This window comes from Cryptomeria japonica, chromosome 11, assembly GCF_030272615.1.
Source record: "Cryptomeria japonica chromosome 11, Sugi_1.0, whole genome shotgun sequence".
NCBI classification, from domain to species: Eukaryota; Viridiplantae; Streptophyta; class Pinopsida; order Cupressales; family Cupressaceae; genus Cryptomeria; species Cryptomeria japonica.
The window spans coordinates 264,155,400-264,443,757 of NC_081415.1; the positions used below are offsets into that span (position 1 = coordinate 264,155,400).

The 288,358-nt window shown below is 37.0% G+C and overlaps 2 protein-coding genes across 4 annotated transcripts; both read right to left on the bottom strand.

The window, feature by feature from the left end:
* Window positions 1–27,278: 27,278 nt before the first annotated feature.
* LOC131860175 (uncharacterized) lies at window positions 27,279–28,422 on the bottom strand. Its single transcript, XM_059214551.1, has 3 exons — window positions 28,137–28,422; window positions 27,672–28,040; window positions 27,279–27,355 (listed from the first exon to the last, which is right to left on the bottom strand). The coding sequence occupies exons 1-3, from the start codon at window positions 28,420–28,422 to the stop codon at window positions 27,279–27,281; spliced, it is 732 nt and encodes a 243-aa protein (XP_059070534.1).
* Window positions 28,423–83,750: 55,328 nt separating this feature from the next.
* LOC131069715 (ALA-interacting subunit 3) lies at window positions 83,751–217,272 on the bottom strand. Of its 3 annotated transcripts, none has more exons than XM_059214188.1 (9): window positions 206,519–206,903; window positions 128,816–128,874; window positions 128,623–128,697; window positions 128,352–128,468; window positions 107,887–107,957; window positions 89,550–89,853; window positions 89,143–89,432; window positions 88,923–88,994; window positions 83,751–83,946 (listed from the first exon to the last, which is right to left on the bottom strand). In XM_059214188.1, the coding sequence occupies exons 1-8, from the start codon at window positions 206,649–206,651 to the stop codon at window positions 88,940–88,942; spliced, it is 1,104 nt and encodes a 367-aa protein (XP_059070171.1). In that variant the 5' UTR covers window positions 206,652–206,903; the 3' UTR covers window positions 83,751–83,946; window positions 88,923–88,939. The 3 variants fall into 3 exon arrangements, with proteins under 3 accessions (XP_059070171.1, XP_057861230.2, XP_057861232.2); XM_058005247.2 differs by lacking the exons at window positions 83,751–83,946; window positions 206,519–206,903 and adding exons at window positions 87,813–88,689; window positions 217,033–217,272; XM_058005249.2 differs by lacking the exon at window positions 83,751–83,946 and adding an exon at window positions 87,813–88,689 and having other exon boundaries at window positions 206,519–206,896.
* Between the last annotated feature and the right edge of the window lie 71,086 nt (window positions 217,273–288,358).

A 288,358-nucleotide genomic window follows, 5' to 3' on the forward strand; every position in this document is an offset into this window, starting at 1 on the left:
CGAAATGTTGTAGGAGTGTGGTGTAATGCAACTTTTGAGATCATCAAGAGACTTGCTAGATCTATTTTTATGTTCTAGAGATGATGGATACTTTTTATATAGAAATGATTGTTTAAATGAGAAATGCTCACAATGTGGTGTCTTGCAAAAAATTTATTTTGTCTTTTCATGAGGATAGCGAACATGAATTTGGAAAGAATATTGTTGAGAAAAAGAGATATGAGATAGTGAAATATAATTTTAAGAGTGGAGGTGAAAGTTCTAGATACGAATTGGTCTCTAGAGAAGTTAGTGTTGTTGATTTTATTTCAATTTTTAAGGAAAATATTTTCTACAAGTATGCAAGGCATACCCATAGGTCTCAATGGTTGGATCAACAATTTAGGATGTGTAAGAGCTCTTTCCCAATTGGCACTATTATATTAGTGGTCGATTTTGTAGAAAACTGTACATTGCAGCCACAAGATGAGGTATAGGCTCAATATACAATTCCATTTAGATTGCTATTTTTGTTCGCATAACATATAGACATGCCCTTGATAGTACAAAAGAGGTTAGGAAGATAATCAGGGAGTACCATTTTTATATGAGTGATGATAGATCTCACTCCTCCGAGTCTCATTTGGTCCAATAACTGCATAGGTCAATTCAAGAATACCTGTATGTTTTATTGGTTGAGTAAAATGCATGCAGAGAGGGGTGTACCTCAAATTTTTATTTTTTTAAAAGTTGGGCATGGGAAAGGGGAGCATGATTGAGTAGGTGCATGTTTGAAGAGAGCTCTAGTTAAGGAACAATTGAGGATTTCAGGTGCTAAATTTTATGATGCACATTTTATTGTTGATTGGTGTACTTTAGCAATGACATAGGGAGAGAAACTTGATTTAGCAGTGCACGTATTCTTTTGGTTGGTTGAGGAGGGCACATTAGGAGATAGACTAGATTGTTAGACAATAAAATATTCTTCAAAGATGCATTCATTTTGTAGCTCAGATGCAAGTACATGGACCATTTGGACACGAGAGTTAGCTTGTTTTTGTCATAATTGTATTCGGTATAACTGGGATTAATGCAAGTCAAGTGAGTGGATGGATACATGGGTTCCACAATATCTAACTCCTTTATCTCAAACAATATCCATGCCAAATGATGACATAAAAAGTTCAGTTGAGTATGACTATCTTTCAGATCTTCTATAGCTAGGACATGTTTTTGTAGTTGTTAATACAAACATCCTTATGGTTCATTAGATTCATTATGCTTAGGTTCATTAATTTATTTGGTTAATAAACTTATTATTCTCATGGCTTGGGAATGCAGGGATTACTAAAAATCATGGACATACATGACTCAACTACTTTAATACAAAAATCAAGGGTTACAAAAATCATGAACATATTGGAGTTTATGTTACTTTCATTGTTAAATTACTTTTACTCGGTATTCTTTCTTTAATATTGATATTTTATATAATATTGCAATGTAGGTGTCTTTGAGAGTACTAGTGGTTGGAGCTATGCATTAGGGAATGTGGAAATCATAATCAAATGTATTAGTTATGTATCTAGGATTTCTTGATAGCATTGATGTATTTGTACAAGATGATATTGATGTGGTTGTATTGATGATATACGAGGTATTTTTACATGATGAGATTGATGTGGCTATATTGATGCCTATAAAAGTTTGACAATTTTTCGCACTTAGGATGCTCAAAGGACGACACTACTAGGGTATGACACTGAGCGTTCGACCAAGTTGGGAGGAAAAAGAGGAGCATGAATAGGTTAAAACTACCTAACTAGATATTTTGGCACCAACGGTGTGCATCCACAATGAATAGAATGAGAAATTGTCTTTGTTGCAACTTTTCATTGAATGCCTATAACGATTTTTGCATCAACAAAAAAATCGCTGCCTTAGGAAAATTGCTTTGAATATTGAAAATACAAGCTAGGCTATTGTAGAGGGGCCTCATGTGACCCTTTAGGTTTAGACAAATCATTCACAAGTGTCGTAGATTCTGAGAAATAGTCTATCAAAGTTTGACAATTTTTTGCACTTAGGGCACTCAAGGGATGGCATTGCTAGGGTATGGCACTGAAATGTTTGACTGAGTTGGGAGGGAAAATAGGAGTATACCTAGGGTAAAACCACTTAATCGGACATTTTGTCACTAGTGGTTCACACCCACGATGAATAAAATGAGAAATTGGCTCTGTTGCAACTTTTCATTGAATGTCTCTGATGATTTTTGTGTCAATAGAAAAATTGTTTCCCTAGGAAAACCACTCCAAATCTTGCAAATCTAAGATAGGCTATTGTAGAGGAGCCTCATGCGACCTTGTAGGTTCAGACATATCATTTACAAGTACCTCAAATTTTGATAAACAACCTCTCAAAGTTTGACAATTTTTTGCACTTAAGACATTTCTGGGACGATGCTTCTAGGGTATGGCACTGAGCATTACTAGGGTAAAATCCCCTAACTGGACATGTTGGCATCTACGGTTCAAATCCATGATGACTTTTGAAATTTTTACTTATTTGTCCTCCATCATTACTATGCATAATTAACCATACTTATTACATCCACATAAATAATTAATTTTGTTGGCTCAAATATGTCAATGTGCATTGGAAGTAGAACATGAAATAAAATCCAATTTTGTTTACTTGTCATTTGTCATTACTAATAATCCATATTATGATTAATAACTATAGACACCTAAAATTGTCCAGTCTAATTAAATAAATATTTTATTTATTTAATTACTTTAGCCTAATTCTTTTATTATTTAAATAAATCTTTATTTATTTAATTAATTAATTTATCCTCTTCTAACCTTATTTCTCATTTAAATAAATACTTTTATTTATTTAAATAATCATTTTCCTAAATTAAATAAATATATGATTTATTTAATTAATTCATTAGCCTTTTCTACCCATGACACATGTCATTCATCTCTTAATTCATACACTATCTACCCTCTCATTATTTTCTTATTTTCTCTTCCTACCCTCTAATCATAGTCGACCATTTATCTTTTACACCTCTCAATCTTATCCCTCCATTTCTTATAGTGTCTTCTATATAAGGAGATGCTTCCTTCATTATCAACCCTACGCATTCTAGTGAGTTAACTACTTGACTACATTACGCTTTCGAACATATGTAATCAAGCCTACTTGCAACCACATTTCCGTTCTTTGTTGAGCTCTTGTGCACACATAAAATTCGAGAGCAAATATATCAAGCAAGATCAATGGAGATAGGAAGAATGGAGATTCAAACCCTATTGGACATGTGATGGTATAATCTTTGTGATTTCATTTGATTTGCATTGTCTTAGGTAATCTTCATATGTTATGGTAGATCTTTTTTGTTGTTAGGCTAGGGTTTTGTGGTTGAATTCATTTATTCTTTCAATATTGTTGTTATCCATTTTCACCATAAACATTTTGGCATGCCCGGTGGGACTCTAGTCCCTTTTGCATTTAACATCTTTTATTGTAAATTTTGTGTTTTGAAGTTGCAGATCTGACATTTTCGACAACATTTTTGACATTTTCATGTTTGCACACTTTCAAATCGTGTTTTTGATTCTTTGTCACGTCTGTGACATTTGGAATCGTGTCTACGTCTTCGACATTATTTCACTTTTTTTTGCAGATTGCAGGATCACGTCTATGTTCCTGAATCGCATCTGTGTTTCTGACAATATTTTAATTTTCCAAATTGCAAGTTTCCATTATAGGCGCGTCTATGGGCAATTTAATCGCATCTGTGAGATCTAATTGCATTTGTGATCATTTTAATCGCGTCTGTGTCTTGCAGGATTGTTTGTTTTGTATTTTTTTTGCAGAAACACGTCTATGAGGTGTTAAAACACATCTATGTTGTGGAATCGCGTCTGTGTAGGGTAAAATTGCATCTGTGTTTTTTTGTTTTTTTGTTTTAAATTCCTCATTTAAGGTTTTCATTTTTTGCCATTTTGTCTTGCATTTAATGTTCAGATCTGGTTTATATTGAGCTAACATCTTCAGATCTAGCTAACAAGATTTGTGCAACTTGTCTTGAAAGCAAAATCGTTTTGTCGAAGGCCCCTATTTCACAAAGTTTTTTGGATCTAAAAGTTACCTAACTTGTGTGTTTGCAGGAAGGGGTGATCATTTGAAACAATCCAAACTACTAATAGATCTTTGTTGTAGGACCTTAGCAAATATTTTTGATCTTTATTGTGTGTCTTATCTTCATAGACTAGCAAACACTTCAATTGGTTTACTAAAATTGAACTAGTGTCTTTTGTGTCCTGGGCAATAGACTCTTTTTGTTTAATCTCTAGAGGGCCTATCTCCCCATGTGGTCATTAGGACTACTGGTGAGGAGAGAACGACCCAAGTGGTAGCGAGGAAAACCCACCTCTTCCAAACCACTATAAACAATTGTATTCATGGTAAAAACTATGGATAACGTGTGTTGATTAGTTCATACCGACATTATTTCTCCCCATAAACCCGTTTGATCAAATTTATTTGATCATTTGTAGGGTGTAACCCCTACTAGCTAGGAGCCTTCTGTATTTACAAAGCTGAAAGTGTCGCATGTATGGCCACATGAGTGGATGCCCTTACTAGCACCTTTTTGTTTTAGAAGCCAAAATCCTTCTAGTTGTTGGGGCAGAGGTCGGACCTCTAGTAGCGGCCCACACACATACGGTTCTTAGTAGAGATACAAAGTTTGCCACAGGGAGTTTTCATGGGGACTGATGCTTGGCTGCCCCAAAAAGTGAGTGTTGAGGGTGGAGCCAGTGGGGTCAAGCATCTAAGTATCTGCTCTGAATAGCGTAGCCTCAGGGAAAACTCCATGTGGGATCAACAACTATTATCCTGGCCAACCATAAGAATTGTGCTTGTCTTATTTTGAACAATCAAACATTCAAGACCAAACATTGAAACATTGTGTCTTTTGTTTCTTCAAGTGTATGCAAAACATTTTTACATCAAACAACACACTTTTATTTGAGTCATTTTTTAGTCTAAACACTTGCAAACATTGAGTCCTCATCAACATCAAGTCCTCTTGTCATGGAAAATAGTCAAAAATTCAGATTTGGTCACAACAAGCAACTTTACAGATTGAAAAAATTACACAAAGTTTTCAGAAATGCGTCTGTGTCATCTAATCGCGTATGTGAAGGGCATAAACGCGTCTATGTTCTCTTGAGCAACATTACATTAACAAAATCTCATAAACGTGTCTATGTTTAACAAAACCATGTCTGTGTCAAAAAAGTGCGTATGTGAAGTATACAGGCACGTCTGTGTTCATAATTGAAAACATTTTATAGTACATCAAACAACAACAGTCAGTTTCAGTCTTATTGAGCTTCCTAGGATTCTCTTCAGGTTTTTCATCTAGAATTCAACCTGTCTTTGGGTCTCACAAAGTCCATCATTGCTTTACACCTTACATTATATTCACATTTGTCTAAACTTAAGTCATAAGGTCACTTGCTTGTCCTCATCATACTTTGTCAACACACTACATACAACAACATTTTGCTAAGTGGTCCCTCATCAAGGTCTATCACCTTTAGGTATCATTTGGTCTTACTTAGAATCAAGGTCAACTTACCTCATCAAGAGAAACTATCATCTCTTTGGAAGCCACACCTACTCTACTACATACATACTTGGTCTTACACTTTGGACATTGCAAGTACACCTCAGATTCATTTACATTCCATCCAACTCTTGGTCTTCCATACTCTTTCCATTTTCATCTAGTCTCACACATATTGGTCAATACCTAGTTCATAGTTGAAACTCGTTCCCAAAAATCTAGGAGAGAAGCTAAAGAGGCTCAAGAGTTTGCAAACATGAGTTCCTATGAGTATGACAATGATATCTTTTTCAATTCTGATCATACTACATTACCTGGCATGGATGCTTATAGAAACATTCCAAATGTTGAGAACATAGACACTATAAACAACAATGATACACACAATGACAATACAGATAAATTTTTCGTACATTAAACAGAAGTGGAAGACACCATTATGGATCCTCATTTCAATAGATTGGTTGAGGAAATAATGAGAAGAGATAGACAATACTTCTTTTAAGTGATGGAACAAAGTGGAGCCAAGATCCCTCATGATTTTGACATGTCTCAAATAATGGAAAATCGACCTTTGCAACAACCTCATCTCAACATGGATCAAAGGAGGCCTAATAATGGAGGCAATAGAGGACCACATCTTGTGCCTGAATCACCATCATCTTTGTTTCAAAAATCAGAGGTCACATACACACATGGTCAAGCATATGATACTCATCTTCGCAAACCATTATGGAAGTCTTATGCAGAAATATATACTCAATCACATGCTAATGCTAAAGACCTGCCACCAAAGCAATTGGATATCTAAAGTCATGTTCAAAATTTGGACACAAGGAAACCCCGTGTCAAATTTGGGGGCAACACACTAGAACAAACTCATGACATTCCTGTAGAGTATGGTATACATGGACAAAGCAGATATTCCATTCCTCATCATGACTCTATACCAAGTGGTCCATATACGTAGCATCATTATAGACCTCCTCCATATGAACATGTGTATGATCAATACCATCCATATATGCAACATGCTACTCCTCCACCCAGTGGTTTAGGCATGGGGTATGGTCCAAGAAGTCGATCTCCGCCTAAGAACAATTTGGAATAGCAAATTAAGGACTTACAAAAGATAATGGAGGACATAAATACACCGAAGCCAACTTACACAATGAGAGACATATGTCCATATCTATTTGACAAAAGCATTCCAATGCCTCCTTTTCCTACACATTTTGTGACACCTAAGTTTGATAAGTATAGAAGAAAAGGGGATTCTAAGGCACATATAAGATAGTTTTTCACAGCTTGCATTGAGGTAGTAGCAGAAGAGACACATTTGATGAGATTATTTCCATAGAGCTTAGGTGATCAAGCTATGGAATGGTTCTCCCAACTCCCACCTAGAATTAAGTCATGGGGTGACTTAGTAGAGGCATTTATCCAACATTTCTCATACAATATAGAGACAGACATATCAGTCACTACTTTGTGCAACACCAAACAAAGGGATGGAGAGTCTTTTTCATCATTTTTACAAAGATGGAGGAATCTAGCCAGCAGATGCTCTTATGAAATTCCACAAAAACAAATGGTAGAAATGTTCACCTAGAATGTTAACAAAGACATTGGTTATGACCTAAGAAAAGCTTGTTTGTCCAACTTCAAGGATGTCATTGAAAAAGGCTTGGCAATAAAAAAGGTCCTAATTGAGCAAGGCATCATCAAAATATTCAAAGAAAACAAAGAGGACTTTAAAGGAAAAGACAAGCCAAGATTTTGGAATAAAAACAAGAACACAATCAATGATGGTGTTGTTGATGCCAATACAGTATGACCCAAAATTGTTTTTCTGGGATCAAGCTCTACAAACAATCAAGTGAATACTCAAACAACTTCAAGGTCATGAAGGAAGTACACCCCATTGGGAGAACCACTTGAGTCAGTTTTCAAGAAGCTAGTGGCAAACAAAATAATAACAATTCCATATTTGCCTCCATATGAGCCAAAGGTCAAACCAAATTGGTGGAATGATGATGAGTATTGTGAATTTCATAAGAGAAAGGGTCATAAAATAGGAAATTGTCATCGATTGAAGAACATCATACAAGATCTCATTGATAGAGGTGACATTGAGATTGAGGGACACTCATCCAATCAAGAACATGAGATGTTTAAGGAACCATTACCAAAACATGACAAGGGAAAAGCCAAAGCCATAGATGACCAGACCAACTATACTAGAGCATCTTATAACTATGATTCAACTTTCAATCACATTTCAATGGACAATTATGTCTCTACCATTATCATCAAGGATAAAACACCTGAAAATTATACCCAAAGACCCAAGATTGTCCTAAAAGGCATTGGATCTTCATCCAGACCTACCTCTAAATGTAATGTTACAACTCGTCGAGGTAAATTCACTTTGCAAGGTTCTCCAGCTAAAAACACCGCTTCCTCATCAACCAAGCCTAAGTATGACCTTGTAGAATAGTTAGGGAAGACACCTATGCTTATCTCAATCATTGAGCTCTTACACATATCCCTCACACATAAAGCTATTCTTGACAAAATCTTAAGAAACACTGTCATCCCCACTGATTTGAATGTGGACCAGTTTCAAGTCATTGTGGGATATCTTTCCATTCTACACTCTCTCATATTTATAGAAGCTGACGATGCCTCTGTGAGCCAACCACATAATGCACCTTTACACATTAAAGCCTTCATACACAAACATCGAATAAAATGAGTCCTGATAGATGGAGGAGTGGGTCTAAACATTTATACATTGAGCACTATTAAACAATTGGGATATTCAGATAAAGTTGTGAATTCTACAAACAAAATTACCAACAAAGCATATGATGATGAAGAGCATTCATCCAAAGGCACAATCACCTTGCCTCTTAGAGTTGGTCCACTTACAAAGGATGTGGTTTGTCAAGTCTTAGATCTAGATCTCAAATACAATATATTACTAGGACATCCTTGGATTCATGAAATGAGGGTAGTCCCATCTACATATCACCAATGCATTAAGTTTCCTCACAATGGAGTTGAAATAATAGTTAATGGTGATCCTAATCCATTCATCTACTACAATAACTTGAGACCAAAAGCTGAGATGATCATTCCAAGTAATAGGGAAGCTATCCCTTCTTCTGCATACATTGATCCTAAATCATTGAAACCTTCCACATCAAAACAAGGTGAGCTTAAAGGGAAATATCAAGACAAAGGCATGGGTGAATACACTTTAAATCAAACTATGTGCTTACAACAAGTCATGAGTTCACCTAAAGAATATGGACGACCACATCCTTCTAAATGGATATCCATCATTACATTGAAATTGGATCCTACTATCTTCCAAAAGTGGGGTGAAGTGGAAGAGGAAGACTTATACAAAATGTTTTACAAAGACCCTGAAAATGATACACAAGATCACATCAGCATACCATGTGAAAAATATGGTAAAGGGTTCAAGATCCTACAAAAATTTGGGTATGATGGCAAAAGTCCTCTTGGCTTAAGAAAGGAAGGCATCATTGAACCTTTGCAACTAGAATTGACATTAAAAAGGGAATGCTCAAAAGGACTTGGTTTCATGTCTTCCCAAGTAAATACTCAAAAGGCAGAAAAGACATTACAAATCAAGGCTGCCCAAGATCAACAAGAGAATCATTTTTCCATAGACTCCAATGAATGGGAATGGGATTCAAACATATCCTCTAGTGACTATGAACTCACTGAGACATTCAGAGAACCAAGTGAACCCTCAGAAGAAGAGGAGTTTTATAAAAAATTCAAAACTGATCAAGAAACAACCCCTAAGGATCCCACACAGTCCTTACCTCTAGGTTATAGGTCGAAATCACATAGAATGAGGACACCTGTCCCGAAATGTGCTACTAGTGATGACAATTTGGATTCATTCACGATCGAGATAGATGAGGAGAGTGCCAACAATGACCTCGATAACTACCTCAACATACCTAAAAATAACTGCATCTTCACCCTTAGCCCTACTAACTTCGAAGATATCAAAGGCCTTCCCCTTGTTCACCCCCAACTTATTGACTGAGACCATGAAGGATCTATACACTTTGACACATTCCAAAATGATGAAGCCTTTATTGATTATCTAGGCATATGAGATGATCTTCCCTCTAGGGACCATAAGGTAGGATACACTATAGAACTCAACAGCGTGGCATATTTTGGTGAGGATGTTGGGCCTTCCAGTCGCAAAAATATAAAAATAAAAACAAATCACGAGTCTTATGGTGAAAACCACGTTGTGGCTCTGTTTGACCCCAAAAAAGTAAAAAGAAAGGATGTATCTGAGGGCGAAAACCTCTTCGAGGCACCCAAAGATAGAAGGCTCGATATTCTCTCGGCATCATATGAAGAAAAATCATCCATGTTAGTGGAAGAGACCATCAAAACAAATATTGGTATAGAAGAAATTCCACGTAACATATTCTTGGCACAATCTCTGACAGAGATGGAAAGATCAAAATTCACAAGTTTCTTCACATAGTGACAAATCAATTTTGCATGGTCATACACCGATATGCCTGGACTGGATCCAGATTTAGCAATGCATCATTTGACAGTTAAACCAGGGGAAAAACCAGTAAAACAAAAATTAAGAAAGATGCATCCACAAGTGGCATTATTAGTCAAAGCAGAGCTTGAAAAATTATTGGATGTCGGATTCATACACCCAATTGATTACCCCAAATGGATCTACAACTTGGTGTCTGTCAGTAAACCAAACCGTAGCATCAGAATATGCACAGATTTCAGAGACATCAACAAAGCTTGTCCTAAGGATGATTTTCCATTATTGAATATTGACTTGATCATAGATCTTACAGTGGGTCATGTGATGCTATCTTTGATGGATGGATTCTATGGCTATAATCAAATAAAAATTGCATCTAAGGATCAACACAAAACAACATTTACTTGTCCTCGGGGAACTTTCTACTGGAATGTCATGCCATTCAGGCTAAAGAATGTAGGTGCTACATATCAAAGAGCCATGACTACTATATTTCATGACTTCATGCATGTTACTGTGGAAGATTATTTTGATGACCTCTTGGGAAAATCAATAGATAGAGATACACATTTGGATATACTTGCAGTCATTTTTGATTGGTTGGAGAAATACAAAGTAAGATTAAACCCCAAGAAATTTTTCTTTGGAGTAACCTCTGGGAAGCTCCTGGGATACATTGTCTCAAAAAGAGGAATTGAAGTCGACCCAGCAAAAGTTAAGGCCATCCTAGAGATGCAACCACCAAGAAATATTAGTCAACTTCAATCATTGCAAGGGAGACTCTAGTTCATACAAAGATTCATAGCACAACTTGCAGATAAATGTCATCCTTTTCAGCACTTTCTACACAAAAACATCAAATTCAAATGGGATGATAACTACCAATAGGCTTTCCAAATACTCAAAGATTATCTCTTGAATCCTCCAGTCTTGATGCCATCGGTTTTAGATCAACCCCTATTACTATACATATCTGCTACTTCAACAGCACTGGGGGCACTTTTAGCACAACAGGTTACTGAGGGCAAAGAAAAGGCAATCTACTACATCAGTTGCACATTGGTGGGATATGAGCTAAATTACACACCGATTGAGCGTGCATGTCTCATTGTAGTCTTTGCTTCACAAAAATTGTGACACTACATGCTGACTCATAAAACTAAGTTGGTCGCAAGGATCGATCCATTGAAATATCTTCTCAATAAAGCAATGCTTACTGGTTGACTAGCCAAATGGGTGATGCTCCTGAGTGAATTCGACATTGAATATGTAGACAGAAAAGAAATAAAAGGACAAGATATCGTAGATCAATTAGCAGATGCTCCTATGATAGATGATGTTCCTCTAACTTCAAAATTTCTAGATGAATCCATCTTGATAGTATCACACACAAAGCCTTGGCAGCTATACTTTGAGGACTCATACACACAGCATGGGGCAGGAGCTGGCATTCTCTTCATTACACCTCAAGGGGATTCCATACCAAAATCATATTGATTGTCATTTCCTTGCACTAATAACATAGCAGAATATGAGGCATTAACAACCAGATTAAGGATTGCAGTTCAGTGGAAGATCCAGGAACTTCATGTTTTTGGGGACTCTCAACTTGTAATTCATCAAGCAACTGATGACTACCAAACTAAGGATGAAAAATTAATGCCTTACAAAAGAATGGTGGATGACCTGAAACAACATTTCATGCAGTTAGATTTTGAGTAGATACCAAGAGAGTAGAATCGAGCCGCAGATGCCATGGCTACTATTGCTTCACTAATTGATCTACCTGTAAAGCGGAAAATCATGATCGAACCCTAAGTGTTCCCCCCACCACTCCAAGGAGAGAGAAAAGGGGGTCACTAGGGTTGACGGTTTTCACTTAGGGGAGACTTTACATTCAAAAGAGGGGTTGAAACCCACAAGATCCAATCCCACACAATGCAAGATTGGATTCTAAATGAGTTTCAAGGGTTGTGACAGCAAGGCTACCCTCTTTTGTAAAGAATGTAGATAGAAGGATTGAGCTAGGAATGGATGTAAAGTGAGAAAGATTCGCTTATAAACAGAGATAGGAATATAGGATGAAGCTGCGGACCTAGAATTAGCAGTAAAATGTCGAGATGATGCTGTCCTGCAAATTTGAGTGAAATTTGACGGGATGATGGCGCCCGACGTGCACACGGTCCTCCGAAAAATCCGCAAAACGAAGGGGGATCTGTTCATCTCTGCACAAGGATTCCAGATCTTCAATTATAGCCATGTACCTGCAACCTACACACAGAAAAGAGAGGATGATTGGGGGGTTAGGGATTAGGGGTTTGCCCTTAGGTCAAACCCCGGTTTTGGAATTAACCAAGAAATGAGAATGTTGTAAATGTAAATGATTGTAATGTAAACAAGTACTGATACCTTGTTGTAAGAATGTTTGTATTCTTGCATGCGAAGGTGTAAATGTCGTTGTATGTTGTATGTTGTAAGTGATCTCCTCTTCAATGGTTGAATCTCTATCTTGAATGCAACACTTAGCCTTGAATGGAGATTTAGAATGCTCAATTGCTTGAAGGAATGCTTGAATGCTTGAATGCTTGAATGTTTGAATATCATTTCCGCATCTTGCACACATATCTCCTCCTTCCTCAAAATGGGAGAGGAAATGTAGTTTATATACTTGCCAATTAGGGTTGAAAGACCAATTTTTCTGACCAAGGGCCGACATAGCAACCTTATTTTCCAATTTGCAAACTTAAAGACCCGAAGCCCCATAAGAGACTGGGCCCAAAATAGGGCCAGGGACCAGGGCACTGGGCGCCATGGTCCTGGGGGACCAGGGCACTGGGTGCCCTAGTCCTAAAGGACTAGGGCGCTAGGCACCATGGTCCTGGGGGACCAGGGCGCTGGGCACCATGGTCCCACCTCCAGAGACAGCAGGGTGCAAGGAGGGATCATGCCAAGGTGCTGAAAAATGCAGTTTTTGATGTCATGGACAAGTTTCGGGGTCTCCATTCAGGTTTAGTGTTGCATCACCATCATGAAGACACAAATGTAGTCGAAATTGCAAGTGTCACAATTTTAGGATGCTACATTTAGCCCCCACTTTAGCGGGAGTATAAGCATACGCCCATACTTCCGGTAAAGTACAAGGAAACAACATTGAAAGACTTTCACCACGTCAAGGAGGCAAGACACACCAAGCCACCAGTGGACTAAGGATATTATGACTTCGATTGACAAAGTAAAAGGGAAGATCATGAGGGAGAACCATGACTATCAGTAGTAAGGTTCCCTCACTATGAGTCATGTAAGAAAAATACCAAAAATTTTCAAGGCAAAGCTAAGTTCGCCAAGAAATTTTCAAGTATCTTGAAGGGATAGACGAGGTGTATGCCCCCCTACATTAAAGCGATCGCACATGCCTCAACGGGGGTGATTGCTTTAAGGTAGTGATACACATAAGAAATGAGAAGGGAAAGGAGCATGTTATCACAAAGATTTAGCCCCCAAGTGTGAGATAAACCCAAGGATAATAGACACAAAACACAAAGCACGAGGTGACTTCTCTTTCCTCGGGGTCAGTATGCTGTAGGATAATTCATGTATATCATATGTATGTATGCATAATTGTTCTTCATTCCCCAATCATGGAAGGTCACCTAGAAGAAGGGAACACATGTGTCTTTTGAGTCAACATGAGAGAGACCAAAATAGATCCCAATGCTTTGCATTGTCCTCAAGTAGAAAACACTAAGGACAACAAATAGAAGAATGAGAATAACACATAGAAGAAGTAACAAAAAAGAGGAGGAGAGAGTCTGCTATGCTAATGAAACTAGTCTAGCACGTCATCTACCCCCCGATCTTGCTGATCAATATTTTGGGAAGGCAGGAAACACGCTAGAGGAGGAACATCCAACATAGCAGATGGAGCTATCACAAGATCCAAACAAGGGCTATGTTCATGTTCCAAGCCATGTTGTTCTTGTCTAGGAGCTAGGATAAGTGCTTTAGAAAATTCGTTAGATAAATGGTTATCAATATCAACAAATTCATATTCACTATCAGAAGCAAGAGAAGTAACATTTTTGTCATGAATAACATTTTCATCTATATCATCATCAAGATTTATAAAAATAGGATCTTTAACTCGCACAGGATCAAAACCATCATGCATCTTATGTTTAGGAGATTTTGGCTCAATTTCCGGCTGAGGAGAAAATGGAATAATAGTAGCTGAAGGTGTTTTTGGAGATTGCAAAGTTTGAGAACCAGTTGCACAAGCTCTAAGATGACGCTTTCGTCAGCGTTCATGCACAGAATGATTTCGTCTAGTCTTAGTAGGAAGTTGAGAAGATTGAGGAGGAGGAATGTTCTCATCCTTATTACTTGGGTGTTTAGGTTGTGGTCTCTTAGGCTGGATAATAGGAGAAGAGGAAGGTCTCTTCTCTCCATAAGAGGAAGGAGGAGGAACTGCTCCATATAAAGGAGGAATATTTGGTTTAGGAAGAAGACCAAGTCCATCATGACGAGGAGGTATAGGTCTACTTTTAGAAAGTTTATTAGACATAGACATAGTCACATCCATAGGAATGGGTTGGGAATCTTCTTGAGGAAAGACATTAGTTTTATCTTTCAAAGGAAGAACTTCCTTCTCAAGGATGATAGGAATATCAAGTTTGGGTGTTCTAGGTTCACTTAGAGATAAGATCATATCTGTTTTCCACTTTTGATAAGATTTGAAAAGATGATCACTTCGCGGAGGAAGAGATTGGAATTGTTTAGGCCAAAAATAATCAATAGGAACGCTAGAAGTTCTTTCAGCTGGTTTAAAGAGACTATGATTGATAGTAACAACTTCACCATTATGGGTAAATTTCAAACATTTATGTATAGGAGAAGTAATAGCTTTCATGGAAGATAGCCAAGGATAGCCTAGCTTCACACGAAATTGTTCGGATGAAGGAATAATAGCAAAGTTCACATCAAGGGATTTGTTATGGACCTCAATAGGTAATGTAATAGAACCAATTGCAGGAGAAGAAAATGCATCAAATAATTTCACAATCACATCTATTTTGTCATAGATCACTTGATTCAATTGCAAAGTAAAAAGAAATTCTTTAGTAATAACATTAACCATGCAAGCAGGATCAATAAGCACTCCACGGCAAGGTCTATTCTTGACTTTTGCAACTATGTATAAAGGACCATCAGGTGCCCTGATAGTTTCATTAGAATCAAATGTGATGGAAGGTTCTTTAGGGTTTTCTTGCTGCTCTACAAAGTTAATCACATTCGGAGCCATAGACACAAGACCATCAGATGAGAAAGAGGAATCATTAGTCTCAATCACATTAGAGGTATGAGAAGGTAATGGATCAGTAAAAATCTTAAGATTTTGGTTAGGAGGAGCTACAGATGTGTTGCCTTTATCATTCACACCTGAAACAGAGATAGTATTATTATCAATCAAATCTTGAATTTTACCCTTTAAAGCAAAACATTTTTCAGTATCATGCCCAGGTTGACGATGAAATTGACAAAAAGATTTGTTATCAAAATAGGGTGAATTAATCTTTGTAGGATCTATTTGCTTTATAGCAGGGAGAGTAAGCGCATTTTGTTCCAATAACTTATTCATAATACTATGCAATGATTCATTCAAAGGAGTAAACTTTCTCTCTTTCTTGAAAAACTTAGAAATAGGAGGCACACCTGATGCTGCATTCACATTGTTGTTGATGATGTTTTCATTGAACTTAACGAACTCTCTGTTCGGTTTAAACTTTCCAAATGGTTGTTGACTACTATCACCCTTATCACTCGGATCCATAGGATTTGCTTGTTCCATTTGACTCACAATCAGTTGATAATTGTGAAGAGTTGCACACAACTGTTGGAAAGAAGTAAACTCAGAAAACAGAAGTTTTTCTCTAATATCTTTTTGTAAATTAGAAATAAAGATTCTTTGAATATCATTGTCAGGTACTGGAAAAGAAATTTGAGCACACAAATGCTTATATCTACCAATGAAATCAGTCACTTTTTCTTTAACACCTTGTTTACAATGCATTAAATCAATCAAAGTAACTTTAGGACTTATATTGTTTTGAAATTGTTGAATAAAAGCAGTTGCAAGTTGTTCGAAAGAAGTAATAGAATAAGAAGGCAACGAGCAATACCATTGTAGGGCTTTATCTCTTAATGTCCTAGTAAATAGTTTTGCAAGCAACCTTTGGTCATAAGCAAAATCGGTACATATTGTTTGAAAAGTCTTAACATGTGTTAGAGGATCACCTTTACCATTATAAAGCTCCAAATGCGGGATTTCAACATGCTTAGGGGGAATAGCTCGAACAATGTCAAGAGAAAGTGGGCTCGCAACATCAAATGTGGGCACACTAAACTTAGATTGATTCATAGAGGCAATTTGTTGCTGTAAAGAAGAGACAGTTTGTGCGAGATTGTTAATGGTCACTTCAGTCGAAGAGTTCATATTAGATGTGTTAGATTGTGATGGAGGTATTATGTTATTGAAAGAAGGTATTGATTGAGAGTAAGGTGGTGGGACACTATGATAGTTAGTCATAAGAGATGATTGGAAAATAGGAGCACTACAAGGAGGAATGGAATGGTTGAATGAATTTCTCCCTTGCGTCATGTTCATTTGTGGAGATGTAATAGGAACACTTATTGAAGGAATGAATGAAGAAGTCAGATTGAATGGAGGAAGAGGGTTGATTGAAGAGGAAGGATTGCCCCCATGACTGGTGATCATAGGCAGAATGTCTTGTATAGAAGTAGCCATTATGTTTGATGTAAAGGTAGGTATGCTAGCAATAGAAGTTGTCAAAGGAATAGAATGATTAACTTGAGTGGGAGGTTGTGTATAACCTAAAGTTTTAGCACAACTCTTCATAGGCATCACATTCAAATCCATGATGTGTGCAATACCATGCAAAATATCAATTCCATTCTTATCACTTTGAACAATACATTTTAGACCCTAGATTAATGAAAGAGCTTGACTATCGGGATACTCTTGAGACATCCATTGCTAAAAATCATCAAATTGGTTATCCAATTTCGAAAGTTGTTCTACAGAAACCTCATGGAGAGCTTCTTCATCATTAAGAGGATTAGAGGAATTTCCCATGTCCTCATTAAAAAGGCTATTCAAATTAGGTTCCATCTCCTCGGTAATTAAACCTTGGAAAGACTTAATTCTACGACTTCATCTAACGGGAATAGTGTAAGTAGGGCTTATTGTTGTAAAACTCATGCACTAGAGAGGGAGAAGATTTTGAATTTAGAGGTAGCACATTTCAATAAAATCAGCCAATCTCCTAGATTTAAGCTGTTAAATGCAATCACGACAATCTCCCAAAATTTCGGAAAAAATGTCAGGGACCATGGCGAACGGAGTGCACACGGTCCTCGCAACTTTTTTTGAAATTTTCAGGGATGAAAGTTATGATGATTTTAAAGCTAATCTGAAAAAATTGAGTGGTTTTACGATCTGTAGATAGGCCAAATTAAAGTTGCAATCTCAAAATTGAACCCTACCAAGATTGTTGAAAAATGCAAAATTTGAATTTTGAAAAAGAGAGGGAAACTAAAATTTTGAATTTTATGATTTTAGAGGGAATACCAAAAGCAATGCAAGTTTTGAAATTTAAAAGTTGACTCAATTTCATGCAAAATTCAATTTTGAAAGTGGAAATCGAGGTTGTTGCAATTAAACATTTAATTTCAAAAGTCACAAATTGCAAAAATTTGAATAAAGCACTGAAATTTTGAATGAATGCCGACACACTTTTCAGATTTAGGACAGTAAGAACACAATTTCGACACAAAATTTCAATTTCAACGATTTTTGAATGATTAGGAGCCTTAATCCAAGCAATCACTAGACCAACTTTGACTTTAATTTTGAAAGTGTTAGAATTGATGAAATCAGCCAAGATTCTGGATTTTAGCAGAAAAATACAGTAAGATCTAGCTCCCAAAATTTTGAAAAAAATGTTGGGGACAATGGCGCTCGGGGTGCACACGGTCCTCACAAATTTTTTTCAAATTTTCAGGGATGAAAGATATTATGATTTTATTGCGGAATCCAAAGTTATAGCTGATTTGGAGATGTTTTGATCAGTGAAATTGTCGGTCAAAGGTTGAATCAAGAGGGTTTTTAAAAATTAGGGTTTTGACACTTAACCACTTAATTTTTAGAATTAAAGCACAAATATGAATTGATAGTTTGCAATAGAAGGGTAGATCTAAAACAAGCATTAACCATTAAACATTTTGCAAGCTCAATTACTAAAAAGAAAATTTAGGGTTTTTATGCAATTAACCTCTAAAATTTGCAAAAGATCAAACATGGAAATGTAATCAAGGCATCCAATTTTTAGATCTAACCATGAATAATCAAAAAGGATGTTCACGTCGGGTTCACCAAAATGTAAAGTGGAAAATCGTGATCGAACCCTAAGTGTTCCCCCCACCACTCCAAGGAGAGAGAAAAGGGGGTCACTAGGGTTGACGGTTTTCACTTAAGGGAGACTTTACATTCAAAAGAGGGGTTGAAACCCACAAGATCCAATCCCACACAATGCAAGATTGGATTCTAAATGAGTTTCAAGGGTTGTGACAGCAAGGCTACCCTCTTTTGTAAAGAATGTAGATAGAAGGATTGAGCTAGGAATGCATGTAAAGTGAGAAAGATTCGCTTATAAATAGAGATAGGAATATAGGATGAAGCTGCGGACCTGGAATTAGTAGTAAAATGTCGAGACGATGTTGTCCTACAAATTTGAGTGAAAGTTGACGGGACGATGGCGCCCGGCGTGCACACAGTCCTCCGAAAAATACGCGAAACGAAGGGGGATCTGTTCGTCTCTGCACAAGGATTCCAGATCTTCAATTACAGCCGTGTACCTGCAACCTACACATAGAAAAGAGAGGACGATTGGGGGGTTAGGGATTAGGGGTTTTCCCTTAGGTCAAACCCCAGTTTTGGAATTAACCAAGAAATGAGAATGCTGTAAATGTAAATGATTGTAATATAAACAAGTACTGATACCTTGTTGTAAGAATGTTTGTATTCTTGCATGTGAAGGTGTAAATGTTGTTGTATGTTGTATGTTGTAAGTGATCTCCTCTTCAATGGTTGAATCCTTGTCCTGAATGCAACACTTAGCCTTGAATGGAGATTTAGAATGCTCAATTGCTTGAAGGAATGCTTGAATGCTTGAATGCTTGAATGCTTGAATGTTTGAATATCGTTTCCGCGTCTTGCAAACATATCTCCTCCTTCCTCAAAATGGGAGAGGAAATGTAGTTTATATACTTGCCAATTAGGGTTGAAAGACCGATTTTTTTGACCTTGGGCCGACATAGCAACCTTATTTTCCAATTTGCAAACTTAAAGACCCGAAGCCCCATAAGAGACCAGGCCCAAAATAGGGCCAGGGACTAGGGCGCTAGGTGCCATGGTCCTGGGGGACCAGGGTGCTAGGCGCCCTAGTCCTAAAGGACCAGGGCGCTGGGCGCCATGGTCCCACCTCCAGAGACAGCAGGGTGCAAGGAGGGATCATGCCAAGGTGCTGAAAAATGCAGTTTTTGATGTCATGGGCAAGTTTCGGGGTCTCCATTCAGGTTCAGTGTTGCATTGCCATCGTGAAGACCCAAATGCAGTCGAAATTGAAAGTGTCGCAATTTTAGGATGCTACACTACCACATAATGAAACCTGCTATGAGTTCTTGGTGGATAACCTTTTGGTTCCCTCGTATGAGATCACTCCTACCAAGATGATATGTGTCATCGATCCTGATTCCTAGTTATATTGTTCCATTTTCACACACCTTCATGACAATACCCTTCCTCCTAACTTATCCAGCAACCAATGTCGTAGTTTCATTTTCCAATCTTCTTGCTATGTTATTTTAGCTGATATCCTATACCGTCGAGGTCTAGATGGCACTCTTCTTAGATGTTTAGAAAGGGACGAGGCTTAGATTGCTTTATGTGAAGTTCATGAAGGGATATGTGGCCCACATTCTAGTGGTCCTACCTTAGCCAAGAAACTCATCAGGACTGGATATTACTGGCCCAATATGAAAAAAGACTCATATCAGTTTGTCAAGAAATGTAAGCAATGTCAACTTCATGGAGACCTCATTCATGCACCAGCACAAGAACTTCAACCAATTGCGACTCTTTGGCCCTTTTGTCAGTGGGGACTCGATCTCATAGGCAAGATTCACCCTCCTTCTTCCAATGGTCACAAATTCATCATCACCGCTATAGAGTATTTTACAAAATGGATCGAAGTCATGCCTCTTACACAAGTCACTGGAAAACAAATTGCTACATTCATTCTCAACTACATCATTTATCGATACGACATTCCTATTTCCATAATCATAGATAACGGGCGTCCCTTCAAAAATTAGGATGTTCATGAACTCTATGATCACTTCCATATTACCCATCATTTCTCCACACCTTATTACCCCCAAGGTAACTGTTGACTATAAATTTTACTTTGGGGACAAACAACCTTATGGGAAATTCAGTGTTGGGGGACCAGATTGCGCAAGGGACACTGAATGACCTCCGGGATTGAGAAGCCGACTCTTCCTTGGGTTTTGAGGAAATGGAAAGAAAACAAATACCTTTTAAAAATGAGACACTAAAACACTTAGGTGATGTGCCAGATCATTAAGAGACAATGAACTAATAGAAATCAAGAAATATGCGTAACTTCTATAAGCTCATTCAACAATCCATAAATCCAAGTGAAGGACATAATAGAAACTACAACCCGATTTGCTTGAAAACATAGAGGAAATATTCATCATGCATTCACTAGATAACAAGTATGGAAAACATAGTTTAATCAGTGAAGTCTTAGATAAAATACTCCCAAAGTTTATCAGAATTTTTAACAACAATGGCACCAAAAACACTATTAATAGTAAGTCAAGAGAGACATCATAAAAGCCGTAGGCACAATCTGAATAATCTTCTTATAGCAAGACCAACATAGTTTTTGAAGGCTGGAAACAAAAGAAAACTCCTACTTCACAAATTAGACTATTTTTCTAAAAATCCTTCTTCTTCTCCCCTTTTTTCTTTCTTCTTTGGGTGGAAGAGAACACCGCCTTTAAATAAGCCACTGCCCCTACAAATAGCCTCCCAAAATTCCAAAATAGCACAACCCTCCTTGAACAGAAAACATGATGTGTCGCTATGGAGTCCGTACCCAACAAAACAAACCCTACAATGCGACCTTATACCTGCAACGGACTGGCGGTTACCAAGAACTGAAAAGATTTTGCCAGAAGAGAACGGTCTGTAGGCAAGGGCACAACCACCAGAAATCGTTCGCAAACTACACCAACAAGTGGGCCTGCCAAGAAGGACAGTCCGCAATCATTGCCATTTGTTACCCCCGCGCTACTTCAAAAACTGCGTACCAAAGATGGAACGAGGGAGCAACGTTGGGCCACCAAGTGTCCTGCGTGTTCTGCCCTGCTGGCAAAAGGAAATCACAATTGAGCTCGCCGAAAAACTCAAACCAGGGAAGATAAAGGTGAACATTTCTTGGTGACTAACAGCGGCGATTCTGCCTACAGAATAGAAGAACCCAAAATTACTATTTCATAGACCAGACTTCAAGCTACAACAGGATGAAAAAGATCAAAAACCTGCTGCAAAGGTAGCCACTCATCTTCGGAGAGCACGACTTGCACATCCAAATCTTGGAAATATTGCTCTAGGCAAATTACTTCATCCAGGGGTAGAGGTATAGGTTCATCTTGGACCTAGTTCAAGAGAGCAGAAAGTTGGGCTAGAGGATGCAAAAGACATTCCACCTCATTCACTGAAATAGGGCTTCCCAGCCGCTGCAGGAAAACTCTATCCTGCTGCATATTCTCGATCTGGTGCAATAGTTGTTCAATTCGTAGCACATAACCATCCACAGGGAAAGAAGAAGGTAAGCCTAGAGAAACAAATTTCTCGCCACGCCGTTTAATATCTAGTACTAAAAATTGCAAAGGCACCAAAGCAACTAATACCTGCATAATTATCCTATGGCAATTTATGAAGATATTAGTCCTTTTGATTAATTGTCAGTGATCTACAATCCCTTTCTCCCTAAGCTCCTCCTCTTGAGCAACATAAAGCAATTGAATGAGATTCTAGGCTATTAGGAACTTCAGACCAATAATAGGCATGGAGTTATTAATAAGGTGCCCAGCCTCAGCACAGAGGGATTGTGCATCACTGAGATATCTTAACACTGGCTGTAGGGATGGCCAGTACTGCTTTACTTTTTCCCAATGGGAAACATATAGCTCCGTTAGCATGATAGAGAAGTTTGGAGCAATCGGTTGCGGGGGTGGGAGACTCATCAATCAAGATATCTCATTATCTTTCCCAACCATTTCCTACTGGAGCTGCTGGATTTTGTTTTGCTTGATAACCACTTGATTTTCCAAGGCTAAGATTTTTTCTTCCCCAGCTTGATGGCCTATTGCAACTGCAATGTATGATTTTGTTCCTGCTGCAGAAGAGTCTCTAATTATGAAACACGTTTGCCAGATTGCTCAAGACTAACTTCTTTTGCTTTCAGCTCAGCTTTGAAATTCATCTTCTCATCTGACCGTGACACCTGGGCTTCACTCAGTTGATGAGCATAACCTTCTTTGAGAAGGATTTCTTCGTGCAATTGCATTTGAACTTGGGCGATGTCCCTGGAAGCAACTTTCAATCGTTGTATTTTAGAATCTTTATCTTGTAGTTCCTTCAGAGCTACATTTCTTGTCACTTCCTGACCTTTTAGCTGGGAACCGACGCTGTTAAGGGCTGACGACAACTTTCCTTTCTCAGAATTAACCTTAGATAGCAAGCTCTGTAGACAATTGATCTCTGATACCTGAGCCTTATCCTCCTTCCTTTGCTGGGAAAGGGAATCACGAAGACTAACATTTTTTGTCTGGAGCTTTTCTAAATGATGACTCTTTTTAATAAAGTCTGTGGATACTGCCTTAGAAGTTTCTTCCATCATTCCGACCTTGTCGAAGGCCATGGCGCTTTGGAGACTAACGCCCATTGCTTGTAATTCATAATCATCGAGCCTCATCTGAGATTTTGGCTTGTCCACCTTGGGAATTAGATTTGCAAAGTAAAGGCAATCTCTTTGCTCGCTGAAATGGGTCTGCAGGCAAGGACGAGCACGACGATCACTTTCCTTCTCCTTTCGCTTATTGGCTTTGTTTGAACTGACGGTTCTATCATAAACAACCTACTGCTGGAAACTATCCGGACGATCGTTGGCTTGACATGCAAACACGACACCAGGAGGGATAGCGAAAGGGAAATACGAAAATGGGGCGATGCAAGAAGATTGGACCGGATGAGTTACTGCTAGTGGGGAAAATAGTGGGACAAAAGGGGAGCCCACTAGTGGGAAGGCACTAGCGGGTGCTGCAGCCATATCCTGGGGGGAAGATTCTTTAAAACCTAGCCTATGCGATATAGGGACTATTTCTGATGTGGGCGACTAAAAAGTTGTAGATATGGGGATCGCGCCCGAGAAAGGAATGGAAGCCTGTGTGACGATGTCTTGAGGATTAATTGTCATACCCACTGGGGCCAAAGTAAGAGTAGTAGGGACTGAGGTTTGCATGATGGGTGCAAGGGCAGTTGTAAGAACATCAAGAAAATTGGAAGAGGGGAAAAAAGGATGTACCTGGTCAGTCAAAAGATGTAGCGACTGTAAATCTGAAGGTGCTACCACTGATGTATTAAGTGCAACTCCTTCTGACCCACTAAGGTATGGTTTCTTCTTTGGGGGGCCCTCAGAAGACTATTTCTCAAACCGCCTCTTACTAGGCTGCAAATGAGGTCTGCGAGTTGCATAATCTAAAGAAAGAGGGATTTATGGCTCTGGCTCATGCCCTTTGATATTGATGATCCCAACTTCTTGCTGAGCAACTATCTCGGGAGATGAGTCTCCACACGAGGAACTGTTGCCTATCTCATCATCAGATTTGTTTTCCTTACTCCATTCCTGCTCGAAACACTCATCCAAGGGTGCATTCCCAAGGCTAGCTCTAAGTTGATTTACTTCCTAACGATAGACCCAAAAATTTTCCCTTTTCTTTCTTGGCCAAGATAAGGTTTTCATGCCTTCCAACAACGCCCGAGGAATAGGCTTCGCAGGGTTGAACCTTTATACTGGGGTATAAAACTTTAACCATGAGGGGCGCTCCAAAATAGGGAAATCATTAGGACCCACATATTTGCTTGGGTCATCAATCTGAGGGTTTGTATGTTCCACCCATGAATCTCGAGGTTGATGCCTCACAGCATTTTTCCTTTTGCTTAAGCAGCCATCAGGGTCATAACTCCATGAGTCATCAATTACCATGAGACCCAGCTGCACCATTTTTGAGGTTAGGGTTTCCTCAACTGCTTTTCTTTTTATTAGGGTAATTGGGCCAATGGCCTTGTTATCTTCTATAATGGAGGTATCGTGTTTCCCAGCACCAATCGCCCGCTCAACTATTGCCAACTACCTTGCCATTTCTAGAGCTAGGGTTCTGTCAGTCACATAAGTAGGAAGCCAAAATGGCTCCTCAAAGAAACCATGCACGCGGATGAAAGAGAAATCAAAGCCCACAAACCAGTCGCAAGGGGGGCGTTCATTCTACATCCAGTTCATTTGAACCTAGGAGAAACGGGCTAGAGGCTCATTGGGAATCACTTTGAAGTCTTTGAGCATGGGGGCCAAGAACAAATCTAAAAACTGGTAAGAATCATAAGAGGCTAACAACAGAGGGGTCCAACAAGACACTGACATTACATTTCTCGCCTCATCGAAATTAGCCAAGCGCATAAATTGTGCGAAGAAAGCTTCATTTTGATGCAAGAGAAGATGCACCAATACTGAAGAGAACTTGAAACATTGCAACTATTGAAACTTGGATAATTGCTTGACCATGGCCTTAGCGATAGTCATGGAGAAGTCGAAGTGGAAAGGTTCCCTTTGCTTCCTCCATTTGAAGAGAAAGCCCATCATGGAAGCAGTAATATCCCGATCGTTTGCATGACCACACAGCCATGCCAGGGTAGACGAGATATCTCTAAGGTCATCTTGCTTCAGATCACTGTAAGATAAAAGGAACTTTGGAAGCCCTGCTGACAAACTCCGATTGAAAGCATTTTTACAAAAAGATAACACATCTCTCCTGGTGCTCTATAATTCCTCCATGGATTTCTCTGAGAAAACCTCAGTATTTTCAAAGATTGGGGAGCATAGCATTTCCCTAATGGCCTTTGGAGATATGATCAATTTCAGGTGTGAGCCATTGACAGAAAATGAGGTGGGGTCAAAAATCTCCGCACAGGCGGCCATGAGCTCAGGATAGTAGGGAACTGCGGGGACCAAAGATTGGGGAGCACCACTCTTCTAGAAACACATCACGATAGAATGAGGATCATTTCGGTGATGTAGCATCCTCAAACAAGTGGCCTCTCTAAGGCTTTTGGGCTGCTTTCAGACCTCAGGATCATAGACATTCTCTAGAGAATCTAGAACAACTAACGAGTTCCAGGTTGTCATTTTCTTTTTGGCCTTCGTCTTTGGATATTACTTCTTTTGTGGAATGGTATGAGAGGAATAAGATAGTTCCTCAAAAAGATTAACCCAAAAACCTCAGGGGGCAGCCTTTGTGGATGAAGCTTCAGAATCCATTAAGGCAGACAATTGTCTTCTCCTATTTTGCCAAAGATAAGAGATGAAAACCTGTACATCTTCCTCTAGCCTCACAGCATTGCAACAAAATGAACTGATAGATGGCCAGGAGAAATTTGGAACTTTTAAATGCTTGACATGCCTTATTTTTCATGAAAGCTAAGGCTCGGCTTACACGCGCACCAACTCAAAATTCTATAGCGATCAACCTCCATGAATGAGAGGAGCCATCATTCCCACTTTCCAAATAAACTACTTGGCTGATCTGGCGTTCCTAGGGAATAGTTCTTTAGGAAAAATCTTTCTTTAATCGAGAGGATCAGTTAGGAATAATGACCGCATGAGCTGAAACAGGCTGGCGGAGCTTTCGCATTTAGGGGCGATGTACCAGGAAGTACATATGGCTCCTTGTTTCCATCCATTCCTCTTTTTGAGGTGATCGACGAGACGTTGATATCTTGGAAATAATCCCATTCATGTGATGTGAATTAATAGAGGTGTGACAGGGGCATTGAAGTGGGAAAAGGGGAAGCTCAAGTTGCCGATTGCTTACCTTTCAAGATTTTTGCTATAAATATGTCTTTTTAGACATTCTTTTATCACAAATCGAGCTATAATGATGGAGTTTCTAAAGAAATGGATACTCTAGTTCGACTCATCAGCAGAAAGGCACAAGTCGCTTTCCTGGGGAATATTTCAGACTGGAGGCTGCAAGGGATGACGTGAAGAAAGAATCCGATAATAATTGCTGCCATCAAATGGATACTCGGGGAAGATTTCATTGACAATCTAGACCATTACCGGGTGAATATGGATATTTGCTCATGCTTCGTGCCTTCTCTGCTGGATTGTGGCCAATCTGGGCTACTAACAACATAGCTAACTCAAGCTCTCTTTCCTTTAGACTACTTGGGAGGTCTTGAAGATGTAGTCGTGTATTATGTACCTTTCCTGGGACTCCCTATGGCGTCTGACCTAGAGCGCTTCATTTTACAGAATGAAGAAGTGAAGTGGCATCCACTCGTTAATGGCCTAAAAACCATGTCATTGTCTTCCCATAGATACCGCGTTGAGCTAGCTATTGATTTTCTCCTACGAGAACATATGATGGTCCCCATTTCAGAGGGCATGGACTAGTATACTGGATTCAGGGACTATATCTTCCCAAGAGTCCTGGTACCAGATCAGCCTCCTAACCTGGTGGTTATGTTCATGCACGGGGGGTCTAGGACTTCTTCTGATTTGGAATGGTTAGGAGAAGAAGGGGACTCTGACACTGAGGAGGACACTGAGGAGGAAGATACTGAAGCTAGCCTCTAAAAGGAGTTGGCAAAGCATGACTTGCGCTTAAAACTGCAAGATGTAAACAAGAAAGAGGCTGAGGGCCTGCACATTTTGTAAAAATATACGAGAAAGACTTAATATACTGATTTTACTTTTCTTTTTATCTAGTCTATCTATCCTTTTGCTTGCTAAGCTGGAAATAATTAAAATAAATACACACCACACATATGCACATAGTATACATTATTTACATGGAAAGGGGGAAGGGCCTCTTAATAGTAAAGCTTAAGATGAAAACCATTGACCGGGATGGAGAAGGAGTCTCCATTCATATCCTCTAACTCAAAAGCATTGAAACCCTTACATCCTATGATGCAGAAAGGACCTTCCCATAGGCAGTCGAACTTGGTGTGTTGACCTGGTTTCACCATTCTCTCGTTGTACTTCAGAACGAGATCTTCGGGGGCGAACATCACATTGGAACTCTTTTTACTATCGAACCACCTTTTTATGACTTCTTTCTTGTCTTGAAGGGTTGTGAAGGCGACCTCCCTTGCTTCTTCTAACTCCATAATCTCCACTAGTCTTATGGCCATTAGGCCACTTTCGGCAATATCCATAGATTTTAGCAACTGTAATGCGGGAATTTCTAGTGACAAAGGAAAAAATGCATCTTTCCCATATACCAGCTTGTGCGGAGAGATTTTGAGAAGCTGCTTGGCTGTTATGCGGTCGGCCCATAATACACTCCTTACGTGATGGTGCCACTCCCTTTTATATTCCATGCCTATCCTCTTGATAAGTCAGATCAGGTTCTTGTTAGTAGATTCTACCAGATCGTTCCCTTGGAGGTAGTAGTTAGAAGAGGTTTTGAGATAAATACCTCTGCTAAGAGTGAACTGTGTGATTCGTGAGCCTGTGAAGGCATGCTCATTATCTGATATAACAATTTTTGGAGGGCTGTACCGACAAGTCAGTTCTTCTAGGAAAGCTAGCACTTCATTTTCAGATGAATTCCGCAGGGGAACAACTTCAGACCATCTGGTGAAATAGTCAGTGGCGGTCAGGATCCATTTATGTCCGGCTGAACTTGGAGGGTTGATCATCTTGACAAAATCAAGGCCCCATTGAGCAAAGGGCTCCTCCATTGACACAGGCTTGAGCGGCATGGCCGCTTTTGTACCCCTCCCCATATAATATTGACATTCTTTACATCCTCTTACCAGAGCATGTACATCTTTGAACATAGATGGCCAAAAGTATCCGGCTTGAGTAATTTTGATCGTGGTTGTAGGTGTGGAGAAATGGCCTCCTGAGGGGCCGTAGTGAAATTCTTGGAGGATTTTATCAGCCTAGCCTCGGTCCACACATTGAATTAGAACTCCATCAAAATTTCTTTTAAAAATAATTTCATTTATGAAGCAAAAACCATTGTTTTGAAGTCGATAGAATCTCCTCTTGGCCGAGGGGAGATTTTCGGGAAAGGTCCCTGTCTTAATAAAGTTTTTTCTTTTGTCAATCCAACTTTCACTGGGGGTGTCGGACATAAACATAACCTTTTCCTCTGAGGTGGCTTCGAGACCACGGGGTTCACTGTCCTGCACTATATACTTGCATAAACCTCTCCGACGGACCAGCTTTGTGGGCTTGATGTCAACATCGTATTCCAAGATCTTGGTGATCCAATTTGCTCTTTTTTCTATGATGTCGCCCTTCATGATGTACTCTCTTACTACGGGATGAGCCACATACACTGTGGTCTTGTTACAGGAAATGAAATGTCTAAGGCTTGTTTTTCTACAAAGTTATAGCGGAGCTCATAATCCTTGAGGGTTTTTGAATGGAAAGCTATAGGATGGTCTCCTCCCTTTTGGATGTCCTTTTGAGTTAGCACCACGATGACGCTATGCTAACCAGAATAGACATACATGATGAAATGCTTTGACATGTCTGGGTTAGATAATACTGGTGCTGAACAAATGGCATGTTTATTTGGTTGAAGGCATTTTTGGCTTCAACGGTCCATTTAAAATGTATATATTTCTTAAGCATGAGAGTGATAGGTCTTATTATCTCAGCAAAGTCAGAGATGAAGCGACTAACAAAATTTACCTTTCCCAAGAAGGATTGCACTCCCTTTTTGTTGACCGAAGGGGAAGCTCTTTAATAGCCTTGACCCAGTCTAGATCAATAGAGATGCCTTCTTTAGAAACTATATGCCCCAGCAGCTTCCCCTGGGAACCCCCAAAATACATTTTTTGGGGTTCAAAGAGATCCCAAATTCAAGACATTTTTGCAGGACTAACTCAAGATGATCAAAATGATCCTCTCGGTGTTTGGAGAACATGGTTAGGTCATCTAAATATATCAAGATAATATTATTTATTATCTCTTTGAAAGCCAAATCCATGGCCCTTTGGAAAGTGGCCCCAGCATTTGACAAGCCAAAAGGCATCTTTTGATATGCAAATGTTCTCCATTTTGTGGTGAAATCGGTCTTGTGTTGATCCTCCAATTTGACACTTACCTAATTGTATCCTGAGAAACCATCGAGCATAGAGAACATCTCTGATCCAACTATAGTGCTTAATAACTACTCCATTGACGGCAAAGGATAGTGATCTTTGAGCGATGTTCGATTTAGGTCCCGAAAGTTGACACAGTCAAATATCTCCATTCTTTTTCCTCACAGGGACCAAATTTGACACCCATGTACTGTGCTTTATAGGGTAAATAATCCTTGACTCAATCAGTTTTTTCAACTCCTGAGCCATGAGAGACTCAATCTTGGGATTAACTAGTCTCTATTTTTGTCAGACTAGCTTAGCTCCATTTGTGAGCTCGATGGTGTGTTGAATGATGCTAGGATCGTAACCTTTTAAATCATCATAAGACCAAGCCATGATGCCTTCATACTCATCACAGTATCGGGCCAATTTCTCCCTATCCTCGGAGGAAACACCTTTGCCTAGTTTGACGATCCTTCTGCTTCCGACTAACATTTCAGCGTAATCTCCTTTGTCTACTGTGAGTTTCCGCTTATCCTTCTTGATGTCCTCATGATCGAACAAATTCTCTAAGGTGATCAAACCATTAGGGAGCTTGTTGGATCTTAACTGAATAATTTGGTCTCTGTAAGCCTCTTTAACCCTGGGTTGTAGGTGATCAGCAAACTCACCCGAGCTTTGAATAAACAAAGCAATCTATTCATCACTTTCGAAAACCTGCCAATATGTATCATTATGAGGAACAACCAGACGGACCACCATGTTGACTGCTGGATGGCCAACTAAGAGGTTTACAGTTGGATCAAAATGAGCTCCTATGGTCGCCATGTGATCTACTTAAGTATTTAGTGTCTAGGAAATACTGGTGATATTGAAAGCATCAAAACTTTCTATTAAATCCCATACCCTAGAGCGGTAGGACCTCATATGGACATGTTTGGCACTGGATATCCCTCGAACCTGGTGTACTACTAATTCGGAATCACCAAAGACTTTAAGCTTCTTGATGCCCATTTTTTCTGCCATGTTCAGACCTTGAATTAGTCCTTCGTACTCTGCTTCATTATTTGAACATGCGAACTGCAGTCGGAAAGACCTTCGTATTTGATTGCCTTCAGGAGGGGTGAAACAAATTCCAACTCCAGAGCCCATTTTGCATTTGGCACTGTCGAAGTGTAGGGTCCATAGTGTCGAAGACAGCTAATCTTTGGAGAGCAGATCTTTAGTGAGTTTTGGGATCAGCCAATCCTCTTCAAAAATGCAATAAGTTCCTAGGCTGGTGGCATGGTAATTAGAGAAGGGATTAGACTCTATGAACTCATTTAGGAAAGCTTCTTGTTCGGGTGGGATTTCCCTGGTTATTTCTTCATCTTCTAAGAGTTCTACCACCTTCCACTCATCATGGGTTATAGAGGTGTGGGTAGGCTCGAAATTGATCAAGGCTTGGTTAGCTATATGCTCAGTGTGAAGGGGTTCCGAAAGGATCTTCATCTTGGCGCCATGTCGAGTACGAAGAATCAAGTGGGACCAATCTAGGGACATATATCCTCCTATTTTAGCGGTGAAGTCTTGGGACAGACAGAGCCCAAAGATAGGAGGGATGTCAATGACCACTACTTCTTAGGATACTGTTATACTCGGACATGCAAATAAGGTCAAAGGGAGGCTTTTGATGAGACCTATCATCTGGACTTTATTTCCATCAAGCTGCATTACACCCTTGCTTAAGGGGTCATACTTAATGTTTAATACTTCAGCAATTTGCTTGGGCATGACCATAGTACTAGCACCAGAATCTATCATGGAGTTACGTAAAAGCTTATTTCTGACTATAAGGGTAAGGTAAAAAGGATTTGGCTTAGGTTTGCCTTCTCCTTGTGCAGTGGAGGGGGAGCCTTCATTCGTCAAAGCGATAGGGGAATGTGTCTTGCTAACTGCTGGGTGGCGATCTGTTCCATTCGTCTGAGAGGGTAGTGGAGCTCGTGCCTATATCCTTTTGATCATGAGACAATGTCTCCCTTAACTGGCTCTTCTGTTCTGGGATACTCAGGAGATCCCATAGAGAGACATGAGCTAGAGCTTTCTTCAACTACTCTACTATGTCCAGCGCTAGGGGTGTGCAAGCCTTTGGCTCTTTTGGTTTGTAAGGGATGAAATCCTTCCTGGGATAGGCGGAACTGATGACTAGTGGTTCCAGGGGCCTCACGGGTACTGACCTTATATTGTCGATGTCTTCACTGATCAAATGTCTTTTAGAGTGAAGGTTGTAGTCTGAATGTACCATAGGGGCTCCATCTTTCAGATTTACTCCATCGATAGTTAACAATGTATCATCATCCTCCATCCAGGAAAAAAGTGCATGATTAGGGGTGATTTCCGCTTCTTGTTGTAACGACATTCCTTGCATCTAGGAAACAAAAGCCACATTATCCATGTCTGGGGATGTGTATGCAGATTCATCCGCTATTATACCTAAGTTCCTTTGTTCCGTGACCTTTTGCTGCAAATTCCCCCTTGGGCAATTCCTCGGAGCATGAGCATTGTTGCATGGAAAACACCAAGAATTGGTATCATCCGCCAAATTATTCTGACCTATAGTCAATTCTCTACCACCGTTTGGGTGGATGGCCTGCAATGGATTAGGGACGGGGACTATTTGGCCATTTGGTGGGGGATTGTTCTCAGCTCGATAATCTGGATGTTGATAGGGAGGTCAGTTTCCTTGAAAGTTTTTCTGAAAAGGAGGCTTGGTGGGAGAGACTTGGGCCCTTTTTAGGTTGACAATTTCATTAGAGAAGGATCTTAAGAGGTTCTTCATATCATTGACCTCAACGGTCAGAGAGGTAGCTTGGGGAGTAGTTTGAGGAGTAGGGAATGAATATATAGATTGTGGAGCAGAGGTGCTTGGGGCGGCTTCCTCTATTACTTGGGTAGATATTTCAGGGAACACTGGCATTGTAGGGCGAGGTGCAAGCTTTCCAGCATCGATAAGGTTATTTTCAACCTGAACTGCTAAGTCAAATGCTTATGAAAGAGTATTACCCCCTAGAGCTTTAATCATTACTGATATATCAAAATTGAAAGCTTTGAGATAAAATACGAAGGCCATATCTACCAGCGGGCGGGCAGGCGGACAATGGTATCCTTTGCCAGGTTCATTGGAATCTCAGGTTGAAATCAGTTAATGCCTCCATAGGAGCTCTTTTGATTGTAATGAGTTGGTGCATTAGGGATGATCTATTAGCTTTGTTTGAGAGTCTTTGAAAGAAGTAGTCTCCCAACTGATCCTAGTCCCCTATAGTACTAGGGCTTAGAGATCTAAACCAATCCAGAGCTTTTCCTTTGAAAGATGCTATGAGCAACTACAAAGTTACATTCTGCTCGGTGATGCCATGTATAGTACAAACCGTAGCCATGTCCTGCAGATGCTCCCCAGGGGTTTTATGACATTCTCTCGTGAATTTGCAAACTGCCTTTAGCATGGCTGCCGGAATGGCTCCCCAATCTACGGGTGGAACTGGAGGAATGAGAGGGCTACCATTGTCCCATGTCACAAAATTTATGGGAGGGACTTAAGCCATTGCAGCATTTATGATAGGGGGGAGACTCTGCGGAGATATGACTAAGGCAGAATGGACAGTTACCAATGGAGGGAAAAGAAGATGGGGATGTAGGGTTGTTTGACTCCTAGTAACGGGCCTCTGACTCATAAATTAGCTGGTATGCGGGTTTTACCCTTTTTCTTTTAATATATCTGTCCCACTGGGCATGCCAGAAAAAGAACTGTTGACTATAAATTTTACTTTGGGGACAAACAACCTTATGGGAAATTCAGTGTTGGGGGACCAGATTGCGCAAGGGACATTGAATGACCTCTGGGATTGAGAAGCTGGCTCTTCCTTGGGTTTTGAGGAAAGGGAAAGAAAACAAATACCTTTTCAAAATGAGACACTAAAACACTTAGGTGATGCGCCAGATCATTAAGAGACAATGAACTAACAGAAATCAAGAAATATGTGTAACTTCTGCAAGCTCATTCAGCAATCCATAAATCCAAGTCAAGGACGTAATCAAAACTACAACCCAATTTGCTTGAAAACATAGAGGAAACATTCATCACGCATTCACTAGATAACAAGTATGGAAAACATAGTTTAATCAATGAAGTCTTAGATGAAATACTCCCAAAGTTTATCAGAAATTTTAACAACAATAGCATAGAAAACACTATTAACAGTAAGCCAAGAGAGACATCATAAAGGTCGCAGGCACAATCTGAATAATCTTCTTATAGCAAGACCAACATAGTTTTTTAAGGCTGGAAACAAAAGAAAACTCCTAATTCGCAAATTAGACTGTTTTTCTAAAAATCCTTCTTCTTCTCCCCTTTTTTCTTTCTTCTTTGGGTGGCAAAGATCACTGCCTTTAAATAAGGCACTGCCCCTACAAATAGCCTCCCAAAATGCCAAAATAGTACAACCCTCCTCGAACAAAAAACATAGTGTGTCACTATGCAGTCTGCACCTAGCAAAACAAACCCTGCAACACGACCTTCTACCCGCAACAGAGTGGCAGTTACCAAGAACTGAAAAGATTCTGCCAGAAGAGAACGGTCTATGGGCAAGGGCACAACCACCAGAAACCGTTCGCAAACTATGCCAATGAGTGGGCCCACCAAGAAAGACAGTTAGTAATCATTGCCATTTGTCACCCTCGCGCTACTTCAAAAACTGGGTACCAAAGATGGAACGAGGGAGCAACGTCGAGCCACCAAGTGTCCCGCGCGTTCTGCCCTGCTGGCAAAAGGCAATCACAATCGGGGAAGATAAAGGTGAATAGTAATGGTCAAGCTGGGGCATCTAATAAAACAATTCTTAAAATCCTAAAAAAGATAGTCGACGATGCTGGCCACAATTGGCATATCCAACTTAATCCCGCACTTTGGGCTTACCGCACAAGCATCCACACACTTATGGGAGCTACACCCTATTCATTTGTATATGGCGCTGAAGCTATCTTTCCTATCAAGGTCGAATTACCCTCTTTATGAGTCTCTTTACAAAACATTATCAGTGATGAAGACTACAGGATCTCTCGCTTACAAGAACTAGAATTATTGGATGAATGAAGACAAATTGCTTTTAATCATCTCAAGGTTTATCAACAATGAATGAGTCACAGCTGCAATCATAAAGTCAAGCCTCATACATTTAAGGTGGGTGACTTAGTTCTTAAAGAAAATCCTAAGAATCAGCAAGACACAGAGAAGAAGGGCATGTTTGAACCAAATTGGCTTGGTCCTTACTTCATCATAGCAGCCTATGGATCTAGTGCATATCTACTTTCAACTCCAGATGCAAAACCTTTGGAGGATCCTATCAACAGCATGCACCTTCATAGGTTTTACACATAGCTCTTCAGAGTATCCCAATTCAAAAATACAAAAAAATTATAAAACATTAAAAATCGTTACTTGGTGAAAACTTGGCAAACAGGTGTCTTGTGACACAAAAAAAATTGAAAAACAGAAAAACATTTCGTCCAATGGTGAAAACCACTTCGGTGACACCCTGGGCAAGTACCATGGTGAAAACTGGGTCACTAGCACTATGTGTAGAGACATTGCTCCTCCCTCCTTCAGGATTCCATTTCATCCTTTCACTTTGCACACACTCACAACCTATTCATCCACAATAAACTTTGCACATTCCCATCATGGCTTGTTATTGATTTACCTAAGATTGGTTCACCATTCATAATAATTCCTCCTTTTCACAACCTTTCCATCTATAATAAATCAGTTCCTATCTGTGGCTAAGGCAAATCCTACGTCTAGTGATGGGTGTGGAACTAAGAGCATCAAATGCTTCAAGGAGTATTGTTTCTTCCAATTTTCTTTAGTCTATCCACGCATAATCCACAATACAGCAACATTTGCATCACCAATCTGCAATAAAGTTTCGTCTTCTTCGTAACAAAGTATCAGTTTCATGGATTCAGTCAATTTCAGATGAGATACAATAACAACAATGGGCTTCAACAAATCAAATCTTTCAATAGACTCAAACAACATTATGGTTCAGTGCTATCTATCCTTTTAGTGAAAGTAAACATTGTGACCACAATCAAACAGACTTATACAAGTGACAAGAGACACTAAACTTGAGGAATACAGTGGATGTTGGTGTCGAGTCTTGGTTTTCTTTTGATTTTAATTTTATGGTGACATGTCTTTTAGCTTTTCCAGGATGTCTTTGACTAGAGATTCTATCTCCAGAATGTCTTTGACTAGAAAGGCGAGGATGGGGTATCGTCACCCATTTTCTTTGTTGTCTGTGGATTGTCTCTTAGTAATGATATGACTTGTCCAAGGATATGAGGACACTGTGAGTCTAGTGTGAACTAGGGAATTCCTTGTTTGTGACTATCTTATCTCCATGCAAACGGGTACAATGACTTTCTGGGTCAAACATATGCCTCGATTGTCATAACCTACTTGCCATAATAAAGCTCAATGATGATAACACACAAGAAGCTCTTTCACTTTCATATCTTCTATGTTTCATCCCCCTTTCTTGATTGACTTCCATCATCCTTCCCAAGTCTGTGAAGCCTACTATCAGATGACTAAGTATAATGACACACCAAAAATATTTGCATTTCATGTAGTTGCACTTGCATTATCACGTATTAAGCATTTCATACATACATATAGATATCAGCATCACATCCTGCACACAACACAGGTTAGCAAATTTTACATTTTCATCATGTAAATAATTGTTTGCATTATCATATTCATCTGCATTTCATACATCCATAATTGCATATGCATAACATATTAAAAACATAAAAGAACAAAAATATGGCATTTCATCATGTACATATTTGCATCCATATCATAAGCATCACATAGGTACACATACATATAGTTGCTACAAAGATGAATCATCTCATATATATATATATATATATATATATAAGTGTCATGATACAATGATGTCAAAATCATATGGCTACAATCACCCGAAGGTGTCTACATCATAATACAAAATGGTACAAAAACTGATACATAGGGAGCCCTCTAAGGCTATGATGAACTCCCTCCCTCAGAGCCTCCTGGCCTCGATGGAGTCTGAGCCTTGGAAGGACCCGCCCCAGGATCATCTCTCCTACCCCCTCTATCTGGTAGTGGTGGAGGACCCATAACCCCACCACTGGATGCCTATCTCCTGTCCCTCCCTCCAGTAGTTGTCATTGTCCGCGATGGTCTATGGAAGCTCCTAGCCCACTGATCTAGTGGCACTGCCCCATAGTATAGGTCTCGCCAGTATCCTATCTCCTCCCCGGCTAGTAGAACATAGGTGTATCTAGCTCCTGTGTCCTTTGTCACCTACCTCCTAGCCCTTAGTGTTGTCTCAGCCTCTGTATAACACTGAATAGCCTGATCTCTCTCTTTCTTAGTATCCTTGAGCTGTCTCTTGAATCTATCCCTCTCCCACTTGAGATCTTGGATCTCATCTGCCTATCCCCAAAAGATCTCCCTCAACTCTAGTAGCTCATCCGCCTCCTCTCCCCCTATACCTGTGGCTGCTCCTGTGGCTAACTCTATCCCCACCCCCATCCTTGTACCTATCCTTGCACTTGTCTGGGACCCTGTGCTACTGGCACCTATAAAGGCAATCCACCTCCACCTCTCACCACCCGAGCCTGTCTCTCCTCTCCACCCTCTCTCTGCGGAGCCACTCTCTTCTCTCCTACCACACCCTGCCTCCTCTGTCAACCTCTACCTCTACCATCTCCATCATCATCCCCATCACCTCTGCCATCTCCATCTATCAGCTCCCCTAGGTCTGTCAACCTTGGAAATGGATTCTCAGCCCAATATGCAGTATACTCTGCATCCATCCCTGCATCCTCTATCTCTGGCCACATATCCCAAGGCAAGGGAATCATCTCTACCATCTGTGTAACTGCCTGATCATATGACAACAATAGCCTGAAGTGTGCCTAATCCCTCACTGTTCGAGCATACATCCTGGAACCCCATGGCATCCGTTGAATCTTGTCGAACTGCCTACCCACTCTATCAACCAACTGCCTCTCAAGCACATAGGGCATCTACCCAATCGAAAACCTGCTCCTGAAAGTATATGGTAGCTCAACTGCATCATCCTCCCACTCCTCGCACTCTTGGTATGGCCTCCATACCACAGTGTTAATCTCATCGATGACCTGACACCAATACTCTTACCTGCTAATCCATGGCTGTGATGTAATTATATCATACAAATGCACAAAAATGCACCCATGACCCCTGCCTCTGAAATGAATCGGTCATGTCACTGGTAGATGCTCATAAGCCCACACCTGCAACAATATCACTCCACAGCCCAATCCTACGGATCCGTGATATACGAACTGATGAAGCTCATAATACAAGTGTGCCAGTACACATGGTCCCCATGCAAATCTGGTATGCTGTGTCACCAGTGTCTCCAATATGCTCCCCCAACCCACAACCAATCCTCGTGTCGCCTTGTTAGGACATAAGAACCCATTGATAACTCCTGCCAGTACTGCTAGTAGTGCCAATCTAGTCTATCTCATGGTGTCCCATGCCACCTGTCCAACCCTCATCTCTAGTCCTAGATCCTAAAACACTCATCTCAGGGTATCTCTGTCTCCATCTCGATCGTAAGGAACCAACTCTCCATCGATTGGTATCCTCAGAATCTTGTATGCATCTTCTAAGGTGACTATCATCTCACCCATCGGCAAATGAAACGTACATGTCTTCGAGTGTCATCTCTCGACAAGTGCAGTCAGCAAACCCATGTTCGCCCAAAACTCAGACACATACAGAATGTGGCGTAAGCCCATAACATCAATAGCAGCTCTCTCAACAACTATCAGCTCTTCTCGCAAACTCAGAGTCGATGGGAATCTCTCTCGTGACTCCAGTATAGGTAGATACTCCTACAGTCAAACAAATCAGCTGTGTCATTCAATGTGGTATTCACTGTTCATCACAAAATGTTGCTTTTTATCCTAGTGCTTATACTTATCATATGGTGTTCTATCCTAGTGACACTCACTATTCATCACAAAGTGTTGCCTTTTTTAATTCTAGTGGTAGTCACTGTTCATTACAAAGTACTACATTTTTTTGCACTCCCTGTTCATCACAAAGTGTTGCTCATATTTTGCACCTTGTTCATCACAAAGTGCTGCTCATATTAGTACTCCCTGCTCATCACAAAGTACTTTGTCTTAGCACTCCTTGCTCATCACAAAGTGACTTGATCTATCCTGGTCTTCCCTAGAGGACCTGCTTGAGTGTATCCTCTCAACATCTTATCCAATCGACAGCGTATGTTCATCACAGAAGTGCCGATTTGGCCTAGAAGACATAAACGCACTCTCATGACATACACATGCTTACATATTGCACACCTGCTTGCTCTGCACAGACGAGCCTGACATACATAGATGTGCCTCTGTTCTGTGCAGACGCATCCACATAGCACAAATGCACCTACACAACACAGACGTGATAGCATTTGGCACAAACACCTTTTCTTGCATAGACGCACCTAGCCAACCCAAACGCGTGTGGCACCAGCACGAACGAGCCTAAGCATTTTTCAACCTTGTTTGACATACCTAAACATGCATTTATTGCACTACCTATCATGCATTAATGACAACATTTATCGTGACAAAGTACAAGGAGGTTTTGTGGTACTCACCAACTCTCCTACATCTACTGGTCTCTGAAATCGACGAACGCAATCAAATCTGTGAACAAAAGCCATCGTTGCTGACTGCTGCTGCTCTATTCTCTCTTTGCACTCTGATCTCTTGAAGATGTGTGGATGACAATGAGGATGTATTCCCCTTATGGTCTATCTTATAGACTACCCTAGCCCTAGCCCTAGCCCTCATTTCCCAAGTCAGTCTTCATTATCCCGTGACTTTGTCACTCTATCCAATCTGGTCAGTCCATTCTAGCCTTTCTTTCTTATCGAGAGATTGGCTGTGATCTTTCTAGACATTTTCATCCAATCTCTTGAGGGGGCATATCATTCCCATCTTGGGGCAACTTTGTATCAGTTCATATTATCTTCTTTGAAACAATGTGACAAGTTGCATTGTCTCAAAGAAGGGCAAAATGTAGACACCTCAAATTGTCCAGTCTAATTAAATAAATATTTTATTAATTTAATTGCTTTAGCCTAATTCTTCTATTATTTAAATAAATATTTATTTATTTAATTAATCCCACTTCTTCTATTAATTAAATAAATATTTATTTATTTAATTAATTCATTAGCCTTTTCTACCCATGACACATGTCATTCATCTCTTAATTCATACACTACCTACCCTCTCATTATTTCCTTATTTTCTCTACCTACCCTCTAATCATAGCCGACCATTTATCTTTTACACCTCTCAATCTTATCCCTCCATTTCTTATAGTGTCTTCTATATAAGGAGATGCTTCCTTCATTATCAACCCTATGCATTCTAGTGAGTTAACTACTTGACTACACTACGCTTTCGAACATATGCGATCAAGCCTACTTGCAACCACATTTCTGTTCTTTGTTGAGCTCTTGTGCACACATAAAATCTAAGAGCAAATATATCAAGCAAGATCAATGGAGATAGGAAGAATGAAGATTCAAACCCTATTGGACATGTGATGGTATAATCTTTGTGATTTCATTTGATTTGCATTGTCTTAGGTAATCTTCATATGTTATGGTAGATCTTTGTTGTTGTTAGGCTAGGGTTTTGTGGTTGAATTCATTTAGTCTTTCAATATTGTTGTTATCCATTTTCACCATAAACAATAACAATACCAATATGGTCATTAAATTTGGTGAAGTTGTCCAAGGCAACCAAATTTAACACTTAAGATTAGATGAAACAAATTATATCGAATCTCAAGATTATAAAAATAACATGCTATTGTTCATTATTACATTCAAGATTAAAGTTTCAAAGAATGAAGACATGCACATGAGGAACAAATTATATCGAATCTCAACTTCTATATATATCAAATTGTTGAATAATAACAAGTGTATGCCCATATACAAAATGACATAAACACCAACTCAAACAAAATGCATGTCCATATATGTAAGTGTATTTCTATATACAAAATATACATGCCAAATAGACATGTATGTATCATAAACTGTCTCTATCACATCATAAACTATTGATGGATCATCAAAATCAATCCTCTTCGAAGCACTCTTTGGTTCTAAAGGAACCTGCACAAGAAAAATTCAAACCACAATCGAAATTAGTTATATTATATAATTAACATTTGAAAAGTTAACATCAAAATAAATATACATTGAACTATAATTGAACACTAAAATTGAATTCTTGGTTACCTCAAGTCCACGTATTCTCTTAGGACAGTTAGGAGTCGTAGAATATGCTTGTGGTAGAGAAGGGATGTTACTGAGATTTTCGTAGGCAACCTATATATGTTCACAATTAACATAACATTGATACACATTGGCATATAATTGTCAGTGATGGTAACATATTTACTAAACACAAAATAAAATAAACACATACACCTGAGGCATCTCTTCTTTTGCTTCTTCAAGTATCATGGAAGTGGTCAACAAGGATGTGAAACCAACAATTCTCCTATACATAAAAATGACAAGTACATGAATCTATCAATCTATGTAGACATGTATAATCATTATAATTTCTTTAAGATCTTAATTCAATCAAATTTGTGTTCAATTACCTTTCCCTTGTCTCCGATTGCACTTCCAGAGTCAGGATTACATGGCACTGCACTCACACTAGGTGTTTCCTGCAAGAGTAAAATAAGATAAACATGTAAGTTAATATATAATTTAATTAATAACAATTTAAATGACAAGCATGTATACAATAAAATATGTGAATGACAAAGTGCAAAAATATATATCACATAGCTATCAAGGCCAATTGAAATGGTCGTGAGGGTGGCATCATGGACCTGTGATAACTCCTCCACAAACATCAACTATTAAATAGATCATGTATACAAACATTAGTAATTAATACTATCTAGTCTTATAATTATTCATTTAAAATAAAATGCACTATGAAATTACAAGTTAAGTCTTACCACTACATTGTTGGTGTATGATGAAGGTAGCTCCTCATATCTAGCATGTGAGAACTCCCTAGGGTGTGTTCCAATCCCTATCATCTCTTCTAGTGCATCGACCATATAATCCACCTTGTAATCAAATGTGTCGATGTGATGATGAACAAGCTATCCAAGAGGAGCTAAGCACATGTGATGGCACATAGTACAAATGTGCAACACTAAAAAATATGGACGCAAGGAGGATGTGTTAGTGCCACCCAATCCATCACTAGCATCACCCTCATGCGATTGAGCTAGTGTCGCAACTTAAGAAACCAAAAGGTTACTCAAAGAGTGAATAGTTGATATAGCCCACGATGTTGCCTCAACAATAATATTTGGATGTTGTATTGGAGGTGAGTAAGTAATGTGAGGAGGAAGAACATAAGGGCATGATTGTAGTACTTGAACTACCCCGGGTCTATGCTAGAGCATACCTCCACCCACGCCTTGGAAATGTCTGATGTCAAAGTAGTTGACATGCTTTCCTAAAATAAACTCGGCATATAATTTATTGGTGAAGTAAAATGGCACATTGTGATTGTTGTTGGGTGGTCTATCAAAAACTATCCACCAACGATCCCAAAATTTATTTTGCATAGCATCATTTTGGCACGATTTGATGGAAAGTTTTGATTTTTTCACATCTACAATCTATCTAGTGCAGGGATTAACAAATAGGGTGGAAATTTTGAATTTAGATATCTCAAGGTTCTTCACCTCATCATAGGACAAGCCATTCACATATTGTTCCCTCATGGCCTCTCGCCACAAAAGAATGACATTGTGCTCAGTAGTGATAATTTATACATTGGAAATGATTGCCTTTAGGGAATCTAACATGGGGGATAAACGAGGGATTGTGCTATAGGCATCATCAATGCCCCTCAATTGGTCCATATTTTGACAAATTAACTCATGAATTGAGGGGGGGTTTGGTAGCTGAGGGTTTGGTGGTTGTGGTGGTTGTGTATTCTCATTATTATTAGCCAATTTACCTAATTGAAGTTAAAAAATTTAAACATCATAGTGCATTTAAAATTTTAAAAACCTGATTTATAACTAAAGAATCATAAAATAAATCAAAAAATGCAAATGAATGATTAAAAAAGACAAGGAAATTGAAAAAATTCATACAAGCTGATGCTTGGATTTGATGAAAATTTGCTTGAGGAATTGTATATGAGCTCTAATAAGATATTAAATCACTCTAAAACGTCAAACCCATGGTTAAAAATGACCCATAGGTGATCATAGTCTGGGTATTTAAAATACCTATAGGTATATGATATCTGATAGTATCAAATATTCGATACCTTTTTTAATATTTTCCATTGTGTATTAATAAGATATATTATTAATATATGATAATATATATTAAAATACATATTATTAATACATGAAAATATATATTATACAAGAATAATATATTATATATCTATCTATCTATCTATCTATCTATAAGTTTAATAATATTGGATATTTGATATTTTTGGATATCCGGTATGCTTTGGCTTTTGCCATGGCTACATGTACTGACATCCAAGCCAAGCAAAAAGTCAACATAGGTTTTTTCACGTTTTTGGACAAATAGAAAAGGCATTTTTTTTTTCATATCGCAACTTTTTCGCCCCTCATGATCCTGCACATATCTTGAGGTCCTTATCTACCAGAACTAGACCATGGGATATTAGTTATTTTCATCTAGGTATTTTATTTTTCTTCCCAAAGATATGTCAATATAAATTTTTTTTGGGAGGATATAAAAACTTTTTGAGATTATTTGAACTTATTTTTGGGTCATATTTTTATATAGAGGATTACTGTATTTCAAATAATTGGGAAAAAATAATTTTTTATATTGGTAAGTAATTGGTTAGTATTTAGAACCCGGTAATGTCTAAATCACATAAATTGAGTAATAAAAATTATAGTATATAGGGTTACAAGATACTACCAATCATTGAGTATTGTGAATGTGACAAAATCTTGCTAGGTATAAAAAAACCAAGTTCATTAATAATCTTAGTGAACTTGAAAAATGCCACAAGTTCGTTCTAGTTATCCTATTAGAATTAGTATTAGATAATTTAATTCTCAAAGCCTGAAGTATCGCATATAAACATTTTTTTATCAATTAATGTTGATTTGTATTGATATAAAATAAAATATACATATGTTTGCATAATCCATAGTGTGAGATCCAAAAAACCAGTAAAATAGAGTATTTGCAGTTTAAAACATCTTAATAAATCTCCTACCACCTAACCTACTGCTGACTAACCAGTAATTATCGATTTACATATTCAAATCACAAAAGCAGCAAGCATGAATAGAAAACACTAAAATTAACTCGCAACTGCGAGTTCCTTGCCTCTCCCTTCGTTGTTTGGGTCGTCATCATGTGGTTCCTCAAGATCATTGAGATCGTCGTTGTCCTCCAGAGGGAAGCTAATCCATAGGGTACGCTTCGCTGGCCACCTCCTTGATCCTCTTGGAAACCCTTTCTTTCTTTTGGAAGAAGATCCAGAGCCTTTTTTGTTGACTTTTGATCACTTGGGCCCCATTTCTCTAATTCTCGATGGATGTCTCACCTCTTTTATGCCTATAGGTATTCTTGAATCTCATGCATCCTAATTTGCACCGACGCCCTACATACCTCCTTGTTACAATTTTCACTCCGGAGGAGGTAAGCGCAAAGAGTTGGATGGAATTCGCTCGCATGGAGCCAAACCCCATTTGGGCATACGAAGCCACTCTCATCATGCGACATTCTCAAGAAATTTTCTAACCCTCCATGACACTCCTCCTTCACACAGTTTGTGAAAATCCATTTCACCTTCTCTATGCTTACCAGGTCAAAGCACTGGGCTATAAACATGGATGCTATATATGTGTTCATGCAACATTTATACTATGCCTTTAGATATTATTCCCCTAGCACTATTTTAAGCCTCGTCAAAAAATATCTCTCTTCAAAATAAAAGACGTTTGATAATATTTCTTTCGATATTTGGCCTCAAAAGGCCACCATTGGTCTGGCCACCTGCAAGTAAAAATCAAGTTGCATGAGGAAATAGATACAAGCCTCTGCAATACTCCACAATGTCATCACCTCGGGAGCCAAAATCAGAATCGATACAAGAATTTAATCTGCTAAAGGCGTTTATCTTATCAAGGAAGCCAAGATTGCAGAGATAAGCCTCACGAAAGAGATTAAAGAGATCAAGTTAGTTATTGTTTGATTTCAAAGATTAAAACTAAGTATGTAAATGAAGCATGCAAAGATGAACATTGGGTCGATGTGATGGAAGAATAATTGATGCAGATTGAAAAGAATAGTACATGGGATATTGTTCCCAGACCTAAAGACAAAAATGTAATTGGAACTAAATGGGTCTTTCAGAACAAATTGAATGAGCAAGGTGAAGTTGTTAGGAGCAAAACAAGACTTGTTTGCAAAGGTTATTCACAAATAGAAGGGATTGATTTTGAAAAAACTTTTGCTCTGGTGGCAAGAATTGAAGTTGTAAGATTGTTTCTTTCTTATGCTACTTACAAAGATTTCAAAGTCTATTAAATGGATGTCAAGTCAACATTCCTAAATGGATGTCAAGTTAACATTCATAAATGGTGAATTGGAAGAAGAGGTGTACATTGAGCAACCAGATGGATTTCAATTGTTTGATCAAGGAGATATGGTTTGTTGGTTGAGGAAAGCTTTGTATGGACTAAAGCAAGCCCTAAGAGCATGGTATTCCAAATTGGATAAGTATCTGTTGAAGTTAGGATTTAACAAAGCTACTACTGATAATAATTTGTACTTCAAGATTATCATGATAACATTTTAATTGTTGAAGTTTCCGTTGATGATATTATCTGTGGAGAGAATGATAGTTTATGCAAAGAGTTTGTTGATGAAATGCAAAATGAATTTGAAATGTCTATGATTGGAGAGATGAAATTCTTTTTGGGATTATAAATCACACAGTCAGAAAAGGGGATCTTTATATCTCAATTCAATTATGTAAAAGAGTTGTTGAAGAAGTTTGGTTTAGAAGATTCAATACCAGTTGGTACTCATATGGCGATGTTAACTATTTTTCTCTTTAATGCTAAAAATAGCCTCTCACTAGGTTTTAGGTCTCCATGGTTAAAGCAAGGTTTTGAAGAAAGAGGATTTCAAAAGTTTAGGGGTTTAAATTTAAAAAATCACGGGGTCTTTAAGTTAATTAAAGATGAATTTTAATAATTAAATTCATCTTTTAGTGGCCAAAATCTTCCAAAAAAGGCTCTAAAAAGCGCTTTTAAGTTATTCTCCATGTTAAGTCAATATTTTTTGATTAAGTGTGTTGAAGGCTAATGAAATTTAAAAGAAAAGGAAATCTCCATGTTGCATGACAACTATTCTTGCATGAAGATTCATCTTTCCTCCTCATTCTTTAATATAGAAGCTAGGGGAGAGGGACCAGTAGTCGTTAGGGCTAACTTCGTCAACATGTAGCCATCACATGGAATATCATAAGACCTCCATTTTTTTTAGAAATATAATATGGACACTTAACTATCTACAACTAAGCTCTGAAGGCATGACTCATCATGCAAGACATCAAAATAACATGTCTAGTGTGAAGTGTAAAAAAAATGACTTTTTAAAGATTCGACCCAAACTTAATCTAAAAATCCCTAGTTGTTGAATAAAAAAATATCATTTGTAATTAATATAATATCGTATTTTTATGTAAAATATAACTTATATGAAACTTAAATAGACCAAATACCTATTAGTAATCATAAATGTGTGTTATCTCTAACTTTTATATCCAACACCAAAGGACCAATAGTTGAACACAAAAACAACATATTATGATATAAAATAAAACTTATATGAACAAAAAGGGACCAATTGTTAAACACTTTGGACAACCCCACACATTTCATGGAGAAAAACAAGTATTTATTGTGTTCACCTTTTATATTTGTGATAAGACAAATTACTAATATGAAATACTTCAAGGCATATACGTTGCTACCCCAATAGTTGTACACATAAGAATAACATTTTTACACTATGATAACAATACTTGTTTAAGCGAGTATCTTATTTTATAAATGAACCACTTATAGTGGATAGCTATGATATTTTACTCAAAACAAAAGAAGATCTATTTCACTTGCTAATGAATGTATTTATGCCTTTTTTATATAACATTTATAGGCTCTCTTATGTTCAAGTATTGGTCCATTTTGATCAACATTTGACAATTTTTTTATTTACATGTGGAATATTTATTTACATTATATAGTATAAATATGTGGCAACACTGGATTTTATATGCATAATTGCTATAATGACTATTGGACCCCATACAACTACTATCCCTCTCCCCTATGGTTTCTACATGTTACAACAAGAGTTTCAGTAAGGAGTTGTAGACTACAGTTTTCTAGAAGATTGGAACATATTTTCACGTGGTTTTCACTTCAAAAGGATTGAGGAAACTCATTCAAATGGTTTGGAGCCCAAAGATGAATCATGCAGCAACAATAGGGGGGTTTATTAACATAGCATGCATGTTATCTTTAAGATAGATCGCTTGTTAAGTTGTTCATTTAAAACCCAAATCACAGCCATGCAAAAAACCATTCAAGGGAGTGTTCGGTCAAATAACACAACATATGGCAAATTAAAGATGAAGACATAGTAGTTTTGAGCTATGCCTAAGGTAGAGTAGATTAAACAATGAAATAGATCCATAAAGATCAACGAAGCTCAAGATGTTTGAAAGAAGACTTAGACATGCAAAGCCTGAGATCACAGTGAAGATGCCTATAAAGCAAGGAGCATGATAGTTTCAAATCATCTCTCTCGGATGCATGTAGAGTGTATCAAGTGCAAGGTTAGTGGTACTTGTTTTTTGCTAAAATAAAGAACCTTCTCATGCATTATCATTTATGGGTAAGGTACGTGGATGAAATGAGTCTTGCATCAGCTAAAGAGATGCATTCATAGAAGCTCTTGGTTATCTGGGTGCTAAATTCCATGCACATAAATATTATTACCCTTATGTTCATCTCTCATATCAATAAATATAAATCTCAACATGTCTTGATGCCCTAGGGAGGTTCTTATTTATCAAAGATTTCATTATTGCTATTCGTTGTTATGAAGATTTTCATAGTCTTTACATAACTCTTATGGGTAAAAAATCACTGCACAACAAAGAAGTCATGAATGTAGTGATTTGGAATATTAATGGAGAAAGTAATTCTTTACAAATGGTAGTGATAGTGGTAATGAAGAATGCAGTTACAAAACCACAATCATATTGCAAATATGATAATAGATAAAGGAGCCTATATTCAAGGTGCAGTCCTAAGGGAAGAATAGTGACAATTTACTATCATAACAACAGACTGTGTAAATGCTAGGGCAGTATAAGGGAGCTCATTAAAAGATTACCAGTCCGAGACAAAAGCAGAAAATCATACACCAATAGAGAAATTGCCAGTAAGAGCATCAAAATAACATCATAATGACAGTAGCACACATGATTACCTTGGCCTTTGACACAATATGACTGTCATAGAGAAAAAGGACAGAGATTTCAATCAAAAGAATGCAGACTCAATCAACAATGAGGAACACAATCACCATAAATGGCTTGGAGCAATAAAAGGGAAAATATACAATGAATATGCAGCCACAAGAAATATGTCAAAACTCAGAAAATACATAATACATACAGTCACGTTGATTTGATCATATCTCAAAATTCGTAAACTGCATTTTTCTAATTTTTCACAGAAATTAGAAAACCAAAAAACAAAAAAGCTCGTTAAAACACAGTTCACGAATATTGAGAACCCTTCACCAGTCTAAAAGGAAGCAAAGAAAGGGATTTTTATAGTTACGTTGAAAGTATAATAATACTCAAAGCCTTCATCAAGAAGACTTGAGATAGTATTATTCATTGAGGGCATCATATAGTCATAACATTGACAAGCTATAGGCATGATTGCAGATCTTCAGGTGGAAAATTCTAGAAGATAACCATATCAGCCTTGTCACAAAGCCATCAACTATGAGAACTGCTAAAGGCCAAGTCACAAGATAAAAGACTATGGAATTTGTATCTCAAAAGGGACAGTTGTCACAACCCTCCTTTATCAAATTTTGATTTGATACAATTCTATTATATTTTTGGTTGAGCTATTGAAAATGATTGAATAAATATTATAAAAGAATAAATAATTGACCCACACACACACTTGAAGAATATAATTCAAAAGGCATTATTTATTTTTATTTTTATTTTTATTCCCAATTATGGCACATTTTGTAGGAGAAATTAGAAGCTTCTAGAGGAATCTTCAATACCTTGCATGTAACTCCCCCACTAGGATTTTAATCAATTTTGCATGAGTCTAATATTGGAAAAGAATCTCATTCTTAATTAATTTCTCTAGATAGTAGAATTAAGGGATTTTCCCTATATATTGTATGCAAGTTTTCAAAAGGAGTTGGTTATGCCTTGAAAAAAGTTTTCTCAAATAGTTTTTTTTTTTAAGTAGTCATATTTTTCATTTTTGGAGAATAGTTAAGTTGTTTTGAAGAATTTTTCCAAGCTTGCAAGGAAGGATCAAGGAAGGATCAAGGAAGGCTAGGCTTGAAGATTTGGAGAGGATTCTACATCAAGCTTCAAGTATCCAGGTTCTCCTCTTTTTATTGAATCATGTTTCTTGTGTTATTCATTCCTTTCCTATGAACAAACCTTGTTGTGAATGAATTAATTTCTCATGTATGAAAATCTGTTTTCCTGTGAATGAAACTAAATGGGAATAAATATTTATTTCAAATCTTGTTATTTTGTTTTATTCATTTCTTTCCTATGAGCAAATCTTGCTATAAATGAATTAATTTCTCATGTATGAAAATTTGTTTTCCTGTGAATGAAACTAAATGGAAATAAAGATTTATTTTAAATCTTGTTAATTTATTTTATTCATTTCTTTCCTATGAGCAAATCTTGATGTGAATGAATCAATTTCTCATGTATGAAAATTTGTTTTCCTGTGAATGAAACTAAATGGGAATAAAGATTTATTTCAAATCTTGTTATTTTGTTTTATCCATTTCTCTCCTATGAGTAAATCATGTTGTGAATAAATTGATTTCTCATGTATGAATAAATTAACTTCTATGTGAACAGAAAACGTCTGGAAATAAAGTATAAACTTCACTATTCATTATTCTCTTAGAAATAAAGTATAAATCTCTCTCTGTGACAAAAACTGTGTACATTTAGGTGTTTATTATAAATAAATTCTTCCTGAGAAAACTCTATTTACCTCAATTCCAACTATATTGTGAAGATTTCATCTTTAGCTCAATAGCCTTAAAAAAAAGGGGGGGGGATCTTTCTTTGTGTATCCATGAACAGTTTATGACCCTTGAGATTGAAGTTATATCATAGATTTCCCTGATTAAATTAACTCACTATTATCTATATTATTATTATTATTCTCATGGGCAAAGTTAATTAAAATGTATAAATTACCATATATTATATTTTATACATATATAAATAATTACTTTCGTATTTTAATAAACCCTCGACGTTGTTGAATTTTATTTGCATTTCAAAGCGAATTTATTTTTGGGCAACGTGCAGGGGGAGGTGGTAATAAGGTTACCGTCGGGGGCAGTGGTACCCTCCACTACCCCTACGGTCACTGTCACGGCAGTGGCCGCAGGGGGAGTGGAGGGGCCCACGATGTCCCCTCACCTCTGTGGGCCTACACCTATAGGTCCGCAGGGGTGACGGGACCCGTGGGTCCCCACTCCCCATTTACCCTTAAAACAAGTTTTTTTGTTTTTTTTGTTATTTATTTATATATATATATATATAATAAATTGCAAATTAAAAATTGTTACTAATTGTTTTAGGGTAAATTTAAGTTAGTAAATTAAACTTAGGAAAATTTATAAATAATTATGATATTGTGCAATAAATTTGTAATTTTAAATTAATGTATACAATTGGAATCTCTCAATCCATTTGAGATTTATTGGGTTATTTGGTTGGTAATTTTAGATTCATTATAAGTAATTAATTTATATTATTATGATTTGAACCAAAATTTGTCTATGTCTAAGCTAATTGCTATTTTTGGGACTAGTGACTTTATAAGTGATTATTCTCATGGTAGAAATCAACACATTGCTTAACCTTGCATGTAACTTACACTATCCTTGCTTCATTATTTGCATTTATTGATGTCAAAGTTACATTTTCTTCATCTTCATGTAAGTTACACGTTTAATTATTAATATGCAAGTTATATTTCAAGTTTGAATATTAAATAATTTAGTTATGGTTTTTTATTCCACGTGGTTCATTAAGTAGTTATTTCAATTAATTAAGCTTTGCAATGTTTAATTATACACGTTCAATTCATAATTGTTTCTAAGCATGATGTTTCTCATAGCTTCTTAGTTAGAAAACTAAATAAAGGAAGTCGGATCACCAAAACTTAGCAGCGTTCGGTATATGCAGTGCCTCTGGGTTACGCTTACGGGTAATGTCGTCATGTTGAACTACTACACTTAATGCCTAATAAAGCTGCATCAACGATGTCTGTAGCATCGTCCCTATAAATTGTCGGAGAGTAATAAGGGACACTTGGAAGTTAAAATCCAAGGGGCGGGTAATCCCCCTTGGATTGATAATCTAATAAGATAATCCTTAAATGATTTTTACATCCGCTGAGTTAAACCATAGTAAACCCCCTTAAGGTTGATTGAGTGAAATGCTTTTATGAAATTGATTAATCTTGAAGAGTTGATGTCGATTGACAATTTGGTCAAGAGTGACGCTTGTGATAGGTATTAAGATCTAGTTGTTTTAGGCCACAAGCAATAGGCCATCTTGAGCCTTTGCTTAAGTGCTACCATCGTGGGTAGCAACCGCAGAGAAACTATCTGGGACATTGACCCTAGAAAGGGTTGCATACCCACTAATCAATTTACATCAAACCATAGAGTAGAAAATACAACTACATACTTTACGCCTTGATCCCATGCCGAAACAGGTATGTAGACAGTCTTGGGATGGAGTTGTCCCTACTACTCAGGCGTTCGTGGATGGGGTCTAGGTTTGGTAAGAAGGAGGATTGAGTAGATTCCTAATTTGAAAGATAAGTATAATAAAAAAGAAAAAGTAATTCAATGCATACTCAAAAGGAATCCCGTATGGATTCGCTCGACTTCCTGGGGCTTTAAGCCAAATTTCGAGGCAGAATTCAAGCTTGTATTATGTTATTTTAATTTCTCCTAAGGACGATGACCTCAGTGCACTCCTATTAGAAGAGTGTAGTACTTAGTGAGTGACTCAGGACCCGAATGGTCTCGATGAGTCTAAGTCTCTGGCTAGAGCACCTCCTATCCCAATTGGATAGATGCCTACCATGTATGGATAGATGCATATCCCATATTGGATAGATGAAATCCCCTGCTCCGTATGGACAGATGCCTAACCCGTATGGTTAGATTCTCATCCCGGATGGATGAATGCCTAATCCTAATGGATGGATGCCCAGAGTATGCGATTAAATCAAACACAAATGATTAAAGTAAACAAACAAAAAAAGTGGTCAAATTTTGTTGGGTTAGGTATAGTGGGTTATTACATGTGGTATCAGAGCAAAGGTTCAAATCTAGGCCTTGTGCTCACTTCAATTTACACAACTAAGGGAATGTTTTGCAATGGTAGAAATTAAATTTTAAAAATCTTAAATCAAGAACTAACTACATAATTTAACTTTTAGGTAAAACCCTAGAATGGCTAGAGGAAGAGGAAGAGGAAGGGGTAATGGAAGACATACTACCACTAGGAGACAAAGGGAAGCTAATCATGAATAAACCATGAAGAAAACCATGAGGAAGACCATGAAGGGGATCAATAACACCCAGGGAATAATGAAGATGGGGTCGAGGCTATAATCAACCTTCTAACCGAACAAAGGGATAAAATCAACTTCCTGGAGCAATCAATGCAGGACCTTAGGGCAAGACAGAATGACATTAAAAATCAAAGTGGTACTGAAAATGGGAACCCTGGTAGCAATCAGGGGAATATGATGGGCAATAGGAAAGAAAATAACATATTGGAACCCTCTAAGGATTTGAAGAAAATCACCCCTCCTAAGTTTGATGGGAGGCAAATTGGTGAAGGAGCTGAGAATTGGTTAAATGAAATGGAAAAGTATTTTGAACTAAGAGATTTTACTGAAACAACCAAGGCCTTATGGGGGTCCTATCAACTCGCAGGGGAGGTAGCTAGTTGGTGGACCAACACCAAGGAGCAAAATGGGTTTAATAGGGATACGATCACATGGGATCAATTTGTTCACCACTTCCAAAAAAGGTGGCTCCTTCAATTGTTCTTTGATGAGAAAGTGACAGAATTCTATAATCTACGCCAAGGGCCCCTATCAGTCCAACAATATTGGGATAAGTTCGCCAAATTGCTTAAGTATGTACCAATGTACCAGAAAGATGAAGAAGGCCAAGCGAGGAAGTTCATTTTGGGACTAAATACCAACATAGGGGTAGAGGTTGACATGCATGGACCCAAAAATATGAACAAAGTACTTGAAAAGTCCCTAAGGCAAGAGAGGAAGATTCAAACACTAGCAGGGAAGAACTCTAATGGGAACCACTCTTTTAAAAGGAAGCAGGAATTCAAGGGAAACACTAACTTCAACAAAAGTCAAAGGAATAATTCTTTCGAAAGAAGGCCACCCCCTAATCAATATCAGAGGAATGGAAATAATAATAATAACAAGGGCAATAATAACATAGGCAACTATAATAGGAATGACCAGCAAAACATGATAACTTATCCGCCTAGGGCCAACGAAACAAGGAATGATCCCCCTAGGAATCAGGGTAGGAGGGGCCCTCCAGGTGGATGCTTTATGTGTGGAGGAAACCACTTTGCTAAAGAATGTCCTAGGATGCAAGGTCAGATTAGGGCCAATCAACCACAACAAGGGCCCCAACAAAGGATTCATGCAGCAGTTAGGAACCAAAGAGCAAGATTCTAGAATGTTCCTGTGGAAACTACAGGTACACTATTTGAACAACCAATTTCAATTCTAATTGACACTGGGTCATCTGAATATTTCATCTCACCTGAATTAGTAAGAAAATATGCATTAAAAGTTAATCAAATGGAGTCATCATGGACAGTTCAATATGGGGATAAGGCAACTAGGGAAGTAACTATGTGTTTGCCGAGGGCAAGGGTACAATTTCCTGAGTTTGAAACAAGGGTAGATCTCTTTGTGGCACCCCTAGGATTATATGATGTAATTATCAGAATGAGTTGGCTAACAAATCATCAAGCTAATGTAGATTTCTATAACAAAGTTGTTGAATGTTTGGATGATGGGGGGAAAAGGGTCAAAATCCAAGGAAAGTTTAATCCCATTAATATAGAAACCTTATCAACCATGCAATTAAAGAAGGAAAGAAGAAGAGGAGGCCTAATCTATATGGTTGAAGTTGATGAAGGAAAAGAGGAAAATACCCCAACCTTTGAAAATATCCCTTTCTTAAAAGAATTCAAGGATGTATTTCCAGAAGAATTACCCAGCTTACCCCCTAAAAGGAAGTTTGACTTTTCTATTGATGTATTACCAGGAGCTGAACTAGTATCAAGGGCACCTTACTAAATGAACACAACTGAATTACAAGAGCTCAAAATGCAATTAGAGGAACTCTTAGCTAAGGGATTAATAAGGCCAAGTGTATCACCATGGGGAACATCAGTCTTATTCATTAAGAAGAAGGATGGAACCTTAAGACTATGCATCGACTATAGGATGTTGAACAAGGTCACAATAAAGAATAGGTATCCCTTACCTCGAATAGAAGATCTTTTTGACCAAATGAAAGGAGCAATAGTTTTCTCAAAGATAGACCTCCGATCAGGATATCATCAACTCAGAATAAAGGAGGAGGACATTCCGAAGACAACCTTCAGGACTATATATGGGCATTATGAATTCACAGTAATTCCTTTTGGTGTAACCAATGCCCCAACTACATTTATGAACCTAATGAATAGTGTACTCCATGACTACTTGGACAAATTTGTTTTAGTATTTCTGGATGACATATTGATTTACTCTAGGAATGAGGAGGAACATTTAGTACACCTAAAAATTGTTTTGCAAAGGTTGAGGGAACATAAGTTATATGGGAAACTGTCAAAATGTGCCTTCTTCAAGGAAAAGATTCACTGCCTTGGGCATATAATATCAAAGGAAGGAATAGCAGTTGATCTAGATAAGATAAAGGCAATAGTAGAATGGTCGATCCCTAAAAACATTTCAGAGGTAAGAAGCTTTATGGGGCTAGCAGTGTACTATAGGAGGTTTGTGGAAGGATTCTCTAAGATAGCAAACCCCATCACCTCATTATAGAAGAAGGGTAAAAGGTTCGTGTGGATAGAACAAAGTGATAAGGCATTCTAAATTTTGAAGGGGAAACTAACTTCAGCACCCATTCTAAGTTACCGGATCCGAATGGACACTTCACAGTTGTAACTGACGCTTCTATCGAAGGTTTAGGAGGAGTACTTGTCCAGGATGAAGGGGTAGTAGCTGATGAATCCAGGAAGCTAAAGACTCATGAAGTTAATTATGCATCCCATGACTTAGAGTTAGCAGCGATTGTGCATGCCCTACAGAAATGGAGACACTTCTTACTAGGGAAGACCTTTGAGTTAAAGTCAGATAACCAAGGACTAAAGCACATCTTTACCCAACCCCACTTAAATGCTAGACAAAAAAGGTGGTTAGAGTTTCTAAGTGAATATGATTTTGAAATTGAATATATTAAGGGGAAGGAAAATAGGGTGGCAGATGCTTTAAGTAGGAGGAGACACTTGATGACTATAGCAACATTCAAAACTTCTTTCAAAAGGCAAGTAATGGACGAGCAGGGACATGACCCATGGTATGAGCAAGTAAAATTGACTTTAGAACACGATCCAACCGATCCTAAGGTTGAAGGGTATACATTAGATGAAGATGGGTTGCTCAGATACAATAACAGAATCTATATTCCTAATTCAGGAGACTTAAGGGAAGTAGTCTTGTCGGAGGCTCATAATGCCCCTTACTCAGGGCACCCGGGAGTTAACAAACTTTACGCAGATCTAAAGAAGTTATACTTTTGGCAAGGGATGAAGAATGACATAGTCAAGTATGTGGCTAAATTTTTGGAGTGTCAAAGAGTAAAGGCATAACATAGACATCCAGCTGGATTATTATAGTTTCACGATGTACCTCAACACAAGTGGCAAGTTATTAGCATGGATTTTGTGCAAGAGTTGCCCATGTCACCTTCTAGGCATGATACAATAATGGTGGTAATTGACAAACTCACTAAGGTGGCACACTTTATACCGGCGAATTTGATAGATGATGCACCTGCCTTGGCTAGGCACTTTGTTAATGAAATATTTAGGTTGCATGGAATGCCAGAGAAAATCATATTAGATAGAGATGCTAGATTCACTTCAAGATTTTGGACAACTCTTCAATCAGCTCTGGGAACTCAACTAAATTTTAGCACTGCATACCATCCCGAAACCGACGGTCAAATAGAAAGGACAAATCAGATTTTGGAAGACCTACTTCGCATGTACTGCATGGACCAACAAAAGAAATGGGAAGAGTACCTACCTCTAGTAGATTTTGCTTACAATAATACATATCAAACATCTTTAGGAATGGCACCTTTCAAAGCATTGTATGGTAAACCATGTCGAACACCTTTGAGTTGGGATAACCTCGAAGATAGAGTAATTGTTGGACCAGATATGTTGAAGGAAATGGAAAGGAAAACTAAGGAAATTAGGCAAAGATTGAAGGAAGCCTCAGATAGGCAGAAAAGTTATGCAGACAAGAACAGGACACCAAGGGAGTTTGAGGTGGGAGAGAAAGTCTTCCTAAGGGTTAGGCCACACAAGAGTTCCATAAGGTTTGGGAAAAAGACAAAGCTTGCACCTCGTTATGTTGGACCCTTTGAAATATTGGAAAGGATTAATCCAGTTGCATACTGGTTGGCCTTACCTCCCTAGTTGAACCGAATCCATGATGTCTTCCATGTATCTCTTCTTAAAAAGTATGTACCTGATGAGAAACATATTTTGAATTGGGATTCTTTACAGGTCCAAGAAGTGGGAGGAATAATGATAGAGCCATTCAAAATCTTGGAGAGGCGCCAGTGCCAATTGCGCAACAGAGAGGTTGATCAATGCAAAGTGCAATGGAACCAGTATGATGAAAAGAATGCCACGTGGGAAGATACTAGGGAAATGCAACAATTGTTTCCTTTCTTGTTTTAAACTAATCATGAACTATAGACTCTTTTGGATACCTTCAATAAGTGCATCGAGATGATGCACAAATTAAGGGGGGGAGGATGTCGCAACCCTCCTTTATCACCTTTTGATTTGATACAATTCTATTATTTTTTTGGTTGAGCTATTGAAAATGATTGAATAAATATTATAAAAGAATAAATAATGGACCCACACACACACTTGGAGAATATAATTCAAAAGGCATTATTATTATTATTATTTTTTATTATTCCCAATTATGGCACATGTTGTAGGAGAAATTAGAAGCTTCTAGAGGAATCTTCAATACCTTGCATGTAACTCGCCCACTAGGATTTTAATCAATTTTGCATGAGTCCAATATTGAAAAAGAATCTCATTCTTAATTAATTTATCTAGATAGTGGAATTAAGGGATTTTTCCTATATATTGTATGCAAGTTTTCAAAAGAAGGAGTTGGTTATGCCTTGAAGAAAGTTTTCTCAAATAGTTTGTTTTTTTTAGTAGTCATATTTTTCATTTTTGAAGAATAGTTAAGTTGTTTTAAAAAAAATTTCCAAGCTTGCAAGGAAGGATCAAGGAAGGCTAGGCTTGAAGATTTGGAGAGGATTCTACATCAAGCTTCAAGTATCCAGGTTCTCCTCTTTTTATTGAATCATGTTTCTTGTGTTATTCATTCCTTTCCTATGAACAAATCTTACTATGAATGAATTAATTTCTCATGTATGAAAATTTGTTTTCCTATGAATGAAACTAAATGGGAATAAAGATTTATTTCAAATCTTGTTATTTTGTTTTATTCATTTCTTTCCTATGAGCAAATCTTGCTGTGAATGAATTAATTTCTCATGTATGAAAATTTGTTTTCCTGTGAATGAAACTAAATGGGAATATAGATTTATTTCAAATCTTGTTATTTTATTTTATTCATTTCTTTCCTATGAGTAAATCTTGTTGTGAATTAATCAATTTCTCATGTATGAAAATCTGTTTTCCTGTGAATGAAACTAAATGGGAATAAAGATTTATTTCAAATCTTGTTATTTTGTTTTATTCATTTCTTTCCTATGAGTAAATCATGCTGTGAATAAATTGATTTCTCATGTATGAATAAATTAACTTCTATGTGAACAGAAAACGTCTGGACATAAAGTATAAACTTCACTATTCATTATTCTCTGTGGAAAAAAAAGTATAAATCTCTCTCTGTGACAAAAACTATGTACATTTAGGTGTTTATTATAAATAAATTCTTCCTGAGAAAACTCTATTTACCTCAATTCCAACTATATTGTGAAGATTTCATCTTTAGCTCAATAGCCTTCAAAAAAAAAGGGGGGGGGATCTTTCTCTGTGTATCTACGAACAGTTTATGACCCTTGAGATTGAAGTTATATCATAGATTTCCCTGATTAAATTAACTCACTATTATCTATATTATTATTATTCTCATGGGAAAAGTTAATTAAAATGTATAAATTACCATATATTATATTTTATACCTATATAAATAATTACTTTTGTATTTTAATAAACCATCAATGTTGTTGAATTTTATTCGCATTTGAAAGCGAATTTATTTTTGGGCAACATGCAGGGGGAGGCGGTAATAAGGTTACCGCCGAGAGCAGTGGTACCTTCTACTGCCCCTGCGGTCACTGTCACGATAGTGGCCATAGGGGGAGTGGAGGGGCCCACAGTGTCCCCTCACCTCTACGGGCCTGCACCTACAGGTCCGCAGGGGTGACGGGACCCGTGGGTCCCCACTCCCCATTTACCCTTAAAACAAGTTTCGGTTTTTTTTGTTATTTATTTATTGAGTTATATATATATATATATATATATATATATATATATATATATATATATATATATATATATATAATAAATTGCAAATTAAAAATTGTTAATAATTACTTTAGGGTAAATTTAAGTTAGTAAATTAAACTTAGGAAAATTTATAAATAATTAGGATATTGTGTAATAAATTTGTAATTTTAAATTAATGTATATAATTGGAATCTCTCAATCCATTTGAGATTTATTGGGTTATTTGGTTGGTAATTTTAGATTCATTATAAGTAATTAATTTATATTATTATGATTTGAGCCAAAATTTGTCTATGTCTAAGCTAATTGCTATTTTTGGGACTAGTGACTTTATAAGTGATTATTCTCATGGTAGAAATCAACACATTGCTTAACCTTGCATGTAACTTACACTATCCTTGCTTCATTATTTGCATTTATTGATGTCAAAGTTACATTTTCTTCATCTTCATGTAAGTTACACATTTAATTATTAGTATGCAAGTTATATTTCAAGTTTGAATATTAAATAATTTAGTTATGGTTTTTTAATCCACATGGTTCATTAAGTAGTTATTTCAATTAATTAAGCTTTGCAATGTCCAATTATACACGTTCAATTCATAATTATTTCCAAGCATGATGTTTCTCATAGCTTCTTAGTTAGAAAACTAAATAAAGGAAGTTGGAAAACCAAAACTGTAATGCCCCGCCAAGAACCCTAAAGGATAGCAACACAACAAGGCAACTAAAAGGCGCAATAATTTTTTTTTTAAAGATTAAAGGAAATAATCATAACTTTGCTCAATAATTAACATAAGCGGAAGACTAACATTACATCCTAAAGGGTTACCAACGAAGATTACTTTTAAATAAAATCACATCACAATATTAATCCAATCATCCATTTAAATTAAGGAAAGTCAATAACGATTAAATAACTCATATTCATAAATTGATCTCCAAAAGATAGGCTTAAAGAATTACAACATATATACTTCCAATGATTCATTTATACATAATAGGAAAGATAATTGAAACAATATACATCCCATGACTTAAATTACAATATTCCATAAATTACATGGCTTCCATAGAACAATAAAATACAAAGGTTACAAGTTGATGATACAATGACCACACGGGCCTCAAGGTACAAAATCAAGAACATAAGTGCTACACGAAGCAAGAACCAAGATGCACCGGCGAAGCCAATCCTCCCGTGAAGGTAGGAACAAGATATCCGATGGGAAGTGGCACTACCACCCGACCATGTGATCCCATAATGGAACCACCCCACCATGCTAGGAGATAGCAGAAGACCCTCAAGCAAGCAAGAAAAGTACAACAGTACACATGACTCCGCAGTACACAAGAGACTTGACTCACAAAACACTAGCGACCCTAGAGAGAGAGTGTCATCACATGGCTTAACATGGTTACCCTAGGTAGGTCTCCATAGGTCCCGACCCCCATCATGGGTTATCCTGGTAACCTCTCCCGAACCCCCGGCTCCATCTAAGCATCATGCAGACCCTACCATCCTTTCGTGAAGATAAGGTGGTAGGTTTGCCATTCCAGGCCTTCCCAAACACCTTGAGCCTATGCAAGCACTCAACCGTGTACGGGGTACATTATCTTAATTAAATTAATAACTACCCACCCCCTAAACAAATTATTAGGTTATCACTTAATAGCTGACTTTCGAGGGGTTATCCTGCCATCTGCTTTGGGTGCGGCCCCCGCCCGAAAGCCACTCTCTCTACTAGGTCACTAACTGGATAAGACTATCTATGAAAACTCTATGGTGGACTAACAACCATAAATTATCCAGACATAACACAGGTGGAGGACTCACAGTCACAAACCCAGAGTTGACCATTAGGGACATAACACATAACAGCCCACTTCCTCAAGGTTTGAACATCGACACCTGACCAAGGGTAAACATCGACAACATAATGACAGTTTTAAACATAATGCGACGACATTAAAACAACTAGACTGCAATTATAAAAACACAAGATCCTACACAAGCAATCTTTCTTTGAGCAGTCAACATTTAAATCAAATTAAACAAATGTAAATATCGGCTAATATAAAATACTTCCAAATAACAACTATTTGTCGAATACAATCATCATACGATTATTTTTCAATACTTGGATAACAACACTAATATCAAATTTAACCTAAACTTTCCTTAATTCCAACATTAATACTAACCTCTAAATCATTTAATTTATTTACACAATACCAGGCAAATATTCCTCATCACTAAATCGAAAAATTACCAATTAATCTTAACATCATTATAAACTACAATTAACACATTATTATTATTTAATATTAAATAATAACATATTGTTATTATTGTTTAAATAACAATATATTATCACTTAACATTAAACACCAAATTAACACTTATTGAATTTATTTAAACCACTAACATAATATAATATTATTTTCGTTTTTTTTTTAAAACTAAAAAAAAAATATTAAAAAAAAACAGTTTTTAAACCCCAACGTGGGGCCCCCAAGCACCCACGCAGCAAGCCTGCTGTTCCCAGACTGGGGAATGCAGCGCTTGCTGCATCCTCAGTCTGGGGAAAGCAGCGCTTGCTGCTAGGAAAAGGGGGGTGCGTGGCTGGGTTGAGCCCAGCTCCCCGCCACCGCCCCCAATGAATTTGATTTCTAAATTTAATTAATTTTTTTCTTTTAAAAAAAAACAATTTAAAACTCGTTTTTAAATAAAAACGACAGAGATCATAAAAAAGACAAAAACTAAAAACAGAGACAGAGGTGAAAACCTCTGGTAAAACAAAACTAAAAATTAATTTCCCAGCCACATCATTTTTTTATCAAACATACAAACAAAAGATAAATTAAAAGTCACTGGTAATGCCAAATTTTACGAGCAATTAAAAAAATCTTCTGAGACAAAACAGGGGGAGTAAAATTTCATTCAAATCAGCCCAGTTCACTCTAAAATTCAAATTAAATGGGAATAGAATTAATCTCTAACCTCCAATTGAATTTCTTGGCTCCCAACAAGCATGAACAAGAGAAAATTAACTCATAACCATCATTTTAAACTGGAAATTACCAAGGAGAGGTATTTTATGAATGCTTGGCAAAATTTTGTCAGCATAACACTACTAAACCCAAGAAAATTTCCAATTACAAACATCATAATAAACCAAGAAATTTCTTGCACAAACAAAGATGAAACAACACAAATTAAGTTAAGAAATTACATGGAGAGAGATTAAGTTTGAATTTGATAACAAATTGATAGAATCCTTCTTCCACAAACCCATGACAAACAAACACCCAACACCCAAAATTCACAATTCAAGCTTTTAAACAAATAACAGAAAATGGGAAGAAAGCAAGGATTTTTTTTTGTTGAAATAAGCAAGGATTCAACCAACCTCTATGATTTCCAAGCAGGAATGGTATGCTTCAGCAGGAATCCCAGCTAGTTCAAACCCAAATCCACCCTTCAAGCAATTTTTCCAGAATTTATTTCTCCTCCTCCAAAATAAGCATAACCCCCAAAATCTCCTCCAAAATATTTAGTAAGACAATCTCTTTAACCTAATTTTCTAGGTTGCAATATTTCTATTTAAAAAATATTAAAATCCCACAATTGACTTTCTTTTCTTTTCTTTTTCTTTTTCATATTTCTCAAAACAAATAAATGAAAATTTCCTCTTTTTTTGAAAATTCCATTTTCCATAAATAGCAATTAAATCAACTTTTCTACTAAATAGGAAAACAATGAGTTAGCTTTATTTGCATATATTAAAAGCAATTAACTAATTTATTCTACTTCTTCCGTTGGATCTAAACACGATTACTTTGCCAAAATAAGCAACTAAAAGTTAAAATCTAATACACTAATCAATTAAGCTTGATTCAAGACGTAAGGCATAATAAGGAATGAATCACTCAAGCCAACAAATAATGACAACTTAAACTTTAAATAAATAACCGAACCACTAAGGCACGCAAATCGAGGAAAAGTAAAAAGACTCAAAATTTGAATAAAAGGGATGAACGACCGACTGACGGCACTCACAATAATAGACTGAGGTAAGGACTAGGGTCAAAAGCTATCTCCTCCACTCCCATCGGACATATAAGGCACGCTCAGACCTGTGAAGCTAGGTGGAGACGATACCCCGTACCTACCCGGTACTTGTACCTGCAATATCCTGCATCACCGAAGCACACATACATGCATATAAATATAGAATACACGACACGCACACCGATGAAGGAGAATCGCGACGTTCCCTGTCTCATCGAAATGAGTGAAGGAAAATCGTCCCCTTGCATCCAATACAATAGCAAACACGCAACATATATATGACACATCGCCTAGATAAAGTAAGATGTCAGTACGAGCAATAATCCATGAAATACTAGAAATCACCAATACTGAAATACTGAAAATAACTCATGCATCCAATATCCAAATAAACATGAAATAATATCAAATACGTCTGCAAAATGTCGAGCAATAAAGTGTCAACTGAATAGTAAACTGCAACACAAAGACAGTCTAATAAGTCCGATCAAAACGGGGTACTACAAAAACTTAGCAGTGTTCGGTATATACAGTGCCTCTAGGTCACGCTTACAGGTAATGTCGTCATGTTGAACTACTGCACTTAACACCTAATAAAGATGCATCAACGACGTTTGTGGCATCGTCCTTATAAATCATCGGGGAGTAATAAGGGACACTTGGAAGTTAAAATCCAAGGGGCCGGTAATCCCCCTTGGATCGATAATCTAATAAGATAATCCTTAAATAATTTTTACATCCACTGAGTTAAACCATAGTAAAGCCCCTTAAGGTTGATTGAGTGAAATGCTTTTATGAAATTGATTAATCTTGAAGAGTTGATGTCGATTGACAATTTGGTCAAGGGTGACGCTTGTGATAGGTATTAAGATCTAGTTGTTTTAGGCCACAAGCAATAGGCCATCTTGAGCCTTTGCTTAAGTGCTACCATTGTGGGTAGCAACCGCAGAGAAACTGTCTGGGACATTGACCCTAGAAAGGGTTGCATACCCACTAATCAGTTTACATCTAACCATAGAGTAGAAAATAGAACTACATACTTTACACCTTGATCCCATGTCGAAACGGGTATGTAGGCAGTCTTGGGACGGAGTTGTCCCTGGTACTCAGGCGTTCATGGATGGGGTCTAGGTTTGGTAAGAAGGAGGATTGAGTAGATTCCTAATTTGAAAGATAAGTATAATAAAAAGGAAAAAGTAATTCAATGCATGCTCGGAAGGAATCCCGTATGGATTCGCTTGACTTCCCGAGGCTTTAAGCCAAATTCTGAGGTGGAATTCAAGCTTGTATTATGTTATTTTAATTTCTCCTAAGGATGGCGACCTCGGTGCACTCCTATTAGAAGAGTGTAGTACTTAGTGAGTGACTCAGGACCCAAATGGTCCCGATGAGTCTAAGTCTCTGGCCAGAGCACCTCCTATCCCAATTGGATAGATGAAATCCCCTACTCCGTATGGATAGATGCCTAACCTGTATGGTTAGATGCTCATCCCGGATGGATGAATGCATAATCCTAATGGATGGATGCCCAGAGTATGCGATTAAATCAAACACAAATGATTAAAGTAAACAAAAATAGAGTGGTCAAATTTTGTTGGGTTAAGTATAGCGGGTTATTACAACAGTAACAAGATGAATGATTCACCGTGTTAAAGCAGGCTTCTAGGTTAAGCACCATACACAATCAAAACAACGAGCAAGAGAAATGCTCTCAAGGAAAAGAACAGTGATATTATAACTGTCACAAGCAAAAAATAGTGCATTCAAAAGGTCACCATTGAGAAAGATCAGTTATAAAGACACAGTGCAGGGAATACACACTTATTCTTGAAGAGCATTAAGACAAAGAACAAAAGACAGTGATAAAGGTTGGAAGCATTAATATATATCAGACCATTTGAAGGGCAATATGCAGTCACATCTCATCATGCAAGACATTTGCATAACTGTCAAAGGACAGTCAAGAAGGAAGCACAAGGAGCCATCAATAAGAGCCAAGCACATACGACTTTTGAGTTAGCAGTCACTATAAGGCTTGTCACAATCATACAGTGAATTTTGAACTTAGTTTCAGCTTTCTAAAATGGATGATAGTGGTAGAAATCTCATCAACCACAATGAGCAACCTATATAGATGATAAAGAAGCACATCCAAGGTACAGTCATCACAGTTAAGGGAATATTAACAACCCCCAACAATACAAAAGGATTATGATAGTCAAGGACTACCACAAAAACTGAGGAGATATCCATTAAAGGATACAAGCCTAGGTGTTTTGACAGTGAAGGAAATAGTGCTAGTACCCTCATCATTGATACAAACCACAATTGAGTCATTTCATGAGCACAAATGCAAATTAAAGGACCTCCAAGGCTTATTTATAGTCCCTTATACCCATGAATACAGATCTAGAAGATAATACTGTCAAGATAGTTATGAAGTTATTACACAGTGTGCTGCAACAAGAGATCAAGCACATTTATGAATGGATTGAAGGGGCTTTATTTTCTCTGTCCAAACAGTGACTAGCATAATTAACAAGGGCATCGAGATCCTATAGGTTGACAACCCTAACAATGACTAAGGTCAAGGATATTGTTAAAACGGTATTTGGCAGTGATACAAGGATAGTTTATTTAAAAGTATGACCTCAAATATAGATAGAAAAATAGCTCACAAGGAAAATATGTAGAGAATGAAGCTTCATTGGATAGTGAATGCCTTACCAAAATGTAAGAGGACAGTCATCTTTGACTATCATAATCCAATTCATTGACATATTTTACTGTCAAAAGGATTATATGCAAAGCTTTGCACAAAAGCACAGTAAGAAAAGATATAAAAGGTCAATACATAGGATCTTAATGTTAGAACAACCATTAAATAAAAGTAATCGTGAATGATGAAATACAATTTGCAGTCTTCTTCTCTAAGAGCAAAAACTAAAGTCACAGGTCCAAAGCAGACCTTTACCAGTCAAAGGGACAGTGTTGAAGAACACAGAGCACAGTGTCTCAGAGCAAATAGTTTCTTAACACTCACCGAGGGTTTCAAAGCTCAAAGTCAATAAACTATAAAGAGCAGTGGTCTTTCATGGTAGCCTACAAATTTTGTACAGGACACAATAACAGTGAATGTGTAAAGAGCCCTCCATAGAATCAAAGTGCATAAGTACTAGTCTTTTGCAATCACAAGGGTTTTTGAAATAAGGTTAAGAATGTATATGCTAATCTAATTTTTAGGTTCAAAACTTGTTTCCATTTTATGTACTCATTCCATGATTATTCAATGAGTTAAGTTAGCATGCAACGAAGCCAAGTTCAGAGAAAAAGGTGGAGTTTTAAAATCCTCCTCAGGTTAAGGCCTGACAATATGGGAAGGTTTTAATGCAAATAGGGCAGTTCATGAGCAGTTTGACCCATGTCATAGATGCTTTATTAGTTAAGGGCAAATTTTAAGCATTTCACAGTCACTTTGCATGAGTTTTAAAAGTTCTTTTGCGTGATATCTTCTCAAATTCGATCAAAAGGAAAATCCCATGTAATAAATAAATATTAAAAGAGTGTTTTAAGGGCAAATACAACATTTCCACATCGACTTAGCACTCTACATGCATGCACCATGAATTAGGGAGCAGTTTGTACCCACAAATAGTCAGTTTGAAGCAATTTTGCATGAGTTTTTGTATGGTTTCAAAGAAAATTTGACCAAGAAGACTCTTCACGCAGATTTTAGAGATTAAAGATTAAATAAAGAAAAGGCACAATTAGTTAGCCTTCAGCTCCTTCTATATATTCTTCTATTCTTCTATTCTTCCATTTTTTTCTAGTTCTTTTCTTTTTCCAACTTGTATTGTAGCTTTGGCAAAGCTCTTTCAAGCTGAAGAATGCATTGTACCTCAATTTTTTGAGTTTGTAACAACAAAGACACCTTTATTTATCAATAAAGCAACATGTTTTACCTTCTCAAATCTATGTTTTGTGTGCTTGATGAATGATCTTGATGCAATTTTTGTGATTTGATATATGAGATCCTTAAATTCTGTCTCATTTATTCGCCTTTATGTGGAATGTTCAAATTCAAGTGGGTTATAAGTTGTATTGAAATGTTCAGTTGTTTTAGTTGTGAAAACAATTTGTTTTCCTTCAAGACCCTGAAAACAATCTTCTTATGAAACATTTTTGTTTGATTTGAATTAAGTAGAGTTGTGTATAAAGAAAGTTGATTTGTTAAGAAGTATTGTGAGTTGATAGGTTGCAGATTTCATTTGATTATTTTGGTGCATCACCTCTGGTAGCTTTAGGATTTTCAAGTTCCAGTTATCCTTCTATCGTTTTCCCATCAAGATAGCTAGTTTGCAAGAGATTTTCATCAGGGAACTAACCCCCTCTGGAGATTTACCTTCAATTTTGAGCAACCCACAGGCTCGATGGTGTTTCCATGTTTCACAGTATTGCTGAGCTCCCAGTTTAGCATTAGAGTGCAATCTTTCATGACAACAAGTAATCGAATACAAGTTGACTAAGGATGATGATTCCCCTAAGGCAAATCAAACTAGATACAGATCTATGGTTGGTGGATTACTCTATTCGACTCAGACCAAACCTGATATCATGAATTCAATTTCTCTTGTTGCTAGATTTCAAGTTGATCCTAAGGAATCTCATGTTGTAGCTGTCAAAAGAATTTTCAGATATTTGAAAGGAATACTTGATTTTGGTCTATGGTATCCTAAAGATGATAATTTTACTTTGAGTTCTTTTACTAATGCTAATTGGACAGGAGATGTGGGTGACACAAAGAGTACTAGTGGTGGTGCATTTTTGTTGGGAAAAAGATTGGTTTCATGGTTAAGAAAAAAACCAAATTCTATTTCTTTATCTACTATAGAGGCAGAGTACGTTGCTACTGCAAACAATTGTACTTAGGTGGTATGGATGAAGCGAACGTTAAAGGATATCAAAGTAGTGTATGATGAGTCTATAGCTATCAACTGTGATAATTCAAGTGCAATTAACATTTGTAAGAATCTAGTGTTGCATTCAAAGAATAAATATATATCCATCAAGTTTCACTTTTTGAGAGAAAAGGTAAATGAGAAGGAAATCTGATTGGAGTATGTGTCTACTAAAAACAAATTGTAGACATCTTCATGAAGCCTTTGCCTAAAGATACTTTTGAGTATCTGAAAGGGAAGTTAGGGGTGATTATCCCTCCCGATTAGAATTAAGATGGATTTGGTATGCACCAGTTTGGTACATTTCATAGTCATATCTTGTGATCCAGATTGATGGTTGGTGGTTGCTACTTAGGGAGAGTAGTCAATTTTTGTGTATTAGATATTCGGATTCAGTTTTGTAAGTTTTGTGGTTTAATTGAAAATATGTGCCTTTTCCATTGATGTCAAAGGGGGAGAGAGTCATGTGAAAAACCTGTGAAGAGTTTTGGGGGTGAGAGGAATTTCTTTTTCTTCGTCATTGATTGTTTTGTTGGAATCATGTTGCAAATATGTGCTTGAGAGATATTTGAGAGATGTTGTCATTGATGTCAACATATTTTCTCTGTCTATGTCAGTGATGCAGTGATGTCATTGATATTTAGTTGATTCAACTCAAGTTTAAGAGGTCCACGTGAAGATTTGATTGAGTTATGAGTGTTTGTGTTATGACCAGTTTTTTAGTTGTTTAGTGGTGATAGAGTGTCAGTATCTTGATCTACATTGCTCTGCATTGTAATATCTTGATCTACAAATTTGGTAGTATGTTTGGAATGTTGATGTCTATCCTTAATTCAAGTGGTTCATGATTTGGAGGTCCGCAAGTGATTTTTCAAGTTGACAATCATTGCAATTAGTGTTCTTGAGATCTGGTATAGGGATCTTGATGATTCTATTAATTTTTGTTGGTGGAGATGTTGCTATGGTAATTCATGATGCTTGTAGATGTTTCTAGACCGTGTGCTTTTTGTGTTGGTGGTCCATATTGATCGTTGAGCTCGTAATTGATGATTTTCTTCAGTTCGATGGTGATATTCATGTTCTTGGTCAAGTGGATGCTTGTAGCGTGTTGCAGATATTTGAGATGTAATTCTAGGAGGTGTTTCATGTTTGAGGCTATTAATTTGGGTCCATGCTATGTCTTGACTGACATTTCTTAGTTCGAATATGATATTGTAGTATGTATTGTTATATTTTTGTAATTAGGTGATGAGTGTTGAGCCGACCTTGGTGATTTCTACAAGGTTGATGTCATGTATAAATAATTGTAATATCTTTGTATTTGGTATGTAAGTGGCAAGTGGATGAGAGTGATTGTGTATGTGCACTGAATGTATACATCTTTTGAAGGTAGAGAAGAGTGAGAAGATGAAATTTGTTTTGTTCTTCAATGGAATTGAACCAGGCATTAAGGAGATGCTAATTCATACTTCATAATTTTTGGATGTGATTGAAGATTGCTTGTAAGGCAATGAGCCTTCCCTGGGTAATAAGTCTTCTTTGTTTTGAGCAGTTACCTCTAGACAGTTTTCTTGAATGCATGTGCATTCCCATTTTAATACTTCTAATAGAGTATACCTATTTTTTGGGTTCATCCCCATTGTTGTTTTTCCCTTAAATGGGTTTCCACATAAAAAAATCTCTGTGTTATATGTGTTCATGTTGTGTTGCTGATTTATGCTTTCTTGTTTGATAATCAGATCTAAGAATAAGTTTAAGTTGTGTAAGTTTTTGTGACAACTAATTCACCCCCCGTCTTAGTTGTCTGCCCTATTTTTTAAGAGTAAGTTTAAGTTATGTAAGTTTTTGTGACAGCTGATTCACCCCCCTCTCAGTTGTCTACCATATTTTCATCATACCCTAGCGCAAGGGGGGCAAGATCAAAATAATTGTGTTTTCATCTCTCTTGTTCCTTCTTATTCTCCTAGAGCCTATTTTAATCATCAAAACATTTGTAGAGAAGATGATGTTATGCATTTCATTCATGATCTCTCTCCCCACATAGCATTATTAAAGATGAGTCCTTAGATGATCTTCCTTCTCAACCTACAAAAGAGGATATGCATGATGAAAGAAAGGAAAATCCTCCTCCACAAGATATTACTTCTTCATCTACTAATCCTTTCATTCCCTTTAAACATCCTTACACTACAAACTTCAAAGAAATTTATTACAATGTTCCCCGCCTTTTCAATTAACAAATTCTTATAGGAGTGGGTTTAACATGATATAAAAATAAGGTTTTAGAGGACAAGGACTTGGGAAATTTGAACAAAGAATTAGAGTCTCTATAAACCCTCTGTTGGCATTTGGCATAATTGATGCAGATGCAGGTGATGCAGTTGAAGTTGGATGACTGCACCAGTAAAGGATAGAGTTCTATTTGTAATGAAGAGATTGTGATTCTATGAATAGATGACATGATTAGTTATTTGTGTTGTCATTGATGGCAACTGATGTCAAATGATGTTCCTGATGTTTTGTTTTGTCATCTAAGTAATTTGGTTTATCGAAAGACAGGGTTTACCGATAGAGAGATAAAGTCTATGAAATAGGACTTTAACTGGTAAAGCATAGTTGTTTTGATTGAATCGGTTGATCGACGATGATTGGTGATTTGTGGTTTGGATGGTGAAATTGTATCATGGAAAGATGTATATGACCGGAACCAGAACTTGTGGAGATTACTAGAAGGCATATCTCAAATTTCTGATGAAGTTTTGTTAAGGTTTTAGTAGGGTTTAAGACTGGTGAAGAAATCATCAAACCGGTAATGATTTCTGTTATGATGGTGATCGATGTCGAGTCTACATGAAGTTGGTAACATGACAAAACCCACGTGAAAGATTTAGTTGTTGTTTTGGCATGATTCAAGGAAGAATTTATTGGGAATCAACAAAATGCTTAGTAGAGTGTTTTGAGGGTTTGACTTTGGTACAGATCGGATTTTTGTGATGGGTCATGATCAACCAACAGTTGATATTGCATTGTAATTTGTTGTAATGATCTGTATAACGATTTGTGATGATATCTTATGATTGGAATTATAAATTCATGATGTAATTATGGTTTTGTGGCCGACCTAGTTGAGATGGCTATTTAGGATGACATAGTTGATGTTTATTATGTCGGTGGTCTTAGAGATTGTGTTAAGCCATCCAAGTGAAGTGTGAGATCTTCCTGAGAGTTGCAGAGTGTTGTGTATAACTAGATCTAATCAAGCAAGCAGATAAGTGCAAATAACAGATCATTTTCTTTCACTGTTGTTCCCTAACGGTTGCAGTAGGTTAAATCCCTTAACCGGGTAGGTCCTAACAAGCCTTAAACATTTAAGTCCCCTAATAGGGAAGCTCTCAAAAGAGTGTTAAATCCTCTCACGAGGTTGATCCTAACAGATCATCAAGCTCCTAACTGAGCTACTAGGAAAATCCTCTAACCGAGTGACTCCTAATAGGTTTTGCTCCTAGCCAGGCGTATTGTAAGCTCCTAACATGGCTAAGCTCCTGAAAGGGCATACTTCAAAAGAGTAAAAATATTTGTGGGTGCCAACTCCCACCGTGGTTTTTCCCTATTTGGGTTTCCACGTCAAAAACTTATGGTGTTCATGTGTGGAATTTTTTTCATGTGATGTTCTTGTTTAAGTTTCATTTCATGCATTATTTCTAAGACATCGATTATGATGTTTTATCATAAGTTTATCAAAGGTTACCAGTACTGATAAGGAATTGTCTGAGAATTTTTTTGATATGATTGATAAAGTTAATGAGTTAGTAAATGATCAAGTTTATATGATTGCTTTGGTGGTGAAAGTATTGATTGATGAGGTAAATGATTTGATTAATGCTTTTAGTAAATCTGATTAAAGAAGTTTAGATATTTGTTAAAAGGTTTCAAATCTGAGATAAGTTTGATTTTGAGTTTAAAGTTGCAATTGGTCTTAATACTTGATTCACCCCCCCTCTCAGTATTAATCGGATCCTCATAGGATTAACACCCTCCTACACAAATTAATATAGAAGGATTAGGACATTATCATAAATCTCCTATGGATGATCTCCTTAGAATTGAAGACTTCAAAGATCATTTTGCAAGACAAAGGATTCATAGAGAGTCTAAAAGTGCTTCTTCTTCAAAAACTCCTTTTTGCTCCTTTCATCAAACACATGATCACCATGCTAATGATTGTCCAGATTTTCAAAAAAGTATGCAAGAATTATTTGGTAATGGAGTTATTAAATTTCCCGATGAAAATCCTTCTTCTTCTACCAATCCTAATCATAAATCACAAAAGAATAAGCCTACACCTATTGATGATCAAGAAAACTTGGCAACTAGAATCTTTTGGAAATTGAAGTATGACAAAAATGTTGTTTTCCCTCTTGTAAAGTTTAGCACTAAACATAAAGAAGGAAGTGGATATTGTATTTTTCATCATGGTGGTTCTCATTCTCTTGGAAAATGTAAAACATTTAAGGAATTTGTTCAAGAATAATACGATCATGCTCGTATATGTCTTTCAACATATCTTGCTCTCTTTCTTGGTGTAAAGGTGGTGCCTTGGCACTCCTTTCACCCTCATGTTTCTCCTCATCCTATGACACAAGTAGTTAACTTAATTGGGGGCTCATTATCATTAGAGGTGGTGATTTTTCAATTTCAAATAGCTTGGGGTAGGAATATGATTCTCCTCGCTCTCATCTTTTGAGTTTCACCATTTCCTTTATGGATTGCATTCTTCATAACTTGATGTCCTTTCTTGCATAGAGTTGTCCTTCATTTGAATGCGTGTGTGTTCCTTGAATAGGACTTATTATTTGTTTGAAATGGTACGTTTCTTATGAATAGTCTCTTCTAAGGAAATGTATGATACTCCCTTCTAATCTATCCTTCACTTCTTGCTTGGGGGGAAAGGATGACAATTTCCCTTTCTCTCTTGCTATCTAAAGTATCACCATTCTCTTTAGGGATTGCATTTTTCATATGTTGATATCCTTTCTTGCATGGAACAATATGTCTCTTATGACCAATCCCTCCTTAGGGAGAATTTGTGATCTTTCTTTCTTTCTCTCTTTCTCTTTGAAGATTACCTCTTCTTTAGAGTTGCATTTTACATATATTAATGCCCTTTCTTGCATTGAATATTTTTCCATGTGAGTATACTGTGAATTTGCTTATGTCTAATCTCTCCTTATAGGAGTTTATGATTATTCTTCTCACTCTTTCTCTTTGAGGATTACCTCTTCTTTTGTATTGCATTGTTCATAACTTGATGCCCTTTCTTGCATAATAATTTTCCTTCATGTGAGTACACGTGTGTCCCTTGTGAGGACCTATTCTTTTTTTGAAATGGTATGTCTTTTATGAATAATATCTCTTTAGAAATTGTGTAATTCTTCTCATTGTCCTTACACTTGGGGGCAATGAGTTCTTTTTCTCTTCCCTTTTTAAGGATCTACTTTTCCTTTATTGAGTGGTGTTTGTTTCATGATTTGATGTCATTTCCTTGTGAGAAGTTGTTTACTCAAGGATTCTCTCTTATGAAAGAGGTGTATGTCCTTGGCTACAACCTCTTTTTCACTTGGTGATATACACCTATCATAAGCTTATCCCCCCACATTGGTTCAAAAGTGTCCACCCTTCATCAAGAATCTCTTTCACCTAGCAATAGGAGGAAGGTATGCATTCTTGTTCTCCTTCCCTTCTTTTGGTAGAAGATGTTATTTTTGTTCAAGAAATCCCTCTAATTATGGAAACCCTAATTTTCCACCCATTACACCAATACATGTAGAAAGAATGATACAGATCTATATTTAATAAGCCTCAAGATCAAGAATAATAGATGATATACTAGTAATCACCTTGAGATCATTTTTTTTGCTAACTTTACACAATCATGAATTTGACTATCAAGGACAAACCTGTAGCACCCCTACCCTAATCAATCTCTAATCTTGGTTTAATTTTGATTAGTTTATTGTAATTTAATTTTATAGTCAGATGTTTAATTTAACGCATAGCTATTGATGTGGTTCTCACACTAGTTGTATGCAAGTTGTTAAGTGTACCTATTTTGTGGTATTAACATCGGACTAATGCTTTCATTAAATTTTATATATGTATGCATGTATGACTCTTGGTTGCAGGATATTTCAGGTGCAACGCCGCATGAGTGCGAGGTTCGGCTTCACCTGGATGTGCAGGTTTGAGTGTACCTCTTTAATCCTTAGAGTTGGATTAGGTGGTCGTAAGACCCTAGTCGGCCTTAGTCGTGCTCCAGTGAGCATCGCCAGTCGTCGTCGGTAATCCCTTTTTGTTTGGGTTTGCGAGTCATCTGTTTGGTTGACCTTCTCGGTTTGCATGCTTGGTGTGCCTGGTTAAATTGATTTAATTAGTCCTTAGTAATTATTTTGTTTAAATATGTATTTGTGCATTAGAGATTAATGGGCTAAATTAATCGGGAATTCGTTATGCGATTTTCGTTGTTAATGAATTGCCTATTTTAAATTGGGAGTGAGTTCGACTAAATGACTGGTTTTGAATATTAAATGCATTTATATATGCTGTTGAAAAAGAAAGTTTTATATTTTACCGCAATAGATTTAATAGTATCCTGTTGGCTTTTGAAATTAGAAAGATTAAATTTCAGTTAAATGAGGAAATCGATTTGGATTTGAAAAGCAAGTTAATTTGTTGCAATAGTTAGAAAAGGATTAAATGTTGAGAATTATTTGTAAATAAGAATTTTAATTCCAAAAATAGAATTTTTGGTCAACTCTTCCATATAACCCAAAATTTGGGGAAAATTGGAGGATGGACATTTTTGGAGAATTTCTGGTTGGAAAGAAATTTTGGAGGTTTTGGGAAGGAATTTTGCTGGATCTGACAGGTGGGCTCTCCTTCAGCTATTCGAGGATTGCGTAGGAAGGTAGGATTCTGAATTGTTTTCTTGTTGCCAAAAGAATTTACTGTTCTGGTTGAAAGGAATGAATTTGTTATTGAAAAAATCAATTTGATTGTCCATTATGAGTTTGGCTGGGATTTTATTGAGGTGTGTATTTCCTCATTGCCATTTGGGTGTTTGAAACCCTTTGTTATTGGGAAGGATGTTTAATATTATTCCAGAACATAGTCCCTTTTTAATCTGAACTTTTCTTAAATCGAAAACTTCAACAAACTCTTTCTGGGCGTTTTGTTTGTGTTAAGTTCGGACTGTGTGTTTTAAATAGCATATATATTAAAAAGATCGAACTGTGCGTTTTTTTGTTCGAGCGAACTGTGTGTTCAAATGAAATTTTAAACGTATTTTTTTTGAACTGTGCGTTTTGGTTTTTAAAACCATTGGGTGGGGTTTGGAGGGCGGGGAGCGGAGCTCCACCCGCTCCTCCTCCCCTCCCCCCGCATGTTCCCCTTTTTCCCCGCTCGCCCCCTTATCTCCTGCTCAGCAAACACTGCGGCTGCGGCCCACGGCGGTGGCCGCAGGGCACCGCGGCACCTGCGGGCACCACCGTGAGCGCCGCCCGCGAGCCTTCACCGCCTGCGGCTAGGGCTTGGGCGCACAGCCTTCCCAGTTGGGAGGTGGGCCCCGCCCTCGTCTCTTCCTTTTAATGCGTTTTTTTTTAAACATAGTTTTTTTTTAAATGGTTTTTTTTAATATATATTTTTTTTATCATTCAAAAAAAAATGCATATGATATTAATATCATTTTAATGAAAGTTATTTTAATGTTAAGTGTTATTTAGTTTCTTAATTATGATTGAGGTGGCTTTAATCTTGATAAAAGTTGATTGGATATTGATTAATTTTATAATGGAGTTTATAGGTGAATTAATTATTCAATCTCATTTCATGACTTATGCTCCCTTCCTGATTAAGTTCTAAATCTGTTAACTTCGCAACTGAATATCATTGATTATATTCTGATTGATCTTGGATTAATAAATCTAGATCTCACCTTCTAGCTGATTAGAGCACTTGGCTAATTGAGGTAGTATTGTTTAAAAATAATAGAGAATAGTATGTATTGGAAAATCGTTGAAATACGATGTAATTACTAATTGATGATAATATTATCGTAGAACATATCATTTGGGTAATTGAGAAGTAAGTGGAATATTTATCGTTGGGTATTTGAATTTAAACGATATGCTTTGGAAATGATTATCTCCATTTAGATTCTCCTTCTACATTTATATTTCCGTAATCCATATAATGCATCTGGGCTTGAGAAATAATACGAAACTATAGAGGTCGGTTTTAGACCAGTATGTTAATGATGTTTTGTTGGAGATTAAATATCTTATTTATTTGATTAATGGTTGTCTGAATTTTATTAATATAAATTGGTTTAAAAACTCATTATGGCTTTATATGTCTGTTCGATGCTTGAACCTTAGAGAGTTAGAAAACCAAGAACAACTTATCCCTTGATGAGGTAGATAACTGTAATCTGACTTAGATCTTGTAGAAAACTTGATTGACGTTTAATGTTTAGATCAATTTAGAAAGATTGCATCTGTTGAATATTGTCTTATCTGTTTATTGCCTTTGCGAGTTTTATTGTTGTATTCGCTTTTAATTATGAATTGGCAAGAGTGCTTTGTTTGATAGGACCCTGTCATATGGCTTGACTTGGGGTACCTGTTTCAGTCCTCGATTCCGAGTTGACTGTTGTATTGTGGTAGTGTCGTTGTTGATCATATCCTCTTTGTGTGAGTCGAATGATGATTTGTGGTTGACCATTGTTGGTCAGGTCTCTAGTTAGAGTACCGTTAGTAAGTGTGCATCTATGAGTCGTGTTTGACTAGATGATTGTTTCTCCTTCTTGAACTCCATTTGTCTGACCATGTGTATTCCTTGGTTTTGAGTTCGTCTGAGTTTAGTCTAGTGTCGTATGGGAAAGTGGCTTTCGATTGGGGGCCGCGCCCAAAGTGGCTGCTGGAAAACCCGTCGAAAGTGAGTCTAATAAGTGATAACCTAACAGCAGAATAGAATGTAATCTCTAAGTAAGATAATTGTGCCTCACACATGGGATGAGTGCTATCATAGATTCGACATGTTGTGAGAAGGCCTGAAATGGCAAACTACTATCCTTGTCTTCACAAGAGGATGTGTGGGTCCACATGAGGCTGGGATGGGCCGGAAGCTCGGATTAGGTTGCCAGGGTGACCCAGTGTATGGGGCCGGAACCTATGAAGACTTGCCATGGTAACCATACCAGGTTGTGTGATGACACTTGTCCCTACGTTCGCTAGTGTGTTGTCGTTTTGTCCTGTTTTGAGTACCTTTGTGGGTCGTCCTTTTGTCTCTACCCTTGTGAGTGTCGGTTCCATGTTAGACCTTGGGTGGTGATGGCTCAGTTTTATGGATGCTCTTCTGGACTTATGTTTTTAGCTTTGATTATGTTCAGCTGGATCCTGTTCTTTTCAAGGATCGTTTATGTATTGATTGACCGATGCGGTCGTTTGAATATTGTTTATGTATTGCCTTGATGGCTGGATTGTAAATGGTGTAACCTCTTGTATTCTTAACTTTATTAATTATTAGAGGGGTCTTGCAGTTGAGCAGACCCAGAGATGTAGCCCTTTAGGGGTGAACTCCGAGATCATTATGGTGTTATGTGATGTATTCTCTTATGTTTCCTTTATTCAGCTTTATCATGTATGATTAGCTTATGTTAGAATGGTTAAGTGGATAAACGGAATTAACTTTAAATGCTTTTATGCAGTTCTTTCTTGAATGCCATGTTGATCGAATGCTTAAGTGGTTTAGATGAGATTTAGCGTAGATGCTAGTATGCAATCGTCTTTTGAAATGCAATAAGTTGGAGTATGAATGAATGTATCTTAGAGTAATGGAATATACTCAGTAGTTGTTAAGGAAATTAAGTATGCTTGAAAAGATCTCATACATTTATGATGAAATTCTAGTGTCTTAGAATATTAGATGTATGGCTTGTAATTTTTAAATGAAAAGTTTGAATGAGGATTATGAATAGATCTTAATGGATGAATCTTTGCTTGTGATTTGTATTTCCATCCTTTGAAAGAAATTATCCTGGTTAAGAATTATCTCGTGATTAAGATAATCAGTTTATTGGATTAATTGTGTGAGTTAAGTGAATTGTGTTATTTAAGTAATCTCGTTGGGAAACTCTTTAGGTGTTAGTTGATGTCTTCCGCTATGTAATCTGAATCTTTGATATCTTGTTATATCTTAATGTGGTGTAACTTTAAAAAAAATAAAAATTATTGCACTCTATTCTTGTGTTTTGGCTTAATCCCTTCGGGGTTTCCTAGCGGGGCATTACAAAACCAATAGCTACAAACTTGTCCTATATGATCTATTTATTACTTTTCTTAATTTTGAGATGTATTTTTACTTCATCTATGTTTAAGAATATTTATGGACTAAAATTATTTAAAAAAACCTTAGTGGAGTTGTCAATATATCACAAGGGGACTTGTGCTCTAGGTGAACCCTTACGTATGTATACAAATAATCAAATATATAATCTTCAATCACATGTGCTCTTAGAAAACATTGTATAGAATTGGGTTCCTTTTAGTGCACCATTTAATTGTAAAAAGGAGATGATAATACAATTTTCCCTTCAAGTCATCAATTGATTAGAATTAATCCATTGAATACCTTAAAATACAAGGACATGAAGACATCATAAAAACATTTGTTAATCAACCTTAGGCATGAAGGGTGAAGGTTTGAAGTTGATCCTATTTGAATTTGGATGATATGAGACTCCAATTACTATCATGATTGCACAACAACAAACTAGTCCGTAGACATAAAAGAGGCTAGGTTTTAGTGGATAACCTATGCATGGAAAACATGTGAGTATATGTGTAATTATCAAGTGGACTTTGCACAATCTTATGACATTTTTTAATATGTTTATGTATCAAATCACTTCCCTCAAAAGATACAAAACTAAATAAGCATGTGCATGCAAATTTGGCCATTACACTAATTTTATATATAATGTCATTGTACACTATTTCTATTACTCTTGTAAAAAACAAGATCAATCAAGAGTATTCCCTAGCCATAAGGGTCTTCAAAATGATTAAGAATAAAGGTAAAGTTATGAATCTTTTTACATGTTTTTATAAGGGAAAATTTACCACTTAAATAGTTAGACTAAAAAAATAATTTAAAAAAATGAATAAACAATTGACATAGATATAAGAGCTAGCGTATATTTAATTTAAATTTAATAATTAAATTTTAGATAATGAAATATGCTACTTGATATTCCGAGAATTGATTCACCACATTGCTAGAATTTTCAGATATTATCAAGCATCTCAAAATGTATACATTAACTATGCACTACTATATTCCAAATATACAACTTCAAACTTGATCTTTGTCCCTAAGTGAACTAGCATGAAAACCTAAACTTGTACCCATGGGAATGAACTAACCCAAATTTGATTGTTTGGATCTATATAACTTGACCCTTTAGGATGTTTGTTGAAGTGTGAGGGTCATATTCTACTTAGTTAAATACCTAGGATGAATAGTTCAATAAATTTGGAATAATGGTTGAGTAAAACAAGCAAGTGAAATTACCTGAGATGATGTATTTTGATGTAATGCTTTGATGATGCTACTATGAATATTTTGTGAATGTTCTAAAATAATATTCTTTAATGATTCCCAAGTAACCTTTATTATTTCTAACTTAATTTCAAATGAATGAATGAATTTTAATAAATACAACAACATAACACATAAATGCGCGTCAGTTCAACCCACAACAACTACTGAAAAGAACAACAAGATGTAAATTTGAATTTTGAATTTAAAAATTTTGAGGCTCAAATCTGCTTTAACATAAATGACCTAAATACAACCCACTAATTCGATCCAATAAAGATCTAGGATATGAGATCAATCTCTAGAGACATGGAATGGTGGAATCTAGATAGAGTGATGTCATTAGTTGAATTCACATGAGAATATATCATTTGTAGATTTCTTAGTGCATTAAGGACACCCTAATCCAAGAGGACACAAAACAAAAGGGAAAAGAGAACTAATATACAATTTTCACCTTTACAACTTTAAATGAATTATTTAATGAAAATTTTTAAATATACACTAATAAGGATTTTTTACATTTATGTTTTAATGTTGGTTTGAACTAAAACAATAGAGCTGCCCCAAAATTGGTAATTTGTATTCCACAATAATATGACCTATATCACCTACTACATGGGACCATCTCTTTTTTTACATAAAGTCTCAAAAGTAAAATTAAAACAAATGTTAAATCTTTTTGTCATATATTTATTTTTATCTTTATACACTATATATATGCTAAATAAGAAAAAATCTATTTATATAATTTTATAAATGTCAAAATATTATACGTTTCCATGATTTTTACAAATGTTTTTTAATTGGATTTTTCATATTTTCCAATTTTACACAATACCACTATATTGAAAATAAATAATATTAAACAAAATGTCGGTTTTCTATAATAAAACTCTTAAAGCTCAATAAATTACAATTCTTTATCAATTGAATAAGTTGTTCATTGAGATCTTAGACTTAAAAAGATTATATCCTATCTCATTCATAAGAGTTGTTTTAATTGCTAATATAATTTTTTGCTAATTTTTTATTGGATTTTTCTTGTTTTCCCAATTTTACACAATAGCATTATATTGGAAAAAAGGAATATTAAATAAAATGTAGGCTTTCATAATACAAGTCTTAAAAGATCAATATATTACAATTTTATATCAATTCAATAAATTGCGCACTAAGATCTTAGACTTGAAAGAATATATCTCTTGTCCATATTTTTTGCTAATTTTTTTATTACGTTTTTCTTGTTTTCTCAAAAATTCAAAAGGAATATTAAACAAAATGTAGTTCTTTCTATAATACAACTCTTAAAATCTCAATAGATTACAATTTAATATCAACTTAATAAGTTGTTCAATGAGATCTTTGACTTAAAAGATTATATCCTCTCTCTTGTCAGTGAGAGCTATTTTAATTACTATTTATGAGGATGACAAAATTCTATGAGAACACAAGGACTAGTCAAGATCTAAAGTTTAGAAACCTCGGGATCAATAATGGTAGATGATAGACTAGTAATCGCATTGGGATCATTTTTTTGCTATCTTTGACTATCAAGGACAAAACCACAACTATAAACTTGACCTATATGATATATATTACTTTTCTTCATTTTGAGTGATGTATTTTTACTTTGTCTATGTTTAATAATATCCATGGACTAATATTATTTATAAATACCTTAGGGGAGTTGTCAATATATCACAAGGGATTTGTTCTCTAGGCCAACCCTTATATATGTGTACAAATAATCAAATATATAATCTTCAATCACACATGCTCTTAAAATCCTTGTATATAACTAGGTTCCTTTTAGTGCACCATTGAAGTGTGTAAAGGATATGATAACCAAAGAATTTCCTTCAATTCATCAAATGATTAGAATGAATGCATTGGATACCTTAAAATACAAGGACATAGTAACATATTATGCAAACTTTTGTTAATCAACCCTAAGCATGAAGGGCGAAGATGTGAAGTTGATCCTATTTTAATTTGGGTGAGATGAGACTCCAACTACTACAATGATTGCACAACCACAAACTAGTCCCTACACATGAAACATGGTAGGTTTTAATGGATAGTCTATTCATGGTAATACGTGAGTATATATGTGTAATTATCAAGTAGACTTTGCACAAACTTATGACATTGGTCAATTTGTTTATGTGGCATAGAACTTCCCTAAAAATATGTACAAAACTAAATGGAAAAAAGCATGTGCATGCAAATTTGGTCATTAAACTAATTTATGTATAATGTCATTGTGCACTATTTTTGTTACTCTTGAAAAAAAAATAATAAATCAAGAGTATTCCCTAGCCATAAGTTTCTTTAAATAATTGAAGAATAAGGGTAAAGATGTTTGTTTTTTAACATGTTTTTATATGGAAAATTTTGCCACTTAAATAGTTAGGCTAATTAAATAACTAAAGCAATTGAATAAACAACTATCATAGATATAAGAGCTAGGGTATATTGAATTTAAATTTAATATTTCAATTTTAGATGATGGAATATGCTACTTGATATGTCGAGAATTCATTCACCACATCGCTAGAATTTTTAAGTGTTATCAAACAAGTGTTTCAAAATCTATACATAATTATGCACTACTACATTTCAAATCTACAACTATAAACTTGGTCTTTGTGCCTAAGTGAACTAGCATGCAAACCTACACTTGTATCCATAGAAATGAACTAACCATAATACGATTGTTAGGATCTATATAACTTGATTATTTAGGATGGTTTTGAATTGTGAGGGTTGTATTCTCTTTCATTAAATACCAAGGATGATTGATTCAACAACTTTGGAATAATGATCGAGTAAAACAAGCAAGTGTGCAAAGGCCTAAGATGGTGTATATTGATGTAATGCTTTGATAATTCCACTATTAATATTTTGTGAATGTTCTAAGAGGATATTCTTTAATGTTTCCAAGTATCCTTGATTATTTCTAACTTAATTTCAAATGAGTGAATGAATTCCCTTAAATACAATATAACACATAAATATGCATAAGGTCAACCACAACAACTAGTAAAAAGATCAACAAGATGTAAATTTGAATTTTGAGGTTCAAATTTGCAATGACATAAATGACCTAGGTAAAGTCCAAACCCACTGATTTGATCCAATATGGTAAATCAAAGATTTAGGATATGAGATAAGGATATATCACTTGTAAATTTGTTAGTGCATTAAGGACACTCTAATCCAAGAGGACACAAAACAAAAGGGACAAGAGAATGAGTATGCATTGTTCACCATTGCAACTTTAAATGGATTATTTTATAAATTATATTAAAAACCTCTAATAGATTTTTTTTAAATATACGCTAACAAAAAGTTTTTACATTTATATTTTAGTATTGGTGTGGATTAAAACAATAAAGCTGCCCCAAAACTGGGAAGTTATATTCCACAATAATATGACCTACATCACCTACTACTTGGGACCATCTCCTCTTTACATAGACTCTCAAAAGTAAAAGTAAAACAATTTTTAAATTCATTTTCTTATGTTTGACAATTACATATTTTTTTTTATCTTTATGCACTATATGATACTAAATAACAAAATCTTTTATTTATATAATTTTACAAATCTTAGAATATTGAACTAGTTTCCATTCTTTTTACAAAAAATTTATTGGATTTTTTATATTTTTTCAATTTTGTTGTTGCCTAATTTTCACTTCTAGCTCAATCAGGTAGAGTTGAGACAACATTTGCACTAAAAGATTAAAAGTACATATCTGATTATGCTAAGTGCTCATACAAGTAACAAATGCTACCAAATGAACAATAGATTCAATACAAGTGTTTTCAAGAAAGAACAATTTACAACTTTGCATAGAAGGTTGCTTCCTTTATTCATGAATATCAAAAGTATAGTGTCCCACACAAGCTGTGGGAGTAACTCATTCAATGCATTATGAAAATAAACTATACATTTATGGAAGAAATCATATTAAAGAGTAGGGATCCGTCATTGCCTGAATGACAAACCCTCGAGATTGAGTTGTCGCTTGTCTTCGTGCTCCTTCCACCCTATTGCTTTAGAAGTGTGTGCAAAAGATGAAAGAGTGGTGTTAGAGCTTAGGATGCTTAATCAATATATATGTAACATCTGCAAATGCATAGTTGCTTTCATAAAACATTAAATAAGTAATAAAGAACAATGCACATGATCAAAGAAAAATAGAGAACCATCAACAGTATTCATGAAAATCTGAACTTCATTATTTTATCTAGCATGTTTGTTCATTGTGTAGGTATAGGTTTGATGATCATCACTACAATAATTTACAAGTTCACACTGATATCATAGTAAGTATAATATGTCGAGTAAAATGGGCTCCCACAAGGGTTGAGCCCAACATGCTAGCGTTCTTTGGTGTTTTGCCAGAGGTAAGTGTGCAATCACCATACCATTGTAATCTCATCAATCAACTATATATCAACTAGGACAGTGAATTGATGAACTCACTGTCATAAGAAACACATAATTGCTCAATGAGATTACAATGGTATGATGATGCAGTGAAAAGAAAAGAAAATGAACATCATCATAGTAACCATGAGGGAAACATATAACTGTTTAGGGTAATGACAATTGTTCTTGCAATGATTAACAATGTTCTATTAAAGGACAAACATCTTATCTTTTCAGATATTGCCTTTTGCCAATGACATTCATAATAAACAAGCAAAGCTTGAAGCTCTTTCATAACAGAATCACAGTGACTATTATAGAAAGCATAATTTGCAGTCTCAGAGCTTTCATGATTACAGAGAAAGAGAGGTATAGTGCACAAAGTATTGAAAAACCTTGAGCACAAATACAGTCATGAGACTGTTTGGAACAATGAGTAGTCAAATATTATGAAGATGTGTCAAGGGTAGTATATAAGATCAAGGATATAGATCATCTATATGAACAAAGATCAAGCATGATGAGCAACCATTGAGGGTCTTTCCCACAACCCTCAACAAAAACAAGACTACTACAACATATTGATAGCCAAATGAGAACAGTCATATGACAAGCCATTAATAGAACATGTCAATTGTTCTCTAGAGATGATATAGTACCTTTGGTTAGTGAAGATCATCATTTTCATTACAGAGACATTATGGTGTTTGTTGTTGACAGTGTGAAAGAATACATTATGTTGTTAGGACAGAGCATGGTTAGATCAACAAAGCATGAGAAGCTTTAGTCACAATCATATTTGACTGTCACAATCAACCAATGTATATTTCAAGAGCAACATAGTGGCATGACTCATTAAGATCAAAACATAGTGATGGATGATGATATAGATAACATATAAAGCAATCAATCAAGGATATTGATAAAGACAATAATACCACAGTGATGAAAATTGCCATCAATCACAGTGAAATGAACAAATGACAAGCTTAAGAAAAAGTCCATGATATTCTTTTCAATAAAATAGAGAGAATACATGATGCATATTCACTGTCATTCTAAGGATAGGGAATTCACAATCCATGCAATAGTATGACAATGTGCATAGTCATAACAACCTATAATACACAAAGAAAAGGCCCTGAAAATCACAGTCGCCAGGCTTATTAGGTAATGTAGTGAAGGAGATCACCATGAAAGGCAAGTAACAATTAGCCCTAAGCATTCTCAAAGCAAACTCCTATAGCAATCTCAACATAGTGAGGGAATCACACATAGATCCGTTGAATACAATCAAAGGTATAATATGCAAATCCGTAAGGGAATAAAGCTCTTAGGTACCATGAACAAAAACCTAGAATAATCTTGAGGCAATCACAAGTATATATGTGCAGACAAAGCTTCAAGGATAATAGCCATATGATGATATACAAAGCAGTAATGTCACAAGATCTTCAAAATACACTCTCAACAATAAATACAGTGTCATCATTTGTAGCTTGAAGACCACAAACCATGGTGGAAAAAGACCAAAATGAGCTCGAAGCAGAAAAAGCTCATTCAAAAATGGAAATACTTACCAAACTCGACCTGCCATGCTCGAAACCCTGCAAACTTCCAATCATGGTGGCCTAAATGTTACCTTCAATTTTGCCAAAAACCTTGCAAACTTCCAAGCATGGCAACGCCTCAAGCAACAAGGAGATTAAGCATCAAATGTCAAAAGAGGAAATGGATGATTTAGGGTTTCTTTTACCCTATTTCATCGATTAGCTTAGCCATTTTTTTGCCTTTCTTTTATTTTTCTCTCTCCTCAACTAATTCCCCCATGAGCCTTAGGGGTGATCGAATCTAATGTTTTGCATCTCTTTTGAATGCATAATATTTGTTAAGTGATTTATATTTATCACTTGAATAAATATTATCAATGTAATTAATCTTTATTAAGTGATAAATTATAAATCACTTAACAAATATTATTTATGGATCAAATAATACATGGATTTAAATAAATGTGAAATAAGAAATATTTATTAAAGTGAAGATTATAAATGACTTTATTAGATATTTTTCTTATTCACATTTATTGAGAAGTCAGAGATATTATTGCATTTATGAGGGAATACATGCCTTGTTTGAATCCATTTAGAGACCATTTAATGCATTTTTAAGAGCCTTTATGACAAAGGATGAAGAGTCTTAACTTTTTTCTCAAGCACATGCCTTTTTAGGGTTGTTTAGGGACCTAAAAAATAGGTTTTTTGAGTATGCACAACCAAAGGAGCTGGAGTCCTAGTCTCATACGACTACTTTGGAAAAGCATAAATATCTCCAAGCTTTCATTATTTGAGTTAGTTTTTGCTAGTTTACTTCTTGCAGCCTATAATTCACAAAGTTCTTTTTGCAGAAATTGATAAGCTTGTTACTCAGTTTTCAGAGTTTGATAGCATTATAACACTTTCTTGATAGTAACAGAGAATTTTCCTACTCAGATTTCCAGATATTGTGTGTTTGGTGAATGACATAATTTCATGTGATAGATTTTTTTGTCCTTTTAATTGTGTCTCTATTAGCACCTTTATGCAAGAATGTATACTGATTTGCAGGTTATAAGTTGTGTCTATGATATAATTAGTCTTAAGTTGGGAGAAAGAGTTTTTTCCCTCTCATGGTTGTGATTGTTTAGCCTCCTTATAAATTGTTGATGCAAATGTTATTAGTCTTTGAATTGTGCAAGAATATCCTTTGGTTACTGGTCATTCTGTGTGTTAGTAAGTTGTCCAAATTTCAAATTATCAGTTTGGTGTATCACCTTAGGAAGTATAGTTTCATTTCAGGTTTTCTTCCTTCCCTTTTACTTTGCAAAGGTTAGTTTAGGTGAAAAATCCATAAGAAGTAGCTTACTCTAGAGGCTCACTTCAAGTTTCAAACAACCCACAGGTTTAGGAGTGTTCCCTTGTTTCTCCTTAAAGCTAATTTTTGCAAATTAGCAAGGGTGCATTTTTAAGAGATAACATTTACACAATACCACTATATTGAAAAAAGAATATTAAACAAAACGTAATCTTTTTATAATAGAACTAGTAAAGCTCAATAAATTACAATTCTTGTTCAATTGAATAAGCTGTTCACTGAGATCTTAGACTTAAAAAGATTATATCCTATCTTCTCCATGGGTGTTGTTTTAATTATTAATAAATTTTTGCTATTTTTTTATTAGATTTTTCTTGTTTTCTCAATTTTTCACAATATCACTATACTGAAAAAAGGAATATTAAATAAAATGTAAGTTTTCATAATACAACTCTTAAAAACTTCATAGATTACAATTTTATATCGATTCAATAAGCTCTTCATTGAGATCTTAGACTTAAAGGTTATATCTCTTGTCCATATTATTTTCTAACTTTTTATTATATTTTTCTTATTTTCTCAATTTTACAAAAAGAATATTAAACAAAATGTAGTGCTTTCTATAATACAACTCTTAAAATCTCAACAGATTACAATTTTATATTAATTGAATAAGCTGTTCGGTGAGATCTTAGACTTAAAAGATTATATCCTTTATCCCATGAGAGCTGTTTTAATTACTAATTATAAGGACAACAAAATTCTTTGAGAACACAAAATATACTGTTGATTAGAATACAAAGAACAAGTATAGGCATGCAGTTTAGTAATAGTTTACTATAATCTGAGCAATTTTGGTGCGGTGTTCGAGTCTCTTTATAGATGGGACGAGGTCACCTCTTTGTGGCCCCATCCCATCCCCCTCACCGAGTTGACCTGGACCTTTGTTCACTACCAAAAAAATAAACACAGCTTTTAATTTTCTCTTAACAAAATTTGCAGTTCTGCATATTTGACAATTCATTTAATTAGAAAACAGAAGACTAGCTCATGCAAGAAAAATAGTTTTAAAAACATGACATAATATCTGGTGGTTAACTTTCCACAATTCACATTCCCGAAAGAAAAAAATCATCTTCAAAATGCCTAATTACCAGCAGAGACATTATAGGGTTAATAATGAATAGATAAATATCCATTTATTTAAGAGAGACATCTACCAAAGGTGTCAAAAAATAGTGTGTACAATCCAAACTATAGAGGAAACAAGAGAAATCGTTTGAATGATCCCATACATTCGTTCTTGTTGAAAAGCAGATTATTCCCATTTCCTGGATAGTGTGACATTGTTGCATATTGATAGCTTTCCATTGAATACACTGGAAAGAGTGAGTAATGGATGGGCAAATGTAATTTTGTAGAGCCCTAAGTCATAATGTCCGAAAGAAAAGCAACAGTTACTATGTGCAGAGTAATTCCACTTTGGTTTGTGCAAAATGAAGCCTCAGACTCTGTACAAGTATATATGCATTATTAGAGCAACTATGCACCTTGGATTAAATATGAAATTTCAAAAAAGTTTGGCAGTTAAGCTACTGAAACAAGAAAACATTATAGCTGTCAGGAAAGCTTTTAAAATTTTAAGTTTCCATCTATATTACAGGAAATAATTACATGGTATCCAGACCTTCACTAGATACAATCTATAAACATGCAACCACTTTAATTCTGAACATTAACAAACCTTGGTGTTGGTTGACTTCACTGATCAACGGTATCATATTTGTGACCTGATATATTCTTAGGATCAAAACGGCTGCAAACACAAAAAACAGAAATGCAGACACTCAAAACACACAATGTAGGATTACCATATTGAAGAAACATAACCGAATATATAAAAAAGATTATCATCCAGAAATATGGAGCAAATTACTTAGCAACATATTACACAAGAGGCTTACCTTGGCATTATTATATGCGAAAGGAAGAAAACAACTGCCAACAAAATGCACAGTATCCCAGTGACAACATATGCTTTCCCCAGGGTATCATTTTTACCACCGAGCCAACTTGTTGTGGAAAGCACCAGACTTTTCTTGCCACCAAAGCTATATGTATTATAGTTATTTTGAATCTCTACTGTAATGTAGTCATCAGCTTCAAGATCCACCTCAATTCTTCCATACAATTTTCTGAAGGTTGGGAGTGCTGATATGCGCATCCACACAATAAGATCTTCTTGATCACTCAACTTTCACATAATAGACAGAAAAATCAGTAAGCAGCATTGAGGTAATTGTGGAATGTCTTTTTCTTACAAGAAACAGAATACAATTTTATTAGATAGTATACAAAATTCTCTACTTACAGGTACTGATGGATCTAGCTTGGCCCCACCAATTAAAGATCCATTCTGAAAATTGAAGGGATAAACTTTTTTCCCAAATTTATGTTCCCGGTCACTTTTCCAAGCAATATTAGTCTTGTTGACATGTAGTTCAATGTCCTCAAAGAGAGAAAATTTGTAGGTATCATTAAATAAGCTCCAAGCTATGAGGCCACAGGGTACTATTGGCACACCATTTGAATTTGTTTCAGGACCACAACTACTTTTTGTACTATTGTCCCTCAGACCATACAATAACTGCTCGTTGCTTCTGCTTTTAACATATCTGCATTTATTTGAAAAGTAATAAACAGTGTTATGAGATAATTCTGAACAAATAGGGTAAGGATAGGCTTCATGTTATATATACTTTTATGGGGTTACTCTGAACTAATAGACAAGGAAAGGCTCCATGAGCATTACACATTGTAAATAAGTTCTTCTGATTATAATAAGCATAAAACTTTGGTCCAAAAAATAATGAATACGAAAGCTGAAAAAAAATTTAAAACTTATATTATCGGACTCAAGAAGTCAATTATTGTGAAAAGTTAACGCCCATTTTTTGTTAGACTTTTTCAAATGGTAAAATCATAGAATATGAGACGCACTCCCGATCCCTGGTATATGCTCCGAGATAGGGATGAGCCTCCATTATGGGAAACAAGGTTGAGATGGGAATGGAAGCCATGGAATATCTCTTTTTATTGGTTGAGAGTTCCATCAATTCTGCAGGAGATGCTCTGTGCATCATGTATACAATATTTTTAGAAACTGAAAATTAAAAATTAAAACCATAAAGTGATGAGACTGGCAAACCAAAGTTCTAATTCATTTATTTTTTATTTAACGTTTTTCAAGATGTATCTTCTATTAATTCATGGGGCAAAGAATTACCTCAATCTGGCTAAGGGAAGTCCCTTCCTACGAAAGTTAGAAAAGCTAACAAGGTACACATATTCAGTTTGTTTTTTCCTCAAAATTTATAAAATTTTGCAGATCTCCCTAAGCTTTCATTGAGGCAGCTTGAGTGTTGTGAAAAGTGCAAAATTTATTTTGTCAATTCAAAAATTTCTTCACACTTGCAGGAGACCCTCATCATTCAGGGCAGTATTTCTACACTATATTGCTCCTCTGGTCACTGTGCTTTTCCTCAAATGTTCTGATCACATGGAGAGACATTCTCAGTATTCTCTAAGCATTGGAAATGCAGATTGGCTGATATATTGGCATTTCCTCCTGTCTGAAGTCATGAACAATACAGTTCTGATCCCTGCACAATCTGATTCAGATTTTTGCTCAGATCCAGAGCTTTGACAGATTTAAGTGTCTTTCTAGGGTGCAGAAGTAATCATAAAAATTTGCACCAACAAGCTGCAGTTGCTACTACAAGGGGAGATTTATACACTTCCGATGCATGGAACAGACCAGGCAGGTTCTGTCAGCTGAAAAAATATTTTCAGCATCAAAGTTGCAGAAACTATAGAATTAAAGCTGTAAAGTCCTTTTTTTGAAAAAATGTATCTTATACATTCCAGAGAAGAAATTATTATCAGCTAAGCATTGTGATTTCAAAGAAACAATCTCCCCTTCAAAGCAAAAGAAAGTTCAAACATTGGCCTTGAGCTCCAATTGAAAAAACATATACATCCTTCCAAAACCACTCAAGCTTAGTTGCACAATCAATGCCCCAATTATTGTCTCAAAAATTGTAATTTCATCATACTAAGTGGGGATATATCTTTCTGAAAAGTAGCTTTGCTCTTATCCTCTATAGGAAATTAATTGCCACCACAAATTGTATGCCATAGACTCTTGCAGCTGCCCACGACCATCACCAAAACCCCCAGATATTGGACATTTCTAATTTTTTTGATAAACTATCTCCCCTTTTCCAAACATTATAAATATTAAAAATCACATTACTCAATTATTTTTTGACAAGAAAACATTAATACATTAGTAGCCATCCTCGCACCTTGTATTCAAAATAGGTTCTTTCTTTCAAATTAGCTTGACAAAGCCTTTGCCATCTCACTTTAGGGTCCTTGAACCTCCACTGCTTATTCAATTAGGAGGCAATAGGAATAGACTGTCTCAATAATTATACAAGTTCTTTGTCTTATACGTGAAGAAGGATATACAAATGCTCCACTCTCAATCTATTCAAGATTGGCATGTACTCTGTTGCAATTTGAAAAGACAATTTTTATGAATCATCTTATATACCTTTTGTAAACCTAGCTTTTTCACTAGCATCAACATTTGAACCCTTTTGTGATATACAGATCATGCTCCTTTGAAATTTCTTAGTTGTTGGGAGCACATCCAAACCCTTATTTTTCATACCTTGGGTCGTTATTCTTCTTTGCTGTATCCTTTGAAACTTGATACTGAATACTTGAAATTGCCTCTTAACTCTCTCCCATGATCTCCTATGATTTTTTAGTGGAGGTTTTGTAATATTTAATCTGCCTTCCATTGTGTGGATCTTGATAAAAACTTGCCGCTGCAACAAAAATATTCCATGGCGGTTTGTAAGCTTGCTAGGCCTATGAAGGAATAGGGATTGTTCTTTTATAAACCACCTCACATGCCAATGCTAGAGTTCACCTAAGAACTCTTCTCGAGTGCAAGTTAGGGAAGAGCAATGGCATGTTTTGATGCTCCAGCATAAGGTACAATCTTGTGTAATGTCCCCTTCTGCATAGTCATTCTAGGAGGAATTATTAGCCCATTTAATTCCCATAGGTTATAGTCAGGATAAAGGGAATCAATTATTTTAATTATTTAATATTATCCATCAAAATTAAATAATAAGAATAATATTATTTAACTATTTAATAAATTTTATAAAGTAACTTTAATGGTTATTTAATTGAGATTTTAATAAAGTCACTTTATTATGTCCCTCAGCTCAAATTTAAATTAAAAAGAGAGGAAAAACCTAAAAAGTGTCTAGAAGTTTCTTTGGTGTTTATTAAAGAGCAGCTTGGGCTTCATTTGAGAATATGCTTGGTTATTTTCTCATTGTGATTTGGAGAGATTCTCAGAGCTTGAACCTTAGGAAGAAAACCATAAGGGATTACTGCTTTGGGTAGTGAAACTAAGTTGGCGATATCACTCAAGTATTTCATAGTGCTTTCATCAAATTTGTGAAGTCTCTTCCAAGGACAAATTTGTAGGGAGTTCCAGGGTTTGTTGCAAAATATCTTTATCATGGATGCCTTACCTAGAGTTTTCATTTTGGAAATTGTAAGACTATATTTCTGAAGACAATATTGGCGCTGGAAGTGTTTTTGTTTAATTACTCTATATTGTGAGTTGGTGTGGCTTTTTCAGCTATTGCACCCTTGTTTGGAGATAATATTTCAAAAGTTGAAGATTAAATATTGTGAGTATTCTTGGCGTTGAGGTCAGTATTACCTAGCAATTCTTTTTTACTTGCTGGTCATGGACACTCCTAGACAAGTGCAACTTATCTATGGCATGAGACATTTTTTGGCACATGGGAGATTGTATTATTGGCATTGTTGATTGTTTCTCTTGGCATGAGTTCTTCCTTTTAAATCATGAGCTTCAGTAGCTTTGGTGTGGACTTGGATCATACTGCAAGCTTCTATCTATGTTGTGGGGGTCTCTCCTATCATGGATTGAGTCTCTTTCTTGGCATGACATCTCATCTTCCCGATGCAAGTTAGACAAGTGGCAGTTGTTCCTTGTCTTGGGTGTATGATTGCTTGGTGTGAGTAGTTGTTTGGGCATGGAGCTCTTAATGTAACAACTAATGCTTAGTGCTTTCCAACACAAGCATTAGTTTGATGAAACATTCAATATCTATTCTCTGTAAACTCATCCATGCTGCGATAAGAGGTCAAAAATGAATTTGTATCTTCTTATTGTGCTATATTCAGTAGTAAGTTAAGTTCCCCTTCTCCATTATTTATATGCATGGTATGTCATTATATAATTCATGGTAAAACACACAAACCGGTGGTTAAGCAAATCTGAAATCAAATAAACAGCATAAAAAGCTTATGCACCAACAACAAATGTTTGCAGTTAGGGTTAAATTTAAGGTCATTCATAAGGGGGTCTTTACATATTGGGAATCCTTTTTCCATAATGTTTTGCAAAGAGGATAGAAGGCTGCTAAAGGGCAATGTTCACTAACAATTTCTGCTTCTCAATAAAGATTCGTTGATGTGTTCAAATTTCTACCTCTTCAACCTCAGCTTCTACATACTCATTACTTCCTCTAAGTTGAAAAATTGCATACTATCTGATATAGATCTTGAAGAGCCAAAATCAGAATCACCTTATATGCCCTTGGTATATGAATAGTTCAATTTCCATCATTGCTTTCCTCCCTCAAGTCCCAAACTCTACATGGTAGGGCAATGAGCTATAGATTTTCCACTGATTGTGATCCTCTCTTTATAAAAAACTATAGATTCTCCATTGATTTGTTGGAATCTGTTATTTTTCCTGAGCTTGTCAATCAACCACCCATCAAGAATCTTCTTGGGATCTTTATCCCCTCTTTCCCCCCCTGACGCTTGCAACAACAATTATTTTGGTTGGTGAGTTTGAATTTGGAAGTGAGCAAGAGATTTTGAGTGGTAGAGACGCGGAGAGAAAAAACAACAGAATGTTGTGTGGGCAGTAATTAGTTTTTTGTGTGCAGCAACTGAGTGTGTAGTGCAGTGCAGTAGATAGTGAATAGAAGAGTGGGAGTGCAGTGCAGAAGTAGATATCTCTAGGAAGAAGAGAACGTGCAGCTTCAGATAGAGCAGTAACAACAGCTTCAGATAGTTGCATAAATCAGTTGTGGCAGCAACTCTAGATAGCTTTGAATATTTATTTGTAATCATATTGTAACTTGAGTTTGAAAGATTTGCAAATGTCATTTTTGTGATTAATAGAAAATTGTTATTCATCTCCAATTATTTTTGTAGTTGTTTAGTTTTGTGTGTGTGTATTGCCAACTATTTGGCAACAGAGTTGCAGTCTTTGTGGGGTTGTTTTCGATTTCTTATTCCATCAAAACTGGTATCAGAGTTGTGTTCTCCATCTGTAGTTTGGATTCTATTCCAAGAGACTGGTATCAGAGCCATAATTTCTTAGAGCCTTAAGTCTTAGAGTGTGTTGGCCAATAGTTTTCTAGGTATTGAATGTTCATTGCAAACATGGCTGGAGAAGATAGTAAGAGTTGGCAACAGCCACCATAATTTAATGGACATGACTATGAAGTTTGGGAAAAGAAAATGAAGATCATCATGGTAGCTAATGATCCATAGGAGTTGGTGGTCAATGGATTCACAAATATGATTGATCTAGCAGCTTATGCAACCCTCACAAACAACCATAAGACCCAACTGAAGGAGACAAGAAAGGATGCAAAAGCATTGAGTTTGACAAAGGCAAGCTTGACATAGGCAATATTCCCCAGGATTGCAGTAACTACCTATGAAAAGGAGGTTTGGGAAATCCTCCAAATGAGTTATAAGGGGAGTGATAAGGTGAGATTGGTGAAGATCTAGATGCTTTGAAGAAATTTTGAAACTCTTCAAATGAAGGACAGTGAGCCCATTTTAGATTTTCATACAAGAGTCTCTGGTTTGAAAATAGTTGAGGACAAATAGTGAGATAATGGAAGAGAAAAGGATTGTGGAGAAAATCCTCAGAAGCCTACCCTCAAAGTTTGATGCAATAGTCATTGCAATTGAAGAAGTCAAAGGCCTTTCAACAATGACAGTGGATGGGTTCATTACAAACCTATGAGCAACATCTAAACAGGTTTGCACCTTCTTCCCAAGAGCAAGCTTTTAAAAGTCAAGCCAATGCAAGAGGTAAGGGGAGAGGTATGAACAACTCTGGATGGAGCTCCAAAGGTAGAGGCAGAAACAACTCTAAAGTAGACAGCTCTGAATGGATGAATAGCCAAGAGGGAGCAAGTAGCTCTCAGTCCACCTTTGGAGCCAACAAAAACAATAGTAGCTCAAACCAAAGGTATGATAAAAGTAATGTAGAATCTTATTGTTGTCCCAAATACGGTCATTATGCATGTGAGTGCTGGAAAATGCATCATGACCAGCCAAAACAAAGAGCAAATATGGCTAATGAAAGGGCAGCTGAATGTGATCAGTCAAAGCCCTTCATAATGTGCAACATTGGTGATAATGGAAGCACTATAAGGTATGGTATTTGGACAGTTGGTGTAGCAACCGCATGACTGGTAATGAGAGTTTATTTTATATTTATTGATAAAATTGTTGAATCTGAAATCAAAATGGGGAAGAATGAAATTGTTTGAGTTGTGGGCAAAGGCTCTATTATGATCCGCACCAAGCATGGTGATAAAGAAGAGATTAAGAATGTGTATTTTGCCTCAAAGATTAAACACAACCTCTTGAGTGTTGGACAACTGGTCCAAAGAAGTTACAAAGTGTTGATGGGGAAAGGTGAATGCATCATCTTTGATAAGAATGGTAGCAAGAACGTGGTAGCAACAAATTCCAATGACAAAGAATAGGATGTTTCCTCTTCGAATACAAACTGTTTTATCAACCCAGTTTGTCGTTGTACCTCCTAAGCATGAGATAAGTACAATAGTACAACAGCCATGAGAAACGAGTTTTCAAGACAGTCATTCAAGATCCCCTCCAAACTTTGGCATCTAATGTATGGACATTTAGGCTATTCTAGTTTGAATCTTTTGTCCAAGAAGGGTATGGTTAGGGGTTTACCAACCATAGTAGAGCTTAGTGGTAGGTGTGAAGCTTGCATTTTAGGCAAGCAACATAGGCAGCCCTTTCAATCATGGAATTCTAGAAGGGCAAGAGCACCATTGGAGCTGCTGCATACAAATTTGTATGGCCCTATGTAAACCATTTTTATAGGAAAAAGCCAATATTTTATGACCTTCATAGATGACTACAACTAGAAGACATGCGCCTACTTCTTGAAGCACAAGTAAGGAACCTTTAGAAGTTCAAAGTGTTTAAGGCCCAAGCTGAGAAGGGGAATGGACACTTCATCAAAGTCCTCAGGTCAAATGGAGGGGGAGAGCATACCTCCAATGAATTTGTGAATTCTTGCAAGCATCATGGCATAAAAAAGGAGTTGATGTAAAACTTGTTGATGCATGAAATATCGTACTACTGGTCTTTCGATCAACACAAAATAGTTTATCGAGATAATCCCATTCTCTCTTGCATAAGGAGGCTTCTAGTGCTTCTAATAGGATCACAAGAAGACGACCTCAAGGTTTAAAATGCCAATTCTTTACTGTAGGATAACTCAATGGTTCATGTATTTTGCTGGTAAACACAAGGGGACTTACGAATGCAACAAGCTGGCTTGCATCTGACGATGCCTTGAATCTCAAGCTAAGAAAATAAATAACAAAAGGATAAGGTTTAGAGGGCCTAAGGGTAATGACAATAACAGTTAATGCTGCGGGTAGACAAATTCGAATAACTAATCCTTGTTTTGCTAGAGACACCCTTACAACTCAACAAGAACAGTGCAAGCTCCTAGGAAATTAAAGGTTTTCAAACTATGGACATTTTTTTAGGCACCCAATTCTAGCATAGCCTGAAGCAAACCCCCACAATTGAACTAAGCACAATGATGAGGTTCAGACTAACCATACATGGAGACCTACAATCAGTAGGCACCCAATGGTATGAACTTGAAATCAAATTGGATACCTTCACATTTCACCATTAAAATCATTGAACTCTAACAAAAGAGAGGCAAGGGCCTTTTATAGCTTTTACATTTTGAATCAATGGCTGCAAACTGCCTTCCAAAAGCCTAATAGCTTTAGCCCATGCCTAGTAAATTGCATAACTTCCCAACTACCACTTTCAACCACCTTCTCAGCTACCTACAACTGCTTAACATCAATTTTGTAAATCAAGTGGCTAGGAAATAACCCCATAGGTAGTCACTGTACAATAAGGCAATTCTTTCAATCTGTTGTGCATTTCTGAGTCTGCATACTAAGTGTTGATTAAATTTCACTCTTTCTGTTGGTGGTGGTATCTTTCATCTAGTCGAATTGCTCCTTATCCTTGTGGTGCTCCGAATTCCCTCTAGCTTTATCACGATTACATTTTTTTTGTTCGTGCGATGGATCTCCTCTTGTCACCCCCATTGGCTCCATTCATCCTACACAGGCAAGTGAATATAGGATCAATCAACCATGCCTTTAGAAACCGTAAAAAACCAAACTTTATCGTTTGTTCTTTGTCGTTTGAAACATCATACCCCCTTCATCGGTATTTTAATAGGCATTTGATGGTGTGCCGAGAAAAGGCGTGTTAACAATTGAACCACATTCGAACTTTATTTGAATCGATCCCCTCTTTGGCATGTCATTCTTTATTAGCGAGCCCAAGATTACCTTCGGATTGGCATCATTCCCCAAATTCACTTTCTTCATGTTGGGCTCCTCGTAATTGATGACTTTGTCCCATTCAGACTGATGTGCGGGTGTATCATCCACCCGTGCTACCCCCTCATGGTACTCCCTGTAATCTGGGGGAAAATGTTAGAGTATTCGGGTATTTACTTGATTAACTAAACAATATTTGTTTAATTATTTAAGTTCCCTTTATCTCTTTTACACTTAAGCAAACTTTAGGTGCATAATAATTAATTCTTTTATTAATTATTATGTGCAAACCTAGGTTTTCCCTTTTAGGGTTTCTTGACCTATTAAAGGTTAAGTTCATTCTTTTCTTTGCAAGAAGGTTTTTTACATTACACATTTTGGTGAATATAGAGCTCTCTCTTTTTAAGCATATTTTCTGTGTATTTCTTTCTTCTGTGATTTGCTTCCTTGCTTCTCCTTGTAACAGGTTTTTCAGCTTGTAGAGATCATTTGAGCTCCTGTGGTGTTGTATTTTCTCAACTCCAACATGGTATCAGAGCTTCAGATCTGCAGCTATCTATTCTTGTTTTGAGAATTTTTGCATTGGAAGCAGATTTGGGGTTTCAGAAAGTTTTTTTATGCACCTAGGGATAGACCTTTTTTCTGAGCACTTTGGGCCTAAACGGACCTCACCATCGTGCTCAGAAGTCCCGAAAACCCCTATGGTCATATAAAATTTGACCTATTTTGGTTCCTGAGCCTCTAGGAGTATTTTTTCTCCAGATCCAGGCCATACGGCCCTGGCACGTAGTTTGAGAAAAAAATTCAAAAATAATTTTTTTTTGCCTTTTTACGGCATGCAGGCCAGATTTTGATTTTTTGAAAAAAAAACCAAAAAAAAATCAAAAATCAAAAAAATTGGTGAAAAAGGAGAGTTATTTTTTTTACAAAAAAATCAAAAAATTTTATTTTTTGGGGGGTTCCCCATGGTACGCAGGGTACTGTGGGGCCCCCTGCCGCTGCTGCAAATCTGTCAGGCCTCAGGCCCTGTCGTCCTCAACTTCTGGCCTCCGCCGTCCTCAGCTTCCGGCACCCATGCCGCCCTCCAGCTCCGTTCCTCGCGCCGCCCTCCAGCTTCGGCCCCAGCCGGCCTCCTAGCAGCTTCCCGGCGGACTGCCCTCCCGGCCCCCCCGTCGGCCGTCTGCCGCCCCAGCCAGCAGCCCGCAACGGCCTCGCCAAACCCTGCTGGCCCCCCTGTTCCCGCTAGGCCCTGCTCCTCACTGCCGGCCTCGCCACTCCGGCCACCTCCTGGCCCCGTCGGCCCTCAAGCTGCCGTCGGCCCGGCCCCCGCCGGCATCGGCATCCACTGCTTCCCCAGCCGCTGCGCTTCCCCGGCCGCCTCTGCACCGCTGGCCCCTGCTCTACCTCAGCGCCGCCATCGCAGCTCCCTGCTGCCTCCCTATCGGAGCTCCTCGCCGGTGCCGCTGGCCCCCCCTACCGCACCGCTGGTGACCGCCTTGCCGCCCAGCTCGGCCACTGCCTGGACACAGTCACTCAGACACCGTGGAGCCACTAGCCTGCCACCCGTGCGCCATCCACTGGCCTCCTCCGCTCGCCCCAGCCACCAGACTACCCCTTCCTCTTGTTTTGAAGGAGGGGTTTGGTTTTTTGGTCATATCTTCGGCATACGGAGTTGTTTTTTCGAAAACGAATAGGCATCGGAAAGCTGGTTCCAAGCTGGACCTCGTCATGTTGGTAATTTTTTCCAATTTTTCTATTTGACTATGTTTTTTTTCAGTCAAAGTGAGGTCTCTTTTTTGCACTCCGGGAGACGTAGAATGAGCATCTGAACTCCGTTTTTCGAAAAATTTATATTTTTGGAAAGCGTGTGCTATGTACTTTCCAGCCATATGAGTTTTATTTCCAGATTCTGCTCCATGGATATTTTATTCAGTTTTTTTCTTTTTAGCACTCTGGTGGATATCTTGGTTGTTTGATGTCCTGGGATCTCTACTCTGAGTAGGATGTCTCAGTTTTTGCTTTTCTTATCATTGTAGAATTGTATTTATGCAAATGCACTGAGATAAAGTTCCATCATGCATTGTTTACTTGGGATCTTGCACATCTTGTGCCTTATTGTACATGCACTATTGATAAAGTGCCATGAGGGGGACGATGTTTGCCTTGTTTTCCATCTACCGTTGTCCAGTGAGTGTTCCTTCCACGACATTCACCTCATGATGTGTGTCAAGTGAGTGTTCCTTCCATGACACCCTGTACTTTCTCAGCACCTTTGATGTTCCTGGTACTTCGTCATGCAGTTCTTGTTGGCTGTTCTTTTCAGTGTACCTGTCCCTCTCCCTCTTCAACATTATGGGGAGGTTTGTCCTGTTGGTTCTAATGCTTCTGTGATTTGATTGATCAGCTCTTCAGGCTTTGTTTTTTCATGCCATCTGTATCTTCGATTTCAGTTGTTTGCCTTGTTTGCCTTCTGATTCGAGTAGTGTCATTTGAGGGCACTCATACAGATTACAGTCTTCTCTACCTGGTCATGTTCAATTTCAGTGGAGGTTCTTCAGATCAACAGTTATTCTTCGACAGAGTTTGCAAGTTCTTCATGCTTCAGTGGTGTTCTTTTCCATCTTTTTTTGGAGTAGAGTTTTTTCCCACGTGGTTTTCTCTATTTCTCCAATTCATAGAGATTTGGTTGTATTTGGGTACCTAATCAGGCCTTGTTGCCGGGACCCATCTTTCTTGCTTTTAGTAGTTGTTCTAGGTTTTAGCTTCTCCCTAAGTCTAGCTTAACGGGGGGTGTTAGAGTATTCGGGTATTTACTTGATTAATTAAACAATATTTGTTTAATTATTTAAGTTCCCTTCATCTCTTTTATACTTAAGCTAACTTTAGGTGCATAATAGTTAATTCTTTTATTAATTATTATGTGCAAACCTAGGTTTTCCCTTTTAGGGTTTCTTGACCTATTAAAGGTTAAGTTCATTCTTTTCTTTGCAAGAAGAAGGTTTTTTACATTACACATTTTGGTGAATATAGAGCTCTCTCTTTTTGAGCATATTTTCTGTGTATTTCTTTCTTCTGTGATTTGCTTAAAGCTTCTCCTTGTAACAGGTTTTTCAGCTTGCAAAAATCATTTGGGCTCCTGTGGTGTTGTATTTTCTCAACTCCAACAAAAAAGTTGCATCTTTCGTACTTGCACTTGATTCCCCGATCTTGTAGATCTGGGACATGTGGCAATCGGGGTGAAATACTTCATAGTCTTCCATCTGCCAATGGAAGAGCCCAACGAGGAAACTTGTTTCATCCTCTGAGCATCCCTGCAGTTCCAAAACCCCTTCGTTATCAGGTTCTATCCTTTTCTTGCCATTCTGTGAGCCCCATTCCCAGTTGTGCGAGTCATCAAAGTTCGAATCGGACAACACCAATTCCTCACTTACAACTTGATTCCTCAAGTCAATCACGTACTTCTGGCCTTCACTCTCGATGGAGAGTATGTTTTTCTTCCAGTTGTGGTTCGCCTTTGCCATAATCAGCCAACCCCTCCCTAGAAGGGCGTCATAGGCCTTTTTCTCCAATGGTATGACCACGAAGTCAAGGAAGAAGTGTTGGGTACCGACAACAACTTTTTGAGCCATGAGTGTCCCCAGGGGCTTGATTCCATGCTGGTCAGCATTGACCAAGTGGAATTTTGGTGGCTAGAGAGTTGGCTTGCCCAGACCCCTCCATGTCTCCTCCAGTAACACGTTCACTCCGGAGTCGTCGTCAACAATGGTGTTCATACCAAGTAATTCTATTGCTGCCATGGGGTCTGTGCCAAATGGTTTTGTTGCCATCTAACAGTGTTCCTGGTTGGCAATGTTGTCACCAACAATGTTTGTAAGAGCCATCTTCAATTGTGGCATTATTTGTAGAAAGTCAGACACGTGTATGGGTACAGTGGTTTGCAACATCTGTTTGATGATAGTTTTCTCAGACTCTGACCGGAGTGGGGTACTAGCAGTATTGTGTGAGGCCCAAAGTTCGTTCCACATCAGCCTTAGCTTCTCGGAGTCTCTCCTCCGTCCGGGGATCGGGGTACACCGCCTTCTTACTCTGCAATGCTGTTATTGCCAGTACCTCCTCGTCTGGCTCCTTCACGTCCAACATATTTACTCCCTTCTGTTTCAGGCAATCAGTGTCCTCATGGTTTCCAAGACCACACTATTTGCACAACAAACCTCCACCATTATTCCCACTCTGACATTCCCGAGCAAAGTGGCCCCACTCATTGCATTTCTGGCATTGGATCATGGTCCGCTCCTTTGCATCGTACTGGATTTTTCTCCTTGGTGTGTTATTATTGGAATGGTTGTTTTCGCACCGATTATTGCAGTATCCTGTTGGTGAAGCCTCCGAGTTTGTTGATTGTTTAGGTGGTGTAGCTAGTGGTGTAACTTACTCACCTTGAGTGTAAAGCACTTGTGTGCTCCGTGTTTTTAAATTGTACGGGCATTCCTTAGTGGAATGACTCAGTACCTGACAGATGTCACAAAAGGCTTTCCTCGGACAGGTTCCCTTCGTATGCCCTTCTGCCTTGCAATCGGTGCACCAAAGTTCTTTGTCGTCTCTACCACTCTCCTTATCAGCCTTCAACTCTTTCATCATTTGCAACATGTCCTTTCGAAGAATTTGTACGGTTTTGGATTCGTCGTCGCTACTCGAGTGAGCGTTCTGGTCGACGTGGTCCTCCTCTGCTACGTTCGACAGTGGCAGGTTCCTCTCACACTTCGACTCTTGCTTTGCCTTTCCGGACTCTCTGGGCCTTTAGCAATCTCTCGTAGTCAACGTCTCCATTCGTTTTTCTCTCTAATACATTGGGATCTCTGTACCGACCCCTCACCTACCTCTTTGTTGGTACCAGTACGTCATTGGTCCTTGTTGGGACGTAGGGGCATTAATTGCGGGGGGTACGACGTCTGCTCGTATCCCTCTCTTCCTCTTCCCTACGGCTTTGTTCTTCGTACTGCTGCCGACGACATTCCTGATTGGTTTCTTCCCGTTAGTCTTGAAGTTCAATTAAGTTTAGTGCCAACTACCTCGAAAGGCTCCCAAGCAGATCAAAGACAGGTGTCTTGACCATGAGTTCACCACGTATCGTGCCTTCAGGAATGGCTCTCTCCCGAGCCTCCCTCTGCACGTACTGCATGACAAAAACCTCCCACAGGTCCACCAAGTCCTCTGTCAATTGATTCTCCCAAGTTTCTGCCTTGGACACTTCTTTGTGTGTATCACTGTCAGTAACAATCAACTGCTGATCGAATGGTCGGACCATTAGTGCCTACCGCCTGCCGCCATATTGATCTCCGGAATTTGAATTGGCAACAATGCCAAAATGCTTACTCCCTACGGTGAGTTGTTCAAGTTCACGGAATAAACCGTAAATGTACACAAAACATATAACCAACAACTACGATTGTACTCAGAACATTAATTAAAAGTAATGGTCACAACAATATAGCAGAAAGATGTTCTCTTTTATTGCATTCCAAAAGTTGGTACATCAACAACAACATTGGCATGGTTCCCTTACATTGTACTTATATAAGACACCCAGTGGTTGGCGGAGGTGCCAACCGTCACAACTATCGACTCACCCCTACGGGAATTGTTATCACAAAAGCTTGCACCCTTGTTGAGCTATCAACTAAGCAACCTTGTGAAACATTGAAACAACCCCGAAGTGTGGGACCTTGCGCAAGGGGGTTGAATCTCCGGAGAAGGTCGGCTTCCTTCTTGATCCAGGTGTAGGTGTTGAAACAACTCAACACTTCAAAACTTACTCCTAAGCCTATCCTAACAAATTGAAAAGGTAAAGGGAAGAGAGAAATGCTTGAAATAGAAGGAGGTGATGCACCAAGGAGAAATTGTTCCTCTCCCCACCGAAATGGCACAAGGAATCAACTGAAATACCCAAGAGATGCACAACTTCAGTTGCATAAGTGACCCAAACGCATGTATGGAGGTTAGAAATTGCTAAGTGTCAAGAGGGGAGAAGGATTCCCACAAGTCACACTCAGAAAACAAGTTAACACAACATATATGGAGAGAAAAGCCACAAGACATACACCTATGATGAAGGTAAGAAAACATACACAACATACATAAGTTGAAAAAAGGCAAGAATGGTGATTTTCAATTAATCATAAGGCCAAAAGCTAGTCTTACAGTTATAGAAATGCAAAAAACTATTACAAATCTTCAAGAGAAGAGAAAGAGCATAGTAAAGCTCAAGGCAGCAGGGAGAGAACCCCTCACAATGAGGCTTAACAACCTTTATATAGAAAATTGGTTACAAGAGTGATCATGATCCTTGCATGTCAGTCTGGAAGTGCAGGGAAGTGCATGCACTTGGCTTGTACATGCAAGCAACCTAGCCATACCTCCAAAGGCAATTCTGAGGAAGGTGGATGATTGACCTTCCAAAGTCAGACATGACATCAGCCACCCAACATGGCCCTTGTACCTCCCTCGATGGAAGACCTGCCAAAACATTTAATGCACCCTTGTGGCTCCACAAAAAGTCACCAAAACTGTCGGAGCAAAAAAAGCCTTGAGTGTCAATCATGCCATCAGGAAGTGTCGCAAGTCAGAAGGAAGCCCGGGAACTTCGGAAGTTCGGACTCCCGAAGTGGAAGAACCTCAGAACCTCGGGGGTCCGGAGTTTCGGGATAGGAGAAAGGAGAGCAGCAAGGGACCTCGGAACCTCGGGGCTCCGGGGTTACGGAGAATTCCAAAAGGCTAAGGAAAGAACTTCGGAACCTTGGGGCTCCGGAGTTCCGGGCTAGAGAGAGAGAAGAAAGGAACTTCGGAACCTTGGGGTTCCGGAGTTCTGGGATGGAGAGGGGAAGGGAACTTCGGAACCTCAGGGTTCCGGAGTTGGGGAACTTCGGAGACCTGGGTCATCGTAGTTGGGGAAACTTAGGAACTTGGGAACCTAGGGGTTCTAGAGTTCCGAGGTTGAAGAAATAGGAACTTGGGAATCTGGGGGTTTCGGAGTTCCGAGGCTGAAGAACAAGGAACTTGGGAACTTGGGGGTTTCGGAGTTCCGGGTTTGAAGAACAAGGAACTTGGGAACCCGGGGGTTCCGGAGTTGAGGAAGAGAAGACCTAGGAACTTCGAAGACCTGGGTCACTGAAGTTGGGGGAACTTCGGAGACCTGGGTCACCAAAGTTGGGAAGACTTAGGAACTTGGGAACCTGGGGGTTCCGGAGTTCCGGGGTTGAAGAACTAGGAACTTGGGAACCTAGGGGTTTCGGAGTTCTGGGGTTGGAGAACTAGGAACTTGGGAACTTGGGGGTTCCGGAGTTTCGGGGTTGGAGAACTAGGAACTTGGGAACCTGGGGGTTCCGGAGTTCCGAAGTTGAAGAACTAGGAACTTGGGAAGCTGGGGGTTCCGAAGTTCTAGGGGCAAGAGAACAAGAGACCAAGGAAGGGAACTTCGGAGCCTCGGGGTTTTGGAGTTCCGAGAAAGAGAGAGGAAGAGAAGGCTTGGGAAAAGAACTTCCGACAAGACAACACTTCATACTTTATGATCCCATCGTCTTCTCTTGGATCAAACGAGGGCAGTGCTGGTCCATGAAACATATCTCTGATCGGTTCTACTTCTCATTGATGGACCAAGGGTGTCATAAAATGGCAACAGGGACCAACGACTATCTTATTACACAAAACATAACTTAGCAAAATATAAGTATTAGCCTAATTACTGCCTAACAAAATGTATTAAATTAGAAATTGACATCTTGAGAAAGAAAAAGTATGGTTTTATAACAAAAACAAGTGAAAAATGCATTTTAACCAGCATTTTACCCGCATTGGCATTTTCACCCACGTTTTTCCTATGTCTGTAAAATCTCAAGTTAAACTTGGAAAAACTGGCCCATCAAAAAAATAAAGTACTTGGCAAACTCAGAGACTACTCACAGAGTTTGCAAACTATGATATTCAATTTACTCCCACAAAGTGCTGAAAATCCTATCTGTACTAGTGAATTCAACCTCTATCCCAACTTCTCCACTTATAGAAGTAGCCAAGAGCTCTCAAACATCCCATTTGGTGTATGAATGGAAGTATGTAGTGTCTAGTATGATGAGTTAACTGCCTTCTGTTTGAGTTCCCTAAAATCCATTACATTTTGAGACTGCATTTTAAGTAATCCTCCATTTCCAAAAATTTGCACTATGTAGTTATTGTGAAATTGCTAACAGTTTTAGGATACAACATTTCCAATTCCCAAGCATCATCACTTAGCGGGGTTGTAAAAGTTGTAGTTTTGTCAAATTTGTTACATGGGATTGAAAACACTGCAACATGTAATTTACTGCTAGTGTAGGCTTTTTATTTGCCTTCACTAAATATTATATATTTTTCTTATACATTTAGTTTAGCTTGCTTAGTTGTAGTGAGTGGGTCAAATGTGGATAGATGACATCTTTTCATGAGTGCAACTCCTGCCTATTTTTGGGTAGTAAGAGTTACTTTTCTCATTGGTTGGACTTGCCTTCCCTCTTTCCTATATATGTATCCACTCTAGTTTGTTATTCATTTATGCTATTGTAAACTTTCGTAATGCTATTTTGTTTCTTGAGTATTTGCATTCTCTTGAGGGAACTTAATCTGCTATTTTGATTTTGTAGCATTGATAGACTAGTTTTATTTGATCTAATTTCTTACATTGGGATTTGGGTAGCTTCAGTTCATTTCCAAATCTACGATTTCTTTAGGTACTAAAAAAATTTCAGTGCACCTTTATAATTGTGCCTGATTTGTCATACTATGTTCTGATCCTTTTCGAATCTTTAGTCAACAATACAAGATCAAGGCTGCCATTTACTTGGATTAAAATAAAGTTTATCACATTTCCACAAGTTAGGTACTAATGTAACAGATATAAGATCCATAATGTATTCCAGATTAGTACATCATTCTCAGGAATAATTGACAACTGTTTATGATGCTAAACTATGCATGCAACAATAACAATGAGCATAATTATGTTCGCATATCCAATAAGACCTGAAATAGGCAAGGACATATACAAAGGTCTTTGCACAAGGAAATCATGCTAGTACGTGCAATTGGACAAGATTGAAGATGGAATACAACCAAACATTTGTGATAAGTTTTTTTGTTTAAAATTGATACCCAAATCTGTTCAAACAAATTGTTGCTTTATTTTGTGCAAAATGCTTGCAAATAGTTCAATGAAGTAAGTTGCAGGCTATATATGCAGTAAAAGCAAGCCATTGCACTCTGACATTAAATGCAAGTTGCAGTCTTAGTTCTTCTGCCTCCAAACCACCCTAATTAAATGCCTGAAAACATACATAGTGGGTTGTCACACATCATCAATATAATTATAACATCATCCAAAATCTCCAATGAATTTCAGAATGCTATTTTGCAATTGATGCATTGCAACAACCATGGACTTTGAACTCCTAGCCAAAAGACCCAATAACAATACAAGACATCTAATGTGAAGCCATAATGAGAATGCCAACAAATAGATGTTTAGATATTTTCTTTGAATTAATTATACAACAGGAGTAGAATCTGATGGAGCCTACACAACCAAATTGGTGCCTCCTGCAGGGATAAGCTTGTGTGGAGACTTAGTGTGGGGTGCTTTTTTATATCAAAATGGCCTTTTCTTCTCATGTAAGCTTCATGTGGTTAATTGAAATAGCATAATAATTATTTGTGCTTTCATTATTGAATTTATTTTGAAGATATTGACTTGGACTCAATTCAAACATAACGACTGAAAATGTACCTATAAATTCAAAAGAAGTTGATCAAGTGAAACACCACATTGTAGAAAATGAGATTTGGCATAGAAAGAAATGCATTTAAAGCAGCAGTTAATTCAATTCTGCCTACCGCCGATGGTTTTGATAAAAATGATCCAGCTGGTAATAGATATAAATTGGAGCCTTCATATGCTTTTGAACCTGTACAACATAATTTAGCATTAATACTTAATCATAGCTTTGTGCATTTATTTGAAAACCTTAAATAGCATGTTCCTTCTAATAAATTTTCTAAATACTGTTAGATCATGCAATAGGCATGTGAATGGAAACATTGGAGGATTTTTTCCTTCAAAAGATATGGTATACTTATGCATTGTATACATTAAACATGTCCACAAAATGAGTATAGAAAACTGTATAATTTGCTAAAAGCTATGCAGAATGGTTTTACTGCCACACTAACTATAATGTACCGAGTGGTCTAGAAGCTCAATTGATTATATTTAATAGGCCATCCATAACTACACAGTGACAATCTATACAAGAAAGAATAACTGCATATTAATGACCTCTCACTTTATACAATGCATTCATTTTAACAGTACAATATGCAATACAACCTAGGGTAGGGATAGGACAATTTGGTACAACATGGATTAAGAGCAAGATATTTTGTAAGCCAAGTAATTGTCCATTAACTTGTCTACCCAAGTTTGGTTGGGTTTTTAGCAAGTCTTCGTGAAATTTGCCCAGAACTCTTGAATTTTGCCAAGTTTATGAATTTAAGTATTTTTTCTAATCTGCAAAGTCATTGAGTAAAAGTCAATGATCTACCAAGTTTTTCTGAGTATCAAGTTTTGAAACTATGGTTAAGTGTATGTGCTAATGTTTGGAATGGAATATCATATAATACAATTTTGTCCGATATACTACTAGATCTATATCTGTTCATTTATATTATAATTTCCCACATTCAATGTACGCACAGACCTCTTCTTGACTTGTACGATTGGGATCTAACAAATCATTTTTAAAGATAATTCATGAGCCTCTAGCTACAAAAGGAGTATTGATTACAATAGGGAAATTGTATTATTGCAGTCATCCTCAATTGTGTCCCAAAAGTGCTTGAATTCATATTAACTTTATAATGGTTGGTGGAAAATAATGGTTTTATACCAATTTTAGCAATTTTTTGACAGGTTTTCATGTAATAACACCAACAAAAATTGCAAATTTTTGAAAGCTTTAGACAATTTTTCATTCAAAATTTGCTGTGATTGTTTTTTTTCGAATTCAACTTGGGTCTCCACAAAGAGAACCCGGCGTTTTAACCAATTAAGCTCAACCCCTTGGACTGCTGTGAGCTTTTTGAAAACCTTGAAACAAGTTTTTCGACGAACTACTCCCCACCGGTTCTAGCTCAAGAGTACTCACAGAGTTTTGCAACTATGCTTAGGGTTAATTTCACAACCAAGTGGTAATTTGTAATGAACCTTTGCTGTACCTGCCTTGCCTTTCTGATAATTAGGGCCTGATCTATCCACCGAAGGTTGGATTTAGGGCCACAAAAGGAAATTACGGTTTCCTACAACATTTAGATATTTTATTTTATGTCAGCAGTAATATTAGATCGGTGGCATAATTATTGCAGCACAAAATACATACACGACCCATTCTAGATTTTGAGGACTTTCCAGGTTGGCTGGGCTACCCATCTGTTGACGTGTATTTTGTACACTGCCTAACACAGAATAAAATACCCAAGGGTACCTTATCCTCTCTTGAATAAAGCCTCTGATTGCTGAAGATACCACGGAAAAGGATCAATCAGGATGACTCCAAGGTTCTTTGATGTAGGGTCTCTACGTGTGGATAAGCACTAGTGGTCGTTGTAAATGCTGTTTCATCAAGGGGCCTTACGTATCCGAATTTGCAAGAACAAAATTTCCTAATACTAATGAATTCCAAAAAGATCAAAAGGTAGGGTTTGCAAGAGATAGATTCTAATCTAATCCTAAGAATGACTTCAATGTAGGCTAGAATTGGTAGGATTCGACCAATTTCAGTATTGCCAAGGAATTACAACTCTACTGAGATTGATGCGATCTTCTAAGGTGATTATTGATTTTCAAATCATCAAGAATCATAGATACTACCATGAAGGTACATATCAATGGTTCAACAATGATCGAAGGTTTAAGTAATCCAAATATCTCCAGTTGACCACACAAGGCTTCCTTACAATCAGTAAGAAGCTAGTGGTTTGGAACGTGAATCTCACCAAAGATCAAGCTCAACACTTAGTCCTTCAAATTTAAATACTATTTCGACTGAGAATGATTCAAGAAAGTAAACAACCATGAAGATAGCCACAAGAATAGCAATAAAACACCGTAACTTCAATATTTTATTGATCTCAAAGCCAAAATAAACAACAATTGCTTGGAATTCTTTCTTCAATGCTCAATCTTGCTACAAAATAACTTTCTTCTCTCTAATATTTAATCTCTCATCTAATCTCCTATTCTCTAATGACAAAATGAAAATGAATGAGGGTATATATAGCATCCTCAATTACAATGAACGGCCCAGATCAAAAGAAGATCAATGGCTAAGATTGTGACACCTAAACCCTAATTAGGGTTTATTACAAATAGTCCCCTTTTTATTGAACAATATTAAATGCATAGCCAAATATTTAATTGGCACAAAAATCTAGGAAACATAGACCAATGACAATTAAGGTACCACATCATCTATAACAACCTTTCTTCTAGAACCTTATTTCCTTTCCAATGCTCTTTCTTAGCATATGCAATGAATCTAGACACAATTCCTTCAATCTCAGCAATAGGAATCTCGGGAAGATTCCTCATTCGTTCCTCCAAGTGGATGACCTGATCGAAAGCCTTGAGAAGAGCCGCATCCCATCCAGGTTCAAGTTTTTTGATTTTCTCGATCAGGAGCATGGTAGCAAACATTTGATCCCGTTGCTCGTCTGTGATAACATTCTCATGTTTGCAAAAGATGATCTTGACTCTTTCTTCTAACTCTTGAAGATCCACATCTGTCTCAACTTCGATCCTCCTGCCAAGAATAGTACATAATACTTCGAACACCCTGTCTTGAATCGGATGGATGACCTCTTCAACTTGATTGCATTTGGTACTGATGTCTTTGAAAAGAACTTCCTTCATCTGGAGTAGAGTTGACCAGTGGAGTAAATTATGAGATCCGCCATCCATTATCTTTTCTTGTGCTAGGATCTTCCTTGATGTTTGCCTGATCACTTGTAGAACAGGAATGATAACATCTCTAGTATGGGCAAAGGCGGCTACAGTTATCATTAGGTTGTGGATAATCTCAAGAACCTGGATAGCTCGGTGGATGGTCTGCATCATTCTTGTTGCGAATTCAATGGCAACTGTATGGGATTTGTCAATCCAAGAGCTCATAAGCTGGACCAAGCTCTTGACTCTCTCTGCCTCACCAACTGATTCAAGGGGAAGTGCTTGCACAGGAGATACTGCTGGATCCTGACGTCCCAAAGGCTGATTGAGATGGCTAAAGTAGCCTCTCCAAGCACCGACCTCTCGCTCAAGCTTTCTATTTTTCTCCATTTCTTCCTTAAGCTTGTCTTTAAGTGCCTCAAATGAATCAGTTGCCTCATCCAGTGCCTGCTCAGCGGTGAGTGGACCAAGCTCAAATGTTTCTACATCATACTCCTCTGCGAGGATCTCACCTTCATACTTGTCCACTGCTGGTGTAGCTATCTGCAATTTCCTGGATCCTATCTCATCTCTGATCATCTTGGACATCTTGGTGGCCTTCTTCTTTTCTGTCACTTCCTGAGAATTTCCAACAAGGCTCTCTAAATCAATCACATTATCTTCATCCTCGATCACAATCACCCTTGTGAGTCTCTCCTTCAACAAATCTGGAATAGCAGATCTCGTCTCTCTAACTTGTATCTCTTTAAGCAATGTTTCTTCTTCTCGGAGAGGAGATGTCACTTCATCATTATTTTTGTCTTTATGTAGCTCATTGACTTGGAGAGATTGACTTGATGAACGTTGAGGTGCCTGTCCTTCTTCGTGTTTATCATTCTGGACCATTGATTCCATGGATTCCTCAACTTCAAGTGCCCTCTTCTCTTGTCTTACAACTTGACTTGTCCCTTTTTCATGTCGAGAAGATGTGCCGGATGAGCGATCTCGATTGGCCTCTTGCTTCTTCTTGGAGGATTCCCTTTTCTCAGGTCTTTCTTTCCTCTTCGCACCTCTAGGATGACGATTACCCTCACTTACGCTTCGAAGGTTGCCTTCGCTTGTGCCTCTAGGATGAGGATTGCTTTCACTTACACTTGCTCCTCCTTCCCCTAGTCTTTCCTCCAAAGTAAAAGTCATAGATATGTTCTGTCCTCTCAACTTTTGATGTTGCACATCAACCCATCTGCGAGTACAAGACAAAACTGGAGCCATCAAAGCATCTAGATCCAAAACCTCAGGCTCGTTCCAATCTACCCTCACTGTCTTGTTTTCTCGGTCATAAGATGACTGGAGATGTCTGCCACTGTCCTGAGCTTGATCGGCCACTCTGTAGATTTTGCATCTCCTGATGAAATCTAAAGGCAATCTGGAATGCATCTTTCTTTTAACTTCAAAATCATCCGAGAGATTCATCCAAAAGTCCTCTACCTGAAATTCATGCTTGTATTTTCTACCAACTGTCTCTTCTATATACCCATAAGGATCAAAATTCTCTCTCAAGGCAAAGAATGAAAATGAATATAAGGCCAACTCCTTCTCTGCGTCATCCATGGCTAGAGCATTAGGACATACCTCAACTGAATTACCTAGTATGATAGGCACAGGAATTCCATTTCCATGCCTGTGTCTGAATGCCTTCGCATAAGCTGCCAACTGCCTAGTCACCTCAAGTAGCACTATCCTGTCTGTCGAATATCTCGGTAACATATATGGAGGTGAAGGACACCCATGAACTCTAATATATGTAAACTTCTAGAATTGGATGAACCAAGCACCATACCTCTTTACAAGCTCTTGTGCATCTTGAGATAGCCGATTGTGAATCCCGCCTTGTAATGTCCTGGTGATGTTCATCGTGAAGGTATCATTGACTAGCTTGTAGTCACTTCCAGGTGGATGATGCAAATGGACGTAAGAATCACAAACTCTGACTTCCCCGGGCCCTCTTCCGATCACTCCTCTGTGAGGTAGTCCTGCATATTCAAAACTTGTGATCAAGGCATATATGATGTACGAGCTCATGTGGAATGACTTGGTAGCCTTCAGTCTTCTTAACTGTACGTCCAAGCAATGGCTAATCATTCTAGCCCGATGAATTGTTCCTTTTCCTTGAACTATCACTTGGATGAAGTAGAACATCCACTTCTCGAAATAAAAGGCTTGAGGAGCCCCTGTAACTCGGTTGAGCAAAGTTATCAAATCTCTGTACTCCTCCTGGAAGTCGATCCTATGTGGTGTGTTTGGAATCTTGCTCAGGCGAGGACGACTTTTGAGTAACCAATTCTTATTGATGATGCTCAAGCAAGTGTCTGGATCATCTTCGTACATGGACCTGGCTCCTTCTAAGCTTTTGTAAATCATATCTCTATGTTCTGGAAGATGGAGAGCCTCACTTATAGCCTCTTCTGAAAGGTAAGCCAAAGTGTTTCCCTCCTTAGACACGATCGATCTTGATTGTGGGTCATAATGGCGAGCACACTCGATCATCAATTCATGGCACTGGACTGCTGGAGGAAAACCGGCCGCCTTGATGATGCCACTTTCAATTATTCTCTTTGCAACAGGTGATGGCTTTCCAATGTAAGGGACCTCTCGAAACTTCTTTACACTGAAGTTTCCCAAGTTGGTATCTCCAATGTTGCTCCACTTCGACACGATCTTAGTCTCCAATTCATCATTCTTTTGATCTTCCTTCATGAGAGCTGGACGACTAGTGGAAGCTCCTGCCTTTGGGGTCGCCATCTTGACACCTACACAACATTTCATAATGAGTAACATGTTTTGCAATGCAGAAATATAGACTAGTAAGAGGATTTAAGTTTTAAATTAGGAAACTTCATGATAAATATTTGAATTATCATTTCCTAAATTTAACTAAGCCACTTGAAATTCAAAATTCAAAATTCAAAATTAAGACTAGGATAATTTCGTCATACCTCCACTTGGGAATTAAATCTAAAAAACGATGCAAAATAAGGCAAATTCGCTAGGCAAAAATGTGGGTCGAAGTCTTCAAAATGTGCTTCCTTTATCAACTCACGAGCCTCAACTTCACCACCTTAGTCTTCAACAAAATTCGCTCCAATTTAGACCAGATTTCGCACTTTCCTTGCTTCTCCAAATCGCACTTGAAATGAATGGGTGAATGATGGATTAAAATCGCTCAACACACCTCCACTATATAGGCGCTTACCACTTTATTTTCCCATAGGCCGACTTGACAAGATAGGCCAAAAATAAACAAAAATTAATAAAAGATGAAGGCCGACTTGATTAAAAAAAATTAAAACAATACCCCAAAGCGCTCCATTTTTAAATTTAATAATAATTAATTTCGAAATGCCTCAATTAATAATAATTAAAAAAAACGATTTTCCAAGGCTCAAAATTAATTATTAAATGCCATGCGCCTTTATTAAATGCCAATTTAAATAAAATATTTCAAGGTTTTAGCGAATTTAGCATTTAATGCGACTTGGAGGATATTGGCGTCTAGGCATGGTAAAAATATCAATTTGCTAGTATCGTCGCTCTGGTCCTTGGGAGAGGGACAGGAGCGCCTTTTCATTTTTGGCCTTGTATTCCTCGCTTTCACGCTCAAAATCTCTTCCTGGACATCCAAAATGGGATTTTCATTGGGAATTTAGAGTTTGATTTATTCGATCTTTGGAAGGAGCTTGCCTTAAAACATTTTCGCCCTGGTCCCTTGGTGAGGGACAGGAGCGATTTCATCCTTTTGTCCTTGGTCTTCATTTTCCAAATTGCCAATTCAAGTTTGGAGGTAAGCAATGATCTTTGTTGTTCGTTCGATGCATGTTTAACTCGCCTTCTCAAGACAAAATGAGCTCCTCCAAGGATTATCGCCCTGGTCCTCCAGTGAAGGACAGGAGCGATTTTTATATTTGAGCCTAAAATTGTTGATTCTTGGGGTCAATTCTTTGTCCATCGCTTTTCAAAAGGCGTTTCCCATCCTGTACCACTTTGTCTTGGCGTGGCTTTGAAGGAAAATTGTTGATTTTATAGAAATCGCCCTGGTCCTCCAGTGAAGGACAGGAGTGATTTTTGGTTTATTGCACAAATTCATGATTACATCAACTTCCAATTACCTTCAAGGCGTAAAACATTATTCCTTATTCCTTCTTAAGTCTTGGAAACGAAAGTAGCATTCCAAAATGTTAGGCTATTAGGCAAATTTGAAGATTTCGCTCTGGTCCCTAGGAGAGGGACAGGAGCGCCCTTGCCAATTTCATCAAATTTTGTGGTCTTTGCAACTTCATTCTTCCTTGAAACACTTTTAAATATCATTCCAATCTTGTGCCTTGGTTTGGATTCGTCCAAATTTGGAAGGGGAGGCTAGATACTGTGTTTTTCGCCCTGGTCCCTTGGTGAGGGACAGGAGCGCCTTGGCCATTATGAGCTTCCTTATGCTTTGCTATCTTTCAAAATTATCTTCAATGGATCGATGACGCCCTCCTTTATTCATCTCAAACATGAAACTTGCATATCCCTCGCCAGATATTTGCCTTGTTGGAAAATCGCTTTGGTTCCTTGTTGAGGGACATGAGCCTCCTTTGGAAATCGCCCTGGTCCTCCAGTGAAGGACAAGAGCGATTTTGTCACGTAGGTTGGTTTTCTTCACTGTAGGCCACTCAAGCAATATTCGACGGATAGAGCACACTTACCTTGGCGTCTTCGAATCGTAAAATTACTTAAATCTTGCAAGGAAAATGCAAAATTGGAATTCAAGCTCCGGTCCTTCAGTGAGGGACATGAGCGATTTTTGTCCTCAAGGCCAAATCCTTTTACTTTTCACTTCAAATTTCCTTCACTGAGGAAAATATCATCTTTTTACACGCCATGAATAAAATCCCAACTCCAAAAAAGGTCCAAAAAGGTGTGTACAAAGAAAATCGCTCTGGTCCCTTGGTGAGGGACAGGAGCGAATTTATCCTGCTAGGCAAATTGTTCAACCTTTCATTGCTTTTGACTAAGTCTGGATGTTCCATTACGCTCATTCCATCTTTCATTGTGTCATTAATGCTTCAATTTGGTCAACCAAGGCCAAAATGACCAAAACAAATCACTTCGCCCTGGTCCTTCAGTGGAGGACAAGAGCGAATTTGCCTCAAACCTTCAAATTTCATCACTTTCGATTCTTCAAAATCTTCAAAATCTTCAATTTACGTCCAATTATATCCCCTGGCGACCCTGCACAAAACAATTAAAGGAAATTAGAGACAAATATACATTAAATAGCATTTTCGCCTTGGTCCCTGGGAGAGGGACAGGAGCGATTTCACCTTTACTAGCTAAAATATACACAATTTCAATCTTCAGATTACTTCATCATGCATGGTTAGGTCATCTTCAAGGCCCAGATTAGTTATCTTGCTTCCAAAAACTTGGTCAAAATTCACCCAGACAAAATGCACAATTCCATCATTAAAATGCTAACACTTAGGCATAGCTTAAATTTGCCCTCAAAAAACCCCGGCTAGACCTACCCTGAGATCCAACTGACCTTCTTGACAGGCTCATCCTATTTCAAAATTTGCAATCTTCGGGAGGATGCTTAATAATCTTTCAAAATTCGACTGGACTCGGCTTGAAAATATCCAAAAGAAACCCCTAAGGCCTAACCCTAGTCCAGACAACTCACTTACTCAAAACCCTAAAAAAACAGAGAGAGGAACAGGCAAAACTAAGCGAAAAAGAGGGCGTCCCCATTCTAATGGGGCAATGTGTGAAATGGTCACAACATCTGGCGACACCACTGAGAAATGTTGGTAAACATTTGGGAATCAATCTTTCTTGAAGAAAACTCAGAAAACCTCCCTCAACAAAACCAGGAGTTGAGAAACACTTACAAGAAGAGATCCTCATATTGAGACAAAGTATCAAGTCCACAGTTACCCATGTGTGTGCAAATGAGTTAATTCCCCTCAACAAGACAATCATGATCTCCAGGTTCCCCTGTGATAAGCTACGTAGTTTATCTGCACTCCAAAAGCATCCTAGATAGAGCCTCGTTGCCAGTCAGACGTCCATAGTCCCGACGAGGTTATCACCGCAAGCTCACGAACATTGCTCCATTGCCAGCCAGGCGTCTATAGCCCTGATGGAGTTACTCGAATATTCCCTCTAGCCAATTTGATATCTTCTTTTCAGCTCATTTTCTCTTCTTTTTGATTTTTTTTTTTTTTTTTTTTTCCTTTCGATATTGCCTTTCAGTTCCATCAATTCTTTTGGCTCGTAAGCAGTGAAGCTCACTAGGGTTTGAAGATTGCAGTGGCGCTGAAGTCAGATTTTAGATTTTTCACCGATCACAGCTTTGCCTGGAAACCACAATGACTCGGAGATTATAAGTGTGAAAAGATATAATAACTGGAGGACAAAAATATCTGAGTTCAATAAGCTAATCTTGCTTCATTGCAAATATGGCTTGACTCAAAGTTTTATTAAAAGAAACCCCTTTGTACTTCCAAAAGACCTCATGATTGTCCAAATGCAACCAACAACCTAGTGAGAAGTCAGAGTGCTACATGACAAAATCGCCCAATTTAAATGAATACCCCTCAGGACGAAACAAATTAACCTAAAACAAGACGCCTAAACTAAGAATGAAAACAAAGCGAAAGGCAAACCAAAACGAAAGAAAAGCAAACAAATGAAAAACGAAAGCAAACTAAACTAGCTATGTACAAGGGAAGGCCTTGGGCACCCTAAGACTGGAAATAATGTTTGAGATACCTCCCATTGACAGGCAATGGGACGTCTTCTCCAGTTAAAGTCTTCAATCTAAATGCATTTTCTCCCAAAATCTCCGAAATTTGATAAGGGCCTTTCCAAAGCTTATCAAACTTGTCATGCTCTCCCCTTTTCTCGTGTGCTTTATCCTAGTACAAGACAAGATCTGAGATCCGGAACGCCTTGACTCTAGCTTGCCGATCGAACCATCTTTTCACAACTCCTTGATGTTTTGCAAAATTTTCCAATGCTTGATCTCTCTTTTCTTCCAGATTCATTAACTGTGTTAATTGGGCTTGAATAGCATCAATGTCTTCCATGTATTCCTGAATAAATCTCAGGGTCAGGATCCTGAGTTGCATGGGGAAAACTGGATCTTGGCCATAAACCAGAAAATAAGGTGAAATTCCTAATGCGTTCTTGGTCCTGATTTTGTCTGCCCAGAGGGCAAATCTCAATTGGGTATGCCATTCTCTCGAACTTCTTTCCAGTAACTTCTTGATAACACTGAGTAGGTTCTTGTTAGTTGACTCAGCTAACCCATTACCCTGAGGATAATAATTTGATGAAAACTTGAGGGTTATTCCATATTCAAAAGCCCAATTCGAAAATCTCAATGATGTGAAGGCTGAGCCATTGTCGCAAACCAATGCATAAGGACATCCAAACCTTGTGATAATGTTTTCCTCCAGGAATTTAATTACAGCTTCAGTAGTGCATACTTTGAGAGCCTGAGCCTCCGACCATCTGGTACAATAATCAGTAGCAGTGATGATATACTTGTGTTGTGCCGCGGATGCGGGGTTGATGACACCAATAAAATCCATTCCCCATTTGGCAAATGGTCTTGCTTTGATCACTGGATTCAGCGGCATAGCAGGATTTCTTTCTCTGAAAGCTGCAACTTGGCATGTGTGGCAAGTCCTGATATGATTAAACGTGTCTTTGAAAAGTGTAGGCCAATAATATCCTGCTCTCAGGATCTGATGGGCTGTAGCTAGGTTGGCCCCATGTCCGGTCCCAAACTTGGAATGAAAATGTTCAATTATTTGTTTAGCCTTTTCTTTGCCAATGCATCTCAGATATATTCCCTCGTGATTTCTGCGATATAGAACGGATCCTTGAAGCATATAATGTTGACACTTTATTCTTAATGTTCTTTTCTGTGTGGGTGTCATGCAAGCAGGGCATTTGTTGTTGAGTAGGTATGTCACAATATCTTTGTACCATTCATCAGGGGTGACATCCTCTAATTCATAAACTTGCTAGATTAATCCTGGTCCGTCAATTGCCAGCGTCTGTGCCAAAGCCTGTCCTCGAACAAGTTTCATAGGCTGGATTTCGATATCAAATTCCTGGATAATGACGACCCACTTGCCTCTTCTTTCTCCTAGTTCATTCTGCATGAGGAGGGTTTTGACTGCTGCATCTGGTACTATTGCATAAATCTTGGCCCTTAAGAGGTAATGTCTGAATTTTTTAACGGCCTTGACCAGTGCATATGCTTGTTTCTCAATATTGGGATATCTGAGTTTTGCATCCTTCAGCGGGGTGCTCATGAATGCAATTGGATTCTCGTCCTTTTCTTCACTTCTCTGGGTGAGAATAGCAGCACAAGTGTAGTCGAAAGCGAAAGAATACAAGTAGAAGGGTTTGAGGTAATCAGGACTGATTAATACTGGCACTTCTGCGATTGCCATCTTTATCTCCTCGAATGCCCTTTTGGCCTGTGGCGACCATTCGATCTTTGTGTCCTTCTTTAGCATCTCGTTCAAAGGTCTGACTATCTCAGCAAATCCGGTGATGAATTTTCTGACAAAGTTGATCTTGCCGAAGAATGATTTGAGTTCTTTCTTACTAGCGGGCAAATTAATAGTAGATATAGCTTTTACTCTTTCAGGATCGACGGAGATTCCTTTTTCTGAAATGACATGTCCTAAAAGCTTTCCTTCGGTTACCCCAAATATGCATTTCTTCGGATTGAGAGATACACCATATCTTCTGCACCTTTGGAAGACTCTCCTTAAGTCATCCACATGATCTTCTCTTTTCCTGGAGAAAACAGTGATGTCATCCATATATATAATAATGCATTTGCCAACTAAGTCTCTAAAAGCGATATCCATGGCTCTTTGGAATGTGGCCCAGGCATTGATAAGTCCAAAAGGCATTCTCTTGTATGCAAATGTTCCCCACTTGGTAGTAAAAGCGGTCTTTAGTCAATCTTCTAGCTCGACCAAAACTTGATTATATCCTGAATATCCATCCAGAAAAGACATCATCTGCGATCCATTGACAATCTGCAACACTTCATCCAGCGATGGTAGCGGATAATTGTCCTTTTCTGAAGCTCGGTTGAGATTTCTGAAATCAACACACAATCTGATCTCTCCATTCTTTTTCCTGACAGGAACCAGGTTGGCGACCCACGTCGAATGTCTTACTGGGAAGATGATTTTGGCTGAGAGCAGCTTCTTAACTTCTTGATATATTAGAGGTTCCAATAGAGGATTAACTGGCCACTGTCTCTGCCTAAATGGTTTGCTTTCTGGCTTCAAAGGGATTGTGTGAGTGATAATTGCAGTGTCATAGGTCTTGAGATCTTCATAACTCCATGCGATGACATCTGGGAAATCTCTCATATTTTTCAGGATTCCATTTCTTTCAGTTGCGGTGCAGGACCTTCTGATAAACACATTCTTAACTTGTATGTCATCACCTACGTTGATTGTGTCACACATGTTTCCTTCCATGCTGTGATTTTTCATCTCTTTCAATTTGTCAAGATCAAAAATTCTTTCTAACTCCACCATTCCTTTTGGAATAGTGTCCGTCTTTAAATTCAAAACTCCTTCAGCATCAAATTCTGCTTCTTCCACTTCCTCTTCATCAATGATTTGAGCTAGGAAGACATCTGTGTTGGTTAAGAAATCTAGTATGTGCTTGTCATCTTCAAAAAATTGAAAATTAGTGATGTTATCCGGGACTGAAGGGACCGATGTTAATTCAACTGTGAACTTCTTCAATCCTTCCATTGCTAATGGTATCAAAGAGCTAGCGGCCTGTGCAAGGGAGTTAGCCACTTGATTCTGATGTCTGTATATAGACTTGATGTTGAAGGCCTCAAAACTCTCAATAAGGTCCCAAACTCGATTTCGGTATCTGGTCAACCTTTTGTCATGGCAAACATACTGCCTCCTGATTTGCCTTATAGCTATTTCTGAATCTCCATACACTTGCAGTATTTTTGCTCTCTTTTTGATAGCTAGCAATAACCCATGAATCAAGGATTCATATTCAGCTACATTGTTGGTGCAAGGAAATTGCAATCTGTGAGCGGCAAGGTAAGTTTCTCCTGTCGGGCTAATCAATTCGTAGCCTGCTCCAGATCCTTGTTTGGACTTAGAACCATCGAACCTTAATGTCCATATTGCATTTCCTAGATCTTCCGTCTCTTGGTTCTCTTGGCTTTCAGTTGATGTGTCGGATAGAGTTTCATCTTCTGAGGAGCTTTCGACCTCTGAATCTTCTATAATCAATGTCTGCGGGACTCTTTTGTATACTTGTTCTAATGCAGTCTGACACAAAGCACAGGATAGTTCTGAATGGACGGCATTATGTATTCTACACCAGTTAGGAAGGAGCAGGTCTCGGACGGATGCCAAGTTACCCAGGTGTACACTTTGTTGTATATTTCTATGTACGAATTTCCTAAAATTTTCAAACATTCCATCATCTTCTTGGTCAGATCCTTGGTCACTTTCTATGACAATTTCTGTGGATTCCATCACCTCTTGTTGATCATATCGTTGATTTTGTATCATCAAGATTTCCTCCACTTTAGGCTTGTATGTCCCTAAATCTGATTCTAAGAATAGGACCTCATTGTCTTCTCCATACTCGGTTATCATAAGCCTCAATCTTGGAGTGCTGTCGATTTTGATTTGATTTGGGACTCCTCTCCAGGGTAACCACATACGTAGAATCTTACCAAGTCTAGCCTGCATTGAAGTCATTCTTAGGATTAGATTAGAATCTATCCCTTGCAAACCCAACCTTTTGATCTTTTTGGAATTCATTAGTATTAGGAAATTCTCTTCTTGCAAATTCGGATACATAAGGCCCCTTGATGAAACAGCATTCACAACGACCACTGGTGCTTATCCACACGTAGAGACCCTACATCAAAGAACCTTGGAGTCATCCTGATTGATCCTTTTCGCGACATCTTCAGCAATCAGAGGCTTTATTCAAGAGAGGATAAGGTACCCTTGGGTATTTTATTCTGTGTTAGGCAGTGTACAAAATACACGTCAACAGAATTGGCGCTAGAAGGAGGGCCAAAACCACCAAGATCCGAAAGATTAAAGAAGAATACGTTTCAAAGCATGATCATGAAACACGATGGTGTTGCCACATAAAGGATTGAATCAAGTAGTACAACCTAATTTGGAGATAGGCAACACTCAAGAAGATATTGTTTCGGGATTGAATCACTTAGCGTGGAATATAAGGAGAAGTGAAGCTGAGTATAACAGAGTGAGAATCATCTTGGAACAAGAAGAAGACAGAGCTGAAGAACACCAAAGAATCGTAGCTAGAGAGCTTCGCAATCAAAGGAACTTACAGTAATCTCCGCAAAACTTCACGCTGGATCGCATTGGTTCTTTCTCGCCCGAGAAACATCAAAAGATATTGAGGTCAACACCAGGCGTCAAAAATCTGGGTGAGCTTCAGTTTACTTCAAGATCAAAGCGAGTCAAAAGAGAAGATACTCCCAAGGAATTTGAACTAAGATTAGAGGAATCTCCTGAGTCATCATAGGCTCCGTCTCTTCAAGAACAGGTACAAGCAGCAATTCAAGCAAGTATCCAGGCAATTTCTCAAACAACAAGCCAGGCTAGTTCATCAAGCCTCTTGTCAAGCTTCCAAACCTCAAGAAGCACAATGGCTCACAATGCTCCTCCTCCTCCTCCTCCCGCTCATGTGCTTAACGGCACTACTTGGCTGATCAACAACCCATCACCATTGGAATTTGCAATCTATCACGACATGCCAAAAAATCCAGAGCACTTCTGTTCCAAGTTCAATGTCAGTGATTTCAATCGCACAGCAGAAGATCATATCAAGATGTTCGAAGACCTTCTTCGTAATAGACGAATCGAATATGGAGATGTAGCATGTAGACTTTTTCCCTACTCATTGGGAGAAGAAGCATACTTCTGGTTCATTCACTTGCCTACAGGGTCAATCAAAACTTGGGACGCGATGAAAGATGCATTTATTGCAAAGTTTGGTATACCAACCACGCCAGCCGAACTATATAGACAATTTGTTGAAATTCGAAGGAGAGAACATGAGCCAATCACTTCTTTTAACAACAGGTTTCATCGCGCATACACAATGTTGCGACATCCCTACCTCATTGCTGACCCGAGGGAAATCTACTACGGGGCTCTAGATCATCTCACTGCTATGTTCGTAAGGACACATCCTATCCCGAATGATCTAAACGCAGCATATGCAAAGGCTATTGAAGTTAGTAAGCACATGGGACAGAATATTACTGGGCCACTACTACATATGGGACCTGTTGCAGCACCAAATCAAATGCAAGCAGTTGGTATGGCATTGGCCAACCAGACTCCAGTTATGAATCCAATTCCACAAGCAACATATCCAAGCGTACAGCCAACAAACCAGTTGGTCCTTCATCCTGGAGTTCCGATTTCACAAGCTCCACCAGCACAACCTATGTACTTGCAAAACACGACAGACTCATCAAGAACACAGGAAGAGAAGGATGAAATGAAAGAGTTGATTGAACAAGTCAAGAAGCTGTCAACCGAAGTAACTCATCTAAGGAACCAGAATAATCAACTCCAAAGCATGCAGAGGGTTAACCATGGCCAACATACAAACAATCAAAATTTCCAAGGAAATAATAATCAAGGTTTCAGGAACAATTATCAGGGAAATAACAACCAAGGCTTTCAGAGGAGACCATGGAATACTGCTCCTAATAATGGAAATGTGGTGATGCCACTAGATAACCCACCAAATTCTCAAAATCAAGAAAATCATCCTACCAGTAAAGTGTTTTTAGCAGAGGCGGCCTTGTCCAGTTGGTGTAGACTCCACAATACAAACCAGCATTCTGAGTTGCAGTGTCCTGAATTTAAAATCGCAGCTAACATATTCCAGCAAGATATGCGTAGCAACGATCCACCTGAAACTCCGCCCACGATAGGATACGAAATGGTCCTGACCACACGGTATGATCAAGCCATGATTGTGGAAAGTTGCAAGTATTCACAAGGAGAAGATAACCAGGCTCGAAATGGGAGGTTTCCACCAGAATCTGCTAATGGACCGATGGTACCTCCAGGTTCTCAATTCCCACCTACATCAGCAAATGAACCTGTTGAAGATTCAGAGTATTATTTTCCACCATTGAATAACAGTGTCCTAGTTGAAGGGATAAAGGAGGTATTCCACCAATCCTCAAGAGGTGTGAATCAAAGAGTATATCATAGAAATCAGAGAAATCAGGAACCCCTGACTACATCGATTCCTCCAAACAATTTCTCTACTCCGCCAGATCCACAGGCTAGTAATAATCCAGAATATCCTCAGCATATGCTCGAATATAGGCAAAAGAATGTTACACCTCCCATAGGCTACGAAATGAAAAGATTGGCCACATTAGTGTTGGAAGAACTCAAAAAAGTTAAAGTTAGCCTGCCGCTCTATGAGCTACTCAAAGTCTCAGAAATCAAGGATGCAGTGATTAATAGCTTAAGCGAGTCAAACACGGCAGGGACGAATGCTCAGAACTCGGCCAACAAAGCTCAAGCTACCATCAATATGACCCAAGAGGAAGCTGATAACGAAAAACAATCTGAACAAGACGAATGCATGGTTCAGACCATAGCCTTCCCAGCCAAAAAGGAAGATATGTTGGAAGGCAAAGTATTACTCAAAAGAGGCGAGACTAAGAAAACTCAACCCACCATCAAAGAAAGCCTCACCACTAGTCAGATTCTTCCAGAAAAAGAAGTTGCTGTTAAGAAAGATGTGGTCAAGAAAGGGAAATCCCCAAACAAGACGAACCACTCAAAAGAAGAGGAAGGCCTAACAAAGAATAACAATCCGAAGGTGAATGAAGTGAAACATCAAAGAACCTTGGAGTCATCCTGATTGATCCTTTTCCGCGATATCTTCAGCAATCAGAGGCTTTATTCAAGAGAGGATAAGGTACCCTTGGGTATTTTATTCTGTGTTAGGCAGTGTACAAAATACACGTCAACACCATCCAAACCCATCCCGTCTCTTAGGGCTAATAGGGCCACCTAAGGATGGGCCCAGCATACCCCTGGCTTGCACTCATTATCTTGAATGTACTAACAAACAGAGAATATTAGGAAGATAACAAATGCATACATAAAACATAGATTCATGACTATATTACTTGGTTAACATTTATCCATTATATATAAATTTGTAGGGACTAATTCATTATATTTGTGCCTAGTTGCAAAAACATGACTATCTTTAATTAGTATTCCTTTTCTCTACATATTAGTTGTGTCTGAGAGTGAATGAATTATTTTTATTTTTTTGTCTATCACTAAAGTGTATTTTAATGCAGCATTCTAAACCTGATATTGCAGGTTACCTATCTAGCGTGAAGATTAAGTTCATTTTACCCTTTTGTACATTATAGATGTGCTTAGTTCATTTGGTAAGACATTTTTAGGCATGGAACCGATTTAGCAATTAATCTGGGTCACTAGTTAAATTATATTAATTACTATTATCTGAGGAATGAAAATAGATTTAATACAACTGGCACAAAACATACTTCAACATTTCGACATTTAAGCGGATTGGCCTGGGGACGTACCAACCTACTGGTGATGGGAAGGAATGCTTACTAGGCGCTGGTTCTTCATCATTGGGAAGAACCAGCAACTAGCCCTTTTACATCATTTGCTGACTGATGCATTCCCCGGGCAATCCTCATGGTCGTCTAGGCATCATAAATTATGAAAACTGAAATAAATATTATTACTGAGTAACGAAGTTACCTGTTGGATGCTTCTCCTTGTCCTTCTCTCCTTGTCACTTCCTCTCTTGTGTTTCCTTGGGGTGTGGTTTTATAACTCTTTGAAACCACGCGATTCCCTTTGAAACGTGGTGTCTATTCTAGAGGTGGCTTGGGAATGGACGCATCCTTTCATTACTATTTAAGATAAAATGTATTTTAAGTGGTAAAAATAATTTTTGTATTGAATATATATATATTTATGTACATGTATTGTTTAATGTTTCTAATCATTGCCTGCTGTCTACATGGGAATATGACACAATTGATCACTCTAGTCACTATATTGGATAACTAAAGGATTCCTATGGATGATAAAGGATTGCTAAAGTAGCAATAGAGTACATCTAGCAAGAACTTTGGAGTACCATAAGAAATATTCTTCACATCCAAGAACTAGTTAACTAATAAGCATCCTTCATTAAGGCTTCCACATCTATCTAGCACTTAAAAAGGGAGCATATATATTAACTTGCATTCTTAATGAATTATATCATCCAGAAAAGGATTGCTATTATTTCAAAGGAGCATTGAGGGGGCTGAACAACATCAAAATTAAGCAGACTAATCAAACATCTTGTCCATCTGCATCTATATAGTTTTATTGATGAAAGGACAGACTGTATTGATGCAGTCACTTCAATCCTCCTCATGAACTAGATACACATTGGATAATATATTCCATGCAATTTGTGGTTGGGTCAATTGCATAAAAAGTTTTGTTGATGACGTGGTAAGAGGAGCCCCATGCTTCCTGAATACTGTCCTGTCCTAGATGAGTGTACTCTACCATGAAAAAGTAATGTTAAGTTTGATGATATGAAGTTGAACTGATATTAAATACATTAGAAGATATCTGAAACTGTTGGTTCACAAATCTAGAATTTTGTACCACTATGAGCATGAATATTTATCTTGTTCTTGCTCAGAAAACATTGATCTGCTGAACTCCAAGGCTTGAAGAGGCCAAGAACTCCATGTGTGAGAAATTGCCAAAGCTATGATGAGAGAAGCATTTACATATGAGAAGTGCGGGAGGGAAAAAATGATCAATCCTAGAGTGCTCAACATAAACACACACAGAGCTTGCCAATATAAAAAGCTAAAGGTTGTACTAAAGCAGAACTCTGTGAATGACAAGACCACTACAGGGTTGATGTTCTCTATCAGGTTGGCACATAAATACTGAGAAGCACTTACTTTTATATATTACCGCACAGTGACAATTTCAATTCCCACAATGAAGAATTATAATTTATATTGAAACAAAACTATGCACACGAAAAATATATGTATGGAAGCTGATATACTCTGAGGTATTGTTAAGCCTCTAGATCCTAAGAAACCAATATAGAAAAGAAGCAAAAAATGGCAAAAAAGACAATTTTAATTATGCAAATAAGTGAAACGAATTGATTCCAAAACATGTAAAGGTAAAGAGTAACAAATATCCCTTAGGTCCAGCCTGGCCAACAGATCAGGTATGGCCTATAGAACACAAGGGCATGGAGGAGACATTTTCAATTTACCCTTATTTATTTTAAATTTGTATCATTTCAAGTTTTGACTTTGTCACAAGTCTCATCAGTGAATAGGACCTTTTCAATCCACCTACACTTTCACCCTAAATTATAATGCCATAATTCTGAACTAGCAAGGTCAGTAGGTAGCACCACTCTTGTTAAAGTGAAGTTCATTACAAAATCAACTCAAGCATGTTATCATATTGAGGTCATAGACAGATTATACATGAGCGCAAAACTCATAGCTGGATTAAAAAATGAATCTTCTTGTAACAATAGGCCACTTTCACCATCAAGCAAAAGGGATTGCACGCATGTAAGACTCTTCTTAGGTTGCTGGCCCATAAAAATACATGGATGAAATGACTCACAATGGAGCCATTAAAGTTGTCTTGCTGACTATGATAATTAAAAGTTATATTTTTGTTAATTCATTTATATATGCCTATGCCAGTTTGTTAGTCCTAAAAATTTATTCTGGTTATGGTGGATGTATGCTTTCATGAGCTCAATTGTAACCAATTCCTGACATTAGGCTTAAGGTTGCTTGCTTTCTTATTTTAAGCAGTAGTAATCTTTTCTCTCTAGACTATGGGAGCTTTCACGAAATATGCTGTTATTACCCCCTAAACGATCAATTCCTTCTTTTTCCTCATTAATTTTCTCCTCTATAACAACCCAAAAAAACCTTTCCTGCTCAAATGAACTATTTTGAATGTTGACTTCTATTTGAGACTAAGTCCATCTCTACAAATGTTGTTCAGGGTTAAATCCTCAAAGTTTAAGACAAATAGAAAAAAAGTTGGTACAAGGATCTTAAAGCCAATCTTACCATGGTTCATTTTAGTTTTCTGAAGACCATAGAAATATTAAAGCAACCTTCAGCAGTGAAAAATTCTGCAGCTTACATCTTTACTGCACCTATGTAAAACTAACAACTCACCTTTAAGACTTTAGAGCAATCTTTGGAAATTGAATCATTTTGAATATAGGCCAGCTTGTTGATTCGATGTATCTCTGGAATGCATTCAGTCTCATATCTATGCACAATTTCAACCACCTGAAAGATAGAGATAATAATCTCACACTTTTTCTCTCAATGAAAAAATCTGCTTAACAACAATTTAATGATGCAAGTCTCCATCATCTAGAACACGAAAACATGCTTAAAGAAGGTAATGTCAGAGTCAGAAGGATGTGATTATAGTTTATACACTCCGAGAAGCAAGGAGAGCACCAACTCCAATGGGAATGAAGATAACACCAACCAGCATGAATATTGTTATGATCTGTGGAATTAAAGTACTTCAGAATTTAAGCATAGATTAAAACAGTGAAATTGCCCTGTACCTTCCAATATTAACTTTCAAGATACCTAGAGTCCTTCATACCAGGTTTCTAACTTACCCATTGGGGAGTCAGAAAAGGTCTACAGCCAGGAAGTTCTTGTTGTGTGAACCTATTATCTGCACACCAGAGAGTAAGCCTTTAAGCATGTAAACTATCAAAATGAGATTTTAAAAACAAAAAGGAAATAAGTTGCAAAAGACAAAACACAAACTGCAAAAACATCAGATGCACCTAATTTACAAGTCATCAAATACTTATAGCTAGAAGACAATGTTAACTTTCAAGTTTAATATCAGAAAAAAATATGATGTTATTAGAAATATGTAAGTTTGCAGATTGGATACATCACAGTGAGCACATCCAAGAGACTAAATTGTAGTTAAACCTGCTAAAGAGGATTCAAGTGAGTACATGGAATAAGTTCAAAATTAGGATGGACACAAGGAAAAAAAAAAATGCAAAAATGGGAGCACCTCCTCAACCTCCTCACCTGAAATGGATTGTGCGTGAAAATCTGGCTGTACTTAAGAGTACTCCCACCATGGTTGAAAACTGTATTGCATTAACGAAATTGGAAAATAAAGATGCAGAAACTATGGTGATAGAATTGATAGGAGCGAATTGGTCCAAAAAATCTTGGATCATTTTGAAAGATGAAGCCAATCCTAGTGAAGGTGGATAGGGAGAGGTAAGGAAGGGCTGAAGGTGTCCACTTTTAGATCTAAGGCAGAAATCTACAGCCTGTTTGAGGCAAGAGAACCTGGATCGGCAATAGGAACAAATTGTATCTCGCTAGGTAAGATATTATCATAAGAAGGTTCAAATATTCCCTCAAAATTTCAAAACCAACTTTGCTCCATAAAAGATACCTATTTGATCTCAGGAGAATTTGGCATCCCAAGATTTTTCAATTGACATTATATGGATGATTTGGATCTTCAACACAAGATTATTCATCTCACAGAAACTGCCATCATTGAAAAGATTGCAATGATCTAGCTAGTGAAGGAAACAATAGAAAAATGGGTTGTAAATAAAAGGGATGTATAATATCTCCATTTTATTCAATACCATTTCACAAGCTTTTGGCCAATTCCAAGTTTTCCCATAAGCTTTTGGGGGTGCTAGGGAGAACTCCAAACTTCTTGGAGGATGTGGGTTCAGTATTTCTTGGTTTTTGTGTCACATCCCCACGCCAGGCCATTCTGATGGGCGTTGATCAAACAAAATATATATATATTAAAAATTGATTGAGTTTGTAGTATTTTCCACCAACTACTCATCAAGGATAAGTGTAATGTCCCCTTCTCAGCTCTAGACTGATGGATGGAGTCTTAGCCTATTTTGGAAACCCATAGGCTAACCAGAGACTAAATTAGGGTTTATGTCTTCAAGAAGGTTTTCGGAGAGATGTTTGCAGGAGTTTTACAGTTTGCTCTCTAGATTCTTTCTGGGTTTTCTGTGAGCTTCAGGATTGTATAACATGCATTCCAATCAGAGAAGATTTCTGAATTTACTATTTTTAATAAATTGCAACAAGTTGACAACTTTTGCTTTATAGGGTTTTTCTAGGTTTTATGAGAGCCCCAGTATGGTTTGACATGCAAATTCTTCGAAGATGATTTCTGGACTTACTATTTTTAGTAAGTCATGACTCCTACTCAAAATGTGATGAAAATAACTTTTGACACACTTACTATTTTTAGCAGTATGCTATTTATAGTAAGTACTATTTTTAACAAAGCTATTTTTGGCAGGGGTTCTGTAGCTCAGCTCAGTGGCTATGTCTGGTAGTGTTATTTTTGGCAAGATCTTGTGTTCGAACTCAGATGACTAATTTTTGCAATGCAGTTTAGTACCTTGGCCTCAGCTCATTTTGGCAATAGTCAGTATTTGAGAAAAAAGTAATTTTAATAAATATTAATACCTTAGCATGAGGTTGTAATATTTGGTTGGACAACTTAGGAAGGGAGAAATATATATTTTTATTTCCTAAGTCAAGTGGCGCCAAGGATTAGTGTATTTTATGTTTTATAATGTTATTATTTTATAACTCAGTGACCTTCAAAAAGTGCGACTAGGAGACATGGAGATGGGGCATCAAAGTTCAAATGTATTATTATTATTTTATACACCTTAAATTATCTCCAAAAGTTCAACTTAAGGGGGAGGGTGTCATGAAATGAAATGAAAGTGAAAAAAGGGGAATTTGGCGCCATTTGAATTTGAATTTGAGCCTTCAAAATCTATAAATGAGAGTGTTGGGCTTCTCATTTGGCATCCATGAAGAAATTATAACGAAGTGCTGCTGAAATTTGGAATGAAGCTTCAGGGAATGCATACCTCCTAGCTACTGCTTGATTTCTTGCTTGCAATACAACAACTAGTCGAGCTTGTGACCTCTCTTCATTCAAAGGAGTGGATTGGAGAACAACGTTGCAGATTTATGTATCAGTTTCAGATGTTTTGGAGTGTTTTTTTGAGTGTATGTTTTTGTTCATAACTCCCTGTGTGAGTGCCAACTTGTTCTGGGTATTAGCTTGTTCATTTCCTCTACCTTGTGCGATTGTTCCCGTAAGTTTGCTTTGATTTCCATGAATATATGAATTTATTAATGCAAATCGTACTTTCTGTTGTGTACTGCTTATGCTGGGAGGTTTTTGGATTGTGTGCCATGTGGTTTTTGTAGTGTTAGTGCTAATTTCTCAGGCTTGCTTTAATCGTTGGATGTTTGGTGTCCTTCGGGTGTTTTTGTAGTTTGTTTGGGTGTGATTTGAGTGAGTTGGAAGAGTTTTGTGGGGGTTTGGTGTTGCTGGTCAGTGTTTCCAGTCTGCTGCTCATTCATTTCAGATTCAGTTTTTTGGTGATTGAAGTTGGTTTGGGGGTGTGTGAGTTCATTGGTGTGGAAAGATAGGTTTTGGCAATTGTTTACAGCTGTTGGTCATGTTATCAACACTTGGTTCATCATTCTTATCTTCTATGATTCGTATTGTAATGCTGGTTAGTAGTACTAACAATAGTTTCTATTGATCTCTCTTAGTCCCACTGCATAAGTGGAAGAGGCTGGCTTTGCCGCCTATCTTGGACAGTGATATCTCTTTATTTGTTAATCCAAGTTTGCATTGTAAAGCTGATTAGTAGTACTAACAACTATCTTTTGGATTGTTACTCTTAGTCCCACTGCATAAGTGGAAGAGGATGGCTTTGCCGCCTACTTGATTAATGTAATACTATCCTCCCGCTGCATAAGCGGTAGAGTGATTTGTAATTTCATTTCTAGTCCTCCTGCTGAATAAGCGGTTGAGTGATTGCAATTTCAGTTTTGAATTGTCCTTGGCTGGTTCACCGCCAAGTGATCTTAGTGTTTACAGCATCCCGTTGTACAAGCAGAAGGGGTTGGCTTGCCGCCCAAGCATTGTAATCATTTTCAGTTATTTGCATCTAACGATCCCCTCAACACTGTATGCTCTCACCTTCCAAGTTTGGGCTCTCGGTGATCAGAATGTGGAAGAGTTACTTTCAGCAGCATTTGTTTTCATTTCCTAACCCTAACGAGTGTTGTGTTGATTGTAATTACAATAAGGCACCCTTTATGAAGCCATCTATCCCTCTTATAGTGAGGAGACAACTTGAAATAAATATGAATGGCACAGGTATGTTGTGGGAGGGTTGTGCATTCAATAAGCATGGTGTCTCACCTCTTTGGTCATTTTTAAAATTATAGAGCAAGAAAAGGACCCACGAGCCCATACTCTACACTTGACTTGGTTTGTAAGAGAGCGTGGGGAGTGGAGAGTAAGGAGAATGAAGGGAAGTAGTAAAAATGTGAGGAGAAGTAAAATGCAAGTAATTAAGGATAATGTGAGAAGGTTGTAGAGAATGGTGTGAGGAATGTGAGAAGAAAAGGAGAGAGATATGGGGCCCATTAAAGGAAGAAATGAGATCTCATTGAATACCACGATTGAAACATATGCCCGAAAGTGATTTGTTGAAGAGGCTTGAGAAATTTTCAAGAAAATTGCAATTAGCAGGTGTAAAGCTACATTCCACAACTGTGGCCAGCACCCTCCCTACCTATGGCAAATGAGAGCCTTCGAATAGATTATCAAAACCCACCAATGCTAAGAAGAAAGGAGATTCATTATAAATAATAGACGAAGGTGATAAAAAGGCAAAGAAGAGATTGTGAATGGCTCTTACCCGTTGAGTCAAAGCTGTGCAAATTAATGCAAAGGAGGCAATAAAAGATGTCAATGTCTACAAGAGAAATGTATACCACATCATTTCTAAAGTTATGTACACCATCTTCTCCCCTCCTAAAGTAGTGTTTAATTCAGAATTGTGCATCCCATCAAGTGAAATAATTCATGCTCGAGTGCTTGCATTTACCTTTCTTTGAGGTTTTTGTCAATCAGTTTGGGTTCCCTACGCATACAAATTGCTGCCTATAATTCACATAGCCATTTCCTTTGAAAGCACTGCCTTTGAAAATGTAATCACAACAGTCACTATCTTTTGTAACGAATCATTGTAATCACTGCATAATAGTCTGATTGCTTGTTAATTCTATTAATGCTTATCTTCTTGGTAGTTGGCCTTCATTGACATATTTGTCTTTAAGTTTATTTCACTTATGAATATATCTTTTTTATGAATAGGGTTGGCTAGACCACACATATTAACACTATTGGCCACATCTTTAAATAAATAAACTTGTTCTTAATACTATCGACCATAGTTTATACCTTGTTAATATATCTTGTATAAAACAAGGTAAGGTTGGCCACATCTTTGAATAAAGAACCTTCGCTTAATATTTTCATTCAAGTCATATGCCAACTGACTTGTGTGCCATGCATTACTGTGTAACATATTTGTTGATCGATTCTTAATGATTGTCAAGTGGAGACTGGAAAATTCTAACAATATTCTGTTTGATTGATTTTGGTTTTACTATATACATTCTGTCTTTCAAGAATGATTTTAGGAGGTATTAGGTGGGGACATGACAAAGAATTTGTATGAAAATAATACTTTCAAAGTTGAATTATCCACTATGGTTTGAAATTTAGTTTCTAGAAAAATGAAATTATTCACATTAACATGTTGGGAAAGCCTTGCAAATTCAGCTTATACCATATTCAGTGATAGCCCAATTTATTTTGCATGCACTGAAAGTTATGGTATCTAAATTAGCACAATGTGAAGTATAGATTGCAACATAGACCTTTCGGATTATAGAAAACAATTGGTATGATAAGTTAATAGTAACCCATGTAGCTTTATCACCATGATTTAGGGACAAAAGAATAATGATTTATATGATAGTTGTAAAGACTAGAATCTCTTTAACCAAATTTGAGTATGTGTTTAACCTTCGTACAAAGTTGATGTAGATATGACTATGTGGGACCTATTTTAAAGTTGGTATCCATACATTAAATCTCTACATATTTCATTTACTCCTTGCTGGTTGGTAAGTTTAATCTATATTGAAACTAATGCTTAAGAGATTTTTGTGTTATGGAAATCCTTTAGAAACATGAGATGGTTAGTAAGTTGAAAATAGTGTAATGAAGGTTGTTATCTCAATATGTCTTACTCTTTATTAAATATTGTTAGTCCTATTGAATTTTGTCAAGTAAAGCCTTTATTAGATTGATCAACATAATTGTTAGGACTTTGCTCCATGAAAACATAGCAAATGTATATGAATTGGGTGTTAATAATCAAACAATATAATTGAATTTTCTTCATATTGGAACATGCAATGATTATTCTTGGACATTCTAATATTACTAAAACAATAGAAGGGATGGAACACTTAAATATAGATATAGTCATTGAGAAGTTAAAAAATCTATCTTTCTTTCATTAAAATAAATCACATAAAAACAACAGAATAAACTATCATATGACCATGCAACTCACTTCTAGTGAGATTCAAACGTTACCATATCATAAAATGAGACATCACGATATCATCATGGTTATAATCAACATTAGGTACCCCATACTTAATCATAAGGTGATACCTTCAAGATCTACCAAACAAGTGATAGATGTATATGTCATGATATAATTAAGGTAATAAGAGCTAGGAGGTTAATGCTAGGGTACAAAATGAATATAGAGAATTCATAGTTAATTCATCTACTGTATATTCAATGCCTTATCAAATATATTTGGTGCTAGGTTATATTGAATGAATTCCTTTGGTTGTATGATTTGAGGTATTGGTGAGTGATAATATAATGGCATGCTGGTTTGATATATTGGAGAATGGTGATTGAATGAATGTTGATCTGATAAAATGATTTGTTGATTGATTATTTTCTTGATGGGAATGATGATTGATAAGTGATCCTTGAATGATTTGGAATGATATCTTTTAGACTTCATTGGTGAAAGGGTGACCACCTTTCATAAGGCTTGAGTCACCACCCTTCATTGCTACCTTTGGCCGAGCAGAGCATCCTTTTGTCAAGGCTAGTGTCTTGCCCTTATAAGTCAAGTTCCACCAAATTGATCTTTGACCCCAAATCTTATTGTCCTCATTGATGAAGCCATTGTTATCAATCAGGTGTCTAACTCCATCCCAAGCCTTCCATATAGATTTGAAAACAACAGAGCCTGCTAGGACGATAGAAAACTGACCAGCAATCAAATCACAACAAGGTAGGCCCTTCCATGAGGGGCCACTTTTAGGACCTGCATTAGCTATATTATGTCTCACCAAGATCTTCCACGGTTCCTCACACTGCAAGGCCTTAAAAATACATTTGGCTGCAAGAGTAATTCCTTGTAGTCTTAAGTCCTTCAAGCCGACGCCCCCCTGGATTTGCTCATGATACGCCATCTCCATTTGATAGCCTATCTTTTCCTATCTCCTTTACCATCCGACTACAAAAATTCTTTGATAATCTTTTGAATAAAAGCAAACTGATAGTTACTGAACAACCAGGCCTTAGTATAATAAATGTTATAGGAAGATAATATCTTCTGGCACACTTGGAATCTCCCAACAAGAGACAAATATTGTATGTTCTAGTTTCTTAATTTTTTATCAATCCTAACTTTAGCCCACTCCCACATCTCCTTCATGTTTGGGTTAACAACAAAAGGTATGCCTAAATACCTAACTTGATGGTTGGGGCCTCCCCACAACAAGGGGAAACTATTGAACCAAACAGGTGGCTGGAGATCCCATCCAAACAAGATGGACTTAGATAAGGAAATCTTGCTACCAGAAGCCTCACAGAATAGATCTAGCTTGACCATAAGAGCAAACAAGTTGTCTTTCTCCAATTCAAGCATGATAGAAGTATCATTTGCAAATTGAATATTTAGAAGATCTTCTTTGTTAGGTAAGCTTATGCCCTGAACTTTGGTGGACAATGAATCATCTCTTAGAAGATAAAATAGTGCATCAATTGCAATAACAAACAAAGTCGGGGCTAGAGGGCAGCCCTGTCTAATTGATCTTGAGAGTTAAAAGCTCTCTGATCTACAATCATTAACATCTACACAAGCCATGGCATCATGCATGAAGGTTTTCACCATTTGGCAAAAGAATTTAGGAAAACCCAGAGCCTCTAGCATCATCAAAATAAAGCTCCACTCAATTCTATCATAAGATTTTTCACAATCAATCAACAACATAGCCCCTTTTTTATTACTCATTAGCCCATTTCATTGCCTCCCAACAGGTGATCAAATTCTCCAAAATATACCTACCTTTAACAAATCTTGTTTGGGTGTTACTCACAATCTTTGGCAGAATCCCCTCAACCCTCCTTGCCAAAATTTTTGCCAAGATTTTATAAGAGACATTCAACAAGGTAATTGGCCTCCAGTTCTTTAGAAGTGATTTATCACCATCTTTGGGAATGAGTTTAATTACACTGCTATTAATATTCCTACCCAAAGAACCTAAATTAATGGCCTCCTTATACACCTTAAGAAGATCTTCACTTACCCAATCAATATTTTTCTTATAGAATTCTACTGGCAGACCATAAGGACCTGGTGCCTTATCATTCTTGAGTGATTGGATAGCCCTTATCACCTCATCCACAGATGGATCTTTATCCAAGACTCTATTGTCTTCTTCATCAATCTTCCTAGGGACAATGCTACTAATCTTCCTTCTAGCTTGCTCTTGGCAAGTTTATGGTAGAATAGAGTGAAGGCTCGAAGGACATCCTCTTGATCTAAGATATTGACCCCTTCTACACAAATTTGGCCAATCCTCTCCCCGACTTCCTTATTTGTGAGGCATTGAAAGAAAAATTTAGAGCCTTTGTCACCATGCTCAATCCAATTAACCTTGGATCTAATTTTTATACCTTGGATTTTCAAATTATGTACTTTCCTCAAACTGTCTTTAGCAATTCTGAGTGCATTCATAGCTTCTAAGTTCTTAGGTTGTTGCTAAAGAACATTTTTCAGCTTTGACAAGAGTATTATGCATCTCAATTTCTAGCTTCCTAGCATCCTTGGCTTTCTTCCTACCCACAATCTGAAATAAGGACTTCCAACTCCCAATACATAAATTCCACTTAGCAATAGCACTCTGCTAACTAGAACCCCAGGAGTTAAATTGTCTAATGATGTAAGAGGCATATACAACATCATCAGATTGGTGTTAAGAGCGAATGAATCTCTACAAGCCATATGTTGCGAAGGGGAATGATTGAGGCAAAAAGAGGCAATAATAGGGTGTGTTGACGTGTTTTTTATGACAGTGTCTAACACAGATTAAAGTCACCAACGGTCACCTTATCCTCTCTTGATCAAGATTAGTCCGTATGCTAGGATTTCTTAAAGTTCAAACAGCTAATCCCAAGGTTCCTTAGTGCGTGCACGTGACTCAAATGTTTGATGGGTTTGTTGATAACCCAAGGGGCCTTACGCGTGTTCAATTGGAGAAGACTTATGCAAGCTCAAAGATTTCTACACGGATGATTTTCAATAAGGTTTTGGATCTTTTAGATTTTGAATTATGCGGAAAGTAAATAGGAATAGGGTAGAGAAAATCTATGCTAAAGCTAACTTAATCCTAAGAATAGGAGACGGGATCACTCATGCAAAATCAAACCACGCTTCGTTTTGCCAGCAAAGCACAACTACACGAAGGCGGTGCAATCTTCAAAGGGTGCGTGGAGGCTTTTCAGATCATCAATACAGACCATCAGATCGAACAATCTCTTCTGACAACCGAAGTTAAACGCGTACACATCAACAAGCTCAGGCTAACTTTGCACGGCGTACAACAATCAGCTGCACACCAAAAGTATGAGCTCGGATTCTGCAACAAGTTCTCCTATCAAATCTAGTTCATCTAACAACAAATAAGCAAATCTAATCTAATCTAATCGAAAAGAGCAAGACCTTGCGGATTGCCAAAGTATAACAAGAATACACCATCAAATTGAACAATGCATTAAGTTGACTACTTCACAATCTTGATGCAACAATCTCAAACAATAATCTCTCCTCCCTTTACAAATGAGGGGGTCACCCCTTTATATAGGCCTCAAGCCATGCAAACCCTAAATAGGGTTTCACCCTAGAATATTCTCCACTCAAGGTGCAACAAGGTGGGAATCGATAATTAATAACCCATTATGCCCATGTACAATTAATTCAAAGAGCCTAAAATAGTGCCCACTAGCACATTAAATGTGCCCCATGATGTTGATTATGCTCAGAATATAGCGAACACCATCATAAATGCCCATCATTCTCTCGATGACGGCGACATGCATGGAGAATCTGTCATAAAAACATAATGAGAAGGCAGCATGCAAGAAGATTCCTTGCCTGATGGTGGCATGCATTGACTGGACCCACGCCCAGTCAAAATACCTTCAGCAATAAGTACGCCACTACTATTCAGCCAAAAGACTTTTGTCCAAAAATGGACGACCATTATCTCGTTCATTTATGGCATATGCAATGAATTTGCCGACGACAGCTTCCAGCTCTCTGATGGAGACACTTGGCACATTTTCGATGTCAAATTCCATAAAGGCAATTTCTTCCTCGCTCTTGAAAAAGAAACTCTCCCACCCTATCATGACTTCTTGTGTCTTCTTCATTATACCGAAGAATGAAGAAACATTTGCAAAATGTTCCTTAGGGAATGAACCTACGAAGAAGAAATAGTGCAACTGAGATTTCAGGGAGTTCATCGTTATTCCTCCGTCATTGAGTTTCTTCGCAAACAATGCTTCTATTGCACTAATGATTTCCTCCTGTACCCCTTTGATGGACTCTTTCAAAGTGAAGGAGTCAATGCTGAATTTGTCGAAGGTGTTCATCCCTGAGCAAATGGCATAGAACCATTGGGGAAATTCATAGGCTTCATTTTCTTGAATCACTCTCCTGTCCACCAAAATTTGCCTTGGAGTCTTCGTCAGAGCCCCAAGCCACGGAATGGTTAAGTCTTGGTAAATGTGCACATCCCCTCATAATCCTTCTGTTGTCTCTAATCTTCTTAGGAGGGCCACGAACTTCAAATGAAGCTGAGCTAGATCCTTAATGAATTTCCTTGCTTCAGCATAAACATCCTCTACCCATTCCCGAGAATTTTGCGCCATTGCTCTAATAAGCTCTGCATCATCAACCACTTCCCTGGGAAGGGAGGAAGGAGGAGTGAATGAAGGACCTGCCTCCCTGAGGGGTCTTTTGAAACTCCTGACGTATTCGCATAGGACTCTATTTTCTTCCCTCAACCACTTACATTTCGCCTTTGATTTCAGCAATTTCTCCTTCATGGCTAAGGATGATTCTTCAAAGTCTCCCATTACTTGACCTATGGAAGCATGGCCAAGATCAATTTGTCTGATGACGTAATCCTCCTGCCTAATCTCACTTCTATCTTTATCCACTGCAAGCTCAGCAATATGCAAGGTCCGGGATCCAGATTCTTCCCTGACCACCTTGGAAAACTTCTGGGGAGCCTTTCTTTCCGCTGGCCGATCCATCCTCTTCAATAATTCTTCCAACTCCTGAGCAGGATTGGTTTCTCCTTCTGCTTCATTCCCCAGCCTGCCTATCAACTAGTCTAGAGTGGGGATGGAGTGGCTATGATCTTCCACATGCTCCAGTTCTTGAGGTTCTTCCTCCATTTCACCAAGGATAGCCTCCATGAAGCTATCTTGGAGAGCTTCCTCCTAGTGTGGGGGAATTTCTTGCCTCTAACTTCTCGGTTGGCGGTGTCCTTGCGAAGCATTGATGTTGAGTATATCGGGTGCTAGAATGTTCCCTGGAAGTGAGCCCGTGGTATGTGGAAACATTTCAACTTCCTGCACACTCGAGGAACTAACTGGTGAATGTTCCCTTTCGGTCCTTGCTCTCTTTTGTGGAGGTTCTTCTTGTTGGGCTTCCTGTTGAACCTCCTGTGGGATTTCCTGCTGGATATCTTTCTTCTTTGTTGTCCTTGGTCTCTTTGGGGCATTTTTCCCTTTGTCCATTCGGGCTTCCCTTCCTACCTGAACCTGTGAAGAGCTTTCAGTTGCCTCACTGTGGGAATCCAGACTTCCCATTAGCTGGTATGTTGGATGGACATTTTCTTCCACCAACTTTCTTATCTTCCTATCAATCCAGTATTTAGTGAATTTCAGCATTGGTCTAGCTAAGATATTCAAATCATCCATCTCGGGCTCTGACCAATCTGGCGACTGAATAGGTTGATCCTTTACTTTTTTGAATTCAAGTTGTATCAAATCTGCATCTTCCTTCACCTGATCTGGCACCTAATACATTTCACTTATCCTGATGGTGTTGAGGGGCAATCTGGAATGCATTCTTCTCCATACCTCAAGGTCATCCTCGGCACTTTCCCAGTAATCCTCCAAGTGAAACTTGTGTATGAATTTGACGCCAGCAACCTTCCTAATTTGGCTGTAAGGATCATATTGGGCCCTGGATGTATAAAATGGCAAGCGAGAGAACGCCAATTCCCCTGCTGCACTTTCAGCGGCTTCCAAGCCTGGGCATATTTCCATGAAGTCACCCAGGACAACTGGAAATTCAATTGATTGCTTCTTCTTCTTCTGCAGCTGATCATAGGCCGTTAACTGCCTCATGAGCTCAAGTAATACAAGCTTGTCTGATGGATATCTGAGCAACTTGTATGACTGGAAGGAGAATCCTTGCGTCCTGATGTAGGTGAATTTAGGAAATTGCAAGAATGCAGCTCCATACTTTTGGACCAAGGCACTTGCTTATGGTGACATCCTTATGTGCAACTTATTCTGCATAAGTCGTGTCAAGTACATGGTGAAGGTGTCATTCGCCAACCTGTAAGAATTAACATTGTGGAGATGCAGTTGGGGATAACACTCATGTACTTTCAACTGAGCTAGTCCGCAACCCATGATTCCTCTTGCTGGCAGCCCACCAAATCCTCCTCTTCGCGCAAGCATATAGAACAGGTAGGAGCTCATGAAAAAGGACTGGGATCTTTTCTCTTTTAGGTTCTTCAATTGTTCATGCAAGTAGTGACTAATCAATCTAGCCCAATCAATCAATGTATTTGAATTCATGATCTCGCCTATGTAGAAGAACATCCAAGCCTCAAAGTTCATAGAATGTGGGCATCCCATTACTTTGCTTAGCATTTTTATCAGGTCTACATACTCCTACTTGAACTCGAAGATAGTGAGGGTTTTGGGCATCTTGGAAATGTGCACTCTAGGCTTCAGCAACCACTGCTTATTGATCAAATCAACGCACCTGAAAGGACCTGCTTCATATACAGTCTGAACTCCGCTACTGGTCCTGTACGTCATGGAATAATGTGACGGAATCCCGAAAGCCTCACCAATTGACTCTGGAGTTAATGTTGCCAACAGCTTGCCATCTGGCGTTGAGATTGTTTTTCGCTCCAGATTATAATGTGTAGCACATTCCAAGACCAGGTCTGGGCATTGAATAGCAGGAGGAAAACCAGTTGCCGCAACTATTCCACTTTTCACAATTCTGACAGTTGTCGGGGATGGATTGTGCCCTGCTGTTCCGAACATTCGGATCTTGAATGCAGCCAAGTTGAATGTGCCCAGGTTAATGTCGTTGATTTCATCCCATCTTGAATTCAACCGAGAATGAGGAAGAAAACTTTTCATTTCTGCCTTGATCAATGCCTGCCTGGAGATAGTAGCTACCTTGCTTGATTCCGCCATCCTGGAAGTACCTTGGAAACGATGACAACAGAGACTAAGTATGACTATCTTTACTTCTCCACTTCTTCTTTCCTGAATCTTGCACGTGAGAAATGAAATGCCTTTCCAAACTTATATAGAATTCTTAAGAGGGATTAATTTAGCAATTGCATTCATGATGCGTTATACTTTCCCCAATCACTACACCATGCAAAGGCAACTTCCCATGCGAATGAGTTCGAATTTAGAACTTTCCTTAAATGCTCCAAGTCATGCGTCATACTTGGAAGATTCTCTTCGCCAACTCGTTGATTCTCATTCTTTCCAATTTTGGAGGGAATTCGAAGGAATCTCTCAGGATTTGCTTGATTCCATTCTAACTTGTCGTCTCCTACTTTTGAAGGAACTTCCGTGTCTCTTTTCAACATCCCTATTTTTTAGGGATTCTCCTAAAATTTAGGAGTCAAGTTCATTGGATGGAGAATTTCACCCCGATTCCGAATCTATAAAATTTTCCACCTCCGTCGAGATTCGGTGTCTAAAAATAGCAAATTCAAAAATTTGCTCGAGGGGATTTTTCTTTTTGATTCCTCCTTGACCCCTTGGCTTCCATGCCTTAGGCAAAATTTCAAATTTTTAGCCTGAGCGTTGAATTCACTGTCCCTTTGAATTTTCACTTTTTACGCCTTCCATGGAATGCCCATTTTGGTGCCCAATCACTCCCTTGGGCGGAATTTCCACTGGGGGAAGGATTCATGGAATTGTCCTTCTCTCCTTGGGCATGCCACTTTGGCGCCTTCCCTCATGTCTGGGCGCAAATCACACTTGGCCAAGGATTTTTTCATTTGTCCATCCATCCTTGCCTCCTCCATTTTGGCACCTAAGTCCACACATTTGGGCGGATTTTTTCATGGGCTAAGGATTCATGAAATTTTTCTGCTTATCCTTGCCTCCTCCACTTTGGCACCCAAGTCCACATTTGGGCGGATTTTCTCATGGGCCAAGGATTCATGAAATTTTTCCACTTATCCTTGCCTCCTCCATTTTGGCACCCAAGTCCACAGCTGGGCAGATTTTCACCTGGGCTGAGGATTCATGAAATTTGTCCATCCATCCCTGCTTCCTCCATTTTGGCGCCCAAGTCCATAGCTGGGCGGATTTTCACCTGGGTTGAGGATTCATGAAATTTGTAGTTCAATTTTCCAGACCTAGGACAATTTGACCCCTTTGCAATTTTGGAATGACTTCCTGAACCTTGGTGAATTTTTGAGCTTTCCATTTTAGGCATAGGATTCCAGCACTTGATCAATTTCTGGCTTTCTCTGTCTGTTGTCTGACTTTCCGGAATTAGAAATGTCTGCGAACGTTTGATCCTTGTCGCCTTGTCTAACTGACCTTGCCAGTACTGACTTTCCAAAAATACAAACCTTCAAAGTGTCAGTGTTAGACCCTTAGGTAGGGTGCAGGAATGACTTACTATAAATAGAAACTTACTAAAAAATAGAAATTACTAAAAATAGTAAGTTTGATTTTTGGCAAAATGATGACATTCCGGGACCCGAAAAAATCCCTAAAAAATAGGGACTTTCTAAAAATAGAAAGTAGCTCCGTTTGGGCTCAAATTTATTGGGAGGTTCCTTGAAGGGTCTTGATTCCAATTGTATGTTCAGTTTTCCGAAAACCCTAACAGAAACCCCTAAAATCTAGGACCAAGGCAGAAACCCTAAAAAAGGGACAAAACAGGCCCTAGACTTCATAGAACTCGCTCGACAAAGAAGCAAATCAACTCTAACTGACCCCCGAAAATCCGCAAAGCAGAGAGATTGATGAGACCGCTACCAAAACACACAAAAAACCAAGACCAAACGACTGAAAGGGCCTAAAAGCTAGGGGGTCCCTATCTGGGATGGGGTGATGTGTGATTAGGTCACAACAGGGTGATGATCTGAAAGTGTGAGGAACAACCCTAACACTGCATCCATTAGCATCCCTAGATACAAAAAATAGGTCTTTATTGCAGTAAAATCTGTCTAATTTGTTGTAGATCCTCTTGCTCCCCTGTTGATAATTACACCAAGTGTACCAAATATCTCTGTGTTCACACTTTTTACTCGCCAAGGGGTCATGAACCCTAAGTTTATGAATCATCCGAGACCAAAAGAACTTCTCATTAGTTTTCCACTCAAATTTATTTCCACCAACCTTGTCTTATGGCCATTCAACCATGTTGAAGTCACCTCTTAGGATCCAAGGGACATCCTCCATTCATGCAATCCACTTCCATAACTCAATCCTATCCCTGTGATCATTGGGCGCATAAATGGAGGCTATACCAAGTTCTTGACCTTTATATTTCAAAATAGTCCACACAAACTCTATTGCATGGGGAACATCCCCATTTGACCACAAATTTGGCCCATTTTTTACAAATCAAGATGGCTGTCCCGCCTTTTCCTTTCACATGTTTTGTGACAAAATGATCAGAATCTTTCCGAATGCATTTTAAGTTTATGTCAAGAGAGAATTGGACAGCTTTGATTTCCTGAAGGATGAGGATGTATAGGTTCTTTAACATTCTTAGGAACCTTTTTACAACATATTTTATGTTTGGTGACTCCAATCCCCTAACATTCCAAGAACTACATCTAAGTCCATCAAAATAAGAGTTATGGGGTAGTGTCCATTAGATCCCTAAATGTTTTATAACATTTGGGCAGGTTCCCCTTTTGAATCACCTTATCTTTTGTGTTCCCTAACCCATTAGGTCTTCCTGTTTTCTTTTTAAATTCAAAGACTTGATCAGCTCCCAAGGGTAAGGGAATCTATTTATTATCCTTCTTGACAAGTTTCTTCTTTTTGGCCTTGACCTTCCTGAGACCAATTTCCTTCATAGCTTCCTCAAGTATGTCACTCGAGACAGATTCCCTAAAAGGGGCAATGGCCCATTTCTTCCAATCCTCAACCTCATCTTCCTCTGAAACAACCATATTTTCCATAACCCCATCTTCAATCATCATTTCCTTATCATCCCTCTCCTGGGTGAGGGTGTGGTCATAGAAGCCAAGGTCAACATTACAATTGGACCTCAGGGGGTACCTGAGGGTTCAACAAACTATATAACATCAATAAGAGGGGTTTTGGGAATATAAGCCCTTTTTATCACAAAAATGTCCTCATCAGAGTCTATCACCACTCCCCCTTTCAGGCATCACCTCAACTCTAGGAGTATTGTAGTCCATGGCATCCATGGCACCACCCTCATCAAAGCTAGTTCTAACCTCAAAATTAATGTTATCCTTTATCTCAACTGCATTAAATTCTTTATCACAATTGTGGCAAGCAACAGATTCAGGATTGGTATCCACACTCATGTGCAATAACTTCTCAATCCTTTTCTTAACAACAATAATGCTATTAATTTTTTGTAGGGCCAACTGTTGAGCATTCAAGGTGCGATGGTTGGGGCGAGAGACAATAGGAGCAGGCTAGCTAGCGAGAAAAGCAGAGATAGGGAGAGAAACAGAGGGATAATAAATAGTCACAGAAGCAAGAGGGTTTTGGCCACCAGCAAGTAAGGAGGGGGCAATAGAGAAACTAGAAGGAGCAAATTGAGAAGCAGCAAGGGCGACAGAGGTATCAAGAGGAAGGGAAGCAACTGCTTTCTTATTCTTAAGCAACGAACAATTTTTCCTCAAATGACCCTCCATTCTACAGAGAAAACATGCATTAATGCCCCCTAAGTATTTCACCAGGCATGGAATAGATTCATCACCTAAATCAAAGACAAGTTCTTCAAGCAAATCCTGTCTAGGATTGATGGAAATCAGAAACCTAGCATCTAAGTGCGGCAGAACAATAGAGGAATCATCCATTCTCAACACATTTCCAAGATTTTCCATGGCTTTAGGGATAAACTGCCATAGATAGGGGGGAATGTTATGCACCGTGACCCATCTTGGGCATGAGAGTGCAACCACCTCATCACCATTGGCGTCAGGAGACCAACCCAATGCCCTGAAGCAACCTTTGCCAATTTTGCTAAAATTGTTTTCTAATAACTTCTTTCTAGTGGCTAGGGCTATTAAAAAAAATAATAAAAAAGTCCCTTTCGCACCATTCTATAGAACAAGAATGAAAACCCTAATTTTTTGACCCACACATTTTGAAGCCATGAATTCATATAGTTGTGGAGGGACAAATAATGAAAATTTAGGGCAGCAAGAAAGATTGTTGAGTCTTTCAGCCTACTTTTTTCCTCAAAAATTGCAATAGACATATGAGAATTAGGTTTGACAACAAGTTTAGACCGAGCAGGATGCTTACCTCACTCTCCTCCATGGTCGGTGTTTGGGCAATGCGGTTGCGGGACAAATGTTGCGTCATTGGGCGGCTTCCTTCTGTTAACCAAAGCGTCCTTGAATGATTTAGGCCTCCACACCTCCTTGCTACATGCAGCCTCTAAAGAATCAGTAATACCAGGCGAAACTTGAGCCATAAAACAACCACCCTCGTACAATAAGTGCAGGCAGGACGAAATAGAGTGGAGCAATCAAGACCCGGGCAAGGAAAGGACGAGGAAACCCGTCCTTGCCCAAGGTGAGCAAACTCTCACTCATGCGACCAAAGCTACTCACAGATCAAGGCTAGGTTGCAGAGCGAGTTTGCTCCGCCCCTCACCTCTACTAATTTTATATTATTTCACTAAAGTGTTATATTTTTAAAAAGTCACTTTATGTCCCCCTAAAGTGGAAGCCTAGGGAAAGGGGACTAGCATATAATTCATTTTAATATTTCAAAATGTTCTTTTGGTGGAAAATGAATTATTTATAATTTCAAATTGGCATATTTTTCGTCCAAAGCTATAAAAAGGAGATTTGGGCTCTTATTTTACATATGCTATAGAATACACATAATGAAATCTTGTCAAATTGAACCTACAAGTTACTCAAGAATGATTGAGGACAAAAACCCTCATTTGATTACTAGTTTTGGATCTAGAAGATATCCTTAGCTGGTCGGACTGGTTCTACTCAAGAATCACCATTGTTTTTCATAGTATTGTAGATTCGGGGTCTCAAAACATGAAGATTTTCAAAGTATTTTGAGATGCAGATTTTGGGATAATTGTTTGCTAAAATTCTTAGTATTTTTGGTATTTGTTTGAAGCTTTTTATAGTGGATTTTTGGCTGGCCGAACCATTCCCAAGAGCAGGTAATACCTGTTGATTGTTTTGCCATTGATGTCATCAGCCTTGTCTAGTAGTATCTTTCTTGTCACAAAGCTCAGAGTTCAGTCTGATTAGTGCCTATTGCTTGCACTGATTGTATTGATTTATTGCCAAAAACAAGGCATATTGAATTGAAGAAATTAATACAGATTTATGTTACCTTGATTGGTCGATTATCTTAGTTCGGATTTTGCCTTATTCTGTGTTGGTGATTATGAGTTTCAAGTCAGATTTTGATTCTTCAATTCACGTCTTTGGAAAACATTCATTTGGTTGGATGTTAGTATTTAAAATACAAAAGTCGGATTCTGATTCTTCAATGCACGTCTTTGAAAAACATTCATGTGGTTGGATGCTTGTATTTAAAATACAAAAGTTGGTTATAATATGGTTGGAGTCAGTTAAGAACAAACTCGTTTATTTCTAAGTATTCTACATTGAACTTCTTTAATTTTTTCTTTGACAAAAGGTAGTTTCAAACGGATTGTTTGATTAGTTATATTTTGTAAAACATTTTTGTTTAAGAAGTTGGTTGTTCGGTTGGGAGTACTTGGAGTTTGGTTACAACTACATGAACTACCACAAGTTCTATTTTGTTGGTTTTTGTAGCTAGGTCGGATCCCTTTTGGGGGCCGACCTACTACACAAATATCAAGTGGCCTGTCGGCCTTGATATTTGTATATCTCAGCGATTGTTTCCTATATTGAGCAGGCCCTATATGGGCGTAGCATTCATGTAATTGTAATAGGGCATGACCTATTTGATGCAACTTAAGGTATGACCTAAGTTATAACTTGTGAATATCTATTTTGTATTATTGTAACTTTGTGCCAAATTATATGTGGCCGACCTTTGTGTATGATCCCATATAAAAGACAGGTGACTTGTAGTCACAAGTGTATTCAAGTTGTAAGGAAAATTCATCTCTAATTTTGCGAGTTCCTTCAGCAGCAAATTAGATCTTCCAGTCAGCGAATTGTTTCCAGGTTCGGCGAATATTTTGCTAGGTCGGCTAAAGTCATTCTAGGCTGCCTAACCTGCTATAGGCTACCAAATCTATTACAAAACATTGAATCCTTGAAAGATCCCTGATGGATCTCTTTTACTAATCTACTGTAATTTTTATTATTTTAAATTGATTTTTCCTGCTTATTAATATTTTCTTTCAGAAATAGACAGAAGTTGCAGAAGGGTTGGATTCTTTTTGTATTTTGATAATTTTTCAACAAGTAAATAATGAAGTACAAGTACATGAACAAAGTACTGAAAATGAAGTTCATATACAGCCAAAACAAATTCGATTCAAGGCAAATTTCTGGATATAAAATCAAATATTTGACCAGATGAAGATTTCCAATAATTCAGGAAGATTACAATCAAGAATAATCCCAACCTGAATGCTGAAAGAGTAACATAACTAGGAATGAAGCTGCGGCAAGATTCCAGCCCTCCAAGTGCTACATGTGGGAAGGAAAGTGGCTGCCAGGTACAGCCGTACGGCTGTCAAGTACACCCAACTGGTTAGAAACCCCAAACCCCACGCTGAACTCTGTCAGAATTGTTGAACCTCCAGAAAGAATGTCGTACAATCTCCAAGATGCTAATAGCTGCAAGAAAATCCAAACCACTGTATTGGGGGCTACGTCCCAAACAGGCAAGGCATTGGGGTTGGCGTCCCAGATGCTGAAAAGCTCTTCCAGAGCCAAATCTCAAATCCAAGATGTAAAATGTGTAAAAGATAATAAGAATTAGGTCTCAACTTCCTTATAACACCTTCTCACTTAGCTCGAACCCTAAAAGTGACTCAATGGGGCATTTAGGGTTAAAATGTTATATTTCTCATTTTAAGTTGCCAAGTGCATAGAAAATGACCTTTTTTCAAATATAAAGAAATCCGTTCACTGAAAGGATTTGAGTCAAAAGAGAAATATTTAGAAAAGTCCAAGACCTTTCCAACGACCTATTACACTAAAGGGATACGCATCCAGATGAGGCCAAAAACCCCTTATTACTCCAAAATGGCTATAAACATAGCCTTATTTAAATAATTAAACGCTAACTTAGGAAATATTTAAATATATTAAAAATATATCCCAAATAGCTGTAGAAGGCTCAAATGACTCCAAAAGCTTGAAACGGAACTTGCCACCTGTCTGTGACTGAAGTCGGAAATCATGGATCAACTAGTAGTCTCATCCCTAAAATCTAGGGATGCTCCTAGAAACTAGGAAACACACCCAAATCTCCTAAAACTGAAACCATCAAAAAGGTCATGAATAACCTCACGACTGGAAACTGTCACAACCCCCTAAAATTTAGGGATACCCCCTAAAATCTAGGAACTGCTCCAAACTGCCTCCAAACTGCCTGTAAAGCCAAAATCCAATCACTATATGCACTGAATGAGTCCCAATCAACCTCTGCTAGCCTACGAGACTCCAATGATAGGCCAACTCCTTCGTCTCTGATGTCCACTCTAGAAAGGGGACATGATCATGAGTTGGCCTATCATTGGAGTCTCGTAGGCTAGCAGAGTTTGATTGGGACTCATTAAGTGTCATGTCCCCTTTCTAGAGTGGACATCAGAGACGAAGGAGTTGGCCTATCATTGGAGTCTCGTAGGCTAGCAGAGGTTGATTGGGACTCATTCAGTGCATATAGTGATATGTCCCCTTTCTAGAGTGGACATCAGAGACGGAGGAGTTGGCCTATCATTGGAGTCTCGTAGGCTAGCAGAGGTTGATTGGGACTCATTCAGTGCATATAGTGATTGGATTTTGGCTTTACAGGTAGTTTGGAGCCAGTTTGGAGCAGCTCCGATGCAACTTGCGTAAGGCAAGACCTAAGTTATAACTTGTGAATATCTATTTTGTATTATTGTAACTTTGTGCCAAATTATATGTGGCCGACCTTTGTGTATGATCCCATATAAAAGAAAGGTGACTTGTAGTCACAAGTGTATTCAAGTTGTAAGGAAAATTCATCTCTAATTTTGCGAGTTCCTTCAGCAGCGAATTAGATCTTCCAGTCAGCGAATTGTTTCCAGGTTGGGCAAATATCTTGCTAGGTCGGCTAAAGTCATTCTAGGCTGCCTAACCTGCTATAGGCTACCAAATCTACTACAAAACATTGAATCTTTGAGTGAGTTGTGCAACATCTTCCAAGTGCAAGCTCAATCCATCAGCAAATTTCTGATCGTCATTATCAGACTGAGATCAGAATCAAGGTTCAGATAAGTAGGGTTCCGATGCTTATGTTTTGTGCCCTAGCTGAGCAAGGTTGTAATCTGTCTCTAACTTATTCTAATCAGATCTGAGATTCTTTGTTGCTGGGTTTTTTCTCCAAGAGGGAGGTTTTCCCAGGGTATAGTTGTGTTGCGTGTCCTTCTTACTGTGCATTTTTGTTTTATGCTCATTAATTGTTAATCTGATCATTAAAAATCAACATATTTAATCTTTTGAAGATCGGTGAAGAGAGATGATGGAAGAGTGTCAATAAATGAGTTCGATATTAAAGAAAAAGGAGATATAAATTATATAAGGATAGTTGAAATGCTAATTATATCTTTTGAATAAGGTTGGATGTATTGAAGCCTTGATGCTTAATGAAGACTATAACCAGATCAATATCATAGAAGCACTATCATGTAGAAAAGGCAACTTGTGTTGGAATCAATGCATCATAAACTCCGATTTACATGGAAAACTAACTGCTTATGAGATGAGAACTATTGATGAAGAAACTACCAAAAGAGAAACTGCATTCAAAGCAACAAGGAAGGCAAAAGAAGAAAGCTCAGAGTCAGATGGTGATGACAGTGAAGCGATTGAAAAACCTATAAAGAAACTTAAAAGGGGTTTTAGAAAGCACAAAGGGAAACTACCCCTCAAGTGTTTCAACTATGGGAAAGCAGGACACTTGGTTGCTAAGTGTCCCTATACCAAAGATGACCAAGACAATGAGGAAGATTTCAAGAAGAAGAATAAAGGCAAATCTTTCTATAGACAGCAAAACTTTTCAAAGAAGAAGAATTTGTGTGTTAATGAAAGAAGTTCGAAATCAGAGGATAGTAATGAATCTAATGGTGAAGTATTGTTCATGACAATTAGTTCACCAAATCAAAGTGATGAAGATGATGTTGAAGAAAGTGAAATAGATCTCGAAGGAGTACTATGTGCCCTTGAAGAAATCAACAAATTGAAGGAGAACTCTCAACACAAGGTTTCAACATTGAAAGAAGTTGAACTTATAAAAAAAAGATCTTGAGAAAGGAAATCAAACAATCATCAAGTTAAAAAGTGAAGTTGAAGAAGGTGAGAGAAGGGAAGAAGTAATACATTCGAAATTTTTGTCTAAATCTAAAGAATGTATGTTTTTAGAAGATAAATTAGTGGCTTTACAACATGATTTAGAACAATATAAAAGTGAGTCAAATAGAAAAGCAATGTTTGTTAAAAGTTCTAACATGTTAGATGAGAACAAATCTGGTTTGGATCTTGGTAAAGGTCAGAATTCTAATAACCCTTTCAATAAAAAGGAAACTAATGATGGTTTTGTTAAGGTTCAGAGACATAAAGGGTATCCACAGTGGCATCTTTTGGCAAGAGAAAGGACAAAAAAAAATTTTATTCCTTCTATGGTTATTGCTATATGTGTAATTACTTTGGTCATAAGGCAATCAATTGTAGGGTTGTCTCAAGAAGGAAAATCAATTACGTCAGTCAAAATTCTTTTGGTTCCTTGAAAGATTTTGCAATAATCTGTTTTAATTGTCACAATGTTGGTCATATTGCAAGAAATTGTTACATGGGTTTTGTAGAAAAGAAAAGGGATGAGAACAAGTTCTTCAGGACAAAAACAAAGAAAGTATGGAAGAAGAAAGGAGACAAGAAGTCAGAACAATCCATGATTTCTCAGTTTTCTCCTCGTGCGAAGAGACAGAACCTTTGGATCATAGACAGTGGTTGCTCAAATCACATGTCAGGTTATAAAACTAAGTTTATTACCATTACTAATTGGAATGGTGTAGTAAAGTTTGGTGATAAATCATCTATACAGATTCAAGGTAAAGGTTCTGTAAATATTAATGATACTTTCAAAGTTTGTAATGTTTGGTATGTAGAGAACCTGAAGTATAATTTGCTAAGTGTCAACCAATTATGTGATAATGGATATTTTGTGAATTTTAATGCTTACAGGTGTGAAATCAAAGAAGTTGATTCAGGCAGGTTGGTTGTTGAAGGGACAAGAACAAAGAACAATATCTAAGATTTAAGAGAGGTAAACGGTAATGAGAAAATTAATAATAGTTGGCTTCAGCACAAATGGAAGCCTGATATTTTATCTTCTCTCTAAATCCTTTGAAAGGAAAGCATCTGCTTAGGGGGTGCATGTTTTGTTTCTATCTTTCATACCCTACCCCTTTGCCATTGATGTCAAAGGGGGAGAAAAGTGTGGTGGTTTTGTTTGATGGTGTTTTTATTTGATTTGTTGGTAGTTGGGTTTAATCTTCCACTTTGCAGATTTGTCGATTCAGATTTGTACTTAGATTTGTTTGATGAATCAGATTTGTATTTGCAGTGGGTTTGGTTTTGCAGATTTCACAGATTCCAATTTGCAGATTCATCAGCCCTATTTGGTATTGTCGATTTAGATTCTCCTTTTTGACATCAATGTCAAAGGGGGAGATTGTTGGATGTTTTTCCATTTATGTCATCTGCCTTGTATGGTAGTATCTTTCATGTCACAAAGCTCAGAGTTCAGTCTGATTAGTGCCTATTACTTGCACTGATTGTATTGATTTATTGCCAAAAACATAGTATATTGAATTGCAGAAATTAATACAGATTTATGTTACCTTGATTGGTCGATTATCTCAAGTCAGATTCTGCCTTATTCTGTGTTGGTGATTATGAGTTTCAGGTTAGATTTTGATTCTTCAAAGCATGCCTTTGGAAAACATTCATGTGGTTGGATGTTTGTATTTAAAATACAAAAGTTGGTTATAATATGGTTGGAGCCAGTTAAGAGAAAACTCGTATATTTCTAAGTATTCTACATCGAACTTCTTTAAGTCTTTCTTTGACAAAAGGTAGTTTCAAACAAATTGTTTGATTAGTTATATTTTTTAAAATATTTTTGTTTAAGAAGTTGGTTATTTGGTTGAGAGTACTTGGACTTTGGTTACAACTACATGAACTACCACAAGTTCTATTTAATCTTTTGAATATCGCTGAAGAGAGATGATGGATAAGTGTGTCAATAAATGAGTTCGATATTAAAGAAAAAGGAGATATCAATTATATAAGGATAGTTGAAATGCAAATTATATCTTTTGAATGAGGTTGGATGTATTGAATCCTTGATGCTTAATGAAGACTATAACGAAATTAATATGATAGAAGTGTTGTCATGTAGAAAAGGCAACTTGTGCTGGAATCAGTGCATCACAAACTCAGATTAAGACCTCAGATGATAAGAAACATATTTTTGTTTCAGATCTGTATGTTTATTACTTATTCCAGAATAAACATATTTTCAGACTGAATCAAACAGGTTGATCGAATTCTGGAAAAGATTTATTAGTTAGTGACAGTTTTGAAAAACATTTGCAGATTCCAAATTGGTGTTCTAAGAATCATTTGCAAATTTTACATTGTTTTCAGTTATATGCAAATTGCAGAGATACTAAGACATTTGATGTTGGACATTTTTATTTAACAGGGAAGTTTGTCTCTGTTTTAAATACATTAGATAGTTGCCTCACATTGTCAAAGTAAATATATCTGATTTGTATAAATTTTGTTATACAACTAGAAGATTAATTCTTGAGTTGGGGTAATACACAAATCTTTTTGTAAATTTGGAGCGTTGGTGTCTTTATCAGGTTCTTGTTTAGAATTGTTACTTGAGTTGGTGCTCAAGCATTAACAGTATAAGATTGTAGAGTTGGTTCTCTTATAAGATTTTGGATTGGGTTGGTGCCCAAAGAATTGTAATCATTTCAACTGTGAGGCCGCATTGGGACAGTAGATCCTAGTGGCATTTCTCACCGTGGTTTTCCCACGTTGGGTTTCCAATTTGTTGTCCTCATTTTGGAATTTCAAAATGTGACAACCCCTACAAATTTTTGCTTAAAATGCGTCATTTTTGTCTCCAAGGCACGTTTTACGACGTGCAAAACTCACATAGGGGGGTGTCTTTGCCATCATTGTCCAGGTTTTGGTGAGTTTTGGTCTTCCTTTTCTTAGCTTTTTGTGCAATATCGGGTTTTAGAGCAGTCACTGCAGGTTGAAGATTTTACTCTTAAGGCACACTTCCCAAGGCAAAATTTTCACTTCTGGTTAAACTGGGCTAATCTTTGCTCCATCCTCGATTCACGTTTCAAATTTCATTGCGTTTCGAGTTCGTTTGCTATGTCTTTCCTTCAATTTCGGGTTTTTTCTTCCTAGCTGTAGGTTGGAAATTTTCCTTTGATTGCAAGTTTTAATTTTCTCTTGTTGTAGTGTTGTAGGGATATTTTAAAACAATTACAAGTGCACTTTATTTAAAACTTGTCACTTGTAACTTACTTTTTTTTCCCCCTTTCTTTTTATGTCTTTTAAGTCATTTTTAACTTGTAAAGGGGATTTTATTTCCCTATTACAAGTCTTTTTGTTGTTTCTTTTTGCTCTTCTTGTTCTTTTCTCTCACAAACCCGATTTTGTCTTATGAGTTGAAAAGTGAAGCAAATTAAAACTTGTAAAGGGGATTTACAAACCCGATTTCATGTCTTTTGCTTACATTTTAAACTTGTTGCCCTTCTCCGAGAACCCGACCAGCTATTGAAGTCGAATTTGTTGAAGGATTTAATCAATTTTTGTGGAGAGATTTTAGGAGGAAGGAATTTTGAATCCTAAGCTATTTTCATGCATTTTGAAACTCTTTTTGTGCCATATGGTAGTCGTGTTTGCTGGTTCAAAGGCGTTCAAATAGCAAACACGTCTTCTTCAAATGCCATGATTTACCTCTTGGAAGTGCCACAAATCCTCCTTCTCTTAAGTCGTTTATGCTTCTCTTACCTAGGCGTGGGGATTGGAAGCTTCATTTGACCGATTATTCATGCATTTGTTAGGTGTTTTTGCTGCATATGGCATTTTTGAAAAACATGGCTAGGGTTTGAATCATCTTCTTTTGTCTATTTAAGAGATTCATTCTCTTCTTTCAAGGATTGCTTCTTGGTCTTGGGAGGTCATTTTTGTTGATCAAGGTATGTTTTCTTCTCTTGTTCTTGCTTTCATTTCTTGTTTTAGTTTGTTTTAGTTTCCTTGATCAAGTTGTATATATGTTAGTTTTGTTTTGCTCTTGCCTAAAATCGGTTTTGTGAGAGATTTTCTCCTTTGTTCCAAGTTTGCAAAGCAATTAGCAAACTGCACTTTCTTTCCCCATTTTCCCTCTTTACTTGCATTCAGGATTTAAAAATCCAATTGCAAGTGAGATGAAAATAGTTGATCCACCCCTTCGGTTGAAAAATCTTAACCATCTTTTGTTGAAATTCCAAGTTTCAAAGTTGAAAAATGTTCATCCTTTCAAAATCGGGTTTTTAAAACTTGATTACAAGTTGAAAGTTCTTCCCATTTTCATAAAGATGATCTTCCTAAAATCTTTTCATTTTCACTCGTATTCATTACCATCATCCGTACATACCATTCCCACCATTTTCTACATGTCAAAATCTCATTTTTCACTCACTACTTCATTTTCCTTTTTACAAGTATACTTACATTCGGGTTTCAAAACCCCAATTGCACATTTGTTCTTCCCCACTTTTGTACTTGTAAAACGTTCCCCAAGATCCGAAATTGGTCCAAAATGCACTCAAAAAAACACTTGAAAATGAGTTTGAAAGGTCCAATCACAAGTGCAAACTTTTGTTTACCCATTACACATATGAAATTGCATGTTTGTTCTCCACAATTGCAAGTTAATGCTCTTGTTTTTCCCACACATGTAATGCAGCTTCCAGAACCCTAAATTCACTTGTGAGCCCTTTTTTGCATCAATTTATCCTTTCCCTTGTCAGTTCGGTTTGCACACACGATCTATCAAATCAATGGATTAAGGCATGGGCCTTATTTTGCAAGCAGATTTCAAGATTGGAGGATGATACAAAAAAGAGATACAACAACAATTCATGGTTGAGAGCATAAAATGCTTTCAAGACAGAAATGGTCATGACATGAAAAGAGGAAGGCAGCCCTTTCCCTCCTGAAAAGCCAATACTACCCCAAGCAAGAAGATAAGGTTGAAGTTCGTTGGCCAAGGACACAAAGATCATTAAGGATGCAAATTCTCATTCTGGTTCAAGATGTCTTCACTGATCCAAAATATTTCAAGTTCTAGCATCCTGAAGCAGCATGAAGATCATCACAGACAAAGGATGAAGCAGTTAGAGTTGTGTCTTTGGACGCATACAATAGTTTTAATTATGCATTTGTAATTTTGTTTTGTGTCATAACCCCTCTTTGGACATTTAATTATTGTGATTAAATAAATACGATAATTAAAACATTTATTAATTAAACATTTAATAATATTGGAAAATCGTCTCATTTATGAGACTTCACGATTTTCCTCTAATATATAATTATTATTAATGTTTTGTTATGATTATTATTTATGTTATATATGATCATTATTTATTAATAACAAATAAGATTTAATATTTAATTTATATTGCTTAATATTAAATTAATATTTATCAAATAATAATAATATAAGTAATATAAATAAATAAATAAGCAATAATAAAATATAATATTTATCAACCAAATCAGTGACTTCACTAATTACCATCGCCGGCCTTAAGGGAAGAAAGCACAGCAGTTCAAAGTTTTAGTGTTTAAACAATAATAATATTTGATATGTTTTGATCAATAATAATATTTAATGATTGATTGAAGATACTTGATCGATTAAACAATGGTAATTAGCACTAACAATAGTTATGATGAGAGAGCGGCTTAGTTGTAAGAAGAGTTGCGATGAACCTAAGGGTGCCACCTTTACAAACAGTTAGCCAGCTAATAAGACATGTCGTCCCTAACATGCAACCCTTGGTAAGAGTTGTATCTCTACATCAGCAAACGAAGAATATAAAGGCACTCCCCAACAATCCGAAGGGATGCGTAGGGAAGGAAAAAGGGTATATATATTATCGGGCAGCCATCGATCAGATCAGATCAGAACTCTTATTCAGTTACAGGCAGTAACATCCTTGTCCATAGTGGTATGCATGAGATGTGCTTGATATGCATGCTTAATTTATGCAACTGATAATATTCTTATGCAGAATTCTAGTAATTATATTAATACTAATAATAATATAATAATTTCTGGAAACTATTCTGTAGTAATATATAATATATCATCTAATAGGTAGTTAATAAACAGGTAACTAATAAATATATAAATGATTTATAATATAATATAATTCATATATTTGTTTATTTATATTTTCAAATCAGAATATGGATAATATATTTATATATATAATAATATTGTATTGTCAATAAGATTATATGCATATGTATATATGTATACGTATACGTATACATATACATATACATATACATATACATACATATATAGAAACAATAATCTGAATGAACAAGTAAGACTGAGAAAATAAATCAGATTGGATTATCATCAATTCAACATAAGAAAGAAGATTACGTTATCCGTGATTTTAGTCATGTTAAGATAGAATTGTCTCCTAATAAATTTAGTTTAAGTCATAAATCTGTTGAAATAGATTAATTATGGTTAAAACAGTCCTAAACCTAGTAGGGGACATTACATTTTGACAAGTTACATGTAAAACAATAACTTTGTAATTACAAGTTAACTCATCACTTGCACTTTTGTAATTACATGTAAAGCAAATACAAGTTGAGTTTAATTAGGACTGTAGTTGGAATAACTCATAGTGGTTGAGAGAATTTCTCAAGTTAGTTAGGATCCTCCCACCTTTTTCTCAAGGCTACTCTCCTATAAATACTTGAGGGGATCTATTGTAATTGGAATTTTTTGGCAATACAACAAAATTCTGTCAGTTTGTATGTGCACTCTAAGACTTTGAGCTTAGATGTAAATCAAATTGCTTTCAATAAAAGAGGCAAGTTGTGTTGAGACTTTGTGCCAATTCAAGTTGTTATGTGAGGACATTTTCTGGAGTTGATTGTCCCCTTTCTAGAGTGGACATCAAAGACGGAGGAGTTGGCCTATCATTGGAGTCTCGTAGGCTAGCAGAGGTTGATTGGGACTCATTCAATGCATATAGTGACTGGATTTTGGCTTTACAGGCAGTTTGGAGTTAGTTTGGAGCAGTTCCTATATTTTAGGGGATATCCCTAAATTTTAGGAGGTCGTGACAGTTGCCAGTCGTGAGGTTATTCATGACCTTTCAGATGGTTTTAGTTTCAGGACGACAGGGTGTGTTCCCTAGTTTCTAGGAGCATCCCTAGATTTTAGGGAAGGGACTGCCAGTTGATCCATGATTTCCGACATCAGTCACAGACAGGTGACAGGTTCAGTTTCAGGCTTTTGGTGTGTTTCAAGCTTTCTGTAGCTATTTGGGTTATATTTTTAATATATTTAAATATTTCCTAAGTTAGCGTTTTAATATTTTAAATAAGGCTATGTCTATAGCCATTTCAGAGTAATAAGGGGTTTTTGGCTTCATCTGGATTCGTATGCCCATGTGTTATAGCTCGTTGGAAAGGTCTTGAACTTTTCTAAATGATTTTCACTTGCCAGGGTCCTTTTGGCGCTCGGAGTTATTTTATATTGAAAAAGTGGTGTTTTCTCTATACTTGGGCGCCCAATATTGGGAAATATGACTTTATATTAAAGCGCACTTTTCATATATCTTTAGGGTTCGATTTGGAAGGAAAGAGATATAAGGAGAAGGAAATCTAATTTCTCATTATCTTTTACATATTGAAAACTTGTTTGGTGAGATTTTGCTCTGGTAGAGCAATTCTTCAATCTGGGACGCAAACCCCATGATTGGTACTGGCTGGGACGTAGCCCTCAGCTATTGATTGGTAGTGGATTCTTTTGGCATTGGCATTATTGGTCAGAGTGTATGTGCTATTCCTTGTGGAGATTTAGATTGCTTGGTGAGGGTTTCAGCAGGGTGGTTGAATTTCCCAGCTGGGGTGTGATTGTTTCAACTTGATGCCACCATTACAACAGGTACACTATACGCTGGAAGTGGTGAAGACTTTCATTCAGCCATAGATGGTGTTCTTGGTTTGTGTTCATCATCTACCCTTCAGTTGGTGCCATTATTGGATGTAAGCACATCCCCAGTGCGTAGGGAATAATCTGGATATTATAAATCAGAAATATGCCTGGTACGATTTGTATCAATTCTGATTTAATTGAATGTTCTTACTTGTTTCAGTTTCCTTCCTTATTTGCTATTCTTTATTCATTACTTGCTTATATATTCAAAGAAAAGGAAAAGAAACCAAACATTCTGCAACTTCTCTCTATTTTGTAAGACCATCAGCAAAATCACAGGAAAATATAGTTTATTATTTTAAAAATTACAGCAAATCAGCAAGGGGATCCATCAGGGATCTTTCAATTGTGATTTTTGTTCTATTGTTCAAGAGAGATTTAAATTCAATCTTGCAGACTTTGAATTGCTAATCGTATTTAGAGTTATATGTTTGGTTTTCAGATTTGGTCTTGTAGACGTTGAGCTACTTATCATATTTGAAGCTAGTGTGGAAAGCTTCAAGAGGGAAGATAGCTTGTAGACTTTGTGTTGCTTCTATTTTTAAGACTTGTGCATGTAAGGTGAAGTGCATCATGTAGTTAGACTTTGAGCTACTACATACTGTGTTTGGTTACTAGAAAATCATCTACAAAGGTTGATAGGACAATAGAAGTGTTGAAGACTTTGTGCTTTCATTTCTGTTTTCCTGTCTGTTAGGGGTAAAAACGTATGTTAGTATGAATAATAATTATAAGTGTGTTATGTGTGTTTATGTTTTGCTATTGCCGAGAGGTTCCCGTCGGGTAGTTGGGAGTCGGTGATGGTTGGCAACTTGGCCAACCGTCGGGTCTATATATTGTTTGGTTGGAACCTTGGCAGGGAGAATGTATGGACAATTGGAGACATTGGAATAAATATATAACTTTCTGGTCTAATTATTATCATTTGTCATTTATATTATGATGTACAATTGTTCTATTCCATGAATGCTTGGTACGTGCAGGTACTACTGTGTTATTGATTATTCACCACTATACCCTTAAGACTAAACATTTTGGCGCCGTTGCCTGAACAAACCTGGAGATAACCATGGCGGCAGGCGGAAGCAATTAATGGGCCGGCCGTTTGACCAGCAATTAATTGTCGTGGACAGCGACACGTACGAAGAGAGTACCGCGGAAGAGGAACGAGAGGATCAGTTGACGGTGAACTTGCTAGAGTTGTGGGAGATGTCGGTCACGTAGTACATGCAGCGAGAGGCTTAGGAGAGAGCCGTCTCGAAAGGCACGGTACGTGGTGAACTCCCCGTCAGCACCCTCGTCTTTGACCTCCTCGGGAGCATTCCAAGGTTACTTGCCAAAAACTTGATTGCACAACAAAACCAAAGAGAAGAAACAACAAAGGAGCTCCGGTGGCAACAAGTCCTCCGACGGTACGAGGAACAGAGTCGTAGGGAGGAAGAGGAGAGGGAGGCCAGTCAGCGTTGTACCTTTGGCACTTGATGCCCCTACGGCCGAACAAAGATAGACGTACCACTGCTACCGAAGGAGTAAACGAGGGAACTGTACAACGATCCCTCTGCATAAAAGAACAGGCCAACAGGAGACGACGACTAAGAGAGGTTGCTGACTCAAAGAGTCCGGAGAAGCACAGCAGAAGTCGGAGTGTGAGTCGGAGTCGTAGTCGGGAGAGGCAAAAACCATGAACGTGGAAGGAGTTGGCCGAGGTCACCAGGAACCTACCACTTCCAGACGTAGCGGAGGAAGATCTCGCCGACCAGGCCCCACACTCGACGTCAAGTGGAGAAGACTCCGGAACTGAATCACCAAACACCCAATCGGAATTTTCCGAACAAGGAGAGGAGGCGATACGAGACCTGCACGGGGAAATCGCCACTATTTTCGAAGCAACGTTGTCCGGCATCAAAAACTTGTCCTTGTCAGAGGGCATCAAAATAGGAAGATCGGATCCGGAAACCCCGGTAAGGAGGGACTATAAAAGTGAAGGTGACCAAAGCCCAATTGGCAGGGACCCAACCAGACCAGGAGCGTACGACACCATCCAAACACATAGTACCTTTCCAGCATATAGCCATTTCCAGGCACTGCATAAAACCGCACAGAAAAGAACGATGGCACACACCCCAGAGAAACAAAAACTTCTGAAATTCATGGGCGACGGGTCAGAGGACCCTGTACGACATTGCAAGACATGCATCACCATCTGGGAAGCAAATTGCCAGGACGAGCGGGACTATTGGGTGAAGGCATTTCCAGCCACTCTGCAAGGAATAGCTATTGACTGGTACACAAACCTTGATGCTCAGTATAAAACATCCTGGAGCAACCTGAAGAAGGCCTTCGAGGAAGAATTCAAACTCCTACGGGACGACAACGAGATTGTGGCGGAAATTTACAACACCAAACAAGGAAAAAACGAAAGCGTTTGTGCATATAATAGACGGCTGAGGGAACTACTGAACAAAATGGAGAACCAGCCGGCGGATGGCCTCAAGAAGCGGTGGTTCGTGGAAGGATTGGTACCTTCCCTGAGAAGGATGATGAAAGTAGTACCTCCGCCATCATATGAGGAAGCATGCAATTGCGCCATGGATATTGAAAGTGAAAACAAGACATCTCGAGGGAAGCGACGGACCAGCGATGGTGACAGTACGGAGGACGACAGCGACGGGGGCTCAAAAACAGTGCAAGCACTCCGCAAAGATATGATGAGGATGATGGAGTTAAAAGGTGACAAAGCAAGTGGTAGGGAAGGAAAAGAGCTATGGTGTACTGACTGCAAGACGGAAGGGCACACTAAAGGAAGTTGTCCCCGTAAAGTCTTTTGTGACATCTGCCAAATAACGGGACATTCCACCAAGGAATGCCCGTACAACTTGAAGGCACGGAGCACACAAGTGCTTTACGCACAACCCGACCAAACCACACCACCAACAACGCCTCCAAGGCCAACAACAACAAACCCTGATGCCTCACCCAGAGGGTACAGAAACAATCGGCGAGGGAATAACAGATCCAATAATAACACACCAAGGAGCAGAATTCAATACGACAGGAAGGGGCGACCCATGATTCAGTGCAGGAAGTGCAACGAATGGGGGCACTTTGCCCGAGAATGCCAAAACGGAGGTGATGTAGGAAGTTTGTTGTGCAGATGGTGCGGTCCAGGGAATCACGAGGACATAGATTGCCCAAAGCAAAAAGGGGTGAACATGCTCGATGTAGAGGGATCAAAAGAAGACGTACTGGCAACCACAAGGTTGCAAAACAAGAAAGCCATGTACCTGGACCCTCGCACAGAAAAAGAAAGACTTCAGGAGGCAAGGGCAGAAATCCAGCAGGCGATGGCTGGAGAGCGGAGGGCCTCGCACTTGACCGCCGATACGCCGGCCCGGCCGGAACTAGAAAAAACTATCATCAAGCAAATGTTACAAACCACAATACCAGTGCGGATGTACGACCTTCTGCAGACCATGCCATAGATAAGGATGGCTTTGACAAATATTACGGTGGACACTACCCCTGGGCAGGAACACCAAACGGTGGCGGAACCATGTAGTACAAACCCAGTGAAGGAAGTTGGTACGGATGCCATGAATCCTATGCTACTCGCGGTGGGAGTTGGACGGAAACCAACAGTAGTAGAGATGGATATAATGGGGCAGAAGCTTACCAACACCATTATTGATGGCGGGTCCAAGGTCAATGTACTACTGGAGGAGACTTGGTGAAGCCTACCCTCTGGCAACCAACCTTCCACCTGGTCGGTGCCGACCAACACGGTATCAAACCTCTCGGCACTCTCATGGCACAAAAGGTGGTAATTGGGACGCAGCAGTTCTGTTGTGACCATTTCAAACATCGCCCCATTAGAATGGGGACCCCCTCTTTTTGCTTTAGGTTTTGCTTTCCTTTTGCTTGTTTTTCTCTCTTCTTTCTAGGTTTTTGAGTGAGTGAGTGGTTTGCCTGGGGAAGGCTAGATTAGGGCTAATCTTTGGAGCTCGTTTTAGGGTTTCTTTCAAGCTGAGTCTAGCCTTGTTTTTGGGAGTTGTTAGTCGTCTGCCTGGAGCCTTAAGTTTGCCATAATGAAGCATGCTTTTCAGGAGAGTCAAGTGGGTTAGATCAAGAAACAAGGTGAATAGGTCTCAGGTTAGGTCAAGTCTAGATTGAAGGTTTTCTTGTCAGAGTCCTGTTTGTTTCCGGGTCTAAGTCAGTTGAGCAGAGTCAGTGAAGAAAGGGAGTTGATATGATCAAGTTTGATGGAGAATGAAGCAAACCAAGGTAAGACCTGGCCTGGAATCTCAATTTCGCTCCTGACCCTTCCAAAGGGTCCAGGGCGAAAATCCTTATAGACCTCCTTTTTCTTCTCATTTTTGACTAAGTAGGGCATGTTTGAAGGTGAATTGATATGTTCTTGCCTAGGGAAGGAGTTGGTGGATTTTGAAGAGCAAGATTGATGCCTAAATGAAAATTTCGCTCTTGACCCTTCCAAAGGGTCCAGAGCGAAATTCATCTTAAACCCTATTTCTTGCCTTGGATAGACTTGCAACCTTGTTCCTAGCTTGGAAAATGACCTAACTTTGCCTTATGAGGTGGTTTGAAACATGAAAACTGAGCAATCTGGCCTAGAATGGAGATTTCCCTCCTGACCCTTCCAAAGGGTCCAGAGTGAAAATCATCTTGAAGCTTATTTCTTCCTAACTTTGGCTAAATTTTGATGTGCAGGGTATCTTGGAGGGAGGATTAAACATTCTTGTCACCTTTGAAGATTTGGAAGCATGCAAAAATGAAGAATTTTGGACAAGAAGGGAAATTTCGCTCCTGACCCTTCCAGAGGGTCTAGAGCGAAATTTCAAAAAGCTCTTATTGTGTAGTGAAGAAGGTCAAGTTTTTGGCATGCATGAGAGAGGAGTAGTGTCTTCTTCCCTTGAGAGGTGAATTCAACTTGAAATGATGGTGGAATAAGCCTAAATTAAGAAATTCGCTCCTGACCCTTCCAAAGGGTCCAGAGCGAAAATCTCTACAGGAGACATTTCTTGCCTTGTTTGGTCAAATTGAGGTGTCCAAGACATGATGAAAGGAAGAATGAACATATTGAAACCCTTGGGCATGTTTAGAAGTTGTGAAAATGAAGGATTCTAGCCAGGAAAGGAAATTTTGCTCCTGACCCTTCCAAAGGTTCCAGAGCGAAATTCCTTATAAACCTATTTTTTTAGCCTTTCTTGGACATGAAACTTTATTCCTAGCATGATGAAAGATGAAATCCTACCTTGCAAAGAGTTTTCAAGTTGAAAAAATGAAGATTTTTGGTCAAGATTGAGATTTTCGCTCCTAACCCTTCTAAAGGGTCCAGAGTGAATTTTCTCAAAAACACTCTTTGCTATCAAGTTTTGCTAGGTCAAGTGTGGGATAAGGTAAAACCAAGAAGGAATTGCCCCTAGGAGTGACTTGAAGTGCTAAGAAATCATTGAAAAGTGAAGGAATTGAGCCAAATAGTGAATTTCGCTCCTAACCCTTCCAAAGGGTCCAGAGCGAAATTCCTAAAAACACCTATTTTCCTTGCAAGGTCAAGACAACTTTTTGGTTTTTATGGCTTGAATGGGTGTGAGGAGGTGTGTTTTTGCCTTTTGAAGATGATTGAGGTTGAAAAGATGAAGGAATTGAGCCTAAGAGAGATTTTCGCTCCTAACCCTTCCAAAGGGTCCAGAGCGAAAATCCTAAAAACTATCCTTTCTTCCAAATTTTGGACAAAACTAAGCTTAGACATGGGTATGAGAAGGCATTTGGATTGCCTTAGAGTGGAATTGGGTTGCCAAGAATGCAAGTTTTGAAGCCAAGAGAGAATTTCGCTCTTGACCCTTCCAAAGGGTCCAAAGCGAAATTTCCAAATTCTCCTTTTTCCTTGCAATTTAAGACAAGATTTTGATTTTCATGACTTGGAAAGGAGTGAGGCAAGATGTTCTATGCCTTGGAGGTGATTTGAAGATGAAAGGATTGGAAAATTGCCCTAAAACCTGATTTTCGCTCCTGACCCTTTCAAAGGGTCCAGAGCGAAAATCCTAAAACCAATATGTTCCTTTCAAGTTTGTGCTAAGACAAGACTAGACCAAGGTAGAAATTGCCCTTGAGACCACCTTTGAGTGGATGTTTGTTTCAAAAAATGATGATTCTAGGTTAGAGAAACATTTTTGCTCCTGACCCTTCCAAAGGGTCCAGGGTGAAAATCCTAAAATCCCCTATTTTGCCTTGCAAGAACAAATCAAACTTGGATTGGGTGAATGAAGAAGACAATTTCCTAACCTTGTGAGGTGGATTGAAGTTAAAATGATGGAGGAGTAAGCCCAAGCAAAGAAAATCGCTCCTAACCCTTCCAAAGGGTCCAGGGCGAAAAACATCAAAGCCACCTTTTCTTACAAAGTTTAAGTAAAACTAGGCCTGGACTACAGTGATAGAACCCATTTAGAATGCTTTGGAAAGATTTGGATTTTCAGAAAATGAGAATTTTGAGCTCAAGAGAGAATTTCGCTCCTGACCCTTCCAAAGGGTCCAGAGCGAAACTCCCAAAAGGGTGGTATTTCCTTCAAAATATTGATGAGTCAACTCAGTAGGTGAGATGAATAGATCCTGGAAATTGTCTTGGAGGAGGTCAATGATCAAACTAAGATTAATTTTGATCTAAAAAGAGAAAATCGCTCCGAACCCTTCCAAAGGGTCTAGGGCGAAATTCACATTATCACCTAATTTGCTCATGTGAAATGCTAAAATTTGAAATGCAAGACTTTGATTAGGTCAAAACAAACATGAGCTTACCTTCCAGAAGATTTTGGAGTCAAGAAAACAAGGTATTCAAGTCCTAATTTGAAAAATCGCTCCTGACCCTTCCAAAGGGTCCAGGGCAAAATCATCAAAAAGCCTATCATTCAACCTTGTTAGAGTGAGTCAAAGGTAAATTGCAAGATTGTGAAGACAAGGGCATGGGAATTTGCAAATCTAGGTTGTGAAAATTTTGACTCATGAAGTAAACAAGCCTGGATGTGAGGTTCAAACAAGCTTTGAAAGTAATTTAGACCTTCATCACTTTGGATATTTCGATGCCTAAGGAGGAAAGAAGCTTCATTAAGCCTTGATCAAACCTTAATATTCCTCAATTTTCACTAAATTTGCCAAATTCAAGACATTTGGCGAGGCTAAAGCAAGTTCGCATGAGTTAAGGCATTTGCAATTGAATTAATTAATTTCAAGCCTTAAAATAAATATAAAACTCACCTTGGAAGCCTTGTATTTAATTTTAAAATTAAAAAAATTAAGGTGAGCACTCAAGCCTTTTATTTTGTCTTTTTAGGCAAGTCGGCCTCCTTTTAAGTGGGATTTTATTGTATTTTATTGCTAATTGACCTAAGTCGGCCTCATGAGGAATTAGGGTGAGCACCCTATATAAGGGAGGTGTATTGTGGACAAAATGCAAATCATTCATTCATTATTCACATGCGAATTTGAGGAGCAGATTAGAGGAGTGAATTTTTATTAAGTTGGAGGCTAATTTCCAGAATTTGCTAAGTGTTTGGAGGCTGGTGGAAAGTGAAGTTCTTTTGAAGGCTGATTGAGGCATAATTCATCCAAAGGAAGACCAGAAATTCAGTCCTTATCCAGCGAATTTTGATCTCCTTTTCTTCATTTTCCAAGGTTGATAGTTAAGCTTTCGAAGAAGAGGTATGAAGAATCAATTTTTTTGAAGTTCTTATTCAAGACTTATTTTGATTTCATAGCAATCTTTTAAAATTCAAGTCTTGTAAAATCAGATTTCATTCATAATTAATTTGAAAGTTTATAATTCTTGGATTTATCACGTCATTTTCAAATTAATGTCTAAATTATTCCCTTCAAAGGTCTTAGATCCTATGCTTTAAGATATTATACTCAAAGAATAACTTTAATCTTTTGTGTAGGCATCAAATGACGACCCCCAAAGCCGGAGGATCAACTACTTGGCAGACTCTCATCAAAGAAGATCAAGCCAGGACAAGGACGATCTCCTCCAGTCTAGCATCATTAAGGACGACCTCCTCCAATCCAGTTTCATTAAGGATGACCTTCTCCATCTATCTTCCAATCCAGCATTTGAAGGAAAGCATCACCAAATTGAGCATCAACCAAGTGTTAGACAAGGTGGCATCCTAGTCATCACTCCTCCAATCGGGTTGGTCCACCTTAGTATGTTCAGATTCAATGTACCTGACTCATTAAAGATGGCACAAACTTCGATGTACCTACCCTGGCTATCCATTGGTCGAATATTCTAGAGAAGACGTGTCCAAATAATGCAATTATTTCATTGGTCAGAATTAAGTTTGTTGTAACAAACCCTAATTAGGGTTTCATTGTAAAATCTTGGCCATTGATCTTGAATTGATCCAAGCCATTCATTGTATTTGAGGATGCTATATATGCCCTCACTCATTTCATTTTTGGGGGTTAGATAGAGAGGTTAGAAGTTTAAAAAGTTAGAAAGTTGGAGAGAAATAAGTTATTGTTTGTAGCAAAATTGAGTAGTGAAGAGAGAAATTTGAACAATTGTTGTCCATTTGGCTATGAGATCAATAAAATATTGAAGTTATGGTGTTTTATTGCAATACTTGTGGCTATCTTCATGATTGTTTATCTTCTTGAATCACTCTCAGTTGAAATAGCATTTAAATTTTAATTTTGAAGGACGAATTGTTGTGCTTGATCTTTGATAAGATTCACATTCCAAACCACTAGCTTCTTACTGATTGTAAGAATGCCTTGTGTGGTCAACTAGAAACATTGAGGTTGATTAAGAATTCAATCATCATTGGAAGTATTGATAGTATCTATATCCTTGATGATTTGAAAATTGCTGAATCCCCTTAGAAGATCGCACCAATTCCAGTGGAGTTGTAATCCTTTGGCGATATTGAAATTGGTAGAATCTTATCAAGTCTAGCCTTCATTGAATCATTCTTAGGATTAGTTTAAGTATCTCTTCCTTGAAACCCTTATCTTTTGATATTTTTTAAAATCTGTTAGCATTAGGAAAATCATGTTCCCTAATTTCAAAGGAAGTAGCACGGACAAGCTTTCTCTAAAAGTACGTAAGGCCCCTTGAAGAAACAACAAACACAATGACCACTGGTGCTTATCCACGAGTAGAGATCCTACAAAAAAGAACCTTGAAGTCATCCCGATTGATCCTTCTTGCGACGTCTTCAGCATTCAGAGACTTTAATCAAGAGAGGATAAGATACCTCTGGGTATTTTATTCTGTGTTTGGTCGTGTACAAAATACACATCAACAAGTTCCTCCTGGATTTTGTAGTCATCCCACTGGAAAGGAAAGCGTACGACGCTCTTCTAGGGAGGGGGTGGCTGATCATGGCCAAAGCTAATCATAACTGGAAAAGGAATACGATCTCAATCAAGAGTGACGGTCATAAGTATGCAATTGATCTCAGGAACCAGTCCATCAGTGAAGAGCTCGCGTCATCAGACTCCGATTCAGAAGATTCCAATCGCTGGGAGTGGGGCTTTGAAGGAGGCAGAGGCGGGAAAGAGCCCGACGAAGAAGGAGTGCTGGAGTTGGACGGATGTTTGGAGGATGGAGTCAGTTCGATGGCAGGACTTTTTCATTGGCAAATGGAGGACTATGAGGTCTTTCACCCGGAATGTCACATGCTACAAATATGTGAGTTAGGAGAATCAAGCGGGGGTTTGGAGGAACAATCCTTTCCCCCAGAGTATGGAAGATATCAAGAAGGAATGGCAAGAGTGGATAACATGCTAGCACACCAGTTTGAAAGGGATAAACCCATCAAGTACGAGGAACGAGATGTGGAGAGGATTAATCTAAGCAATGAAGCAGTACCTCAGATGATACTAGCAGGAGATGACTAGAACTCAGTACTAAAGGCAGCAACTTTCAAGATATTCCTGGAATATAAAGATGTCTTCGCCTGGACCTACAAAGACTTGAAAGGAGTACCGCCAGAATTGTGTGTGCATCACATAACCCTCGTGCCAGGAGCCCAACCAGTACGAAGGAGACCATATAGGATGAACAAAAACTACGCAGCCAGAGTCAATGAGGAGATCAACAAAATGCTAGAAGCAGGGATTATATTCAAAGTGGAGACAAGTGACTGGGTCTCCCCAATAGTCATCTCCCTTAAAAAAGAAGCTAATCAGATAAGAATATGCGTGGACTTCAAGTACCTAAATGCAGTAACCATAAAAGACCCATTTCCGATCCCATTCACTGACAGTATTCTGGAAGAAGTCACCAGGCACGAGATGTACACATTCCTGGATGGATTCTCCAGGTACAACCAGATAAGTATCGCGGAGGAAGATAAGCTGAAGACCACATTTGTGGTGTAGGAAGGACTATATGCCTATACCACATGCCCTTCGGGCTATGCAACGCGTGCGCGACCTTCCAGCAAATAATTCTGCACATTTTTGACAAGATGTCGATAGGGAATTTCAGAGCATTCCTGGATGACTGGTCGATTTTCAGCGATCAGGACACCCATTTGAAGGCTTTGGGAGAGTGCATGGAACGATGTCGGAAGGCTAGGCTAGCCCTAAACCCGAAGAAGTGTAGATTTATGGTACCACAGGGGAAACTCCTGGGCCACATTGTTTGTAAGGAAGGATTGAAGACAGACCCAAATAAGATAGGAGTGATTGTCAACATGGAAAGTCCAACGAACATAACAGGGGTGAAATCATTCCTCGACCATGTAGGCTACTACCGGAGGTTCATCAAAGGCTTTGCGCAGGTGTCGTGGCCATTGGATAAGCTAACAAGGAAGGGTGAGCCGTTTGTATGGGGTACGGAGCAAGAAGAAGCTTTCACGGAATTAAAAGACCGACTAGTGAGTGCACCGATATTAGTATACCCAGACTGGAACAAGGAATTTCATGTGCACGTGGATGCCTCCAACTTTGCAATTGGTGCTACCCTCGCCCAAGTAGGGGCACAAGGACTAGACCATTATCTCTTCTTCGCAAGTCGACTCCTGTCAAAAGTAGAAAGGAACTATAGCACAACGGAAAGAGAGGCACTAGGGATGGTGTATGCAGTTCAGAAGTTCCGGCACTACTTATTGGCCACACCGTTCACATTTTATGTGGACCACCAGGCACTAATGTACCTAGTGAATAAACCAATCATCCAAGGGAGGGTAAGTTGGTGGCTACTGCTTTTACAGGAATTCACCTTCACCATTGTCGTATGGCCAAGGAAGTCCCATGTGATTGCAGATCAGCTATCAAGGATCAGATCAGGAGAACCGGCCGAGGGAGTAAACGAAGACTTCTCAGATGCACACTTGTTCCAAATTGCAATACTACCAACCTGGTATGAAAAGATAGGGCAGTACCTATCTACTTCCACATTTCCAAGTGAGATGCCTCCAAGGGAACGGAGGAAATTGGCACTAAAGAGCAAAACCTTCCAACTAATTAATGGACTTCTATATAAGATGGGCCCCGATCAAATCTTGAGGGGGTGTGTCATGGAGGAGGAAGTTCGCGGTGTACTAAAGGAGGCACACGACGGATTGGCAGGTGGACATATGGGACCAGATGCAACCGCCAGGAAAGTGCTTCTGGCAGTGCTATGGTGGCCAACTCTACACACAGACGCCCGAGAGTGGGTGATCGGATGCGACCCCTGTCAACGAGCCGGAAAACCTCTCAAGAGGGACTTCATGCCTCTCTTTCCTTCCCAGCCGCAAGAACTATTCGAACGATGGGGTCTGGACTTTGTGGGACCTTTGAAACCAAGTAGCCTACACCGGTGCAAGTACATTGTGGTAGCCATAGAATACCTCACTAAGTGGGGAGAAGCTAGGGCCTTGGCCGATAACACAGCTTTGAGTACGGCACGGTTCTTGTACGAACAGATTGTCACCAGGTACGGGATACCACTTCGAATCACTAGTGACAAAGGAGTGCACTTCGTCAATAAGGTAATCCATACCATGATCGTGGAATTTAAAATATTCCATAACCTATCCAGCCCGTACTATCCCCGCACTAATGGACAGGCAGAGGCAACCAACAAAGTGTTGGTATCAATAATTTACAAGTCATGTGGAGTGGAACAAGAGGACTGGGAGGAAAGACTACCAGCCATGCTATGGGCCTACCGTAAAACATACAAAGTCACTACCGGGCATACACCGTTCCAACTCATGTATGGGCAGGAGGCAGTGGTACTAGCCGAGTACACCGTGCCAAGCCTTCGGGTGGCAGTAGAAAATCGATTAGGGGACACCGAAAGCATGAATGCAAGGCTGGATGGGTTGGTAAAACTGGATGAACAAAGACTGATGGCACAATGGGCAACTGAGGTGGCACAACGTCGGCGAAAGCATTGGCACGACCAGCATCTGTGGAAAGCCAACTTCCGACCGGGACAGTTAGTTTTAAAGTATAACGGTCGGAACGAACTCCAACCAGGGAAGTTCAAGGTTCATTGGCTCGGGCCCTATAAAATCAGAGAGATCAGCAGTAACGGATCAATGAAACTCGCAACTCTGGATAACAATCCGATCAGGGACCCCATGAACGGTTCCAAATTAAAAATCTACAAGGAAAGAAATAAACCTATGATTGGGATCAACATGCTAGGATATGCCACGAGAGGACATTGGACCATTGGTCAAGACAAGGAGATCAAGGAAGAACTGGTAGTACAAGAGGAACCCTACCGGAGGGATGACGACTGGGCAAAGCCCTTATTGGCCATGGAAGAACGACTTGTACCAAAAAGGGTGGAAGGGGTAGCAGTGCCCAGGATTCACATACATCTCACGAATGAGTATTTCAGAGACCCAACTATGTGGGTACGGGTCTCGGGATATTGGAAAAAACAGGCGCCATACGAAGGAGCTCAAGAAGGGTACGTCGCATATGATATTGACAAAGAAGCAGAAGCTCAGAGGAAAACTGAGAACCCGCTTAAAGAAGTGGAGCCAAGAGACCTAGAGGAAGAACTCAACCTGGAAGAATATGGGGCAACCCTAGGACCATGTTTAAAAATGGTACTGAAGACAGAGGATCTATTTGTCATCGTGTCCAGGCAGGCGAGATGGAGGCCAGACCTAACTCATTATATTGGGTGATTCCCAACCCGGCTGGACCACCGGAGATCGACGGAGAGAGAGTAAAATGGTACCACCAATACGGGGACCGGTACATTGACGACCGCTACAAGGGTGTGGGACCCGCCCCATTGGTGGACAAAATATGGGACCTGGAATACGTAGGGACCTGCTGCGCACAAGAATGCTACAGAAGACTACCACATGTGTGTACATGGTTGCACAACTCAGAAATAAAAGCGAGGACGCCCAACAATACATCAAGAGTAAAAAGAAGGATCAATGAGGAGAGAGACTCGGAACTAAATAAGAAATGGAAGGAAGACAAGGCGAGGAATGATGAACCAGGGAAGGAATGGAGGAAAAAGCAAGATAAAAGGCTGGGGAAAAGGAAACAAAGGAGACAAGGGAACTTCTTGCGTGCAGTAAACTCAATCAACCGACCAATGGCCTGCACCAGAAGTCACAAGCAGGCCAATCGGTACCGAGGTAAACTCAAGGCAAGGAAGCTAATATTGAAAAAACTGTGCCAGACAAAAGAAATAAAACGATGGGTAAAACAAGGGATCTTAAAAGTTGAAGAGGGGAAATATAGGGAAAAAGCAAGGAAGGCCAAATCAGCAGGCATTAAAAAGTTGGAATGTCAGGCAAGTACAAGTAAACATAGTAAGGAAAAAGTAAAGTTACTGAAAAAGCAAGTATTTTATGTCAAATTAATAAAACACATTTACCTAACCCTAACCCTCAAAAAGAAAAGTGCTTATAAAAGTTGCCAGGAGACCCCATTAGGCACAACACAGGAAAGAGAGCAGGGTGAAACCGCTAGCCAGACAGCATTGAGCAGAACTACTGGTACAGACGCAGAAGGAGGCCCGAGGGGAGTTACCAATTCGTACGGTGTACGGATTACGCAGTCTAGAAGGCAAGAGAGCTAGGGAGCTGGGCTGTACAATGTACGGATTGCCCAACAAGTTATACCGTATGACGTACGGATTCAAGGCACAGGAGAAGTAAGCAGGAACCATTGTATGGCATGTGCAAGGCAAGCTGAATCGTACGACGTACAACTTACTGAGGTTATACCCTACGACGTATGGATTCAAGGTGCCAGGAAGTCAAGCAGGAACCACCGTACGACGTACGACACCCGAAGCACAACAAAAAGAAAGACCTTATCGTACTTGTACGACGTATGTAGCACGAGGCACGAACAAAAGCTATCGTACGACGTACTGCCTCCATCCACCGTACGTGTACGGCATTCAATGCATAGTGTTAGTGCGTACGAAAAACGGGGCAAGAACCAGGGGGAAACACCATACGGCGTACGGCTTGACCGTATAGACACGATACAAGGAAGGGACACATCTTCACCGTACGGTGTATGGATAGCGCAAACCTGCATGTGCAGAAGCAAGAAAAATCCGTACGGTGGTAGACGGGGAAGTACAAGGAGTACGACGGCAACAACCAAGCCGTACGGCAAGCATTAGGCCGAACAATCAAAGCACGAGGGTATAAGAGACAAAGCGTAGAACACAAGGAAGGGACCGTACAGTGGGGAAACTAGAAGTGACACAATGGGCCATACCAACTAGTGAGATAATCTGGCAGACGGTATTAATAAGGACGTAGGAAGAGGTATGGGCATAAGAGCAGAGAAAGGCACTTGCAGTACAACCATGACTGCCACAGAGCCTGCCAGTAGCAGGAAAACCAGGAGCAGACCGAAGACAACAAAGGACCCAGAGGAACTCACGGCAGCCAATGTAGCATTCGAGAGTGTGACTGGCAATGACTGTCGTACCTGGTGGGAGGAATACCCTCCAAACCATGTGATGAAGGAATCGCTTAAAAAAGCACAGGTCGACCACGCTATGCAGATGCCCATATTTAACATTAAACAATTCGAGCCAGTCCTACGGACCATGGTATCCGGTTATAACCCTCACAAACGAGCTTCGGTCATCCAATTTCAAGGGCACACAGTGTGGGTTTCATTCAAACTTGAGGATTTCAGGCGCGTATTTGGCATACCAGATAAAGGAGCATCTGCTGCCAAACCAACCAAAAACCTTACTAGAGAAAAGAAAAAATGGTTGATGGACCTGGTGTGCAAAGACGACCTCACAGAAGAACAGTGGAAGAGCGTCTGGGTCGATAGCAGGGGAATGAAGCGTAGTTTTATCGCACCAGGAGAATGGAGGATGTTGATAGACCTGGTTAAAAGCCACCTGACAGGAGCTAGTCGGGCCTCAGACATCGCCACATATGGATGATTGGGTTAATGAACGGGATCAGATGCGAGAAAGTGTACAACTGGGGGCAACTCCTGGCAGAACGCATTCATGACTTCCTGAGATTAGAACACAAAGCATTCTACATGTGCCATTATGCCATCAGCTTGTTCCTAGATGTCGTACGCCTACAGGTACCACCAGAGGATTGGGGGACGTTTGAACCTCACGGACGGGTCGAACCAAATAAACCCACTATGTACTACTACATTCACCTGGACATCCTTAGCGACACAGCGCAACCCACACGGAAGAGGAGGAAGCTAGACACATCTCTAGAAATTGAAGAGGTTAGCAGTGCTAAGGATTCCGAGGAAGTGGAAGAAACAAAAGAACAGGAAAGTGGGGATGAAGGGTTCCATCTATCGGAACACACCACCATGGAGGAGGAAGAAACAGAGTCGTGCCAGCAGGAAGAAGATGAAGAAGAGGAGCAACAGGGGAGATTGCGGGCACAATGGAAGAGTACGAGGGTAAAGTTTACACCCTCAAAATTAGCTTCGGCACACCTGGTACCTCAGGAGGCACTTGCAGTCGCCAACCCAGTAGGAGATGTACGACCAGTGGGGGTACTATTCCAGAAGATTAGCGAAGGGGAGCCGCCGGCACAACGACAAGTATCGTTGCCACAGATCAATTTGGCCGTTCTGGCAACAGAAACTGGTATGACGGCAGGAGAAATTGGTACAGCAAAAACTGGTACGATGGCAGTCGAAATTGGTACGACGGCAGCAGGAACTAGTACAATGGTAACAGAAGCTGGTACGATGGCAACAGAGACCGGTACGGCATCAGCTAACTTAGAGGCAACCTTGGGTACTATGACAGATGAGGATATAGACACGTCGCTGGATGGGTGGCTAGGACAGTTCACGCTCTCCCCACACCTGCCTCCCTCCCCCGCACCACATAACATGGCTATCAGGCTAGGCATGACTCGAGATAGTGAGGTCACTATTCCAGATGAGGAGAGACCCACTGATCAGAAGCAGCAGGGAAGGGACAAGCAGAGCAGTGGCCTAGAGGGGACTCTCACTGGAGTCCATATCACACTACCTGATCCGAGTGACCCAGCAGGCTCACTCAGGTGATTCCTAATGGAGCTACAAGGACTCTCGGATGTTGCACGCAGCATGGCTCAGCTTACTGGACAGATGGAAGTCGGTAATTTAGCCGACGCGACACAACTGTGTCAATTTATGGCCTAGGGGTGCAAAGAGGAGTTCACGCGGTACCTTGAGCAGCAGGGATGGTCGGATAATAGTACACCGGAGATGATTCAGAACTAGACCCACAGGCACTTGATAGAAGGGTCAAGCACCTTAGGCACCACTTTCCGCAGTATGGAGGGAACTTTTCAAGAAGTGTACTTATAGATGCGGCAACATCAAGTGGAGAAAGAGGCCCAACAGATCTACATAGTAACCCTGGAAAAAGAGAGCAGGAAGCAGATGGAGTTGGCCACGGTAGAGAAGAGCTTGAGGAAGGAGATGGAACTGAAGATGACTACATGTGAAGCCCACTGCAGTATGCAAGAGAAGGAGGCACAAGCATTGGCAGCCCAGGTGGCGGCGCTCACTTCACAACTAGAGCAAAAAGATAAAAAGCTAATGGAAGCAACTCACATGGTAAAGAAAGCACGAGAACAGCAGTTAATGGCAGAAAAGAACCTGAAAACTCAGGCCGGACAGCGACCTCCTCCTACTACCACTACAGGGATGCCTCCTCCCTCTTCTCAGTCTTAGCTATGTTTTATTTCAGTTTCTCTTGTCTGAGTTGTCTGGAAGACGACTAAATTTTTTGGGGGGGATAATGTTAGGGGTAAAAACGTATGTTAGTACGAATAATAATTATAAGTGTGTTATGTGCGTTTATGTTTTGCTATTGCCGAGAGGTTCCCATCGGGTAGTTGGGAGTCGGTGATGGTTGGCAACTTGGCCAACCGTCGAGTCTATATATTGTTTGGTTGGAACCTCAGCAGGGAGGATGTATGGACAATTGGAGACACTGGAATAAACATATAACTTTCTAGTCTAATTATTATCATCTGTCATTTATATTATGATGTACAATTGTTCTGTTCCATGAATGCTTGGTACGTGCAGGTACTACTGTGTTATTGATTATTCACCACTATACCTTTAGGACTAAACACTGTCTTTGTGCCTTCATGGAAACTTTGCTTCCCTTTATGTTGCAAAAATCCTACAAAAAAGTCTCATTTATGTATTTGTTGTTATTTATTTCCAATTGCTATTACTTTTTTGTGAAGAGAAAAGAGTATAGTTTTTCTTGAAAGAAGAAGAAAGACTGTTGTCCCATCCATATTAGATTAGTTTAGTTTGTAGATAGGGGGAGTCTTCCCTAAATTAGGAGAGTATCATACTCACACACTGCGGCTGAAACCATAGAAGCAAAAATCGTTTGGGGAATAAATCGGCAAATCAAAAGTATAAGATTTTTTGAAAAAATCGGCAAAAAATTGGATTTCCAAAATACATAAATAATTGTAGAAAAAGGTACAGAACTACTCTTTTTAAAAAAAATTTAAGAGCATTTCCATAGCATAGAAACATAGAGAGAATTAAATAAAGAGTTTAACCCATAAATTATTGAAAATAGATTATTCATGTTCATATTCATGCGGGTTATATTACATTGTACAAAACATACGGGTTATATTACATTGCACAAAACATACTTAATATGCTTAAATAATAAGTGGATCCAAGTTGGCATCCATTAGAATCTCAAAATTGCTAAAGAAAATCTCCAATGCATTTTGAGATTAAGAATCAAATAAATTCTATTCAACATCAAATTGATTTTTTTGTGTGATTCTAAATGAATTGGGAGTGAATATTTGAATAGCTAGACATGAAATGATGGTCTTTCACTAGACCTTCAATCTACAACTATATAAAAAATTAATTTGCAAGTTTTTATTAAATTAATATTATGATTTAATTTTAAACTAAGATTTAATTAAAAAAAATTAAAATTAAAATCATTATCTGAACTTTTAAAAAATATTTTAAAAATCAATAATAAAATAAATATATTCTTAATTATTAATTAAAATATATCTAATTAATTTTTGAATAAGATCTAATTTTTTGAAATTAAAATTAAAATTATTATTACCTAAATTTCTAAAAAAAATTAAGAAATCAATAATTAAAAAAATATAATATTATGATTATAATTAATTAAAATATATTTAATTCATTTTAAACTAAGATTTAGTTTTAAAAAAATTAAAATTAAAATTATTATTATCTAAATTTCTAAAAAAAATTAAGAAATCAATAATTAAAAAAATATAATATTATGATTATAATTAATTAAAATATATTTAATTCATTTTAAACTAAGATTTAATTTTTAAAAAAATAAAATTAAAATTAATTTTTTATTTGGTAATTAAAATTAAAATTATTATCTGAACATCTAAAAAATATTTAAAAAATCAATAATAAAATAAATATATTCTTAATTATCTAATAAATTTTTGAATAAGATCTAATTTTTTAAAATTAAAATTAAAATTATTATTATCTAAACTTCTAGAAAATATTAAAAAATATATTTATAGTCTAATTTTTTACCATGGTTTACCGCTGATTCAATCTGGATCAATTTGTTGTCACCTCCTCCCCTCCCCGATCCTTATTTAGTGGGAGAAGAGTTGGATTCTGTTGCTTTGATTTACTGCTTAACCTTAGTGAGAGTTGGGGAAATGGGACGGGAGAAGTCACAACCAAAATGACCCCTGAAAATCTGTATTCATATAATCTGTTACCAATATACACGGATAATAACATAGATTGCACATGATTACACTAGAGAAGAAAGACAATGCAGTGAAGAAGTCGTGCGACACTAGTAAATGCACATTCGAGGGTTTTTTTCATTGTTTGACAGTCTTTTTAGTGTTTTCCCGTTGTTTCTAGGGTTACTGGTATTTTGCGATTTTTTTGGAGGATTATTCGCATGATTTTAACGCAATTTAAACCTCAAAAAATTGTGCCCTAAGAAGATTCACGATTAATCGCAATCAGACGCGATTTTTTGCCGGCTAATGCTTCACTGGCTAAAACCACAATTTTGCACATCCCCCAAGTGTACAAAATTTTCAACCAACATAATTTCCATGTAAAATCTTGTGCTTTGTGTTTGTGTTGTTGCATCTTTTATGTCTTTCAGTTTTCAGATTAAAACTTGGTAAAAGTTTAAAGGTGTAAAGAAGATTAAATTTTTTTTGTACTACTGATTAACCCCCCCCTCTCAGTAGTACTTCTGTGTTCTACAGTACCATCTTTTTGGTATTTGGGAAAGCTGAGTTAGGGCTTTTGTCACTGAAAATCATGTCAAATGCTTCATATTATTTGGGTGACTCCATTGTGAAGGGTTTTGAAGTTGTTTGTTGCTGGCACAAATTTCTAGGAGGTTGTGCTTTTTGCAAGGGTTCTTGCAACAAGGCGTGAGAATTTAGGGGGTGTTGAGCACTTGAATTTCTGGAGGTTTCCTTCAAGTTGGATAGCGCTTTGAGAAAGGTTATCAATTTCAAACCTTTGCACATTCTTGATGGAGTTTTGGTGTGTTCACTGAAAGTTGTTGCTGATCACCCCTAATTGCTAGTGCTGGGTATGATTGGAAAGTGCATAACGAACTTGTAGCTGTACCTTTCGTGCAATTAGAGATGGGTGAACAATGTTGGGTAAGTTGTATCATTGCTAGAAGCTTTGGGGTGTCTTCCTAGATGATATTGGAGGGTGTTTGAGGGTAATGAAGACATCTGTAGTGCTGCAGCAAGGTGTTTCAGACCCGTTCCTCCTTAATAATCATTCCCAGTTTGATTTCTTATGCTTCCAGTGAGGCGTATTGGAGTTGCATTTTGCAGTGTTGGGTTTGCTTATGGTCCCTTGGAGAGTGTTGAATGGGAGTTTGAAGCTTGTTGGGTGATTTCCTTGGCTGTCTCCCGTGTAATAATGTATTATTCATCCATATTCAGACCTGCATACCAGTCTCTAGGCAACTATTTAATGTACTGTCTTTTGGATATTTCATATTCTTAATTTCCTTATATACTAGCAACTCTCTGGAGTGTTTGTCATTAGAATAATATGTCAACAGCTTATGTATAAACACTGATTTCTCAAACCCGACCTTGTGATAGTAGTGTACCTTAATTTTGCATGTCAATATTGTGATTTTATTTGGCAAAAAATTGGAAAATAAAAATTAGGGTGGTTATTACAGTAGTATCAGATCTGTTTTTTCTTGCCAGCATGTGCCTCTCATTTATTGTTGCAACTATAGTATTATCTATGAGTGATAGCGAATTAAGGTATTATACAAGAGAACAGAAAAAGATGGTGCAACAAAACTTACAAACTCCAATTATTGATCCCTTTTCAGAAGAGTAGAAAGTACAAGGGGGTTTGCCTAGTGATAGTGATAAATCTACAGATTCCACAGAACACAGTCCACTTAGAATCATGGATGATAGAGATAAGGGATAGTCTGGTTCAGTTATTCCAAATACTAGAGCAGAGAGAAAATTTGATGCCATCTTAGACATTATGTCCCAGATGTTAGTAAAACTGAATCAGAATATGTCGCAGGGTACTCCAATGCAAACTAGTGAAACAAGTTCTTCAAACCAACAAAACACCAATCGATGCACAGTTGTAGCAGTGTCTAGGTATATTCCAAGACCACTTCAACCTTCCTTTACATGCAAAGAGAAGGTTCAGGTTGCTCTACAGGTTCAGCTTCCTTTGGTAGATGAAGTGAGGGCTGGTTATTCAGAGTTTGCAACAGTTCCTAATGAGATTCGGAACTATTTGTCTCTAAAGAGTTCTTGACTAAGAGGAAGAAGAGAAGTGGTAGAGTTGAGAATAGAGGAGCACTAGTACAAAGAGACAACCAAAAAGCATTGGGCAAGGTAACATTGGCACATTTTGATGGAAGCGACAAATGCACTACTAGAGAATGGGTATAGAAGTTGGATAACTTTTTGGCACATAGACCCATGTTGGAGGATAAGGCAATTAAGTTTGCTACTCTACATTTGGAGGAGACAGCCCATGAGTGGTAGTACCATGGCTTGGTTACACTAGGCCACAACTTAATTACCACCTACAATGCATTCACAAATAAACTCATCGAAAGATTTGACAAGAAAGATCTTGAGTTGCACTTTAGAGAGCTTGCTCAACTGAAACAATATGGTTCCCTTGACACTTGCATCTCAGAGATTTAGAGACTTTTAGTTATGGTCCCTAACATTACAGAGAGTAGATTGGTAGTCCGGATTGGTGAGGGAATAATGGAGCCAATCAGAAAATGGATTAAGGCATTTGATCCATCATCCTTACAAAAGGCCATGAGGAAAACTAGGAGTATGGAGCTTGCTGCTCCAAAGAACGAATTCTCATCAAAGACCTTCTAGCAAGATAAGATAAGAAGCGTGATAAGAAGGAAACAAATCAGCCCAAAAGATGTTGTGACCTTTTCACAACTCACCCCATTGTAAATGGGGCCCCCCTACATTTTTGTCCACTTGGTAGTTTTCTTTTGAGTTCCTAGTGGTTTGGCAATGATTTCCCAAAGTTTCTAGCGTTTGGAAGGATATTGATAATTTGTGCTAAGTCTAGAATCAAGCGTCACTTGCTTTCAAGGTTTCTATTCTGCAGACTGAGAGAGAGGAAGTTTGTGATCAAGAGGATGGCAAAATTTGATTGTGGAAAAGAAAAAAATCTTTCTGAGGGCATACTAGTGAAGTTTTTTTAGTACTTTTCATGAACTTACTATTTTTAGTAATTTCTATTTTTACTAAGTGTATTTTTAATAAATTTCATTGTGTCTCCCTTTGGCCTAATTTTGAGTTTGGATGAAGTTACTATTTTTAGAAGTTTCTATTTTTAGTAATTCTATTATTGGCAATAGGTGAACATTAACTGCAAGTAAAACAAGAATATCCAAATCCAAGTCTGGTGGAATCAATGAAGGGTCCAAGACAAATAAATTTTGATTAAGGCATGGAAAAATCCTCCCCCACCCCCAAAGTGCACCAAGGAAGTCTCCTGGAGAGCAAATCACTAGGAGAGAAAGATTTCATGCTCAAGAAACATTCCTTCTCCACTACTAAAATGCACTCAACTTCATAAAGTGACTCAAGACGCCAAAATTTGACTAGGGCAAGGAAAATTCCTTGACCCCCTACAAAATGAGCCCACCTCTCAAATGGCATGAAATGATCAAAATTTGATTGTGGAGAAATTCCTTCTCCCAGGCTCAGGTGCGCTCATGGGCACATTTCCTCACCACTCAAGGATTTCTTCCCAACACCAAAAATCTTCCTTCACCTTTCCATTGCACTCAAAGGTGCATTCTCCCCTCTGCCAAGGATAAACGTCAAAAAGAAAGAATCCCTCCCCATGTCTAGAATGCGCCCAAGGTAAAAAGTGGCATAAAAGATAAAATTTGAACACCCAAAATAATATTTTCAATAAAAGGGGGGCATGGCACATATAAATCAAAGCATAAGTAATATTTTGGATAAGATATAACGTGTGGGACCCACTGAAAAAGACAAGTCAGATTTCTTCCCAAGAATGGAAACCAAAAAGATGTTTTGGAAAGTATTAAATGAGTTGCTAAAAATACTCTAGTGCCAACTAGATAGCAAAGAGGGCTGATTCTCTATTCAAGGGGGCATGAAGTTTCATTTCTCACATCGCAGGTTGAAGGATACAAGCAAGAACAAGTGTGATTTGAAGGAGAGGCAAAATTGAAGTGAGTTCGAAAGTCAGGGAGTTCTTTTTCTTCAAAGGTTCAAGATTATCCAAGCTTGGGATGCAAAATATGGAATCGTTTTCATGATAGATTTAAAATTCCTTGACACAATTCTAATATTGGTTATCTTGTTTTGTAGGAAGTTAGATGGCGGAATCAAAGGTGGCAAGAACAGCAAGGCAGGCTCAAATCAAGAGTGAGCTCAAAGGATTTCTCCTAGAATCACGGACCGTGTCAAAGTTGAAAGAAATCAATAATACCAACCTAGGAACTTTCAATTTGGATGAATTTAGAAGAAGGATGTTTGGTCATGAATGACATCCTCTGTCATTTCTAGCTAAGATGATGACTCAAAGCGGAATTGTGGCAGCAACTTGTTTCCCTCCTGCTATCCAATGCCCAAAATTGATCGTCGAATGTGCAAAATATTACAATCCTGAGAAAAGGACAATTGTGGCTCCTGATGGCAAGTTGTTAGCAAATCTCACCGTAGAAGCAATTGCCGAAGCATTCAAGATTCCGACTTATCATTCCATGGTATATAAAACAAAGGAGAGGGCGTTGAGGCTCTATGATTCTAGAGCAAATGGATGTGTAGACATCATCAATTGTAAGTGGATGTAGAAGTCTAAGCTTCATCATTCCAAGATGCCTAGGCAACTTGTCGGGATGGACTTCAAGCGGGAATATAGTGAACTCATGATGTTGTTGAGTTGAATCATGGGATACCCACAATCATGTCTTTGAGCCATGGATGTTCTAATTTATCGAAGAGGTGATGAATGAAGTGAAGGTCGTGGATTGGTCGAGGTTAATCAATGACAACTTGGATGAACAATTGAGGAATTTGAGACATTCCCGGTCCTTTTATATGAGCTCTTACATTGTCTACATGCTAGCGAGGATGACCAGATTCAAAGGTTTGATGTATAAGGAATCCATAGGATTTGGTCCAGGACAATTCAAGGTGTGCGAATGTTATCCTCAGTTGCACATATACAATACTGCTAATTTCAAGAGAGCCAATGACGCCTTCACCATGCATATTGTTCGATCTCTTCAAGGTAGCATTCACATGAGGCTATCACAAGAAGCAATGAAATTGATATGTAAGTACAGCTCATGGTTCATCTAGTTCCCAAGGTTCACTTGCATTCGACTACAAGGATTCTCTTCTTATCCCTACACACTTCCAAGGTACCCAATTGATAATATGGTGCTACTTGAGGTAGCAAGGCAATTGACCGCCTATGAGAAAATCCAGAAGTAGAAAAAGGGTGGAATTAAATTCCCAATCATCATGGGAAATTCTAATGAAGTGTGCCCATCACCATTAGCAGCAGAAGAGTCAGCAGAAGAATTAAAAATTTCACCATCTCTCATTTCACACAGCAAGGTCAAATTTTGACCCCTATGATAAAATAAAAAAGGTGGCAAGCAGAAAGCATAGGCATAGGATGCAACTTGAGGACTATTGGGCTAATGTTAAGGCTGATTACGAAATCAAAAGGAGGATTTATTCCAGAATACCATTCAAGATGATCAAAATATGTGAAATCCATTCAAGACCAAATCAACTAGAAGAGGATTTGAACATAGTTCATCCTGATTTCGAGAAGGAGAAAAATAAGCCCATCCAACCGCCCAATTTGTCTGAACCTGAAATAGCGGATCTTGATACATTATCCAAGTCGGTCACAAAGTTCAGAAAATGGTTGATTGAACGTCACATCAAAAAATTGAAAGCAAAAAATGTTTTCTTGACTTATGACCTAATGGGAGATCTGGAGTCTCATGATGATATAAACAATTAATCATTAGAAATTGAAGTTAAAGAAGGGAGGGATTCACAAGAAAAAGCAAAATGTGGAAAAGAGAAGAGTATTGCTCAAGGTATGCAATCAAAGAAAGGGCAAGATATTCCAAGTGAAGGGCCACCATAGAAAAGCTAAAAGCCAGAGGTAAAACAACCATCACCTAGCAATTCCTCAAGTGTGCAAGAAGTTGATCTCTTTATAGGAGAAAAGATTGGATCCAACACAAGAAGAGAGTCACAAGAAGAAAGCCAAAAGACTCCAAAAGCACAAGATATACAAAGTGTCAATGATTGCATAGAATTTACTCAGCAAAGGAATTAAAAGCAACAACTTCCTCTAGATACGAATCTTCATATTCAGGAATGTCTTAAAATAATAGCAGCTTAAGATTTAGGATTCCATGAGGAAATAACGCAAGAGTAGGAACAGTTACAAGCGCATGATCAGCAGTCAGACGCTCTAGAATGGTTAAGGGAAAGACTGAAGAGAGATCTTGTGGAAGAAATTGATCTCGTGCTTGATTTTGAAGAGTTTCTAAGCTGAATAAACAAGCTAGTGTAGAAAAGGAAGGCGAAGAAATCATCCGAAGTCACCAAGGATGAGTCAAGGTCCAGAGTTTTACATGTAGAAATACTGAGGATTGACAAGGCCAAAGATGAAATTACTCCGAAAGAATATGATGTAACAACAATTGATCTAGGACATGCAACCAAGGTGCAAGTGATGGAACATTTTGATGATTCCATCCAAGCATTGAAAGAACAGATGAAGATGGAAGAAAAATGCCAAAGATTGAAAAGAGAGAACAAAGTTTTGTGTGGATATGTGCAGTGCCTAATGCATCCAGTTGGCAGGAAGTTCAAGGATTTGTTCCCCCTACAGTTCTTCCAAAGGAATCAATTCATGGCCTTGAAGAAATGAGTAAAATCGCCCCAAGGTACCAAGAAGTGGGTGAAGAATGTTTATGATACTGCATGTAAGTTCATTGAGGATTTAGCCCAAATCTATGAAAGAATCCTAGCTATCCTTAGCAGACTACAATGTATAGATCAGGCATGGGAGGATACAAACATTTACCATGATAAACCATTCCACACCTAGATGCACTGATTGAAATTCCCAAGCAAGCATTGATAGATGGCAAGGTGATAAGGGAAAATGAGGCATATGACTTCCCTCGATGGTATTGTGCATTAATCACAGGGAAGGAATTATTTGACAAATCAAATGAAGAGTTCGCTCGATTGAGGAAAGTGATAAAAAACATTTAGGAAGGAATCCACAATACAATCAAAGCATTGTTCACAAAGAGGTTGACCGATGAAGAGATGGCAATAGATAGCTTAAAAAATAGGTTGGAGGGATTCTTTTGCATGAATTCTTTCTCAGAAGATGATCTGGAGAAAATTTCCATATTCTCAAACATCATGCACAGAATCCAAGAAGCAATGGCAGAATGGTATAAAAAATTCAGCAAGTGTGAAAACGACATAGCTGATATGGAGTAAAAACATGAGATTGTGCCAAGTGTCTCTGTGGACAAGCTTGAAATAGTCATCTCCAGATTCGTTGCATTTGCCACCAGAGAAGAATAAAGGACACGCTATTTTAAGCATTGATTTATTGAATGCCTAGTCGGCATGTTGTTTTCTCATTGGTCCACTGGCCCCACTTTTTTGTGCCACAAAGGCTATTATTAGTCAAGCCCTAATTAGGGTCTACGTGGCGTAATCTCAACCCTTGATTTTGATTCAATCTTGATTGTTCATTGTCATTTTGAGGCCTATAAAAGGGCCTCACCCCCTTCACTTGTAATAAGGGAGAATTATGTGAAATTGTTGCAAGAAACTACCAGAATAAAAGTAGCTCATTGAACTTTTGGTGATTACTTGTATTGTTTTGGGAGTTTACATGGTTTCCTGCTCCTCAAATAGATTAGATTTTCTTTCAAGTTATTAGATGAGCAAGATTGATAATATTGTTTTATGGTGAAATCACTTGCTCATACCTTTTGCAAATAGATGATTTCTACTTACAGTGTAAGGTTAGTCTGAGACTTTTATGTGGATGCTTAACTTCAATCATTGAATGTGCATTGTTCTTCTTGATGGTGTGAAAAGTCTTAGCACAACCTTTGGAGATTACACCTCCTTTGCGTAGTTGTTTAAGTTGGCGAAACAAAGTGTGGTCGATTTCACCTAAACAGTCATTGTCTTTCAAGTTTATTTTTAGGATTAGAATAGAATCTCTCAACCCTTACTCTCTTTTACTTTCAACATATTTCGTCGGAACATTTTAAAGCACTTCTCACTGCCAAATCATTCGCATATTTCCTATAGTTCAAAATTGTCTCTCTTCTCGAGAAAGGATCGATTCATCCCATGTAAGTCCCCCTTGAATTACTAGCATACATCAAGCCAAACAAGCTCATATCCAACATAAAGTCAGATGTTTGCAATAGGACCCTTGGAGTCGCCTCTATGGTCTTCACAATCTTAGCATACGAGGGGTCTTTGCTCAAGAATGGATAGAGTGTCCTTTGGTACTTTATTATGTGTTGGTGTGGTCATAAAACGCCCATCAACAAAACCCTCTTCCAAGAAGGTGGAAGAAAACTTCAGAATAGAGCTAAGGAAGAAGAATCTATGTTTTGCATACAATGAGCCATGGGTTCCAAGGCATAAGTGTTTGGAGAAAGGGAAAAATCGTCAATTTGAAGCATATTTAGGTGATAGACTTAAATCAGAAAATTTCAGACCAACAAGCTGAAACAGAGAAAAGTGGGGAAGAAGAGTCAACGCAAAAGTATGAGAAAGTGAGGGAAAGCATAAGTACCCTTGCTAGGCTCTCAAGTCTAAAAAGAAATGATTATTTTAGGGTTAGAGGGATGTTGGAAGGACAGTAAATTGATGCTCTTATTGACACAAGTGCTAAGCATAATTTCATTGATGAAGACATAGTATGACATAGTACTATTGTGATTTATAAGATGATGGGGTAGAGAGCCTATGTGTTGAAACTTCAAGCATCGACAAATTCTCTCTAGATGGGGTTCATATGATGACTAGTGTCGCACAGCCTCAGCATGGTGGAGTCACCTTGGGGTTGAGTTTCTATACCCAAGATCATCAACATGGGTCGTTGGAAACAAATGATGATGTAAGAAGTATACCATGGAAGGTTATGGTCCAAAAATGCATAAATAATGTTTGCTGTAATATGTTCATGGCGTCATCTTATGAGTCCAATTCTGTTCTTACAAGTGGATTGGAGAGAGATTTTGAGCAAAATTTGGAGTTCTACTAAGTTAGTGACTCTTGGAAAGGTGTTTTCAGCCAAGGTAATTATCAGATTTTTCATTTTGGTTGATTATTTTCAGTGTTGGAGCAATTGTTCTTCTTTCAAGGTGCTGAACTTTCAAAAATCAGATTGTAAGTTGCAGTTTTTGGACTTGAACAACTACAAGGTCATGAATTTTCACTTGATTTGGTCACTTGAAAGGGGTAGATTACAGTTTCAGATGAGGGGAATGACTATTTCAGCTAACCAAGTCTGTGTTGGATGGGTATCAGAGCACCAAATGGTTGTCGTTTCTTGTTTTCAGTTTGGACTTGTGGGTGGGACAGCAGATGACCTACTTGAATTTACCCCAATGGTGTCATGGAATTATGATAATGGAGGGCAAATTTCCAAGGAGTTGACTAAAATCTTCCAAGGTTTGATTGTCCTTTTTGCTGGAAGAGCAAAGGAGGTTTTATTTATAGGTGCATGGATGTACAATGCTTCAAGCAGGAGTTACAAACCTCCTAGATTGGTTTTGGGATCCAAGAATCTTATTGATGATTCAAGATTGATTGGTTAATTGAGACTAGCAATTGCTTGAGGTCAAGCGATTCTGGGAAGGGATGATTGTAATGTCCCCATTTTATGCAATACCATTTCATAAGCTTTTGGCTACTTCTGAGTTTTCTTGTAAGCTTCTGGTGGTGTTGGCGAGAACTCAAAACTTCTTGGAGGATGCAAGTTCAGTATTTCTTGGTTTTCATTGGTGGCTTTAACCTCAATTAGTGTTTTGGATTGCAGTGATACTTTTAGAAGTGTCTTTGGCATTCTAAGGTGTTCTCCAATATTCTTGGAGAGCATGTCTATTTTTAGCAGGTCTTTGAGTTGACACCTACCTTCATACCACTGCCTCAGTAATATCTTGGTATGCTCAGTTTTGGTTCCTAATACCTCAGCAATGCTTTCTGCAACTTGAATGGGGGTATTTAAATTGTAAATATACACTTAAGGTATAATGTTTAATGTTGTATTATTTCACACTTAATGTCCCCCTAAGTGGAAACCTAGGGAAAGGGGACTTGTGCATAAGTCATTTTGAAATTTTAAAATCTATTTTTAGTGTGAAATTAATTTGCTGTTGTGACTATTTGTAAATACTCATCATTGCTGGACGTGAGTCATTGCTAGAAGGTGATACTTTCAGACCTGTGTGTAGATATCTGAAACTTATTTTTGTTGCAACCAAACAAGTTTATTTATAGTTATACCTATGCATTGAGGGACTCTAGCTCATTGGACATAGCTTTATTAATGAGCAAATCATTATTGTATTCTCAGCTATTCCAGAGAGTATTGAGGTCGGAAAAGAAAGAGATTATTCTAGGTACTTTTTATTTTTAAATAATATGCAAATCAAGATTAAATTTTGATTTTTATAACAGAACTAAATTTAGTTCAGTTTGCCATTCTCTATCATTTTGAATGCATGTATGTGAATATTCATCGAAACTTGGCATTATATAACCTGGAAATAAATTTGGATAAAACCTACAAACTATAGACTAAAAGGAAAAAATTGGGAGATGGATATTACAATGGTACCAAAACTTTGATTCCTGCTAGCTTGGAGGGTTGTGTGATAGATCAACTGTGACATGACTTGGGAATGAGCAATGCAGCCTTTTACAAACCATTACAATTTGAAACAAAATAGATCAAACCCAAACATTGAAGACATGCCAATGATTGATCCATTTGCAGAAGGTGAAAGGGTTGAAATAAACATGGGTGACAGAGAACATAGAGACCACCAAGAACCTAGCACAAGAGACATTCTCAATGATTTAGCTAGAGGACAGTGTGAGTTTCAGAAGAATATACCTCAAATGTGTGCAATGATGGCTCAACACATTGTGGGCAATAACAAAAGCAATAATAACAACAAAGGTGGTAACGATGGCTGTTGAAACTATGGTTAGGGAGATGGTTCAGTTAACAACAAGGCTGCCAATCAGCATGCTATGGCAAGAACAGCTAACTCTAGACCTCTTATGCCTAACTTTCCTCCTAGAAAGAATCTTCAAGCTAAAAATGAACCAATACAAAAGAGTTGTAGGATCAGATTTTACAAGATTGGATGGATTAGGTGTTGATTTTCAAGCTGAAATGTCTCTCCATGACTACATGGATCTCAGGTTGAAACAGAGACTTTATAGGTGGTAGATCACATAATAATGATTTGCAGAGGAAGGTTGGCAAGTTAACCATTCCCTACTATCATGGGTTCAGAAAAACTATAGCTAGAGCATGGGTGTAGAAGCTGGATACTTATTTTCAACTCAATCCCATTCTAGAAGATGAACCCATTAAGTAGGCAGCAATTCACTTGGATGGTAGTGCTCATGAGTGGTGGCATCACGGGATGGTCACTCTGGGTCATGATCAGACTAATTCCTATGCAAAGTTCATTGAGAGACTGATTTGTAAGCTGGTTAATTAGTAAGTAAGGCTTTTTGGTAATGTATTAAAATAAAACAATAGTATTAAGTTATATCTATGGGGTAGTTGGTTGTCTGACGGTTGATGGCCTAACCAACTGCAAACTCTTTATATATAAGCTTGTAGCACATTTGGAGACACATCCCAGCAGAGATTAATATGATATACATCTGTGTTACATGAATATATCTCGGTATACTATATTGTGTTGTTGGTTCCATGATAGTATTTTATTATGCTCTGGTGTTGTAATTTGGATCTTGGTATTCTGTATACTACAACTCAATCCACTTAGGCTACTAACATTTTGGCGTCGTTGCCTAAGTCGAATCCAGAGGTCTCAGGAGGGAAGGCTGGCGGGATGGAAGCATAATGGGTCATGCACTCGACCAAAGCATCCTGGTAATAGTAGAGGATAACACCGAAGTAACCAAGGAGGATCAGTTGACACAAGACCTGATTCACACGTGGGACGTTTCCGTGGACCGGTATGTACAGCGAGAAGCGGAACAAAGCGTTGTCTCGATTGGTACGGTACGGGTGGAACTCAAAGTGAACCAGGCGATACATGATCTCCTGGGTAGTCTTCCATGGTTGTTGGCACATGTACTCGTGGAACGTGACGAGGAACGAGAGAACGTACGAAGGGAGCAACGTAGCCAGCAAGTGCTCCAACAGTACAAAGAAAGGAAACAAAGGGAAGAAGAGCAGAGGGACTCCACACAGTGGCGAAACCACCGTAGTTCCAATAATTAATGCCAAATACACTCAACAAAGATCGAAGACGACAATCCTGGGAGGAGCAAGAAGGGAGCCAAGAAGACATAGTGAGGAGATCCCTATGCATCCAGGAGCAACTGGAGAGGCACCTGAAACTCTATCGAATAGTTGAAGGAGGGAGCCTGGCAGAAGGTTCTCAGCAACATACACAAGAGGGGGACAGGAGTCACAACAGCCCACAGGCAATAGAGAGTAGTGATAATTGGGAGCAAACAACCGCACCAACTGAGTCATTCAACAATCCCCAGAGTAACCCAGGGAGTACGAGAAAGATGGCACATACCCCCAAAAAGAAGAAACTTCCTAGATTCAATGGAATAGGATCAAAGGATCCCGCCCGTCACTGTAAAACTTGTGTCACCATATGGCAGGCCAATGGCAAGGATGATGAAGACAACTGGCTGAAAGCATTTCCAGCCACCCTCCGTGGAATTGCCATTGACTGGTACACGGACCTGACCACCACTTCAAAGGATACTTGGAAAAAACTTGCTAAGGCATTCGAGGAGGAGTTTCGGTTACTTCAGGACGATGATGAGATCATAGCAGAAATATACAACACCAAACAGGGCAAGAGTGAGACTGTAAGGTCCTACTACCGCAGGCTAAAAGAATTGATTGGAAAAATGGACAATATCCCAGCCGATGGTTTGAAGAAGCGATGGTTCATCGAGGGACTGAACCCATCCCTACGGAAAAAGATGAAGGTAGTACCTCCATCTACTTTCATGGACGCGTACAATAGAGCCATGGACATTGAAAGCGAGAACAAGACATCGAAGGGTAAGAAGCGCACAAGTGACGAAGATAGTATTGGTGAAGAAAGCAAGGAGGAGTCCCAGATGATACAAGCACTCCGGAAGGATATGAGGCGGATGATGCGGGAAATGCGGACTCAGAAGGAAGAAAGTAGGGAGGGCAGGGAACTCTAGTGCATAGAGTGCAAATTGGAGGGGCACACAAAAATCAATTGCCCAAAGAAAGTTTTTTGTGATATCTGCAAGTGTTGGGACATTCCATCAAGGAATGCCCCTACAACTTGAAGACAAGGAGTGCCCAAGTACTATATACTCAAGAACAAGCAACACCACCAACTACACCCTCCAAGAACACAAACTCGGACGCATCACCAGGTGGCTATAGGAACAGTTGGAGGGGGAGTAACAACAATAGCAATAATAATACCCCACAGGTTCGCATCCAATATGGTACAAAAGGTAGACCAATGATACAATGTCGAAGGTGTAACGAATGGGGCCATTTTGCACGCGACTGCCAGAGTGGTGTTGGACAAGGAGGAGGGCTACTCTGCAAATGGTGTGGGCCAGGCAACCACGAAGATGCGGATTGTCCAAGACAGAAAGGCGTGAACATGTTGGAGGTAGTTCGGTCGGAACCAGAAGTACTGGCCATTACCCGATCCCATGCAAGGAAACTAACATACCCTGACCCGGGTACAGAAAAGGAAAGACTGAAGGAGGCACAAAAGGAAGTAGAATGGGAAATGAGTGAGGAACGGCAGAAGACAGTATCCCACAAACCCACCAACACCATACAAGCCGACTCTGAAGCAACCATAATGAAGCAGCTACTACAAACCACTGTGTCGGTCCGAGTATCGAATTTGTTGCAGACACTACCACAATTGCGAATAGCCATAAACCAGGTGGAGGAGATGAGAAAGGAGGAAAAGATGCCAAGCCACAAGGAGGAAGTGGAAGAAAGGAACCACTCAAAGGAGACCACTGACCCCATGTTGCTGACAATAGGTGTGGGCAGAACATCAGCCGTAGTAGAAATGGAAATCATGGGCTACAAAGTCACCAATACGATTGTGGATGGAGGATCAGCAATAAATGTGTTACCGAAGGAGACATGGAAGGCCTTGGGGAAACCAACACAGTGGCCACCCGCATTCCACCTGGTAGGAGTAGACCAGCAAGGGATAAAACCAATTGGCACACTCATGGGACAAAAGATAACCATTGGAACCCAACAATTCTTTTTGAATTTTATGGTTATATCTTTAGCAAGAAAGGGATATGATGCACTCTTGGGAAGAGGATGGTTAATCATGGCCAAAGCGGACCACAATTGGAAGAAAAACACTCTCTCAATTGAAAGTGAAGGGAAAAAATATATCATTGATCTACGGAACCAAGTAGTGAGTCAGGAAGTGGCTTCAGACTCTGGGTCCGAGAAAGAAGCACCGGGGGAGGATGGTGAGATGGAACTTGATGAAGAGGGAGTCCTCCGCTTAGGGAATTGCTCAGAGGACGAGACAAGTTCTATCAATGGGCTATTCCACTAGCAAATGGAGGATTACAAAATCTTCCACCCAGAGTGTAATGTGTTGGAGATCCTTGAGATTGAGGAAGACAATACCTACCCGCCACAATTCGTCGAATACCAGGAAGGGGAGGCTCAGGTAGATGGGGCCCCGACTCACCAATTTGGAGAAACTGTTGTTGCAGATATGTTGGGGTACGACTTGACAGAATGTGGGACCAAGGAAGACAAGGATGGTTCTAAGTCACAAAAGCTAGGAACATGGGTTCAAAAAGAAAATTGGAAAAACAAGGAAAAAATTAAAAAAAGAGAACGCAAATAAAAACAATACGCATGAAAAGAGAAGGCCATAGAAAGATAATAAAGACCAGAGCAGATATAAAAAATTTAATATGGGACCAGCAAAATAAAGGAAGGAGTGGTTCGAAAAAGACTAAGTGGAGGATAAAAAGCATCCGGCATGTTAGAAAAAATGATAAAAGGGCAAGGGAGCACATAATTCCTTGCGAAGGCAACGAAGGGGAAGTGACGAAGAGTGGCGCCGCAGGAGGTAAACACAAAAGGAGTATGAAGGGCATACACACCACGCAAAGTGTACACGCAGTCGAAGGAGAGTGTGCAAGGGGCACACGCAGCAGTAGTTGGAGTGTACACGAAGGCGCAAAAGACGTACGCGAAGGTACGAAGGGAAGCGGTGGTGCGAAGGGTGTACGCGAAGGCACGAAGGGAAGCAGTGGCACGAAGGGCATACGAGGAAGCGGTGGCGCGAAGGGTGTACGCAAAGGCACAAAGGGGAGTAGTGGTGCTAAGGGCGTACGAGGAAGTGGTGGCGCGAAGGGCATACGGGAAAGCGGTCACAAAGGCAGAGGGGGCGTACGCGAGCCAAGGCGTATGCAACACAGAGCCAAGGCGTACGCAGTGCAAGGCCTAGGCGTATGCCTTAGCCGTAGGGTGCACCACGGGCGCGGCAACTGTCTTCAAGGCCACGGCGTACACAAACTTAGTCACAGCGTACGCAGTGAAGGGGTAAACTTGTTCCATCACCCCCGCAGTGTAGATGTCGGCAAAGGAGTTCAAAGCCACAAAGGGGTCCACCACTATAGTTGCACAATAAAGGAGAAGCATATGCCAGCAAGGCACAATATGGTGAAAGGGAGTCACAGCAACCCTAGAACGAGTAGTTACGACATAAATTACAAGGCCCGTACTTCTAACAAGCAACTAATGGCCACTCCAGGAACCAGCAAGAAAAGCCAGGAGAAAGCACAAGAACAGGTAATGGTGGAGAACCTCACGTTTGAAGGAGTTGTTGGAAGTGAGTGCAGAAGGTGGTGGGAAAGCAATGAGGAGGATCACCCCCTAAAAAATTCATTGAGGAGTGCAGAGGTTGATAAAATCATTTTTATGCCTATCTTCAATTTAAAAAAATTTGAACCCATTCTGCTTGCCATGGTCCATGGATATGAGCGGGACAAGCATAGATCAGTAATCGACTATTTAGGACAAACGGTGGTCATTTCTTATGCACCCAAGGAGTTCAGGAAGGTTTTCGGAATTCCAAGTAATGGTGATTCAACCTTGAAACCATCAGCAAGAATGTCTATAGAAGAGAAGAAGCGGCTATTGGAACATATCTGCGGTAATACGCTGACAGAAGAGCAACGAGACAGTTTGTGGCGGAATAGTAATAGAAGGGGCCTGAAAAAATCCTACATCACCTCACCAGAGTGGAGATGCGTTGTGGATGTCCTGAAGAGTAAGCTAACAACAGCAAGGCGAGCCTCCGATGTTGCCATATGGATGCTACGCCTCATGTACGGACTAAGCAACGACAAAATATACAACTGGGGTCGGGCCTTTTCCAGCCGGATAAAGGAGGCCATGCTCCTTAAACACCAAACTCTGTACATGCCCCATCATATCATTGCCCTCTTCTTGGAAGCATTGAGAACCTAGGTGGCGCCGGAATATAGAGGATTTTTTGTGGCCTCGAATCGGGTGGAGCCCTAGAAGCCAGCCATGTACAATTGGCTACACCTGGACACTTTTACAGTAGTACCCACAGAGACACCCAGGAAGAAAGCAAGGCAAGAACCTGCAGGGAGCACAAAAGATGGAGGGTAGGAAGATGACAACTCTGAGGAAGAGGCAAAGACAAGGGAAGAAGAGACATATATCTCATCTTCATCTGATGAAGACGAAGGGGAGTTCCGTATGGAACAAAGCCACACTATGCATGGATCAGAAGGTGATAAGGAGGATAGGACAGGCCCAGAAGTTGCAACATTGGAACCAATGGGCATGGTACAAGAAGGGGAGCATGTAGGAGGTCTGCCACAAGTAGGGCCAGGAAGCCATATGGGGGGCATACCAGTCGTTCCAGGATGGGGAGTAAAGAAAAAGGTACTTTTCAAACCGGCACAGATTCCCACCACGGTACACTTGTTGCCAGGGGTCACAAGGAACCCATCCCAATTAATAGACTTGAGGAGACATAGTGCAGGGGCCCACACTCTCCATATAAACACATCGAGGGGCGTGGAAGCCGCTAGAGCTATCGCATTAGTAGTGGCGCCTATAACTGATTCTCCCGCAACCATGGGTGAAGGAAACACAGAACAAGCAATGCACCTGGTTGCAAAAGAGCCAGGAGTAGACATGGGGAAGGGAACAGAGGAAACAGACATGGAGGCCGAAACGGACAGCCTGCTGGCCAGCTTTCAGATGGACATAGAAGTTCCACCACCATCACCATCATTGGGGTTTGACCAACAGGAGGAGAGCTTGAGGATTGGAGAAACTGGGAAAGGGCACAGCACGTCTTCACCAGCAGAGGGTGTCGGAGGGTTTGAAGCTACTGCACAGCATTTTCTTTCAGAGTTGGAAGTAATGAGGACAGCTACACAGAGGATGATAGATCATTCTCGAGGATCCGATATGCCTGCTATAGTGAAAGCAGCGGAAGCACTGATGGCATTTATGGCAGAGGGCTGTGAGAGGGAGTTCTCAGAGAAAATGAGAAACCAAGGTTGGCCTGACAAGGAAACTCAGGAGATGGTAACAAACTGGGGAGTACCACAGATCCTTAGCAGGCATACAGGAGGAGGTCAGGAGGTGATGGGAGCTCTCACTACCATAGAGTGGACCTTTCGTACTACATTCTTACAGCTCTAGGGGATAACCTGGAAAGCGAGCAAGATGGAAAGAGAACACACCTTATCCCTACAACGAGAGAGTGAGCTGAAGGAAAGAATCAATGCTCTGGAACAAGAAGTGGCACAAGAGAGAACCACGCGGCTGGGAAAGGAACAGGAGTTGGTTGCCTCTGAGAAGGACTGAATGGATGCACTCAGGCTTCTTAAAGAAAATCGGGGGAAACAACTCGTTGCTAAAAGAGATCTAAAGACCCTCCGAGAGCGTGCCACGATGGGAACAAGGACGTCCTCTTGTCCCTCTTAGTAGATAGTTTTTGTTGCTATTCTATTGTTTTGTGTCGTCTGGAAGACGACAAGTTTTGGGGGGAGGATGATGTAAGCCGGTTAATTAGTAAATAAGGCTTTTTGGTAATGTATTAAAATAAAACAATAGTATTAAGTTATATCTACGAGGTAGTTGGTTGTCTAACTGTTGATGGCCTAACCAGCCGCAAACTCTTTATATGTAAGCTTGTAGCACATTTGGAGACACATCCCAGTGGAGATTAATATGATATACATCTATGTTACATGAATATATCTCGGTATACTATATTGTGTGTTGTTGGTTCCATGATAGTGTTTTATTATGCTTTGGTGTTGTAATTTGGATCTTGGTATTCTGTATACTACAACTCAATCCACTTAGGCTACTAACATGATTGATAGGTTCGACAAAAAGGATTCTAAACTTCACTTTATGGAGTTGGCACAGCTTGAGCAGTGGGGTTTTGTTGATGCTTACCTTGCTGATTTTCAAAAGCTATCAGTTTTGGTAACTAATATTTTGCAGAGGAGAGTTATTGTACTATTTATGGATGGGTTATCAGATCCATTGGGAGGATGGATTAAGGCATTAAGCCCATCCACACTACAAGAAGCCGTAAAAAATGTTAGAGGCATGGAATCCTCCACTTCAAAAAGTGAGTTCCAGCCAAAAGGATTCTCACACAAGAAGGATAAGGATAAGAAAGATTAAGTTATGTTTAGGTCACAAAGAGCCTTGGGAACCGGGTCACAAGTGTCTAGGAAGGGGCAAGGTGCATTATATTGAGGTAGTCTCTGACAATGAAGAGGAAGATAAAGCAGAGAGGATTCAAGGCAACAAACAGAGTGAGTCAAGTGATGAGCAAATGAGAGATGGTGAATAGTCACCTAAGGAGGTGAAGGTTGGAAGGATTGCTACTCTCTCAGATTTAATTCCTTTAGAGTGCATGGAGTCTTGCAAGGGCAGAATGTGACAATTCTAGTGATAGTGGGGCAACCCATTATTTCATAGACCCAACATTGGTAGCTAAGAGAGGAGTATACAAATTGAAGATTTTGAGAGATTTAATGTTATTATGGAAAATGGGTTTAACATGGCTTGTACCCAATAGGGCCCTCAGTTAAACATTGCACTTGGCAATTACACTGTTACCAATGATTTCTACGTGGTTGACTTATCGTACACAAATGCTATATTGGACATCTAGTGGCTTTGTTCACTAGAAAAGTACTCTCAAAACTTTCAAAATATGGAGTTGAAGTTTAGAGTGGATGGGAAAATGGTTGTGTTGAGAGGTATGTCCAATGAGAAAAGAGAATGGGGAGTATTTTTAGACATGGTGATGTGGCATGGGTAGCACGATGTTTGGTTTCATCTAATGTTCCTACAAATGGTAGTGATTAGTATCATGTGGACATTCAAAAAGTATTGGATAAACACAACTTGGTTTTCAGAGAGATTCCTCCAAGGAGATCTCTAGATAGAGGGTTTGAGGATGTCATTGAGTTGGAGGAGGACTCCAAGCCTGTCATCACTACTCCTTATAGGCACCCTAAGAAGTTTAAGGAGATAGAAAAAACCATGAAGGAGTTATTGAATATGGGACCCATCAAACCCAATTCAAGTCCCTTTGCTTCTTCAGTTTTCGTGAATTTATCGTAAGGACATATGAACATGTGGCAGTAGCCAAGATCCGCGAATTGCAAGTACTCAAAGCAGAAGTTCTTTGTTAGAAGTTTAATTCAGTAATTTAGTCATTTATCGACAATAGAAAGAAATACATGCTTGGTCTTAATTCTATATGAAAAATTAGATGATTAGTCAAATGAGTGAACTATATGATAAACCATAGGATGAATGTCATATCCAAATTGAGTTAGAGGTGTGTGAACACACGACTACAATACCTATGGAAGTGTCTTTTATTTGAAAACTTTGGCCAAAGTGATGCAAAGTCTCTGCTTGAATTTAGTCGATTCACAGTGTACTAGATTTCATAATCCAGTCAGAATGCTCATAATTAGTTAGAGGATTGTCTAAGGTTGTAGGTCAATTGGGTTATGTAGGGCACAACACTAGGTCTCAGATTGCATGAACTTTGTTGGTTTCCTTTATCTATACTCTTCTTGAAGGGTAGGACCACTTCCAAATGGAAGATGTGCAAGGGAACGTTGTTCTATGACTGGAAGATATTCACTCAAGTGATGCTCTCCCTCTTGCAAACAACTCACAGAGACTTGTGAGGAGGTTGTAGGATTTCAGATATGGAAAATTCTATAACACATTCTAGTGTAATTGTAATCATGTTGCTTTAATGCAATGCATGTATATAATGTGAAAGAAAAAGTTTGTTATAAATTCATAGCTGAAATGTTGCAAATCATTTTAATATTGATCATGTTAAACAAATGAAATATGAAAGGAAACAAAAAAATCTTAGAATTTTAGCATGTGGTTATTTACTATCTTGGTAAATCTTAAGTAATTTCTGTTAAAATGGTTGATCTTATTACAAAAACCCTCGTTTCCCTGCTAGGTTGGGACAGCAAATCATAGCCTTCTCTCATCAAATTTTCCTATACACAGTGAAGTTTCTAATCCTATTTCTAGTTCTATTCTAAAACCATATTAACCAAGGATAAGTTTGACCTATAGGATGCCACCAAAATTGTTGTTTGAACTTTGAGCACAAGAAGTCGCTGGGCAGAATTACACATGGTTCTTGGAGTTAATTTATTCCAGATCACCTGCATCCATTGCTAGAGGCCGAATCACCATATTTGCAACAATGTTCCATCTTATTTAAGGCATATTTACAACATATTGCACTACAGTGTGCAGCAAACAACCCTACAGGGATGGTGCCAGCAATATTGAGTCTTCTACATTGCAAATCTCTTCATTTGGAGAGCTTCCCTTAACTATTCACTGCCCCCTCAACACTTTAAATCCAACATTTCATCATCTGGAATGTGCACAGGTTGTTAGGAGGGTTTTGCTGGTCATTGGTGACCTCACAGGCCCTATTTCATGGTTTCTATCAATCTGTCCTTTGTGCAGCGTTGTATCCTCATATTCAAGCAGTTGTGAGTGAGACCAGTCTCTATATTACAAGGTTTGTGTTCAGTTCTGTCAAAACAACATTATTTCCCATTGTTTATTGAATATAACATCTGCTTGATGGGATACACGTTACTCGATCAGCATATCATGTGTTTTGGAACTATTGAGAATAAAATGAGTGTTACTGTTTGCTGAGTTAATATTGTTGTTGTGAGTTATTACTATTGTGTTGAAAATTTTGGTTTGAAGTTTCAGATCTGAAACTTAGTAATTAGTTGAAAACCTTAAGGGTTCTTACATGTTTTTCAACCATACAATTGCAATAAAACTAATGTGTTTATTGAATGAGAATAACTTGACCAATAACAGAGATTTCTCCTGATGGTTCTTCTTATCCTATAGAAACTTTTGACAATATTCATCTGCTATGACTCCTATTGAAAATTTTGAGGGCCCATCTTCTTTATGTATGAGTCAACATCTTGAGGCTAAGGACTCATTCTAACATCAACAAATACATTTAACGTTCACAATCAAATATCTTGTTGGACATATCATCTAGGGATGAACAGTGTAGTTAAATGACATGCACCAACATCTCATTTCTATCATCTTCTCCTATTTCTACCAAGTCCAATGTTGCTTCATCCATCATTTCTAGTGATTCTTTGTTGCAAGATCATATTAATCATCTTCCAAAGATAACTGCTTGGGATGCATACTTGACAAATATTGCACACAAAAAATTGAGTCCCTCCTTACAAATTCGGAGGACACCATTAAAGACATCCCTATCCTCTTCAATGACAATTCCATCGCAGCTTTTCTCTCATCATCTTTGAATCTTGTTCTACATCCATTTCCACAAGATTTTGGACTATCGCCTCCTTTAGTTAAGCCTGGGACTCTTGATTTGATTGTAGCACCTTTCGGTATCGACTAACAACATTTGAACAACTTCTAGGGACATCATGCACCATGTGTTTTCTTCCCTTATATTCCTTCAAGGAATGGGAAGATCTTTTGCATCCACCTTTGGCCCTGTTTCTTCCCAAGAGGACAAACATTGTTTGGCATTCATAGATCATCATCACCATTCAAAATCAAACATCTACAATCAACAAAAAAGACTACACATTGAGGAAAGACTTGCACAGTCTTTCTTCTTCTCTATTTTGGGAAGAACATTTTCCTAACATGGGATTTCATTGTTCTTAGTTCTTTCAAATGCAGTCACATAGCCCTACTCTCTTCATCCTCTCTTCGGGATGAGTCTTGACTTACAAGTTTTCTCCTCTTCTTTCTAAGGGGATCATTTTGTACATGGGTACCTAACATGGCTACACATTTGTCAAGACCCATTTATCCATCCTTCCTACCTACCTAAGCTATACGTATAGGGGGTGTCGGTACATTATTATATTTTTGCATTTAGTTGATTACTTTATTGCATATTATGCACCTAGAATAGGTTAAACTTGCTTAGGTAGGTCATACTTGCATCATGTGACTTGTATTTTATAGTTTAATGGAAATATTTTTCACACATGACTACATCTCCTATTATCCTACATTGGTTGTACATTCACATATCTTAATGGTGTATCCTATAAATACCCAATTGTAGTTCTCATATGAGCAAATGCAATCCAACCTAAGATTATTGTATATTTGCATCCTTTGGTCGAATAGAATTATCTCATTTTGGGTCCCTTTTGTGCTTTTATTGAAGCTCCTTGACATTTGGTGGCTATCTCCATTGCCAAATCTTACAATATTTACAATTTAGTTGTATAAGTTATTTCATATAATAAATTTGTTAAAATTTTAGCATATTAATATTATTCATATTATTTAAATATTATTATATATTTAAGATTTTTATATCTTTTTTATACAAACATACTCGGAATGTTTCCAGCCTGATTTGGTAACTCAGCTAAAACCCATTCTTTTAAACATTGTATTAACCAAACAAGGGGCTTTTGTGCAAGGAAAACGAAGTTTAGGAGTGGTTATCACTTATCGCCCATGAGCTTGTCCTCCAACAAGCAAAAATGAATGATTTTCAAGTTGGATATTTATAAGACTTATGATAGAGTGAACTGGCATTCTCTAATGAAACTCTTCGAATACCTCGGGTTTGGAGCAGCCAGGAAGAAATAGTTTTCGAGCTCCTGCATCTCAGGCCCTAGGTTTTGATTCTACTAAATGGGTGCCCAGATAGTTTTTTCAAACCTACCTAAAGGCAAGGTAATGCTCTATTTCCTTTACTATTCATTATCCTAGCTGACAATCAACACCAATCTACTTCTGCTCCTCTAAGAAGAACTAGTTTCAAGACCTCAAAGCTACTGAAATGTGGAAGCTTTTAGTCATTAGTGATTTACCAATGACACAATCTTGTTTGAGGATGCTAAATGGGGAGATTTCAGAGCTTTCAAGAAGGTATTAGATAAATAAATTAAAGCTTGAACTCAATTATTTAATCAAAATAAATCTAAGATTTTTCTCTACAATTCTCCTCATCTTTTCCAAAATAGACTTGCTTAGACTCTTGGCTTTAAGATTGGTTTCATCCTCAATGAATACTTGGGTATATGTTTGCCAAGGTTGGAAAAGTACATTTGCGGTAGAAGCTTGTTAATTGCCTTCTCCCCAAACTCATATCAAACTCAATGCTAGGAAAGGGAATGGCAGAGAGTAGCAGCACACATCACCTTAATCAGATCAGTCTTCAATGCTTTCCATATTTATATTACGCATTTTATTCAAGCTTCAGCTAGGACTCTAGGCACGCTATATCAGATTATGCAGAATTAACTGTGATGCGCAATGGAAAAGGAGGAAAATTCCTTTTCTTAAGTGAAATAAGGTCTACTCTTCAAAATCTGCTAATGGAATAGGTATCAGGAAATTAGGTATCTAAAAGTTGGCAGTGGGAACAAAACTGATTTAAGGCTTATATCCACAGCTGCAAGCTAAATGGAACCAACTGCTCCAAAAGAAGTATTCCAAATAGAGATACACCTTCTTCCATAATCATCCACAGATTTAGTGCTACTGAAGCCCACGAAAATTGGGGAGGTTTGTGTATGCCAACTCTAATTCTGCTCAAATATTTTATTTCTATTTTGCTTAATAAAATCCACAATCTTTACCCTCAAACTGGCAAGATCATGGCTTGAATACCATTCTACTGACTTGTACCTAAATAATATGGTAATAGATTGCATATATCCACAGCCAGGATACATTAAGCATACATAAGAGATTTAAGGCTTATATCCACAGCCGCAAGCTAAATGGAGCCAACTGCTCCAAAAGAAGTATTCCGAATAGAGATACTTTCTTCCATATCATCCACAGGTTTAGTGCTACTGAAGCCCATGAAAATCGGGGAGGTCTGTGCATGCTGCAAACTGACTTAAGGCTTATATCCACAGCCGCAAGCTAAATGGAGCCCACTGCTCCAAAAGAAGGCTTATATCCAGATCTAATACTTAAGTTACCAAATCAGCCTGAAACCGCAATGACTCTAGCTATCAAAGGTACCAGAATCAGAATCAAAACTGATTCATCTGCAGATTCGTGCAACGCATGATATTTTGAAGCCAGAATTGTTTGGAATTGTACCTAAGTGATTCCAAGTGTGTTGGAGCATTTGCAGGTGCAAACAACATTTTCAATGCAATTTGACAAATTTCCTTTAACTATGAACCTTCAAAAAGTTGCCCTAGACCCTAAACTGATGTTCATAACTAATAAAAACACAAATAAAATATTATTTTAATATTGAACAAGACCCTGAACACTAACAAAGATGATGTTGGTCTTGATGAAGGCCCATATGACACTGCAGATGCAAACAGCATTTTCAATGCAATTTGACAAATTTCCTTTAACTATGAACCTTCAAAAAGTTGCCCTAGAACCTAAACTGATGTTCATAACTAATAAAAACACAAATAAAATATTATTTTAATATTGAACAAGACCCTGAACGCTAACAAAGATGATGTTGGTCTTGATGAAGACCCATATGACTCTGATTAGTGATTGTATTGTTTTAATAGTGGGCGATGAATATCTATCATTACATTCACATTGACAAATTGATATCAAATTAGAATATTGTATTTGTAATATTTATGGAAGTTTTTTTTGGCATATGCATGATGTGGTATGCTGAACTGCATTCTAGTTTTTAGGCTGCAATGAAGACCCATATGACTCTGATTAGTGATTGTAATATTTTATTAGTGGGCAATGAATATCTATCATTACATTCACATTGACAAATTGATATCAAATTAGAATATTGTATTTGTAATATTTATGGAATTTTTTTTTGGCATATGCATGATGTGGTATGCTGAACTGCATTCTAGTTTTTAGGCTGCAAATATGTATATACTTATTATTTTTATATGTTTTTGTATGCACTCATCCAGAATGTGCCCAGCCCAAACAAATTGCCATAGTGGCATTGCAGTACCCATTTACCAATACCCATTCCCAATTCCGACTTGACAACTTAGTATAATCTTCCAAAATGTTCTCACATTTGGAAATTCATGTTGAAATGCAGGTCAACCACCACAAAGCATTTCCTTTTGGGAAATCAGAAATGGCAGAAAAACTGATTTTTGGGATGATTTGTGGAATGTGCATGGAACTCTAAAATACTTCCCAAAATTAAAACAAGCAAAAGTCATTTTTCCATGATCTAGGGCACAAAAGTTTATAATTACAGAGAACCCACGAAATTCAAGGCATTAATTGATGACTTTGGGAAAAAAAAACTAAACTCCCGTTCCTTAAAATCATAAAAAGTTTTCAACAAATGCTCGGCAAAAAGGATTTCTTCAAGGCAAGGGAAGATTGAACAGATGGTCAGGAGCAACAACTGGGGAATACTAAGCCAAACTTGGTTATCTTATGGCAGCTAAAACAAATATTAATCCTGATTGGCCTACAGATTGTTGCTGGAGCAGAGTTTGCCTCCCTCGGCTTGAGCCTTTAAGCTCACCCACCAAAAATGGATGTTAACCCAGGATAAACTTTGGAAGCGAGGGATGATGAGGCTTTCTCAACGCTGCCTATGATTATAGCAGGAAAAGCCAGCAAATTACTTACTCATTCAATGCCCTGTTGCTGTCAATTGTTAGAGCTTATCCAATTTCTCTGAATCAGACCCTTTCGTCTTGGCCTTCTCTCAAGCCTAAAGCAGTCTTCGGGTCCATTTGGAAGGTAGCCCCTTTTAATCTCATTTGGAATATATGGCTTGAGCAAAATAGGGGACAGATCTAGAACAGTGAAAGCTACACCAAATTGAAGTTGTCATTTCTGAACTGATTTCCTCTCAAGCCCTCCAAGGGGAATTTACAGCTTGGAAGCAAACTTTGATCAAAGAATAGAAGTTGCTGAAACACGATCCCATTATCAAGCCAAGAGTAACAGCAAATATTCTTAATTTTCAGGAGACTTCGGCTTGAAAACCTCCCTATCTGTAATTTCTAATTGAATTTTGAAGGGGCTTCAAGAGGCAATCCTGGTGCTTCCGAAGTAGGCTGTGTCATCAAAGATTGCTTCGGTTCCTTGATTTAAGCAGCTTCCATGAAACTGATTGAAGGCACAAACAAAAAAGTGGAGACTCAATCCCTAGTCCTGGGGCTTCAAGTGTTAGAACAATGTGGGGATCAACAAATTTTAATTAAAGGGAATTATATCTTTGGAATCTCAAACAGAAATCATTTACTAAGTCTGATTAACATATATTCCAGTGAATTCCTCCTCAATCCTTTGTCAATTAACGCTTCAAAAACATATACGGAAAGTATCCCATTACAAAAAATATCATACGCAGTATATCCTAAGTACTAGCTGTAGGAAACGTCAGTGTAGTGCATTTCACAGACTCGGATGATAATGCTCAGGATCCAATTATGTACATGTCAAAGAAAATGATTAACTAGTTCCTGTATGAAACTTCAAGAAACTATAACCTCATTCGACCTTATTTATCTACTGGTTACAAATGGTCGATCCTCAGTCATTAAGTGATCAGCTCAACCAATTGCAGTGCAAACAAAAAGTGTTCTTTCATAAATTATGATTGAATTTAGTCTATTTGTTTGCTATGAACCAAATCTTAAAGAATTTAGTATTTGAAATAAACAATTGTTAACCAAATTCAGTTACTCTGTTCTAGCCGTTTCAGATTCTGTAAACCAAACCGCCATCTTAAGATTTCAGCATTTCACTCAATATAATCTATTTCGGTAAATCTTAACATCAAGTTAAAAACCCTAAACTATTCAAGAGTCTCTGTGATTTTCAAACAGATAAGAACAACTTAGTCAAAAATTAAATCACGTCAACTTAGAGTTGTTATAAAGGTATATAGTTGAATGTGTCAAATGTAAATTAGCCCTAAATTGACTTCATGAAACTAGAAATAAAGAAAACCTGTGCCAACCTGTGCCATTTTCATCGTTTTTCTTTTGTGGCTTTTCGCAACAGCCAAATTCTCATTTTATCTCTACATAGCTATTTCAAACTAATCTTAAAACGAGAATAAACTAAAAGCATTTGAAGCTCGGTTACATCAATTTTAAAAAGTAAAGGAGAAAACAATAATAATACATACATTTTGGTCTCCTGGACAATTTTCTGGGTTGAGGATCCGTTACGGAGGAAATAACAATTTGGGAACTGCTGGCATGGTTTGAATGCTGGGAACTGCTGGCATGGTTTGGATTACTAGCATTCCTGCTGGCCATTCTTCTCCCTCCCAATTATTTTCAGCGTTACAGGGGAAGGAAATATATTTCCACGTCGCAGTGGCCATCAGCTTTGAATCTTACGAAGTTTTTGATTTTATGAGTGACGATTCAGGAAGGAGAAAAAAAGGAACCAGGTGGGTCCGCCAGTTATGGGGGACCAATTTATGATGCAACATGGCGACGTGCAATTCCATGCGATGCGAGATTGGCTTTGGTTCCTAAAATATATGTTGTTGACCCGTCTTCCGTGATAGACAAGGCTTAAATTATTTACACCATTAATGGCCTCGCTTGACAAAGTAAAGGGTCAATGGACGACGAGACTTCGGGACACACATCATCCAGTCTCATCGTAAGGAAAGCAAGGAAAAGATATTCTCTGGCACAATTACCTTTGCTTCAACGAGTGGTTAAGTATAGATTCTAAAGAAATAGATGAAAGCACCGATTACCTATTTGATTGACATGTTGATAACGATAGTAAGTAAAAGTTCTAACTCATCAACCGATAGGCTTTTTTAAGGCGGGTTTCTTCCACTGGGAGTGTCTCACGCATGTAGGAAGGATCCATTTTTTTAAAGTTTCCGGCAGCTGGGTAGATTTTTGGGATTTTTTCAATGATTAAAATTTATAGGGCGAACCTCCCATTCATATCGTTTACAATTTCTTCAAATCTTCGCTATCGTTTACAATTTCTCAATTATTGGCTTCGAGTATTGATTAATTAAGATTGTATACGCAGGCTTGAAATGCTTCACTGTAGTTTATTTAGAGATTTGAGTGTATTTTAAGATTTGAGTTTAGACTACCTGTGCACGATATGACTCTCCTCATATTAAATATTAAACCGTTACCTGTTCACAGTAAATGAGACTGAATTGTATGAATTTTACAAAGAAAAGTTTGGAGACAATAGTTACAACTCTCCCATGATTTCCTTCTTGAAGTAAATTATTATTTACAGATTTTAAAGATTGATTCACAGGTATACATTAAGATCAGTTTTACCCTAAAATTAAAGCGTCCTGAGTGCTTCGGGAACGAGAAATATACATTTTGCCTCGATAGCAGATGGTTTCAGTTATGCTTAAAATTTATATGGAAAATGAAATTTTTATTTATTATTTATTTAAAATAAATTAAATTTTTATTTCTTTTTCATATTTAAAAATATTTATAATTTTTTTTTCCCATAACATTTGTAATTATATTTTTTTAAATTAAAATTATTTTACATGTTTTTTATTTTGCATTTTTTTTAAAACAAAATTATATGTCACATATTTTTATTTTATTGTTTCCAATAAATTATATTTTAATATATTGAAAGAAATAAAATAAATTTTTGAAGTAGACATAATTTTTAACTTTATTTTTGTGTATGAAAAATATAAAGAAAAATTTAAGGTTAACTTTTAAATTCTTTTATTTCTTTACAATTTGAATAAATATGTGATATTTTTTACTACTATATTATTTTCACAAATATATGTTACCTTCTATTATTGTTCCCTATGTAATTGGGTACTCATATGCTTTTGTTTTACATTAATTTTGGTAAAATTTAAATGTAAAAATTTATAGTTATATAACTCTTTTATACAAATTTATATAAAAAATATTTTGTTACAAACATATTTTATAACAATTATAAAAGAAGAGATACGATAATTAAAAATTAAAATTTTGACATATTCAATAAAATAGGAAAATAAATTAAAAAAATATTTTAAAAAATTAACTATAATGAAACATTTATTTACTTTGCTTTGAGGATTATCTCATATGCGTCTTTATTGAAAAATTAATTTAAAAACTAGTCGTAGCATTAAGGCATCACAAACTAGTTTCATGTATGGAAGTCTTGTATACTAAAATTAACTTACTCATCTTTATCGAAAAAAACAAAAAGTAAAACTAGTCCTAGCATTAGGGCATCACAAACTCGTTTCATGTATGGAAGTCTTGTATACTAAAATTAACTTACTGAGAACAAAATAAATAAAACTAGTCGTAAGTGTTGGTGTAAATTATGTCTATTAATTACACTTTACTTAAGCTGACTTAGGATAATTCATTCATAGTAGTTTGCATATATGAGACACTTAGAGAAGTGTGCATCTAGGGAAGTTGCTTGTAGGAGAAATTTCACCTTTTGTGGTCTTATCTTGTTTTCACATTCTACCTTCGGTGGGTGATCCACCTCTTCTGGAATATTTTATTATTTCTCCTACCTACCCTCACCTACCCCTGTATCTCATTGGGCCACATGTCACAATTGTGTGCTCCAATATCCATATGTCCTTGTCTTTATAAGAAGGCTCATCTTCATTGTATGGTTTATTCAATTGATCCTTTTTTGCATCTTGATGAGAATAGAGTTTGTTCTTATCAATCTTTGTCTCTCTACTGTTGTGTTATCCATTGGGTTCTAGATCTTAGTTATTATTGGCCATTTTTTACAGTAACATTAGGGCATCACAAACTTGTTTCATATCGATTTAATTTGTTGGTTTTTTGAATTTGAGGTGCTTTGACTATAATTTTTTTTATTTAAATGATTCAAATATGACAAAGTTATAAATTTGTTTGTTTAAATCTTTCATATACAATACACATGAGTAACTATTGCGTCCAGAACCAAATCATTGGATAACCTTTGCATTGAACCAACATTCTCCTTCGAGGGGTACTTTAAAATGCAAAACAACCTATATACGATATAAGGAAAAAAGAAAAAGTCCAATTATAGCAACTATCTCTCTAAAAGAAGGTATGCAGTTGCAATCCCAATCTCTTTCATATGTTTTGCATTTGTACATATCACACAAATTTCATTTTTGCAAGTGTCCATTCTAGCTTAATCTACTTATTTTTCTTATTCTACAATATTTTTATTTTGTAGGAGAAAGTCATCTACGAGAGCATGAAAATTAGTGGCCAACATCAACTATTGTCAACTCCTTAATTGTTGCACTATTTTGATGTCAATGTAGATATCATGCAATGCTATCTTTGAAGGAACAACATGGAGACCAAAAAAGATATTTTAGCATCCAAAAACAAATGTCTATAATGTACCCAACTCCACGAATATAATGAGTGTACAAAAAAATTGCATTATTTATCGTTCTAAATATATTTGCACTCAACCATATTTAGAACTCTAAATTTTTTAGCATATATTACTATCAGTGTAACCATTGCACCTCCATTTGGTGCAAGCACTAGTCAATAGTTAAAGTGATGTAGGAGAGTGGCTTTGGTTACTAAATATTTGTTTTTGGGTATGAATACTTATGTCTTAATTCATTTTAATAGGTATATATGTGAGACATTCACAAAATTCAAATCTCAATAGATAAGAAAGAAGGTTACGAGCTTTTGGACAAGTGAAGGGTTAGATTATGCATAGATAAAGTAAGTTACATTTTAAACAAAGTATAAATTTATTGTTTTATGAGTTATTATAAAATGGTCAAAGTCATTCATTTCTAATGAGCTTGGGTTATGACAAAATATTGGACACATAACCAATAAGATGATAATATTCATTTTCACTAAAACATTACAGTATTCATCTGCAAGCAATAACTACTCAACTCACAAGATGCCAATACTCATTTTCATAAAAAAATCTACTATTCATAGGGAAGCGTTATCTATTCAAGATTTTATTATAGAATATACAATCACATATAATTTCCAAATTCAAGAAATGTGAACCACAACATAATTTTCACGAGATCAACTTTTTGACTATTCATAATCATGATATTACATTCCAAGTTGATATTTGATTTCAACTTAAATTACAATCTTTATTCTAGCTTCTTTTTTTTTCTATTTTAAAATAATACGAGACCATTTTTTTGGTAAAATAGTAATGGTGAGAATTACAAAAGTCACAGTTTATTTATTTATTTTGATTTTTACGTAATAATTAGCATATAAGTAGTATATTTTATATAAAAGTTGGTAAATTGTCTAACCTAGATTGAACTTGACTTTCCCCATCCCAAAAATTTCAATTCAACTCGTAGATTACCCATTCCCCACCTTAAATTTGATTATATTGCATAAAATTCAATCTCGTTTGATTTCAAGGTGTAAGATCAAGTCATGCTTTTTTAGTTCAAATTTTGAAACTAAGCATGTACTAAATATACCCTTCCAACTAGTCATTGCCTACCAACTTGAGTGTGGAATATTCGAGTTATATAGAATGATATGCTCTAAATCATTTTGATTGTCTAGTAATTATCTAAAAATCAAAGAACTCCCACTAATTAGTTGCTAAATCATTCAAGAAGTGCACATAAGCATTCACAATTCCATCAGCATATGCATACTTAACAATATATAGGCATATTGTGTGGTTTCTTGTTGTTTTTAAAAGGGTTTGACCAAGGGAGAAGGACCCCTACCTATCAATATTCTCATAGGTGTTTATCAACACCACTAATCACTCATTGTAAGTCTAATTATCAAGGTCATGCTCCATTTTGCAGATACAAGAGTTCTTGGTTTCTTGGGTCGTTTTTGTGTGCAAAATGTGAATTTTGCAAACTAAGATTGATTTTTTCATTGATTTAATCCAAGTCAATTGCATGCATTGAAATTAGTCCTTTCTAAATTCTAAGAACAACGTAGTCCTAATTTCATCATTCTACTTCTAACACATAAAAATGCACACAAATAATTTTGAGTTTGACAATAATTATGATCAAAATAATGGACAACTCTCTATTGACCAACATAATCAACTAGTAATTTTATTTTTGTTCATTTACAATTTTTTGAATTATACTAGATGATTAGTCATAATTCTAAATTAAGATAATTAGATTATATTAATTATTATATTCGCTAAACCTAGATAATTTTATTTCTTTACAATTTTGTGAACTCAACATTTGAAACCCTATGGATTGTCTTAAAGTTTTGATCTTCAATATTTTATTTTTATTTTTCAAATATGACTAATGTATAGATCTACCCTTCTTTCTAGCTTCATTATTATATATTAATTATAACTTGATTATTATTGTTACAACATATTTGATACCTACCTATCCTTGGATTATCCATTATTATTTTTTATCATGGATTCACATGCCCCTTTTCTTTATCATTTGTCCATGCATGCATTGTTGGTTTTGATTTTATGGGATATTGCGCGGCACTTGGTCATTTCATCCTTAAGGCTTTAATATCTTTTTATCCAAGGATAAATTTTCTATAGAAGCATTATTTAATCATGTGAGATTTTCTCTACTTCATAAAGTTATTTATTAATTTCTTTCCATTTTGCATTAAGTCACTTTACATGTCCATGTATTTCCTTTTGATGATAATGTTCTTACTAAAATAATATGACAACTAATCAATCCTTTTGTTGTATATCATAAAGGCAAAAGTAGAATCTAAATAGTTTAGTGTGGTTATGTAATAATAGAATTAAATGTAGAAAATAAGTTTATAGGTATTTTAATTGAAATGAAGTAAACATAATAGAATCTATGAAATGTCATATTTACAAAGAAAAAGTTGGATTAAGAAATATAAAAGCCAGACGAAATAGAAAATGAACAAGAGGAATAAAGTATGTTAAATCTAAATTTTGAAGAAAGTAGTTTATTTCTAAGATCATTTTTTTATGTTGAAAGATAAATAATTAAAAATAAAATGTGATAAATTTGTAAAGAAAATAATCTATTATGAAAAACATTTCTTATGTGAGTTAAAAAGTAAAATAAATAAATGTAATATATAGTCATGCACAAAATTTAATCTATTGGACAAAATCATAATTGAATTTTTTTGTTAAAATACTAAGACATCTACTATGCTCGACATTGTAGAATAATGTGTGCATTGAGGGTGAGCAAGAGGGATGGAACATGAATGCTATGTAAATTTCATTCACGCACACCTTCTAAAGATGGATACCCTAATTAAAAAATGATGTCTAGTCATAAGATACCTCAAGGGATAACCCTCTCAAGGATAACCCTCTCAAGGATAGATCCCTTTGGGCTCACTATATAGAAGCGAGATGGTCATGCCACCTTGGCACAACCAAGGATCTAAAACAACTAAGCCTACATATACTAAGCCAATTTAACTAATGCAATTATTTGTTCATGTGCATGCTAACATTTAGGGAACATTTCATTTGAAATTGTTATCTAGGGAATCTAATTGTTGATCTTATGATCTAACAAATATCTACAGATGAATATGAATTTAACCCTACCCTATCTTATCAATAATTAGCTTAATTTTCATAGATTTTCCTAGTTTCTAGAATTAAAATAACCTAACCTATATAACATAAATGCATAGGCATTACAAACTCCTTAACTTTTAATTAAAAAATCAATTCAGGCTTGAATTTCTATTAAATAACTTATCTCTATATAAAATGAATTAATTGAAATATTTAAAGTTATAGGCTTCAATAAAAACAAGGTAATCATTTTATCTTACACTTCCTTGTTTAGATAAATTGTCTACTATTTCTAAGTTAAAATGAACTAATTATATATCTTTTTAAGATCTTCTAAATAAATTAAAATATCATTAGAGAATTACTATTGTGAATATAATTGTTATAATTATACATTGAAAGGGACGTAATCCAAAACTATATCACAAAATCAAATAAATTACTCAATTTCTCATTAATATGAAAATAAAATCAAGCATCGATAATATATGACTAAATATTACATTTTCTCATAATAAAATGTTAAATCGTGAATCATAGAGTACAAATAACATAATGTACAAATGGATGTGACCTAGGCTCTCATGTCTATCTCCTCACAACAATACAATAAGAATACAAACCATTGGAGTTTTTAGCTAACACTAACCCAATAATCATCTGCAAACCAAGAGACAAGAATATGGTTTAAGCACTTATCTGCCCAACCACGAAGCTTATGCTTCTTTGAAATTCTTTCTACTCAAAGAATACTTGACTCTACATGAGAAGCCTAACAACCTGGAAATAGTAGGCAAGATGGAATATGGTGCAACTTGATATATTCCAAAACAAACTTGCTTAAATTCTTGGCTTTAAGATTGGGTTCCTCTGCAATGAATAGTTGGGTATATAATTGCCAAGGTTAGAAAAGCACATTTGTGGTAGAAGCTTGTTGATTACCTTCACTTGAAACTCACTTGAAACTCACATGAAACTCAAAGCTAAGAAGAGGAAATGGTTGAGGATAGTAGCATGTATCAGCTTAATCAAATCAATCTTAAATATTCTTATATGTGTGATATATTTCATTCAAGGTCCAGATAGGATTCTAGGAAATCTCTATCATCATTCTTCTCGAGTGGAATAAGGTCTACTCTTCATTTTTTGTTGGTGCAACAAGTCTATTCTTCATTACTAATGCAAACACAAATAAATGTGTTATTTTAATATTGAACAAGATCCTAAAGCTAATGATGATGATGTTGGTCTTGATGAAGACTCATATGACTTGATTAGTCATTTTATTATTTTTATATTTGACAATGAGTGTGTATCATTACATTCATGTTGACAAATTGATATCAAATTAGTATAGTGAATTTGTAATATTTGAGGAAATTTTGCTGAGTGTATTCATGATATGTGATATTCTCAGCTTCATATTAGTTTTTAGGCTGCAAATATATATATATAATGTGAGTTTTATATGAACTTACCCAAAATATACCGAGCCCAAAAATATTTTTGTATTGACATTATGGTACCCATTTATTAGTGCTTGTACGAAATTCCAATTGGACAGCTTAGTCTAATCTTCTAAAAGTTTCCCAACCACCACAAAGTACATTTTTTTGGAAATGAGAGATGGCAGGGAAATTGATTTTTGGGATGCTTTGTGGAATGTGCATGGAATCTAAAATACTTGCCAGAATTAAAACAAGAAAAAGTTATTCTTTCCATAAAGTGGGCACAACAGTTTATGGTTATTGAGAATTGAAGAAGTTCAAAGCATTACTTGATGAGATTGGGAAAAAAGACAAGTTCTTGCCCCCTAAATCAAAAATAAGTTTTTAACAAATACTTAACAAAAGAAAGATTTCTTGAAAACAAGGGAAAGATGCGATTAGGTGGTCAAGAGCAACAAAACTAGAGATTACTAGCCAAACTTGGTTATCTTATGGCTGCTAAAACAAATCTTAATCTCAAGGAGCCTAAATATTGTTGTTAGAGAAAACTTTGTCTCCCTAGACTCTATAAAATTTTAACTAAACCTACACAAGATAGTATAATAGATATCTTTAGAGGGAAAAAAAAAAGAGAGAGAGAGAGAACTTAAAGAGAGAACTTGCAGGTTAAAAGAAGAAAAAATGAGAATAAGAAGAATGAAAACTATATCAACTGATTGATATTTTTCATGAGTTTGCAAAGATACATAGAACCTCCATTAAAGTAGAACAGGAGGAAAAACAGGAATAAAACTGAAAAAACAGTGATATTCCTTAGTTAGCTTAACAACTAAGCAACAATAATTTTATCCGAGTTATGGGAATAAAATAGAAAGTTGTGATAATCATCCATAAAACATGGATAACAAAAATCCCATAAAAAAAGAGAGAAAAATGGATTAGATCGCTAACAACCCCCCTTAAGTCTTCACTCTCATTACTTAGACTCAAGAGGGGGTGTTAGTGCATGTTATCTTTTTTTCCTTGTTTTATGGGCGTTGTTGTCCATTTTATTCTTGCGGCTTGGGAAAAACTATTGTTGCTTGGATTCTAAAGCTAATAACTAAGGAGGATATTAGGCTTTCAATCTGTTGTTTCCAGATTTGTAACTTTCTTCTAGTTTTTTTTTTCCAAATTCACCCCTTTTCCTCTATTTTATGCTTTCACAAAGGCTATATATTTTGTAATTTCTTCATTTGTAAATTAATGAAATAAATTTATTCTCATTCTTGCTCTCAAACTTTCTCTCTTCTACAAATTTACCTTTCTTTTTTCTAACTAGATTTTATTATGCTAAATTAATGAAACAGATTTATTCTCATTCTTGCTCTCAAATTTTCTCTCTGTTCTACAATTTTGTTTTTTTTCGAACGAGACTTTATTGTGCTATTGCTACCTACGCTTATAGCAGGAAAATCCACCAAATCACTTATTCCTTTAATTCCTTGTTGCTGTCAATCGTTAGAATTGGTTACGTAGAAATTTTAATTGGCCTTGGGCTCCTTGGGCTAATTCAATTTCTCTAAATCAGACTCTTTCGTCAGACCATTTCATCTTGGCCTTCTGTAGGGCCTAAAGGGGTATTTGGATCCAATTGGAAGGTAGCCCGTTTAATTCACATGTGGAATATATTGCTCAAGCAAAATAGGGGACAGATCTAGAACAGTGAAAGAAAGTTAAACCAGATTGAAGTTGTTATTTCTGAACTGGTACTTTGAAATAGGCTGTGTCATTAAAGATTCCTTCAGTTCCTTGCTTTGAGCAGCTTCCATGAAACTGATTGAAGGCACAAACAATGAAGTAGAGACTCAAGCTTGAGTCCTGGGGCTTCAAGTAGAAGAACAATGTGGGACCAACTAAGTCATTATTGAAGGGAATTCGACCTTTGGAATCTCACACAGAAATCCTTTACTAATTCTGCTTAACATGTATTCTAGTGAATTCCTATAAAAAAATTGCATACATGTCAAGGAAAATGATTTACTAATTCCTGTATGCAACTTCAAGAAACTATGACCTGATTCGACCTAATTTAAGTACTACTTAGAAATGGTCGATTCTAAGTCACTAAGTGATCAGCTCAACCAATTGCAGTGCAAGCAGAAAGTGTTGTTTCGATAATTATGACCGAATTCAGTCTAATTTGTTTGCTATAAACAAATCTTAAAGAAGTTAGTATTAGAAAAAAACAATTGTCAACCAAATTCACTTTACTCTGTTCTAGCTGTATCACATTCTGTAAAGCAAACCGCCATTACTTGAGATTTCAGCATTTCACTCAATATAATCTATTTTGGTAAATCTTAACTCAACATCAACTTAAAAACCCTAAACTACTCGAGAGTCTGTGTGATTTTTAAACAGAAAAGAACAACTTAGTCAAAAATTAAATCATGTCAACTTAGAGACCATAAAAAGGTATATAATTGAATATATCCAGTGTAAATTAGCCCTAAATTGACTTCATGAAACCACAGAAATGAACAAAACCTGTGCCATTTTCATTGTTTTCCTTTTACGGCATTTCGCAACAGCCAAATTCGCATTTAACTCTACATCGCTATTTCGAACTAATCTTAAAACAAGAATAAACTAAAAGCATTTGAAACTCGGTTACATCAATTTTAAAAAGTAAGGAGAAGATGATAATAAGACATACATTTTGGTTTCCTCAACAATATTCTGGGTTGAGGATTGGTTTCGCGGGAATTAGCAGGTTGGGAACTACTGGCATGGTTTGGATTAGTAGGGTTCCTGCTAGCCATTCTTCTCCCTCCCAGTTAATTTCGAGGTTGGGGGGGAAGGAGATATATTTCCACATCCCAGTGGCCATCAGCTTTGAATCTTACGAAGCTTTTGTTATTCTTAGTGAGGATTCAGGAAGGAGAACAAGAGGAACCAGGTGGGTCCGCCAGTTATGGGGGACCAAAAGGGCTAAATTATTTACACCATTAATTGCCTCGCTTTACAAAGTAAAGGAAGCATATCATCCAGTCTTGGGGGACCAAAAGGGCTAAATTATTTACACCATTAATTGCCTCGCTTTACAAAGCAAAGGAAGCATATCATCCAGTCTCGGTCATAAGGAAAGCAAGGGAAAGAGATTCTCTGGTACAATTAGCCTTTGCTTCCAGGAGTGGTGAAGTATAGATTCTAAAGAAACAGATGAAAGCACGGATTGCCTATTTGAATGACATGTTGATAATGATAGTAAGTAAAAGATTTAACTTATCAACAGTTGGAAGTGATGTAGGAGAGTGGCTTTGGTTACTAAAATGTGGTTTTGGGCATGACTAGTTATATCTTAATGTATTTTGAAAAGTAAGATGTAGACAATCACAAAATTTAAAGCTTAATAGATAAGAAAGGATGTTAGAGTCTTAAAAGATTAAAAAGGTCACAAGCGTTTAGACAATTGAAGGGTTAAATTATCCATATATATAAATTAAACTACATTAAATAAAGTATAAATTTATTATTTTCTGAGTTGTTATGTTATGGTCTGTTATTCATTTCTAATGAATTTGAGTTATGATAAAATGTTAGGCACTTACATGATGTTAATATTTATTTTCACAAAATCATCCTACTATCCATTTTCAAGCTTTATCTATTCAACTCATAAGATGCCAATATCCATTTTCACAAAAACATTCTACTATTCACATGCAAGCATTATTAACTCAAGATTTGACAATAGAATATGTAATTACATATAATTTTCAAATTCAAGAATTGTGAACCACAGCAAAATATTACAAGATCAATTTTAAGACATCACAATCATGATATTACATTCCATATTGATATCTAATTTCAACTTAAATCACAATCTTTATTCTAGTTATTTATTTTTAAATGACATGGAGGTATTTTCGGTAAAATTGTGGTGATCAAAATCGCATAAATCACAAATTGCTTATTTGTTTTGATTTCTATATAATAGTTATCATATAGGTAGTGTATTTTTATATAAAAGTTCAAAATCGTCTAACCTAGAGGGAATTTGACGTTTTCCACACCAAGAATCTTGGTCCAACTTGTAAATTGCTCATTCTTCACCTTAAATTGATTATACTACATGAAATCCAACCTCATTCAATTTCAAGGCACCGTGAAATTGAGTCTTGCCTTTTTAATTCATATTTTAGAATTAATCATGTGTTATCTCCTTCCAACTAGTCACTACCTACCAACATCAGTGTGGAATATTTCAAAATGTTTTCTAAATTGTTGTATAAAATGATAGGCTCTAAAGCATCTTAATTATCTACTAATTATTTGGACATTGAAAAGAGCTCTCACTAATTAGTTGTTACGTTATTCTAGGAGTACATATAAGGATTCACAATTCCATCAACATCTATATAGTTAACAACATATAGAAATATTATGTGGTTTTTTGTTTTTATAAGGTTTTGACCAAGGGAGAATCACCCTACCGAGAAGCTTATCAAAGGTGTTTATCAACACCACTAGTCACTCATTGCAAGTTTAACTATCAATGCTAAGCTCCTATTTCTAGATATAAAGTTTCATGGTTCTTAGGTCATTTTTGTGTACAAAATGTCAATTTAAAAAACTAAGTTTGATTTTTTCATTGTTTTGATCCAAATTAATGGCACGCCTTGAAATAAATCCTTTATAGAAATTCTAACGTACAATCTAATCCAAATTTCATCATTCTACTTCTAACACATCAAAAAAGGTGCAATTTTGAGTTACAACAACAATTATGATCAAAATAATAGACAATTATCTATTAACCAACAAAATAAACTAGCAATTTTATTTTATTTTCATTTAAAAAATTTTAAATTATGTTAGATGATCAATAATAACTCCAAATAAAGATAATAAGATTATATTGATTCTTATATTCATTGAACCTTCTTTTAGAAAACACTTTTTTTTTTTTTTACAATTTTGTGAACTCAACATTTCAAACCCTCTAGGTTTGTCTTAGGGTTTTGACATTCTCTTCTTTAAGTTTTTCAAATATAATTAAGGCATGGATCCACCCTTATTTATGGCTTCATTGTTATATATTGGTTATGTCTTGGTTTTTTATTGTTGCTATTGGCATTGACAAAACCAATCAATCCAGAGAACCGGTATATGCGCTAAGATTTGTCATTGATGTCCAACACTTACTAGTGAAGACAATAATCGGTGAAGTGGTATAGGTGGACTGGTGACTTACAAACACATGGTAACAACAGTGGTAACAAATGACCAAAGGTTCAATCAGCTCAAGGAAAGATAGACTAAGCCAACCGGTCTGTCACTCAAGAAGATCGGTCACTCTAATGATGATGAAGTCACTAAAGGTGACTCAAGAAAGAAAACTTGAGGTTGTATGCAAACCTGAACCTCTTTGGCAAACATGGGAAGAGACTTGATGCTAGCACAACAAATCGACAATCAAAGGATGAATCGGTAATACAGAAGTGCAGTGGAAAACTGGTATACCGATATGACAGAAGGAAGACAGGTGTTCACCATAAATCTCGGAGCGGTGATCGGTTATTCAGTTGCGATGGCAAAAGATGAGTTGGTGAGTTTGTGTCTATGCCAAATCATATGTTGGTAAGGTCAACTTCAATTATCATGCAATCAAGCATGATTACCTGCAGAATTTATGGTTCGCACTTGATTGAACACGACCCATAAATTACTATCTTTGGAGGATGCGGTGGTAGAATTTGTTTGAACACTTGGTAGAAATGTTGGAAGGCATACAAAGAAAGAGAGGGATATTTTGAATTTGAAATCTTTCGAAATCCATGATTGCTTTGATTAAGGGATCATCTAAAAGTGTTGACAAAAAATGTATAAAGTGTTGGTGAATTCATTCAGAAAGATTTGATCGTGAAATTTGCAACAAGCGGATCTTGTTGAAAGCGATCCAAAGTGAAGAGAAGAGAGAGAGGAAGTGCTAAGAGGTTTTAGCAGAGTAGAGGGTGTTTGAGGTAGATCAACTAAGTGCAGAGTCAAGAAACAGAGAAGCGACAGAGTGCAGAGCTGAAGGATAGAGAACCGGCTGAGTGCAGAGCCAAAGGTCAGAGGATCGACAGAGTGCAGAGCCAAGGGACAGGTGACCGGCTGAGTGAAGAGCAGAAGGTGTAAGAAGAAAACCGGTGATGTGCAGAGAAGACACAACTGGTGTGAATTGAGTTTGATGCATGTTGAGATCTAATCAAGCTATCAGTAGCTAATTCAACAAATCATCCATATGTTTCTTTCTACACACTGCAACATAAATCTCTTCACTGGGTGGACTTTAACAAGTCCCTTTGTAAAATCCCTTAACCAGGTGACATCTTAATTGATGTTCTTAAGTCCTTTAACCAGGCTACCTTTAACAGGGTAAAGACACTAATCGGCCTTAACTGGGTGGCACCTAATAGTGTCTTTGTAATCTCCTAATAGGGATGACCCCTTATCGGGCGTACTTCAAAAGAGTACAATTTTTGTGAGTTCCTACTCACACCGTGGGGTGAACTCACAAAGCTGGTTCCCACTTTTTGGTACGTCCTGATTTTTGCTAAAATCATACATTTTTTAGAAAATATAATGATTTAAGCTTTAAGAGGTCCCATTTTAAGTAATTAATTGAAGAGAGTTAAATCAAAGGCTCTTAGATCAAAATTTATTGGATAGAACCTCTCTACTTCTAAATCATACTTGCAATGGAGTCTCCTTTGCATCTATCAAATGCTGACAAAAAACCAATTTTATTAGCTTTTGGGGGGTCAAATTAATTCATTTATAAGTTTTTATTTTAAAAGTATTTAGTCCTTATTATAAGCTTTCCAAATAGTATAACTTTTAATAGATTTAATTTCATTAATATATTTTTATTTTATTTCTTATGAATGTAGGTTTTTCACCGAACATGAACTTCTTTGTTCAATGCATTGGGAAAAATAGTAAACTAATTCATTTTTTTTTTGAAAAATATCTATGCACTAGGTATTGATGTTTTCTTTCTAACAAAAAAGAGAAAATTGAATTTTGATATATATAGAACAAGTTATGTGTTCAAACGTACACCTATATCTAAATTATAATTAGTCGAACTTCAAAACTTAATAAAATGAAAAATATTCAACATATCACTATCAAACCAACTGTATGCACTGGGTATTGATGTTACAAACCAAAATTCAAAAGAATTAAGTTTTTATCATTTATAAAAAAAAAATTATGCATTTCAGGATACACATCACTCTTAAAAAATGTTGTTTGCTAAAAAAAATAACTTTTTGAGGGAGATGGAAAAATCAATTAAATTTTATTCAAACAAATTTGAAAAAAATATATTTAGAATCTACAAACAAGATGTTAAAAAACACTAGTTTATATCATCTTCAAATTCTTAACGGTTTAAAAGTTGGTGGTGTTGGAAAGTGAAGGTTTTTTTCAAAATATTCATATAAGTGTCAAAGTTGGTCAAAAAGTGGGAACCAGTATTGTGAGTTCACCTCGTGGTTTTCTCCCATTTGGGTTTCCACGAGATAACTTCTTGGTGTCACTTTCTACTTTTCATGCTTGCATATTTTACTTCAGTGATTAAGTATATTGTTAAATATTAGATGAATGCAGATTTAAGTTAAAAGTTTAATTTTGAAGATTTGATCAAGTGTTGATTCACCCCTCCCCTCTCAGCACGGATTGGAACTAACAATTGCAACATATTTGATACCTACTTACCTTCCCTTGGATTGTGCAATCTTATTTTTTATCATGGATTCTCATGCTCATTTTCTTTATTATTTGTACATGCATGCATTGATGGTTTTGATTTTCTTGTATATTGTGTGGCATTTGTTCATTCCATCTATGAGGCTTTCATGTCTTTTTGTCTTATGGCTAAGGATAAATTTTCTATTAAGACATTATTTTATTATGTGTGATTTTCTCTACTTCATGAAGTAGTTTATTAATTTCCTTCCATTTTGTATTAATTTACTTTACTTGTTCATGTGTTTCCTTTTGTTGATAATGTTCCCACTAAAATTCTTGCGACAACTAACCAATCATTTTGTTGTTTATCATAAAGGCGAAAGTAGAATCTAACTAGTCAGAGGAATAAGGTAGGTCCTATGATAAAAATATGGAGAAAATAATCTATTTCAAAGGTCACTTTTTTTTTAAGAAATAACTAAATATAAAATATGATAAACTTGTAAAGAAGTTAATTTATTATGAATATCACCATTCTTGTGAGTCAAAAAAATAAAAAAAATAAATCTACTATATTTTCATGTTCAAATTTTAACCCATTGGAAAAAAAATGACTAATATTTTTTTTGTTAAAACACTAAGGCACCTATCATGTGCAATATCATAGCATAATGTGTGTATCAAATGACATTGCACATGCAACACTAGAACTAGCACGGGTAAAAATAAAAAATTGTGTCACGTTTCAGGCCAGCTTATCAACACAAGTGAATTTAAATAATTCTAACTAAAAATTATTTTGTCAAACACATAGTCTATATAGATTCATTATAGCTAAGTTATATATGAGCCACAACTTTTTCAATTGGAAGTGTCTATTAAATGTATATCTTATACCATTTTAGGTCTAATTACCAAAAAAAAATTAAAATTAAAAAAAACTTGATGTTTCAAAACTCTTACTTTTATAAATAATATTTTTTTAAATGTAAAACTACCCTTTTATAGATTTATAAGTGAATTTTACAAAATATATATCTTTTAATATTTAATATTTTATTTTTATTGAAAGTAGGTCATCGACACTAAAATATAAGGTTGATTATCTTGTCAAGGAAAAATATTAAACTTTATTTAAAAATTTGGAAAAAAATATGATGCAGTAGAGAAAAGAATCCGTGTCAAGATGATATAATTCTTTTTTAATTTGGATAAATAATTAAAAAAAAAAGTAGCAGCAACTAGAAAGAGTTATATTTCAACACACACAACTTTTCAAATTTATTGAAAATATATATTTATAAAAAATATTAAAAAATATATCCATACACTAAAGTTTCAAGTTATCAATATACACAAAGAAATTGAAGAAAAAAACTAAATAAAGTGTGGCAGCTTGTGTAACTTCAAGTTCAGCATTTTATCAGCAACTAAATTATAGTGTTTACTTTATAAAAATTTGTATTCAAATAATTTTTTTAATTTTTGTCAAAATTACAAACATAAAATAGACAAAAGAATATAAATTTTATTAGTTTACATGATTTCAAAATTTAAAACATATATTTCACTTTCTATTGCTTTAATTTAAAAAGGTGAATCAACATTGGTCATTTTATTTATAAAAGTGTGACGTGGTTTTGTACTTTTACCTATACATCATCCAAGGGCAAGGAAGAGGGATAGAATAGAATATGAATGGGATGTAAAATTTCATTCATGCACACCTTTCAATGATGGATATCCTAATTGAGAAATGAAATCTAGTCATAAGATACCTCATGGGACAACTCTCTCTAGGATTAATCCCTTTGGGCTCACTAGAAGGAAGCAAGGTGGTCATGCCATTGTGGCACAACAGAGTGTCTAAAACAACCAATTCTAGAAATATGTACTAAGACAATTGAATTAACGAAGTAATTATCTGGTCAAGTAGGCTAACATTTAAGAAACATAGTATTTGAAAGTGTTATCTAGGAAATCTAATTATTGATCTCATGATCTAACAAATATCTAAAAATGATTATGAATTTACCCCTATCCTTTCTTATGAGTAATTAGCTTAATTGTCATAGTTTTTCTAATTTCTAGAATTAAAATAAAGTTACTTGTATAGTCTTGAATTTCTATTAATAACATATCTCTATATAAAATGGATTAATATCAACTTTTAAAGTTATAGCCTTCCATTAAAATAAGGTAATTAAAATAACATTAGAGAACAAGTATCATGAGTTTTATATAGATAGATAGATAGATAGTGTACATGCGTACTAATATTTAAATATTAAATATATAATTTGATATATATTATATATAAAAGAATAAACTTTCGTTTATGGGGTCTTCTACGTTAATTTGAATACAACTCTTCAAGTTGATACTTGGTGGATTCTTCCTAGGAACGAATGGTTTAGGGGGTAAAGGCACAAAACCTATGTCATACTTTAAGCCAACTAAAATATTTCTACTGAAACGTTTCAAGCCAAAACGGTTCTGGTCAGAATGATTTCACCTAAAACTATGTGGCCTATATATGGCACACAAAGTTTTGGGTGAAAGGGTTTCAACCAAAATCTAAATTTTACCATTGCAAAATTTGGATCAATATAAAAAATTGTTGTATAGTTTCTATAGAAAATATTTGAGCTTGAATTATCTATGTGGCTAGTGGCTACCTAGTTGGGAGCCACCTCATCATTTTTAGAGTTTTTTCAAGTTTTCCACTTTAATTAAATATTTCTTTAGTCAAAATGGATTGTTAAATAAAAACTAAAAATACACAAAGTTCAGAGTCTACAATCCATATATATATATATATATATATATATATATATATATATATATATATATATATATATATATATATATATATATATATATATATATATATATATATATATATATATATATATATATATTGATTAGTTTTGATATGTTTTTTTAAAGATTACAAGTCGGTTGCTAAAGTGATGTAGGATAGTGGTTTTGGTTACTAAATATTGGTTTTGGTGTATGAATACTTATGTCTTAATTTATTTTAAAAAGTAAGCTTAATAGATAAGAAGGCTAGATTTTTTAGACAAGTGACTTGGGTTAGATTATGCAAATGTAAAGTAAATTATATTAAATAAAATATAAAATTATCATTTAAAGAGTTGTTATGAAGTGGTCAAATGCATTCATTTCTAATGAGTTTAGTTTATGAAAAAGTGTTGGACACAAAACTGACAAGATGCTAATATTCATTGTTACAAAAACATTCTATTTTTGTAGTGCCCCTCCCTAATTCATACTCTATGATGGTTATGCTAGATTATAGTGGACTCTTTTCATGACTTGATACATCAAGTTTTCATGCATTGTTCTTTCATGTTTGAGATACTTCTTCGTATAAGTGGATACGTTATGGTATTTATGATGACGATTTTATATTTAGGGTTACTTGAAAATGCTAGGGTTTACTATTTGATGGACTAGGTGATAATACATCTCTTAGATGATATAGTTTATGTTTTCTATTTATGATGCTATATCTTATGCTAACCTTGATTCTGATAACTTTATTGGATACGAGTGATGGTGGTTTAATTATACTATATCTATCTTTATGTTATTTACTATATGCAATTGTGTAAGAGATGATACCACATCACTCATCATGAGAAGGATGTGATGTTATAACTCTCTCTCTCTCTCTCTCTCTCTCTCTCTCTCTCTCTCTCTCTCTCTCTGTGTGTGTGTGTGTGTGTGTGTGTGTGTGTGTATAAAAATGGATAACTTGCTATATTTTCCCTTTTTGTGATATTGAAAAAAGAGTATTTCAGCAAGCTAATTTGAATCATATTGATAATGATCTCATCCTATTGAAATAACAAAAGCATAAGTCTTTTTTAGTTTGAATTTGGGCCCTCCATCTAGTTGATTTTCAAGAGAATTCCTTTTTTTTCAATTGAATAACCTTTAAGAATATTCCCATATATGTTTATTTATGGATGATGTTGTGCATGAATACAGGTACTAGGCATCGAATCCATCTAGTCTCACAGGTTCGAGCATGCCTCCTTTGCCAATGGTAGTTGATCGGGGATGACACTAAGGCCCTACTACACCTAATCCTAGTTTGTGTCTTGGTTTTGACCCTTGTCTTGATTGCTTTGCCTTTGGTTTAATCTCCATCTTGGTTATATGGTCTTGTATATGGCTATGTGAGTAATTGTGCTTTATCTTTTTAATTATATTTATTTAATTTAGATTATTAATGATTTATTTTGGTATACGGATAAATATTATTAAGACTAATTTATAAATTAAATGTCTATTTTATAAGTTTGGGTGCAATTATTATAATGTCACCCTTTGTATTTAATATGTGAATAGTTGTGTTTTATTTTCCTTTAATTCTATTTTAACTTACTTAATTTATGTTAGATTTATTATGATATTAGGTTAATTATTATTCATGTTGATTTATTAAATAAATTAAATACTATTTATATAAGATAAGGTGTGAGTTATAAAAAATATTATTCTTGTATTGTTTTTGTGTATATTTTGAGTTAGTGAGATTAAATAATTAAAGGGTAATTGTTTTTCCTATTTTATAGGTGGGAATATTTGATTAATAATTATGTTTATTGGTGGCATATGTATATTGTTGTGCATAAAAATATTATAAGTGGGATAATATATTATATAGTTATGATTATATGAGTTGGATTTAAGTTAATATTGTTTTAATGATGTTTAATTAGGAAATATGGTTGTTTCTCGTACAAACATCAATTTTTAAATTTGGGGATGGTTTTGTACATGAAATGAGATTTTTTGGGAAAGGTTTTTTGGCTGGAGATTTCATGGTGAAATGATGAGAAATTTTTTGAGAGTTTGATAGGAGTTTGAGAGGGATTTTGGTATTGATTTGAAGTGGTTGATTGGGAGAGAGTTAGTTAACGTTTTTGAGAGATTTTTTTATGTGTTTTGCTGGAGTTTTCTAGAGTTTGTTGTTTTGGATTGGCGACTTGGAATTCCAGTTTGATTGGATTGGGTTGTTGTTTGTGAAGAGTTGATTTTGCAAGAGTCTTCCTCCTTCTACCTTCTCCATTTTTTGCAGATCTATTAGGTTGGAATTCATGTCCCAATTGACTTTCATGGTTTTTAATGAATTTTAATTTTGAAAATATTTTTTACCTCTGTTTTGTATGCCATGGTTTCATTCTAAAAATTTAATGCATTCATTTTTATTTGTTTGATTGAAAAATGAAGCGTGTGTTCTCTATGTAGTGTATTTCTGGACTGTTTTTAGTCTTTGGTTTGCAACAGATTTGTTATTTATATTGGGGGTGATAAAAAGCCATATGGAAAGGGGATTCATCACTCTAAAATGGGTTTCAAACAATTTTTCTTTTGGGTTGGTCTGATTATTGAATTTTGAGCCTAAACTCAACCTTAGTTTTTAGTCCTCTTTTGGCGAATTTTGATCTAGAATCCCTATTTTGCTTCCCAAATTGGTTTGTTGGACTCATGTTAGTCCACGTTAGTCCAGGGGCTTGTTTTTTAGTCTAAAAATTTATTCCTATATTTACCATAGGCTGATTGATCCTTTTGGGATGGATCCATGTGTTTTCTTTTCATTCTATGCATTTGGTAATTAAGGTTTGCTTACTCTGTATTCATATTGATGTCATGAGTGTATATGATCAAGAGGGGGATATGTGGATCATATTATCAAATATGGATCACATTGTGTTATGATTTTCATTATGATATGAGTTGTGTGATGTAATATATGATCCCATATGCTTTCATTTCATGTTATGTAAGCTATGGTTCAAATTTTGATGTCGTGTGATGCAAGATATATGGTTCTTATAAGACTTTGTTGGTAAGATACGATTTATTTATAGATACATGGATTTGGATTGGTGATCATAGGCCCAATCCCATGCTTGTTCATTATGAATTAGTGGATTCAAGATTTAACCCTTTTGTTGATTAGGGTCTTATGGAAGTCCTATTTTATGAGATCTTTATTTATGAGATAGATTGTGATGAATCATTATATGTACCTTGGATGTGTATGAGGTTGTTTTTATCTTTATGTTTTACCCATATATTACTGGTGTATAGGTGCAAGTAAGGGAAAGTGGCTCTCCATGGGGGTCGGGATCCTAAGTGATTGCCAAGACAACCCATTGGGAGAGTTGTTTTAACAAGTGATAACCTTAATTAATACACATAGGGGAGGGTAGAATATACATGTTAACAAGATAATTGATGGTGCCCCACTCATGCCTCATGTTCTTGTATAGACAGAGGATGAAATCTCATGGCCTAGAGTGCTTGTTTAGACTCAAGATGAAATTGGGAAGGCCTATATGGCAAATTGAACATCCTTGCCTCCATGGAAGGATTGTTCGATTCCACATGTGTAGTCAAATTGGGGCCGAGGTCTAGAGTTTGAAGAGGGTTGGACTACTAGGATAACTCATGTTGATGCCATGTGATGACACTCTTCCCTAGTTGTAGCCTGGTACCCTATCCTCATTGATGTTGTGCAAAAGCCTCTAGTAGTCTATGTTAAGTTTTGTTTTAATCCTTGTGACTGTTTCATTTGTGTATTCATTGCATTTCCATGGTTGAATTAGTGTCAGCCTTAGCGGTATGTTTGGTGCATGGGGCCTTATGTCATTCTCTAAAGCACGGGGGGTGGTCCTTAGGGTTCCACATGGTCAGGTGGTTGATTCTTTCTTCCATTGAGATCTTTAGTGCTATGTTCATGATTTTCTTGGATGGACTATGTCTTCTTTAATTAAAAGTGCTTTGGAATGAAAATGCAAGTTGTATTCTCTTATGCAATGTTTCATTCATGTATCTAGAATAGATTTCCATTTGTATTTATTATGTTATATGAACACTCTCCTTGAGAGGAAGATGTAATTTAAATTTAATGTAATAATGTTAACTATGTGGTTTTTTGGTGAGTTCAAATAGTATGGTGTTGGCACCGCCTATCCCTTATGAATGATTAGGTTCTTAGTGAGTAGATGTTAGTTGTGATACATAAAATGATATTTCATGAGCATAGTTTCATTTATCTAAGTTTAGTTGTTATGGTCATATGATAATGTGGAAAGTAATCTTGGGAACATTTGGATTTAGGAATTAAAAAGAACCTAGTTTATAGGGTAATCATGATATTTAGTTTTTATATGATATCGTTTCTATGTTAAAATTCATCTATTTATGTTAAGGCATCATGTTATGCAATGATTAGTTTAGATTTGCTTCATATGCCTTAGTAAGTGTTAGGATTGTTTTGTAGTAACGTTAGGGGACCTTAGAGGATGTAGGTGTTATTGTTTTAATTTGTTTCCAGTTGTGCTTAGATAAGTTGTTCTCATGTTAAATATTATGTTATTCATTATTAAAGTTTAATGAGTTAATGTATCTCTTTAAAGAAAATAAAAACGTTTGCCTCTTGAGGTTAGTTAGATAGAGGTGTTGTCCTCTAGGGTTCCTTAGCGAGGTGTTACAATTTTTCATATCTAAGCATTATCTATCCAACTCACAAGATGTCAATATCCATATTAACAAAAACATCCTACTATTCATATGCAAGCAAAATCTACTCAAGATTCAACAATAGAATCTGCAATCACATATAATTTTCGAATTCAATAAATGTCAACCACAACATAATATTCATAAGATCAATCTTTTTAGGATTATTTACAATCGTGATATTACATTCCAAATTGATATCTAGTTTCAACTTGAACTACAATATTTAGTATTATTATTTTTTAAATAACATTGGAGTATTTGTAGGTAAAATTGTAATGATGAAAATAGCATACATCACACTTTATTTATTTGTTTTGATTTTTATGCAATAGTCAGCATATAAGTAGTGTACTTTTATATAAAAGTTCGCAAATTGTCTAACCTAGATTGAACTTGAATTTCCCCATCCCAAGAATCTCGATTCAACTTGTAGATTATCATTTCTTGACTTAGATTGATTATATTACATAAAAGTAGATTGATTATATTACATAAAATGCAATCTCATTTGATTTCAAGGAGTAAATTGAGTCGTGCTTTTTTAACTCAACATTTAAAACTAAGCATGTGTAATACCCTTCCAAGTAGTCACCTACCAACTTGAGTGTGGAATATTTCAAATTATTTTATAGGGCATTGTATAGAATGATATGCTCTAAATCATTTTGATTGTCTACTAATTATCTAGATATGAAAGAGATCTCACTATTTAGTTGTTAAATCATTCAAGGAGTGGATATAAGCATTCATAATTTCATCAACATATGAATACTTAACAACATATAAGCATATGTGTGGTTGCTTGTTGTCTATAAAAGGGTTTGACCAAGGGAGAAGCGCCCTACCTAGAAGTCCCCTCAAAGGTGTTTTATCAACTCCACTAGTCACTCATTGCAAGTCTAAATATCAACGCCAAGCTCCATTTTGTGGATACAAGAGTTCATGATTAATTAAGTCATTTTTGTGTGCAAAATGTAAATTTTACAAACTAAGTTTGATTTTGTCATTGATTTAATCCAAGTCATTTTCATGCCTTGAAATCAATCCTTTCTAAATTCAAAGAACAACCTAGTTCAAATCGCATTATTCTACTTCCAACTCATCCAAAAATGCACACATGCAATTTTGAGTTAAAATGATAATTATGATCAAAATAATGGACAATTGTCTATTGACCAACAAAATCAACTACTGATTTTGATTTAGTTCATTTACAATTTTTTAAATTATGTTAGATGACCAGTCATAACTCTAAATTAGGATAATTAGAATATATTAATTATTAAATTCGCGAGGCCTAGATTTTGCTAAAGAAGAATTTTAATTCTTTGCAATTTTTGTGAACTCAACATTTGAAACCCTATAGGTTTGTCTTAGGGTTTTGACCTTCTCTACTTTTAGTTTTTCAATTAGGGTTAATTTATGGAGCCACCCTTATTTGTGACTTCATTTTTTTGTTATACGAAGCATCAAAACAAGGGTGTTGACCCTTTACTTTAATAGCTCATAGGCAACATTAACAACTTACAACATAAAAGTCTTAACAAGATAATAGTAACGATATATAAAGTCTTAACAATATAAACCAAAAGACCTAAAAAGCTAAAACCAGCCAACAAGTGGCTATTTGAGCATATTGCTCCAATCATCAATGAGGAACTTGAAGAGTTCCTTGTAGTTCCCATCTGCATCTTTACCCAAGATTTTTTTATATATTAAACAAAGGGAAGTGCTCGAGTTGTGCATCACCCTCAGACTAAAATTGGAAATGTTGGTCATCTTCTATTTTGTCTCCATCACTTTTTTCTTTAGGGCCTCCAATTCCTCTGTGGTGATCCTCTAATTAGAACAATTGTGCATGCTCTCCCCTTGGTGATTGTCCACCTCCTCTAACATGGCCTCCTAAGTCAAGTCCAAGGGTTCATTTTTTACCATTGTTCTCAAAGTTGTCACTAGTTGATTTGTTTGAACTCTTTGCCTTCCATGTTCCATCCTCGACTTCATTTTCATCTTCAACGACATCCTCATGTTGTCAGTAGCATCCTCCTCCTTGAATTCCTCCTCATAGTCAGCTATTTTTTAACCATTAGTTTTGCTCATCGTATGACCAACTAACCTATTCGAGCATCTATAATTGGCGCTTCTACTCTTACTTCATCTTCAATGCCCTCCTCCTAATCACTAACCACCTCTTGCATGTTAATCTTGTGCTTTTTTGCCAGTGGGGAGAGTCTCTAAGGTTTCCTTTTCTTATCCTCGGTGGAGGTGGTAGCCAAATGTTTATCTTTAGCCACCATACTAAGGGTAGGGATAGAAGGGGAGCCAAGGAGATAAAGGGCTTTAGCAAGAAGAAGGGATTTACAGTCATTTCTCTTTGCTAGTCCCTAGGGAATCAAGTATAGTAGCTGCAAGGAGTGAGTTAGAGCATGGGCCTTTGGGGCTTCAAGGGATTCTATAATTGTTAGTTGTCTAGGTGAGAAAAGGGACAAGTGGAAGTGGTACTTACGGATTGAGGCCTTGGTGGAGGGGTATGGGTTTCCAACCATAATTTTTGACCATATCTAGGCCATCATGAACCTAATTTTCCAGAGTTGTTAACATGAAAAATGAAAGAGAGAGCAGATCATAGTTATGAAAATGATTTAAGCTATGGAAGATGGTAATATTAATACACTTTGAATCTTCCTTATAAATTAAAGAACTTCATTAACATTTGGAAAACCTAGCTTCATGGGTTTGGCAATTCGGCATGAGAAAATCCTTGAAGCAACCTAACTAGTTCCTCCTTATCCTTGAAGAATTGGGCTAAGCTTTCACTGTCTGTAACCTGACTTTGTTTCTTCCATTTTCTCCCTTTGGTAGAGAGACCTGTTGCTTTCCCAATGACTTCCTCACTAATTTCAAATGAAACACCAACCACAGTAACCCTCTTATCAACCCAAAACCTGGCAAATTGGATATATATGTTTTTGTAATAACCATTTATGCATTCAATAAATTGGGCTACCCCTCCCTCATTACAGATATGACATACCGTGGGGTTTGATTTGAACTAAGTGTGAGTGTTGAGCTCAATTATTACCTTGTCCCCACCCATGATGAAAGTCATCATAGTAACATAGAAAACCCAAATTAAAGACTTAGCCCTTTCGTTTTCTAATAGGAGCCTTAGGAATTAATTGTCATGGTTAAATTCTTGCCAACAATGATCTAATAATTGATAAGTGCTCATAATAAATGCCAAGTGTTCCAACCCTTTCCCTTAGTGCCAAATGAAATATTACATTAGGATTCCCAAGCATGAAAAATAGCAACACTTAAAACAACCATTTAAAAAGTATTATTTTTTCTCTTATTATTCATTTCAATGGCATGGCTGCATGAAAAATGATAACTTCTTGACCTCATAAAGTGGCTCCCTAAGGTAGTCACATGAGAAAACCATGCACGAACCGACCACCACATCATCACAACCCCTTCACTATAAATGGGACACCACCCTTGCATCCTACTTAGCCTATTGTACCATGGGTTGGATATCCAAGTCATCTCAATAGTCATTACCCCCTGATAGTTAGCTTATTATACCTAGGGTCCCACCTTTTCTTCCATCTGGGCTACAACTAGGGCATCCAAGTCAACCCAGCAACCATCACCCATCGTTGTCCTACCCGCTACCAAGAGAGCCCCACCCTTTCTTCCACTTGGACCTATTGTACCCCAAGTTATTCATCCACCTCAACTCCATATCCATAACCTGCCCACCAACCCTATAAGGAGCCTCAATGTCGCATCTAATCATCAAACAATTCAAATCCATCTCCCACCTAAATAATGTAAATTTTGTGGCTTCATTGTTATATATTGGTTACGACTTGGATTTTGTTGTTGCAACATATTTGATACCTACCTACCTACCGACCCTTCGATTATTAATTATCTTTTATCATGGATTCACATGCCCCTTTTCCTTATCATTTGTCCATCCATGCATTGTTGGTTTTGTTTTTCTTGTATATATTGTGTGGCTTTTGATCATTTCATCCTTGAGGCTTTCATGTCTATTTATCCCATGGCTAAGGATAGGTTTTCTATGGAAGCACCATTTCATTATATGTATGTTTTTCTCTAACTTCATATAGTTTAGAAATTTTCTTCCATTTTGTATTAATACACCTCACTTGTTAATGCAGGAGCATCCCCGGTTCATAGCAATCTTGCATCAACCAAAAACATTTTCCTTTATGTTTGTTTTCTATTTGCAATTTCAGTTTTCCTTTTTGTGTGTCCCTATTTTGGCTCACTAGATCCTATGGAGTTGGATTCTACTTGAAGACTTGATCATCTTTCTTGCTTCCAAACCGCATCGCACTTGGATCATTTTCCGGCATGATATCGCTACCGATTTCCATGACATTTTCCTATTACCAGTTGCTTGAGACCTATGGTGATCTACCGGAACCTACTCTGAATCTTGCGGAGCCTAGGGCGTTGATTCCGATGTTCCTTGGCATGTGGCCAACCTTTTCCTGCGATCTACTTTTCATCCTTTGGATTTTTTGGAGGAATCTCTTGGCGGAGGTTGGCCTTGTTTATTTTGCACGTTAGGTCTTGTTCTTCGGATTTTGATCCCTTTTGGGCCGATTGGATCCTTTGGATCAATATATATATATATATATATATATATATATATATATATATATGTATGTATGTATGTATGTATGTATGTATGTATGTATGTATGTATGTATGTATGTATGTATGTATCTATATACATACATACATACATACATACATACATATACATACATACATATATATATATATATATATATATATATATATATATATATATATATATATATATATATATATATCATTTCATTAGAATGGAATCAATGAGAATTAGGTAGCTAGACTGTGCGTAGAAGATAGATTATAAGATTCAAGGTCCTAGTTGTGACCTATCCTGTGAGTCGGTATGTTGTTACCAGTTGGATGTAATCGAATCATGCAATAAATCAATATGTTATTCATTGCCTCCATCATATCTTTGTGTTTCTGTTGTGTTTACTCTTGCTAACCGGTCCAGATTGATCTCTTTGAGGTCCTTCCTCATCGGTGACTGTTTCAAGTGGTATCAAAGCGAAGTTACATTCCGGAGGTTGCGTGTCCTAAAATTTTGTTGTAGGGTGGCGGATTGCGGAGCTGCAGAGGACTAGCGTGAATGATGACGCGAAGAGGAACTAGGAATGGTGGAGCATGTGGGAATGCAGATCCTACTGTGATGGAGATGTTGTGAGGACTAGCAGTGTGGTCAGAAGTCGTGGAGACGACCCAAAGGAGAGGTCGACACATTGAAGATGTAAGTGAAGATGAAGGAGAAGAAGCCTCGACAAAACAAGCAAACCTATCGACGGTTGATCTGGATGAGGAAAGGTTTTTGAGGGTTTTGAGTAGGGCGAATACTAAACCTCATTTTACCCCACTGGAATATGATGGGAAGTTATATTCAGATGAATTGATGGATTGGATCTTAGAGATGGAGAAGTATTTTGATTTTGAAAACACTACAGAAGAGAGGAAGGTGAAATATGTCTACACCCGATTCAAAGGTCATGCATCTCTTTGGTAGGAGCATTTGCAAGTTGATAGATAGAGAAGAGGTAAAGAGAAGATTAAGACATGGGATCATATGATTGCTAAGTTGAAATCGAAGTTTGTGTCGACGAATTATCAAGTGGATCTGTTCTGAAAGTTGCAGAATTTAAGACAGAAGGAATCTAGTGTGAAGGAGTACACCGAAGCATTTTACAAGTTGAACATCAGATCCGGACATGTTGATGACGAAGTTGAACAAGTTGCAAGATATTTGAATGGATTGTGGATGTCTATACAAGATGAATTGAGTATGATCAGATTGGAGGGTGTTGAAGAGGCTTACCAGTATGCCCTAAAGGCAGAAGAGAAGTTAAACAAAAGACATGAGCAAAGATAGAGAGGTAGAGGAGAAAGAGGATATACCGGAGGAAGAGGAACCAGTACAAATTAGAGCAAGGATAAGGAAGTGAGCAAAGAAGGTAATTTATACCGAAAGGATGATAGAAATTTCTATTGGAGGAGAGAACCGGATGGTTACCAGAACGAGGACTTTGGAAGACAGGACAAGAGGACATTCAGAGGAGGAACTTGCTTTAAGTGTGGAGGAGAAGAACATCGTGCATTCAAGTGTAAGAAGATAGAAACTACCAGAAGAGAAGCAGTGGTGGAAGAAAACCCCACCAGATCAAACAATAAACTGGAAGATGGAGAACTGTTGATGATGAGGAGAGCTTTGTGTCATACCGAGGGAGATAAAGAGCCCTTCAAAAGGAAGAATCTATTCAAGACCAGATGTAAGGTATCTAGTAAGTGTTGTAAAGTTGTTATTGATAGTGGTAGTTCAGATAATCGTGTTTTAGAAGAAATGGTGAATAAGTTGAAATTGGAGAGATTGAAACATAATGTTGGCATGATTGGCATAACTGATGTTGATGGAGAATGTTGATGAACCAGTAAAGGAATGTTGGTAATGATATAGTGATGAAGAGATTGAGATTATTGGCTTAATGACTTTGATCATTTATTTTTGTTGTCATTGATGGCAAACTATGTGGCAACTATTTTTTTCATGTTTATTTTGTCATCTAAGTCTTTTTGGTCTACCAGAAATGTCTTACCAGTATTGAAGATAGTAAACTGGGAATTAGGACCTTAACTGGTAAACGTGGAAATGTTTTGATTGTTCCCGGAGATTGGTGATGAGTCAAGTGTTGAGGTTTGGAACATGTATTTGTACCATTGTAATGTATCTTTGACCTGAACCGCCTCATGCTTTGATTACCGAAAATCATGTTTATGATTTATGTTGTATTTTTTGTAGGGTTTAAGAAAGGTTTAAGAACCAGTATTCAATTCTTATAACCGGTAATGGTTTTGAGTTCGGCAGTGTATTACATTATGTTTGTAAGTTGGTGATGATGTGGTTGAAACCACGTGAAGTGTTTGAATGATGTCTTGGTGTGATCAAAGAGCAAATTTATTGGGAATGTGTGAAGTTCTTAGCAGAATGAGCCAAGGGTTTGAAAGTGTATCGGATCGAGGTGCGGTGATCATTCAACGGTTGTAATTGATTGTAATGATCCATTTTGATGATCTGTAATGAGTTGTAAAGATCTGTGATGATCTATGTTGTAAGTCTTAGGGTTTTGTAACCGACTAAGTTGTAAAGGTTATTTAAGTTGGTATAGTTGATGTTTGGTGTGTCGGTGAATTGAGGAAAGGGTGTGAAGTCGAACCAGTGTGGTGTATCTAAAAGAGTGTAGCATAGTGGAGCTAAATTGGATCTGAACAAGCAAGTAGTTAGTGTCATTTCCAGATCATTCATCTGTTGTTCTGTCACGAACCCTATTTTTCCATAATTATTTAATTAGGAAAATAATGTTTATTTTTCGCAAATGAAATGGAAATGAAATGAAATTGGAATTGCTAATGAAATAAGATAGGGGATAGAATGCATTGAAATGATTTGTATACAATTGAATGATCAGTAATAATTTTTATTGCAAAATTGGGATCGTCATTGCTAATGAGCAACTAAGTGCAAGTGAATGCAGGAACTAGTAAACGCAGATGAAGGCGAGAACATGGTTCAGGTAGAGTTGTCTTAGCTCTTGTATTTCGTTAGAATAGATGTAATCTCTCACACACCAGATTAGGATTTATAATTTGCATCTTGTAATGATGGATGATTTAAATGACCTTATTTGAATGTTTGTTTCAATAGAAATGATGAATTTGGAATGAGTAGAAGATTGGTTTAAATATTTATACATGAGCATTTGTTGCATGACTTGAGTGGTGATTGAATTAAATCTAAGTTGCATGAGTGATTGTGAAATATTATGCTTTATTGTTAAAAGAGATGAAATGTGAAAATGATTTAAAAATGAATATTGACCCTATGTTTATATGTTCTTTTTGTTCAGATATGTATAAATGCATGAAATATCGTACTTATGAATTTACTTTGGTAATTTGATAATAGTATAACATATACATGTATATGAGATATTGATTCAATCATATACATATATATATCTATATAGTTATTATATATGATCGTGAAATTTAATTACGTCATGAATCTTGTTTATACCTATACGTAATCATTTGAGATTAAATATATATATACGTATTATATATAGGTATATGAGTTCTTTATTTAATGAAAATCCTATATATATATATATATATATATATATATATATATATATATATATATAAAATTATGGAAAATGGTTTATTAAAGAACATGTTAACTAGTTTATGTTATATATTTTTGTCGATATATAAATACCAACCTATTTGAAATATTGGCGGATTTATAATGCATGCTAGAGGAAGTCGACATGACTGGAGTCAACTTGAAGTGTTCTAATCATACACTAACACTTGGAAAATTAAGACACATAGAAATGACTTGCCTGAAGAGAGATCAATTTTAATATCGACTTATCACCTTATCAAACTCATTGAGTACAAACGAAATAAGGACTTTGTGCTACGAAACATTAGCACTATGAGGATTATTCCACGTAGCCAAACGCCTTGCAGATAGGAGATAAAATCAGCAATTCAATTAAACAAAATATCTTATGTTTAAGTTTAACATATATATTAATTCTTATATTAGCAAGAGGTGGCAGTGGCGGTTGGTGGGTCGACTGGTAGAAGTCGACTTCCATGAACTGTAGTTCAACTTCAATGTAACCGAACTGCAAATTGACCATTGCATAGTGGCTCGCGATCGATGGGAGAGGAAGCAACTTGGCACATAGTGCCATGGCATTATAGCAACCGCAGACTTCTCCATAACCCACGGTGGCAGTAAGAAGTCTGCAATCTACGCGGTGATAGTGGAGAAAACCAACCATCTCCTCCACAATCCAAGGTCGAATCAACTACAGGAAACAACAATTAGCATCCCACCACCCCAAACGTGTCGATAAGTTAGTTAATCAGAGGCAGATAGACTAGGAAATCTCTTAGGAAGGAGTAGATGTGGGGTAGTAAAGTGATAGATCTGTCAATAATGTAGCGAAGGTGTCAAACTCATAGCAATATCTAAGCCAAAGATACAACAGATTAAGTAGGGAAAAATAGTTTAAATAGAGGCAAGGGTTCGAGAAAGAGAGAAAGATAGTGAGTTAGAGCTAGTTAGAAGAGAGAAATTTAAAGTAGAGATAGAAGGAGAGATGCAACAAAGAATTAGAGAATGGAATGTAGAAGAGATGAGTAGTGGAGGTTTAGACGTGTTTACGACCAAGTCGTAAAAAAATCAATGATGATCATCTCCGATTTAGCGTCGAACTTAAGGGTTAGGCTCTTGAACGTGTGTTAGTTGTTTTATTAATATTTGAGAAATTCTCAAAATATAGAAAGGATAAGAACTAGGAATAGAGATCTCGTGAGATAGAAGAGCGTCGAGGTGGAAAACATTGGAATCCAGACGTATTGCAGGCAATTTGAAGTTATCAGGGATCATAATAGACATGGATCGCGTTTCTTGAGGTAGGCTCAAATCTAGCATGTTTTGTTAGATAGAGATTTAAGAGATAAAGAATGATCTAGTTTTAGCTTTATGCAATATTCTAATGAAAGAGTTAGAGTTGCGATATAAATCATTGTTAATTGTTTAAATTATGCTCATACAAATATAGATGCAATAATGAAATTTTTTCTTAAAGATTGTTGATAAACATAAATGAAATTCATAGAAATTAGACCACCAAATCCTCTAGGAACAGAGTAAGAGGATAGAGAGAGAGACTCTGAAATTGAACTGCGAAGAAGATGAAATATTAGGATTATGACTTATTAAATAGTGAAGTTAATTTTGATATCATAAAGAAAAGACTTACACTTTCAAATTAGATCCTTGCATGAAGAGAAAAGATGGTTATCAGGTGTCTCATTAAAAAAAGGCCATATAGATAGGCACTTTATGAATTTTCATCATGTTAGATTATTGTTTTGGTAAATTAGTAAAATCAGTGAGTTGAGTATTTAAATGTATTTAAAATCAGTGAGCTTAGACGATATAAACTTAGAATTCTAAACCATAAGATATGGAATGCATGTTAATGATTACGTTATTTAAATGTTTTGATAATTGAACAAAAGAATGTGTGCTCATTTTATTCAATTTCTATGTAAAGATACATACATGTAACACCTTCTTAATATTTAATTCTTGTCTTTAAATTGCTTGAAAGATAAAAGCAAAAGATTGTTTTCTTTCAGATGTATATTTGTTTATCCATGAAAGATTGCTTCATGTTAGACAGGATTGGTTGTACAAAGAGATTGATTCTTTCTATTTCTATTTAATCAAAGATTGTCTTCTTTAGCATTGTATTTTTATCTTGCAAGAAATAGGAAGCTAGAATTGAAAGGCGAAAGATTGTCTTCTGTATATATTTATTCTATGATTTATGTGAACAAAGCTAGATAGGCCTGTGTTTGTGGAAAGTTACCTTCTAAGACGGGTGTCGAATGTGGATTATAGAGAGAATAGTTTGCTTTTCCAAACTATCTATCTTTGCTATGCATGGCATTATACTATGCCGAGTAATCCAATTGAATAAACCATTGAAATAGATGGAGTTCTTTTATTTATACTCTCTACCACATCCTTGATTGATCTTGCTTGTTTCTTAATAGAATTAAAAAATTGAAAATGCATGTATCATCTAGGCATGCACCAGATTCCATCTTGTCTTTCGAATTCTTTTGCTAAGCAATTCATGCAGGGTCGGGAATTCTTGATTGACTAAGAATTCTAGGGAAGTGTAAGCTTCAAGGTTGGGTGGAAAAAGCGCCTAAATCTTGTTCTCGTCTTCATGCTAAAGATTGCATTGAAGATAGCCTAGGTTGCAGATCAACAGTCACATCTCACCCTTTACTTTGTATTAATTTGTTATTGAACTTATGGCAACTTGAAATGCTTAAGTATTGTATGATTGAGATACCACTTTTCTCGGTTTATTGAATGAAGAATATTTATCTTTTATAGAAATTTCGTGTTTATTACGATTTAAATGGAATGATCAAATGAAACTATGGATGTAAAAGTGGAATGAAATAGACTTATTAACTGATTTATGAGTTTATTTACGAATAAAGAGTATTTCGGCTATTATTGAAGTTAGCACAATTTACATCTTTATATGTTCCCTAACAATTGCAGCAGTCAAAATCCCTTAACTAGTTAGGATCTATTTGGGCTCATCATAGCAATCCCTTAACCGGGTGACTCCTAATAGGGTTTGCTCCTAACAGGGCATCATTGTAAGCTCCTAACCAGGCTAGGATCCTAACAGGGCACATTCTGAAAGAGTGCACAATTTTTGTGGGTACTAATTCCCACCGTGGTTTTTCCCTATTTGAGTTTCCACGTGAAAATTTTGGTGTTCATGTGGTGATTTTTTTTATATGTTGATTTGATTTACTTTCATTTTATGCATGTTGATGAACACTTAATGAGAAGTTCTGATAAATCAATTTAATAGTTGGATATCAATGATTATCGGTAATAGTAAATAGTTTATTACTAGTTTGTGATTGATTTGGTGAAGTTTTATCATTTTAAGTTTAAGTTTAAGTTGAGAATTGTTGTTAATACTGATTCCCCCCCCGCCCCCCCTCTCAATATTAACCAGATCCTCTCATATTAACAATTGGTATTTGAGTATTAGGTCCTCTATGTGCAGAAGCTTAACAAATTGAGGAAAAGATCTTGAAAAGGATGATGAAGAAGGAGGGTCCCAAGTTTACCAAGGACAACTACTGGATATGGAGTGATCGTATGAAGATATATATCAAAGGAATGGGTTCTTAGTTCTGGAATCTGAGGAAGAGGACAATGAGGAAATTGTCTTTGTTGTTGTGAAGGAAGATTTGACTAATGAAAAATATTTGGTATCACACATGGATAGCAGTGATGAATGGATAATAGATAGTGGTTTCTCACACCACATGATCGGTGATAGAAACAAGTTCTTATCCCTTGAAGAATTTGATGGCGGTGTGGTAAGGTTTGGTAACAACTCACCCTGCATGGTTAAAGGTAAAGGATCTATCTCATTGAATGGAAAAAGTGATGTAGATGATGTCTATTGGGTAGATGGATTAAAACATAACTTACCAGGTGTTGGACAATTAAATGATAAAGGATATCTTCTTGAATTTAAGAGTGGAGTGTGCAAGATCCTTGGAAGTAAAGGAGAATTGATTGCTACTGGAAAACAGACTAGAGGCAATCTTTTTCTTCTGAATACTAATGTGAATAGTTGTTTGGTGGCTAAGATTGAAGACAACTGGTTATGGCACAAGAGGTTTTATCATGTGAACTTTGACAATTTGATAAAAATTAGCAAATCAAGTATTGTGAGAGGTATGCCCCATCTTGTGAAACCGAACAATGTGTTGTGTAAGGACTGTCAGATAGGTAAGATGACTTATGTATCTTTTAAGAGAAAAACTTTTTCTTCAGAGTATATCCTTGATTTAGTTCACACTAATCTATGTGGTCCTATGAGGACTAGAAGCTATTATGGTGATAAGTACTTTATGATTTTTACTGATGATTTTTCAAAGATGATGTGGGTAACTTTTTTTTGAGAGAAAAGTTTGAGGCTTTTAGTAAATTCAAGGCATTTAAAGCTTTAGTTGAAAAGGAGACCGACAGGAATTTGAAATGTCTGAGATCTGACCGGGGAGGTGAGTTCAATTCTGATGAGTTTGTGAAGTTTGTGATGAACAGGGAATTAAGAGGCAAATGTTAGCACCCAAAACTCCACAACAAAATGGAATTGCTGAGAGAAGGAATAAGACAATTGTGGAAGTTGCTAGAACAATGTTGATACAAGGTGCAATACCTAAGATGTTTTGGAGGGAAGCAGTTAGTACCATTGTTTATACTTTGAGTCGGGTACTTGTTAAGAAAGGTAATGATAAAACACCTTATGAACTTTGGAATGGTAAGATTCCTAATGTCAGCTACTTTAAAAAAAATTCGAGTAAATGTTTTATTAAGAGAGATGATGTTACTGGAAAATTTGATGCTAAGTGTGATGAAGGAATATTTCTTGGATACTCTACCAAGAGTAAAGCATTCAAATGTTATAACAAGAGAACTACTTAAGAAGATAGTTGAAAGTGTAAATGTTAAGGTTGATGAATTCTCTAAAAAACCTGCTGAGACCACCAGATCTGAACCTGAAAATGATGAAGAAGACCTTGTGTTTATAGAACCAAAAGTGCATAACAATGCAAAAATAGGTGTTCAATCGGTAAATGAAGAAAGCGATGAAGAAGATGATGAACATGAAGCAAAAGACACATCACTGGAACTGGTAATACCAAGGTATGTCAGATAAAATCATTCAGAAGACCAAATTATAGGAGATAAGAACACTGGCGTACAGACTAGAAAGAAAATTAGAGAAAACTCTTGTCTGATTTCTACTATTGAGCCTAAAACATTACGAGAAGCATTGAAGGACGATGATTGGATTAATGCTATGAATGAGGAATTGGATCAGATAGAGAAAAACAAGACCTAGACACTTGTTCCCAAACCATAAGACAAGAATGTTATAGGTACAAAATGGGTTTTTAGAAACAAGTTAAATGAAGATGGTAAGGTTGTAAGGAATAAAGCAAGACTTGTTTGCAAAGGCTATGCACAAGAAGAAGGAGAAGACTATGGTGAAACCTTTTCCCTAGTGGCAAGACTAGAAGGTGTAAGAATGTTGCTTGCCTTTGCTGGTTTTAAAGGATTTAAGGTATATCAAGTGGACGTTAAATCAGGTTTTCTAAATGGTATCCTGGAAGAAGAAGTATATATAGAACAACCGAATGGATTTGCATTAAGTGAAGATGAAAATATGGTTTGCAAGTTACACAAAGCACTATATGGTTTGAAGCAAGCACTGAGAGCATGGTTTGAAAGATTGCATACACATTTGATCAAGATAGGATTCCAGCGTACCAATGAGGACAGTAACATATATTTAAAGACTGATGGAGACAAAATGTTGATAGCAAAAGTTTTTGTTGATGATATAATTTTTGATGGTGATGATGATCTATGTATGGCTTTTACTAAGGAAATGAAGAAAGAATTTGAAATATCTCTTATTGGTGAGATTAAAATTTTCATTGGGTTGCAGGTTCAGCAACTGGATGGTGGAATATTTATCTATCAAAATAAATATGTAAAAGAAGTATTGAAAACTTTTGGCATGAAAGATTGCAAACCAGTTGGTACACCAATGGTGACAGGTTGTAAATTGTCTAAACAGAATTGGTAAGTTGCATTTTGTTGTTCACAATAGATCGGATATTGCACATGTTGTTGGATTGGTTGCTAGATTTCAGAAAGATCTGGAAAAGCACTACCGATGGAGCTTTTCTTCTTGGAGGTAAATTGGTTGCTTGGACAAGTAAAAAGCAAACATGTGTATCACAGTCAACAACTGAATCAGAATATGTTGCAACATCTATGAATTGTACAGAAGCAATCTAGATGAGACATGTGTTGGAAGGCTTTAAGCAAGATATGCATGAACCGGTGATTATTTATTGTGACAATACTAGTGTTATTAATATTTCAAAAAAACTCATGTTACATGCAAGGACAAAGCATATAGAACTAAAATATCACTTTCTGAGGGAGAGTACAAGAGAAGCAAATCATAATCAAATATGTGACAAGAAAAGAGCAATTAGCAGACATATTCACTATACTTTTGCCGAAGACAACCTTTGAGTACCTTAGAGGTAAATTAGGGGTTAGATACCTACATAAGATCAACTAAGATGCAAGAGATGCATCGATCCAGTGGGCTCAATGAGTATTTTTCATTGTGGATTGTTGAAATGTTGGCTACTCCGCAAGGGGAGTAGCTTAGATGAGATTTGCAGAGATGTTGGAGACAACAACAGCAGGAATGAAGACCAGAGATGCATTTGCACCTTTGGCATTGTTGTTAAAGGGGGAGAAGAACTGTAAGAGAAAGGGGGAGAAGTAATATGATCTAGAGGAGAAGAATTAGAGCAGGTGAATTAGTGCAGCCGAAAAATGAGGTGCAATAGAAGAAGAGTGAGTGAAGGCAGCAAAGAAGTTCATAGTTGATAGTTGAATATGTTGGTGTTGCCATCAATGCCAAAGGGGGAGATTGTTGGCATGATTGGCATAACTGATGCTGATGGAGAATGTTGATGAACCAGTAAAGGATTGTTGGTAATGATATAGTGATGAAGAGATTGAGATTATTGGCTTTATGACTTTGATCAGTTATTTGTGTTGTCGTTGATGGCAAACTATGTGGCAACTATGTTTTTCATGTTTATTTTGTCATCTATGTCTTTTTGGTCTATCAGAAATGCCTTACCGGTATTGAAGATAGTGAACTGGGAATTAGGACCTTAACCAGTAAACGTGGAAATGTTTTGATTGCTTTTGGAGATTGGTGATGAGTCAAGTGTTGAGGTTTGGAACATGTATTTGTATCATGTGGTGAATGTTTTTGATGTGTTGATTTGATTTACTTTCAATTTATGCATGTTGGTGAACACTTAATGAGCAATTCTGATAAATCAGTTTAATAGTTGGATATCAGTCATTACCGGTAATGGTGAATAGTTTATTACTGGTTTGTGATTGATTTGGTGAAGTTTTATCAGTTTAAGTTGAGAATTGTTGTTAATACCGATTCCCTCCTTTTTTCAGTATTAACCGGATCCTCTAAGATTAACACATAAGTTGTTAGTAAGTGAACAATGTTTGGTGAAATTGAAAAATGGGAATTATCATGATGAAGTCTTGTGTGATATTATGCCTATGGATACTTGTCATCTTTTGTTGGGTAGACCTTGGCAGTTTGATAGACAGGCAGTACATCATGGGAGGAAGAATACATACACTATTGTGGCCAATGAGATGAAGCAAACCTTGTTGCCTTTGGAGGAAACTTTGAAGAATGAAGACTGTACGAATGCTAGAATCTGTTTAGTAGATGGAAGCAAATTCATGGATGGACTGAGATATGAGAATGTGTGTTTTGCCTTAATACCTAAAAAGATTGAGAGACCGGAATCGGAAGGAGGACACCTAGAAGAGATAAGAGATTTGCTGACAGAATATGAAGACATCATTTCAGATAATGTACCTAATGGATTGCCACTTGTGAGAAGTATTAGTCATTGCATGGACTTGGTTCCCAGAGCTAGTTTGCCTAACAAAGCTGCACACCGGTAGAGAATGAAGATTGAATAGACAAGTGTAGGAGCTATTGAAGAAAGGTTTGATCAGGGAAAGTTTGAGCCCTTGTACGGTACCAATAGTATTAGCACCTAAGAAGAATGGAGAGTGGAGGATGTGTACCGATTCAAGAGCAATAAACAAGATAACAGTGAAATACCAATTTCCTATCCCTAGGATGGATGACATAATGGACTATTTGAGTGGAGCAAAATACTTTACAAAGATAGATTTGAAAAGTGGATATCATCAAATTAGGATCAGAGAAGGTGATGAGTGGAAGACAACATTTAAGACAAATGAAGGACTATATGAATGGTTGGTGATGCCTTTTGGATTGACTAATGTATCGAGTACTTTCATGAGGCTGATGAATGAGGTATTGAAGAAAATTTTGGGTAAGTTTGTTATTGTGTATTTGGATGACATTCTGATTTTCAGTAAGACAAAAGAGGAGCATTTGTTGCAGTTACGACAAGTTTTGCGGAGATTGAGAGAAGAGAAGTTGTTGATCAATATCAAGAAGTGTACTTTCATGAAGGATGAGATAGTCTATTTGGGATTTGTGATATCTGAGGATGGTTTGAAGATGGACCCTAAGAAAGTGAAAGCAATAGTTGAATGGCCTACACCGGAAAGCATTGGAGAGGTAAGATCATTTCATGGATTAGCTAGTTTTTACCGGAAGTTTATCATAAATTTTAGTTCAATTTGTAACCCTATGTCTGAGACCATGAGAGGAGATTGAAAGGAATTCAAGTGGACCACCTAAGCAAACAAAAGTTTTGAACTGTTGAAGCAGAAAGTGACTGAGCAGCCTGCGTTAGCTTTACCGGATTTCAATAAAGTATTTCAAGTGGATTGTGATGCAAGTGGAACAACAATAGGAGCAATCTTGAGTTGAGAAGGAAGAGTAGTAGCCTATTTCAGTGAGAAATTGAATGATGCCCATAGGAGATATTCAGTGTATGATCAAGAATTTTATGTCATAATTCAAGCCTTGAAGAAGTAGAGACATTACTTGTTGCCTAAGGAGTTTGTGTATACAGATCATCAAGCTTTGCAGTATTTGAATAGCCAGAGTAAGTTGAATTAGAGACATATGAGATGGGTATAATTCTTGCAGAGTTACACCTTTATGTTAAAACAAAGAAGTGGGAAATCTAACAAAGTTGTTGATGCATTGAGTAAGAAAATGAATTTTCTGACAGAGATGAGAGTGACAATAATAGGATTTGAAGATCTGAAGACCTTGTATGATGAAGACCCGGATTTTGCAGAACCTTGGAAAGCATGTAGAGAACCGGTTATGGTTGATAGAAGCAAATGGTTGGATTATTTCATTCAAGATGGGATGTTATTCAAAAGAGTTCAGTTGTGCATACCTAAGAGTTCTCTGAGAGAGAATCTAATAAAGGAGAAACACAGTGGAGGTTTAGCTGGACATTTTGGCATTGATAAAATAGTAGCATTGGTGAGTGAGCAGTACTTTTGGCCCCAAATTCATAAGGATTTTAAGAGATGTGTGCAAATTTGTAGAGTTTGTCAAGTTGCAAAAGGTAGTAGTTAGAATGTGGGATTGTATAAACCTTTCACATTACCGGTAAGACCTTGGGAGGATATAAGCATGGATTTTGTGCTTGGATTGCCTAAGACACCGAGAGGGAATGATAAAATATTTGCAGTAGTGGATATATTCTCGAAGATGGATCATTTCATACCTTGTAAGAAGACATCAGATGTGTTGCATGTAGTAGACCTATTTTTCAAAGAAGTGGTGAGATTGCATGGATTACCTAAGAGCATAGTTTCAGACAAAGACACTAAGTTTGTTGGTTATTTTTTTAGAACACTTTGGAAGAAGATGAAGACTGATTTGAAGTTCAATTCTATTTTTCATCCACAGACTGATGGACAGACAGAAGTTGTTAACCGGAGTTTGAGAAATTTGTTGAGATGTTTAATGGGAGATAGAACCGAAAGTTGGGATTTGATCCTTGCAAAAGTAGAATTTGCCTACAACAATTCAGTGAATGGAAGTACTGGAAGTACACCTTTTGAGATTGTTACTGGAGTGCATCCTAGAGGTATATCAGAATTGAGAGATATTAGTAGTGAAGACTAGAGAAGTTCAGAAGCAGAAGACTTTGCAGATCACATGGCATCATTGCATATTCAGGTTAAGCAGCATTTGGAAGACATGAACAACAAGTATAAGGAAAAGGCGGATGAGAAGAGGAGACATAAGGAATTTGAAGTTGGCGATGAAGTGATGGTATATCTGAGAAAAGAGAGATTCCCAATTGGAACTTATAACAAGTTGCAGATGACGAAGTTTGGACCTTACAAGATTTTGAGGAAGTTCAGTTCTGGAAATGCATATGAAGTGGAGTTACCAGATAGTCTAAGTATTTCACCTATATTCAACATTGCACATCTTCATGAGTACCATGAACCAGAATTCAGTTAGGACAGTGTTGCAGACTTGGAGAAACAATTGCCCCGGAAGGAACTGGATCAGATTGAGGAGATTTTGGATAGTAGGATTGGGCGTAGTACCCGAATTAGTGAATATAAGGAATATCTTGTGAAGTGGAAGGACATACCAGTTGAAGATTCATCTTGGATTTCTCAGCCAGAGGCAGACCGCCTTGCTTTCCCTCAGACCCCGGCAAAGTGAGAGACTCACTTTTTCAATAACCTCGGATGTCTGATGCAGGAGCATCCCTGATTCATAACAATCTTGCATCAACCAAAAACATTTTCCTTTATGTTTGTTTTATGTTTGTAGTTTCAGTTTTCCTTTCTGAGTGTCCCGGTTTTGGCTCATCAGATCCTGTGGAGTTGGATTCTACTTGAAGAATTGATCGTCTTTCTTGCTTCCAGATCGCATCGCACTTGGATCATTTTTTCGGCATGATATTGCTACCGGTTTCCATAACAGTTTCCTATTACTAGTTGTTCCTTTGTTACCAGTTGCCTGAGACCTATTCTGGTGATCTATTAGAACCTATTCTGAGCCTTGGTGAGTCACAAGACACCTCAAGGGATAACCCTCTCAAGGATTGATCCCTTCAGACTCACTATAAGGAATTGAGATGGTCGTGCCATTGTGGCACAACTGAGGATCTAAAACAGCTAAGTCGACATACACTAAGCCAAATTTAACTAATGTCATCATTTGTTCAAGTGAGCTAACATTCAAGGAAAATTTCATTTAAAAGTGTTATCTAGGAAATCTAATTGTTGATCTGGTGATCTAAATATTTTCAACATGAATATGAATTTAACCCTATTCTATGTTATGAATAATTAGCTTAATTGTCATAGATTTTTCTAATTTCTAGAATTAAATAAAACTAAATTGTATACCATAAATGCATAATTGTCACAAACTCAACTTTTAATTCAAAAACCAATTTAGCTTTAAATTTCTATTAAATAACTTATCTTTGTAGAAAATGAATTAATTGCAACATTTTAAAGTTATAGCCTTCAATTAAAATAAGGTAATCATTTTATCTTACGCTTCCTTATTTAGATAAATTGTCTACTATCAACCTGTTTATGGGTTCCCCAGGGTTAATCCTGTTAGCGATCGAATGGATAGAGAGAAGGTTAAATGATCAAAACTAGAGAAGGGGTGGGTGAAAATAAATTTTGATGGAGCATCAAAAGGCAATCCAGGGATCTCAGGACCAGGATGTGTGGCTTGTGATGATGAAGAAAAGATCCTATGCAAGGGGGCTAGACGACTCCAAGACGACACTAATAATGAGGTGGAAGTTCAAGTGGCTCTTCTGGCAGTTGAGTTAGCATCCAACCTAAAGGTGTCGAATTTACACTTAGAGGGTGATTCCCAAATTGTTGTCCAGGCATTGGTTAAAGGAAAAACTCCGTGCTGGAAATTAAATAAATATGTCAATATAATAAGTGAAAAATTGAAAAAGTTCAATAATTATTGCATCTCACACGTGAAAAGAGAGGGAAACATTCTTGCAGATGAGCTGTCAAATGAAGCATGCGGACTCGAGCCAGGGGAGGTGAGGTGGTGAAATGTCAAAAATGAAACTGTTAAATGGATTTAAGGCGGAAGGCCAAGTTGGTACGACATTAAATTCAAATCCCTTGTCAAAAGCTGGCTTTTTTCCTTGCGCATATGTGAGTTAATGAGCAGTTATTCCGACATGCTCTGAATTGGTGGCGATGGTGGAGAGTCAGGCATTAAATGCCAATTTTGTAATGCTCACACTACTAATGAATAGACCGGGTGAGTTGGTGAAGCCAGTTTCATCTCTGGTTTCATCAGAAAGCTTCACAATTCTCCAGAATTTCAAAAATGGAAGCTAACTTCACCTTGGAATCCTCCAAACTAATGTTGGCATTTCGTGGTCCAATACCGCCAAAGAAACTCGAGAAAATGTTCCTCATCAAGGGCTTGATGCTTTTAAAAGCAGTTCAACTAGTTTTAGGAGAGGATGTGGCTATCATTGGCCACCGCTACAGATGCAGAGAAAATATATACTCGTTGATTATGGCTTGGGGTCTAGAGTTGGGACACGTGGTAGAAGAGGTGCAGAAAGTTTTGCAAAGATTAATTCCAAGGGATTATCTGCTAAATTTGGAATCTCTGCTGGAGTGGGCGGTGTCGAGATGGGGATTTAACCTTGCAGAAGGTATCCCGAAGGAAAATGAAGAGATGAGGGTGTGCCACTCACGCATTCAGTTTCTTCAACGTCGTGAGGAAGTCAAATTGCGATTCAAGGATGACGCAAAGAGAGGCTGGGAAGGACTTTCAATCTTCGTCCAGATTATGGATATAGAAGATGTGATCAGATAGGAGGGCGGCAAGAGAGCGGTGGAAATTGTGAGTCCTGGGAGGCAGATCACAAGGAGACTATCTACAGAACTAGCCAAACAAGCGGGAGAGGAAGCAGAAGATGGACCGAATGGCAGGGTGGTTTCGTCAAGCCGATGAGGTGCAGAGAGCAAGGAGGCAGGAGGAAGAAGGGGTCGACAACATGCCAAAAGAGGAGACACTCGTTGTAATTGGGTGATTGGTAAATCAAGTGCCTCGGTTAAACGAGGCATGAAGGAGGAACCATGAATAGGTTACATCAGACACAGTACCCATAGGTGCCTTTTTTTCCTTGCTTTCTTTTCAGTTAAATTACAGTCGAAATCCCTAAATTTTAACAGGCACGATGTAATTTTTGTAGTTTATGTTGGTGGGGGGAGGGGGGGGGGGGTGTGGATGTGTGGATGTTGGTAACTGGTTTTGAAATCCAATATTTTGGGTGGTGATGGCAGCATCATGGATGTTTTTTTTTTGGGAGTTTTTGATAGTTTTGTTATCTCTAAAGTTGTAATACTTACTTTCCAATTAAATAAAAACATATACTTCATCGATAAAAAAAAAAAATTTCTACTATTTTTATATTAAAATAAATCAATTATATATATATATAAAAGACCTTTAAAAGAAATTTAAATATCATTAGAGAATTACTATTGTGAGTATAATTATTATAATTAAATATTGTAAGGGACACAATTCAAAACTATATCACAAAATCAAATAAATAACTCAATCTCACATTAATATGGAGATGAAATGAAACATCATCAATATATGAGTACATATTACATTTTCTCATGAAGTAATGTTAAGTCATAAATCATAGACTACAATATATAATGTAAAAATGGATGTGACCTAGGCTCTCATGCCCAACTCGTCACAATAATACATTAAGAATACAAATTACTGAAGTTTTCAGCCACCACTAACTCAATGGTCATATGCAAACCAAGAGACGAGAACATGGTTCAAGCACTTATCCGCCCAACCATGAAACTTACGCTTCCCCAAAATTCTTCCTACTCAAAGAATACTTGCTTGAGAAGCCAAACAACCTAAAAAAGATAAGTCGGATGGAATTTGGTCCAACTTGATATATTTCAAAATAGACTTGCTCAAATTATTGGCTTTAAAATTGGGTTCCTCCCCAATGAATACTTTGGTATATATTTGCCAAGGTTGAACAAGTACATTTGTGGTAGAAGCTTGTTGATTACCCTCACTTGAAACTCACATAAAACTCAAAGCTGGGAAAGGGAAATGGCAAAGGATAGCATCATGCATCACCTTAATCAGATCAATCTTAAATGTTCTCCTTATTTATATGATGTTTTTCATTCAAGGTCCAGTTAGGATTCTAGGCAAGCTCTATCAAATTGTGTAGAAATCACTATGATGTGGAATGGAAGAGGAAGAAAATTCCTCTTCTCAAGTGGAATAAGGTCTACTCTTCAAAATTTTCTGGTGGAGCAAGTCTATTCTTCATAACTAATGCAAACACAAAAAAAATATTATTTTAATTTTCAACAAGACCGTGAAAGCTAATGATGATGATCAATATTGGTCTTGTGAAGACCCATATGACTTTGACTAGTCATTTTGATACTTTTATATTTGACAATGAGCATCTATCATTACATTCATGTTAACAAATTTATATCAAATTAGTATATTGTATTTTATGATATTCAAGTAAATTTTGTTTAATGTATGCATGATATGTGATATTTTGAACTTCATACTAGCCTTTAGACTACAAATATGTATACATTTATTATTTTTATGTGAGTTTTGTATGGACTTGCCCAAAATGTAACTAGCCCAAAAATATTCTTGTATTGACATGATGTTACCTAAACAATAGCTATAGCAAGTTCTAATTTACAAACTTAGTCTAATCCTCCAAAAGTTTCTTATACATGGAATTTCATGTTGAAATGCAAGTCAACCACCACAAAGCATCTTTTTATAGGAAATTAGAGATGGCGGGAAAAATGATTTTTGGGATGATTTGTGGAATGTGCATGGAACTGATGGTAGCTTGTTAGAATAATGCTCAACAAAAACTAATTCATAATGTTAAAACAACATATGATGATAGGAAGTTTAGGAACTCCAAGAATATGAAGTGTTCATATGACAGGATAAACAAAACAACAAAATAGAGGAATTACTTAGTCAAATGAAATCTCATATCAAAACAAGAACTTCCAGAGAACGGATTTTCTTGAGACAAATATCCAAGTGGTCTTTTATATTTGACATGAATGAAATTACAAAACAAAGAAAGGATCAGATTTCTGCCTTTGTCAAACCAATTATACTCCTTTATACAGTTGGTTTTTTTAGTCTTCTAGCCTGAAGCTTGCACCCCACTACTATCTTTTTCTTTCCCCTCTTCATTGTTTCTTTCCCTTCCAAAACTGCTCGACGCCCTCTTTTCCAACTGTTATCCCCCCCATCCTAAACTATTCACCATTTTTTTCCTTGCCCAAATGGTGACAAAACAATGAATCTCATACCCTAACTCCATAGGTTTAATCACCCTCAACATAATATTAGGGTATAAGATGTAGAATCTTTACCACCAGTGAACACTAACCAAATGTGACCACATGGAGATGTAAATTGAACATAAGTATCAACCCCAAACCGAAAACAAACACTTGCAAAACATAAACAGAGCAAAATTGAAACAAAACTAAACAAACCAAAATGAATGAGGACTGATGCCCCTACATCAGGCTTCCCCAACACAAAAGGATTCATGTGCTCCTACTCGTTAGTTCGGTAATTGAATGACCAATGTTATGATTTCAAATGCAGATAGCCAAGAAGTGTCGTCCAAGGGATGATTCCTCCACTTCATTTTATACCTGAAATATTATTTCTTGCGAGTCTTCTTTAACAGTTGTTTATCAAGAATGCATTCAATATCAAGCAGAGATGTAGGGACCACTTGTGAATCCTCATGAATGTTTGACTCTGCCTCTGTTGCATCTTTATGTACAACACCTTTGTAAGGATATAAATATGCAACATTGAAAATAAGAGAAATAATCATGTCGGAAGGAAGGGAAATCTCATATGCATTGGCAAGAAACTTCCTCAGAATTCTATAGCGACCAATCTTCCTCATTTTCAGCTTATTGTATTCACATGTAGGAAATCTTTCCTTTCTAAGGTGAGCCAAAACAAGATCCCCAACCTGAAAGTGAAATTCTCTCTTCTTATCAGCATACTGTTTGTATTGTTGATAGTTTTCTTTGATGTTAATCTTAACCTCCTCATGAAGGTCATGAATGACTTTTGCAAAGTCTTCTCCATCTTTTCTTCAAATCGCCAATATTTATGAGTTCATATACAACCCTAGGATGCATGTCATAAACAATATAAAAATGACTGAAATAAGTACTCCTATTTGGAGAATCATATAGGAAAACTTAGCTTGTGCTAATGCCAAATCCCAATTTCTAGGTGTTTTCCCAGCAAGGCATCTCAACATATTTCCCAAACTCCTATTAACCACCTCAGTTTGGCCATCCATTTAGGGGAGATAGGTTGAACTAAAACTAAGCTATGTTCCCAATTTCTTCCAAAGAGTCCTCCAAAAATGTCACACAAACTAAGTGTCTCTATTAGATATGATACTTCTTAGAATACCATGCAATCTTACTACCTCCCTATAAAACAAGTTAGCAATGTCGGTAGCATCACTAGTTTTCTTATATGGAATGAAATGTACCATTTTCAAAGAACCTATCCACAACAACAAATATAGAATCATTTCCCCTTTATGTTCAAGGAAAACCCAAAACAAAATCTATACTTATAGAGTCCCATGGTCTAGATGGAACTGGTAATGGCTAATACAAACCAACATTTTGGCTTCTTCCTTTTTCATGTTGACAAACTCTACATCTATCCACATATTTATTGACATCAGTCTGCATCTTTGGCCAATAATAATGTGTGCTTAATTGCAAATAAGTTTTATCAGGTCCAAAGTGTCGTACTAGGCTACCACAATGCTTCTCCTTCAAGAGATTATCTCTCATTGATCCACTTGATATGCACAATTTGGTTCCTTTGAACAACAAACCCTCTTGTAGCATATAATTAGTCCAAGGGGTCCTATCTCTATTGATAGGACTGCAACAAGCTTCATTAGCATATTTAAAATCTTCATAATCTACATACAATTCCTTCAAACTATCAAAACCAACACTGTTAGCCTGGATTTCATGCAACAACAAATTCCTCCTACTCAATGCATCAATAACCTTATTCGGTTGTCCATTTTTATGCTTCAATACAAAGTTAAATCTTTGAAGATATTCTACCCACTTCGCATGCCTTTGGTTTAACTTATGTTGTTTGTTTATAAACTACACAACATGATTATCTATATAAAGAATAAACTCCCTAGGGAGTAAGTAATGCCTCTATTTCTTCAATGATCGAACCAATGCATAAAAATCAAGATCATAGGTAGAATATTTCTTCTTAACATCATTCAATTTCTCAGTAAAATAAGCCACTAGTTGACCTTCTTGACTAAGAACAACCTCTATTGACAATCCACTAGCATCACACTAAACTTAAAATAATTTATTGAAATTAGGCAACATAAATATATGCTACTCACTCACCTTTTGTTTGAGAAATCTGAAACTTTTTTCAGCCTCCAATGTCCATTCAAATTGCTTCTTGGACCCCTTAATTGTTTCAAGCATGGGAGCAACTCCATGACTGAAATTTTTGATGAATTTTCTATAAAAGCTAGCAAGAGCATGAAAACTTCTTGCCTCCATTGCACTCCTTGGTGTTGGCTAATCAATAATGGCTAGAACCTTCTCTCTATCCATTTTCAACCCACCCTTGGATACTAAAAAGCCCAAATAAATTAACTTGATTTGCATAAATACAGTCTTCTTCAAATTTGTACGCTACTTTTCTTCATCTAACCTTGTCATAACCAATCTTAATGCTCCAAATGCTCATCATTGGACTTTCTAAACACCAAAATGACATCAAGATATACAGTCACAAACTTTCATAGGAATGGTTTCAAAACCTCATTCATAAGCCTCATGAAGGTATTGGACGCATTAGAAAGTCCAAAGGGAAGAACCAGACATTCATAGAGACCATCATTAGTCTTAAATGTTGTTTTCCACTAATCTTCAAGTTTGATCCTAATCTAATGATAACCACTTTTTCGATCTATCTTAGAAAAATACATTGAGTTACTCAAACAATCCATCAAATCTTCAATCCTAGGAATTGGAAATCTATATCTAATAGTTATCTTATTAATGGCCCTAGAATCAGTGCACATTCTCCATTCACCTCCTTTCTTAAGAACTAAGATAGTTGGAATAGCACAAGGGCTAAGACTTTCCCTTATTTGGAAATCTATATCTAATAGTTATCTTATTAATGGCCCTAGAATCAGTGCACATTCTCCATTCACCTCCTTTCTTAAGAACTAAGATAGTTGGAATAGCACAAGGGCTAAGACTTTCCCTTATCAAAACTTTCTTGAGAAATTCTTTAACTTGTTTTCTCACCTCCTCATTCTTCTTTGGAGTCAATCTATATGCAACCTTATTTGGAAGGCTAGCTCTTGGTATCAAATCCATGTGATGGCTAATGCTCCTCATAGGAGGCAATTTATCTGGCAACTTTGCTGCAACAATGTATTTATGCTCCTGTAGGATTCCTTGTATCTCTTTAGGCAATTCCTCCAACGTTGTTTATGTAAGTACAACCTTGGATTTGAGCACCAAAGAATATCTCATTTCATCATCCTTCATGCTATGTAAAAACTCCTTTCTACTCACCACCATTATTGTATTTCTACTATCCCCTTCTTGTCTTGCATAGGAAACAAAGTATGATTGATACCATCCTCAAAAGTGTAGGTGTTCTCCCTTCCATTATGTACCACCTTCTTGTAAAATTGTCAAGGTCTACTGAGCAATAGATGACACACATCCATGGGCATAACATTACATAACACACTATCCTTATAAATGTCAATCTGAAATTCAACAAGAGCTTGTTCATCTACCAATAATTGATGCCCCTTTTGTAACCAAGAAACTCCATAAGGAGGAGGATGTTTATTTTTCTTAAGGCCCAACTTATCTACCATCTCTATAGCCAAGATTATCTATACTGCCATGATCAATGATTAATTTGCAGCACTTACCTTTTGCCTTACACTTCTTGACTTTCCTTGGGTGTCTTCAACAACACTCTTTTAAACAATAATGACTCTCCTGATTTCAGCTCTTCTTTATGATGGGCAGGTGACCCCACACTCACTTGTTCTTCTTGCACAATTTGATTGCTCCTTTCAAACTTTATATTTTAGATCCTTGTGAAGATTCAAAACATTCCCAACTTATATGGCCAGCATATTGATTACACTTGAAACATTTACCATCAAATCCTCTGCCTCTTTCTTGGAAACCACCTCTTCCATATGATCTCTCTCCCTTATTTTGATAGCATCCTCTTTCAGTATTGGTTGTCCCACTAGAACTACCAGCCCCTTCTTGATGATGTTGCTATCCTCTTCCAGCCTATTATCCTCTTCCTCTAAATCATCTTCCTCTCTTCCTTTCTTGTTGATTTTGCTTCATCAATAGTTTCTCTTCTACCTTGATGGCAAGTTGATAAGCCTCTTCATCCTACAAACTATACTTAAACCATTCAAATATCTTGCTATTTTCTCTAGATCCTCTTCAATATGGCCTAACTAAATCGCCAATTTGTAACATTCTTTTGTATATTCTTTTATGGACATATCATTTTGTTTGAGATTCTGCAATCTTTTGAAAAGATTGGTTTGATAATCACCTAGAAGGAACTCGGCCTTCAACTTAGCAACCATTATATCCCAAGATTTAATCTTTTCCTTATTCATCTTTCGTCTCTCCATTTGAACATAATCCCACCACATTGCAGCATGGCCTTTGAGTCTCATACAAGCAAACTTAACTCTCTTTTCTTCTCCAACTCCCCCATACTCAAAATATTTGTCAGCGTTTCTCACCATTGAAGCTTCCAAAAATAAGTAGAAACCTCTACCCTTGGCTTGGCTCCTTCACTCATGATTGCTCTTATTTATCTTTCAACATCTCAATTATCTCCAACCACTCCATAATCTCCCTATCTCTTAAGTCTCTGATACCAATATGATGGCAGTCTGTTTGACAAACACTCAACAGAAACTAATTCATAATGTTAAAACAACATATGATGATAGGAATTTTAGGAACTCCAGGAATACGCCGTGTTCATATGACAGGACAAACAAAACAGCAAAACAGAGCAATCACTGAGTCAAACGAAACCTCATATCAAAACAAGAACCTCAAGAGAAACGATTTCCGAAATCAAAGAGACAAATATTCAAGTGCTCTTTTATATCTAACGTGAATGAAATTACAAAGCAAAGAAAGGATCGGATTTCTTCCTTTGTCAGACCAATTATACTCCTCCATATGGTCTGTTCTTTCAGTCTTCCTTCCTGAAGCTTGCAATCTGCTGCCATCTTTTTCTTTCCCTTCTTCACCCATTCCCCCCCTTCCAAAACTGCTCGGGCCCCCCTTTTCTAACAGTCATTTCCCCCATCCTAAACTGTTCAACCAACATCAATAACAGTTCACCGTTTTTCTTCCTTGTCCTTGTGGCGACAGAACAATGAGTCTCATACCTAACTCCACGGGTTGAATCACCCTGAGCAAAATATTTGGAAATGAGATGTAGAATCTTCACCGCCAGTGAACACTCACCAAATGTGACCACGTGGAGATGTGATCTGAAAATTAGAATCGATCCCAAACTGAAAACATACACTTGCAAAACAGATACAAAGCAAAATTGAAACAAAACTAAACAAACTGAAATGAGGAATGATGTCCCTGCATCAGGAACTCTAAAACTTTCCATAATCTGGGGCACAAAAGAAAAATGAATTTTGAGTATCCATAAAATTCAAAGCATTACTTGATGACATTGGGGAAAAATATAAGCTCCTGTCCCCCTAAATCAGAAAATGCTTTTAACAAATACTTGACAAAAGGAATGATTCTCTGAAGGCAAGGGAAGATGTGAGCAGGTGGTCGGGAGCAACAACTGGGGATTACCCAGCCAAACTTGGTTATCTTATGGCTGCTAAAACAAATCTTAATTCTGAGTGGCCTAAAGATTGTTGCTGGAGAAAAGTTTGCCTCCCTAGGCTCATGCCTTAGCTTGGCTCACCCTTCAAAACCGGATGAACCCAGGATAAACTTTGGAAGCGAGGGATTAAAAGGCTTTCTTGATGCTACCTATGCTTATAGCAGGAAAATCCAGCAAATTACTTACTCCTTTAATTCCCTGTTGCTGTCGATTGTTAGAATTGGTTATGTAGAAATTTTAATTGGCATTGGGCTTATCCAATTTCTCTACACCAGACCCTTTCGTCTTGGCCTTCTCTAGGGCCTAACGCAGTATTTGGATCCAAATGGAAGGTAGCCCATTTGATTCTCATTTTAAGTATATGGCTCGAGCAAAATAGGGAACAGATCTAGAACAGTGAAAGAAAGTTAAACCAGATTGAAGTTGTTATTTCTGAACTGGTTTCCTCTCAAGCCCTCCATGAGGAATTGACAGCTTGGAATAAAACTTCAATCAAAGAATGGAAGCTGCTGAAACATGATCCCATTATCAGGCCAAGAATAACAGAGAATATTCCTAGTCATTTGGAGACTTTGGCTCGGAAACCTCCCTATCTGTATTTTTTCCAATTGAATTTAGATGGGACTTCATCAGGCAATCCTGGTACTTCTGAAATAGGCTGTGTCATCAAAGATTCCTTCAGTTCGTTGCTTTGAGCAGCTTCCATGAAACTTGATTGAAGGCACAAACAATGAAGTAGAGAGTCAAGCCCAAGTCTTAGGGCTTCAAGTAGCAGAACAATGTGGGATCGACTAAATCATTATTGAAGGGAACCCGACCTTTGGAATCTCACACAGAAATCCTTTTTCTAATTCTGTTTAACATATATTCCAGTGAATTCCTAAAAGAAAATGTCGATTAAAGATTCAAAAACATAAACAGAGTATCCCATGGCAACAAATATACTACGCGGTATATCCTACATTACTAGCTGCAGGAAACGTCAGCGCAGTGCATTTCACAAACTCTGGTAACAATGTTAATTATGTAACATCTTCCGTGCACTTACTTGAAGAGGCAGGATCCAATTGCATACATGTCAAAGAAAAAGATTAACTAATTCCTGTATGCAACTTCAAGAAAATATAACCGGATTCGACCTATTTAATCTACTGCTTAGAAATGATCGATCCTAAGTCACTAAGTAATCAGCTGAATCAACTGCAGTGTTCGTTCTATATTCATGATCGAATTCAGTCTAATTTGTTTGCTATTAACGATACCTGAAAGAAGTTAGTATTTGGAAAAAAACAAATGTCAACCAAATTCACTTTACTCTGTTCTAGCTGTTTGACATTCTTAAAAGCAAACCGCCATTACTTAAGATTTCAGCACTTCACTCAATATAATGTATTTCGGTAAATCTTAATTCATCATCAAGTTAAAAACCCTAAACTACTCAAGGGTCTGTGTGATTTTCAAACAGATGAGAACAGCTTAGTAAAAATTTAAATCACGTCAACTTCGAGTCGATAAAAAGTATATAATTGACTATATCCCGTGTAAATTAGTCCTAAATTGACTTCATGAAACTATACAAATGAACAAAACCTGTGCCATTTCATCGTTTTTCATTTGCGGCTTTTCGCAACAGCCAAATTTGCATTTTAACTCCACAGTTATTTCAAACTAATTTTAAAACAAGAATAAACTAAAACCATTTGAAGCTCGGTTAGGTACATCAATTTAAAAATGTAATGGAGAAGATGATAATAATACATACATTTTGGTTTGTACAATCCTCTGGGTTGAGGATTGGTTGCGCGGGAATTCACAGGTTGGGAACTGCTGGCGTGATTTGATTGTTGAGAAGTACTGGCATGGTTTGAATGTTGGGAACTGCTGGCATGGTTCGCATTACAAGGGCTCCTGCTGCCCATTCTTCCTCTTCCCAATTAATTTTGAGGTTGAAGGGGAAGGAAATATATTTCCATGTCGCAGTGGTCGTCAGCTTGAGTCTTACGAAGCTTTTGTTTTTATTTGTGAGGATTCAGGAAGGAGAACAAAAGGAATAAGGTGGGTCCGTCTTCCTTGATAGACAAGGTTTAAATTATTTACAACATTAATGACCTCGCTTGACAAAGTAAGGGTCAACGGAGGAGGAGTCTTCAGACACACATCATCTATTAAAGATATTAATTTTCCACAATCAAAGCAAGTCTCTGGTACAATTAACTTTTGCTTCAACTAATGGTGAAGTATAGATTCTAAAGAGACAGATGACTAGATGACTAAAGTAAAAGATTGAACTTATCAATAGTTAAGTGATGTCCGATACTGATTTTGGTTACTAAATATTGGTTTTGCTGTATAAATACTTATGTGTAACCTATTTTATAAATTAGAGATGATAGACATTCACAAAATTCAAAGTTTAATAAATAAAAAAAGTTAAAAGTTCTTACATAAGTGAAGGGTTAGATTAGATTATACAAATGTAAAGTAGGTAAATTTCTTTAAATAGAGTATAATTTTATTGTTTCAAGAATTCTTATAGTTAATAAATGAAAAAAGTTTTCTTACAAAAGTGAAGGGTTAGATTAGATTATACAAATGTAAAGTAGGTAAATTACTTTAAATAAAGTATATTTTTATTGTTTCAAGAATTCTTATGGCATGGTCAAAGTTATTCATTTTTAATGAGTTTGGGTTATGACAAAATGTTAGGCACAAAATTCACAAGATTCTAATATTCATTTTCACAAAATCATCCTACTATCCATATCCAAGATTTATCTACTCAACCCACAAAACGCTAATATTCATTTTCACAAAAAAGCATCCTATTATTCATATGCAAGTATTACCTACTCAAGATTTGACAACAGAATATGCAATCACATATAATTTCCAAAATCGAGAAATGTGAACCACAATATAATATTCACAAGATCAACTTTAGGACTATTCACAATCACACTATTACATTCCAAGTTGATATCTAATTTCAACTTAAACTACAATTTTCAGTCTAGTTATTTTTATTTTTATTTTCAAATGACAAGCATATTTTTAGGTAAAAATAGTAAAGGTGAAAACTGCATAAGTCACACTTTATTTATTTTATTTTTATTTTTATGTAATAATTAGCATAAGTAGTATATTTGTATATAAAAGTTGGCAAGTTATCTAACCTAGATTGAACTTGACTTTTCCCATCCCAAGAATCTCTATCCTTGTAGATTACCCATTCTTCAGCTTAGATTGATTATATTGCTTGAAATCCAATCTCGTCCAATTTCAAGGTGTAAAATTGGCTCATGCTTTTTAATTTTTAAAACTAAGCATGTGTCATACCCCTCCAACTAGTCATTACCTACCAGCTTGGGTGTTGAATATTTCAAAAAATATTTCTAGAGCGCTATATAGAATGATATGCTCTAGATAATTTTGATTATCTACTAATTATCTAGACATCACAAAGATCTCACTAATTAGTTGTTAAATCATTTAAGGAGTGCATACAAGCATTCACAATTTCGTCAACATATGCATACTTAGCAAGATATAGGCATACTGTGTAGTTGCTTGTTCTCTTTAAAAGGGGTTTGATTAAGGGAGAAGCACTCTACCTAGCAATCTCCTCAAAGGTGTTTATCAAAACCACTAATCACTATTTGCAAGTCTAACTATCAAGGCCAAGCTCCATTTTATAGATGCAAGAGTTCATGGTTTGCTAGGTCATTTTTGTGTGTAAAATGTAAATTTTACAAACTAAGTTTGATTTTGTTATTGATTTGATCCAAGTCAATTTCATGCCTTAAAATCCATCCTTTCCAAATTCTAAGAACAACCTAGTCCAAATTTCATCTTTCTACATCTAACACATCCAAAATGGTACACATGCAATTTTGAGTTACGACAATAATTATTATCAAAGTAATGGACAATCATTTATTGACCAACAAAATAAACTAGTAATTTTATTTTTGTCCATTTACAAGTTTTGAAATTATCTTAGATGACTATTCATAACTTTAAATTAGAATTATTAGGTTATATTAATTATTATATTCATTAAACCTAGTTTTTACCAAAGAAGAATTTTATTTCTTTACATTTCTTGTGAACTTAACATTTAAAACCCTCTAGGTTTGTCTTAGGGTTTTGACCTACCTCGCCTAGCGTCTCTTCCTTCTTATCTGTCTATCTAAGCATCGATCCACCTATCATGACCCGAGATCGATCTCTCTTGATTCTCTCCAGTTGTTAATATGTGTATGAACAAATCTTTTTTTAAGTTTTTCAAATATCATCAATGTTTGAACTCCTATCACAATTCAAAGATTATAATATCACACATTTATATAGGGAGGGTGTAGACATCAAAATTCAACTACTTAAATTAATTATTAATTCAAGTTCACTTTAATCTTTATTCTTTTTTTCATTATAATAAATTAAATTAATTAATTATTATTTTCTTTTATAATTAATTATGTTTCTAATTGTTCTTCTAAAGTTTGATTAATTTTAGTAAATCAAACTCAACCTTAGCCTAAATTCATAAATTTCTCTAATCCTAATTAGCTAATTAATTAATCAACTAATCCCTTGATTCCTAATCTCTTTAACATTTCTTCTAATTTTTAATTCCCCCAAGCTCCTAAGTTTGCATGTGACAAGCCTTCATAAATGACTTGCATGTACATGCTACTTCCCCACTTCCAACTCATGTTTTTATTTGGTGCTCTCACATGTGTGAGAGTGTGCTTCCTAAAACACTTTCCCTTTTCTTCCATTTGTCCTCTCTCCTCTCTTACACCTCTTCCACTTTTCCACTTTTGTTTACACCTGGCATCCTTCTATTCTTCCTAAGATATGCTCATACATATGTGAGCACACCTTGTCCTCTTTCATATGACAAGTGTTCTTCTCAATGCCTCCACCTTGTGACACTTGTCACAAGGCTAAGCCTTCAATTCAACTTAACCTTCTCATGCAATCATATCCCTTCATGTCACTTTGCATCCTAGCCCTCCATTCTTCCACCCAAAACTCTATAGATTGGAGCCTTCTCCCTTCATAAATCATCACTTGCTATTATATCATCCTAATGCCAAAATTATCATCCTATAATCCACATTGTTATGTTGTTTGAGAGAAATCCACATCTAAAATTAAAAAAGAAAATCAAGTGTAGTAGGGTGCATCCACTTTGGCTCATCAAGGAGTGAAGGTATAAGCATGTTCTTTTGTGTTCAATTTTATGTTTAATACATTAGTTAGCTTTATATTTTCATTTCTTTCATTTTGGCACATCTGGTGGGACCAATGTCCCTTTGAATCTAACGACAAACTTGAGTTTTTGTGAGGATTTTATAATCGAGGTAGCATATCGACGTTTGTGTCTACAATTTCCAGCACATGTGCCTCTGTTTAGGCATCTCTACCTATTTTGCATTAACTCCTTAGTTTTGCAGGGTTCTGGCTTGTTTTTACTTGGTCATTCATTAACTTTTACAAATAATCCTTTGAAGTGTTTAGTTGGTTTTGTAGGCTTGTTTTAATTTATAATAAATAAAAAATTGCAAGAACCATGTTTCGACATTCGCAACTACCCTTTGGAACCTTCATTGTTCAACATTTGTGCATGTGGATCGGTGCATACACGCTAGGTAATTTTTCATTTCTATTTATATTTTAAAATCTAAAAAATATATATATATATATAAAATCTATAAAACAAAACAATGAAATATATATTTTTGCTTATTTTATTTTACTGTTTCATTGCACTTGTTGTTTTTAGTTTAATTATTAAATCTTCATTTTAACTTTTTATTTTTCTACTAACTTTGTTTTGGCATCTATGCCCATGCTATTCATTTTTCATAATTGTTTTTTATTAGAGCAAAAACAGGTTTTGAAGGGACCTGAAACCCTATAACAAAAGAGAGCACAAAGGGTGTTTTCCCCATCTAAATCACTATGTTATGGTTTGAATGTTATTATGTCTATTTCTATTTTTTGTAACTGTTGTGATGATTTGTAAAAGTTTTTTCTTACCCTACTCTCAGGGTTAGTGTAGGAAATTGTTTTGCTACTTAACTTCCTTGCAAATGGTATCAGAGCCTAATCACCTTTGGTTTCAGTTGTGGGTTGTTGGGTTTTTTGAACTAATCAAAATTTTAGTGGGAGCTTGTCTAGAAGACACTTTTTGATCTTGGTGCGGGAATTTCTAGATGGCAAGTTTTTCAGGGAGAATAGAGATGGAGAAATTTAATGGAACAAATTTTGAGATGTGGAAGCTGAAAATGGAAGATCTGCTAATAGATCAAGATATGTAGGATGTTGTTGATGCAAATTTCCAATGACCCTTAGATCCTACTACGACAGCTCAGTATGATGTTATGGACCAAAAATCCAAGGGTCTAATCAAACTGTGATTGGAAGACTCTGTTCTGATCAATGTCCATGAAGAAAACTTTACAAAGAAGCTATGGACTAAGCTAAGTGAAATCTATTAAGCGAAATCTTTACTAAATAAAATTTTCTTAAGGAAGAAATTGTATTCCTTGGAGATGGAAGAGGGTGGATGAATTGCAGACCACATGGAAGCATTCAATATGTTGGTGGCTCAATTGGTATCTATCAGTGTTAAGATGGACGAAGAGGAGAAATTCCAAATCTTGCTTTGTTCTTTGCGTGATTCGTGGGATTCTCTTGTTATGGTTGTCGGTAGAACTTATGTTGTTTTGAAATATGAAGATGTGGTGGATTCCCTACTTGGTGAAGAGATGTGGAGGAAGGTATCCATCAGTTCAAAGGAAGCCCTAACTTTTCATGAAAGACCTAAGGAGAAAGGAAAGAAGAATGATAACCGCAATAAGTCCAAATCCAAAGGGAGATCAAAATCTCCTGGAAAGTCCAAAGTCATTTGCTGGAATTGAGGTAAACTAGGTCACATTCGTAAGGATTACAAGAAGAAAAGAAGAAGAAAAATAAAAAGTTTGATTATGATTCTAGAGTCCGAGAAGGAAGATGGTGATGCATTCATTGTATCTTTGGCGATTCATGCAAGTAATGATGTCTAGTTAACTTAGGTGCATCTTTTCATATGACTTCTAATAGAGATTGGTTTTCTGAATATGAAGAATTTAATGGAGGTAAGGTGTACTTGGGTGACGATTCACATTTAGACATTGTTGGTCGAGGTAAAGTTAGAATCAGGTTTTCTGATGGTAGAATAAAAAGGATTAATGGTGTGTTGCATATCCCTAGATTAAAACAAAATTCATTATCTGTGATCAAACTGATAAATGCAGGTGTGCGGGTAGTCTTTTCTGAAGCAAGATGTAAGATGATTAAGGGTGCTATGGTAATTGCTAGAGGTGTCAGGTTCAACACTTTGTATAAGCTAGACACGTACATTGTTGAGTGTAATAACACTTATGTAAAAAGCAAATATGTGGATACTTCATCATAAGATTTAAGGGTTTCACCTTCAACGGATGGAAATGGCTTTTGGGTACCTAAGGGTGTTCTTTCTTCTGAAGCAAAGTTACCGGCAGAGAAGACTGTGTTATGGCACTAGAGGCCTGGCCACATTGGAGAAAAGGGTCTAAGAACTTTGAAAAATAAAAACCTTGTTGAAGTTTTGAATGATTGTAATCTTGACTTTGATTTATGTGAGCGTTGCATTTATGGAAACAAAACCGCGTTCATTTTTACTCGAGTTCTCATAAAACTTGCAATTTTTTGGATCTCATTCATTCTGATGTGTTTGGTCCTATAGATGTTTCTTAAATTGGAAAATCCACATATTATGTTTCATTTATTAATGATTTTAGTAGAAGGACATAGGTATATTTTCTAAAGAGTAAATTTGAAGTTTTCAATCAATTAAAAAAATTTAAAGAAATGGTTGAGTTGTAGACTGGAAAGAAAATTAAATGTTTGAGGACTGATAGTGGCGGTGAATTTTTCTCTAATTATTTTGATAGATTTTGTTAAGACTGTGGCATTGATAGACAAAAGATAACTCTATATTCTCTACAACAAAATGGAACTGTAGAAAGAATAAATAGGACACTGATGGAGAAGGCTAGGAGTATGTAGAGTGGTACTAGTCTAGACAAAAAATTTGGGTTGAAGCTATTCTCATTGCTTGTTACCTGATTAGTAGGTCTCCTACATCAGCTCTTGTTGATAAAACACCTATGGAAGCATGGTTGAGTCACAAGCCTTCATTGAGACATCTTAGAGTTTTTGGTTGTGAGGCATATCCACATGTCCCAAAGGAGAAGCAGACAAAGTTGGAGAAAAAGGCTACGAAATGTATCTTCATTGGGTACAATTATGGTGTGAAAGGATACAAGATTTGGGACCCTGTTGCACAAAATATAATTCATAATTGAAGTGTTATTTTTTAGAGAAATTAAGTCTCCTTTTGTTGCATTGCAACTAGAATAGATGAAAAAGGAAGATGTGATTCAATTCCCTTCTACATGTGAAAGAGTTGAATCGAGACCCCTGTATAGGCAAGAAGTTGAGGAGAGCTTGTTGAGCTCTGAATCTTCAAAAAGGAGGAAGAACCTCCAACTCAACTTGTTCAAAGGTCTACAAGACATAGACAACCACTTGAAATGTATTCACTTGATGAGTTGAGATGTATTTTTGCTTTGAAAACGAATGTGGATGAACCAAAATTTGTAGAAGAGGCATTAGGTATGAATGATGCAGAATCCTAGAATATTTCTATGGAAGAAGAAATGGTAGCTTTGAGAAATAATGATACATGGGATCTTGTACCATTGCCTGAAGGATGGAAACATGTTGGTTGTAAATGGGTGTTCAAGAAAAAGATTGGTTCAGATGGAGGCATTAAGAAGTATAAAGCAAGGTTGGTTGCAAAAGGCTACTCTTAGGTTGTGGGTATTGATTATGGTGAGATGTTTTCTCCTGATGCAAAATTGACATCCATTAAATTTTTCCTTTCTATTGCTGCTACTTATGATTTAGAGGTTGAGCAAACGGATGTGAAAACATTTTTCTTCATGGTGATTTGGAGGAGGATATTTATATGATACAGCCAAAGAACTATGTGGTGAAAGGTCAAATTAATTTAGTTTGTAAATTAAAGAAAGCTTTGTATGGTCTCAAATAGAGTCCTGGGATGTGGTACTAGAAATTTGATACATATGTGTTGAGTTTGGGATTTGAACGTTCTAAATCAGAGTAATGTGTTTATTATATATTTGATGATGATCATTTCCTGTACATTGCATTGTATGTTGATGATATGTTATTCATTGGTAAAGGGAAAGGTATGATTTTAGAATTGAAGTCTCAATTCGCTGCTAAATTTGAAATGAAAGATCTTGGTGTAGCAAAGCACATTCTTGGGATGGGAATTTAAAGAGATAGAGTGAACAGAAAGCCATGACTAAGCCAAAGTAAGTATGTGAATTCAAGGTTATAGAGGTTCAACATGCAGGATTGTAGACCATTGTGTGTTCCTTTTACAATTGGAATGAAATTATCTGTTGTAAATTGTCCTACATCCCCATCAAAGATGGAAGACATAAGCAGAGTACCTTACCAAAGTGTAGTTGGAATTTTGATGTATGCTATGGTCTATACTAGACCAGACATTGCCCAAGCAGTGAGAGTTTTATCCAAATATATGTCTAATCCTGGTAGAGTTCATTGGGATGAAATCTAAGGGTACCTCAAAGTATTCTTTGTGTTATCATGGTAATTTAGTTGAAGATATGATTTCCCTTGATATTCATGGTTATGTGGACTTAGACTGGGCAGGTGATATTGATAGCAGAAATCCATCGATGCTTATGTGTTTACTTTATTTGGTGGTGTAATTAGTTGGATGAGTAAGCGACAAGTTGTGGTTGTGTGAATTCAATGTTACAGAAGTTCAACATGCAGGATTGTAGACCATTGTGTGTTCCTTTTACAATTGGAACAAAATTTTCTATTGTAAATTGTCCTACATCCCCATTAGAGATGGAAGACATGAGCAAAGTGCCTTACAAAGTGTAGTTGGAATTTTGATGTATGCTATGGTCTATACTAGACCAGACACTGCCCAAGCAGTGGGAGTTTTGTCCAAATATATGTCTAATCCTAGTAGAGTTCAATGGGATACAATCTAAGGGCACCTCAAAGTAGTCTTTGTGTTATCATGGTAATTTAGTTGGAGATGTGATTTCCCTTTATATTTATGGTTATGTCGATTTAGACTAGGAAGGTGATATTGATAGCAGAAATCCATCGATCCTTATGTGTTTACTTTATTTGGTGGTGCAATTAGCTGGATGAGTAAGCAACAAGTTGTGGTTGCTTTTTCCACTACTGAAGCAAAGTATATGGCAGCAACACATGCTTGTAAAGAGACCATTTGGATTAAGGGACTATGTTTAGATATTGGAATAAAATAAGTAGTGACAGTATATTGTGAGAGTTAGAGTGTGATCTGCCTAGCTAAGAACCCGACATTTCATGCCTAGACCAAGCACATTGATGTTCAATATCATTTTGTCAAAGATATGGTCAAAGATGGTAGGGTGAAGCTAGTTAAGGTAGAAACTTTGATGAATGTTGGATATTCTTTAACTAAGGTTGTGAGCATATAGAAGATCAGGTGGTGTTTGGAGTCTATGGGACTCATGGACCATAGGAATTGATTCATTGTGTTGATACTCCCTTTTCTCTTGCAAGGTGTTCGACAAGTGGGAGAATGTTAGTAAAATGGTGTCTCAACCTTGCATTTACATGAGGTTACTATTTATAGTAAGTTTTCATTTTATCATGAAATTTTGCAAAATTATCCTAGAAACTTTTGGGTGGTTATATAAGCATGCTGGTAAAGTTTCGTCACAAGATCATAGCTAGTTTTGAAGATATTAAAGTTTCCATTTTGGAGGGGTGTGATTAAAGGTTTAAATTTAATTTTGGGGACTTTAGACCCTCTGAAATGCCTTGAAAAGTGGTTTAAAAAAATGTCATAGTGGTTTACAAGGTGATAGAGTGCTTCATGAACTTTCCGACGCTTCAAACGGTTCATCAATCAGACAAACGGTTCACAAGTTATGACCTCTAGAAGTTTGTACTCCTGAAATAGGAAATATAATTTCAATCAAACACATAAATGAGTTCTAAAAGAGAGGGACATGTGTTGATGTGTGTTTTACCACATCATAGGGCATCTAGATTGGAGATAAGGTCGACTATACTTTATTGGGTGGTTTCAGCCCATGGTTTTGTAATTACCGTTTGACAGATTCTTGTATTGTATCTCCTATATATGAGGTGTGTGAGATAGAGGTTGTGTGTAAGACTCTTATGGCTATTGAGTTACCTCTAAATCTCTGATTAGTAGTACTCCTGCAAAGAGATTTCTCTGCAAGTATATTGTAATCTATTTTTTATTGTTGAATAATATATTGGGTGGCTTTTGGAGTGTGGGGTTTTCTCCCGGAAGGGGTTTCCCCAGGTAAATAACTATGTTATGGTTTGAATGTTATTATGTCTATTTCTATTTTGTGTAACTGTTGTGACGATCTGTAAAATTTTTTACCTTACCCTCCTCTCAAGGTTAGTGTAGGAAGTTGTTTCGCTACTTAACTTCCTTACATGTAGGTCTCTGTATAACTTGCCCAACATGAATATCCACATGCATAAGTCATCACCTCCTCCAACATCCTACACAACACTTTAGCCTATGCAGTGGAAAATTCATGTCCTCCTAGATCTAAACATAGTCGTTCGTTGATCAACCCCACCAAGAATAATGGTACTCTAGGAAAACACCACCACATCCTCATCTCTAGCACCATCTACGTCTAATCCATCAATAGTTTGGCCTCAAGGAATATCATTTGCATATAATATTTAGCCTCATCCAAGTTGTACTCCAGGAGAAACCCTCAAATAGGAATACATAAGATCCTCTATATGTGGTCCAAGTTGATACTAGTCTCCCCTATTGCTAGGTGAAATTTATTGGTCTCACTTAGCCACTATTCCATAAGTGTCATCATCATTGTATTGTGCAAAAACACAGGTCGCCATCTCTCTACCCACTTGAATCTAGTCATCATAATGAACTATAGGTCCATATAATCTAGTTCCACTAACACTCACATCATCATCGAGTAATGCTCCCATGACTCCAAAAGTGGAAGTTGCATTTTTGAATATTTATCTAGAGATGGTCAATTTAAGTGTGGTAACTTAATTATTAGGACACAAGTCATCATGGGAGGTTAGTTTCTATTAAGGAGTAAGAAGTCAGATCCATTGTTCTCAAATGCACTTTCAGTAGCTTATCTTTTCTTAACTTTCATTCTCAATAAATGCATTAATTTTTTCCCTCTCATGCACTGAACAATGCATGCACCCTTACACAAGCGCATATGACATTCCTCAGTCGCATGCATCAAATGGCACATGCACCCCTTTTTTGCTACCATGTCCCTTAGCCTACCCTGGTTGTAGATAGGCTTTTAAACCCATATGTGGATGTGCTCTTTGGTGCTATCCAAATACCCTTTCTCAATCACATGCATTGAAAATCAGGCACATGCACTAGTCCCTAGGTACAAACATCAAATCAACAATAAATATCTATGCCTCACATTTTTGTCCCCGCTAACTAACAATAAATACATCCAAAAATGAAATAATAGGCTAGGTTATGTCATTGACTGGTGCTTCTCTATCCAATGGCCATTGGTACTATTAAACACGCTTCCCATAGTGCTCATGATGCGAAATATTCACCATCATTTCTCCTCTCCTAAGATGGAGGGTTGCAGCTATTCTAGCTCCAAAACGGACCTTTCGTACAACGTGATAGAGATGTGTTAGTCAATCGTAGCCGTTTATTGCAAAATTGATGGTGTAAAATGTGAGACTAACATGCATGTTAGTCAATCCTTACTGTCATTTTGGAGCCAGAATAGACACGTCCTCCTAAGACCTCCTAATTTTCTAAATATGAGAGTGCAAAAGAGTCCTATTAGCCCCCCATAGCTTATTTTAGCTTATTTTTAACCCCTTCTCACCCCTTCTACTACTAGTGATCCCTTCTACCTTTATTTAATTTCCATTCATACAGTTTTCCTCCTTTTCTCTTTTTTCCTTCACTATGTTAATATATTTTCTTCCTTCTTCCTCCCCTAATTTTCTTAAAAAAAATTGAGAGCTTTCCCCGAAAACTTCTTTTTTGGCCAACTTCTCAAGGGCCATAACCCTTCCTTATGTATTACCATAATATATGAGGAAGATATACCTGTAAACCAATCATTGTTTGGAACAAATATGATGAATTAATAGATTCAGTGCACTTGTTTCTATTTCTCTAGTAGGGCATACTTTTTCTTTTACTTGATGTTATTCCACAACGTTGTGTTAGAGGGGCAAAATGTAGACATCTAAATTCAACTACTTGAATTTATTATTAATTCAATTTCACTTTAATCTTTATTCTTTTTGTCATAATAATTAATTATATTATATTTAATTAATTATTATTCTCCCTAATAATTAATTATGTTTCTAACTATTCTTCTAAAGTTTGATAAATTTTAATTAATCTAACTCAACCTTGGCTTAAAGTCCTCTAATTTTGATTAGTTAATTAACTAACTAATCCATTGATTCCTAACCTCACTAATATTTCTTCTAATTTTTAATTCCTCCCAAGGTCCTAAGTTTGCATGTAACAAGCCTTCATAAATGACTTACATGCACTTGTCAATTTCCTACTTCCAACTCAAATCAAGTGGAATAGGGTGAATCCACTTTGGCACAACAAGAAGGAGTGAAAATATAAGAATATTCTTTTGTGTTTAATTTCATGTTTAATGCATTACTTAGCTTTATATTTTCATTGCTTTTAGAGGTTATTAAGTTGTTAGACCAAATGGCTGTTTGGTAGACATGAATGTTAATGATTTCTTTTTGAATACACGAGACCTAGGGTACAATTTTCATGTGAATCCACAATTTGAAAGAGTTAATGAATTTAAATGTCTTTAATGTTGAATTGATTATTTAGGAAGGCAACTACTTGTGATGGCACATGTGGCATCAATGTTACTTGGTGTTGTCTCCATACACATGGGCACATCAACCCACATTTGACACCACTACAAAATCTACAATGGATGTGACTTTCTATTTGAGAAATAGGCAAAGAATAATGATATTTCAAGGAATAAGAATAGAACACATGCTTCAAAGCGTTCTTAAGATGAAGGATTCAATGGTTCTGCATGTCACTATGATGGTATTAGACAAGATGTATGTTAATTCTTATTATTGGTATCATGTCAACACCAATCTTTCCTCCATATTTTTGGAGACCCTTATTGATACTAGGGAATACAAGGAAGAAGTGAAAATATCAATGAGGACATTGGTTTGACCACATTGGTGTGGGAACTTGTATAAATTATTGGATTGCAATTATGGGCTTAAGTTTTCTATCTAACAACAAATTTGGGTTGTGTGTTACCCTTGTACAATGGTCCATGGGTCCCTTTTATAATCTGGGTGGTACGTGCAAATGATAAAGTGTATGATAAGGAATTGGTTAACTTAAGGTCATTCCTAGTTTTTCCTCAAAACCTAGTGTGGACTAGTTATTTGCTCTAGAAAACTTAGACCCTAAACAAATTGAGGATGTAGATGTAGAGTAATGTTCTTTATTTTCTTCATGCTTAGTTGGATTCCAAGTTATAGATAATATTAATTGTTATGTGCATTCATACATGAGCATTTTGTTATATTTGTTGGCAGGAAATATACACAAAGACGGATATGGAGAGCTAATCAAATCTCACTGCATGTTGTCTACAAAAGTTAAGACTTGGAACATAAGTAGATGAGGGATACCATTCAAGGTTCACATCTCATGTATAAGATATAAGTATATTGTAAGGTCCATTCACTGGAATAACAATGAAGAATAGGAATAAGATACCAATGGAGAATGATGTGTGAAGTAATTTATATTTATAAATAGTTATAAGGATATGTAATGCATACCAACTGATTTGAATGAACACAAATACTTTTGAAGCCTCTGTATGTAAATGTTATTTATGTTCTAATTTTGATTAACAACTAACCTTTTGTCTAGATACAATTATTTTTTGTCTCAATGGGACTATATCTAGGGTTTAAGAGTACAACACTAGAAATTTATAGGGTATAGAACTCTGGTTTGCACCTTTTAGATATTTAGATATTTGAAAGGAAATGTTGATTTTAATTTGTGGTATCCTAAGAATGATGACTTTATTTTGAGTGATTTTACAGATGCTGACTGGGAAGATGATGTTGATGACTGGAAGAGCACTATAAGTGGTGCATTCTTTTTGGGTAAGAAATTGGTGTCATGGGCAAGTAAGAAGAAGAATGTTATTTCTTTATCTACTACAGAAGTTGAATACATTGTTGTTGCTAGCAATTGTACCTAGCTGATTTGGATGAAGCAAATGTTGAAGGATAGAGGAATTAGTTATGATGACCCTATTGCTATATATTGCAATAATTCAAGTGCTATCAATATTTTAAAGAATCCGGTATTGCATTCTAAGACTAAGCATATATCTATCGAAATCCATTTCTTGAGAGAGAAGGTGTGTGAGAAGGAAGTCAGATTGGAGTATGTATCTACAAAGGAATAGATTGTAGACATATTTATGAAGCCTTTGCCAAAAGATACTTTTGAGTTTCTTAGAGCCAATTTGGGGGTGACTGCCCCTCCTGGTAAGAACTAAGATGCATGGATTTGCATTAATCTAGTGAACTTCACATAGATATTTTATGATTCAGATTGATGAATTGTGGCTGCTACTCAGGGGGAGTAGTTAGTGGTGTAGTTCAGATGATTCAGATTGGTAAATGGGATTAGAGCATGACTTATTTTTGAGCCTTTGTCATTGATGTCAAAGAGGGAGAAGATCATGTGAAAAACCCTAAAGCAATTTGGGGTCGAGCAAAGATTTGAGTATTGATCTAAGGGGGAGTTTATTACAAGTTGATTCTTTATTTGCATTGATTTTTTTTCACATTCATATGTTGCCATCAATCCAAAGGGGGAGATTGTTGGATATTGTTGATAGAGAAATGTATTGTCATTGATGTCAACATATTTCTCTGTGTGTTAGTGTTGCAATCAGATAGGTTGAGTTTGTTTAGGCCGTGTATTGCAGATGAGATGATGTGGTTTAATGGGTTTAGAGATACTTATCTCTAGTTGATTCAACAGAATTTCCAGTGGTCTGCATGTTGATTTGATTGAGTGATGTGATCTGGTATTGTGGTTGGTTATTCAGTTATTCACTATTTGCAATGTTTGATGAATTCTTGTTTATTACTCTAAAATTGTAATATCTTTGGTTGTGGATGTGTGGGATGTGTTTTGGACATTGATGTGTGTCTTCAGTTTGAGTGGTTCATGATTTGGAACTCCACAAGTGAATCTTTCAGTTTGTTAGTCAGTTTTGAGAATGTTCTTGAGATTTGGTATAATCTTGATGATGATTCCTGTGATGTGAGTTGTTGTGGTGCGATACACATTGCTTGTGGATGTTTCTAGATTATGTGTTATGCGTATTGTTGGTCTACATTGATCATTGTGTATGTTATTCATGATTATCTTCAGTTCGGTGCTATTATTCATGTTATGCGACATTTATGGTATTATAGCATGTTGTGGATGATTGAGGTGTAATTATTGGAGGTGTTTCATATTTGTGGTAGTTGTTTGGGTCCAGACTATGTCTTAGCTGACATTGTTTTGGTCTGCATTCGTTGTTGTAGTGTGTATGGTTATATTTTTGGAATATGTAGTGTGTGGTGAGCCAACCTTGAAATATAGGTTGATGACTTGTATAAATGTATGTAATAATCATTGTGTAAGGTATCAATGTGGTATCTGCAAGTGATTGCAAATGTGTATGATTGAGTAAGTTTGAGAACAAGTGTTTTGATCATTCAGAAGTGTGAAGAAGTGTGTTACAAATCATATCAGTTAGTGAGGTTAATCAAAGTTGTACTTAGGAATGTAGAGATGCTATTTCACCAGTTCATGATTCTCTAGATGCAATCGGAATATTTTTGTGAGTCAGTGAGACTTCCCTAAGGGTTGTAGCCCTCCAGGTTTTTGTTATTTGGGCAATGAGCTCTAGGAAGTGTGCATGAATACATGTGCATTCCCCATTGCAATAATTCACTTACTCCTAACATGGTATTATCTGATTGTGGGTGTGTTCCCACCATGGATTTTTCCTTAACTAGGTTTTCCACATCAAAAATCTTTGTGTTGTGTGCATTTTTTATGTGGTGATGTTTTATGCTTTCAATGTTAAGTTGTAGATTTGATTTGTGGTTTAGTTGCAAATAGTTTTTGAGAAAACTGATTCACCCCCCCCCTCTCAGTTTGTTGAATTATTGCCAACAGTTTCTACCTTAACCAACTTCTCCATGCCATTTTCAACCACATATCAAACAAAATGATACTAAACATCAATGTGTTTGGTCTGGCCATGAAATGTCAGGTTTTGAACTATGTATATCACACTTTGACTATCACAATAAACTGTTACTACACCTTGTTTTATTCCAATATCTGAACACAATATTTTAAGCTAGATGGCTTCTTTACAAGCATGATTAGTTTACATATACTCAGCTTCCATAGTGGACAAAGAAACCACAACTTTTTGCTTACTCGTCCAACTAATTGCACCATCATATAAAATAAACACATAAGCATGGGTGGATCTTTTGATATCAATATCACCTGCCTAGTCTAAATCAACATAACCATGAATAATAAGGGAAATCACGTCTCCAACCAAATTACCATGATAACGCAAAAAATACTCTTAGGTACTCTTCTCTTTTGATTGCATCCCAATGAACTCTACCAGGATTAGACATATATTTGGAAAGAACTCCCACTACTTGGGTAATGTCTAGTCTAGTACAAACCATAGCATACATCAAACTTCCAACTACACTTTGGTAAGGCACTCTTCTCATGTCTTTCATCTTTGATGGAGATGTAGGACAATCTAAAATAGATAATTTTGTTCCAACTATAAAGGGAACACATAATGGTGTACAATACTACATGTTCAACCTTCGTAAAACTGAATTCACATACTTACTATGGCCTAGCCATAACTTTTCTTAACTCTATCTCTTCCAATTTTCATCCCAAGAATATGTTTCGCTACACCAAGATCTTTCATTTCAAACTTATCAGCAAGTTGAGACTTTAGTTCTAAAATCATACATTTCCCTTTACCAATGAATAACATATCATCAACATATAATGCAATGTATAGGAAATGATCACCATCAAATTTATAATAAACATAGTGATATGATTTAGAACTTTCAAATTTATCAAACTCAATACATAGGTATCAAATTTCTAGTACCACATCCTAGGACTCTATTTGGGGCCAGACAAAGATTTTTACTATTTACAGACTATATTACTTTTACCTGTTACCACGTAGTGCTTTGGATGTGTCATATAAATATCCTCCTCCAAATCACCATGAAGGAAAGTAGTTTTCACATTCATTTACTCAACCTTTAAATCATAAGCAACAACGAAAAAAGCAAAAATCTAATGGATGTCATTTTTAGCAATAGGAGAAAATATCTCATCATAATCAACACCCTCAACCTGAGAGTAGCCTTTTGCAACCAACCTTTCTTTATACTTTTGAATGCCTCCATCTGAACCAATATTTTTCTTGAACAAACATTTACAACCAACATGTTTTCATCCTTTAGGCAGTGGTACAAGATCCCATGTGTCATTCTCTTTCAAAGTTTCTATTTATTTTTCCATGGCAATATTCCAGGATTCTGCATCATTCATACATAATGCCTCTTCTAGGTTCATCAACATTATTATTCAAAGAAAAAATGCATCTCCGATCATCAGGTGAATACCTTTGACTTGGTTGTCTATGTCTTGTAGACCTTTGAACAATTTGAGTTGGAAGTTCGAGTTCCTCCTCTTCTGAAGATTTAGAGCTAGATGAGATCGCTTCAATGCCTTACCTATCAAGTGGTCTCAATTCAACTCTTTCAGGTGTAGAAGGGAATTGAATCACATCTTCCTGCTTAATCTATTTTGGCTGCAATGTAACAAAAGGAGACTTAATTTATCTAAAAATAACACTTCTACTATGTGTTACCTTTTGTGCAACTGGATCCCAAAACTTCTATCCTTTCACACCATAACTATATCCAATGAAGATATATTTCACAACCTTGTTCTCTAACTTTGTTCACTTTTTTTTTGGCACATGTGCACATACCTTGCAACCAAAAACTCTAAGATGCCTCAATGAAGGCTTTTGACCTAAAAATGCTTCCATAGGTATTTGTATCAACAAGAGTTGATGTAGGAGACTTTTTAATCAAGTAGCAAGTAGTGGCAACAACTTCGGCCCAAATTTTTTGTTCTAGACCAATGCCACTTACAATACTCGTAGCCTTCTCCACCAGTGTCATTTTCATTCTTTTTGCAACTCCATTCTGTTGTGGGGAATGTGGAGTTATCTTATGTCTATTAATGCCACAATCTTTATAGAATCTATCAAAATCATTAGAGAATTTTTTTTCGCCATTATCAATACTCAAATATTTAATTTTCTTTCCATTCTGCAACTCTATCATTGCTTTAAATTCTTTAAATCGACTAAAAAATTCAAATTTAGTTTTTAAAAATATACCCATGTCCTACTAAAATTATCAATAAATGAAACATAATATGTAGATTTCCAATGGAAGGAACATCTACAAGACCAAATACATCAAAATGAATAAGATCCAAAACACCACAAGATCTATGAGAACTCAAGTAAAACTGAATGTGGTTTTGTTTTCCATAAATGCAATGCTCGCAGAAATCAAATTCAACATTATAATCATTCAAACCTTCAACAAGGTTTTTACATTTCAAAGTCTTTAGACCATTTTCTGCAATGTGGCCAAGTCTCTGGTGCCATAACATAGTCTTCTTTGCAACTAACTTTTCTTTAGAAGAAAGAGCACCCTTAGGCACCCAAAAACCATGTCCATCCACTAAAGGTGAAACCCTCAAATATTCTTATGAAGTATCCATAGATTTACTTTTAACATAAGTGTTATCACACTCAATAGTGTATGCCTCTAACTTATACAAACTGTTGAACCTAACACCTCCATAAATCACCATAACACCCTTAATCATTTTACATCCCACATCAGAAAAGACTACATGCACACCTGCATCTATCACTTTTCTCACAAACAATAAATTTCATTTCAATCCAAGAACAGCAGCACACCGCCAATCCTTTTTAATCTACCATTAGGAAACCTAATGCTAACTTTACCACAACCAAAAATATCTAAATGTGAATCATCACCCAAGTACATCTTACCTCCATTAAATTCTTCATAATAAAAAAACCAATCTCTATTGCAAGTCATATGAAAATATGCACTTTAGTCAATTAACCATTCAACATTACCTAAATAAGTAGCCAAAGCTACAATGAATGCATCCCCATCTTCCTTCTCGAACTTAGAATCCGAATTAAACTTCTTCTTTTTCTTCTTGTCTTGTTTGTTGTCCTTACGGATGTGTCATGATTTACCACAATTCTAGCAAATGACTTTGGATTTTCTAGGAGATTTTGATCTCCTTCCGAATTTGGACTCTTCTTTCCTTTTTCCTTAGGTCTTCCACAAATAGTTAGGGATTCCTTCTAACTAATGGATACCTTCATCCACATCTCTTCACCAAGTAGGGAACCCTCCACATCTTTAGACTTTAAAACAATAGTACTATTGATAGCCATAACAAGAGAATCCCATTAATCAGGCAAAGAAGAAAGCAATATCTGGCATTTCTCACCTTCATCAATCTTAACACCAATAGATATTGATCGAGCCACCAAAATATTAAATTCTTCTAGGTGGTCTGCAATTCATCCACCCTCTTCCATCTTTAAGGAATATAATTTCTTCCTCAAGAATATCTAATTTAATAAATATTTCGCTTAATACATTTCACCAAGCTTAGTCCATAACTTCTTTGTAGAGTTTTCTTAGTGGAACAACTTCGTAAACTAACCTTCAGAGAAGGGTGATGTAAAAAATTTAATAGATCATTACAACAGTTACATAAACTTAACAAAAATAGATATAACAACATACGTACCACAACACAGTTATTTACGTGGGGAAAACCCTTCCGGGAGAAAAACCCCACACTTCAAAAGCAAATCAATATATTATTCAGCAATCAATAAAAAAATACAATATACTTACAGAGAAAGATCTTCATAGGAGTACCACTAATCAGAGATTCAAAAGTAACTCAATATCCATAAGACACATACAGACAACCTCTATCCCATGCACCTCATATATAGGAGATGCAGTACAAGAAAACATCAAAAGGAATTACAAAACCATTGGCTAGAACTACCCAATAAAGTAGAGCCAGCCTTATCTCCAATATAGATGCCTTATGACATGTCAAAACACACATCAACATGTGTCCCTCCCTTTTATAGCTCATTTATGTGTCTGACGCATTTTATATTTCCTATTTCAAGAGTCCAAATTTTCAAAGGTCGTAACTTGTGAACCAAGTGTCCAATTGATGAACCATTTAAAGCACCATAAAGCTTGTGAAGTGCTCTATCACCTCATAACCTGCTATGTCAGTTATGTCCACTTTTCAGGGTATTTTAGAGGGTCTAAAGTCCTCAAAATTAAATGTAAACCTTTCAGCGCACCTTCCAAAAATAAAAATTTTAATATCTTCAAGAGTAGATATGAGCTTGGAACAAAAATTTATCAGCATAATTATCTAGCCAATCTAAAGCTTTAGGGAGAATTTGCACGTTTTCATGCTCAAACAAAAAATTACTATAAATAGTAACCTCATGTAAATGCAAGTTTGAGACACCATTTTCACAATAGATACAGGGATTATATATCTTTTATAGAAGTTTCAATTAGGGGACATTTTCCATAAGAAAGCCTAGGACCAACATCTCAAGCAACATGTACATCATTTAGAACATATAGAGGAAATACTAAAAGAGAAATAGGGTAAATTCCCTTGCCTCAAAGGGGACCCCTCACAACCAACATCAGTACAGTTAATGATTATTGTTGATCAAATACTTTAGCACCATACTCTACACATGGATACAATAAAAAAACAAGTGACAAAAAGACTACAAAATACTAAGATGGTCGAGGACATAAAAAGATGCCTCATTTCCTAGTCTACATTAGATAATCAAAACATCATTGTAAGTTACTGAAGGAGAAATCAATCAACTATATCAATATTTCCTACAATGGACAAGCCTTGTGACCTAGACTAGAGATTAGATAGGTGCCTTGGATGGAATGATCCTGTAAAGATCACAAAACTATAATTCCATGAAGGATATGGATGATTAGGGAAGGGTAGATATTGAAACCTTATGTGACCAATACCAACAACTTCAATATTAGATGGATAAGACCTGGAAGAGGTTCTATCAAACTGAGGCTATCTCACTTAACCAAAATCCTATAGGAAGCCTAACATTTTGCATAAAATATTAAGATACCAGCTATGTATAACGCTTCTTAGTATCATGACTAGGTTGACAATGATATTGACAAAAGGCTTTGGGATTATGATAAGATGGAAAAGGTTTAGAGGTATCTATCATCTTAATGGGAGGAAGTTTCAACATATTAGTATTTATCAACCTTAACATTATAGTTGTTGGATATTGTCAGATGAGTGCTACAAATATGTGCTTATGAGATATTTGAGGATGTTTGAGAGATGTGTTGTCATTGATGTCAATATATTTTCTCTGCTTGGTACAGTGATGCAATGAAGTTATCTGAGTTTGTTTATGTTGTATGTTGATGATCAATGTTTCCAGACTAAGGGGTTTTCATATTATTATCTCTAGTTGATTTAGTGTGAGTGTCAGAGGTTCGCATGGAGATTTGAGTATCTATGTTGTGGCAAGTTTTTCAATTGTTCAGTGATGTCTGAGTGTTAGTATTATGATTTGCATTGCTTTGCATTGTAATATCTTGATCTACGGATTTGGGAATATGTTTGGGAAATTGATGTGTGTCCTCAATTGAAGTAATTCATGATTTGGAGGTCCACAAGTGAATCTTTCGGTTTGATAGTTAGCTTAGTTGATGTTCTTGAGGTCTGATATGATGATAATGATGATTCTAGTAATTTGAATTGATGCAGATGTCATTGTGGTAATTCATCATGCTTGTGGATGTTTCTAGATCATGTGTCATTCATGTTGGTGGTTTTCATTGATTGGTGAGTGCGTTATTAATGATTTTCCCTGGTATAGTGGTGTTCTTCATGTTCTTGGTCGACATGATGATTGTAGCTTGTTGTAGATGTTTGAGACATAATTATTGGATGTGTTTCATGTTCAAGGTGGTAAATTAGGTCCATGATATGTCTTAGCCGACATTGTTTTGGTCCACATATGATATTGTGTCGTGTTTGGTTATTTTCTTGTAATTAGGTGATGTGTGTTGAGCCGACCTTGATGATATTGAATCAAGGTTGATGTCATGAATAAATAAATGTAATAACACTATGTGAGGCATGATGTGTGTATGTATGAATAATGTATCAATCCTTCGGTAACAGAGAATAAGTGTGGAGAAGTAAGTGAAAGATGTTTTGTACTTAACCAAAATTGTAACAAGGCATTGAGGATGCCATTTTGCAATTCATGATTTTTTGAAAGTGATCTGAATTTGTTTGTAAGGAAGCGAGCCTTTCCCAGGGTTGCACCCCTCCTTGTTATTTGTCTTGAGTAGTGAGCTCTAGGGAGTGTGCCTAAATACATGTGCATTCCCCATTGTAATATTTCATATACTTCTAACAAGGTATCATCATATTGTGGGTAGGTTCCCACCGTGGGTTTTCCCTTGACTAAGTTTTCCAAGTCAAAAATTTTGGTGTTAAGTGTGTTCATGTTGTATGGTTGATTTATGCTTTCATTGTTAGTTATTATATCTGAGATGAAAGTAAATTGTCGCAAGTTTTGGTGACAACTAATTCACCCCACCCTTAGTTGTCTTCCCTATTTTTATCAATTGGTATTAGAGCAGGTTGCTCTGGGTAAGTTTAATAGCTTAAGGTGATTTGGGATGGTGACATTTAAGAAGGATAGTCTGAGATTTGATGGAGCTAACTACTCTCTTCGGAAGAGCTGGACGAAGTGTCACTTGAGATGCATTGTTGAAGATTAATGGAAGGTTACTAAAGACAACTATATTGTTCCTGTAAATGGTCCTTCAACTCCGAATGAGATTAAGGAAGCTGAATATAATATCAGGGCTAAGGAAGCATTGTTGAGCACTTTGACTGATTCAGAAATGACAAATGTCATGGATTTGTGGATTACTCATGACATCTAGAAGAAGTTGGAAAACTTGTATGAAGGTGACAGCTATGTGAAGATTGCCATGTTGTAGAGTCTTAAGGGTAAATATGAGAATATCACTTCTTTCATGAAAAAAGTTAATGATCTTGTGTGCAATATCAGATGTGCTAGTGGGACATTGGATGAATCATACATTGTTTCTAAAGTGCTCAAATCCTTACCTACATCATACAAACACAAAGTTGTTGCTATTGAGGAGATCCAAAATGTGACTAATGTATCTAGAGACATGTTGATTGGTAAGCTCTCAACTTTTGAGTTAGATGAGTTTGGTGAATCCCTTCCTAAGGTAGAATTTGCATTCAAAGATACTATTTCCAAAAAGGATAAGCAGAGATATGATCTGGGTGAAATTTCTTCAAGGAGGATATCCAGATATGAGAAAGACATGAAAGAGCCTGATGAGCTTGAAGCACTTATTGTTAGGATATTACCTAAGGGATCCAGTAAGTATGAAGGAAAGTTGCCTCTTAAATATTTTCATGTAATAGATTAGGACATTTTTCCTCAAGGTGTCTGGAAAGAGTTCCTAGGAAACCCTACAAGCCTAAACATCAGATTAAATGCTATTATACTAATGATGAAGGTGTGATTGATGATGAATCTAACAAAGGAAATTCAAGTGATAATGAATGGGTGTTTATTGCTATCAAGGAAGATGATCCAATACCTACAAATTCTGCTAGATGTATTAATGAGGAAAGAGCTTTGGTTGCACAAGTTGAAGAGAAAGATGAATGGGTAATTGACAATGGATAGAAATTTTTTTGTAAGCTTGCAAAAGTATGATGGTGGTGTTGTTAGGTTTGGTGATGACAAAGATGGTATAATCTGTGGTAGAGGTTCTATTTCTCTTGATGGTAAGAACAATACTGATGATGTCTTGTATGTAGAAGGATTGAAGCAGAATATTTTGAGTGTTGGACAAATGGTTGATAAAGGGATATGATCTACAATTCAAGAATGGTAAATGTAGAATCTTGAGTAGTTTTAGAAGTGAGATTGCATCAAGTACAATGACAAAAGGTAATATCTTTCACTTGAATGTTGCTGGTAAAAGTTGATTGATTGCCCAGATTGATGAAAGTTGGTTGTGGCATTGGAGGATGTGTCATGTGAATTTTGGTAGCATGGTTAAGATAAGTTATTCTCAAGCCATGAGAGATCTTCCTAAGTTGATGAAACCTACTGACTCTATATACAAGAAATGTCAATTAGGGAAGAAAACCAGAGTTTCCTTCAAGAATTAAAAAAGCATTTTTATAATGGATTATTGGATCTTGTGCATACTGATTTATGTGGTCCATCTAGAGTCGGAAGCTTGCAAGGAGATAGATATTTCATGTTGTTGATTAATTTTTATTCTAAGATGATGTGGGTTACTTTCTTAAGGGAGAAGTCTGAATCTTTAGAGAAATTCAAGATTTTCAAGGCTATGGTTGAGACAAAATAGGTCTAAAGTTGAAGTGTCTAAGATTTTATACAAGTGATGAATTCATCTCCATTGAGCTCAATTCATTTTGTGAAGAGCATGGGAAGAAGAGACGGTTATCTGCTCCAAGAACCCCTTAGCAAAATGGAGTGGTGGAAAGGAAGAACAAAACAATTCAAGAAGTTTCTAGGACAATGATGATTGAAGGAAATGATCCACATTTCTATTGGAGAGAAGCTATAAGTACTGTTGTTTAGACTCTTAATCGGGTGCATATCAAAAGTGATACTGGTAAGACTCCTTATGAATTATGGTTTGGTCATACTCCTATTAGATATTTCAGAATTTTTGGAAGTAAATACTATATCAGAAGAGATGAAGATTTAGGGAAGTTTGATACTAGATGTGATGAAGGAATATTTCTCGGTTATTCTATTAAAACAAAAGCCTATTGATGCTATAATAAGAGATTGAGAAAGACAGTTAAAAGTGCTAATGTCAAAGTTGATGAAGGTAATGAGTATTAGCCCAGATGCTCCAGATATAATTCAGATGATCAAAATGATAGGTCAAATAAAGGAAAGAAAAATCAGAATCAGAATCAAGTTCAGATTGTTCTAGTACCCCAAGGTGAAGGAACTAGTGCAAGTGAAGAAGAAAGAACACAAGAATCTGAAAATCAAGAAAATCTTAAGACTCCGAGGTATGTAAGATTAAATCATTTAGAAAATCAGATAATTGGAGATAATAAAAAAGGTGTTCAAAGTAGGAGAAGAATTGCAGAAGATCAAATTGAGTATTGTTTGATATCTAAGATTGAACCTAAGGATGCAAATGAAGCATGTAAGGATGAACATTAGGTAAAAGCTATGGAAGAGGAATTGAATCAAGTTGAAAAGAATAAGACATGGGATCTTGTTTCGAGACCTGAGGATAAAAATATAATTGGAACAAAATGGGTCTTTTGAAACAAATTGAATGAGGAAGGTGAAATTGTTAGGAATAAGGCAAGTTTCATTTGTAAAGGTTATTCTCAGATGGAAGGAATTGATTTTGAAGTAAGTTTTGCTCTGGTGGCAAGAATTGAAGCTCTAATATTATTTCTTGCTTATGCTACTTACAAGGATTTCAAAGTTTATCAATGAAAGTCAAGTCAACATTCCTAAATGGTGAGTTGGAAGAAGAGGTTTAGATTGAGCGACCAGATGGATTTCAATTGAATGATGAAAAAGATATGGTTTGTTAGTTGAAGAAAGCATTGTATGGATTGAAGCAAGCCCCAAGAGCATGGTGTAATGCCCTACCAAGAAACCCTAAAGGAAACAATTACAAACACTAAAAAAAAGTGCAAATAATTTTATTTTTAAATAAGAACACACTAATGTACAAGATATACATTGCAATAGAAGTTGCACAAGCAGAAGACTTAACACAAACTCATAAAGGGTTTCCAACAAAGTTACTCAATTAATCTAATGAACATTAAGGTGTATTAATCCAATTAACAATGAGATTGATTAAACGTACTCATGATAGAATGATTACCACATGAACATAGAAATTAAATTCTATAAGAGATTAAACTAAGCATGATTGAATATATACATCTATCATTCATTACATTACATCACTTAAACTGCATTCATCATAATCCATATTCTACATTTAATTGATAACTTCATACATGCAATTTATCAACTAAATTAAATTATATATTTTAACCATAATACCATTAATACATCCAAAATTAAAAGGAACCAAATGAACACATACACCATACAACACCAATTGATATGGAGTTCACCCCTAATGGGCTACATCTTCGGGTCCACTTCAAGTGTCAGACCATTCTAAAAAATAAAAGATGAAAAAATACATAAAGTTTATGTTAATTATAACCTACCATCAAGGTGTACATAAATAAATGACACATATGACCACAAAGGGTCCAAGGGATACATGAATGATCCGCGAAGAACAAAAGGATCCATTTGAAACATGGAATGGAGTAAATACAAAAATAAGAATTGGAGAACCTGCAAAGCTAATCCATCGCAAGAAGGCACAAACAAAATGCCCAATGGAAAGTAGCACTACCACCCCACCATGTGGCCCAAAAAGGAACCACCCCTTTGTGCTAGAAGATAGTATTAAGGCCCTCAATCAAGCCACAAAAAAGCATCACATGGCCTCACATGAACATAAAGTACTCACACAAGACATAAGCATACAAGCATAACTCTCACAACAGTGCTCCAAGTAAATCCAACACATCACTATACACTAGTGAACATAAGGGAAGAGTGTCATCGCATATCTGGTATGGGTTACCTAGGCAGGCCTCCATAGGCCCCAACCCCCATCTTGGGTTACCTTAGTAGCCTCTCCTAAACCTCTAGCCCCCATCCATGTCTCATGCAGATCCAACAAACCTTTCGCGAGGACAAGGTAGTTGGTTTGCCATTCCAAGCCTTCCCATTGCATCCTGAGTCTGTAGTAGCACTCAACCATGAGTGAGGCACAATTTATTTTGATCAATGTTTGTAAAACCCAACCCTCAATTTTTTAATTAGGTTATCACTTATTACTCAACCTTCGATGGGTTACCTTGATGCCTCTTTGGGTGCAACCCCCACTTGAAAGCCACTCTTCCTTATGACACTACACAACCTCCAAAGAACCCCAAGGAAATTCACAAAAGCCAACTAACATAAGGAGTTCAAAAAGAAAAATTGAAGAACAACTTGATTAAACAAACCTTCTACCAAGGTTAAATCAATTGGAGGTGTGAAATGAACAACTAGTCTATCCACAAAATAAGACCAATACCACAATAAGAAAAGTATGAACACAACCAAAACTTAACCAAATCAACTTGCACAATAAAATTACATTCAACAACATGCCAACATGGCACGAGAATGACTTTACCAAATCAACACCAAAAATTCACCAATCAGAATAAACACTCAAATGAATCTACTCGCACTCTAAATCATCCATGTTAAGGAATCATACCAATCACTCATAAAATACTAAAAAAATAATATCATCTAATTGTAGCTTTTCAATAACTGACTCTTTTATGAAAAGAACATCACAATATGGAATAATGCATGAAGACGATCTAAGTAAACATACATTCAAATAAACTTGTTCAATATTCAATTTTAAACCATACGCCTTAAAAAGAATAACAACAACTCGAAGCCTAAATAAACAATCATTTAAAGACAAATATAAAATCTTTTCAATTAAAGTCAATTTGGCTATAACAAAGACCACTTGAATTTCAAATTTCAAGATAATGAAAATTAACATTTAAAA

What these genes read in the sequence shown, in the direction of transcription:
- LOC131860175 (XM_059214551.1), bottom strand. Translation starts at nt 28,422, where the DNA reads ATGCCGCTCAAGCCTGTGTCAATGGAGGAGCCCTTTGCTCAATGGGGC. An exon ending in ACAGTTCACTCTTAGCAGAG is followed by an intron (nt 28,041 to 28,136) that starts GTATTTATCTCA and finishes TCAAGAGGATAG; the next exon opens with GCATGGAATATAAAAGGGAG. An exon ending in CGAGAGAATGGTGAAACCAG is followed by an intron (nt 27,356 to 27,671) that starts GTCAACACACCA and finishes CAAAATGTGCAG; the next exon opens with GCCCTCAGCCTCTTTCTTGT.
- LOC131069715 (XM_059214188.1), bottom strand. Translation starts at nt 206,651, where the DNA reads ATGGCCAGCAGGAATGCTAGTAATCCAAACCATGCCAGCAGTTCCCAG. An exon ending in TTTTATCAAAACCATCGGCG is followed by an intron (nt 89,854 to 107,886) that starts GTAGGCAGAATT and finishes AAATAAATGCAG; the next exon opens with ATATGTTAAAAGCAGAAGCA. An exon ending in AGCTAGATCCATCAGTACCT is followed by an intron (nt 89,433 to 89,549) that starts GTAAGTAGAGAA and finishes ATTATGTGAAAG; the next exon opens with TTGAGTGATCAAGAAGATCT.